Source organism: Maylandia zebra, linkage group LG1, assembly GCF_041146795.1.
Source record: "Maylandia zebra isolate NMK-2024a linkage group LG1, Mzebra_GT3a, whole genome shotgun sequence".
NCBI lineage: Eukaryota > Metazoa > Chordata > Actinopteri > Cichliformes > Cichlidae > Maylandia > Maylandia zebra.
This window is the reverse complement of record NC_135167.1, coordinates 27,393,503-27,613,534: the sequence shown is the minus strand read 5'-3', so window position 1 is coordinate 27,613,534 and position 220,032 is coordinate 27,393,503. Positions and strand designations below refer to the sequence as shown.

The 220,032-nt window shown below is 39.9% G+C and overlaps 10 protein-coding genes and 2 long non-coding RNA genes across 38 annotated transcripts; 6 read left to right on the top strand and 6 right to left on the bottom strand.

The window, feature by feature from the left end:
• Positions 1-3,689: 3,689 nt before the first annotated feature.
• On the bottom strand, positions 3,690-10,606 carry LOC101486175 (BTB/POZ domain-containing protein 1). Of its 2 annotated transcripts, none has more exons than XM_004543446.4 (8): positions 10,013-10,606; positions 8,657-8,813; positions 7,712-7,817; positions 7,423-7,620; positions 7,076-7,268; positions 6,896-6,983; positions 4,580-4,726; positions 3,690-4,485 (listed from the first exon to the last, which is right to left on the bottom strand). In XM_004543446.4, exons 1-8 carry the CDS (start codon positions 10,426-10,428, stop codon positions 4,327-4,329), a joined length of 1,464 nt encoding a protein of 487 aa, XP_004543503.2. In that variant the 5' UTR covers positions 10,429-10,606; the 3' UTR covers positions 3,690-4,326. The 2 variants fall into 2 exon arrangements, with proteins under 2 accessions (XP_004543503.2, XP_004543504.2); XM_004543447.4 differs by having other exon boundaries at positions 7,076-7,205; positions 10,013-10,605.
• Positions 10,607-12,558: 1,952 nt separating this feature from the next.
• Positions 12,559-19,403, top strand: LOC101485865 (transmembrane 6 superfamily member 1). Its single transcript, XM_076884202.1, has 10 exons — positions 12,559-12,927; positions 13,038-13,141; positions 13,359-13,460; positions 13,543-13,642; positions 13,825-13,907; positions 14,102-14,220; positions 14,873-14,977; positions 15,075-15,167; positions 15,264-15,383; positions 17,441-19,403. The coding sequence occupies exons 1-10, from the start codon at positions 12,836-12,838 to the stop codon at positions 17,630-17,632; spliced, it is 1,110 nt and encodes a 369-aa protein (XP_076740317.1). The 5' UTR covers positions 12,559-12,835; the 3' UTR covers positions 17,633-19,403.
• Positions 19,404-19,533: 130 nt separating this feature from the next.
• On the top strand, positions 19,534-26,113 carry zrsr2 (zinc finger (CCCH type), RNA-binding motif and serine/arginine rich 2). The gene is made up of 11 exons (XM_004543443.5): positions 19,534-19,811; positions 20,284-20,363; positions 20,458-20,545; positions 20,654-20,762; positions 21,630-21,716; positions 22,110-22,148; positions 23,618-23,748; positions 24,499-24,712; positions 24,826-24,881; positions 24,970-25,079; positions 25,164-26,113. The coding sequence occupies exons 1-11, from the start codon at positions 19,768-19,770 to the stop codon at positions 25,940-25,942; spliced, it is 1,737 nt and encodes a 578-aa protein (XP_004543500.1). The 5' UTR covers positions 19,534-19,767; the 3' UTR covers positions 25,943-26,113.
• A 1,302-nt stretch (positions 26,114-27,415) lies between these two features.
• LOC101484931 (AP-1 complex subunit sigma-2) lies at positions 27,416-32,061 on the bottom strand. Its single transcript, XM_012916995.4, has 5 exons — positions 31,880-32,061; positions 31,248-31,426; positions 29,325-29,433; positions 29,044-29,181; positions 27,416-28,336 (listed from the first exon to the last, which is right to left on the bottom strand). The coding sequence occupies exons 2-5, from the start codon at positions 31,424-31,426 to the stop codon at positions 28,289-28,291; spliced, it is 474 nt and encodes a 157-aa protein (XP_012772449.2). The 5' UTR covers positions 31,880-32,061; the 3' UTR covers positions 27,416-28,288.
• Positions 32,062-34,366: 2,305 nt separating this feature from the next.
• On the top strand, positions 34,367-50,604 carry phka2 (phosphorylase kinase, alpha 2 (liver)). Of its 4 annotated transcripts, XM_012917040.3 has the most exons (33): positions 34,367-34,653; positions 34,774-34,863; positions 36,518-36,676; positions 37,492-37,539; positions 37,718-37,886; positions 38,033-38,115; positions 38,495-38,575; positions 38,675-38,773; positions 38,859-39,005; positions 39,110-39,163; positions 39,313-39,435; positions 39,549-39,644; positions 42,570-42,677; positions 42,887-42,965; positions 43,372-43,506; positions 43,599-43,708; positions 43,818-43,962; positions 44,160-44,238; positions 44,312-44,463; positions 44,556-44,726; positions 45,369-45,478; positions 45,579-45,715; positions 45,808-45,970; positions 46,447-46,526; positions 46,609-46,687; positions 46,772-46,901; positions 47,020-47,121; positions 47,351-47,469; positions 47,677-47,700; positions 48,157-48,210; positions 49,036-49,269; positions 49,346-49,546; positions 49,627-50,604. In XM_012917040.3, the coding sequence occupies exons 2-33, from the start codon at positions 34,786-34,788 to the stop codon at positions 49,798-49,800; spliced, it is 3,723 nt and encodes a 1,240-aa protein (XP_012772494.1). In that variant the 5' UTR covers positions 34,367-34,653; positions 34,774-34,785; the 3' UTR covers positions 49,801-50,604. The 4 variants fall into 4 exon arrangements, with proteins under 4 accessions (XP_012772494.1, XP_012772495.1, XP_012772496.1 ...); XM_012917041.3 differs by lacking the exon at positions 47,677-47,700; XM_012917042.3 differs by lacking the exon at positions 48,157-48,210.
• A 5,713-nt stretch (positions 50,605-56,317) lies between these two features.
• On the bottom strand, positions 56,318-70,689 carry ppef1 (protein phosphatase, EF-hand calcium binding domain 1). 8 transcript variants are annotated; one of them, XM_076884175.1, is made up of 19 exons: positions 70,376-70,689; positions 70,023-70,177; positions 68,531-68,713; positions 65,392-65,519; positions 65,249-65,309; positions 63,689-63,852; positions 63,484-63,598; positions 62,997-63,043; positions 62,507-62,673; positions 62,361-62,397; positions 62,093-62,242; positions 60,016-60,167; positions 59,658-59,898; positions 59,368-59,553; positions 58,202-58,344; positions 57,936-58,042; positions 57,665-57,828; positions 57,171-57,255; positions 56,318-57,079 (listed from the first exon to the last, which is right to left on the bottom strand). In XM_076884175.1, the coding sequence occupies exons 2-19, from the start codon at positions 70,075-70,077 to the stop codon at positions 56,850-56,852; spliced, it is 2,415 nt and encodes an 804-aa protein (XP_076740290.1). In that variant the 5' UTR covers positions 70,078-70,177; positions 70,376-70,689; the 3' UTR covers positions 56,318-56,849. The 8 variants fall into 8 exon arrangements, with proteins under 8 accessions (XP_076740290.1, XP_076740286.1, XP_004543492.1 ...); XM_076884171.1 differs by having other exon boundaries at positions 70,441-70,689; XM_004543435.4 differs by having other exon boundaries at positions 68,681-68,713; positions 70,441-70,688.
• An 865-nt stretch (positions 70,690-71,554) lies between these two features.
• On the bottom strand, positions 71,555-72,380 carry LOC105940753 (uncharacterized). Its single transcript, XR_001167418.4, has 2 exons — positions 71,902-72,380; positions 71,555-71,806 (listed from the first exon to the last, which is right to left on the bottom strand). It is a non-coding gene; the product is annotated as an uncharacterized LOC105940753 (long non-coding RNA).
• A 685-nt stretch (positions 72,381-73,065) lies between these two features.
• On the top strand, positions 73,066-78,463 carry rs1a (retinoschisin 1a). The gene is made up of 6 exons (XM_004543434.3): positions 73,066-73,172; positions 73,392-73,417; positions 73,642-73,762; positions 75,781-75,922; positions 76,402-76,597; positions 77,303-78,463. The coding sequence occupies exons 1-6, from the start codon at positions 73,082-73,084 to the stop codon at positions 77,453-77,455; spliced, it is 729 nt and encodes a 242-aa protein (XP_004543491.1). The 5' UTR covers positions 73,066-73,081; the 3' UTR covers positions 77,456-78,463.
• Positions 78,464-78,502: 39 nt separating this feature from the next.
• Positions 78,503-122,678, bottom strand: cdkl5 (cyclin dependent kinase like 5). 7 transcript variants are annotated; one of them, XM_012917017.4, is made up of 21 exons: positions 122,144-122,678; positions 119,077-119,446; positions 114,367-114,401; positions 103,120-103,165; positions 102,905-103,041; positions 102,398-102,518; positions 102,057-102,116; positions 101,065-101,155; positions 98,568-98,670; positions 94,435-94,521; positions 93,898-93,978; positions 93,585-93,760; positions 90,361-91,208; positions 89,798-90,138; positions 88,403-88,504; positions 87,971-88,076; positions 87,689-87,821; positions 85,911-86,016; positions 85,359-85,520; positions 83,670-83,927; positions 78,503-82,228 (listed from the first exon to the last, which is right to left on the bottom strand). In XM_012917017.4, the coding sequence occupies exons 2-21, from the start codon at positions 119,111-119,113 to the stop codon at positions 81,818-81,820; spliced, it is 3,441 nt and encodes a 1,146-aa protein (XP_012772471.2). In that variant the 5' UTR covers positions 119,114-119,446; positions 122,144-122,678; the 3' UTR covers positions 78,503-81,817. The 7 variants fall into 7 exon arrangements, with proteins under 7 accessions (XP_012772471.2, XP_004543490.2, XP_012772473.2 ...); XM_004543433.5 differs by having other exon boundaries at positions 122,168-122,678; XM_012917019.4 differs by having other exon boundaries at positions 85,398-85,520; positions 122,168-122,678.
• A 2,386-nt stretch (positions 122,679-125,064) lies between these two features.
• scml2 (Scm polycomb group protein like 2) lies at positions 125,065-152,029 on the top strand. Of its 4 annotated transcripts, none has more exons than XM_004543432.4 (14): positions 125,065-125,146; positions 128,763-128,836; positions 129,102-129,170; positions 129,593-129,663; positions 131,572-131,806; positions 132,355-132,443; positions 132,738-132,981; positions 145,886-146,190; positions 146,459-146,591; positions 147,660-147,866; positions 148,638-148,811; positions 149,087-149,302; positions 149,568-149,719; positions 149,996-152,029. In XM_004543432.4, exons 2-14 carry the CDS (start codon positions 128,815-128,817, stop codon positions 150,119-150,121), a joined length of 2,043 nt encoding a protein of 680 aa, XP_004543489.1. In that variant the 5' UTR covers positions 125,065-125,146; positions 128,763-128,814; the 3' UTR covers positions 150,122-152,029. The 4 variants fall into 4 exon arrangements, with proteins under 4 accessions (XP_004543489.1, XP_014267873.1, XP_004543487.1 ...); XM_014412387.4 differs by having other exon boundaries at positions 149,565-149,719; XM_004543430.4 differs by having other exon boundaries at positions 125,067-125,150; positions 149,565-149,719.
• A 2,005-nt stretch (positions 152,030-154,034) lies between these two features.
• nhsb (Nance-Horan syndrome b (congenital cataracts and dental anomalies)) lies at positions 154,035-214,744 on the bottom strand. Of its 6 annotated transcripts, XM_076884130.1 has the most exons (14): positions 214,146-214,744; positions 168,863-169,015; positions 168,641-168,777; positions 166,697-166,744; positions 166,422-166,466; positions 166,256-166,297; positions 165,833-165,895; positions 164,825-165,017; positions 163,632-163,763; positions 163,127-163,279; positions 161,198-162,847; positions 159,659-161,104; positions 159,304-159,445; positions 154,035-159,146 (listed from the first exon to the last, which is right to left on the bottom strand). In XM_076884130.1, the coding sequence occupies exons 1-14, from the start codon at positions 214,423-214,425 to the stop codon at positions 158,513-158,515; spliced, it is 5,118 nt and encodes a 1,705-aa protein (XP_076740245.1). In that variant the 5' UTR covers positions 214,426-214,744; the 3' UTR covers positions 154,035-158,512. The 6 variants fall into 6 exon arrangements, with proteins under 6 accessions (XP_076740245.1, XP_012772354.2, XP_012772355.2 ...); XM_012916900.3 differs by having other exon boundaries at positions 159,659-162,847; XM_012916901.3 differs by having other exon boundaries at positions 159,304-159,427; positions 159,659-162,847.
• On the top strand, positions 167,490-186,280 carry LOC105940751 (uncharacterized). 2 transcript variants are annotated; one of them, XR_013098663.1, is made up of 5 exons: positions 167,490-167,521; positions 168,275-168,320; positions 182,688-182,836; positions 185,701-185,802; positions 186,126-186,280. It is a non-coding gene; the product is annotated as an uncharacterized LOC105940751 (long non-coding RNA). The 2 variants fall into 2 exon arrangements; XR_001167414.2 differs by lacking the exon at positions 167,490-167,521 and adding an exon at positions 182,427-182,576 and having other exon boundaries at positions 168,272-168,320.
• Positions 214,745-220,032: the final 5,288 nt, after the last annotated feature.

The window sequence follows — 220,032 nt, the reverse complement described above, 5'->3', positions numbered from 1 at the left end:
GCAAACCAGTGATTGGCCGAGGGACAGGCTGACACACAGAACTACACCGAAAGCCTTTTCATTGCAGTAAAGATGCTGGTTTGTAATTGATGTTGATCAAAAATGCAACATCTGAGCCATCTGTTTTTCTTGTCTCATTCAGGGTAAGGACATTCTCAGATTCAGCAGTCTGCGAAATGGGAACGATTTTCCCTCATTCTTCAACCTGCCCTGTGCTTACTGCCGTCTAGGCTGCAATTACCCTTCAAGATGACAACCATCAGCGTCCTACAGAGCAGCACATCGAACCACTGCTGATAATTTACATTGTTGAATATTAATAAAAGTCAGATTCAAGAGGGAAAGGTGCAGATTTTTTGTGAATAGAGAAAATGTCCCTTTGTTTAAAACCAGTTGCCCAAACAGCTAAATGTAGGAAATATGCCTTTGTTTATCCTTTTCCTGATTGACTGTGAATGAAATACTTATAAAATGAGTCAAAATTTTAAAAGCACATGGTAGAAATGCACAGTTATAAATAAATAAATAAATATGGATTTATTTTATCGAGCTACTTCAGTCTCTGATTCTTGGTGTTGTGCATGCTGCTGCACTCCATCATTTTAGCTACGTAAATAAAAGGGTGCCATCTTTATTCTTATGAGTGACACTCTTAATTTTCCTCCACTGTTGAATATGCAAAGGGAAAAAAACTTAACATAAAATTTCAAGAAAAATCTGATGATGAAGGCGACAAGTCCGAAATGAAGGCATGAATGGTGGAGATGCCACAATGAATTTGTGAAATTGAGAGTTTTGTGTACATTTTTTACTTTCAGTACTCACTGTTAGAACTAACTGATTTTTTTTTAGCACCACAAGTGAAGGCACATGCCTATGACAGTTTTTTTTTCTTCCACTGTCATCAATAAGTCAAACATTTGGCTTAATAGCTCCAATATTTGTGAGGTACCCTCTAAATGATGTAAATGTTTGGGTTGGTCTGGGACTTACAAACTTGAATTGTTGAGAAAAAATTCTGCAAAAAAAACTTTTAAAAAGTTAAATTTTGAGATAATAACCAAAAATATTTGAATTACAAATAGCAAAACAATTGTATCTATTTCTGTTAAGTGAAAAAAAAAAAAACCACGCCCTATAATGTAAATTTCAAAATAAATGAAATGTTGATTTTAATTTTTATAACAGTTTTTATATAAAAATCATAAATTGGGCTGTTGTGTGTCATTTCGGTTTCTCCTTTCCTCTTCAGCATCTCTCTATGAGGAGTGCACGGCCTGATCGCTCTACTGTCACTCTAATCGCACAGACATGTATTCTCCATCAAATTCAGAGTTCTTTAAAACGTGCACTGCGTACAGTATAATAGAATATGAAGTGAGAGGCATCGCAATTTAGCAGGATCAGTTCAGTGATGCTCACCACACAGTCATATGTCAGCAAGCACTTGGCAAGCAGTGGGGAGTATGAAACTTCAGGCAGAACTAAATTCAGGCAGCAGCCGGCTGTCTTGACCATTTCGGAAGGTCGAGTTTACATTTTATATATACATATATATATATATATATATATATATATATATATATATATATATAAAATTAATTATCCAACTGTCTCACAACACTGGAATACAAATTACATAACTCCCACCAGCTGGACAAGTAGGTGAACACAAACACACTCACACACTATCCATTCTGCCTGCAGGTTAAGTCGTGATGGACACACACACACACACACACACACACACACACACACACACACACACACACACACACACACACACACACACACACACACACACAGAAAGCTGGATCTTGACGAGAATATTTAAATAAATGTAGGTGCTAGGATGCAGTACACTGACAAACAAGGATAGGCTGCACATGCAATAAAGCTAAAATCCAGGATGAGTGACTGAGTGGGGACCTGGACTGACCCAGGTAACATTTTAGGATCAGCATCTAAATGTAGCCTTAAAAATGACTTTGTGTGGTTTCAGTTAATCAACACAATTGTCAAGACACAATAGGAGTAAACAAATCACTGAACTGAATTTCCTTTAGGGAAATCCAAAAAGATCCTAGGGACTATTGCCACAAATGTGAAAACAAAGGTGTGTAAAACCCCTTGTATTTTGTGTGTAGAGAAAGCTGCGTGAAGTCTGGGAAATTGGCTCAACTGATGTAGTCTAAAAATTGCTTGGTGTAACACTTACCACACTCAGCTTTTGACCAAAAGAAAAATATTTCAGGTTTTCCTGATTCAGTTTTGACACTGATGTGATTTTTGCTGTTGTTGCTTTGTGTCTTCAGATAAAGACAGGAGTGTGTGCATCCTTTAGGTGTGTTATATTACCACAATTACATCTGGGTACATAATGTAAATGACAAATACACACTGTAACCACAGACACATCATACACATATGATGCATGTCTTTGGCAAACACAAAAATGTGTTTTTATAAAAATGCTAAAAACCAGAAAAGAGAGTAAAGACCTTGCTTCACTTCACTTCCTTCACAACAGAAGAACCACATGCAGGTAATACTACCTGCTCATATGTCAGCATCATTTTTTGGTACTGTGAGAGTTTTGCTGCACAACATTTTTTGCAGCCACACTAATTAGAGGAACCATTTCTAGGCTGAGTACTAAAAGTGGGGTTCCTGATTATAATCATGCTTCAGCACCACATAAACCATTTAGTCCTGTACAGTCAGTGTCATTTGTTGTCAAAAAACAGCAGAGAGAAAAATCCCCTCTCCTGTCATCAGTGTTCATGTTCAGGCTCACTCTGTGAAAGACGGCTCATTCATCTGCCATCTAACCAGCCTCACACCACCCACACATCTAGAAAGACAAGCGCACACATCAGAGAAACCACAAATCCCTGTCATGGATTTGTAATCTAATAAGTGCAAGAAATCATCCTTGTGACCGAGTTATTCCCAATAAGCTCCATGTTTGCCTGTTTGTGGCAGACGTAACAGGAAGCCTTTATTAAGTTCTTTGAAGACTTTAAAATATATTTTTTAACAAAGTACAGGTAAAAATTAGAGGACTGGTAGTGCTGTGGACTATCTGTCCTCCTGGTTCTTGAGTGTTTTGTGTCGTGGGTGGTGAAAAAAAGAAAAAAAAAAAGCTGCCTCAAACTGATTTTCTTGGTTCTTTCTCTTATGAGGGCCGTCTAAGTGGGCAGGCAGCAGAAGCTCTCAGGTCCCGGTGACTCACCTGACAGCCTTCGTGGATCACTCTCCTCGTCAAAGCCCACTCACAGCCATCTAAAGTGGCCTTGTTTGCACTGCCTGTTTCATATGAATGTGCACATTATGCAATTAAAGAGCACTTCATCTTTTGAGCTGTAGACGCAGCTTTCAGAGGACAGCCTTCTTTTCACTGGCAGAGTAAGAATAGAGCACATCCAGCAAAGAATAATTGGGCATTATTGAGATGTGCGTCAGGATTAAGGACGACACTGTAACCACGACGCCGATTACTTCCCTTGATCGTCTCACAACCCCCTCCTCTAATCTGTTTTGTAGTATCTGAATGCATGTAGAGGATTTGGCATCACCTAGTGACACAAAGAGGAATGATATAAACTGTACATAAATATTTACCACAGCGTTTGGAACAGGAAAAAAAAAAACTCACCTTTTAAGCCATATTAAAAAAAACCAAAACATTTATTTCCCCATAAAACTGGAACGTTTATTTTGTTGTTGCTGGTTTTTTTTCCGTCTTCTTTTTTCATTTTAACTCTAAGCAAACATGAAGTCATAAATAACAGCATGTACCACTGGCAATGTTACACAACATACACACACGGAGCGTGATTACAATGCCAAAACAAAGTACTTGAACAGACACATGTTGAATACATGATAAACAGTGCACAATAAAAAAAATAATAAAAAATGTAAATATTGTACTTTGGATAAATGCATCAGCAAAACAGATTGTAACTGTCTGCAGTCTGACGTGTAGCTCAGATTCACATGTTAACAAACAGACAGCTCTCAGGCCTGTCTCCAGGATGTGTCTGTATTTAGATCATTCATAGCCGATGATACACTTTGTCCCCCGAAAAGCTTCTTTTCTTCTTTTTTTTGACAACAGAGCTGTGATTTTTCCACAACTCAGGCTGTTTCCACATTGCTGATCATGCCTGTACACCAACATCGTATAGACAAATACACACATACAGCACACACACACACACTCGTTATTCCATAGGCTCGTGAGGCACTAAGAACAGTCCAGTCTTCCCAGCAGTCCGAGGTCTCCTTGTTTCAGTGTACCTGAATGACACTGCAGCGAGTTCAGCTGTAGTAGATGATTTCTGGTATCTGCCCGTCCTCCACGGATGTGCCGTTGTTATTTCCAGGTGAACTAAAAAAGAAAAATGTTGTCTTGGCCCCCGATGCCAATTCCTGGGTCACTTTCTTTAACCCTTTAGTGCCATAATGCGAGTCGGGGCCCTGAGTTATAAAATTAAAAAGACAGACGTTAAATTAAGCTCATTTTCAATCATTCCTTCAATTCAGTTTTCAAATACAGTGACCTCGGGCTGACCTTTAAGGTGGCGCACGCAGTGTAGCTGACGTTGGGTAGGATTTCCACGGGCTCTTTGAACATCACTCGGAACGTGTTTGCTGTGCCATCGCAGCTGAAACCTGTCTCGTTCTGTCCCAGTGTGATGCGTTTGTCGCTCTCTATGATCTACAGAGGAACAGGAGAAAGTCTTCACTGAATGTACAACAACTAAATCAACTTTTTACACAGCTGGCAGCATCAGTGTCACATCTGTTTACTGGTGGATTTCTGTAGCTGTAACAAACGTGGAAGCCCCCTGAAATAAACTGTTACACAGCACATATTCAGCTATGTCTCTTCTTACTGGGGACTAAAGTTAACAGGCACAGAGACCAGCCTGTGACCGCTAAACTGCTGAATTCAGTCGTCGATCGTTTTCGCCTGTGTGACTGGGGTTTTGGTTTAGTTTAGATGAGCAGCAGCGATAGGAGGGATCACACGCATAAAGGGCCCCAGGCTATACTTTGAAATGCAGGGATGATGCAAATCTTGGACCTTTACATCACAGATTGTAATCAGAACATCTACCGAGCACTGTAAGAACCTGGGCTGTTCACTGGTGTACAGAAGCTTCTGTTAGACTTTTTAACAAATACAGGGAACTGAACAAGTCAGTTGGCATTTGATGGCGCATTTTTAGTAAAATAACTGAAAGGCAAACACGTGTCAGGGCTTGGTGTTTGACAGAGATAAAAGGTCAGCTACTGAACACTCGCTTTTAGCAATCGCAGTATCTTCAGCCATGTTTTATCTTAAAGCTTGTGTTCAAGCAGGAAACAGAGAAAACCGTCATATAAAGAGGAATTATAAATTACACAATAAAAGAGAGTGAGGTTACCATAAAGCAGATCTAGACAGCACACCCTTTTTTGGTATCTTTATTGCATATTTTGGAAAGGATATTACTACTGTGTTCAGATTTTTAATTTCCCCACTTACCGGTATTTTTTTAACATTATTTCAGCTTTTTTCATAAAAGCAATGTTTTTATCTTTATTGCCAATGTGTGAGCGGACTGTAACGTTACTTAAAAAATAAGATCTTTTCCAGCTCTGGGTTACCTCCAGCAGCCTGTGCAGTAACCTTAATGTGAGGGACTCGGATGAGTTGCCCGCTCCTTAATGCCTTGCCTTTGTCTCTTTCTTCCATTCCTCTACAGCACCAACACTGAGCAATACTGGCTATTTTAGATTGGAAATGGAGTCCACTAATTTCTAATGTATGCTTTCCTTCCTGCTAATGGTACTGCTAGCAAAATCTGATGTGACTGGAAACACTAGCTAGCTAGATTGACTCTACAGCTAAGAGGATTAATAACAGTAACTAATGTATTATGTGTGTATTATATAAAACGATGCTTTTTTTTGCCTGTAATTATAGAATAAAAGCTTTGATGCATAAATAACCGTAATAAATAACAGGAAGACCCAAGGGTAATGTCAGGGTTCAGTTACCTTACTATAAATATTATACTGGTATAAGGAAGTGAGGCATACAGATTATACACTGGTGTCTCGCTTGCTTTCACACTGAAGAACATTATTCTGAAATTGTCCCACAATTTGTAGATTTGCAGTTTTTTGCAAAACAGTGAAACTCTGCCTCTCATGTTACTGAACTCAGTAGCGCTTACTTTTCCATTCTTTTGTTTCCCTTGTCCCAATTTTTTTGACAGGTGTTGCTGCCATCAAATTCAGAAGGAGCTGATGTTTTTCATTCAGTGGTAAAAATTTCTTATTTTAAACATGTGACATTTTTCTCTGTTTTTCTGTGAATAAATTACATGTTTATGAGATTTGCACTGTATCCTGTTTTTGTTTACATTTCACTCTCCATCCCAATTTCTTTGGACATGACACACAGTATACAAAGCTGCAGGACAGTCTTATGTATATCTCATCATTATTTTGGCCAATGCTAGCTCTTAGTTTGAGCATATGCTGTATGCTCATGCAAGCTACAGAGACCTGGCTGCAGTTTAGTTAAAAGCCTTGAGGAATAATTTGGGGGATTTTACACACTGAGCACTTAACTTATAGTTTAAAGCTAAGATATATTAAGTGAGGATTGATGCTTGTGTTACCACAACTCTGTATTTTAGAAAAGGTTGTTTTTCTTGTGTTTTTTTTTTTTTAATTCACTTTAATATTTCAAAGTTGTTGTTTTGTTTTTTACTTGCTGGCAATAATATAAAAATGAAATGACACTGAGTTCTACTAAAAAGTTATAAACCCACTCATCAGCAGTGTAAGTATTTTTTCTTGAACCTCATTATGTCTCCGTGCCAGAAGTTACCTGTATGTTGACCTGATAGTCAGTGGGTCCATGTATGGAACCATACAAGCCAAAACCCACTATGGATATTCTTCTGTTAACATTGAATCTGCAGAGAGAGAAAGAGATGGAAAGAAAATGAGAAAAATCAAGTGTTAATAATTAAAAAACAAAAAAAACAACCATCAAGCCTCCGCTCACCTGATCCTGTCACTGGTACCACTGTACCCCCATCGACTCTCAACCTGCTGGAATCTATTAATGCTGCACTCCTCCCCCCTGAGGCAGCAGCGAGGCCTGTCGATGTAGTCGACCCGCGGTTTGGGGTTTACTGTAAAGTGTAAAAACAGATTTACCACCTCCCGATCGAACAATATTCCAGACTGGGCAGGCCCTGTTGCACAAGAAAGAATATCAAACTGGTTTCTGTGGTTTGAGTTGTACATGAGGAACATGATGGATATGCTTAGTGATGGCTGAACTGGTAAGAAGAGTGTTGCAAACATCACAGCATTGCAAATAAACTCATATTTCTGTGATTCACTTACCGGCAGCAAACTCCTCAACAGTCATGAGCGGGAAGCGGATGAGTGGGAGGGCTTTCCCCAGAACCTTCTGTTTGTTCTCCGCGGTCAGAGGAAGCTGTTGCCTGTAACACTCAGCCTCCGCCCAGCGGACCACCGCTCCAAACAGACGGTTCTCCCTGATGCTTAGTGTGTCTCTTTCAAGCACCGCGCAAAGAGTGTCTACACATGCAAATACACAGAAGTCTTAATATTTAACAAGTCGCATGCAAACCGTGGACAAGAAAACACCTGATCATAAACGCTCACATACCAAGGTCAATATCTGTAAATCCCTCTGCATTTATTGCATCTGCTGTGCTTTTGTCGATGGTGTCTAAGCAGAGACTGGCGAGCTGAGGCTCATCAAATAACCTGGCCTGTAACAAGACCACAAAAGTATCCATGTAAGTGTCGATTCTGGTCATTTATCTTGAACGCAGCAAAGGAGGGTATCGAATTTACCCCCAAACACGTTAGAACAAGCAAAAACAAAACTGAAAGTTTAATGCAAACACTAAAACAATCCAAGTTGGGTGGAACCTCATAATGCTAATGAATAAATCTCCCAAACCACCACTGCTAATAAAGAAAACACTGCTCAGAATATGGTTGCTTTAGCTTATTTACAGTATTGTTTATAGTTTTGTTCTAGTTGCTGCTGAGACCTTTTCTACCCCCCAATCAGATTCAGTAGCAGCCTGAGGGCACAGCAGCCAGCCACTGAACAGAATGCTGAACCCAAACAAACGGCAGCATAAACCAAAAATAGAACAGCTAATGTTGTAAAAGTCCTGCCAGCGATGGCTGGGAGGTGGTCTGGTGCTGACACACACACACACACACACTTAAAAGAAATACAGTTTATCTCTAACTGTAAGAGCTGCTGTTGAACAGACGGTAAGAGCAATGCCAGATTTTCATTAGATTTTTTTTAACATATTGCCTGGAAAATGCATAAAAAAAATACACATAGCTGATATTAAAACCCTATTCATGCCCGCCATTAAAGAAATCTGACTCTTTGTAGACTACATAAATCTGACTATTTATATCTAGTGCCATCGAGGATGGTTCAAAACCAAGCAAGTTAACTTGCAGAATTAAAAGGAATATTTCAACATTAAAAATTTCACAAACCGAAAGTACAATCCAGGCCATCTGGATCTCTCAGTTTTAACGTAAAGGATGCACTATAGTCGAGGAGAGTGAAAGTAACCTGAGTGAGAAGCATAAATGCGTTGTCAGCTCTGAGATGTTTGGTGAGGAACTCCACGCAGTGCCCCTCCAGAGCAGGGACCGCATACTTCTTAGCCGTGTACAGAGTCGTCATCACCGTCTCGGGACCAATGTGGACCTCGTCAGAATAGAGGAACCTGTAGAGAGGAAACAGGCACCAGAACAAAGGGAACAATTACATTTTCATAGTTATTCTACGTAAATTCTTAATATTTGTAGGCCATGCTAAGATGGAGGTGCCTCAACATTTTGAGTTACAAGGAACAAGTTCATACAAACATCACTACTCATTTGGCATAAACTGAAATGGTCCTCTAGATAATCACAACAGTTCTTTACTCATTATTAGCTTGAATCACCAGACACCCTGAGATACGATACTATCACAATATTTCCCTCATGATTTGCTATAATTGTAATTTTTACCATTTTGCAATAAGCTGAGTATTTCAATAACATATACAGTTATTTATTACCTAAATATATCATCAAAGTATATATTTTATCCAATAACATAAAGTTATGTGCTTCAGTTATTTTTCTGTTGCAAAATGAGATTGTCAAGCATAACAACAATGTCACTAAAATCATCCATCAATGTTGCCCTTCTGTGATTGAATGGGGTCAAGTTGGCAATTATATACTTTGTCCAGCTGAGTGTGTCCATCATTTGTGGTGATAGTTGTGTTTTTTTTTCAGTTGAGCCCATTTATTGCTTGGCTAGCATTATTTTCTCCTGCACCACCATCCTAAATCAGAATCAGAATTATAATTTAGGATGGTGGTGCAGGAGATAAGCCCTCTTCTTAGTAGAGTAGTATTACAGGGTGTTTTCATGTACTTATTATTTATCTGTTTATTTTCATTCATCTAATAAAATATCGATATTTGGTGTCCCTGCGTCGATACAATATCGTGAAACTGTACTGTATCGCTATACCCTCCCCCACCCACCCCTTCTAATTATTAGTTTCTTAGCAGTTCGTATTTGAGTTTTTACCTTTCAAATTCTTTAATTTGAAAGAAAAGGTCTGAAGGTCACTTTGCTGTGAGACCTCTAAAATCAGGAAGTCAAATTAATAAGTGATAAACTGTTTTTAATAGAGTAGGTTAGAGCGAGGTTTCGTATTTTTCATTAGGGTTAAACATGAGAAATCCCCTAAAAACAATATGGTGGGCCACATAAGCGCCTTGACTTTGATTAACTTTTAAATGCTGTTTTTAATGTTTATGTACACTTTGATCATGAGGTATGCATGAGGTTTTTACCACCCGGAAATAGTGTGGTACTAGGTGGTCTCGAATGCAGGCAGGGCTTGGGGTTCACCTGTCCTACCTGAGCAGCGCGAGGAAGGCGGCCGGCTCCACATCAGGCAGCTCGATTTCAGCAGAGGTCGTGGCCATCCCACCGTTAAACATGGCATCAAAAACGGCACTGCCAGCGGCCAGGACGAACTTATGGGCCGGTATCCTCTGGGCCTGTCTTCCTTTCCCGACTATGAACCTGACGTCGCTGAGAAGCTCGTTGTTGAAGAGGAAGGCGAAGCGCTCCTTTAGGGACCTCTTCGTCGCCTGCCAGTTGTACATGGGCTCCCGGTGAAGGCCGAGGACGGGCGGGGAGCCGGACGGGGTAGGAGCGGAGGCTGGGACGTTGGAGAGCACTGCTGGTGCTCCGCAATGAGCCGAGTTGGATGCTGCCTCCTGACCGTCATGGTTTGACGGCAATCCGCCACCACTGCTCCCGGTCGCCATAACGACACACTGTTTTTCAGTGTACTTTCACAGAAACGGCCTCGTTATTGACACGCAGACACGCACTCGCCGTAATGTTTTTGTTGTTATTCATTTACGTGGTATCCATCGCAGCAGACGCCATCACTCATCACTAGCTACCTGCTAGCTACAGAGTCTCCGGAAGTGGCGTGGGTATACTTCCTCCAAAATATTTTTTTTGTCCTGAAACTTTATTGTTCACTTCTAGATAAAAAAAAACAAAACGAACAAAGAAAAAACTTGAACAGTGTCTTAACATACAGATTTTTTTCCTTCTTTTTATCTATATGACCGTTTTGGGCACAATACAATCGGCAAATATGTTAAATAGAATAGAATTAAAATAATAAAATTCTTATTAAAAGCAGCATTTACATTCAAACGTGGACGGACGTGTGAGCAAAAGACACTACACTCTATTTTTTAATTTTTTAAATATTTTTTGATCATTACACAATTGGCGCATTAATTCAAACTTAAAATGTAAACAAATAAATAAATACATGTGTAATTTATAAAAAACAAATAATAAGCCATTAAAAATTTATTTATAAAGGTCAGGCATCAATTGTAAACTTTTTATCAGATATTAGCTGCTGTATTCTATAATTTTTAAAACCCTTTTTTAATTATTAAACATAAAGTTAAAAATTGTCCCTCGTACTAAATACTCATTCAGTATTTATTGGCAAATATTTGCTTGAATACCCTATTCACTATAGTTATTCAAACAATTACAAAGCATATAGATCAACCCTCTGTGAACTAAGAGACTCATTTATGATTACTTTATTATAAATGTTATGCCAAAAGGGTTGAAATTGGAGTAATATGGCTGAAGGGGTATCTTACTTTTATTTGTAGCTCATGACATAAATGACATAAATAAATACTCAGGACCACCAAAATACTGATTAATAATATTTTATATGCGTTTAACACATGTTTGTAATACTTGTTCTATATGCATGGTAACAGTGTTACAAATCGGTGCTACGATTAGTGTTTTCTTAGAAAAAAGATGCAGCTGTGAATTGCAATAGACTGTGAATTAATAAATGCAGGTGTACTAATAAAGAAATAAAACGCTGAAATGTAATTGTCTTCTTTTGGCTAGTGAAACACTTAACCCAGTCAGAAAAGATTAGAAAATGCTAAATATGTCAAAGAAGACTGACGTTTTGTCGACCAGTGGTAGCTATCAACACATGGATGAAAGTGCCACTTCATCTTTGTCATGTTGTCTCATGGTCTCACTGCTTGTCTATTCTTTTGTCAGGTCGAATAGGTTTCAGTAACAGGACTGTTAGATTCTTGTTTAAAATATGTCAATGTTTAATAAATTGGTTTAAAAATCACAAGAGACGCTACAAAACAAAATGATGGATTTATAACTTATTTTAAATCGTATATTTGACATGTATTTGGTTTTCAAGAAACTAGCCAAAGTGAAAAATGCAATTTAGGTTTTCTCAAGAATAATATCTTTGGATACTTGTTTTCAACAACTGGGTTTAAATTTAGTCTCAGAACAAAAGTAATTTACACACCAAATGTATGTTTTAGTATGTTGTGCTTTTTTTTTTTGTTTTATCCACTTTTCTTTATTTTCCTATTATAAACCTCCTCATCCTTGCTTGACGTTTTCCAGTTGACCGCGGGGTGTCAGTGTCTCTTCGTTAAAAACAAACACACAAACAAACAAAACCGGTTTTTTCACAGATGGTATAATATATATTTTTGTTAAGCACAGTGAAGCTGCCCGAGAAAAAACATCTTAATTTTTCATTTAGGACGAATATAAAGTTGTGGCGTCCCTGTCCTATTTTGTTATTTTGTAATTTTTTGTATTTTTCATGGACTATCATATAAATTCATTTGCACAGCCTCTATATGTATTATTTTACTATTCCCTCCAGCTTAGTATTTGGATGTATAGAATAATATGAATGAATGAAAAAAATCGCCACTTCCATCAAATCAGAGATTAAAAAAAAAGCAAAAAAAAGTTTCAAAAAGAAGAAGAAGAGAAAGGCACGAGAATTGTTAATTTACTACATTAAGTTCTGCAGAAAGTCGGGGTTTTTTTTACGTTTCTTTCCAGGTGAGGGCCCGCCCCCACCATCTGAAAGCTGAAGCTCGTTTGAGTGTAGTGCATGTGTAGGTAAACAGAGAAAGAGAGAGAGGAGAGCAGGCAGGCAGACCAGACAAGATTGAGCATGCATGCGGGAGCCGAGCTCAAAGTTTCTTTTTTTTTCCGGCAACACTCTGACTTTCCTCCCATCCTGTGAAATGTGACTCGCAAGCTAAGCATGAACATTTTCTGGGGCTGATTTGTTTAATTTAAGATTTTAAGTTCTCGCTCAGACAAATCGCTCGGTGCGCAATGAGCGCGTCTGCGGGAACGGGAGTGTTCCTGCTCTCCCTGATGTCTATCCCCATCTGCTATTTATTCAATTCTCTCATTTACAGCAACAGGTACGTGGAAACTGGTTCACATATTAACTGTTGGAATTCCGACTTCCGCCATCAGCAGCGAGGAGTAGCTACTCTGAGAATCATTTATCTGCTTTTTTCCCCCCATGCAGTGCTGAAGCTTTCTTCTTCGCTTGGTGCACAACAGTTCTTATTCTGGCCATTTCAGCTCGTTTTATGCTTAAAAAGAAGGCTCCAGTAGATCCACTTTTTTATGGTAGGATTTCTCAAATGCACGTTTCTTGCTTTGACCAACAGCGACCGAGGGAAGTGTTCATTACAGATCAAAGCTCGAGTTAGGACTTTCTGCATATTGTACCTATAAAAACCTGTTGCAGTATTTAGAAAGCAGTGATTTTTAAAGCAGCACGTAATGTTTGCAAGTTGTCCTGTCTTTAATTAGAAATTAATATATCAAATATACATCTGTGAAGTGTATGCAGTGCATGCATTCCTCAGTGTGGTGAATCTGATCATTGGACTGGAGCAAGACAACATCATTGATGGATTTGTGACATTTTACCTCAAAGAGGCAAGTGTTGCTCTATTGTGTCCAGATTATGAATGCCCCCACTTCCTCACAGTTTTACTGATAAATCTACATCGTGTTTCAGGCAGATCCACATGTCAACACAGCACATGGGCACATGATATCGTACTGGGATGGCTGCGTGCACTATCTCATGTATCTGCTTATGATTGCTGCAATAACATGGGGGTAAGAGCTGTCTTGTTTCCAAGGTTATTCACCACAGCTGCATCACTAAGTAAGGAAAATATTTGCCACTTAATCCCATCCATATTATACTGTTTGATAAGATAAGCTTGATAATGTATCTATATACCTAATTCTTTGAAACTACAATATGATCATCTGGCTTTGTTACATGGTTTGGGCAGGGACAATTACAGAGCTATTGGACTCTACTGGGTGGGATCTTTTCTCATGCGTGCAATGGTCTACATTCTTGGGAATGCTGTCGGTAAGTACACTAAAAATAATGGGATGCTTTTAGATAGCCTGTGTAGGGTAACCCACATTCCCCCCCCCCCCCCCCCCCCCCCCCCCACACACACACACACACACAATGAGAGAGAGACTTTTATATCCCGTTTGCTTACAGGGATTTAAACTAGATCATTTCTGATCTAGTTTTTCCCCCTCATTTTTCCCCAGGAAAGTATGGGACTCACGTTGGCCCTCTCTTCATCCTCCATTTGTTGTACATCTCAGTGTCAGTGTGGGCTTGCTTCCGCATCTTTTGTCAGCCTTCTGCACGAGACGTTGAGCTATCAGTAAGAACCTGACCGCCGCCGCTCTCACAGAGAAAACACCTACTTTTATTGCCCTTAGTCCAATCCATCAGTGAGTCCGTCTCAGGTGTCTGTGAGATTATTCTGACGAGTAATTACCACCACAGAAACAGTGCAAAAAAACTGTATGGGCACATTTCTCAGAGTCATTATAAGTTAGGCAAATATGTCTTTGATAGTAGATATATTTAAACATAACTGAAGTTTAAACAGATGCCCATTTATTGGTGACATTTCTTTCTGAAGGGCAGCACAGTGGCAAGGTGGTTAGCACTGCTGCCGCACAGCATCAGCATCAGGCTGGGGTCTTTCTGTGTGGAGTTTGCATGTTCTCCCTCCGGGTACTCCGGCTTCCTCACACAGTCCAAAGGCATGCAGTTTGTGGGGATAGGTTAATTTGTTAATCCAAATTGCCCATAGGTGTGACTGTGGGAGTGAATGTGAGCGCGAATGGTGTCTGTCTCTGTGTGTTAGCCCTGCGACAGACTGGCGACCTGTCCAGGGTGTACCCCGCCTCTGTGAAATAACTGCGATCTACCTTATATCCACAAGGTAAGGGTTAAAGTGTCTTATCTGCTGGAAACACATCCATACTTTGCATCTGCAAATGTTAGTGTTGCTGTTGTGTTCTCAGGACATCGAGGAGGCTCACAGGGCAGGCTTGCTCCGCAGACCTGTGGACTTGGTATTCATCATCTACCTCATTCCAGCGCTGGCTTTCTGTGTGTTCAGAGGCCTGGTAAGAAACCTCATGGTAATCGGCTTGCCCAGCTCTAGATTACTTTCTTAGCGTTGGGTGTCTCTCACATATCAAACTGTTATGTTATGTGTTCGAGGTTGTTCTTGACTGTTCCAGCAAATGGTGCCAAGACTACACACAACAGTATGAACCATACCTCAAAGACCCTTCAGCCTACCCTAAAGTACAGGTAACACGGTGACAGTAAACACTCCAAAAACGTCACTCTAATGCTGTAATGTTAAGCCACATATCTAAAAAAGTAAACTGTGTCTCTGTTTGACAGATGCTGGTGAGCATGCTGTATTCTGGGCCCTACTACATCATTACTCTGTATGGGCTGTTGGTCCCAGGATGTGACTGGATGCCAGACCTGACTCTTGTACACTCAGGAGCATTGGCACAGGTACTGTTGATCTCCGTATACAATGAGGGGCCCCTCACAAGTTAGAAACACCTAACGTCTCTAACTTGTTCCGAATATCTGGAAACCAAATGTGTAAGTGATGAAAGGGTTGCCAGGTTTTAAAAATGAAAGTCATGTGAAAGAGTCGTTTACAGTCTTTTGTTTTCCCACATGACATCATAGATCCAGGTAGATTATGTAATGTTACACAGAGACTGAGAGCCGGCTTCTGGCCAGTTCGGTAAACTTTCTCCTCTGTAGTGATTGCAAGTTGGTCTTTGTTTAGTGTACTCTTCAGAGCTGACAGACTCCAGTGGCTCTATTTACATCTAAAGATGGAAAGGGAAGAGTTGTGGGAGCGGCTATCGCGCTGATCACATCTCCACTGCACAATGCAGCCATTGTGTTTGAGCTGCAGGCTGGCGCGTCACTCATCGGCAGGATAAGGGCAGAAGCTGACTTCAGACCAAGAGGAATGGTGGTATTGGTGGTATTCACTTAAATGTCAGCTGTTCAGCCAGGATATAAATAGGAAGGTTGATCCTTTGGCAGCCTTGGTTGCTATGAAACATGTCATGTGTCAGCAGCTTTCTACGAAAAGGTAAATGACAGAAGTGTATTAGATTGAAAATCATATGAGGATCAGTGGTGGTGCCAGAATGCAGGCATCGTCAGTCCAGTAAAGGAATAATTCACTCCAAAACAGCTGTTACTTTGTTTTTGTATGCTTCAAATGGGTTTCCTGTGTAAGCCCTTCTTGCTCTGTTATTGTAGATAGATCATTGCTTCCAGCAAGAAAATGTGGGCTTTAGCATCACAAGATTTCCTATAAGATTTATGACTTTGAACTGATGTTTAATTTACTAATACATGATAATAAGACAATAATGTGCCCAAATGTCTCACTATCCCAGACCGCTGAGATTCTGTGGGACAAAACAACAACTAAAAATCTTAGTTATTATAGTTTTTTATTTTCTATTATTTTCTGTTTTGATTTTTTTTTTAAATTCAGTTTAGTTTCAGTTAGGATATTTCTGCTATATTCTTATTTTATTTTTGTTAGTTTTCCAACTTCACAAAACAATTGCAGTTATTTTAATATTTGGTTTTTATTTCTGTTAACTAACATTTTTCTACTTTTGGTTTTTAGTTTGGTTTTAGTTAACTATATTAACCCTGGTGCTGACATCTAATTCTATCTTGTTTTCTAAAATTCATAATTCTTTTTGAATTCTTTTGAATATTCATTTTTTTTACATCATGAGCTCAAAATATTGTTAAAAATGTAAGAGATATTTAAGACCAAGATACACGGTATGGACAAACGTATTGGGCAGCACCTTTTAGTGACTGAATTCAGGTGTTTCGTTCAGTATTGAGCTGTGCAGCCACCCTTTATAAACATTTGTGTAAGAATGGGTCCTTCTAAACAGCTCACTGAATTTGAGTGCAGCAAGTCAGTGTCTGAAATTTCTTCCCTTCTAGATAGATATTGCTTTGGGGCTTGTGTTTCTGGCCTGTACACTTTAGTTCCAGTGGAGGGGACTCTTAAAGTTTCAGGTTACAAAGACATTTTTGACTATTAACAGTTTAGGGAAGGGCCTTTTTCTTTCCCAGCATCTCTGTGCACCATGCCATAAAGCAAGGCCCATGAAGGTTTGGTCAAATAAGTAGAGTGGAAGAACTTGACTTGACACAGCCCTGACCTTAACCCCATTTACCACCTTTGGGATCAACCAGAATGGAGGTTGTGAGCCGACCCCTCTTGTCCAACATTAGTGTCAGGCCTTGCAAATGCCCTTCTGGGTGAAAGGGCAAATATTTCTACAGGCACCGTTCAAAATCTTGTAGAAAGCCAGAAGAGTGGAGGCTATAGCTGTAAACAGGGACCAACTCCATAGTAATGCCTATGAATTCACAGTGGGATGTCAAACAAGCTCCTGCAGATGTAATATGTAGGTGATCTTTGTCCATATAGTGGTTATATAAGAATCTTGGTGAACATACCAGCTGTGAAGCACATGCTTATTATCCCTCTCTGCTGCGTTTCACAGGCCCAGTTCTCCCACATCGGTGCATCTCTTCACACACGGACACCGTTTTCATACAGAGTACCTGTGGACAGCCAGCCTGTCTTCTTGCTGGTCAATGTGCTGTACATGCTGGTGCCTCAGGCTCTGTGCTACCGCTGCTGCACACAGCCCGCCTTCTTCCTCAGGACAGCGCCAGAGAAGAAAAATGAATGACAGACTGTCGGGGGGACAGAGAGAGTGCCACAGATGCCAAAGATGCCTAAAATAAAGGCCCGAAGAACTCGCAAATTCCTGCTGTGTTTGCAGTTATTAGCGGTTGCTATTTTAGAGAGGAAACTGCCACCTGTAAACTTCATGGGGTTATGTGGAGGTGCTAGAAATGGACAAAAATGGAAATTGTGCCATCTACTGTTTTTGATCTGCCGCTTTTTATTGAAAATCTCTGTGTGTAAAGCAGCAGCATCCACATAAGGCACACACAATGTTACACTGCAGGCAATGGTGCGTTAGAGTTGTGTAACAGATTGATATGACTCACAATAATCATTGTTTGGTATAAAAACAAAACTGTCGTTTGTCGCTGAGATTTCTGCACAGTGCCTACTTGGCAAATAAATTAATGTGACTGTGCCTTTCACAGTATTTATTAGCTAATAGCAATTTTTTTAAATTTCTTTTAACTTTTTGTTTTTTTATTCAGTGTGGTTTCAGTCAGTTTGCAGAGTGGGTTCCCTTGATTCAGTTTAGTTTTAATTGTCTGAAAATGATTAGTTTAAGTTTGGTTTTTAGTAGATTCCTTGTTAGTCTGAGTTTCCTCAATTACATTTTAATTATTATTGTATGCCAGGGGCAAAATTTAGGAAAATCCTTACAGCTAATGCAATGAAATCTGTAACAAACTAACAAATACTAAACTTAAGGATATTTTCTATTAATTTTTTTCTTTTCCAAGTTCATAAAATCATTTAATTTCATTTTTTTGGTCTAGTTTTTATTTTTATTTTGTTAACTAAAATGGGGTTTGTTTGTTGTTGTTGTTTTTAACATCTAGTTCTAATTCACAAGCACTGTCTCCCTGCATTAAACAGTTACATCCGTTATATCTGACACCACCACCATCCCACTTTTAGGCGCTCTCTAGCCCTCATACAATCCTGCTTTCATCTTAATGGGATTAATTGTGATGAAGAAAAGCATAGCACTGAAATGAAATAATAGTTATGGAAAAAATAATAGAAATCTAAACCTGCCCTTGTACTGCCATTGCACCGCCTCTTTATTTCATCCTTTGCGTCTTTTATAATCCTCTTGTGTGCTACATGCTGTGTTATTATATTTGGCCTGTATTTTGTTATTTGTTAATCAAGATGCTCTATAAAATGATCTCTGATGATAGTTAATAAAGTTGTAGACAGACTTTTTTTGTACACAGACTTAAAAAAATAGATTATACTGAATAGAGAGCAGACCTTTTATTCCCTTTTAAAAATCAAAGTATTTAGTTTAAACCAGAGGGGAGTTTTGTTTTCAGTATTAAGTAAGAAGGTGGAGAAGTTGTGAGTGGAGAAAGTGGGGTTAGCCCCCAGTTCCACAGGATAGCCATAGCACCATGGTTTAGTCTTAGACCAAAACCTCATTTAAGGATTTAGGAAAACAAAAGAGCAAAAGCTAATTTAGCTTTTTCTAAGGTGGTAGAGGAGAGATGAAGACTCAGTTGGTAATAGATGTGTAGCACAGTTAAGCTTAGATAACTGACCGAGGGGTTTTCTGTGCACAAGGCAGAATTTATAGCTATGGTATGGGTGCTGCAGTAGGTGGAGGAGGTCAGATTGTGGAAATTGCACATGTGAAGAAATGGAAACTGTTAAGCATGTTTTGATGGACTGCTCCAGCTATTTTATTGAGACAAATATTATAAACATTAAGACTTTTCTCCTAAAATCAGTAATCGACTTGTATCATTAGGAAGTTTTAAAGGTTTTTTTTAATCTAAAGTTCTGCACCCAAATGGACTACTCGTAAGGATTTAATCCTTGATGTACATTTAGGAAGTACCTGAGGAGGGCAGCAATACGCCTGTGTTCCGTCCTGCCTGCCGGAATTCCACAAAGAAGAAGATAAAGAAGGCAAAACAACTCCGCATGTAGCTAACATTTACAATAAACATTTTTTTAGTTGTGCCTCTAGCTTGACAAATTATTCCACCTGGGAAATATTTCGTATAAGCAGAGAAGATTTTCTCTAATGTTTCTAATTACATGCTGGCGAGAACAAACAACGCGGGCAGAATTACACTGGGCAGCTAGGGTTAGCCAAAGAAGCTAACCAGCTAGCTCCCATTAGCTGCAATGGCAGCGTCCACTCCTCCAGTGATTTCAGCTCCTGTATTAAGGTCTGTGTTTCTTTGTAGGTCTTTTGAACGTATTTATGTAATGATTTTGAGACACGTAGACAACAGTGGCTTCTGCATGCATTTAAAGTGTTGTTAAATAAACGCCGTAATCGTACAAATTTAGCCTTAGGTTAGATACATTTTTATGAGTCTGGTGGTACTAAAGAAACCGATTTGAATGCCTGAGCCTTTTCTTTGCAGATAGTGAGATTTTTTTAGTATTGGGAAAGGCAGAAGGTGGTGTAATATGGCTAACTGAAGCAAATGGCACATGAAGTCTGTCTTCTTCAGAAGCACCAGTGATGGGAAGAGTTCAGTGATCATTATGTGTGACAGGGCACAGGGTCTGCTGTGAACACTGGCTTTTATTGTTTAAGGCGCACTCTCTTGTAAGAGCTGTGCAAGCCCCGGCTTAGTCTCCCATCATCTGCTCCTCTGTTGTGATTATTGTTTTCAATCTCTTTCACTTCAGTCAGAAGCAACGCAGGGCTGCTCTGAGGAAAGAGAGGAGGAAACGGAAACGCCAGGCTCTCGCCCATGCTAGAGAACGAGGTATGTGATAGATGTATGAGTCCAGGTTGTGTTGTTCTCATTTGTCTAGTTGCGGTTGTTAAGCAAATTCTTCACCACCATTTCTCTGTTACAGATTTAAAAAATGGAGCAAGCCCTACTCCTGGAGAAGAAGACGAAGTAAATGAAGACGGTGAGGATGACGATGTTGCAGAGGAAGAAAGGTAGGGCCATACTGACGCTGCTCTGAAGCTGCTCATTCATTGATAGCAGCATAGACCATTTTGCTGCACATGCTGGATGTGTTTGATTTTGTATTTATTTACCTTTAGACAGCATCTTCATGAAGAGTGGCTGGAAAGAGAGCGGATTGCCCAAGAGGAGTTCAGACTGCGTTTGGAGAAGGAGGAAACAGCAAGGAAAAGAAAAGAGGAGGAGGAGGTATAGGGATGGGAATTGACAGGAATTTAGCGTTACTTATTCCGTTATCAATATCAATTATGGATTTAATTCCTTATCGATTCTCTAATCAATTCTCATTGAGTTAGAGAATAAAATGTAGTACAGATGTAGCTAAAGGTATATGAGAGAGCCTCTGAGTCAGTCTCACTCTGGCAGACCTCGTCAACTAAATGTTAATACGAGATGGAGATTATTCATACAGTATGGCGCTAACATATTACAATCAACATGATCTGGAGAAGTTTTATGTTGCTTGTGCCGTAAGTTTCCCCTCGAGAGTCGCCACCGTCGCTAAGCAGCGTACCAAAGACATTACAGTAGTGCAAATTAACTGTGTGGTCAAATGTTTGAGCATGTTGGAGGCACTTCTCCCCTTTGTTATGATCAAAGCTCTGCACGTGTGCCTGATCTTGCTTGTTTCATTCAGTCATTATTCTGGTGAACATGACCAGTTTAGTCTAGCTCAGTCCAGCGCACAGCATCCTGCTGCTGTAAATATTGACTGGAGATCCCAGCAAATCCATTGTTCTGTTTGAGTAATGGCTTTTACAAACTGCAGTTCAGATCAGAATTTTACTGAGCATTTTTAATTATTTACATTTAAAAACACATTATATTTCATTTCGCTTTTGTATGGGATAAATGCCCAGTACAGCTGACTGGATAAAGACAGTCCAGGCATGATGGCCATACCAGCTTGATTTAAAAGAGCTGCATTTGTGGTGAAATGGAAAAAAGCAATTCATGGCACCAAAATAAATGGAAATGACAGCACAGTGGAATCAGTGGAAATGATTTGCAATAAGAATTCCAAATAACTGTCTTTATGTCTTTTTGTGTCTGTAGCGGATGATAAAGGAGGAATGGGAAGCGCAACAGAGGCGAGAACAAGAAGAAAAAGAGCAGAAGCAGCAGGAGAAGCGAGACAGAGAGGTGATATGGGCTCCAGGAGGATAGAAACAAAAAAGACATATATATCCTCTTCTCCATAATCTTGAGAGCTAATGAACCGGCTTAATGTCTCACCCACTGATTGTTTCTTTTGTAACGTGTTTGTGCAACTTTTCCTTGACTGAACCATTTTACTCCTTAACTGAGATACACTCAAAGAGAAAACCCTCAGCTCTCACAACAAGGATGTATCTTTTATATTGTGTGAAAGCTGTGAAATCGCTCCACTAGTGTTGAAAGGATACCTCCCATTAACAACTTTTTTTGTGCCTCTCAGTCTCTGTGAACGTGGTCTTAACCCACAGAAAACAGATATGCTGCAGTTATATTGACTTCTACACATTTTCACCAGCCGTGTCTTTACACCATTTGTAGGAGGCTGTTCAGAAAATGTTGGATGAAGCTGAAAATCAGGTATTCACACACACAAACACGAGTAAAAACTGTCTGTCTTAGCCACAAACCCCCCAAAGTATCATATAGTACATATATACTACTGGTATTTGTCTTTTAATGGGACTTAACTTGAATCAGTTAAATAAAGTTCAGTTAAATGCCACTAACAGTGGAAATTCTCCCAAGCCATCATGACTTCAGAAATAAACTTTGAAAATAAATGAGACGCAGAATGATAGTAACTCATTTCCAGTATATTGTATTTTGTATATGTGCAGATTAGCAGGAAGTAGGGCTGTTCGATATAACGATACATATCGGATGACGATATAAAAACGTCTATCGTTTCATTTTACGCTGTCGTTTGTTTCGTGGTGTCGCAAAATAAACTGTTTACGGCAATATCTTTTCATCGTTTTGATGGTCACTGTAGTGGCTATAACTTCTTAAAGTTCTCTCTTTCTCTTATATTTAATATAACCACACTACAGACGGACAAGCGACCTGTCTGCTTGTTTATTTTCCACATAAACCTTTCACAATAAAGCTCAAGATCCTGTTGAGACTTTTCAAAATAAACAGAATCACGTGAAAGAGTATGCAGAGTATTTGCAGATGAGAAGCAAAAAAGAGCCGTCAGGTGCTAAAAAATAAACCTTAGACTCAAACTTTAGAACAGGCTTTTCCCCGCAGCACACTGTGTAATAAATATTTACAAAGAAAACGGCGGCTGTTACAACTTATGTCTAAAAATGTATAGTTTCATTACTAAACTAACTAAACAGCACTAAAACACTCGACTCCAGGTACACAACGCCCAGCTGGAAACACTTCACGCAAGTCGAGCTGCCCGAGATTCACAGAATTTACAGAAAATGTAAAATTTTTGTGATTTATATCGTTATCAGACGATAGATGTCTTATATGGGGATATGACATTTTGGTCATATCGCACAGCCCTAGCAGTAAGACTTGTAGTTACTTCTCAGGAAATGGAAAATATATTTCTTTATTTTAAAAAAAAATTGCTTTTCTATCAAATCATCAGGGAGTGTGATAATTTTTTCTTTTTCTGTTTAACCAAATATAGAGATTTGGAACAGACCTGGTTTAATGACAAAATATTATTTTAATATTGTTAAATGTTAGTGTTTGTATTGGCTGTGTACAAATAAAAGCTTTAGGCCTTGTTGTCCAATGTTTTTAAACTCAGCCAGATACTTTCATTTGAGCCTACTGTTCATTTTGATGACTTTTCATGGGCTTTTCTGTCACAAGGTTGGCCTTAAATTTTACTCAAAGTGGTATTTAGAAGCTCTGAAGTTTTTTATTTCACTTGTTTATACCTAGAGACGCATTTAAATTCTTTCAATTCAGTTTACTCTAACTAGTGTGACGGCACTTTGGTGTCATTGCAAACATCTCTAAATCTAATAAAAGACTGAAAACTAAGACAGTTTAAATATTGCTCATGGCCTGTCTTACAGCTGGATAATGGTGGCCCGTGGATGAACCCTGAGGCTCCTGTGACAGTGAACTCTGAGAACTTTGGAACGGAGCGTGACGTAGCCAACTGTCCGTTCTTCCTCAAGACTGGAGCGTGTCGATTTGGAGACAGGTACTGATGGGTTTTGGTTTCTTCTGAGTTGTTGATAATAATAATTATAACCATAATAATAATAATAATACATTTCTTTTTAGGTGTCTTTCAAAACACTCAAGGTTACCTCACCCAGAAGAGTTAAGAACAATAGGAATAGACAAAAAATCCTATAAAATTAAGAGCAAAGTTGCAATCAGAGTGAATAAACTAGTTTAAAGAGGTGCGTTTTGACATGCCACTGATATGCCCTTGAAAAGAAAGCGTCCTGGCATGGATGACCCCCAGACTCTTAATCTGAGGCGAGGGAGAAACTAAGGAGTTGTCAACAGGGAATGAATAGCTGTTACGTTTGGACAGTGAGAAGAACCTCTGTTTTATCACTGTAGTTTGAGAAGGTTGCAGTAGAACCAGGATTTAATTTCCTGGAGGCAAACACAGAGGGCAGTGAGTGGGAGGTGCTGGTAGTTTGGCATGTGGGTAGAGCTGGGTGTCATTGGGATAACAATGGAAACCGATTTATGGAAGATTTGACCAAGAGGAAGGAGATGAGAAAAAAAAAGGCGGCTCAGGACAGATACCTGGGAGACTCCAGTAATAACTGGAAATTGATGGAATTTGAATTTTTCAGTTGAATGAACGGAGTGCGTCCAGTGATTTCAATAGGAGCTAGTCTGTCAAGAAGAATGTTATGTTAGGTTAAATTACACGATGACACTAAAGTGGCCTTTCCCCACGTATTTGAATGTCTTCTCTCTATGAATCCAGATGTTCTCGAAAACATACGTATCCTGAAACCAGTCCAACGCTGATGATCCGCGGAATGTTTAGAACGTTCGGTATGGAAGAGTCGCGCCGTGATGACTATGACATCGATGCTTGTTTGGAGCACAGCGAGGAGGAGATGCAGGAGTCCTTCCTCGAGTTCTACCACGATGTTCTGCCAGAGTTCAAGAGCGTCGGCAAAGTGTTGCAGTTTAAGGTGAGATGACATCAAGAAGCTTTCCTCCCGTCATCCTGTCTGTGTTGTAAAACAGACTCCCTTATTCCCCTTAAAAACATTTATAGATTTCACCTATTCCTCTCCTCTAATAGGTCAGCTGTAACTATGAACCACACCTGAGAGGAAACGTTTATGTTCAGTTTGACACGTAAGAAGTCACTCAGCCACTTCCCGTCTCTTTGCAATTGAAGTAACACTTCAGAGAAAACACATCATTCTTTGACTTGTCTCTCCAGAGAGGAGCAATGCAAAGATGCCTTCATCAAATTCAATGGGAGGTGGTATGCAGGCCGGCAGCTTCACTGTGAGATATCACCTGTTACACGGTGGAAGAATGCCATATGTGGTGAGCTACTTTTTAATGCTGACGGCATGCAGTTTCACTTGAAGACATTCCCACAGTGTTTAGCTTGTTTGTTTATCTTCTTAGGATTGTTTGACAGACACAAGTGCCCTAAAGGGAAGCACTGCAACTTTCTGCATGTATTTCGAAACCCTGGGAATGAATTCTGGGAGGCTGACAGGGACCTGCACATGTCCCCTGACCGCAGTGTAAGGGGCAGCCACAGAGACGGGTGGCATTCGAGCCGATCATGGAGGCAGCGTCATTACAGCAGGAGCCCGGTGAGATCGGAGAGATCTGAAAGGAGACGAGACGAAGACAGGCGAAGGAGCAGGAGCAGAGAGAGGAGGCCGTCATACCACAACAGAGAGGACACACGGTCGTCCAGATCCAGACACAGTGACTGGTGGAAAGACAGGCGAAGGAGCAGGAGTAGAGGCAGGTCAAGGAGCAGAAGTAGAGACGACGAGCAAGACAGGCGGAGAAACAGAAGTAGGGACAGAGAGAAGGAGCATAGGGGTAGAGATCAAGAGAGAAACGGTAGAGGCACGAATGACGTCGCTCACATGGGAACGAGAGAAAAGTCGAGAAGTAAAGAAAGAAGCCCCAAGTCACCTGATAAAAGTAAGAAAAAGTCTAATGATGACAGCAGCACACATCGTCGCCACAAACACTCCAAAAAGAGCAAGAAGAAGAGCAAGAAGAAGAGCAAGAAGAAAAGCCATTTGCCTGAAGAGACAGCTTCATCTGGAGAGTCAGAAAAAGAGGAGTCAGGGGAGGAGACGGTGGAAAACCTTTCAACATCAAGTCCCGGTGGAGAGAGAAATGAGATGGAGCGAACGCAGAAAAACAGTGAAAGTGAATAGTCCGAGGAAATGTGAGGAGACCTCACTGAAAATATGCTCTTTTTGTAGCGCACATTTTAAAATCTACAAATCAGATTTTCCTAAAAATAACTTCTAGAAATTTGTGCACACTGAGATACATCTCCGCCTTACCGATCTGGATTTTAAATGAATAAAAAGGGATGCATTGCAGTTTGTGAGTCCTGAGATCACTGTATTCTGATGCGTTAATCCAGTTTAAAATGCAATGATTTTAATGTAGTCAACATTGGCACTTGTCAACACCTTTTGTGTACATATGTGAATATTTTCAAGATGCTCATTGTGGCACTACATGTTACGTAAAAATATAAAAACAAAAAAACCCTTGCTTTTTGAATACATTTATTTTTAATATCTTTCAAATATAAGAAAAATGTGTTGTCAGTGTTTAATACAAAAACTGATTTCTTTTGCACAAATCAAAGTTTGATAATACGAGTGTTCAACGACAACAGTTTTGATCTTGATAAGAAAAAAAGACTTCCATACAGTTTGAGATGAGTAACTATTTAGAAGTTGTTTCCTTGCACATTACAATGATATACCTGATATCTGCAGTTCATGTTTTTATGTTCCCACTCCATGAAGAAAGTCATGATCAACATGTCTGGGTAGACTGGAGTAATTCCATAATACTGGTTTATTGTAGCCAAATAATTCCCACATCCAGTGACATCAACCTGCAGTTATAAATCCCTTTTTTCTGCTGTTTTAGCCTCCTATAGACACCACTGAGAAGGTAAAACACAGTGTTCTTTGGTCATATGTTAGTCGTTAAGAGTAAGCCAGAGCTATATAATACACAAAATAGTGGTTTTATTTGGGTCACTATCCTAACCTAATTCAGCACTAAGGGAGGAACTGGACCTAAGATATACTTTCAGAGGCTTTTACAAACCTCAGTGTTTTTTTTTTGTTTGTTTTTTTTGTAAGGACAATAAGTCGATGGTCAAAAACACTACAGAAATACAGTATAGCAAACGTGACACTAGTTACACAGAAACCACCCACATATAGCAAACAATTAGTCTGGAAATGTGAATATGAAATGATTCATTTGAAGAGAAGAATCACAGAAAATAAACCTGTATTAAGTGTTAACACAGACACAATGATTATTAAATGTGTAATTTTAGTTACTGGGTTCAGTTTAGCCATGAATAAGTGATTGTAACAGTGTCTGTGTTTCCCTTAACAGCACTGGCCCCAGCTGGTGGCTTTGATGCATTACCATTACATATGAGCATGCAACATAGGAACTGGTTATTTGTTCACTCATTCAGTCCAACCCTTGTACCTGAACATTTTCAGATGAATATGTTTTGTTTTTTTTAACTTGTTATGCCACTTAACACTGGCTGTGAGACAATGAGGCATAAAAAGGTATCATGGGATGAACCAGCATCATCTCTACACGTGTAAAAAAAAAAAAAAAAAAAACTATGCAAAGGACCAATTTCAAATTTTATCTTTAAGCACTAGGAGCCTGTAACCCCGTAAAAAAACCCAAACACCATTTTTCGCCATTTCTTCAGTTGAATCTCAAAAATGTCAGAAATAACAGTCTGAAGTACAGAAAACTGCACTTTTGCAGCAACAAGTCAATTCCCAAAGAGCTGTTATCTTGGCGTAGTGTGCAGTGGAGCCTTAAAACTGAGGAAACTGGACAAAACGATCTACAGCACCATCTGAAGAAGAGCTTTAAATGTCCTTTCAGAACTATTCCTGAACACTAGTTTCTTGCACAGCTGATTTAAGAGAGTTCAGGCTGCAGACTCAAGATGATTAGACCAAACAGAATTTTTCAGGCTGTATTTCCACATATGTTTTTACATGTTTCAATAAACCACTGCACCCATATTCAATTTTCCTAGCAAAGCATAAAGAATCGAGGGGTAGTTCAAGATTTTTTGCAGTGCTGTATTTTCATGATTCTTTGCTATGTGATGGTAAAACATGAGAAGCACCAGCTGCAGCCACAACACCTTAACAAGCACTTGAGGCCAAACATGTACAGCTCTGCAGTGGGTGATGATGGATTATCTAATGGTGCTGGAGTTCATGTCAGTGCTACATTGTTCTCTGTGGAGTTTTAAGTTAAGGGAGTGAAGTACGCCAAGTGCTGCTGAATACAGTGAGGGAGCTTGCACATAGGGAACACATCAGAACCACAGTTGGCACTACACTGAAAGGACAATACAGGATAGTACAGTACATAGATGGTGACCACACTCACACACACACACACAACACTGACACGGTAAACAGGAGAGGACTTAGTCGACACACGGAGGTGAGAATCAAACAAGGCAGAAACACGTTGATCTATGTCAGCCCAATCTCTTCTAAAACGCTCCGTGGTGCCTCAGCCTCCTGCAGAAGAAGACAGACAAGTGCTCTTTAAAGCTGTTATGTCAGGTTCTTTAAGTACCTCTTACAAAACATAATTAATAGTGCATGAGTCATAATTACTAGCTGCTGAATCTAAGATGGGAACAGAGGGGCTTTACAGTGAGTTACAGGCATGCACAGCCAGTCCTGTTATAACAATAGTGCTGCATGCTTTGCTTTAAATAAATCAAAGAGCACTGAATCTGTCCACTGGAAACAGCCACCTAGGCAGAACGTTCTTTAGTGCACTGGCACAAGAGATAGAAAGAGGTATTAATCAAGTCCTGCAGCCTAAGAATAAACATGATAGCAGGTGCAGGTGAGTGTAAGGTGGAGAAAGCCAGCCTTCTGTTTGGATCAACACTTGAATTGTTGAGTAAAATTAATTCTATTTTCACAAAGTCAGTGCTCCAGCAACCAACAGAAAGTTACTGAATTTTGGCAATGTTTCATTTTGAAAGGATTTATGTCTGTTTTTGTTTCAGCTTATCAAATGTGAAGAACTGCTAGCTTTCCTTGTCTTACTTGGCAGTAAAGATAACACCTTTAGATTTTTGAAGAAAACAAAAAATCCCCCACAAAAACCAAACAAACATGATAGGTTTATCAACACTTCGTCATTGCAACCCCCTGTTCATAGTTACAGGTCAAATGGATTTATTTATCTGCTGAAGAAGAACTGAGCGTACCTCCTGCAACAGGTCAGCCTGCTCGATGGCCTTCAGCACATTCTTCTTGGATGTTTCCTGGGCCTCTCCGCCCAGCAGGAACTCATCCAGGATGAAGTAAGCCTTCTCAAAGTTGAAGATGATATCCAGCTCGCACACCTGAGAGTCCACAAAACAACAAATAGCAGCAGATCAGAGGAGACACTGTCCCTACTAAAAATCCTTGCAGTAACATTTTAACAGATTTCCCCTTCTGATACCATCGATCAGCATGTTATGTGCGTGATGTTGACACGACTTACGCTGCCAAAATATTTGTCCAGCAGCTCCACGTATCTGTGGATGATCTCGAGTGTGATCAGCTCATTATCCTGATCCTCGACGGCACAGCAGAAATACAGGCTTGCGTATCTAGTACACGAAGAAAGAAGATATGCAAAGCATCAATATTTGTGACATCAGCAGTATTAAGGAATGCATTAAGACTGTTAAGTGTATATTTGGTAATAAAAGTCAGTCACAAAAAAAAAGAAAGAAGCATAGACACCAAGCTAAAATGTCTAATGTCTGGTCCAGAATGTGATAGAAAGAGCATGCAGCGATATCACAACCCAGCAAGTGTCTGCAGGGCATTTAAAAATGGGCAGGAAGTTAATGCTGAGATAATACACTCACAATCTTTTCTTTTGATACACCTGTTCAAATGCTCCGTCATGCAAATATTTGATCAGACAATCACATGTTATGAATACAACACATTTAGGCCTGTGTATTGAACTGCATGTGTGTGTATAATACTGCACTATCATGTGGCTGAACTGTTTGTTTGTTTTGCCTTGATAAAGTGGACATTTACATTACTTATGAGTCATATGTTCATGACAAATCAGGCAATCGCCCCATCTACTCTGATTTTTGGCAGTTATTATTTGAAAAGAAGGTGTTTTTGGCTTCCACGACACACCAGAAGGTGAGCTCTAGATGCCAGAAATCTCAGTGCCTGACAAAATAATCACTGAATCACCAGCTCCCATTAACCACCCCAACAAACCACCACAGATTTACCAGTGATGCAACGAACCAAACGTTAACACATCCTACTGATAAGATCATACCCTGACCTAAAGAAATTACACAACAGTCGGAGTGAAGCTTATCTGGGCCATTTACAAGTTAAACATAAATGCCTGAAGTCAACGATCCTCTTCCTAATGGCTTTTGAAGGTTTCAACCACACCACAGTCATCATGAATTCGGGAACTGAAACTACGCAGTTCTCTTCCTTATAAACGTCTGTTGTCATGTGAACAGTGTTTTATACAAGTTAAAACACCTTTCCACGAGCCAACTCCATCTGCTGCTGAGACGCAAACTGAAACAATGAAAAAAACTAGTATGTGCACCTGGAAACTGGCACTTCACAAGTACCAGCCCTTATTATATTGCTAACAAGGAGGGACAACCATTCAGGAGCCGTCAGACGAGAGCCATTTTGGCCTGACATGAACAGTACACTTGATCAGCTATGATACAGCGAGCAGGAACGCACTGAGTCCACATATCAGGTACCACTGTTTCACCCTGGAAGAACTGTCCCCATCCCACATGTGCCAATATGGACATCTCTTGGCAAAGCACTCAATCCTGACTTCCCTAATGAATTTCTACTTCAGTTTATTTAAGTCACAAATATTCACGCCGAATTTACTTTTTTTCCCCTGTTTATTTAAGTCACAACTTGTAGTGCACGGATTACTGCTTCAAAATATGGCAACAGGTAGTCTGGTGCTGCTTGAGGCAGCAGGGGAGAAGCGGGAGGGAGTCTAATTAACACAGGTAATTAATGTTGGGAATTACTCTCTCTCCTTTAGGTGTAGTGTGTTGCTCCCACCAGTTGGGATTTAGAGGAGCACGCATCTTGCTTTAATTCCTCTCACTACTCTCCTCCCTCCTGAGGAGAACCGACGACTGGCACACTAAAAAACAAAATCCCAATAAATAATTTTTTGACCATTTCTCAACTCAAGTGAACCAATACAAGTTACTTTGTAGAAAACAAATGTTGGTGCTAATAAGCATTACTTAATCTTTAAGGGCAATATTGTGCTGTTGCATTTGAGGATCTGATCTACTCTTACCTACTGCACCAAAAGCTGAGTGCAAATGCCACTTGTGATAGAAAGGGAGAGCGTGCAGCTGTATCACAACTTGCATTATACACCTACCTTTTGTACACAATCTTCAGGTCTCGCCACTCCAAGAAGCTGCACATTTTGGGCTTCCTGGCCAGTATAGTCTGGACCAGATCCCTGGAGATCTTCTTTCTCTCCTTGTCTGACAGAGGAACATACCACTTCTGCAGCCGCAGCTTTCCCTGCCGGCTGAACAGCAGCATGAACTGCATCTGCGGGAGGAAGTCCAGTTATACAAGAGTGAGATAAACACCGACTGAAGGAGTTATTTGACGATGAGAGAGAAAGATGAGGAGAAATTAAAATAGCTAGAGGGGTTGCAATCAGCAAGCCTGTGGCAACTACTGAATAACACGTTGGCATGGTATGAAACTTTGAATAACCCAGTTGACTTAGTCACAACAATAAGGAGAGACGTCCAAACAGGAAATACACACATTCTTGACAATGATAACACGACCGCCTAGCCGCCCGTTAAGAATGTGTCCAACTTGAAATATTTTACGTTGAAGAGGTTTTAATACAAAGTTGCATTAGCTAATATCAGCTAATCTTAATTGACGGCCACATAATAACCTCAACAACGCGTCTCGTGTCATTTGCGCCCCATCCTGCGAAGGGTTATCTAGCTAAAGCATGCACAAGAAGTAAACACCAGTCTTTACCTTCGACCAAAACGTGAAGATAATCACTCGGATGACTGCTAACTTCACTATGTCCCAGCGAAATACACAAAAAAAAAACGAGTGAAGAAGCTGCTTCTGTGTATCTGCGGTTTAGCCCCTCACCCAGCTTGTTGCTAAACTAGCTAGCGGGTAGTGGTCGATGGTAAGCAGCGATTGAGACGGCTGCGCTGTGATTGGTTTAAAAAGCCACAGCTCTGAAATTTGATTGGATTAAAGATTCCGTTATTCGTTATGTTATTACAAGGAAACAGCAATGGCTGCCTGTGTGTGTAAAGTTACCACTCAGTCAAATTTACTTCTTGTTCAGTAAAGAGCGTATATTAATCCAAGTAACTGTTTTCACGATATATATGACCCAACTCTAAACATAGTTGCGATTCGGTGTAATTTTTACATTTTTGATGATTTCTTTGAAATTTTCTTTTTCCAGGGTTTAATGATTGTACGGCGTGCATCTTTTATTACTTTAAAAAACTAGAACTGGTGCACAAGTTTTAATTTATTTTGAATTTCTCAATTCCACACAAGGTGGAAAGTATACATACATGTTCACATACATACTTACACCCCCACTAATATCTGGTTATCCATTTGCCAGTTGCAGCTTGACCAGATGCGTTTGGTTGCCATTAACAAGCTTCAACAATGCGGCATTATTTTGGCTCGATATTTGAACACTCTTCAAATATATGAAGATATATATATATATATATATGAAATAGTGGAGTTAATTTAAATTGGTTGGTTTCCTGTCACGGATCCAGCTTTTAAGCATAGTCCACAAATTTTCAAAAGGGTTGAAGTCACAGCTTTGGGAAGGCCGCTCTAAAAGGATAATGTTAGCTTGCATTATTAATTTCAAAACCAGTTTTTATGTGTGTTTGGGTAATTGTCCTGTTGGAATACCCAGTTGTGTCTAGCTGTTGATTTCATTATCTGTGACTACGTCCTCATTTTAGTTTTGACAGCATTTCTAATAGATAATGGCAGATGGCTTGAGCATGAATTGAGGCTGCAGTTTGGGGAACTGTTTTGCCTCAGAGGGAACTAGTGGTGGCTCCTGAGCCACGCAGATCTCCATGTACTAATGACAAGTATAAATTGAAAATGGAAGGGAGGGTCAGGCACACAAAATGCAGCTTGTAGTGTCTGGGGGTCATATTTAGACAGAGATCCAGAAGGGAGGTGTATGGAGATGTGGTCCCAGTCCTGAAATTCAGATAAATTTATCTCCAATTGAGGTGAAGTTGACAAAGTTGGAAGTAGTCCTTCTTCATTATTCCAAAATAGCTTTAGAGTATGATGCTACCACCACCATGCTTGACAGTTGGAGCAGTTTTCTGTAAAACATGTTCGAAAGGGGTTCAAATCCATCATCTGTCTCGGTCTTTCTATGTGGAGTTTGCATGTTATCCAGGTGTTTGCGTGATATGCTGGTTTGCAAATTAGTGGCTTAAGTTGATAAGTTATTCTAAATTGCCTACAGGTGTTATATGTGTGTGAATGGTTTTCTGTCTCTGTGTATCAGATGGGTGAGCTGTCCAGGGTGTACTCCACCTTGCCTTGTGGCAGATGGGATAGACTCCAGTCCCCCCAGAAAATCCAAAATCATTATGAACTTGTACACCCAATTCTTGTTTTTTCTTTTTCTTTTTCTTTTTTAACAGCCATTAGAGACATACGCTATGCAATCATTCCTGGAAAAACAACTTTTTATGATTTGAAGAAATCATAAAAAGCCTCAAATTACCATGACATCTTTTGACCACATATTTTTATGCATTTAACTATGTATATTTCAATTAAATGGTACTTTTAACTGTTCTTTACTTTCCCTGATTTTGAAATCAAGATATACTGGAGATACATTTACTTGAGTACTGGACTAAAATACTGAATCTGCACTACAGCACAGTAATATAGTCCTGGTATACATAAATAATAAACAACAAGGGAAGTTTATGTCTGTTTGTGTTTTTTTCTGCTGGTATATCTTTCTCAGATTATACGTAAAAAGTCGTCTATACTGTCAACATTTACAAAATACACCAACTGTATATTCTTTACAGTGATGATGACTTTAAGGACAAAGAACAATGCATGAATTACATTTTAAGCAATGTGCAAAAGTACAGTTCTGTGGTACTCAACGAGTGTTTTCATTTAATGCTGCTTTAAAATCGAGGGAAATAAAGGGAAACTCTAGCTGAATGCATTTTAATAGCTAGATACTTAAACTATTTACATTTTGTATATAAAATATAAACCCCCCAAAACCCAACAGTACATGTAATAAATCTATTGTTTGTGATACGAGCCATATAAACTAGCAGGATACTCGGTCAGTTTTCCCCATTTCTAAATAAAGTGAATACGCGGCTTAAAGCCTTGGAGTGGAAGGAACGAAAGTGATCTGGCGCCCCCTGTCGTCGAGCAGGGAAACAACAAGAACATAATGTATTTTTCTTTTACAGATTGGATGTACAGCCGCTCACAGACGTTTCTGCCCTCCAGCCTCTCTGTGTTTGTGAGACCTCACGTCCTGTCTTCTGCGAGCCCTGACTCGTCTTATCAGGCGCTTTGACCGGGCCGTGTGGTCCTGTGTGCCTGAAAATTCATGCTGCAAGCTTAATGTTACGTGTTGATATCGTCAAAAAAACAGCTGGATGCTACCCGGCTAGCGAGCGCTAGCAGAGCAGCCTCTGCGGGGATCGAGTCGGCGAAACAGGAGTGGGAGGATGGGTCGCTGCCTGGTAAGACAGCCTACCTAATTTATTAAGCGAGAGCCGGTGGTGTTCGAAGCTTCGTTTACAAAGAAGTAAATGCCGAGCTTTAAGCGGTCGCTGAGACTTAAACTGTCGTTTTGTGTGCAGTGATCAGAGAGGATGAGGAGTCGCAGTAACTCAGGAGTGCGGCTGGACGGCTATGCCCGGCTGGTCCAGGAGACTATCCTGTGCCATCAGGTGAGTTCAGACATGCACCAGAGACGAGGCAGCGCAGTAAAGCTGGAGCACTTCCGCAAAGGTGGAGTGGAGTAAGGGCCCCTTTTTGCGCAATGTTACTGAGAAACGTTTGAATGAAGCAATAATTCAAGATCTAAATGTGGAAGCACTTATTTCAAAATGAAGTATGTTGCATACTGTGATTACAGTTACTGATGCGTTACTACCCGTGTACTAGTTTAGATGTTGCAGAATGTACGTGGTTGTATATGAAATACTTTCATACATTATTTCAGACACTATAGTCCATTTGAACGTTTAAGTCATGTAAACTTTAAACGAGACAACACCAGGACCCAGTGTTATGGATTTCAGTTATGCACATATCCTTGATTTCTCCTTCAGAAGCATTCTAGGTATGGACATGTTTTGCAGCCCATATAGGTTAGAGTTCAGCCAAAAGTGAGCTGCACAGAAATAAACAAAGTGTGGGCAAAGTTCAGGCACTGGAACAGGCTTAGGACTGGAAAGCTATGTACTGTTATCTCCTGGCTCTTGAGCTCACATTGAGGCACCATCAACAGCTGTCTATGCTAAACTGTGACCCAGAGAGTACTCAGCTGATAGGAAACAGCATCAGCTTTCCAGGCATAGCATATACTGATATGTCGGGGTATATGTTTAGTGAGAGAGGAGGGGGTGACACACTGATGTCTCAGGCTCCTCCAAATATAAACTGCAACTGCTGTATTATTGTTATTGGGCACACATGAACTTTCAGTAACTTTCAGTCAAAGGACTTTGATACTTTTTAACAATTTCAGTTTGAATTGTAATCAGTGGGACCATGCTTTCATTCATTTTCAGCTCTGCTCATAGGAGATCACAATAACACATATAAGAATAATAGCTATGAATCTGTGATAGCCAAAGAAGAATCACGCCTCGTCGACTTAAAGTGTGTATTGGGTCCTGTCTGTGCGTTGTAATCGTTGGTGGAGTGTTCAGCAGCTAGCTAAAAAGCTGCAGCTGTGTGTCTTGTCGTGGATCTTTCACACATGGATTATAGAAAAAAGCTCCTGCTCCTTCAAGCTTGACCAAAATTTGCACCAGCCCACATGGATAAATCAAATACTCTCTGGAGAAAAATGTTATGGTCAGATGAGACAAACATTGAGCTGTTTGGAAGAGTAAAGCTGAGGCTTTCAAACCTAAGAACACTTTACAAACTGTCAAGCATGGTGGTGGTAGCATCATGCTCTGTAGCTGTAATGCTGCTTATGATACTGGTACATTGCACAAAGTGGATGGAATAATGAAGGATGACTATCTTCAAATTCTTCAGCTTCACGTCAGATCAACAGCTAGAAAGTTGAAACTTGGACACAGTTGGGTTTTCCAACGGGACAATGATCCCAAACACACCAGAATTGGTTTTGGAATGGAGCTTCTGTAAAGGCCTTCCCAAAGCCCTGACCTCAGAAATGTTAAAGATTTGTGTTTGTGGTACAATCATTCAACTCTCAAAAAACAAAACAAAACAAAACCCTAAATCACAATTATGATCACATTCAGGCTCATGATGAGTGCAGGTAAACTATTGACCACAACTGTATCCTTCACACCACCCCTGTCTTTACTATTAGTTAACATGTCACATGTGTCTTGGTTTCAGAATCCAGTGACAGGACTTCTTCCTGCCAGTGCGCAGAAGAAGGATGCCTGGGTGAGGGATAATGTTTACAGTGTCCTGGCGGTGTGGGGGCTGGGAATGGCCTACCGGAAGAATGCAGACCGCGATGAAGACAAGGCCAAAGCTTATGAACTGGAGCAGGTGTGTTTGCAACATAAATAGAGCGAGTGAAAAAGGGGCCTGTGCATTCTTTCAGTTATGACGGGTTAAATATTTGAGGATAGCAATACTTAGTAAAACTTTAATGAATGTGGGCTGTAGTTAAGCTAAAGTATCACATTAGCTCAACATAAAATATTGTTTTACTCTTAAATAGCTTAAAGTGAAAGTGAATATAAAAGAATCACATTTGTTTTGGTCAGCACTGCGATCATAACGTTTTAGTAGGCTTTAGAAAGAAGAGGATTAAAGAAAGAGGAAAGGATTATTTCATTCTGACATAACATAGTGCACATGCTGAACATGCACAGGCTTTCACCCATACATACGTACATAGTGCATGTACTGAGTGCCATCAATCAACAAGTAGCACTCTGCCCCTAATTATAGAGTAAGGTGTTATAATGTCTAACTTTAAAATCAGGCCAGCACTGATAAAAGTTTCTGATTAAGATTCATTAAACGAATTGCTAAAAATTATCTAATGTGTATGAAAAAAAACCCAATTCATAGTTCTGTTAGAATTTTTTAAGTACATTTTTAGCTCTTGTAACTTTGAGTCAGTGTTTAATAGTCCAAGCTGATAAATTTGCTAACCTGTTTGATAGAATACAGCACATTGCAAAAGTCTCGAGCCCCCCTCCACGGGTTCTTGTGGGAAATGTGAGAATAAATACACAGAGCTACAAGAGATGATTGTAACTGTTTCCTTTCCAGCTTGCTAGAAATAGAAAGTAAATTGCATCACGGTGAGATTTTTGCCGTTTACTGATAGAGCTGTTTTTGTTTGCTGGCAGAGTGTGGTGAAACTGATGCAGGGGCTTCTGCAGTGCATGATGAGACAGGTAAGATATACCCTGGGTTTGAGTATTGGACTGCTGGGCAAACAAAACAAACAACTTGATGACGTCGCTTTGTACTGTGGAATTATTGACGTTGCTGATTAGCTTATGAAGAAACTCATTATAAACTTAGCTAAAGCTATAGACAAAAAACAATGAGTCTTTGGTCATGTGTTTCCAGGTGGCCAAGGTGGAGAAGTTCAAACACACCCAGAGTACAAAAGATTGCTTGCATGCCAAATATGATACTCCCACTTGTGCCACAGTGGTCAGAGATGATCAGTGGGGTCATCTCCAGGTGGACGCCACCTCGATTTACCTGCTGATGCTGGCACAGATGACAGCCTCAGGTACAATAGTGATGCAGACTGCTTTTTTTATGTATATATATAATTTTTGCCTTTTCTTTGCCTTGGTGTTGTAACATCATGTTATTAAAGAATGAGTTTTCCTTTGTTCAAACAGAACTGAACATAGTTGTTATCTTATCCCGCAGGTCTTCGTATCATTTCCAACCTGGACGAGGTAGCCTTCATCCAAAACTTGGTCTTCTACATAGAGGCTGCCTACAAAGTAGCGGTGGGTAATGTTTTTTAGAGGTCTTGTTTGGGTATGTGGTGTCTGGAGGGTGACATATGAGTAGTTAAATGAAAAGACACAGAATAAAAGCTGCTCCCAAAGTATGTGCATGTCGAGTCTTCTACTGTAACACGTCCAGATGTTTGGAAACACTTCTGGGTTTTGGACTGACTTCAGAGGAGTGTAACCACAGGTTTTTGAAACAATGAATGAAAGAATTATTAGTAAAAAGTCAGAGGTTTGTTTGTTTGTTTGTTTTGTTTCTGTTATCATAGTTTAATGATAAATTAGTGGAATAGGCTTTTCAGTGCCATGATGAGTTTCAGTACTGGAGAGTTGCTATAAAGAAATGAAGCCATGACCATTTTTACCACTGCAGGACTATGGAATGTGGGAACGAGGTGACAAGACTAACCAGGGCATTCCTGAGCTCAATGCCAGCTCTGTAGGAATGGCTAAGGTACAAAGGATATGTGATATTTAATAATTATCAGCATTTATGATACACTGTACTGTCCATTCATGGATATAGGGATTCATCTGCATATGCACGTTGCAGGCAGCGCTTGAAGCTATAGATGAGCTGGATCTGTTTGGTGCTCATGGAGGGCCAAAGTCAGTAATCCATGTGTTGCCTGATGAAGTCGAACACTGTCAGGTATCATTTTTAATTAGCCTTTAGCTATGGTAGCATCACCTCTGTTTGTCTTTCTTGTATTCAGCGTGCTGTTTTTCCCCTTCAGTCTATTCTGTGCTCCATGCTGCCAAGAGCTTCAACTTCAAAGGAAATAGATGCTGGTCTTCTGTCCATTACTTCTTTCCCTGCGTTTGCTGTGGAGGATGCTGACCTGGTGGCCGTGACGAAGTCAGAGATCATAAGCAAACTGCAGGTGAAGTCAAAGCATAAACAAGCTGGACATTTCTGCCAAGGAAAAGTATATTGTTTGGTATTTTGACCTGCGCTCTTTAAATTCTACTCTTTGCTTTATTTCAGGGTCGCTATGGCTGCTGTCGCTTTATCAGGGACGGATATCGTTGTCCCAAAGAGGTGATATATTCTAGTATTAAGGCTCATGGGACATGTAAATGCATTACAGCAGCGAAACCAGGGAGGAGGTGCTCTTTTTTAGTGAAGAGTATAGATGTCTATGTTTTTTTGCAGGAAAGCTTATGTAAGCTCCTGATCTTTCTCTCTAGGATCCATCTCGGCTGCATTATGATCCTGCTGAGCTCAAGCTATTTGAGAATATTGAGTGTGAGTGGCCTGTGTTTTGGACTTACCTCATCCTGGATGGTATTTTTGCTGGTGATCAAGTTCAGGTAAAGCAACCAAAGACACTGGTTCATATGCACTTTCTGCTATACTCACACAATCATTGAGTCACTTTGGATATGGCTTTTTTAACAATAACAACAAATTTGCTTTTGTACAGGTGCAAGAGTACCGTGAAGCACTGGAGGGTGTTTTAATCAGAGGGAAGAATGGCATTAAGTTGGTGCCTGAACTTTATTCTGTTCCTCCTGACAAGGTATCCTAGACTCACGGAGAGCACAAGATACAGTTAGTGCAGTTAGTACCTCTGTACACCACCATAGTATGGGTTATATTTTAAAATGAATGTGTGTTTTAAGAGTATTAACAAAAGTATTGCATTAGCTATGTAGGAATTACAGCCATTTTTAAACATGGTCCCACATTTTGACAGATATACAGTGGGGCAAAAAAGTATTTAGTCAGCCACCGATTGTGCAAGTTCCCCCACCTAAAATGATGACAGAGGTCAGTAATTTGCACCAGAGGTACACTTCAACTGTGAGAGACAGAATGTGAAAAACAAATCCATGAATCCACATGGTAGGATTTGTAAAGAATTTATTCGTAAATCAGGGTGGAAAATAAGTATTTGGTCAATAACAAAAATACAACTCAATACTGTGTAACATAACCTTTGTTGGCAATAACAGAGGTCAAACGTTTACTATAGGTCTTTACCAGGTTTGCACACACAGTAGCTGGTATTTTGGCCCATTCCTCCATGCAGATCTTCTCGAGAGCAGTGATGTTTTGGGGCTGTCGCCGAGCAACACGGACTTTCAACTCCGCCACAGATTTTCTATGGGGTTGAGGTCTGGAGACTGGCTAGGCCACTCCAGGACTTTCAAATGCTTCTTACGGAGCCACTCCTTTGTTGCCCGGGCGGTGTGTTTTGGATCATTGTCATGTTGGAAGACCCAGCCTCGTTTCATCTTCAAAGTTCTCACTGATGGAAGGAGGTTTTGGCTCAAAATCTCACGATACATGGCCCCATTCATTCTGTCCTTAACACGGATCAGTCGTCCTGTCCCCTTGGCAGAAAAACAGCCCCATAGCATGATGTTTCCACCCCCATGCTTCACAGTAGGTATGGTGTTCTTGGGATGCAACTCAGTATTCTTCTTCCTCCAAACACGACGAGTTGAGTTTATACCAAAAAGTTCTACTTTGGTTTCATCTGACCACATGACATTCTCCCAATCCTCTGCTGTATCATCCATGTGCTCTCTGGCAAACTTCAGACGGGCCTGGACATGCGCTGGCTTCAGCAGCGGAACACGTCTGGCACTGCGGGATTTGATTCCCTGCCGTTGTAGTGTGTTACTGATGGTGACCTTTGTTACTTTGGTCCCAGCTCTCTGCAGGTCATTCACCAGGTCCCCCCGTGTGGTTCTGGGATCTTTGCTCACCGTTCTCATGATCATTTTGACCCCACGGGATGAGATCTTGCGTGGAGCCCCAGATCGAGGGAGATTATCAGTGGTCTTGTATGTCTTCCATTTTCTGATGATTGCTCCCACAGTTGATTTTTTCACACCAAGCTGCTTGCCTATTGTAGATTCACTCTTCCCAGTCTGGTGCAGGTCTACAATACTTTTCCTGGTGTCCTTCCAAAGCTCTTTGGTCTTGGCCATGGCGGAGTTTGGAGTCTGACTGTTTGAGGCTGTGGACAGGTGTCTTTTATACAGATGATGAGTTCAAACAGGTGCCATTCATACAGGTAACGAGTGGGGGACAGAAAAGCTTCTTACCGAAGACGTTACAGGTCTGTGAGAGCCAGAGATTTTCATTGTTTGAGGTGACCAAATACTTATTTTCCACCCTAATTTACGAATAAATTCTTTACAAATCCTACCATGTGAATTCATGGATTTTTTTTTTTCACATTCTGTCTCTCACAGTTGAAGTGTACCTCTGGTGCAAATTACTGACCTCTGTCATCATTTTAAGTGGGGGAACTTGCACAATCGGTGGCTGACTAAATACTTTTTTGCCCCACTGTATGCACCCGTTCTCATAGTAAGGGCTACATTATTGTGTCATGGTCTGACCTAATCCACCTTTCATTGCTTTGTTTTGTTAGACCAGTAATTTTTTAAAGCGGTCTTGAGCAGTAATTCTCTAAGCTTTCTGAAGATCTTTCGAAGTTTGTCTTTGGTCATTGGCATCCTCTTTTTCAGTCCAGTCCTCATACCTGACCATTTTCAGAGAAATGCTTTTTATGGTTTGTTGTTACTGACCTGTGAATTGTTCTGGCATAAAAAGGCAAATAACTCAAGGGATGAACCTGTGTTGTATCAACACATAACAGACAACTTGGCAAAAAAAAAGAAAGATAAATTATATCTTGAAGCATTTTGTTACTATCTGGGGAGGACGAAAGAAGCTTTTTTTTGTCTACTACATTTCTTTGGCATATATTTCAATTAAATCACTGCACCTATTTCCCATTTTCCTAGTGAAATATACAAAATGATGGGGGACTCAAGATTGTGCTGTAAATTAGTCTAAAGAAACTTAATCAAAGATACAAAATTGAGTCTTTCATGAAGAATACTTTTAAAATGTCTGTTGTAATATGACACATATGCCATAGGAGCAGCTTTTACATGTGCAATGCTATTGTAGTGTATTATTTTATATTTTTTCAGTATCAAGTTTAACCATAATTCGTTGCATTGTCCTCTAAAAATCAAAAGGTAAAAAAATGGTTGTGCCAAAAAAATGTTTTATTTATTATTTATATATTTACTATTTGTTCTATATAGTTTGTAGAAGTCATTAAACTTTGTTTAATGACAAATTTTAGACAAGTGGAAAAATTAGCTAACTAATGATGGTTTAGCGCTAATTAGGGAACATTAGCATACTAGCATTTGCTAATTAGCTAATTGCTGCGGTTAATACTCTTTTCCCTGTTTTTTGTCATCATCTATATTCTATAAAGTTGTAGTTTTGTTCACCTAAGGGTTATTTTTGCTAATTTTACTCATACATTGTCAATCTGTTGGGTAGAAATATTAGCTCCAGACTCTGTCTGCTCCCTGCTGTTCTGTTTACCTGTTGTGATAAAGACAGGGACTGTTTCAGTGTATATATCTGTTTATTAAGATACCAAAAAAATATGTACCTCTTGCAGGTTGAGGAGGAGTATAGCAATCCTCACTCAGTAGACAGGGTAGCCATGGGTCAGCTGCCACACATGTGGGGACAGTCACTCTACATCTTGGGGTGCCTTCTGGCTGAGGTAGGTCCTGAGCTACACACTAGCTTAAATGTTAGCTAGCCACAAGGCAACTGTTTGTTATCATTGTGTGTATGGCAGACAAATTGGGAATAATGCAGTATTCTAACAGACATTCAATACACAAAAACCACCTCACTTTTTATACGTATAAGCATTCAACGAATGTTATAAATCTTCTGCTTCGTCTTGCCTTTTCTTTTCGGATTAAGGGTTTTTTAGCACCAGGAGAGATAGATCCGCTCAACAGGAGATTCTCTACAAGCTTCAAACCAGATGTTGTGGTACAAGGTTGGTGATTAATTTGTAGGAAACTGATATGGGCTGAGAGTTAAAGTCTGGTACATTAAGCAAGATATTAACTAAACACTGCTTTGAAAATAGAGGGACTTTCAGCTTCAGTAACCAATGTCACATTTCTGAAATTAGTCATTTCTGATGTTCTAAAGTCAGCATATTTTTGTACACACCAATGCACCATTGTGCACACCAATTCATGCAAGCACTTTTTTATGCTTAAATGCTTTTTATCTAACACTCCAATAAATGCATCGGAGAGCAACTTGGGTTTAGTAACTTGCCCCAGGATATTTGGCATCCAGACTGGAGCAGCCAGATATTGAACTACCAACATTTTAATATATTTTAAAAATCTTTAAATATCTAAATTGCTTTTTATATGTTTGTTTTTTTTTAGTTTGTGTTCTAGCAGAGTCGGAGGAGATCCAGGAGTTGTTAAGAGATCTGGGGATCGAGGTACAAACGATGGCAGAAGTTCTGCCCATCAGGGTCATGCCAGCTCGCATCCTGAGCCATGTCTATGTTAGACTGGGTAAACGAGCACTCTTTTCCTTACAGTGTACACCTGTGCATGTGTGTTCATATTAAAATAAATAAGAGTACCATCTGGTGTCTCTGCCACAGGGAACAGCAAGAAACTGAGTCTGAGTGGGCGGCCGTACAGACACATTGGTGTCCTGGGAACATCCAAATTCTACGAGATCCGAAATCGCTCTTACATATTCACCCCTCAGGTAAAACTAGGGCATGTTGTGACCTTGTTATGTTAGCCACATTAACATTAATAATTGAACAATAAATATTTGAATTTCTATATTTCTGCTTGGCCCCCCCTTTGTTCAGTTTCTGGATCAGCACCATTTCTATCTGGCTCTGGACAACCAGATGATTGTGGAGATGTTACGGACCGAACTGGCCTATCTCTCTTGTTGCTGGAGGATGACAGGGCGGCCCACGCTCACATTCCCAATCACCCGTAGCATGCTGGGTAATAACCAAAGCATATCAGTCTGTAATTGTTCTACATAATATAATTAATAATGTACTGTATTTTTAAGCTAATATAAAAAATAAACTTAGATGTTTAGACTGCATGTTCAAACAGGAGATGTCACTGCTGAACACATGAACTGTGAGTAGCTCCTAATTTTTTACCTGATGAATGTCCATCTTTTTTCTGTCTAGATGAAGATGGAGAAACAATTGATTCATGTATCCTGTCAACTCTAAGGAAACTACAGGATGGCTATTTTGCTGGAGCGAGGTTTGTTTCCCTCTATAGCTTAAAACAACAGATGATGTGACTTTTGTATAAAGTTTGTGGCTGACCACTACAGGGTGCAGATGTCAGACGTCTCCAGTGTCCAGACCACTTCTTTTCACACTCGTCTCAGCTTCCTGGATGAAGAGAATGATGACATATTGCTTGAGGATGGAGGCGATGATGATGATGGATATGGAGAGGAGTATAATATCTGTCGTCCCTCGGGTAATTACTTATTGTCCAAGACTGTACAGCAGTTGTGTGGCACAATTAATTTGTCCTGTTTGTAAACATGGTTCAATTCGATTTAACTCTAGATGACTCAGAAGATGTATTTGACCAGTACCTCACCCAGCTCCTTCACAGCACCACTACCAAGTGCCATCTTCCTCCCATCCAGAGGGGGCAGCACCATGTCTTCAGTCCAGAACATACCACAAGAGACATCCTGTCTTTTATGGCGCAGGTCCAGGGCCTGAACGTTCCCAGTGAGTTTCTCAACAATGTAATGACCATGCTAGTTTTCATGCTAGTGCAGATACACTAACCATAGTGTGTATTTAAAAGATGGATGTGGTCACCACAATGCCACCAATTGTTTTGTGAAGCCTTGTCTTGAGCGTTTTGGTTGTTTTGTTTATTTGAGACAAGCACAGTGTCAGTGTGACTGAAAATGTTTGCTGAGGTCACACATTAAGCAAGGACTTTCACCCCCTGCTGGCCATTAGAAGGACAGGCAGGTTTATGGCACTCGAGCACTGGCTTCACCCTCCTATCACAGCCATCTTTTATAAGGAGTCTGTAATGATATAATAAGACTGATGTTAGATTTTTTTGACATCAAAGTAACAAATCTTGTTAAAACACTAAGCCATTGTCAAGCCTGTCAAACCTGCACAGGTCTGGTCTACCTCCTGAACCCAAGGGACGAGTCATCACAGTGCAAGCTGTTACTGCAGTAAAAACTGTGATTGAAGGAATTTTCTAATAATAATCCAGTAATAAGCAAAGGTCCCTGTTTAACAGCAAAGCAGAGACCTTAAAAGGCATTTTTTTGTAATAAGCTGCCAGTGTGTTAAAAAGCAGAGACTCTCTTTTTAATGCTCCGTTTTAATGACACGTATTTTCAGAGTCTTCCATGTATCTGCCTGTGACTCCGGTCAAGAGCAAACATCGCAAATCTCTCAACCTTCTTGATGTTCCTCATCCTCAGCACGGCCCACAGGCGAAACAGCACAAGGTAGGCACAGCACATCCTTCCACCAGCAAACTCACTTCTCTCATGACGTCAGTATTGCTATGAGTACATTTGTCTAACCCTGGCACTTTTCCTTTACTAGTCACACTCTGCTGCTGATCTTCATCTGCCGCGAGACTCTCAGGGCAACACAGACTTTGAAGCATTGGTCAGGCAGCTAAAAGAATGCCCCACTCTTCAGGACCAGGCTGACATCCTCTACATTCTCTATGTGATGAAGTATGATTATCAAGACAAAAGTAGAGCAAACGTTTGATTAAAAAATGCTGCTTTTGTAATTGCCCATCGTGTGTTTTTGTTCTCTTGAGCAGAGGAGCTGATTGGCTGGTGGAGTTGTCAGGTCCTGGGCAGGGTGGGGTCAGTGTGCGATCACTGTTGGAGGAGCTGTACGTAGAAGCCGGAGCCTGTAAAGAGTGGGGGCTCATTAGGTACATCTCTGGAATACTGCGCAAGAGGGTGGAGGTCCTCGCTGAGGTCAGTGTCTTAGGAAAAAGGTGGCTTAGCACCTGGTTGGAGATTATTTTAAACAAAGTGTGTCAGCAACTTGCAGCAGAGATTATGTGCTTGACTTGGACACCTAAGTAGTAAGACAGCACTACCACCAACAGCATGATGATGCCATTCCACATGTAGCCACAAATTGACCTTACAAACATATATCATAAATCATGTATACTTATATATTCAGTCTTTATCCATGTCATTGGTATCTTCCATGTGGATCAGTCACTGTGATCAGATATCTGGACTTGTTCTGATCCAGTGTTGTTGAATCATTGCTGACTGTTTGTTGACCTACCCTATTCCTCCTGCAACAAACAGCTTCAGTCACTCACTCATGCTACAAGTAAGATTTAGGAAGTTCCTAATAGGTGTGTTTTGAACAGGATCAACAGTGTCCATGGCCATTTATTAATAATTCATTCCACATGTATTTGTCCTTTCTGCAGGCCTGCACAGATCTGATTTCCCATCACAAGCAGCTGACTGTAGGTCTACCTCCTCAACCCAGGGAAAGAGTGATCACAGTGTAAGCCGTTATTGCAGTAAAACAGTGTGGCTGAAGAAATCTTCCAATAATAATCCAAGGTCTCTGTCCTGATTCTTTTCAGCCCTCTTCCGCCAGATGAGTTAAACAACCTCATCTACGAAGCCAGTGGTCAGGACATCAGTGTAGCAGTGGTCACTCAGGTAAATCAGTCACCGTTTGGACTGACTGATAATTTTTTCACACACCAATCTTACAGCCTTGAACTGTGTGTGTCTGTCATGTAGGAAATCATGGTGTATCTAGCCATGTATGTGCGCTCCCAGCCCGCTCTGTTCGGGGACATGCTCAGACTCAGGATAGGACTCATCATGCAAGTGATGGCCACTGAGTTAGCTCGCAGCCTGCACTGTTCTGGTAGGAAAAAACACCCAAACACAACGTACACATGCACATGCACGCATAACCGAGTGGTTGAGCAAAGGAATTAAGTCTGCAGAGTGTGCAATATGAAAAGCTTGAAATGTCTTTGTAGGGGAGGAGGCGTCAGAGAGTTTGATGAGCCTGAGTCCATTTGGCATGAAGAACCTACTGCATCACATCCTCAGTGGCAAAGAATTTGGGGTGGAGAGAAGCAGTGAGTTTTGTTGTTCCCTATGCATCCATCCCTCATCCCTCAGGAACAGCTGAACACCTTTGTAATAATCATGGTCATATATTTTGTTGCTCTCACACAGAGTCTATGTATTCTACACCAGATCAGGAACCTTGTTACTTAAAATGATTAATCAGGAAAAAATTTATTTGACTTCCCCTTAAACAATCCTGAATCTTTGATCTGTGACTCCTGTTTTTTTTCCCATCAGTGCGCCCAATCCAGTCTGCAGCCACTAGCCCTGCGATATCCATCCATGAACTAGGTCACACAGGAGCTACAAAGACTGAACGCACAGGAATACACAAGCTAAAGAGTGAGATAAAACAGGTGGGAATAATAGGACATAGAATTCTAAGTATTGTAATTTAAGTATATATATTTAATCTGCTTCAAGTGCCTTTTTATCTATCTATCTATCTATCTATCTATCTATCTATCTATCTATCTATCTATCTATCTATCTATCTATCTATCTATCTATCTATCTATCTATCTATCTGTGAATATAATGACACTGTTCTTCTCTTTTTGCAGCTGGATGACTCTCGCCCTACAAGTGTGGGTTGGCTTTAATAATATCTAGCATGTGACTTTTTCTGACCTTGGTCTAAATGACTAAATCAGTCTAAATCCATAGCTGGAGTGACTCTCATCCCATCCCATGACAGTAGGAGAACAAGACTTGGACTTCAGATAACTTTTCTGCAGTTTGATGAACCAGTCCAGACCTTCATTAAGCTGTTTTCCCCCCACCCCCATAACCCATCTTGTTATAGCATTTGGTCATGGATTGGCATGGTTTGTTTGTTAAAGGATTTCTGTTGTGATCAGCCCTGTCCAGCTATCGTTTTGCTTACAGCAGTCTTTCTCGTGTGCTGATTTTCGCAGCTCTGTTGTCATTTTTACTCATGCCCTTGCTCTGTGTGGCTCCAGCGCCATCATATTTGCAGTGCGACAGCCGTGTGAACCATCTCAAACTGTTCTCTGTCATCTGTCATCCATATCCATGTGTAGATCTTCAGTGGCGGTTTTTCCTTGAGTAGCAATGTCACATCGCCTCGCTCTACGGTAAACCATTTCACCTCGCCTGCTTCATGTCACCTTATTTGTTTTAAGGTTGCAATAGGAAGTATGTGTAGACCAAGCAAACTCCATTCGGATTTCATAGTTTATGTAGATATCTTACAGTTTACTCGTGGCTTTACCTATTTAAGGATGAGGATGCTGTTATTTTGTAATCTATTATTATTAACAACGGTTTTAATGAGAAAGCAAGCGCTCACAAATGTACCCAACTAACAAGTATAGTGTGTTAGAGCTCAATTGATAACTTTCATCTATTTATAAATGATGAAACAGTACATATCAAGACAAGATTCCAATTCTTTGCATTATGTTAAAAACAACGTTAACATAACGTTTTTATTTGATCTCATATCAGCACGGGCTCTACTGTGGCCGAAGCCTGGGGTAGCTTGTGATCATAAATCTCTGGGTCTGGGAGACGTCTGCATTTATAATAGCTTGGCAAAAATAACCCTGGGTGTGTTTATCATAATGAAGCAATGTGGCAGCTGTTGCAACATTATACTGTATCATTTCTGGTTGGAAGATAATTAGTAAAGGCACAAGCTATATCAGGCTGTTACTACGGCTACAACACTAGTTAGTAAGCTCTTTAGAGTATTTATCATTAACACCAATAATATAATAATAGCAGCCTTGTCCTTCAGCATATATACTAAAGTGCTTTTTTGCCAAGTTTGATGGAGTGTCAGTATGCATGGATAACTGCATGAAAGGTGGAAAAGCTGTCATTTCGTGGTCTGGTGAGCTAAAAAAAAAAAGTGCTCCAATATTTCAACCTTTTTTACATGTTTTGGCTCGCCACAGCGGTGCAGTAGCCCTTCCACTCCCAGTGGAATGCTGTCCCCGGTGAGCACTTGTCCAGGAGACGGCCAGCTGCACTGGGAGGAGAGGCAAGGCCAGTGGCTGAGGAGACGCAGGCTAGATGGTGCCATCAACAGAGTACCTATGGGTTTCTACCAAAAGGTGTGGAAGATCCTGCAGAAGTGCCACGGTCTGTCCATCGACGGATACGTGTTACCCTCTTCTACCACAAGAGAGGTAGATACTCGCAGACCTGCTGCAGATTTGGACTTCCTGCATATGTGTGTGTTTAAATTCTGTGTTTTCTGTTTAGATGACAGCAGGAGAGATTAAGTTTGCAGTGCAGGTTGAATCTGTGCTGAACCACGTCCCTCAGCCAGAGTACCGGCAGCTGCTAGTGGAGACGGTGATGGTTGTGGGCCTGATAGCGGACGTAGACGTGGACAACATCGGCGGCATCATCCACGTGGATCGCGTCTTGCATTTGGCCAATGACCTTTTCCTCAGTGACCAGGTACTAACAGAGAAAGGTTTTTGGTCTGTTGCAAGTATTCGTTCACTGAGCTTCACTCTGCGTTACCTCTTCATCTTTAGAAATCCCACGGCGCCAGTGAGTATTTCCTTGAGAAGGACCCAGCAACCGGAATCTGCAACTTTTTCTACGACAGCGCTCCTAGTGGTAGCTATGGCACCATGACCTATCTCTCCAAAGCAGCAGTCACTTACGTCCAGGACTTCCTGCCAAGTTCCAGCTGCCTGATGCAGTGAATGGGCAGACTGGTGTGTTTTACTAACAGACTCTATAAACACCCGAAGAGGCATGTTTCATAAAACTAACTTTTATCACCTCATACTGTTCATGCGGTGCTTGTAAGTATACTCTTTAATAAGCTGTGTAGCGCTCATATAACTGTTCTAACATCGTAGCCTTAGCTGCCAGTGCAGACCTCTGTATTTCAGTTTATTTCGTCTTTGTGAGTCTAGACCGTAAACCTATTTATTTTGTGAACGTGCTGCTCAGACGTATGTTTATGACATTTACAATCTTACTCTGTTGTCTGTCTTGTAATTTATCGTATGTTACAGTTCTATTCAGGCTCAGCATTTACCAGAGGAATGTCAATCATATGTGCACTACTTATTCCTCATAAATCAATTTCTGCTGTTATTCTCTATTTTTTACTTAGTAACATCGTAATTTATTGTTCTGCTGTAATTAATGAGATAATTCCCCAGATATGTGGGAAAAACAAGTAAAATATACAACTTGTGCCACAGATTAGCTTTTCACTCACACATGACCACGTTCATAACAACACATGTATTTATTTTTAAGTGTGATAGTTTCCATGTTCTTTATTATTTTGTTTTCATTGCAGCCAATTATGTTTTAGTACTAACAATACTCTGTTTGGGAACAGTTTTTTAAAAATCTGTGTTGTGTGTATAAAGATAAAAATCAGTCTATTTCTGCAAATCTCCAGGGTTATGCTACTGATATGTCTGGTCAACTTTACCTCAACATATACTAAAGGTTTGTTCATTTAGTGTGAAATAAAGAAAGAAAAAAAAGCTTTCATGTGTCTTTTTTAATATGCACATCCATTTTCCTGTTTCACAGAAAGGACTGCAATGTAGTAATTAATTTACAGCAAAAGTAAGTTAACGACTACCCAACAGGTGGAAGTTGGCCAGGTGTTTTCCTTGGCATAGACTAGCAGTGGGTGTCTAGTCTGTTTTCCCAGCTGCTGAAATGATAGTAGGCCTCTTTTTGCTGACATTTTTATCTGCAATAGTAGCGCAGTAGAGTAACCACATGTGCAGTTAATGATGGCTCAGTGTCACTATTAGGGTGTCAGTTCTGTATAACAGAAGAACTGATATAACTAAAAAAAAACTACATTAAAGATTAAGGGAGACTTATTGTGCTAATTTCCAACTCTATAAAAATCCTCATGGACTACTAGATCATGATTACATGATTCACGTTTGACAGTAATTCTTTGTACTGAACTTTGGTGCAACCCGTGCACATTCACTCTCTATAACAAGCTTCTATATCACCCTCCAAGTCAACTTCCTTTTGAGCAACTTCTCTTAGCAAACAGGTTTGAACAGCGCCTCGAGGCAACTGTTGTTGTGATTTGGCGTTATATAAATAAAATTGAATTGAACAGCAAGGGAGTGTAGCTGCTGATGCATTTTGGCATCATAAAGATCTAAGACTCAAAGTGTGCATGTCCAGAACCATATCCATTTTCCAAAACAGTCCCATCTTTTATTAGAGACTTACAAAATTGTCCTAGTCATATGCAGGCCCGATTTGAATATAAGACATAAGTCAGACCATCTCAGACCTACTAAGTTTGTTATTTTGCAGCTTTTAACCTTTTACTGGGAACTTGAAATGCTTGCACACGGCAAATTTCACAACCCTAGAGAGTTACTGGAGGATATTACAAGACTGTTACCTTTTATCTTTCCTAAAAAAAAAAAAGGTCATTGTTAAGATGCAAATCAAGGAACTGTTTACGATTCCTTGCCAGATAAAGCATTAATTGAAAATATAAATATTGTATTACAAATTGCTATATTCATATAGCTATTTTCTTAAAGTTGCAAAGTGCTTCATAACTGAAATTTTGTAAAGCATTAAAAAAACAAGAAAAAGTTAAAAACATTTGTTAAAAAAAAAAATATCTATTTGATTCAAATAAAAAATAAAATAAAAACTAAAAACGTTACCAGGATGTTGTTGTTCAGACAGGGGCTAAAATCCTGAGATGTGATAAAAACAAAACAAAAAAACAAACAAACATTGGGATTTGAATAACATTTGTGCAAAATGTTAACTCACTGCAGCTCGTGGACATTTCTGACTGTTTGCAAAAACTCACGAGCAAAAAAACAAATCCACCTATACCCAACCTCATACCGGTGTAATGACATAATTTCCCCGAAAGATGGCAGCATAACAGTGCTACTGTGATGTAAAGGTTTTCGCTAACTGCTACCAGAGACTGGTCTGATAAGCACCGGTCTGATAAGCACACTACAAATCCCATGTCACTGGTATCTGAAAAGATCTATGGCCTGTGTCCCTGTTCTTCTTCACCAACATTAGCTTTTTTGTGTGTTGTTTGCTTCTAAAATGCAGTTGAACGCTGCTCTGTCGACACAGTTGTGCTGCTTTCAAATACTGTGTGTAAAATCTGTCAAATTACCGTGGTGCGTTCAAGCGCTCTCCTTTTACCATATAACTGCTTCAAATTTAAGCAAGTATGATAATAATAATAATTTATTATAATTATAATTATGATGATAAAAATACACACTCCTTATTTTTTCTATAATTATAGTTGTTGGAATTGATATTTCTTATATTGTCATTTGTGCTAAAATATATAGATATATAATCATTGCCTTTATGTGTCCTAATATGGCTATCATTATGAAGAAAAGGCCGGACAGTCAGAGGATTTATTTTCAACCATCTAACATTTCCTTTATCTGTGTCTGTGCTGACAAAATGTGCTTTCTTTATTTAGAGTGCAGCTTAGTGCAGAGACGAGCTATGTTACATTTGGAATGGACCATGTTCTGTTTCTTGAGGTGCAAGACTTCACACCTTTAAATGTTCATTTGAGATATGACCTATTGCAAGTCCCTGTTTTTATGTTTAGCAAGACGCTTATGTCTGCTTTTCTGCATACCTCATACACACAGTTTAAGTTCATTGAAAGGTCATATGTGTATGTATGGTATGGCTGGAAACACACACACACACATACATGCACCTACACACACAGAATACAGACACTGATGTTGTTCAGATATGACTGCTTAAGAATGTCACGTGTATTTGTAATTGCATATTCATGAATGATTGCTTGTTGACAATAAAAAGGGCTGTAGCGAAGGAATCAGTCAAAGTTGGCTAAGGACAGGTGAAGGCCTGGGCTGACTTCCCTCGCGAGCCACAAAGACAACAGAGCTCTGTCTTGACTTCTTTTGTCGTGCAGTTATTGAGTGTCTCGTTTTCCAGCGGGGTTTGTGTCTAGATAAACCCAACAATAGTTATTTAGACCAACTAGTAAATGAAGAGAAAATGTGTGTATACAACTGATGCCAAATCAGTTTCTAGCGTACTCTCCATCTCTGGACTCTGGTGGAGACAAGAATACATTTAACTAAACATCTTATAGTTTTGGACAAATAATTTAGGGACCTCCCACTGGACACTTATATTTTACAATTTAAGAAATAATAATAAAAAAATCATCAAATCATACTGATTACTTAACAGCGCTCATATAACTTTTACATAGTATTATAGTGTGCCAAGGTGACATTTAACGAATACATAACCAATGTTCCCTCTAATTTTTTATGTGTCTGAGCGAACACACAAACTCCCTGAGCGATCCCGTGGACCACTGTGAGCGACAGCAGATGCGTGCACTGTGGTCACACCAGCATCGAATCCATCCAAGTTACATGGTTTATTAAAATAATCAAATTACAGCATTTACATTTATGTTAGACTACTTTTAATTAACTGCTTTATCCCTCTTACAATGAAAATTTAAAAACATCTTGTTCATGACCTGTGTAGTATGTTAACACTATTAGAAGTAAAAATAACTTGAACTCCAACTTTGAAAACACAACTTTTTATTATTATTATTTTTTGCTCTGACTTGTATTATGAGTCTGTGGTCTAGGAGAGAGTCCTGTAACTCTCTTTCTGCAAAATACAGTATATAAAGACCAATGCTGGGCAATTAATTATATAGTTACTTCTTCAAAAAAGTAACTCAGTTTTGCAAACAACAAAGTTTTTTGCAGCTGTTTACCTAAAAATGCAGCCAAGGCGTTTTTTTAAATAAACATTTCAAACTATTTACAGAACAATCAGCTGTTCTGCATCAAATCTGATGCCACACAAATCATTTGTGCCACTCCAAAAAATAATTTCTGTCCACTATGAGATAAAGGAGAACAACAGCCTGATACCTGCAGGCCTGACAACAGGAGATGTATCACTGCTGTAACACCTGTAACATTCAGTAGTCGCCTCATTGTTCTGACACACACAACAAAACTATTGACTACACTACACACTAACTACACAAGATTTGCGCTAAACATCGCAAATCTCTCACATCTCAAAACACCGCCGTCACTCCTAAAACTTCCCCCTCCCTAAACAACTAAATGCCATGTTGCCATATCATTTTTTGATTGGTTGACATGGTACATTTTTCGACCAATACGACAGGGTTGGGGATGTTTTGCTCACATAAGGGGAGTGCTTTCGAGCGTTTTCCGTATAAAACGCCGTTTTTACTGTTTCTTCCCACAGTAAATATAAACAATGATAGTATTCAGGAAGAAAACCAAACATTGCATATAATTTTATCATAACTCTGGTTTTACGTGGCCTATCAACACAACTGGTATAAAGTCCACACTTTTTCCGTCAGTTGTTCCGTCTGTCCTGCTCACATCTCCAATGGTTGTACACGTTGTCATTAACGTGGCTTCACTCCACATCAGCCACGCTGCTTTGCTAGCTAAAACACTGATGTCGGCACATAAGGACGCTGTCATAGTCTGTCAACGACGTTGATTAGCTGCGTATATACGAATGTGAATCGCATCATTGGCTGGACGGGAGCAGCCAGTCACTTACTGACTAACACTGCAAAGTTTTAATCTTAATTTCAGTTCTGGTTAGATTTTTTTTGTGCGCGCAACACAGTTTTTCTGTGCGCAGAGACCGTGCCAGTAGTGCGCAATTGCGCACGCGCGCAGTTTAGAGGGAACATTGAACATAACCATTAGAAAAAAAAACACACTAACAAAACTGAAACGCAAATTGTTTAAAAATGTTCGTATCATAAATTTATAAGGTTGCTTTGGAGGAGCCCAGCCAAAAGTAGTCTGTTAATCAAACAAATAAGGACATTGTAGCCAGTAAAACAACTGTTTGTTTTTTTCTTACTCTAACAGTATTGAAAAATGTCAGTCTTGAAGGTGAACAATGAGACCTGCTAATTTATTACAAGTGGACACTATTAAATCTGTCTTAATTTAAATTTGGGGTGTGGTACTAGCTCCTTTCAGCATTTCATTTTGTGACATAGCCAGGAGCCAGTGTCATTCCAGTGAGCATGAGTGAATAATTTAAACATGTAGGCAGTAACAATGTTCCAATCCCTCATAGAGACACAAACTACTCGCCCATCAGAGCTTCATGTTTTGTCCCAAATCCTTCCGGTATACTCAACATGCTCTCTTTTCAACTTTTTAGTTTTCTTGCTAAATATAATCTAAAGTGCTGCTGCACTGGTAAACCTTAAGACACTCGCAGGAAAACATTTCAAAGGTGACGTCAACAAGTTCACATCCATTTTCTATAAGTGACAGGGAGCAAGGTCAGGAATTAGAAGTAATATATTTCTGTGCATTCCCACCCACAGCCAAAACTCTCCAGTAAAGGTGCTTGTAATCTGTCCACTTTAATGCAGTAACACAAGTACCACAGTCAAGACATCTCGGTTCCTTTTATCTCCTGGTCCCTGGAGTATTATCAATCCAGTCAAATGTGTATTATTAATACATCAGTGGAGATTTGAAATCTCTGAGGCCTGCTCTAGAGTGACCATCAAGACTTTCTAATTAGTGTTGTGTGTTACTGAAAAATTTAGTATTGATACCACACCACATAAAAACAGCCAATAATGCCAATAACAAGATCTTTAACTTAGAAGAGAACCTTGTGTGGGGGAAGAACAGTGTGTTGTGATTCATGAGATGAATGATCATCATCAATTTGCAAATTCTGAAAACATTTTAGTGGGTTTTACTTTCAACAATAATTATTTAATATAACAAAACACATCTTTCAGCTTCTTGTGTATTTTGTTTTTGTTCTTTGGAGACCTGGAATGTAAATGCGCCTCTCTCCAAAGCACTTAGGTACTTTAGAGGAATTTTAAATTGATGTAACAATCAACACAGAAAGGTTCAGACATTTTTCCATAGTGCATTCAGTGGGCTTATTTTACTTTGAAAATCCCAGGGACTTCTTCCTCTTTCTAAATGTATTTCTTGAGCACAGGGATTAAAGTTCAACAGCTGAACTTTCTATCAGCTATGAGCCAAACAGAGTTGAACATACACTCTGTCTTAGACACCTGTCCACACTCACACACACACAGATATTATTTTTATTTTGTTAAGTAAAAAAAAAAAAAAAAAGAAGCATCTTTTACACCAATACTTGTAAACCTACATTCAGTCAACTTTATTAGGTACAGCTGTACAATCGTTTTCAATCGCAGCATATTTTTCAATTTAATTTCTGTGGAAGAAAATGAATAAAAGTAAATCAAACAGTGCCTGAAGTACACAACGCCTCCAGAGCTTCTTCTGATTTTGTAGCTGATTTTTTTAAATCAGCTCACTGTAAAGGTTTTTAACTCTATTGTGCTGTTCTTTGAAATATTCATTTTACTACAGCCAGCAGTTGTTAAGACGTTTTTTTTTCTCCACAGTCAGCCCCTCTAAAAAGCTGGTGGTGCAATAAAAGACATAATAAAATTAGGGATATATCACTTTATTTAAATCAGCCTTAGATATCGGCATTCCCAGAGCCATACCCCTAACCCACAAACCACAATTGAGAAATCTGCTAATGAATCATGACCTAATCACTTCCAGTGGTATTGTCTTCAAGTATTCTGAGATGTATATGCTGTCCTTTGTTATATCCTACAGTATCCTACATTGGTACTTCCACAGTTTAGTATTCAGCCTGTCCTCTTCTCTCCATCCATCTTTTCATGCAGTTGCTGATCTTTGCTGTCCAGTTTGTGTACCACTCTAAATGCCTCTAGGAACTCAGTGAAGTCTATACTGCCATCCTTATTAAAGTCAATACTCCGGGCCAGGTCATCAATGGCACTGTCGTCGATGGCAACTCCCAAGTGAGCACTAAAAAGACGCCAAGTTTGACGAAACTCCTCAATGGAAATCAGACCTACAGGTTAAAACAAACATCACTCACGTACAAGTCAGTTTTGGCTTATTTGAAACATTATCTCGAAAAAGATATTTTGCTTTTCATTTACCTGAATGATCTTTGTCTATGATGTTGAATATTATCTCAATGTCTGTCCTGTATCTGAACAGAGTTTCAGCCAAATTTGGAGTGACCTGAAAGATAAAAAACAGGAGTCCTTCCAGCTGTGTTTAACAGCAGCAGCGCTGGGAATATGTACTGCGAAGCTAGAAGTAACTGTACCACTAGGGGCAAAATCCCTCCTCGCAGATACAAGTTCGACATTGTAGACAAAAGAACAGGATCAGGAGTAAAATGGACTCGTTTTAAAAGTGCAAATGAGAAAGAACTGCTATGTAAAAAAAAAATGCTGTGAAGAGCCTTTCGATAATCTGGATGTTTGTGACTGGAGTATTGTATAATAAGACAAAGGGATGTTTATATTAAGCGTATAACTTCAGATGAAAACAGTGACCTTTAAGGGTTTTCCTTCATCTCCTTTTCCCTTTAAGGTCATTTCTCGAGCGAATGTACGTGTTTCTTTTGTACCCCTTTGTTTCTGACCTGCGGCAGAGGAATGCCTGGTCCCATATCCTCGAAGCAGGACTGATACTCCAGGCTGCCATCTGGTGCCAGACGGGCTAAGTGTGGACGAAGCGTCCTCCACGGCAGGTCCAGTCTCAGTACAGACTCCAGAACCAGAGCCCACTCGCAGACTGACACACGACCTGAAGCAAGGCGTGTGCAAATGTAAAAACTCTCCATGTCAGCCTGGGAATCAAACCTGAATATTAAAACATGACATTTATAAGAAAATGGAGTGAGAAGAGAGCACCTGTGTTATTCTGGTCATACTGCTGGAAGCCGGCCATCAGCTCGGAGCGGTGAGCGAACAGCTTCTCCTTTAAGGCTCTGAGAGCAGAGCCCTCAGCGGCTCGCACTCTGCAGACACAAACGTTAACCTAGACCAACCTTTCTTACACATTTAATAGAATTATATAATTATGCACAAGATTTTGTCATGATTAGTTTCAGTGCTACTACTCTGAGCATTGCTTCATCGCCCCCACAGTACACAGACACACCAGACACCCGTGTTACCTCTGTGTCAGAGTAAGTTTGCGAGTAGTCCGGCTGACTTGGTACTGGTAGAAGCGGGGCACCAGCTCTCGCCCCAGTTTGACATAGGCTCCTCGGTTGCTTCCCTCCTCGTAATAATTGGACGCAGAGAAGATGGTGATCACCTACAATATGGAAATAGACTCAACAAGGCAAAACCTTTAGACAGTGAACAACATTTTTTAGAATTTTTCAGAATTTCTTTTTTAATTTATTGGAATTTCAATGTACTTTTTGAAATTATAATGTAATTATATTTACCTACAAATACCTAAAGGTAGGCACACTAGAATAAGAGGTAACAAGTCAGTGCTTCAGAGGAAATTACTATACTGTAAGCAAATGTAAGTACTGTTAAATTTATCTGAAAAACAAACAATATTTCCTCATCTTACATTGTAAATATGTTGTATTTTTCATGGTGTTGGCGGTATTATGAAGTGGATTAATCTCGTCTTGTTACATCTTTACTCAGTATTCATAATGTTGATGCTCATGATGAATGCTTTATTATTCAACTGTCCTTTTACTTTTCCAATATAAATGAAATGACTGTTCCGCCTTAACGACTTACAAGGAAAACTCTCAGGCCTACGTGACCTTATGATGGAGCCAGAGTTAAGCCACTCCATAACACGGCTGGTTCCCCTAAATTGTACAATGTAAGATGGGAAAATATTGTTTGTTTTTCAGCAAAATTAAAGAAATGATGCAGTACAACATTACTTTAGAAGTACTTAAAATAACATACAGTGTAATTTATATCTCCTTTCCTGTACTATATCTAGAATTTAGGCACTACTAAAATTACTTATGCACTACTTAAATGTAATTACATTGTAATTATTGCTTTAATATAAAATACCTTACGTTATACAAAGTTTAAAGTTCCTCATGCGCTATTTAAAATTACTTAGACATTCATTATAATTATTTAAAGAGTACTTATATTTGCTTAGAGTATAATTATTTCTTTAATTTGTGTAAAAATATTACTTATTATCCTCTTACCCGAGGGTACCTACACTTAACTGTAATTGTAATTGCAGTGAAATTCCATTTAATTACAGGGGAATTAAGCCCTTAGTCTTGGCCGTATTTTAAAGTGTTAGTGACACATTTAAATGAAATGATTGCACCTTGTGTACCTTTCCACTGTGACAGAACTCGTATCCTTCTTGTTTGCACTCATGTGAGCGGATGAGCAGCTGGAGTCCGTGTTGGAGCAGTAGTCTCTGGGTGACGTCAGGGCCAAAGTAGCAGCCTCCACCTCTAAAGGTGTTGGGACTGCAGCCATCTTGGATTTTAGGGTCACTCCACAATATATCCACTATCTGCTCCAGAGTAAAGCAGATAAAAGTGTTGACCAAGACAAAGAAGGAGCTCATCAAATGAGTGGATTATTAAACAGTGTTAATGTGTTCTCTGCTCCTCTCACCTGCTTCCATTCCTGCTCATGCTGCGAAGGTGACGGGAGGGGAACGGAGGACAGGGAGTCCAGGAAAGGCACTTGGAGGACATTAACAGAGTAAGGCATGCAAGGAGAAGATGGAAAAGCATGCGGGGAGAGGCAGGATGGGGTTCGAGGAGAGCAGAGTGAAGAGGATGACGAGGAAGACGAGGAGGAGGAAGAGGTGGAGGCGGCGCTGTCTTGTCTGCTGAGCCTGCATCGCTTCTTCCTAGAGAAAAAACAAACGGCGGTAGAAAAGAGGCCCTGTAGCTGTTAACAGGAGCTAACTGCACACGGACCTTACTACATAAAAACACATGTAAGTGTCTGTGGGCTGCGGTCACACCTCGTGTTGGGTGTCCTTTGGTTCTTGTTTTGACTGCGACTGCTGCTGGGACGAGAGCTGTCTGTGGATCTCGTTCTTTTGGTCTGTCTGCAGGACTGACTGATGTCCAGGTGCTCCAAACTGCACCTGGGAAATCTCAGGGCTGATTTCACCTACAAGAGGAAGAAATGGGAGGTAGCAGTGAGGTGGAAACATCGTGCTGACAAACAGCAAAACGTGAAGACAGAAAAGGTATACACACATCTTTAGTGCAGTGCTTAGCAAGTACTAAAGGAGTATTTTAATGTAAAAAATAAACAAATAAATCAATAAAATCCACCTTAATGATAACTTTCATACATATTAAAGCCTTCTCTGAAATACCTGTGATGACCATTCATGCTCTGTGCTTTCTGCATTTTAAGAGAATAAATGCAATAATTTATTCAAATACAATTTTATTTTTGTGTCATTTTCTTTCAAAACCAAGAGTCCATCATTCAAAATAAAAATAAAAAATAAATAATAATAAAACAATAAAATAGCATAGGTACAGGACAGAGTGTTGAAGGTTGCCATATTAGAAGCATTTAAACATCTTTTAGCATTTGTCTGAGACACGCTAGAAGAAAAGCTCTGTGAAACTGAAACTTAGTGAACGTCACCTGAGCATCAAACAGTGAAGCAAAGTCAAACTACTCTGTATGGGTCCTGCAAAATAAGGTGAACCCTCACAATTTGTTTCTCTTAATCCCTGTGCATGAATTTCCTACTTTTGTAACCCTTCTGCTGGAAACCTGGCCTTCGGTTTGCTGCTTCATTATTCAGCTAATCCTACCGTGAAACACTGCAATGTCACAGAAACCTTCAAAATTTGTCAGGATAAATATTTTGTTTTTTTATAAAGCAGGAGTCCATTAATCAGACTTGGAGTAGCAATCTTGAATGCAGATTGATACCATAATAAAAGCCCACAAACTGGGGTTAAAGTGGGCTGGAAGTGTCTGGAAAGGCATTGAGGCACTTTAGATTAATGAGCAATTAAATGGCCTTGCTTACACCATCAACACAACCTGTTTTACCTCTCATCTCTGTGATGTGTTTAAGGTGCAGATGTGAATAAAGTTTGTTCATGATGGCCTAATTCAGAATCTAATCAGCGCTATAGAGGAGGAGTGAGCATAAACAGAGTAATCATGCAGGGAATTTCAAATGCAACTTTTCAAACAGTTTAACAAACACACAAACAGGTGAACTTCACAATGATGCTGTATGTTGGACTGCAAAGCACACTTTGCTTTTGTTTTCAGTGTTTGGTTTCATCAAGGACACCAGATTTATGGTGCTGATTAGATTCACTCACCAAATTCCACTTTTTTTAACTTCTACTTTTTACCAGCTTTATGTTGTCTAGGGGTTGGAAATCAGCCAACCAGCTCACAAACATCTGCTTAGATCTTAATGAATTCAGTTGGCTAAATCCACATGGAGCAGTGAATATTGGAACAGTAGCAGAGGCCAGCTGATTATAGGTAGCATACAAATAAAATTTAACTAGAGCTTATGTGACTGATATCTAACATACATATCACACACAGAATCACACTACTCAGGGTTTAGCATCTTGCTTAAGGATGCTTTGGCACACAGACCGGAGGAGTCCGGGATCGATCCGCTACCTTTCCAGTGTGTAAAAGTCCCATTTCACCACCTGAGCCACAGCCACCCCTACTGAGAAGTAGGGAAAGTGATGCCTTTCCCCACACCGCACTCCGACACCCAACCTTAGGGTCTCCCCACCTGCCAAATCCCATTTTAACCCCTATTCACACAGTAGCAGACCTAGAAAGAAGCTACTCTAATAACTTTTCAATAACTGAGCCTTGCAGCTGTTACCGAGAAGCTGCTGAACCAACTCTACAACATGTCTCGATATGCGTCTCAGGAATCTGACTCCTGTTGCCGGATAAAACTACAAACCACTTTTTTCCACGCTGCACACAGCTACATTGTTGTGTGGTGGGTATGAGTGTGTCAGCATGTAAAAAGTTGTTTTTTTTCTGACCCCTGGTGGCCAAAGCTGATTGATTCCGCTGACCTTGTGTCTCTCTATGGAGCTCAGGAAGTCTAAGTCAGTCTGGTCTGAAATCCCTCCGTGAACGATCAGAATCTTTCCGTCTATAACTGTTGCGATGGGCAGGAGGCTGAAAACATCCTGAAACAGCTGAAGGATCTCACGGCCATGAGTCTGCAAACAGGCGAGAACAGTAATTTAAAATAACAATCAGCTGTGACAGTCACCAAGCTGCAAAGTGCTTACTGAGTTGTGGACAAAATCAGACTGACGGCATGTATTTGGACTTTACCTTGTACTTCTGCATGACTTCCTTTGTGAACCCGTATCTGAAAAAAGAAAACCACAAACCTTTAAACCCTGATACTCTATTCTCCTGGTGTTCGTGGTGAACCTAGACAGGTAAATATTTTTCACTTCACCCTTTTCTAAACTTGCCTGAGGTTCATTATGTGGTCTTCATGGTTTCCTCGGTTCAGGTGCATGTAGTCTGGGTAAAGCAAAAGGAAGGCAAACAGCAGGATAACCACTTCAACTGACTTTTTTCCACGGTCCACAAAGTCCCCATTAAACACGTACAGTGTCTCTGCAGAGGGAAGGCCATTCTGAGAAAAACCAAAACATGAAAACAGTCAGACCTTCAGCTTTTACTTATTTAACCATCTGAGGTTTGTTGTCATAGAAAACCCCCCTGCAATGACCCTACAGTCTAAAAAATGACTGATGCGTGTCAGTTAGTTGTTCTTTGCTCTCTGACGGGCAGAAGAATTTATTAAAAAATAAAAATTACATATAGTGACTGCTTAGGATTTAACTGCAGAGGGTTCAGTCTTTTATTTATAAAAAAATCTACATGAAATCTGATATTGCTATGAGGTAGATGATGCACAAATGATGCCTAAGAAAGCTGTTGTACGGGCAGCCTTACCTTATAAAATATAAGTAGTAAGTCATCAAGTCGCCCGTGCAGATCACCTGTACCAAAAGAAAAAAGTCACTGCAATCAAGAAACTGAAGTCCTGTTGCTTTATGGGTTTACAGAAGCGGACTAAAACTCCCTAATCATAAGGATTGCTCCACCTCAGCCTTATGAGTGTGTGTTTTTTCATTTTTGTTACTCAAGTATTCTTGAGTTTAATGACATGCAAAGGTAGGAGGAGGAAAGCTGTGCAAGAGGAGTCAAGTGGCTGATCAGTGTGCAAATAAGTAGGACTTACCTTGCTGCCAGTAAGATACAATCAACTGTTTTTAAACAACCACAAGGCACCATCTCTCATTTAAAAACTACAGAGATCATTTATTTGGTCTGCGCAGTGTAGCATATGCTACAATGAGATTAAAATATATATTTTTTAATTTTTTTTATGGTCCTGAAAATTTTGAACCTTAAATTAACAAGAGACACTGAGACCCACCACATATAGTGATCTCTTTGTAGTAGGATGTCGACAAGTGAACTATATTTGGCATCTGTTTGAGGAGCTTTTTGGTCTCATACAGCAGCTGGAGAACATATCTGGCATGGAGAGTCTGTGTGGAAAAAAGCAGTGAGCACTCCAAATCTAAACCACCAGACAATCAGATGTTTAAGAGACAAAGTGAAAGGCTCATATTTGGTACCTGCTGATCCTTAAACGCACTCAGGAGCGCATTTGTATCAGCGACGGAGAGAGGAAATGATAGTCTAGGTCCGGTGTAGGACTCTGGAACATGGATCAGGTTGTAGCAGGTTTCTCTGTCTAACCATGGGTCCACCACTGGATCCAGCAGCTGGGAGATCAAGTCTGAAACGCAATTTACATATCATATAATTTATTTAAAATGAAAGCTAGATGTCCACAAACATGAAATCTTATCTTTGTCAAGAAAAAAAAAAAAGAGTAAATGGTATATATCTTGTACCTTTTCCTCTATCCTCACCTTTACATCCTTTAAATCCAAAACAGGAATGCACAATATTTGGTTATATGAAAAAATTATATAACAGCTTAAAAAACCTCAGCTATCAATCCTGGTAAATCCACTGTTGTTAATGCCAGCTCACGAGAGATGATGGCTTAGCTGATGCCCTTCTAAGCACCCCAGTGCAAACTGTTTTCTAGGTGGCGCTTTTTAACCTGCTTTAACACGACTATAGGTGCAGCACATCTGCAAGCTGCTTTGCAACCCACCCACCACACAGCTCTTCTTTTTCTGACTTAATCAATGATAAGCTTATCATCAATAATTTCTATTTTGTCTGTACTGGGAGTGTATTGTTGCTTTTCCCCCTCTCTCTTGTAGTCTTAAACTACAAAAATCTCATATACAGGTGCTATACTATACTAAATATTCTTCTCATATTTGAGACCTCACTGAAGTTTCAAATATAAGAACAAATCCCAACAGCCTTTAAATTATGCAAACAAGCAGTGCTGGGACAGATGTCTACCCAGAGGCCCATGTCCCTCTCCTATTGTGTTATTTCCTCTATAGTGTCCCTGACAAACAAATATAAAAACACAGATCCTGTACGTAGTAAACAGAGACAGCAGAGTCTGGCCTCTTTGCATCCCTTATGTAGACTTAACGTAAAACCCATGAAGAGGATGTTCAGGAGATGATGAGCAAAAAAAGGGTTTCCCTGAGGATTAGCTTGTCAATGAAACATTATGCTTTTGAGCTGGAAGAGCGGGTCAATACACACTTAAGCCACAGCTGTTTCAGTGCACCACACCGACACATTGGCCTCCACATTCACAGTAGTTGCTAAGCAACAGGGTATACGCAATGGGTTTCCTCGTCTAGATCAAAATATCTAAAGTACAGTGGCATAACAAACAAAATGGTGTTAATTTAAACAATAGGGGTGTTGGAAAAGTTAAAAAGAACAATCATTAAACACCAACTGATAAGAAAACGAATGTTTCTTAAAATTAGGCACATTTATTTAGCTGCTACAGTGTGATAAGTTTGTGGTTTCTGCATACATTAAAACCCAGTGAGATCCTGTCTACATAGCAGGACTAGGAAATTATATTTTATTTCAAAAGGAAGCAAACATTACTTCAGCAGTTCCAAATATTATAGGCAAAAATCTAAGTTTTAGACATGTAAAATAATAATAATAATGATAATAATGATAATAATAATAATAATACACCCTTTTACGCTGTAGATATGAGAATTCTCTCCCCTAACCTGGCCCATTCCCATTCAGCTGAGTGAAGTTGTCCAGCATGAAAGTGAAGAAACTAGAGAGCTGAAAAACCAAAAAGAAACGCATGTTTAAGCTTTATGATACTTCTGAAATTTGCAAAATAGATGCCTGTAGTGAGAGACACCTGCAGCTGGTCTTGTTCCCCGGCGTATTCAATAGACTGAAAAATGTTCCAAGTGTACCTGCGTCTCATCTCAAGACGGGCCATGTAGCGCCGGTACCATCGCTGGATCAAAACAGCTGCCTTCATAGCTGCAACAAAATGTTGTATTTTTTATTTACAGGCTAAGCATGTGAGAAAATACCAGCCACTCTATTAGGTACACCTGTTCAACTGCTCATTAACACAAATATCTAATCAACCAATCAAATAGCAGCAACTTAGTGCATTTAGGTCAAGATGACCTGATGAAGTTCAAACTGAGCATCAGAATAGAGAAGAAAGGTGATGTAAGTAACATCCTATGGTTGTTGGTGACAGACGGGCTGGTTTGAGTATTTAAGAAACTGCTGATCTCTGGGTGATGCCAGAACTCAGAGGACAATGGCCAGACTGCTTTGAGCTGATAGGATGGCAACAGTAACTCAAATAACCACTGGTTACAATCGAAGTATGGAGAAGAGCATCTCTGAAATAGACAGGCTACAGGTGGCATTCCTGTCAGTTAGGAACAGGAAACTGAGGCTACAATTCAAGGATCACAAAAATTGTATGATAGCAACATGCTACATGCTGAAACATTCAAATTGTAGGGCTAAAATTTGTACCCTTGTGATGGCTGCTTCCAGGAAGACAGCGCACCATACCAAAATGCTCAAATCCCAGCTCCCTTGGGATGTGGTGGAACAGAAATGTCACATCATGGATGTGTAGCAGATGAATCTGCAGGTACTGTGTGATGCTATCATCTCAGTATGGATCAAATCTCTGAGCAATGTTTCCAGCACCTTGTTAAATCTATGGCATGAAGAACTAAGGCAGTTCTGAGGGCAAAAGGCGTACCTAATAAAGTGCCCAGTGAGTGTATGTAGTAGCAAACAAAGATGAAAACAGATGAAAATGAAAACGTCTTTTTTAGCTGTCTCCATCTCACCCCATCCCTAGCATCGTCCTCCGTCACACCAACCCTCTGGATGTCCTCCTTCACTACATACATGACCCTTCTGTGGTCTTCCTCTTTCCTACTGCCTGGCAACTCCATACTCAACTTTATCCAATATATCCACCATCCCTCCTATGAACATGTCTGAACTATCTCATCCTCACCTCTAACCTTGTCTCTACTCAACCTGAGCTGTCCCTCTGATGTACTCATTTCTAATCTTGTCACTCTTAATAAAAATTCTAGCATCTTCAACTTTGCCATGTCCAGTTCCACCTCCTGTCATTTTGTCAGCACCACCGTCTCCAAACCATACATCATAGCAGGCCACAAATCACTCCTGACATTGTGCGCTGTCCATTGCTTTGCATGGCTGAACCCAAATGTTTAAATTTGTGCGTCTTTACTACCTCTACTCCTTGCAGCTTCACTGTTACACCTTTCTTCCTCTCATTCACACACGTATTGTCTTGCTTCTACCTACTTCCCCTCTTCTCTCCAGTGCATGCCTCCATTGCTCCAGGCTCCACCTGCTCCCTCCTCTCATTACAGATCATAATGTCAGTGAACATCATAGTGTATGCAGACTCCTGCCTGAGCTTCATCTCTCAGCAATTCCATCACTGCTTCAAACAAAAAGGGGCTCAGAGCTGACCGTGATATACAGTGGGGCAAAAAAGTATTTAGTCAGCCACCGATTGTGCAAGTTCCCCCACCTAAAATGATGACAGAGGTCAGTAATTTGCACCAGAGGTACACTTCAACTGTGAGAGACAGAATGTGAAAAAAAAAAATCCATGAATCCACATGGTAGGATTTGTAAAGAATTTATTCGTAAATCAGGGTGGAAAATAAGTATTTGGTCAATAACAAAAATACAACTCAATACTTTGCAACATAACCTTTGTTGGCAATAACAGAGGTCAAACGTTTACTATAGGTCTTTACCAGGTTTGCACACACACCGGGCGGTGTTCTTGGGATGCAACTCAGTATTCTTCTTCCTCCAAACACGACGAGTTGAGTTTATACCAAAAAGTTCTACTTTGGTTTCATCTGACCACATGACATTCTCCCAATCCTCTGCTGTATCATCCATGTGCTCTCTGGCAAACTTCAGACGGGCCTGGACATGCACTGGCTTCAGCAGCGGAACACGTCTGGCACTGCGGGATTTGATTCCCTGCCGTTGTTGTGTGTTACTGATGGTGACCTTTGTTACTTTGGTCCCAGCTCTCTGCAGGTCATTCACCAGGTCCCCCCGTGTGGTTCTGGGATCTTTGCTCACCGTTCTCATGATCATTTTGACCCCACGGGATGAGATCTTGCGTGGAGCCCCAGATCGAGGGAGATTATCAGTGGTCTTGTATGTCTTCCATTTTCTGATGATTGCTCCCACAGTTGATTTTTTCACACCAAGCTGCTTGCCTATTGTAGATTCACTCTTCCCAGTCTGGTGCAGGTCTACAATACTTTTCCTGGTGTCCTTCGAAAGCTCTTTGGTCTTGGCCATGGCGGAGTTTGGAGTCTGACTGTTTGAGGCTGTGGACAGGTGTCTTTTATACAGATGATGAGTTCAAACAGGTGCCATTCATACAGGTAACGAGTGGGGGACAGAAAAGCTTCTTACAGAAGACGTTACAGGTCTGTGAGAGCCAGAGATTTTCCTTGTTTGAGGTGACCAAATACTTATTTTCCACCCTAATTTACGAATAAATTCTTTACAAATCCTACCACGTGGATTCATGGATTTTTTTTTCACATTCTGTCTCTCACAGTTGAAGTGTACCTCTGGTGCAAATTACTGACCTCTGTCATCATTTTAAGTGGGGGAACTTGCACAATCGGTGGCTGACTAAATACTTTTTTGCCCCACTGTAATCCTACCCCTACCTTGAACCCTTGTGCCACTCCTACTCCACATCTCACTGTCCTTCCTACACCACCCTAACATACTTCTCTGCCTCTCCTTACTTCCTCATACAGTCCCTCTCTAGATCCACAAAGAGAAAGTGAAGCTCCTTCTGACCTCCCCATACATCTCCACCAGCACACTCAAAGCAAACATCCCATTTGTAGCGCTCACTCATAGCATGAAACCATACTACTGCTTCAACAACTCATACCTCAGATGCCTATGACTCTTTAGCTGTTATTTACCCATTGTTTTCTTTTTAGTTCTACAGAACTCCACAGGCCACAGGAATCCTCCGTTACTCTTGCAAAATGTAAAAATGCAGACAGACAAGCACACAAACACAGATGCCACATAAGTAAAAGCCTGGCAGTTAAGGATGAGCGGGGTCTTACTCAGAGCCGGGCTGGGAGTCTTAACTGGTTCATCTGCATGAAGGGAAAACTACAATTCAGCGAGAAAACGTGAAACGTGTAATTGAATAAAACTGTGTGCAAATGAGCATATACAGACACACACACGGTATGAGAAATAACAAGACACAAGGGAGGTCGTGTGCAACAGTGGGATTGGGAAAACTAAGCAAATTAAACAAGCTTCTGGGAGCAGCAGCACTCATTAAAGAGAAGAAAAGACAGACTGCAAAGGAGGGAAAGGATCATCTGTCAAAATCAGAGGCACATTTACTGCAGCAAAAAAATAGCTATCATCACCTTGCTGCAGCAGAACAGGTTAGCAACTTACTAAAGCATAGTAGTAGCAGTACTAGCATTACAAAATGCCTTTGCATAAACACAAGCACTCAGTAACAACTGGAGTACACCCTGCAATTTAGGTGAACTGACTGCAGTCATTTTTAATAAGGAGCAACTGTATGTGCCTGATGTGTAATCCTTTATTACACTATCCTGTACTCGAGTAAGGGGAAATAAAAGTCTCTGTAAGGGCCCAGAAACAGTAGAGGTGGGTGGATCCATTAAAAGAAAAAAAATCGATATCATCACTGGTATCGGTATTGGTACAAGCACGATGGGATCGATACTTTGCTTCAATCTTCTTTGTTCAGTATGTAGCTCACTGAATTATGTTAATCATTTGCTAAGTCGCTGCTTTTCCCTACATAAGCTCTTTATAAGTTAAAAGTATTAGTATTGGTAACATTGGCAGTGTTTACTTAGTATTGGATCTATACCAAAATTTGCAGTATTACACAGCACGAATAAATATGCTGTTTAACATCACATGAGCTTTGCTTTCCAATTAGTGTTTAACACCTATGGGGTGTTTTGTGTGTGTGACGTCTTTGCATGTGGGTTTTTCCCACCTTTCACAGGAGGAACAAATCTCTCTGGGGATAGTATTGGGTGGCTGTGGCTCAGGTGGTAGAGCAGATCAGCTACTGATTAGAAGGTTGGTGGTTCGATCCTTGGCTCCCCCAGTCTGCATGCCAAATATCCTTGGGCAAGATACTAACCCCAAGTTGCCCTCCGATGCCTTCATCGGAGTATGAATGTAGTTTAGATGATTAGTTTAGTATGAATGTAGCACTTGAGTTTAGAAGTGCTTGTGTGAATGGGTGAATGAGGCATGTTGTATAGAGCGCTTTGAGTACTCCGGGAGAGTAGAAAAGCGCTATATAAGAATCAGTCCATTTACAGTATATTTTTGAGGGGGGGGGGGCAATAAAAATCCCAATGTCCGGTGTACTCCAGCATTAAACCATCTACACATGCTTACCCTGCTCCAGTGTTTCCCCTTGCTTTTCTGTGGCGACAGAGGTGCCACATCCCATGATGGCTAACAGAGAGGGTCCAGAAGGGCTCACATTAGCCGCTTCTTCCAAAGCTGTTTGGTGGCATTTGGTGACACTGATTGATATGAGAACGTGCTCCCTTTATAGAGACACATCGTTAAAGCAGTACTCGATTATCACGTTGCCTTCAATGTATTCAAACAGTGCAGGATTGGCTTCAACTTACAAAAATAAAACAATACAAAAAAGCGACAGTAGGAATTATCCTGCTAGTTAATCGAGTCAAATCATACCAAAATAAAATAAAAACGCTGCTCATTGTCTTACTGCGCGTTACCTTTTAGGACAGCATCGTATTCCAACGAGGTGTTTGTTTGGCAAAAATCATCAGTTCAAACCTACCTGTAGCTCTTATCCGCGCGACAGGGTCATGCAGTTCATTCATACCAATAATAATAAAATACGGTTGCGCTCTAAATTTCCTTAATAGCTTATGAAATCGATTCGAGCGTAAAAACAGGTCGATATGAGGACTGGAGCGTTTCCGGAGCAGCTCTACATGCAACAGGAGCTACTGGTGCAGGAGGAGAGCTCACAGAAGAGGCGGAGGCATCAGGTGGAGTGAAACCTCAACCCGGGAGGGGCCGGTGTTTGACGAGTGGGAAGTTTCGTTTTTCCTTTGACAGCGTTTTAAGTTTTCAGATGCAGTTTAATTAGCTTGTTAACCAAGTATGATAAGAAAACAGTGTGTATTCTAACTTCTGTCCTCCTGAAAACAAACATGCATTTACCCAAAATAGTCTGGTTTTCATCCTAGTTATGACAAGAGAGCCTTTATTTGGGGGCAGCCTGGAAAAATCCCCCCCCACCAAGACACATTTGCACTTAAGGTCATGCCAAAGCATTTCCCCAGGGTTAAGGTCATGACTTCGCCATTTCAAAGGATGGATTTTTCCCTTTAAGTTTACTGATGTTTGAACCATATTGTTGAATCATCCAGCCTCTCCTGAAACTTCAGATTGGGCTGAGAAAGCAGCTGTAAAAACCTACTTCAGGGTTTCTAAGCCGCTTCAGTGTGAGGATGTTCATACAAAACAGTATCATTTTGTTTTTGTAGTCAGTGATCCTGAAGCCCGTTAACACTGATAGTGTTATAGTGATCTCGCCACATACCACAGGGTATGCAACTCCAGGCCTCGAGGGCCTGTGTCCTGCAGGTTTTAGATATCACCCTGGGTCAACACACCTGAATCAAATGATGCGTTCATTACCAGGCCTCTGGAGAACTTCAGGACATGTTGAGGTCATTTAGCCATTTGAATCAGCTGTGTTGGCTCAAGGACACACCTAAAACCTGCAGGACACCAGCCCTTGAGGCCTGGAGTTGCCCACCCCTGACATACCACATTTCCAACCATAAATCTGAGCGTACACACTTTCTGTCAGTCCTAGTCTTTCATCTACCAGCTGTTAGGGTTAATTACCTAATAGTTTTACTTTAATAAAGAGGCAAAGATTAAAATAAACCCTTTAATAATAAAAATAAAATTTTGTTTTAAAGTCTATATCTTCATGCAGCGGCTCTTCCATGAATCCTCCGTTGTACGTGTGCAACAGCAGCACTGAGCTCTCGCCGAGTGATGGCTTTCAACCTGTTTGACTTGGACAGCCGAGAAGCCTCTAAGCCTACAAGCCTGAGCAGGATCGGTCTGGGGACACCATGCCTCCTGGTCAGAAACTCAGGATTTCTCAGTCCAACAGGACTAACCTGCAGAAGAAGAATACCAAGAAAGTGCATGTGAAACCAGTCCCTCATCACATAGGAACATGTACAGGCCAGACAATTACAGTGTGCATTCTGACCTCTTTATGAGCTCTGTAGATGAGAGTGGAGTAAGCACGAATCCTCTTTTTGGTGCATGGAGGGATCCTACGCGTTGCATGAATAGCCACCTTCATGTTTGCTGTGGCAAGTTCCTAGAAGGGGGGAAAAAAAATTGTCATGAAGCGAAATCACCTAGTGCAACATGCAGAATCTCTTTTATAAGGCCACTGGTGAAAGCAAAAGGGCGCGCAGGGAGTGAAACTCGTGCTCTAATCAGCACAAATTGGCAACAGCTTTGCTTGATTAGGCTTAATTATTTTTACCCACCTGGCTTTAAAACCCTCAGTGGGAGGCGGGAGAAATGCCATGCTCAAACAAACACAGGAACAGGACACTCGCTTATTTTGTTTTTAAAAGTTGCTTCTGATGATAATTATCCACGTGCCTGTCACCTGCAGCATTTCAAATCCCCTCAAAAACAAAATAACTAAATAACATGAAATAAAATAGATCTATAAGCAATATATACAATGCATGCATTCATTTTTAATAAAACAGAGTATGTTTATGAGAGACTTTTGCCTACAGAAAAATGGTTTATGATTAAACAATAGTACATTGATACATTTGTGAAATAGTAATATCATCTCTGTACTTAGACTCTTAATCAAATTCTTTTTTTTTTTAAATTTCTTAATTTAAATTTGTTTTTTATTTTTTTAAACATTTTTTAAATAAAAATAAAATTAAACAATATATATGATACAATTTTATGTCACTACATCACAGCAAAGAACCAAGTATTAAAAACCAGGTTCCTTCATTCCTTCCTTCAAACCTAACGTGATAGTATAGAAGAGAACTGCAAACATTTGAGGATGACATCCAACTGCAGGTCCTTCTGTCCAATCATATGGATCACTAGGCCCAGCATCAGCCACCACCAGCAACCATCTCTCTTGCTTTCACTCTTGTACACACACACACAACTCTAGTGTGGCAATTGGGTGCGCTGGTGTCTTCTTTTTTTTTAATGCAGGATTTTTTGACCTCTGTGGCCGCATGGAGATTTTCCAGGTATGATGGCATTAATGGTGATGGGTGAATAGCTGGAGGAGGAGCTTTGTTAGATAAGGATGGCATTAGATAAGGCCATTAGTGTCCCGTGGATTATTGTAATCCAGCCTTCCTATCACTACTAGCTTGAATGCTCAGTCTATGGTCAGTCTGGTCTGGTTTGGAGCGGGTTGGAAGATGGCTCTCATCATACAACATTTCCTGCTGGGCCTCCTTCTCCTGGGAACAAACGGTACAGTTTCACTCTTACAGTTGCACTGATATTATATTTTATTACCAGTGTGTGTTGTGTTTATTTACCTTTTCTTAATGTGGTTAAACTAACAGATTGATTCACAGATTTTAGTATCCAGAAAGGGTGACTATGATGCCCTAACAGTCCTGTTTTTTTCTTCTTCTTCTGTGCCTCATCAACTGGCTTTTTTTCCCTCCTGTCCATCTGGCTGAACAGTGTTCATTGGTATTTATGCTCAGGAGGTATGAAAAATCTCAGCAACCCAGCAAAATGTCACAGATGATTTAACTGTCACAGTGTCAGGATTTGCTTGTAAAGAAAAAGAAAGAAAAACAACATCAACAGCAAAACACAGATAACAGCCAGACCAGAGTTATTATGTTAAATTATTCTCCTTTTATCATTTGTAAATGAGCTCTATGTCAATTTTCAGCTAATAAATGTTGTTTATGTGTGTCTGTATAAGAACCCTGGGGCGTGGACTAACAAGTCCTGCAAATGTGATTGTGATGGAGGCGAATCGCAGACGGAGGTTTACTCCATTGGGTCTGGCTCATCTTTGGTGCGAGGAGTGGACTGCATGCCGGGTGAGAGCCATTAAACGTCACTCTGAGTGGACATGAATCATATAAGTAGCTTAAATCTCAATCACTACTTAATTTATTCATAACATCAGTGTGCTTTAACCCCCTGTGTCAAGACTTATTTACTAATGAGATTTATTACGTGACTTTTGCTGATCTACAATTGCACCACTAAAGTGATAATAGTTCTTAAAAGGAGAAGGGAAGGGTGTGTTAGATAGACAAGAATTAACTGTTGTTTAACCTGCTCAAAACTGAAAGGTCTGTACTTAACAGTGATTTTTATTACTGATTAATCTGCTGCACAATCAGAGAATTGAAGCCAATTCAACTGAAGACAAAGTAAGACTGCAAATCTTCATATTTGAGGAGCTGAACGCTTTAATTTTCTGGGACTCTTGCTTGAAAATTGCTCAAACGATTATCACTGCTGATACAAGTAGATGGACAGTTTCAGTGTGTGCACAATTGTGTGTCTATAGTTTGTGTTCATGCAATGAGCGCATTAGGCTCCAGATTTGACGCCGCAGGGTGGATGGACATGCTTCACTGGACATCCTTGGAGAAAGGGAAGAAGAGGGGGGGACATGTGAAGAAGCTACCTGTGATAACACTGCACAGTCCTCCAGAATTCCCGTTTCAGTAACAGGAAACCTGCATTTGGATGTTTGTCAGAAACACTCAAAAAATAATCTCACTGCAGCGCCCAATAATAGCTGATCTTGAGTTTTGAATCGTACCATATTCATCCTCAAACTGAACGCTCTCTCACTTTGCCAACTTAGCCTGGGATTTAGCTTTTAAACTAAATCCCAGTGAAATCTGTAAACCTGTTTTGTTTTCCTGTTTTTTTGGACCTCCTACAAAGAAACTATAAAAAAGGTCTTCTGACAGCCTCACTTGAGCCTGAGAGCTAAAGATCAGATCTGAATCACGTCTGACTCGATGAGGAGAGGAGCAGACAAACGAGTGAATCAGTGTGTTTGAGCTGAGCCGCAAATCACATGGCAACCAGAAACAGATAGGAGGAAGAAGTTCTGCCGACTATCATTATATTAGAGCATGATTCGGAGATTACGGGGCTCATAATAGACCATGCTGATCTCACAATTACAGAAACCAGCAATTACCGCTACGTGGATGAGAACTGATGAGTGAGAAAGACTTTCCTGCCCGCTCTGCGTCAGGGTTCGCAGAGTTCCTCAATCCACTGAGTCTCACCTCGCAGTTTGCCTGTTGATTCAGCCATCTGAATATGTGTTGTTTTAGTCAGGAAACACATTAGGGAGGACTACAGAGGCATTTGCATTACTGTTATGTAAACACTTATCTCCTGACTCACACAGACGTTTCTGCCGGGTGTGTTGTAATGCTGGGATTAGACAGGATGCAACCCTGTGCCAGATAGGCTTAAGCCAGTAGTAAACAAAAGAGCAGCAGGCTACTTCTACTACAGTTTCTGTTCCATGTGTCCACAGCTGATGTTTTTCTCACTCATGTACCACTGTCTCTCTCTCTCTCATTCACATATTTAAAGGCTTTATTTACCAAGTAAAGGAGTGGCTCTCGTGTGATTTTAAAGGAAGCGAGAGAACAACACGGAGCCAAAGCCACGGAGAGCAGAACATGGCCATCTGTCCGTCTGCTGCCCTAATGGACATCACTGATCTCTCACCACGGAGAATTAAACTGCAGGATTTTAGGATGGGATATGGGTCACACAGAGGCTCCTAACAGTGGGGGCCATGGGAGCGAGAGGGTGTGATTATGGGAATCTGCAGGGGTTAGGAGAGAGGAAAGGATGCCGAAATGGAGAATTAAGGAGAGGCTTAGTGGTTTGATGGTCTTTTTATATATATATATATTTTTGTGATGCACTGCTTGGCTTAAGCTAGCCGTTTGTATTCTCTTCTCTCAGGGTGACGATATTAAAATCTCATGGCCACGAGAACTTTCAGCGAAAGAAATATTACCTGAAACTAAGAGCGCTCATGTTAAGTTGTCTCCGATCTCCTTTGCAGAGTGTCCCTACCACAGACCTCTTGGCTTTGAGGCTGGATCAGTGAGTCAAGAACAGATTACCTGCTCCAACCAGGACCAGTACACTGGCTGGTTCTCCTCATGGGTACCAAGTAAGGCGCGACTCAACAGCCAGGGCTTTGGGTAGGTATATATATATAGGCCAGCACCACACAGCCAACTGTTGTGTCTCTTTTAAAAAAAGATCATGGCTCTTATCATCTGTGAGGAAAAGTGTAGTAAACACACTCCTTATGTATATTTTGTTACTTAAACACACCAAAATGTTCTTGCTTAAAAAACCATATAGATGAGACAAAATGGGGAAAAAAACATACAGAATCTAGTAGGACTTTTTAAAAATGCTAAATATTGTAATTTTTAAGCATTAAGTTGAATCCTTCCTTTCATTTGCTCTCTTTCCGAAAACAAAACATCATATCGGATGTTAAAAACTGTCAGTTTCCTCAGAACACAAAACAACAGGATTTTATCTTTAGAGAAGATATTGTAAAAACAGCAGTAAATTTCTCTGTCCTGCGTTGTGCTAAACTGTCGTGACCAACTATGATATTTGTTGTATAAATCAGTGCTGATATTAAATGTTTTTCTTTCTCCTCCAGCTGCGCCTGGCTGTCTAAGTTCCAGGACAGCAGTCAGTGGCTGCAGATTGACTTAAGGGAAGTGACGGTGGTGTCAGGGATTCTCACTCAGGGCCGCTGTGATGCCGATGAGTGGATTACCAAGTACAGTGTTCAGTACAGAACAGATGAGAAGCTCAACTGGATCTATTACAAAGACCAGACTGGAAACAACAGGGTCAGTTAAGTGCACTTTGGATACACTGAATAATGTTCAGCACTTCAAGTATGGAGGCCTGAAAGTGCCTAAATCAATAAATAATATGACATGAAATGTATGAAAATATAATATATAAAAATAAGGAGTGTGTATTAATTGACCTACAGTTCCTTTTATTTTTTCATCTTTTTTTTAATGTATTTATGCAGTATTTGACAGTTGCATATAAATAAAATACTAAATTAAATGGAACACAAATAAACAGAGGAATCAATATAACAGTAACCTAATTCAAAAGACATTTATGTCAGCGAATTTAATTGCTGCCAACATTTTTTAAATATATTTTTTCTATGTATTCAATGGTTTTTAAATTTATTTTTTGAGCCATTTATTATTCTTTTTATTGAAATTGTTTTTATTTAATGCCCTTCATACTCAGACACTGGAGGTTTCTTTTTGATTAGGCTAAGAATGAGGCTACATAATTCTTTGTCCATGCCTCTTTGCATGAAACATTAGGCATTTTATATTTGCCTGATACTGACATCATGAGAAGTCATATTTTAGAAGTGATTTAAACTGTTAATCAGTCATTGAAAACCAACTGAACGTTAACTGTTTGCAAGTCAACTACCATGTGGTTCTAGAAATAGTAGCTTTAATGCAATGGCCGGTTTTAACTAATCTACACCTTAATCTTGCCTTTCTGTCTTTCCTCAGGTGTTTTATGGGAACTCTGACCGGTCCTCGTCTGTGCAGAACCTTCTGCGGCCGCCCATCGTTGCTCGCTACATTCGCATCCTCCCTCTGGGATGGCACACACGCATCGCTCTGCGCCTGGAGCTGCTGCTCTGCATGAACAAATGCATGTAAACCCCCCCACCCCCCACTTCCCCCCAACCCCTTTAAAAAATACAAACAAAACAGCTAAAACACACTTACATAAATGCATTAAACCAGGTTTGTTTGATATGTACAATGAGCTCTCATTCACTCCACTCTGCATTGTCTGTATTAAACCAGTCTCACTATGGGGACTTCAATTTGGGGAGTTCTCAATAGATTGCTCCATTTGCAATGAAACGGCATAAACTGAAAGCAGTAATTAGGCATGGAGAGGGAGAGGTAGCGTTGCTATGGCGGTTGAATCTGCGCTCATGTTAGAAATCCAAATCGTTCTGTGATAGGTCAATAAAATTCTGTCTGCTTCTCCTGATAATCTGAGCGTAGCTGGGAATTTACACAGTAAGTCTCCCCTCCTTATTTACCTTAATGAATCGGTGTGGTAGTAGTCTGCATTTTTCATATTTTCAGCAAATCCCATGAAAAGACTGAAAACAACAACAAGGTCATCCTAATTACAATTACTGTTTGCATTTACAGCATTTTTTAAAATTCATATTTTCTTTATTTAATTTTGAATGTTTGTTTTGCTTTTTTACATTTCTAATTAATTAATTGTCCAAATATAATATATAGTAAACAGTCATATATACATAATTTATCATCTGGTGGGTCAAATTAGAACAAATGCATATTATTCTGCAGCTTAAACACCAGTTACCACCAGATTTTGTGCACAGCTGTTAGATAATCGGATAGGTGTAACAGACTGCTGTCTTTAGTCTTTTCAATGAATTTGTTAATATGGATTTATTTATTTATTTTGGTCTTATTGCCTCATTTGAGTTACTGTTTTCTTGTTTGATTTTTTTGTTGTTGTTTGGTGCTGTTGTTAAAAATTCCTGATTGCTTTCTTTAATGTTATATTTGAATTTCCCATTACACTTAGGAATACATTGCAGAGCTGAATTGCTCTGAAGATGTTCTCTTTATTGTATTTTTAAACCATGTCCTTGAATAAACAAATATGTGTCTGTTTTTATGTTGCGTCTGTGCTCCAAAACAAACTCTGAGACATTCAAAAATGTACAGTTGGCATTTATTATGAGACCCTATCATTTTTAAAGTAGAACGGTCAGTATAGATACTCTGTTATTTTTTATTTACACCCTGTCAGAAGTGGGAAACAGCTTAATGACAAAAAAAGAGAATTGATGTTATAGGAAACACATTCATATTTCTGAACAAAAAGTCTTCTTCTCATCTCAGTTTTCAGTGTGTGCGACCTGCTGAGGGTTGAAGCCTTCATTTCCATCTGACGCGTTGAGTCGATAAACTAACGTAAGGCTTCGGGTCACTAGCAAGGTAAACTTCATCATCACTTTGTCCCATTAGTGATATAAACAAACCCATGTCAGCAGTCATTTACAATCATTAGCAATGAGGATTTTGTACACAAGCCCACAACATGGGACAGTTTTACCTTCTGTGGGATAAACTTAAGAAAAATGTAAAAAATGTATTGCAGAATGATGTGATGTCACATACCAACAGTTGCCAACGCTGTAATCACAGTCTCCTGCAGGAAATCCTTCTTTGTGCTATATTTGGCTCAAATCCATCTAGCTGCCGATTTGGCTAATACAATCTGCATCACTCCGAGTCTTTTAGTGAGTGTTATTGCTTTCAGTCAACCATCAAGTTACTGTGATTGATTCTTATTTTCACCAAATGGGGATCCAAACTTTTCATGGACCATTCTTCTGTTCTTTGTTCCTTTTGTCTGTGATGGCATTTGGAATGCATTTTTTTGCTTTATGCTTTCAAATCACAAACGTATGAAAGGGAATTAAGGCCACTGAAGAAAGAAATTTGAGGTCATGACTTTTTTTCCCTTCAAAATCCTGAGGAAAACAAAATCATAAGTCTAACTTTAAACTAAGAATTCTCTGAGGGAGAGATTTGTTTGAGAGTTAATCATAATTTTGAGAAGAATTCAGTTTTGAAGAAAAGACAGACATTGAGAAAACTGATCAGATTTTTGAGGAAAAGGTCAGAATTCTTAGATTAAAGACAGACTTTTGAGAAAAAGCCTGAATTGCTAAAATCAGAATTTTGAGGAAAAAAAAAAAGAAGAAGAAGAAGAAAAAAAAGAGATTTGCAACTAAAGTCAGATTTTTGAGGAAAATGTCACAGTTCTTAGATTACATCCAGAATTTTGGGAAAAAGCCTGAATTACTAAAATCTGAATTTTGAGAAAAACAAAAAAAGTCAGAATTTCCCAATTGAATTCAGATTTTTGTGGAGAATGTTAGAATTCTTAGATTAAAGCCAGATTTTTGAGAACAAGTCAGATGTTTGAGCAAAATGTCTGGAAAAATAGTCAGAATTGTCAGATTAAAGAATTATGCAACTGAAGTCAGGTTTTTGAGAAAAAGCCAGAATTCTCAAATTAAAATCAGAATTCTGAGAATAATGCAACAAGACTGTTTATTTTGTTTTTTGTTCCCCCCCAGCGGCCTTAATACTGTTTTATATTAAGGAGGACAGAATGAAGAATAATGGAAAAACTGGGGGAAAACAATGCTGTATACTTCCCCTAGGCCACAAAATGTTTTTCATTCTACACACCTCAGCTTTACATTGCCCACAGATCAGAAGACAATTAGTAAATGCTTTAATGAACAATCAAGTTAAGTAAAATCATCCCTGATTATGACTGTTAATGTTAATAGTAATGCAAACTGGAAAATCAAATTCAGATTTACAAAAGACTTTTACAAAACTCTTGATAACACAAGCTTTTAAAATGCACACAGGAAATGTAAACACATATTATAGGATAAGTCTGGTGTTATTTCATATAATTCATGGCGTCAGCAAAGTCCTATGAAAAGCCCACACCCAGCCAGTGGGGGAATGTAAGTAACCACATTCACTCAAGTACTGTACTTACTATATTAAAATGAGCATATTCTCTACTTTAGTTAATAACAAATTTCAATAACAAATTAAAATGAATCTAAAGACTTTTAGAGCACATACACCCCACTTTGGCTGCACAGACAATGCATTTGGAATTTCTGACAAAATAAATAAATAAATAAATGGATAAAGATAAAGTATTACCAGACTTATCCTTTAAGATCTTAAAGGTTGCAGGTGAGGTATGCCTTTTTGCAGAGAGCTTCCCTGCCGTCTCAAAACACTCTAAATTTTCAATGTCATGTTAGGTAAACCTCCCTCACTAGAGCTGCGTGGTGATGTGGGCGAAGATGCCCGTTAAATGGTTTTTAAGGCTGTGGACAAAACCAACATGGCAGCAACAAGATGCTGGAAAGCTGTTTGTCACTAAACGAACTGAGGGACTGAAAAATGGGCAAATTTGAAAACTGCGACAATGGGAATGTAAGATAAAATGACCTGACAATTACAATATGTGAAGCACAGAGCCTAACAGTCTCACTCTGGCTGTTCTGCTACCAAACCCTGCTAACAAATAGCCCAACTTGTCACAAAACGTCAAAACTGATGTCATGAGGGTGATGGGCAGATTTGCACTATTTGTAATATCAGATATTTTATATATTTGTCAGTATTTCTTTTTACATTTTGATGAAACAATCAGAAAAAAGGGTAAAAACAACATAACATGATAATCTGCTAATAACATATCAAATCAAACAAACAAAAAAAAGACATTCACCATTATTAAATATTCCTTGTGACATATTGTATTATCAACACATAAATATCTATGCATTTCTTTGTGTCGAAACTAAAGCTCTTGCAATTACACATTTAATTCTATATTACCTTATAATATTCTCATATAACCTACATACTGTGTCATTTATAGCTTATATCCTTGAATTTAAAACAAATAAATATTTCATAAATAATGTTAATATAAATCATTTTTTATGTTCTTATCAAATATCAGAGCTTGAAAAACATTTGAGTTTATTGGCCACTGCTGTGACAGCGGCTGTCTAATGTGTTGCAGTAGCGTCCTGTGAACAGAAGATGGCAGCAAAGAGGCCACATGGGCAGTGTCTCCTTGACAGGGATGATCAGCTTGTTCTGATGTAACCTTGCAAGTAGAGACAGACAATAATATAGAGCTGATACAGTACTGGCATCTCAAGAAAGGATGGGCCCTTCCCTATCTTTGCTTCCCTAAACCACACTGTCCCAGGTGTTTGGCCGATCAACGTCTAGGCTTTTAGATTTCAGAGGCATGAGCATCAACAGATTACTACATTTCTGAATTAGGACTTGATCCAGTGAAAAAGGCTCTTGTGTAGACCCTTACTGCAGTACCACGATGTCTGCATTCTGGCAGGTGCTTCCGGGATGGAGCTGCATCGGAGGTGGTGTGGTTGAGAGGTTTTAGAGGGCGGTCTCCTTCAGGTCGTTGAGGTTTGGCATCCTGGTGCGGGAGGCTCGGGTAAAAGTGGGTCCATTCTGACCCGGTTTGATGCCCAGCTGTTCAGGGGTGAACTGAGCCCCCTCTGCCCGCTGTAAAGCAGATACGTGCCAGCTGGACTCTATCTGTCCCGGCAGGGGGTAGCTGGCCTTGCGGCTCTTAGCCTGGGTGGAGCTGCTCACCCCAGTGTGCCCCCTGCTGTCGGCATGACCTCGACCCTCGGGGTAGCCTGCTTTGGAGGAGGGCTGAGGAGGGTTGGGCATGGGGGCTTGGAAGCGCAGGTCTTGAGGAGGAGGAGGAGGGGGAGCCTGTCCTTGATTTGAGGAAGAAGGGGAGAGGTGAAGGAGCCTACGTAGTGACTTGAGTGGTTGGCTCTGGCAGGGGGGGAAAGAGACACCACTGATGAATTATCTTAAAAAATAAAACTAAATTTTTGTTATTGTTTACAAATCCCATGACCAAGCCCAACAGTGTGTCACATGTGCTGAGGCCATGTGACAGTATTGCAGGTAACTGTCTGTTGAATTCACATTGGCTCAAGGATGCTATCCCCAGGTAGCTATCTTGCCTAAAATGTGCATTTCGATTAGTGAGCATGGACCTGAGGAGGACTATCTCCTGCTGTGTGACACATGAAAGAAAGGTCAACTTCAGACAAAACCCCGACCTGATTCTCCTGACATTGTCTGGAGTTGATGGGTGAAAACAATGTTTTCTGTCTGCCGAGTACTAAAGCCAGTCTCACACACTGTTGGGAGAATCTAGGTCAGTCTCACATGCACTATACAGCAGGAGATAGTCTTTCCCAGCAACATTACCAGCTATATTCTTAAATTAAACAATTGCTTTAATAGTAACTAGCTGTCAGGATAAAACTGATTTTAATATCAGACATTTGTGTTTTAATATATCTTTTGTTAGGTAGGGTGACCAGATCCCAAAAGCTAACTGTGGGTCAAACTGTATGTTTATGTGGGACAAGGCAGGAAATGCTACTAATGTTTCGGTTACTTTGATTTTAACTAGTGGTTTGTGAAGAACAAATTGCAACATTTTAAGTCCCATTATAAATAAATGCAATAAAAATTCAATTCAAGCTTAAGGTTTGATTTTGTACTTTTCTTTCACTCATTTATTCCCTTTCTGTCCCAATAACATTTAAACCTTAATGGTTATTCCAGCTGCTGTTCTCCCTGCTAATCATCTTTGGGTTTGAGTAAACCACTTGCTTCCTTTGAGACTAACACGTGTTGACTCCACTAAATCAGAATGTGGGGCATTGTCTCACTATGTGGGTTGGGGGAACGGAGGATAAAACACTGTGCTGTCCTACATAAAGTGGGACACCTGGGCGCCCTACTGCTGGGTAATGTCTGGAAAAGTTCAGGTCTACACTGCATGTGTGAAAATAGCTTCCTCCTTCGTACTCCTAAAAGCATGAAAGTAAATGTAGGAATAATGCGAGAATGGCATTAATACTAAATGTGCTTCTACAAGGCCTGTTTTTTTCCCCCATTCTTAAGGTTCTTCTTAAGGTTCAGTTTTAATAAAAACCTTTGACCTTTTATAGATTATACAGTTTCCCTTTCTTTGGGCCTTGAGTCTTGGGAGCTTTATTGTGACACTTTTTATGAGCACGGTGCTATATATTCTAGTTTCGTGACTTCAGTATATAATTTATAGGAAAACTTAAGTATGTATGACAAGATAAAGTATTGTTCTTTTTAAAAATCTAATAAAAAAATCAGATGAAAGACTCAAACTGGGTTGTGATCTGCAGATAAATCGAAACTGCAGATTAAAGTAGGCACATACCTGAGAGTGTGAGTCCACTTGTTTGTCCGGCCAGTCAGTGACTCTCTCTCTCTCCCTCCCTCTCTCCCTCTCTCTCTCCCTTTCTCTCTCTCGTTCTCGCTCCCGTTCCCTCTCCCTGTCCCGGTCTCTGTCCCGGCTCTGTTCCCGTTCTCGATCTCTGTCTCGGGATCGCTCGCGGTTTTTCCGCCGGCTGCTGTGGTGAGAGGACGACTTGGAGCTCCTCTGCAGGGACAAGTGATCCTGTCCGTTCCCGGGAACCTGACGTTTCAGAAATAGAAATATGGAAGTGTTATTTTTAATCCAAAACAAATACATAAAAATGATGATCGCACATCTCACTAAAATCCCGGTGAAGCCCTTCATGCACTGCTCTGGCAGAAACAGACATGAGACAAGAAAGTGGCGATGATGATTGTCTTATTAAAAAATGCTTAACTCTCTGCTCTGGTGTCTGAGTGTGTTTAGATAAGCTTTAATATAAACTAGAGATGCAACTAATAATTAATATCATCACTGGGCAGTTTGATAGTTGGTCATTTGTTTGCATAAAAGGTCAAAAAGAAAAATGATACAAACCAGCGACAAACAGCAAATTCTTACTGTTGGTAAAATGTAACTAGTAAATCTTTGGCCTTTTTTCTTTTCGCTTCATACACAATTACTCAGCTTCATGTACCAGTTGGCTACATAAGAACTACTTAAAGTGTACTTCTTTTCCTTATTCCAGTTCTGTATTTTTTGGACTATATAAGGAGTAGTTTTGCACTGTTACTTCAAAGTATTTCATTGTATATTGTACACTCGTGCAGCCCTTCTATTCATCCACTGTCTGAAACAATCTGTTTTAGCTCCTCCTTCTTTAACTCCGCCTCAGTTTAATACAACTTTCATCTGATTGGTCGCCCTTTACAAACAAAAATCCTTTAAAAAAAAAATGGGTGGGGCTACTGTGCTTACCGCCAGATCTGTCTAGCTGAGTTGACCATACTAAGAAGAACAGATCAAACAATTTTAAAAAAACATTCTATAAGTATTTGTTTAAAGAAGTTTAGCCTAAGCTTTTACCTCATAGGGATTATTTGCACATAGCAGCATCATTATCAGAAAATGTAACCAGGTGCACTACAAGTAAAGAAACAGAAAATAAGGAAAAGCATAATCAGCTTCCTTTAGGAAGTGCTGATAAGTTGAATTATCTGCCATTTTCCCTGTTTCCAGCCTTGCTAAGCTAGCTAGTTAGCCTAATCTAGCTCTCAGAAAGGAGCTAAAGGAGCACATTTTATGAAATAACTATTCATGATTTCAGCATTATTACACAACATAGCAAAGAGACCAGTAATTTCTACAGCAGGAGTGTGTGTTCATGTGCTGAACATGTTCGTGACCCTCTCATGATGAAATGATGCCTTACGCTGGCCTGACAAACAGCACACTGCACGTTGAAATGTCTCACGATGCAATGTGAGTGCAACGTGACTGCATTTGACAAACGTTATAGCAAGACAAAATGGATGTGAAAACAGCGTGCAGCATTAAATATATAAATATATATATGTTTGTGTTTGAAATCCTTTCAGCAAAAAATTTTCTTTAGCCAATCAATCAGTCAACTGAGAGGATTTCAAACTGGGTCATTCCAGTGAGTGCAAAATAAGTCAACATGCAGCCACAGCGTCGGGGTTAGATTACTGGTGAGGCAGGGTAGGGCGCGGCAGGCTGGTGTTGTACCATAGGCGAGGCGACTACAGGTAGGACTTTGACAGCTGAGTTGTGCTTTAAGCTATTTTTAGAGCTAAAGAGGGGGAAAAGGCTTTTCTTGATGCTGGGATTCCTCCCGTCCTCCATGTCGGTCTGTGGAGCAGAAGATGCACAGCCACAACTCTAAACACAAATCTCTGACATCTAAGAGAAGAACAACTGCAGAGGAGGAGGAATATGTGATAAACAGGAAGCAAAAAAGAGATGGTGAAACTTCAGAGCAACTTTTGCTTTAAGATATACTCGACAATTTTAAGAGCTTTCAAATAAAATCGAATTTCCCTTTAATCTTACTAGATGTCAGTGTTAAGCTCATATGAAACATTTTTGCAAGAAAATATTGACACTGCAGATCCTGCCTTACAATCAGTACGTGCTAAACTCAAAAGGCGCACAGCACATGGAACCAAAATACAAATAGTTGATTTGAAAAACCAGGTGACAAGAATAATCTTATTAATAAAAAGTCATTAATAATCTTACTATTTGTGACTTCTTCTTTTTCTTTTTAATGGCTCTGAAGAAGCCTTGCTTTTCCTTCTCTTTGGCGGGCTCTGGAGGATTCATGACCATTGCTTCTGCAGTAGTCCTGCATGGCAAATGTGGAAACTTTTCATTTAACTTGGATTATAACGTGCATGGGAGCAAACAAAATACATAATACAGTAATACATAAAAACCATACACTATGAAATAACACATGCAGCACAGTAAAGGAGTCTAACTTAATAATCCTCATGATTGACAATTTCAAACCAGCTGCATGTGAAAATGGAAACACTTAATCAAACTATTCATGCTTTGAAACAGAAAATCTAAAAAAATATGTTGTAATAAAAAATCTGAATAAAAAAGTCATTACGTAAAAAACAATATACTCTTTCTGAGGAACTCAGGCTTCTTCTGCAGCCACTGCCACCACATACAGTCCACTTGAAGAATAAACAAAGCAAAACACAGTTTTGTGATTTTGGTCCATGTTGACATGATAGCATCACAGGTTCATTGGTTGCACATCCATTATAAGAATCTATGGTTCCACTACATCCCAAACATGCTCTATTGGACTGAGATCTGGTGACTGTGGAGGCCATTTAAGTACAATGAACTCAGTGTCATATTTAAGAAACCAGTTTGTGATTTTTTGAGCTTTGTGACATGGCACATTACCCTGCTGGAAGTAGCCATCAGAAGATGAGTACACTGTGGTCATAAAGGGATGGAAATGGTCTACTCAGATAGGCTGTGGCATTTGAACAATGCTTAGTTCAGGGTAATAAGGGTCCCAAGAAAATATCTCTATACTAGTATCTGGTATATCTCTACACCAGTATGAGCAGCCATAACCATTGACAGGCAGGACAGAGCCACGCTTTCATCTTTTTATGCCAAAGTTTGACCCTAAAATTCAAAGGTTGCAGCAGAAACTAAGACTCATCAAACCAGGCAGCGTTTTCCACTCTTCAACTGTAAGGCTATGAAAACATCAGTTTCCTGTTCTTAGCTGGGAGGAGTGGCACCCAGTGTGGTCTTCTGCTTCTGTAGTCCATCTGCTTCAAGGTTCAGAAATGCTCTTCTGCATGCCTTGGTTGTAAAGCGTGTTTTTTTTGATTTACTGTTGCTTTCCAGTAACCTTGAAGCTGTTTGACCTCTTACACAAATAAGGCTCTTTCACCCAGAGGCTGCTGCTCACTGGATATTTTCTCTTTTTTGGATCTATGTAAACCCTTGAGATGATCAGCAGTTTCTGAAATGCTCAAAAAACAACCATACAGCATTCAACGTTACTTAAATCATCTTTTTTCCTCACTTTGATGCTCAGTTTGAACTTAAGCAGATCATATCTACATGCCTAAATTCACTAAGGTGCTATGTGATTGGCTGATTTTATTATCTATGGAATAACCCATCATATATATATATAAAGAGTTTATATGTATTCAGTGCAGCAGCACAGAGTGTGAACAATAGATCTTAATTGGTGTTAATGACACAGCGAGAAAAAAAAAAGTCAGACACTTTAACAGCAGGGATGATGTTCAGATCGGGGAAGGAAACTATAAAGAAGAAAAAACCAAAACAAAACGTCTTCATCCATAAATGTCCTGCACGTCTGACACACTCTGTACTGGACGTGCACAATTCTAACAGCAGGCTTAACAATTTAAAAGTTGTTCATGTTTCTTTAATCCACTGTTGTTCCTACATTTACTGCACTGCTGCCTCAACATGCCACATAAAGACTACAAATGAACTCTCACCAGTCAAAAGCTGTCTGGCGTTTGGAGTGGTTGGCCATGGCGACAGGGTCTCCGGGTACAATGGGTACGACTGGCCCTCGACCCTGGCCGACGCCGTCGTGGAAAGAGGAGTTATCTGGCCTGGGAGAAGGGACTGAGGAGAAACAACGAGAGGTGGAAATGACTGTTTTTGATCATTTAAATATGATGAATGTGTGATCTTTGATCTTCTTTGTGTCAAAGGAATAATAAACAAAAGAAAGAGGAACCATACAGGTTTTACTGTTATTTCTTGCTCCTTACCTCGATAAAAGCTCCCTACTCTCCGAGGCATGGACTCAGTGAAGATCATCCGGTTCTCCTTGGAGGAAGCTCCGTCCTCAACGTGAGGGTCGTGGTACATGCCAACCTAAAGAGTGCACACATCGTGCAGACCCACGAACACACACAGGTAAACAGGAACATACAATTTTTTTCTCAGCCTTTATCGTTTTAAGCGACATTCCTGTTTAATCTCACTTCATCCCTTATCATTAGCTATCGCAGTCTTTTCTGGCTTACAACACAAACATTCAGGACATCTTAGCGCTTTTCAGTGAGGCTACATTTATACCAGCGACAACGTGCAGTGAAGCTGTTGGCTTAAGTAGGAACACAAAAAGAAAAGCAGTCAGAAGAGCTACTCTCTGTGTTTGCTGAACTGGCTGGAGACAGGGAGGAGTCGGGGGGTCGGACCTCGTTTTTAGAGCGCTGTGTAAGAAAAGCAGCAGTGTTGTCCCGCGTAGAGTCTTTGATGGGGGCACAAGGGTGGCTCATGTCTTTAGGGGACTGCTCACTCTGTTGAGAAGACGGACAGCTGCAGGTCAAAGCAGACTGGAGAAGCAGCATGAAGCAGTGGCAATGATAATGCGAGACAGTGACACTTCCTACACACACACGCACATCAAATCATGAAACACCCATACTCACAAACACACACAGACAGTCAGTGCACATAACAAAGGAACATTTCACCCTTTGTTCCGCTTCCATTGTTTAATATCTTCCGCGGATGAGCTTTCATACATTTCAGGAACTGTAATTTTGTCTCTGTGTGATTTTTCACCAACCTGCCTCATCCTCCATCATCTTTCTGTAACTTAGAACAATTCCAAGAAAACAGCCCCAGTTATTATTGCCTTCAGACGGGCTTTTAAACTGCAGACGCAGAGCTTTAGTGATCGTGTTTGGGAAACAGAAAAAGGTTTTCAAGCACTTACTGAAAAGTTAAAACATTGACGCTGCACCCACCTCCCATTATCTCACGAGAAATTCAGTTAAAATGTCTTTTACGAATGAGCAACACCTCACCTGCCTTTTCTGTTGACCTTAGTGCTTTCCAATCACCGTCAACATCCCTTTTAAAACGTTTTTGACACATCGTCTGTGAAGGTTCTCAGTCATCCAGGTCATCGTAGTCAAAGGAGCTTGCAAAGAAAAGCGTCTGGACTTCTTTAAGTTGCTTGAAGACGTCTTCAAGCAACTTAAAGAAGTCCAGACGCTTTTCTTTGCAAGCTCCTTTGACTTTTTGACACATCATTTATGCGTTATTGTGCCACTATTGCTGTGGAGGTTGAAATTTTGTGTGTTTTGAGCAATTTTACTTGTGTTTATGACTTATTTCTATTGTGCATGAGTAAGCGGCAGCCTGTTTGGAAACACCAAAAACAGTTCCTCGAATGGCCACTTGGATCGGACTTCTGAACTAATTCATGTCATTGAAATGCACCATTTGACCTTGTTTGTGGTTTGCTGTTTAATTAATTGTACTAGCATGAGGACAAATGGGTTTAAAAGTGGGGCAAACAACAATTTTAGTTCTTTTTAATTTTGGAGGACTCTGGACTGGGTCGTTAAAATGTGGAGAGATCCTGGTCAGATAATTCTGGCAAAAAGAATGGCAATGTGTTTAGAAATCCTTATGAGCGATGACTGGTGTTGGTTTTTCAGATTGGTGGGGAAGTGTGTGGGGAACTACAAAAACTGCTGTCATCATTCAACATAATGCACCCTAATTTAAGCTTTTCATTGTGTGTCTGTTGCTATTTTAGACTCAATCCCGCCACGTTCGAGGCACTTTCTGCCACTAACCCTCGTCATGTCGTCCGTGCAGTCCTCCCTCGAAGAACTCACTGAGTGTCCAGCGAGGGTGGTCCTGTGCTGCAGCTGTGGGGAGAGGAGCTGCAGGCTACTGGCTCGTGTTGGTATCGCCTGCCCCGGCGGAGGCAAGCCCGCCATCGCCGTCTCCACTCCGTGTGGTCGGTGGCGTTCCCTTCTCACGTACATGGAGTGGCGCTGTGGCCGCTGCTGAGAGGAGAAAGGCGAGGTATAGCCGAGGCCGTAATGATAAGACTCGTGAGGGGAAGGCAGAGTGTGAGTGGAGGGCATCCCAGGTCCTCCTGGGTCCAAGAGCTCCGGCGCACCAGCGTCCTCTGGAGACGGGAAAAGAAGTCAAAGTTAGCAGAGCGATAAGAAGTGAACAGTTACAAGTGTTCTACTATTTAACTGTCCAAACTAATTTAAGTGATCAGGCCGATCTTTTTTATTTTCTTGTTTGTTCTTCTTGCTGGAATCCACTGCGATGATGTGTTTTGTTTTTTGTTTTTTTATAAAGCTTTTAAAGTGTAAAATGAATAGACTTGAATGAAACCTACCTGGCACTAAAGATTTATGTCTGGATTTGTGCCTGGATGAAGAGTCCAGCGTGCTGCTCTCCATGCGGGCATTGCCGCTGCTACGAGAGGCGGGGCTGTGTCCAGATCGATCACTGTGTCGAGTAGAGGGGCTGCCAGGAGGCCCAGAAGGACCTGAAGGGGTGTTGAGGTCTAAACAGCTGGCAGGGAAGAAGCGGGCACTGGGTCCCACCCCAGCTGTCGTGTTAGAGTTTGGGTCATCCGGGTGGAGTCGACCGTCGCTGAGATTCCCCACAGATTTGGCATCGCTCAGTCCGCTGTGGCTCTTGGACAGACTGAGATAAGACGCTGAGCTCTTAGAGGATGAGGACATGGATCCGTGGGCAGAGTCGGCCATACTGTGGGCGTGTCGACTGTGTTGTTTTTCTGCCCCAGACTGTAGGGTGTTAGTTTTGTTTTCCAGGAAAGTGTGCCGACTGACCTGCTGCTGCTGCTGCTGCTGCTGCTGTTGCTGCTGAGAGCGAGAGGAGCTGGGTTTGCCGTGGCCATACTTTACCCCATGTCCCTGGTCCGGCAACTTCGGGGAGGGTCCCAAGTTGAAATCAAACTCTGTTTTGCTTTTGGATTCTTTGGGGCTGAGCAGGTGTGGCAGGTTGTTGTTAACCAGATCTTTGCTGGAGGAGATAGAACGATTAAGAGTCTGGGACATGTACTGGCCCTTGGGGTGCAGAGTCGGACTTAAACTGGATGGTGCCGGTTTGTTGCCGTTGAGGAAACTCTCATTCCCGAGGTGATGGAGGTCTCCGTGGCGAGGGAGGCTGGAACATTCTTTGCTATTGGAACGACGGCTTGAACTCTTAGTGTGACTCCTGTAGGAGCAGAGGGAGGGCCGTTTAGCATGGTGTTCTAATATTTACTGCTGTAAACCAAAAACACCATCTGGATATGACAGTCTATGTTTTTAAATTGAAAATAATCTCTTATACAAATATTACAACCGTTTATTAAAGTGCTTGTGGAAGCATTTCCTATATGACATTACAAAAAGTTAAAATAGCTATAGTATTTTACTTTAAAAATATATTAAATTTTTTTTTTTTAAATAACCCCACCACCCAAAAAAAACACTGATCTGTCCGGTTTCTAAGACCTTGATTCGTGGCTTATTAGTTTGATGTAGTTTTACAAGCCTTGATGATCCATCATCGAGAGCTGTATCTTGGTCAGAGAACTAAAAGTGTAACTTTCAAGCACCAGAGAAAGCATCTTATTAAATCAATCTATATGATTTTCCTGTCAGCATGGTGTCAGAACCAAAGTAGTTTACGTAAAGTGTAACTATTCATGCAAACTCTGATTCTGTTTTTTACCCTTTCTTTCATTAAAATGTTACGAGCTTATCAAGCCTTAGATGAGCATTTTAATCTAAAATATACAATTTGAGACCAACAGTTTGTTTAATATTTTTCAGTTCCACATCTACAAGTGAGTCAAAATAATGATAATAACTTATTTTTGATGTATCTTTTTGAGTCCCAAATGAAAAAAAGAAAAAAAAAAAGAAGCAGAAGAGAACAACGAGGAAAGAATCTGAGCAGACGCGTTGAAAGAAAATATTCTGTTATCTCACAAAAGCATTGTTTATATAGTTATAAAATACAGTCATGTGAAAATGAAAGCCAGTGAAGTGTTTTATATCAGGACAGGTTTTCATTTACTTATTTAATTTAACTTTTATGAACACAGGTTGAGACTCAATGTCTCATTTACGAGAGAGACGCGTTTTCGACAAACATATTAAATTACAGCAAAAAATAGCTAAAATTAGATAAATACAACCCAGATGAACTAGAACATGTGGCCTATGACACTGTGTCATTATCTGTTTAAGAAAAACTAAATCAAAATGCAGATACAGTGTTCAAAAAGCCAAATACACTCGAACTGCTTCCATAGGAATTCGTAGGGTAAGTAGCAGCCGGGGTCTAATGAAATGCACTTGATTAACTGAACATCAGAAGGTGCGAGCATTTAAGCGTATGCGTTATTTTAGAGTAACAACAGTTTCTGGCCATCAGTATTGGAAAGTTTATAGGCCATTTCCAAACTAATTGAATTTCATCACTACACAGTGGGAAAGATTACTCACAAGTGTAAAACATTTCAGATGGCTGCCAAGAGTGGACATCCCAGCAAACTCACTCTAAGGTCAGACTGTGCAGTTCTCAGAGAATTTCAAGAAAACCCAAGAGCTGCATCTTAGACTCTACAGCCCTCTGTGAGCAGGTTAAAGTTCACGACACTACAATTAGACAGACTGAATAGTTGCCTGAACAGGAAATGGTGCCAAGATCGAGGTTCCTGTCTCGAAAAATAACACGGCAGCACAGCTTTGCTTTGAAAAGTCGCATCTAAACAAAGACCTCTGAAGCAATGTCCTTTGGACAGAGAAGAACGAAGTGGAGATGTTTAGTTGTTACGCACAACGCCACATTTGACGAAAACCAAACACACTTTATGCTAACTGTCAAGCACGGTGGTGTAGTGGTGATGATTTGAGCTTGTTGAGCTTGTTTTACAGTCTTAACAACCATGAACTCCTCTGTATACTAAAGTAATCAGGAGTCAAACCTGAGGTCTGATAGCTAAAGCCCGATGCAAACCTGGTCAACCAACATGACAACGACCACAAGCACAGCAGCAAATCTTCAGCAGAATGGCTGAAAAGAGAATGCAGGAACTAAAGAGAGTTGTGCATAAATTAATACTGCATTTGCTGTCAGTGGTTCTGATCAAATTCTTATTTTTGGCCTTTATTGACAGATACAGTGAAGAAATGACAGGAAAGCAGAGGGAGAGAGAGAGAGGAGGAAAACATGCAGCAAAGTGCTACAGGTCAGACTCGAACCCAGGCTGGTCACTCTCATCCATATGGCATGTGGTTGCCTGCTCAACTCAGTGAGCTAAACTGGCTTTGCAGCTTTCAACTTGGGCTGGGATATTAAAATGAAAAAAACAAACAAAAACAAACACTAAAATGGCATTGGTTTTAAAAAAATAAAGAAACACTAAATCTTGATGTAATCAGATACAAACAGTATCTGACATTAGATGTGATGAAAAGTCCGTCACTATAACACAGCATTAGTTCCAGTGTTAACACAGAGACATCCAATCTGGGCTTTGTAAGACGACCGCATGTAGACACTCTGGCAGAAGCCTGAAATAAAGGATTGCTTTCTAACCTTGTAGGAACCGTGTTCTCTCCATGATGGTGTGTTTTTCTCTTGGAGGAGCGTGGCGGGTTGGGAGAAGCAGGCGGAGGCCTCTCTCTCTCTGCCTGCCTCAGAGGCTGGAAGGCTGGATGGTTCAAACTCTGCTCTGTTAGGTAACGCTCAGTAGGGTTGAGCAGCAACAGATTCTGATTGGAAAAAGGCATGCACGTAAAGGGAATGATGCATTTTAGTGAACCCTGTCTCAGGTTTCATATATGATATAGCAGTCTAATCAATAATTCTTATTCTTGTGTGAGAGTTGGAATGTTTCTTGGCATTTTACCTTCATCAAATCCAACATCAAACCACTCAAGATGCCTTGGTAACGTCTCTCCAAAGTCTGAGGATGAGTAACTGATGGAAACTGGCAGAAGCACAAAGACAAAAACACTGGATCAAATTCATAACCAACGCAAACTTTCTGTGCATTAAAGACTACTATTGTGATTTCCAATGCACAGTTTATGCCAGTAAAAAAAATAAATAAAAGGAGCTCTCACTTCAAATCACACAGAAATCTATCAGCGGATCACGCTGAACAAACTACAAAGCGTGCGCATGCACACAAGCACACACACAAGTCCTGATCGTCCCTCTGGGGCATTTTCTCTTGCTGCTAAACTGAACACCAACCACCTATCTCATGAGTCATAGCAATCCACTCAGTCATGGTGCTGGGAACACTGCCACAAAAGAGAGAGAGATTTGACACAAAGCTGAGATAGAAGGAAAGGAGGTAAAAAAAAAAACAGAAGAGGAGGGCGAGGAGAAAGGCGATGAAAAAGTAGAGAAGAATTCAAGCACAGTTAATATTTTGTACCCTGATTCCATGAAATCGAGGGTTGTTGTAGAAGAGTTTCATCTGTTCTGCAGGAAGTGGCCCCAAAACCTTCTGAATGGTAAAAAGCTGGAGACAAAAAAAGAGAGAAATATCATTAAAAACACCCTTTTATTTTTCTTTTAATATTTACGCAAGTTTGTAAAAGATATATGCAGATCTCAAGCATCAAAGTTCATTCTTGATTCTGTAAACAGCAGTTAATCCCACTTCAAATAATCTCACTTCAAGATGTATTTGTGGACAAGGAGTTTCCAAAGCTTCAAAAAAAAGAAAAAGAAAAAGTGCAGAGCATCTACAGCACATTTCTGTGACAGCCGGGCAAACTGATGAAAATCATGTAACACGATCGAAGGTGGCAGAACAACTAGGGAACAGATGATGAGCTCATTTTGTTCTCCATTATAGTTTTTTATTGTTACACATTTCCAACAGCGATGTTTTATTACCTAACAAATCTGACGATGTGCACATTTAAGACAAGGAGGAACGTTTTCGTTCACTGGAGGGGTGAACTTCTGCTAAACCAATCACACTCTTCGTCAACCTGATTCAGCACAATCTTCAGCAGCTGCTTTCTGCCGAGTAAAATAATGTTCACGTGAGTGGTGAAAGCGAAACATTAAAGATGTGAATTGTAAAATCAAACCGACAGGAGAAACACTCTGTAAAGCCATATATCATGGATTTATATTTTACAGTATCATACATATAAATGACACACTGCTCAACTGCAATACAGCTGACAGGTGATTTGAATCATTTTGATCATCTTGACGCATATGATGATCTGCTGGGACACTCTGGGCCCTGATTAAACTTTGGGCCCCCGGGGCCCCGTGTTCCCAGACTATAATGGTGCTGGTGATTCTTCTTCCTGCCCCTTGCTCTCCTACCTGCCTATCTGCAAACAAGTTGTGCATCTTAGTTTCTCTTCAGTCCTGGGTAAAAACTCAATTTAACAGCAATTTTTAAAAAAGCATGTTGACACCCTGATATAAAAAAATGCTTTTTCTTAAAAACTGTGTGTGGTAAATATTTAGTGGTATAATAATATACTCATTTGTCTAATAAGCACAGTTTCCCAGTTCAATCCTGGGAGGAGACAAATCCCTTTATGGTTGTGTCAGGTTACGGTGAATAAAGGAGCTGGATAAAATACCGTCCACTTTATAAATGATAGCTGTTTTGCTAACATAGGCAACAGCTGCAGCTGATAGCGTTCTGCTAAGCCTCACCTTTGATAATTCAACTCACCGAACTTGACCTGTTGGCCATGTTTGTGGTGTTGGTGCCTTTCGGAGCAATGGAACTATTGCATAAATTATAAAACACACTGGCTGGAACAACCTGTTCAAGAAGTCCGTGTTTCATTTTTGGTGATTGAAATTTATCATTAAGACATGGTCATCTGTTGTGTTATATGTGTCTCAATTTCACGCAGTATAACACTTCATATATATATATATATATATTAGGGGTGCAACGATATTCGTATCGATATTGAACCGTTCGATACAGTGCTTTCGGTTCGGTACGCATATGTATCGAACAATACAACATTTGTAATTTATTTTATCAATTTTCCTTCTGACGATGCTGTCTGTGTTGAGCGCTCAGTGAATCTGTGTTCGACTACTCCGCCTAGGCTGCACTGTCCAGCGCAGATCCACTGAGCGCTCAACACAGACAGCATAGTCAGAAGGAAGAGCGCAGGGCAAGCTAGCGAGACAGAAGTTAAGCTCTCCTTTTAACATGGACCTCCCCCACTCTCATTCAGATCTGGCGTTTGGCATTATTTTGGTTTTCATGTGACGTATGACCCTGAAGGTAAGCGAGTCATGGACTAAAGTAAAACAGTATGTTGGATGTGCCACGCAATGCTCAATTACATGGGTGGGAACTAGTGTGTTAGCGCAGTTAGCTCGTTAACGTGTTGGCCGTCTAGCCCCATGCACGGAGCGATCGGCGGTAGCTCGTTAACGGAGATTTGCCGTGTTGTGGCGCTAAGGTCATTTCAACGAGATTAACCTGAAAGCACTAGTGGGAACACAACGAATATGACTGCACATTTACGCCGACATCATCCTAGTGCAAAGACAAGTGGAAGCAGACAAAAAACAACAAGCATGCTACTAACTTTAGCCGAGTCATTTAGACAGCTGTTAGCACATGATTCTCCTTATGCTGCTGAGAATATAGCCCAGAAGAAGCGGATAGTATAGCTTTTATTTTGGAAAGAGCCATTTCTCTGTAATAAACTCTCTTTTCCAAAGATGAGTGATTCCTCAATCAGATACAGGGCTTGCAATATCGCTAGCCCGACGTCCCGGAGCTAGCGATTTTTTTCAGTCGGGCTACCAAAATCTATCTCTTCCCTGCCCGTCGGGCTATTGTAGGAAAAATATATGTCAATGCTTTTGCATTCTTTCAGAAATGTAGCTGGGTAATTATGTCATTGGCATCGGTGAGCCACTGTCAATATGTGACATATTGAAGTCGCGTTTGAATTTGCGCTTGTTTTTTGCTTTCACTTTGCAATCACGTGAACTGTGTATAGAGAGCGACAGTACTGATCTGTGAGTGATGATAATTTGTGCACCAATTCCTCTGACATCGTCTTATTAATCGTTAGCTTACTATGCAAACATGACAAGTGAAATCTCCCGCAGCAAGCTTAAACATGTGAGAGGTTGATCGCGCAGAGAATCGCTGAAATTATGTGAGTGCGTGTGTAAAAGCAGCAGTATATATATTTTAGTTCTGCTGAGCCAAATAAGACAGGTCAGGGTGAAGAAGTGACAGCCAAAGAAAAGCTTACCACAAAACGGAGAAGTTATGACAAATCAGACTATAAGGCAAAAAGAAAGTGCAGCTTCATGGTTTCATGGACAAAATTATTTCTGTGGCTGCAATATGACGAGCTAAATAACCAGGGCTGCACATAAGTGGTCCGCAGGTGCGCATTCGCTGTCAAAATAAAAAACACGCACAAGGGTTAAGGTTAAATTTCAAAACTGTACTTTTGAGTTAAAATATATATTTATAGTTTTAATAAATGACAAATTAAAAATGCTTGAACATTTTTTTGTATCGAAAAAATATCGAACCGTGACACCAAAGTATCGAACCGAACCGAACCGTGAATTTTGTGTATCGTTGCACCCCTAATATATACATACATATATATATATATATATATATATATATATATATATATATATATATATATATATATATATATGTTTATAATTCTTTCTGGGTATTATTGCTTAGAATTATTGTGTACAATTTATTTAGATCTTCATCAGAGGTTAGAAAAACTCAAAACCACAGTGTCATAAATGATACACCTGTTGTTGGATGGTTAAACACAGCATGCTGTCCAATCAACGAAAGTGCTTTAAATGAGAGCACCAGCCCAGGTGCACTGACCTGAAAGTGATGCACATTGTTTCCATAAATTTCCTACTAAACTTGTTGGAACGGCACATAATCCATAAAGTGTTTGAGGGCAGGCCTGAGACAGATTATTTGTGTTAATACATTTTCTTTCTTCGATATATCGATGGGTTGTGTGCGAGCTAACAGAGAGACAGTTTCTTCTGGTGCACAGATCTCAGATCTCAGAGCTCTGTTGGACAAACTTGTGATTTGGGGATGAATAAAATTTAATTTGACTTGCTATTAAATTTCCAAAATTAGCACTCATCACCATCTCTGAGATCTCCCCCCGCTCGCTCTGTTGTCTCCCAGTTGCTTTATTTCCGACAACACAATTGAAATTTCTCTTGCCCAGGTGTGAAGTCCAAAAAAGCCCCTGTAACTGTGATTTTTACACGAGGACTCTCAGTAATTCTTCTTTTGTTTTATTATATCAGAGAAGAAACCAAAGTGGGCGTTCTGTCAGGTGCATAAGCGTCAAATATTATGAATGCCTGTTCCCTTTATAACAATCTGAAATAAATAGATAAAACCTGTCAGCCCACCTTAAACATCACACAGTAGGACTTTGAAATGTGAGGTTTTGATTTATTTACATCAAAAGCTATTTCTGTTTTTCAGTCAGCCTGTTTAATTAGCTATACGCTTCACCCTTGTTTCGGCTCACCAACCTGATCAATCTCGCTTTCCCCTGGAAACAAGGGCTGTCCATCACTCAGCTCCCCGAGGATACAACCCACCGACCACATGTCCACCGCCTTTCCATAAGGAGCCCTGAGACGGAGAAAAACAGACAAATATGTAATCATCAAATACAGCAAAAAGACCTCGTTAATTAGACGGTAGGGTGATAATAATGAGAGAGGAAATGAAAATGGCGAGGAAAAAGGGTAAAAACCAAGTCCCCGAATGAAGAGGATACGATTATGAGAGGGGTGACAGCGAGGCGGGGGTGATAGAATTCACGGAGGTGGTGCAATTAAAATAAAACGATCGATGTTGTGTTTCTGATGGAGAAGCTCATAAAGAAGATGGTCATTTCTGAGGGAACAGAGCTGAGAAGTCTGGTGAGAAATGGTGAGAGATCTGGCAGCAGAGAAGCAGAGGAGAGGTGGTGTTGGAGGGAGAGAGTATTTGAGTGGGCGGCATTCAAACGCTGTCTCAATAAATGTTCCAGGGCATTTACTAAATCAGGCTACAGAACCGAGGCTAGATGACGTTCAGCTGTCTCCAAGCTAGAATGGACATTAAATGCAGCAAAAGCACCAAAACAACATCGGCAAGAGAAGTCCACGAGGAAAGTGAAATTTGATCTGTGGGTATGGTGTGTGCATGGTGGCTCATGTCATAATGCAGCAGATAAATCACTGACTGTTTTTCCAGCCATCTGAATTAAAGAAATGAAATGAAATGAAAATTTTTACAGTGAAATTACATTAAAAAAAGGTTTGTTAGCTTAATTTCGTGCTCAAAAACACACAGAGATGCAGTTAGAGCTCACTAAGTGGGTGACAGTTATCATACAGGCAATAATCAGTCAACTTTTGTGTTTTGTCAACTTTTATTCAGCATAATGCAGTAATGTTTATTATATTTGCCCAAATGTAATAAAACCCAAATAAACACAATCCAGTTAGACTTACTGGGGATTTGGGAGTGTTTGTGTCATGTAAAAGTCCAGATATAGAGCATGTCGAATCATATTTAACTAGCTTTTACAGCTGAGGTCTCTTAGACTGAACGGAATGAATACATCGCTTTCAGTAGTGAACTAATTAAAAATGAAATTGGTTTGTCAATTTTCATTAAATTATAAAAGAATATAGGACGAATTAAAAAGATGAAATCGTGTTCAGTACGGTTTTTGAGCTGTTTGAGAGAAAGCCCGCTTTTTACAAGGAAACAAAAACAGCCTATTTGCAGACACAGTGAAAGCACAGACTTCATTTCTGAACATCCATTAATAGTTTTCTTTTAAGAGTAATTTTACAAGATTTTCATATTTATTGATTTGCCTGCTGCTTGGACAATAGATTCACTCTAAAAGGAAAAAAATCTATAGTTCCAGTGTCTTTTACACATACTCATCAGCCACTTTGTTAGGAAAAAAAATTATTCAACTGCTTGTTAATGTAAATATCTAATCAGCCAATCGCATGGCAGAAACTCAATGCAATTATGCACGTCGACATGGTCAAGGCGAGCTGCAGAATTTCAAACTGAGCATCAGAATGGGGGAAAAATGTTTAAGGAACTGTTGATCTTCTGGGATTTTGCCACACAACCATCTCTGGGGTTTACAGAGTGGTCCAAAAATGCTGAGCAGCAGCTCTCTCACCAAAAACCCCTTGTTTATACCAGAGGAGAACGGCAAGGCTGCTTAGAGCTGATAGTAACTTAAATAACCACAAACAAGGTATGCAGAGGAACACCTCACAATATGCTGAATCTTGAAGAAGAAGACCACACTGGTTGTCATTCTTCTAAGAACAAGAAAATTAGGCTACAGTTCACATGAACTCACTAGAACAGAAGATTGATTTGTGACATTCAGATTGTAGTATTTTGGCATAAACATCATGAAAGCATGGATCCTTCCTACCTGTCAATGGTGTCGGGGATATTTTCTTGGTACATTTTATTTATACTGATGAATGCATGCTGGTACATATGCAATAAAATAAGTCTCACATTAGCCCAGACACTTTGTCTATTTTTACTGGCCTCCTGTTTAAACAGATTAAAATCGTGTTCATTTCTTCTTCTTCGTGTTATTCCAGAAAATGCAGCTGGACATTTTTGGGATCTTTGGAAAGTTTGGCCTCAGTTTGTAATGAGATGAGATCTCTATTTAAAGCTGCTTTGATATAATAAGATTTCTGCTATAACTTGCATTTATTCGTGTCAGGCTGTAGGCACGAGCGGATACATTAAACATATAATGCAAAAATGAATGAGTATTAGCTGAGAAAATGAGACCAGTACTGTGTTATTTTGTTTAAGGTACGGTGGTATCACAAGAGAAAAGCTGATACCCTCTGTGGAAAAACACAGAAACATATCTTGTGCTGTGTGCTCTTTCCTTCGCTTCATGTTTCTCACTTCAGCTCCTGCATATATACATGTATGCACAGACATGCACACGCAGATGCACACACAGGAACTCACCCCAGCAGCAGCTCAGGTGAGCGGTACCACCTTGTGGCGACATACTCAGTGTAGTTGGCATCTGTTCCTTCAGACAGGTTACGAGCAAAACCTGAGCCAGAGTAACAGATATTCAATAAATCACGTACACCTGATTCTGTATGATACACAGCCATCACGTTGAAGTGTGATAATATACAATTTAGACTCTTTCAAAGATCAATTAAAAACAAAAAAAGGACTCTCAGTGTTCAAGTAATTTGGACAGCTTAGTAACAACACGGTCTTCCCATGTGATCAAACTAATTAGTTATGTCACTGCAGGCAGTTGGAGACTGTGCTTTGGAAAAGTGTCGTACAGAGAGTCCATTTTAATCATAAAAAAGTCACAATAAACAGAACGCCAGCTCCAACAGTGAATAACAAACAAATCTCACCCCAGCTGACTAAATAGCATTGCATTAGCCAATTATGCAACGCTAACTAACCATGTGACCCTGCTGATACTGACGCTAATGTAAAACACACACCTGGAAAACAGTAAAATGGCAAAGACGTGTCATATCAATGCACTTTATTAGTGTTTTACAGAGAAAATAGGTGCTTCACTAATTGGACTTCTTTGGCGGATTAATTGTGTTAAAACCCAGCAGGCTGCACTTTGAAATGCTGCTTGGCTGCTTCCCAAATGGCAGAATTGATCCTTCTGATATACAACTTACAAGGTGACAAATTAAAGGTGGGATTTTTCACACCGAACTAAGCCCAAAAAACCAAAATGGGCACAATGCAATCACAGACATAACTGCAAAAACTCAAATAATCACAATCAATCGGCAGCTGAAAGCGATTTACTGTGTTAAAGAGTTTGCTTGATTTTAAAAGCAGTTATCATCACTCGAGCAGCGAAATGTGCATGGTCTGGGAGTTTTTACTGCCTTGCACACAGACTCTAAATCCTTACAGCACCGTGACACATGGCTGGCTGCTGTAAAAAACCGAAGAAGACTCACCAAAGTCACAAAGTTTGAGAACATCCTCAGAGCTGATAAGGAGGTTCTCTGGTTTAATATCTGGAAGAAAAACGAGGCATTAACAATATGCTTCAAATGCTGTCCTACTACATGAATACGTAACATGAATACAAGACAACAATATACATTTTTTACAGCTTCAGTTTCCCTCCTATGACAGTACTTTGTCTTAGCAAACTATTCTTGATGTGTGGAAAGGCTCAACCAACATGCTCATGTACACCACATAATTTGAACTGAATTCCTCCTTTTTGAATCATTATTGAATCACAAAAGTGTGATTTCCAGATGTGACATTAGACCGGGTGACACTTCCTCACCTCTGTGCACAATCTCATTCTTGTGACACCAGTTGATGGCTTTGATGAGCTGGTAAATATAGCTGCGGACTTTGTCAGGTGGAGCACCGTTGGGCATTTCCTCTAGTAGCTCCAGCATATTCTGCAAGGTGCAAGAAATTCCCTGTTAGAAAGTGTGCTCTAAAAATATTAATGGTGTTAACCTTTAATTTCTTTTTTGTTTCTTTTTTTTATTTTAGCCCTGACAGGGGGTGAGAGGGGACACCATGCTAAATCACTAGAGTACAGCATGAAAATAAAACCTGTCATAAAATAAACACTTGGCCGGGTACCCTGGCAACACAGTGGGGAATACCATTACTCACCAACAGCATAGTTCATATGTTGCCATGGCGACACTTTTTAATGCTTAAGTGAGCAGTCTCAAAATCCTGAAACTTAGAAGTAGGCTAGGAATCTAGATACGGCAGAGCAGAGAGGAGGAACGTGTGCGAAGTCAAATGATAACGACGCAGTCGCTGAACTGACCCTCTCAACATATTCGAAGACGAGGTAGAGCTTCCCCCGCCTCCGAAAAGCCTCCTTCAATTCGACGATGTTGTCCTGCTTCAGTGTCCGAAGCATCTTCAGCTCCCGAAGAGTGGTCTCTTTGACCTCCTCATTTTCTGTTCGGAAATTAAAGCAGCAGAAATTAGACAGCAGCTCCTCTCTTCTCTCCTAACTTCCTGGCTCACTCCACTCACCTTCACTGTCTTTGAACTTCTTAATCGCCACCAGCTCATTGGTTTCCTGTGAAGACATGAGGATAAAAGTCAAATCAAGCCACTTACCAAGACAAAGACAAACACCTCAACAACCAGACCTATACGACACAAGACCATTAAGATCAAAGAAGAAGTAAGAAATAGAAAGTATCTGCAGAACAACAACGACAAAAAAAGGTAAAAAGAAAGAGAGAGGACATTTAAATTCCACTCCTGCCCACTCCTAACATTAAGAAGGAAAAGTTGCCGTGGCAGTGCCAAAACAAGAGCGATGCTGGTGCTCTCATTTCAGTTATTTTACTCAGGGCTATCTCTCTCACACACATATGCACACAAGTCCGCACATACACACGGACAGACAAAACAGCACTTCTTTGGCATAGCTAAAACGCTCTTAGGCCTCCTTCAGCTTCTTGCAGGTTGCTTGATTGACCTTGCTGAATTTTTACAACACAAGCGCAGATTTTTGCTGCTGCTAGACTGCCATGGCCCAGCAGAAGCACACTTTAAAAAGCCTCTTAGCAACTACTGCAAAAGGATGGACCCTCAGTCTATACCATAGGAACTTGACTCTGTACTGTATGGACTGGAGCATGCTATTGGATGGAAAATGCATGATTTTTCAGAGGTAAACGCAGTGATTTACATGTGTGCCAGCTTGTTTGATGCTAGGTGATTACATTTCCCCTACATACAATAATATTGCAGTCATATAATGCAACAGCCTGACTTTTTTCACTGAAAATCAAACACCAGGCCTACTTTGTTGAAAGAAAGTAGCAATTTTAGGACTAAGTGGAATCTCCATGACTCTAGCACAGTCCTTCTCGCTGCATGCATTAATTGTTTTATTTAGCGTCTGTGTTGAAGCTAAAGCTACTAGTGATACAGTGTCTCTCAACATGTGTTACCTCATATAAAATGATACAAAGCAAATGTTGTGCATGTCACAACATAAAGCAAAAAGTCTTGTTGCAGTCAACATGACATTGTTTGTCTATTTGGTGTTGATGCTATACCCAGAGGCTCTACGAGAATTACAACATACTGGGCAGTGTCCTTGGCCGCTCTTGTGTCCCGCTATTGTTCTTTTGTTTTCTGTGGAATAGGCAACAGAATCGGCCTCAGTGTGGGGAAAAGCCAGCGTGATGATGAGCTACGCGTCATTTGTAGTGCTTTTGCTCACACAAACAAATCGTTTGACTGCCTGTGCGTTTTTTCAGTACAAAGTTGTCTGTTTAGAGATTTTTACATGAGAGGCAAATGAAATGAAACAACAAGGATTTACAGCTCTGACAGCACTTAATCCTCAGAGTAAAGTTAGAGATTTTAGCCAAGGGGGGAAAAATCTGAAGAGCAAACTGGGAGCTTTACAGTGTTTACTAGACAGACAAAAACACACACACCAGCAGCCATGCACCATATGGGACATTTCGAGCTCTGTGGTAGCAATATCTAAAGCGCTGATGATACTTGTGCTCATGTGTGGGCTCTTTGACCTGCACTGATTTACCTTTGAAACCACAGATATGTCAGCACACTCCAAAATAGCCTCACCTTTGCTAATTTGCTGCTGCTGATTTAAACAAGTCACACAAAGTACATAAAAAAGCAAAGCTTAAATGCCCCCCTGACCCAAGAGGTACAACCTATGGATCAGCAGAAGGTCATGCTGACCAAGAAGCAGCCGATAGCTCAGTGCTTTAACGTCAAAAGAAGGAAGCAGTTAGTGAGCTGAGGATCCCGAGGAGACAACTCAAAAGGAACAATACCGAGCAGTAGTCGAGACTAGCCAGACTCAAGACAGTTGTACAACATCTGGGGCTCATTAACAAAATCCTATCTGACGATGTTAACACCGCCATAGTTACTATCTCCACTGCCAGCAGCCCATGGATAAGTACAAAATTTCCGTAACTGAGGCTCTCAAAACTGCCAAACAGAGTCTCACACCTCTGGCTACTAGTCTGAAGAGATAAAGCAGAGAAGCAGAGTTCAAAAGAACAAACGGCCTGCTCTCCAAAGACCCTTTCACCGATAGAGTCAGAGACTCTAAGACCAGGCAGACCAACCTGAGCACTGCCTGGACTGACTGCAAGAAAGCCTGTGCCTTACATGGACTACGGGAGTGTTTGGTGCTATAAAAGATTAATGGTGTACTAATAGCCTTCATAAGGTACTGAATGAATCTCTGGAAGACAACAACTCCATGCTAACTGCACAAGTCACCATCAAAGTTCAGATTACATCAAGGTGATACACTGTTCCTGCTGCTGTGCTGTACAGGCCTCAACACCCTCAGCCAGCTCATCACAGCAAGTGGTTATAGAAACACATTCAGGAGTTGAATGACCATCTGCCACCTCCTGTACATGGATGGCATCAAGCTGTATGCCAGGAGCAAGTGAGACATTGACTCACTGATATATCTCATCAGGATCTACAGCAAGGACATCAGGATGTCATTTGGACTGAATAAGTGTTGCTGTAAGGATGGCAAAGAGAGGGAAGATGATCCAGACTGTCTAAATTTTGATTCACCTTCAAAATCAGACTCTAAGCAAAGTGTGTCCTTCATAATAAAAGCTTGCAAACAACAAATATTGCAGCCAATTGCTGGGGCTCATAAATGATGCTGGCTCTTCTGTATATAATGAGCTATTCAATTCTTTTTTTTCTTTTATATAGCACCAAATCACAACAACAGTTGGCTCAAGGTACTTCATTTTGTGATGTAAACTCGCTACAGTAATGCATGAATATAATGGACTATTGTGTGGATGCCATAGTGGTTTAAGCAGGATATGTTTAAAAAATTTGGCCTTTCAAAATAAGACCTACTCAATAACCAAATTCCATTTTAATACGCTTCTTTCCTGTCTCCTTCACACTTGGACATGGGAGAGACAAATGTCTACACTTTGTCTCTCATTTCTAAAAAGACTAGCTAAATAGTACTAGACTGTCAAAATAAAAGCTTGCAAATAGTAAAGCTTCTTTTCAGGGCTGAAAAGGATAGTGGGTTTTATTCTTTCAATTATGACTACTACTGTAAAAACAGGATGCCTGCAAAAGCTTTAGACTTTCAGAATAAAATTCCTTTCATATTCTAAAGACCATTCCACACCTGTTTCTTTTTATCCACGGTTATTTATTCATTCATTTATTTATTTATGTTTGGCTACCTAAATCTTGACCTTAAAATGTCTTACAGCTTCCCCAAAGCTATTATTTGGTTAGCTCTTACTTGTGGTGACATCTTCATGGCCAGCTGGTGCATTGGGACACTCAAAATTTCCTGAGAAATGTACGTCTTTTTGTTTTCTAGTTTTTTCTTTTTCTTACAATTATTATTATGCTTTCAAATTGCTTTGGATTGAAAAGTGAAATTAACACATCAGGTTTTGATCACAAAGATTTTAAACGGAGAAATTCAAGTAAAACCTGCGTGAGAATCTATAACCAGTAAATGAATGGGACTGTAATGTGACAAACCACTTAAACAAGTAATCAATTATCAAAGAGTCACTGATGAATTTTCTGCTGGTCGCCTACCAGTAATTAATTAACAAGTCCTCTCAGCCCTCCAGCACTGCACTGAGATCCTGTATAGGCACCAGGAAACACTGGCTGTGTAGGTTGTGCTATTGTCACTCCAAAAACACAAATTCAAGATAACACAAGCTTCTATGCACACACCCACATACGCTAATAAAAACACTTGCATAAAGTGACGGAACATTGCACAAACGCTGGCGCACGTTCACTAGACTAATTATATGTGCCATCAAATGCATACTGTGAGGTGAAGCATATATAATTTACAAATGAACATACATTTAAAATGCATTTAATTCCTTCCTTGTACAGTTCCTGTGTCACCGGGTAAGGTTTTAGCCCAGCACATACAGCCTGCAGGCATGATTCTCTTAACTACACGCAGGTCTGCTGAAGACTCCTAACAGGGTGACCCATTTACCATCAGCGTAGTCTCCCTGTTCGATACATCCCTCTGCGTCTCCTTCTCTCCATCGTGCACGCACACACATTCACACATTGCTTCTCTGTCTCTCTCCCTCAGCTACCCTTTTCTCTTTTGCCCTGCTTCCAGCTGAGAAAAGTAAAAATAACTGCTCTCTTGCAGCAAAGCTAAAAAGCTTTTATTGCAATGGTCTGAATCTTTGGCTCCAAGTGTGTGTGAAAATGAATCCCTACACTGTCATATAAATGAGAAACATGTCACATGTCACTTCTTAGTAACCCAGAGGAAGGGAAGCAATACCCAGTTTAACATACCCACACTTTGACAGCTGGTATTTAATTTCTTATGAAATGGAGATTTGCTGAAAACAACAAATCTGTGGTCCAGAGAAAGAAAAAAAAAGTCTGTGACAGAAAAATACTGAATTTTAAAGATATGCTATGTTATTAGCTGTTTCATTTGTGCTATGCAAGCATGGAAATATTAACTGTTCTTGTGCCAGAGTGGACTTTGTGACACACACACACACACACACACACACACACACACACACACACACACACACACACACACACACACACACACACCACAGTGTAAAGAAAGGTCATCTTTTAAAATCATGGCTATAATAAATTAATATAAAGACTGAACATTGTCATAGCCTATGTAGGCAGGCATACTGTGAGGTGAGCTCTGTTACTGAACAAGCCTGCCAATGAGACTCGACAGCAGAACGAGTACGCTGATGGTAAAGCTAAAATATTAGCTAAGTTAGGTGGTATTTTCACCTCTGTGCATTAAGTTAGGGTCACCTTTACTGTTAAGCTCATATCTTGTTTTCTACCACCCAAAAAATGCATATAGAACGCTTGGAATTTAAAAGTCACTATTATCACTCACTAGTCCCTCAGATATTTTATGCACATCATATTTAATTAAAAGTTAATGACTCAGAATGGTTTTTATGGAGTAATCAATACAGTACAATAAACCTTGGAGAGTAATGGTTATGCTCTAGTGGTATTTTGCTCTCCTGCTCTGTCTCTCACTTTGTGTCTGACTAAAGTGCATACAATAATACAAACAGTACCAATAACCACTGGAAAGTAATTTACTGGTAAATGGTAAATGGACTGGTTCTTACTGTATGCAGTGCTTTTCTACTCTACTGAAGCACTCAAAGCACATTTATAAAACTCGCCTCATTCACCCAACCGCTTTTTTCTATACGTAAGTGCTTTCTTTCTAACATTCACACTCTGATGGATGCATCAGAGCAACTTGGGGTTAGTATCTTGCTCAAAAATATTTGGCATGCGGACTGAAGCAGTCACCTTCTGATTAGTAGATTACCTGCCTTACCTCTTTAGCTACAGCCACCAAAAAGATTTATTTTAATTTGACTGGGATTTACTATGCTTTGGCATTTCTCTGTGTCTCTTAGACATATTAGGATTCTGCCATAACGGGTAGACAAACATTTCTCTCACAAATGCAGGGTTTATCTTTAGAGCACAAAGACAGTACAAAGAGCCAAAAAACTTAAGCCTTCCTCCACAACAGGCCAATATGCTTAAGAGATGAGGCGCTGTCCAAATTTACATTCAGCTGCATCCTGCATGTTAATACATCTGGTTCCCAGATTTTTCTTCTAGCTTCTCTTTTATCTGTCCCTCTTTGAATTTCAACTTCCTGCCTAACCACTGTGTTCTACTTACAGTGTCATTTTGTTCATGTTCTCAGAATGCAAGTATATGCATATTCAGAATGTCACTCAATATGTATAATTTATGGCTTTTTTGAAAGTTTTATGAAGCACAGCAAAGTAAGGACGTCATAATGATAGGATATATTGGATGAAACATGCTCAGACTGTATGGTATGTAGTAAAATAGACTACAGGGAAAACACCAACCAATCCTGAGTACTCAATGCTAAGTCTGCCTTTAAACATTCAGTTATCAAAAACATTCAATTATCTGTCTGTTAAAAACAACCGAAACATTGAGGACAATTAAAAAAAAATAAAAAATCACAAAATAGCCACAAACCTATTCTGTGTGCACTGACAATATCAAAAAAATACAAATTATAGACACATAGAATCCAAACACATAAGGAGGTCAAGTAACTTTAAACTGTCACTAAACAGATGGCAATTTCAATGTTTCTGCACATCTAAGCGTAAAGTGTCTTTAAAAACAATGTGCAATTTAGCTTCTTTAATCTTTAAATTTGCTTTAGTGTTTATATTGAAGAAAGCCCCGAAAATTTATTTCAACAGGCACAGTGTGGAGCAATCTGTTTCACATGTAAACCACATCAGTGCTTATCAAAAAGGGCCCCCTTTGTTAGTTTCAGTGTAATTAAGCTCTTCGTTAAGGTCTATTTATTAATGAATGTCTGAATACAGGTGCTCATATTTGCTGTAATCTGCCATTAACCCCATTCCTCTCTGACCAAGCCAGGATACCAATGTGTGTGTGTGTGTGTGTGTGTGTTCAATTGTAACATGCTGATTCATCCACAGATGTTTTTATATTCCAAGATTGCTTCCAAGTTTATTGACTAATGTGCTTGAATAGCTGCATTGTTTGTAGCTGACAGCATTATTCCTGCTTTCTAAAACATCAGTGCTCCACTCAGCATACCGGCAGTCAACTTGCCTAAGACTGATTCAAAAGCCTGGAAAAGCCCTAAATAAGCCTGATCAATGAACACATAAAATACAAAAATCTGAAAAGACGAATGGAAAATACTTGACTATCAATCCAAACCACTGTGTCTGTATCGTACTTTCACATGGGCTGTCTGGTTATTGTACTGCACCATGTAAAAAGAGGTGAGATTTATTGGAGAAGACTATATTGTGAATTTAAAGGTTTAATAAATAAAAATCATAAATAAACAATCACACTAACTAAAACTAATTAAAACCACTGACTGAAAATCATGTTTTCTGAACATCAAGCTCATCACTTTAGACAAAGTTGGGTTAGACATTAGGTGCCATTTTTATAAATGAATAACTAGTGGTTGTGAACGAAGTACTACGTAACACAATTGTCATTCATAAGAAATTACCGTAATCATTTGAATTAACAGTAACAAAATTTGCTTTTACACTAAGTACTGCTTTATTTAAGAGGCAAATATTGAACTTTTTTCATTAACTACAGCTGCAGTCATACATTCACAGTCACCACATTCACCAAAAAAAGGAAAAAAAAGAAATTGAGTGCAGTTTGAATTTCTTTTGCATTTCCTCCACAAAGGGTTATAAGTATACATACAGGCTCACACATATATATGGATACACTCACATTAATATTTGGTTAAATATCCTTTAGCAAGTTGTAAGTCAAGCAGACGCTTTGGTAGCCATAAACTACCTTCAATAACGCTGCATATTTTGGCTGGATATTTGACCACTCTTCTTGGCACAGTTAGTTGGTTATATTCTAAAAATTCTCAGTAGAGCTGAGGTCAGGGCTTTGGGAAAGTCATTCCAGAAGCCTATGTTAACGTGAATGATTTATTAATTCCAGAACCCGTTTTGATGTGTTTGGGATCATTGTCCTCCTGTTGGAACATACAACTATGTCCAAGTTTTGTTGATTTGGGCTGAAGTTTAAAAATTTGGAGGTAGTCTGCCTTTATTATTCCATCCACTGTTCCCTCAAAGCATGATGCTACCACCACCATGCTTGATAGTTGCTATAGTCTTCTTAGGCCTGAGATACTCACCTTTACTCTTGTCACTGTGTCCAAAAATCTTAGTCTTTGTCTCGTGTGACCATAAAATTTTCTTCAGAAGGTATTTGGCTTGTCCATTTGAGCAGCTTCTTTCTTCGTTGGCTTTACAGTGGACAGCGACGCTGGTGTTTCAGCAGTTTCCAGTTCATAGCAGCCTTGAGACTCAGCAGTTCCTGGGTTGTTTTTGAACATCTGCACATTTCTTCTCATTGGAGGGTAAAAGTCTGGGTCCTTTTTCAGACCCTGGCGAAGTGTTGACACATCCAAATAAGTTGTACTTATGTAAACTGTTTGAACTGAATTTCTTGGACTCTGTTGTTGTTTAGAAATGACTCAGAAACCTATAGTTCAGCCTGTATGTATACTTTTGTCCTTCAGCCAATTAGAGAAAGTTTAAATTGTTTTTTAAAGTCATTAAGCATACAGCAACAACAATCATTCACCCTGGAAAAAAAACAATTTAAAGAAATCATTCAAATTTAAAAGTTACCATGACTTCTATGTCCATGTGTGTAAACTTCGGACAACAACTGTACGTTGACTTGAAAGCTATAGCTACATATTACTTTGCAAAAATGGACAGAATTTCATTAGAAGGGGGTTAATCTACACAACTACCTTCTGTAAGTTTAAGCACATTTAGCTGCTAATTATGATCACGTAGCAAAAAGCTTTGTTATTTCTGAAAGATGAAATAACAACCTACTTCCTACTAACTGAATTAATAAGGTATTAAATATGTCTTTGGTAAATTTGTTACATTTTTTTACCCTCAAAATTCACAGCATATAAGCAACATGCACAGGTAGCAGCGTGCTGTGCTGTCACTGTGACCTGCTCACGCTTCTTGACTATTAGGCTATACTTGTTCTTGGCGCTAATAGAAAACAACAGAAACAATGCTGAATGGATATGCATGATGCCAAACCACAGAACTACGTGGGGGCCTTTCAGATTTGACAATATAAAAACTCTAATAAAGATAACTGACTGCACACGTTTAACATGACCAGTAGAGATAAAAGGTGCTAACTGAATGAGTGTGTTAGCTTACAACTTATTTTGCAGATAACTTTCAACAGCGTAGCAGCAATCATCATGCAAGTTTACCTAATGTTACATTGTGTAGGATGGGTCCAATAAAATCTATCAGACAATATCCTCCTGAGGCATGTCGTATATTCCAGTGAATTGTGGCATTAATTAAAAAAATATACTGGCAACCACCAGTGCTACCCCCAAGCCTACGAGCAGACACCCCTATGGTATCACTTTCAAAATCCCATGTCGCCTTGTTCTTGAGTCATCACATTCACAAACTTAGGTGTGTATGTCGCCCACCTGACATGGCGACAAAATACCCAGTCACCCAGTTGCCCTCATATCCAACTGCACAACTCTTCTGTTTGGCCCACAAACCCATGCAGAGAGTCTAAACACATGATGGCAGTAAGAGAAAAAGGAGAGATTTGACGTGGTTGGGAAGGAAATGTTTCATTCCTAAAATTTATTCAAATATTACAAAACTGGCCCTTTGTATTTTGCCTCATTTCCTTTTGACTGGTTGGTATTCACATGCGAGCCTTATTAGAAGTCACACTGTGAAAATTTGTCCTTCAGCTGCAGGCGGTCTTTGGTTGCATGTGCACTAGTGTTTTGCAGAGCAGTTTTAATAAATTTGGACTAAAGTCCAAAATTTCAACAGTGTAAAAAAGGTCTTTGAGCTTTGTTTGAGAATTCCCAATCATTGCAAGTCAAAAAGACAAACAATGTAATGTAATCATTTTGATTTGGAAAGTTCTCACATGTTGAGAAAATTCATTTACTTTATAAACAGACTGCAGAGAAACAAGTAATAGGACCATATAACAGCTAAAGATAAGCTTGAAACCGCACCGTTATATTAAGTAAGACACAGCTGGATGAGTCACACCTTCAGCCCTTTCATTCATGCATACAAAGTACATTAATGGCTCACATTTAATAACTTTGTTTTAAGAGTCACCGCTAAAATCCAACGTGATCTAACAATGTCTGTCAGAGAACATTCAGACTCATGCTTACAGCGTGACACAGTGAGTAAGCACCAAGTAAGTGATTCATATGAGGGTGCACATGTGCAAGTGGTGACATTAAAGTTTCTAATCTACCTTTAAGGTGGCTGTAACCATTCTTTCACTCTAAAGGGATTCCCTGTCTATTCATCCATCCCATCATCCGATAAATAAACCACTTTCTCCACTATTTTTTAGGACATAAATGCAATACTAACGGTTCCATCTGCCTCAGCTTTACCTTGTGTTTTATAACAATTGGCAAATGATAATAACTTGCATGATAAACACTTGCTTGGCATTGCAAGTATAAGTACCCTAGCACAAATAGCCTCACAGCTTTGAGATGTGCTTTTGGTGAGGCTGCAAATGTTGGTGTGCATGAGGTAAATTTTGCCATCTGCCAATGAGCACAGTGGTCTGTAGCTCAAAATTTGTGACCACGCACATTGTCTGCAAAACAAATGGACCAACTGTGGGTGTGTTAGAAAAGCGAAATGAACTTTATTTCGTTTTGCATTATAATTGCTCGCTGGTCGATTTTGTGCAATAGCAGAATCTTCCAAACTAAGCCATCAATAAATGTTCTCTATGAAAACAGCAGATCTGTTCCTTATTAAATGAATTAGACCTGTAAGTCTAAGCTGTACTTATACAGCTTGTCTCCCTACTGTAAGCTACAGAAATATGGTTGTTAAAATACAGACCAGACGCTTTATATGGAAAAAAAAGTAGTGGTAATCTTTCAGCTGTTTTCAGTCCCATTGCCACAGATGTATAAAATCCAGCACATAGCCATGCAGTCTGGCTTTACAACCATTTGTGAAAGAATGATTTGTTCTACAGAGCTCACTGGTTGTAATTTCTTCCCTCCCTCAATTGTAAATGATAACATTGCAAAAGAGAAGTTTCTAAGAACCACTACAACTCAGCGACAAAGGGTCAGACCACTGGAGTTACAGAGCGGGGTCACTGAATGCTGAGATGCATAGTATGTAAAAGTTGCTAGTGCTCTACAGACATCCAAACCTTCTCCGGCATTAACATCTGCACAAAACTGGGAGCTGGGAGCTTCAGGGTATCCGTTTCCATTACTGAGCAGCTACTCTTGATAATGTGTAGGTGGCTCAGCACTTCTCTCTACATAGTATATCGACTTAGAGCCAAGCAAAGGATTTCCTCCATTACTGTATGCTTTTACAATGGGTTAAAACACGCTAGCTAACATTTCAGGGATGAAATAGGGATGAAACATCACTGTTGACATTGTAGTTTTCTGAGTATTTTAACCATCATACCAGTCACATTTGTTTCAGTCTTCATCACCGTACCATTCTTCTCAGTGAAAGTTTGCCACCATCCAAACACTTTACATCACAATAAAACAAACCAGGCATACTGTAAGACTCTGAGAAATCAGAAATACTATCTTACCTTATGCCTGCACTTGAGCACCACTCCATATGCTCCTGGACAACAAGAAATGGAGAGAAAGATGCAAACGCTCAATAAAAAAAGTGAGACTCAGATGTGGTGTTAAAGTTTTGACATCTTAATTATGCTTTGACCTCCAAACCTCAAACAAACAGGTTCATGAAAAAGAAGTACAGTAGGTGAGAACCACCAGAGAAACAGCCGTTAATAGGTGAGGCGGAGGCATGCATACTCGCTCTCCCACACACAACACACACTCACAGCTATACCTTTCACAAGTAACACACACACACACACACACACACACACACCGTGTCCCTGTTCCTGTCTTTACTAAGACAGATGATTGTGTCAGTTTAACAAGACTGGGATGATGGCTGATATTTCAGAAGTCGAGTCTCTGGCTCTGTCCTGCAAGGATGTCAGCTGGACTCGCATTTGCTGAAGTTTATGTTTTCCACGTCTTTCCAAATTGCTCTTTTTGCTGTTCAGATCACATATGCAACGTAATGGGTTAGGTAATGCTGCTTGTCTTTCTGCCAGAATCGGTCTGTTTTTGTGGCAATGGCCTGATTTCTGTGCAGAGTTTTAGAGATTTTTATAGCTTCAGTCTTACGGAGAATGATGCCCTTTTGCCTTGACACCATCTGTCACTTAGCTTGCTTTCGGAGTTACTTTCAGTGTTTATTTTTTTCTTGTTTTTCTTTTTTTTTGTGAAAGGAAATTAAAAACAACAACAATTAAAACCTATTTTTTTATAATGATATTTCTTATCATAAGATTTTTGATTCATTCAAATATTTATCTGTTTGCTATAGGGGCAGAAAGAGGTGCAGATATGAAGAGAAGCCTGTAGAAATATAGTTTGTCTTTACAGAAAAACTGTAGAAATGGTCTCTGTGGTAACATTTATGCAGTTCCAGAGTTTTACAAAGTTGATTTACTTACATGGTAAAACAAACATTTTATCAATACACATAAATTGCTGGCAATAAATGGCACAGACCTCTCACAAGCGTGTGCATGAGTTACATGATTATGGGAATTTCAAAAACCCACTTAAGTTGTTTCATAATTCCTTTCTTACTTTCTCCATGGACAACGATAGGTGAGTGGTGCTAGTTAGAGTATTTAATGTCCCAGCAGTATTACAAGTACACGTACAAATGTGTTTCTTTGATAAATCACAGGAACATGAATGTGTAAATAAGCAGTAAGGAGAGAATGGTGACTCCTAAATAACATTCTTAAACCCATTGTTCCTTCACTGGGCTGGTTTCAGTCATTATGCAAATGTACTGTTTATAAGATCGGGGAAACCTGCAGTTTCTCCCACAAAACGCTACGTCCAGATGAACAGAATCAACTTTTGGAGATTCTTAAGAAAGATCCTTACAACATTCAAACTCCCTGTTTAGCTAACTGCATTCTAAAAGGAAACACTTAAAAAATATTAGAAGCTAAAAATGCAGCAGCTGTTTATTCAGATCTTTTTTTTTTTAATTCTCTGTCACGTTTGAAAAACATGTAGCAACTGTGAAGGAGTTTTGTCTACAAAGAACAAAATGTTCTGAAGTTGCTTTACCTCTGATTCATGAGTATGACAAAAAATCTTCTTTATAGTTTTGCTGACTAAAGTTTACATACATTGTAGGGGTGCAACGATACACAAAATTCACGGTTCGGTTCGATACTTTGGTGTCACAGTTCGATATTTTTTCGATACAAAAAAAAATGTTCATGCCTTTTTAATTTGTCATTTATTAAAATTATAAATATATATTTTAACTCAAAAGTACAGTTTTTAAATTTAATGTTGCTGAAACAAAAAAGTAATAAAAAATAAATATATCTGATTGAGGAATCACTCATCTTTGGAAAAGAGAGTTTATTACAGAGAAATGGCTCTTTCCAAAATAAAAGCTATACTATCCGCTTCTTCTGGGCTATATTCTCAGCAGCATATTAAACATATCAGGTCCCCATAAGGAGAATCATGTGCTAACGGCGGTAAAGTTTGTAGCAGTGCTTGTTGTTTTTGTCTGCTTCCACTTGTCTTTGCACTAGGATGATGTCGGAGTAAATGTGCAGTCATATTCGTTGTGTTCCCACTAGTGCTGTCAGCGTTAATCTCGTTGAAATGACTTTAACTCCACAACACCGCAAATCTCCGTTAACGAGCTACTGTGGATCGCCCCGTGCATGGGGCTGGACGGCCAACACCTTAACAGCAAACTGTGCTAACACACTAGCTCCCAAAAATGTAATTGAGCATTGCGTGACACATCCGACATACTGTTTTACTTTAGTCCATGACACGCTTACCTTCAGGGTCATACGTCACATGAAAACCAAAATAGTTCCAAACGCCAGATCTAAATGAAGGTGGGGGAGGTTCAATTTGCCATTTTGCAAGGAGAGCTTAACTTCTGTCTCGCTAGCTTGCCCTGCGCTCAGTGAATCTGCGTTCGACTACTCCGCCTAGGCTGCATTGTCGAGCGCTCAACACAGACAGCATCGTCAGAAGGAAAGTTGATAAAATAAATTAAAAATTTTGTATTGTTCGATACATATGCTTACCGAACCGAAAGCACTGTATCGAACGTTCAATATCGACACGAGTACCATCGCACCCCTAATACATTGGTATTAGGATGTATTTAGAGAAAAAAAGACACAATTTCACTGGAAGAAAAAGATGAAACAATTTTTAGTGATAGCATACATTTAAAATACAGCAAACCCATCTGTGTCAACGCTGAAGAAAAATGGCAATACAATAAAAAAGCGAGTTGGCAGAGACAACAGTTAACTTTAATATATGCCGCCAGGGTTACACTGTATATATAAAACATACTCTGTGTAAAGTATGAAAAATGTGTACACACAGAGCTTTTAACATGAGAAAAACAAACAGAAAACTGTATGAAAACTGTTATTGCGGTTCGTTGTGTACATAACTTTTTAATAGATGTAGTAACGAGTGCTGGTGTAGATCACAGTTTGCGAGAATTACCAACAGCAGAATAAACACTTGGCTACTCTGTCTTCTCACATTACAGTAAGGCAGGAATACATGTCGATCCAGCTCAGTCAAATCAGCTGCAAATCACGCTGCTGGCTACAAGAAGCAGAAGCTACACGGATTGCTAATTAAAGGGCGTTTGTGTGGCTCACTTAAGAGTCACTCACAGCTAAAAGTGCAATTTTATTTATTTTATTTATATAAACCTTAAAGAAAAGTACGATTAGGAATAAAAATAGCAGAATCAAGGATGAGCTTTTCCGAAAAACCAAGACTAATTTATGCTGTTGAAAATTTCACAAAGTTGATTTGCAAGAATTACTTACATGCATATTCAACATTTCAGCAATACTCATATGGTGCTGAAAAATGTGTGGTTTCTACGATTTCTTAATAAGGCATTTTACATCCTCCAAGCTAAACACTTCCAACCAAAACCATATACAGTGCTTTTCTCATCTATAAACAGGATGTCTTTGTCAGACAGGCACTGCTAATTTTATCCTAAGCAGTAAAACAAGTGATTATATTAAATCATCTCATACTAACCAAGAACAAAGTAAGGCTAGAGTAGCATTGAAAGTTAGAACTACCTGTACATGGCAAATTCAGCGTTTTATAGATTGAAGCAATATTAGTTTCATCAGCACTACAAATCAGTTCTTGCTCTTGAGTTTGGAGTGTCTTTTAATTCAATAAGTAATTTTAATTGAAACTAGATTTTCTAAGCAGTGCTTATCAAACTCAGCACTTCTTTCTGGCCAGGAAGGCGCTGATCCTACCCTTTGAACTAAAGGCTTTAGGCATGGGAACCCATTGGCTATCATCTGATAACATTTTGGGGCTTCCGGAGTAGCCAGACTTCCTATCCCACATGAAAGTTATCATTTAGCAATGCAGACAAATTCAAAGAAAAAATCTAATTGAATAAAAATGTGCAATTCTTTGGACTGGCTGTTTACCTGTATGCAAACAACACCTTCTTAAACATGTTTGGTCTAAACAAAAATCTTGTCCCCGTGCCTGCAGATTCTGCATATTCATACTCATATTTTTGTTTGCTGCACCAAGACCAAGAAGGGTTGGACTGCACTGATGATGATGATAATCACACAGAATAGAAGCAACTGAACGTGATTAAGGAATAAAAACAGAGACTGTTAGAGAAGATAAACTGAGCAGCAGAGGGGTGAGCATGCTTGACTGTTAACATACTGATTAAATTAGTGCTGTGGAAAGGATCCAAACAACAGGTATATGCAGGGGATGTTTTCAATTTGCAAAACGGGAAAGAGCGAGGCTTCATAGTAAAACCTTTAAAGGCATTCTTATCAAACAGGCATACATGCAAACAAAAAAACCCAAAACAATTTTGTTTTAAGATAAATATGGCGACCTAATGACCAAAGCTATTATTATAACGAATTAGACATTACTCCATGGGAGACTTCACCACACTCTGAGGCTCATGCGCCCCTTTAAAATCTGCCTGTGCTCAAAAATGCTAAAGTAGGATATATACTCTCTGTCAACAGCTATGTGTGTAGGTTTCAGCTGTGCAGTGTAAGACACCTGAATCCCATTAAAATGTACACTGGTTATGACCCCAGTGTTACCAGCAACAGTACATAAAGTCTTCAAGTTTTAAAGCATGCAGTGAAATCTGCCGTGTAAAATCCACCCACCTTCGCCCACAATGCCAAGGACTTCAAACTTATTCATTACATCACCGAGAGTGAGGGCTCCTCCAGCGGGTGAAATGAGCTGCTCGGGTTTTTAGCGAGGAGACTCCTGCTTTGACCAGCCGGTGGAGTGAACTGTGGACTCCAGGAGGAACATTGCAAGCGTCTGACCACAGCCCATCTTCACTCCCTTTACACCATAGCTTCTCTCTTTCCCTCTCTCTGCCTCTTTTCTGGACTTTTTAAAAATATCTCTTATTATTGTAATTATTAGGTATCTGAGTCGAGTGTATTCAGATGTCCTTTGCGCTCCCTTTATTCCATGTGCTGATGTCCTTCTTCTACTTCCATCCAACACTACATGCCGGCAAACCTGGAAGACCAGAGACAAAAACAAAGATGCAATTAAATATGTTGTCAAAGGGTCTCTCTGAAGGTCCAAATATCCCATCATTCCTTGCACAGGGAGTTGCATGCTCTTAGTCTTCCTGACACAGACAGTGAATAAGTAGGACATGTAGATATACAGAAAGACAATATTTCCTTGAGGACATGTTTAAATAACTCATGGCTTAAGCATGACTTCCACACAGATCCCATCTATTCTAATTAGCTATACATCAACATGGAGGATGCTGCAGGAAGCATGTCAACAACATAGGTGCTCAGAAGATCCTCAGAAGAGGATTCTTCTGAGTGATCCCCTACCCTTTTCTCTACCGTCCCTACAAAAAAAGGGATTTTTGCTATTTAATAAAGTTATTGACAGCCATTGGATGGAGTGCTTTAATATCCATGGTGCGAGGAGAATGAATCCTCTTTAATTTGCCTACAGCACTCGGCAACCATCAGCAGGTCAAAGTTTCCACTTATCCGATAAAACATCTCCGCACTTACTAAATGGGTTGGCACAATTTTGGTAACAAACAGTGATGCATGATATAGCCCACAGATTTCGGCCTGACTTTCCCTCTGGAGACGCCAGCTGAGTGATGTTTGTGGTTTTCAGTGAAAGGTCTCTACTTGATTAACCATCACATTCTGTGTCGTCATTCGTGTTTCCTGTCGTCAACTCCAAAAAAATTTGTCAAGTACTTTATGTAATCCCAGAAAGCTGATTGTGTTCATCATCTTGGTGGGAGAAATGTTTCGTCACTCATCCAATTGAGTGATAGTGACTGAAGAAGTCACTTGGATGAGTGATTAAACGTTTCTCCCACTGTAAACACGACATCCAGGTGAACACGATCAAGCTTTCTGGGATTTCCTTACCTGGATGCATGCATCAAGATATTTTACATAACACCTAAATATTGCAAAACTATTAACAGTTTTTGTGTTTGGGCTAACAAGGAAGTGTTAACAAGGTAAACTGGATGTTGAACACAGTAAAAATGACACATTCTTGGTATTAGCAAGTTAACCCTCTGAGGTCTAAGTCATCACAACTCAAACAAGCAAAAATAATATGTAATTATGGTTTTTAATGAGTTGTTCTCCCAGTTTTAGCAATCACAGAACAAAGAAAATAATCATTCTAAATGACAAACATCAAAATCTACTCTCATTAGTTCCTCAAATAGGTCTGCTTTGTCTTTCTCCAAACTATAGCATTAGGGTAAGAATTGGGTCATCATTACAACCTACACCTCAGCAATACCCTCTCAGGTGTGGCGTCAGACTTGAACTTAGCTCCGAGCACTCGATCACACAGCGTGACAACACCCAGATCATCTGTAGAATTATTGGGTGAAATTCAATCAAGGAAAGCGGATGTGTAAATTCACGTCTGCGTCAGGAGGATTTAGAACAGTCCCGGTGACCTCTTGGGTTTTAAGCTAAAGGATCATTAGGTCAAAAACAGTTGTTTTACTTTCCAAAACCACTCTCACATCAGCAACAGTTACACTTTGTGAAGTGACCGCTGTCTCTGCAGAACTCTGAATCTGTCAAGCCGAGATGGTTGATGTAAAGATTTAACATTCTCCCTCTTTGCTTATAGTTACCCCTCAATCTTTCTGTGAGGTTATTATACATCTATGTACAAGTAATATTGTTATTATTTTGTTTAAGCAAAGCAAAGAAAAAAAAGCCCCAGAACAATTACATCTAAAGGCAGACTGTCTCTTGTCACACATCCAAAAACTGACCACGAATATTAAATGCCTCTTTTGTAATGTGAATGCTGCTGGACAGGAACCATCAAAGCTTCTCACGGTATCAGTCCAACTTCATTTGTATAACACTTGATTTATTCAGCAGTGCAAAAAAACACTTTAATGTTGACTTGGCTCATGTGCCTGTGTGGGCGTTTTCCTATGCAGTGTACGCTCCACACAGCTAAGTCTTTCCAGGGGAAGAGATAAGGTGGACGTTAAGGCCACCCATGGCTTGTCATTTAAGGACAGTGGGTAGTGAATTAATTCGTAGTGCACATTTTAATAGGTATACGCCAGCGACAAGAGTGATCTATGAGACATTAGAGCTCATACTTTAGGGAGGAAATAAAATGGATACAGCATGCATTCGGTTTATTGATAAGCTGCTTCCTCTCCTTGCAAAACGAAATGGAAACAAGGTGAAAACATCACCGTGAAGGTCCAGAAAATACTGAATGAATATAGAATGGACGGCAACACGACACTGCAACTGAGGCTCGTTGGAGTCTGCATGCAAAGAAACCTCGGCAATAAGTGAGTTTGGGAGTGTAAATTTAATAGGCAGGTGCGTGCGTCCGCGTGCACGAGACTATGTGTGTTTGCGTGAGGTGAGAGAGGGGGTGGGGGGAGGATAGTAATGCTGCTCTCTCTGCACCGAAACTGCGTCTCTTTCGTCGCTGCGTTGCAGAGCGCACCACCATTCCATCGCTGTCCACGCGATTCTCAGCCTACACAGCAACCAGTGCATACATTATAACGGTCCACGTTCACGACAATGTTGCACAACAACATCCACAATTCAAGAAGAAAAAAAGCCTTCACTCATGAACCCGTGGTAAGACATCATTCCCAACACATACCAAAAATGAAATCAAATCAAATCCGACGAGATAACGAGTAAAAAACCTCACCGTTTAAACCACGCGAAGGTTTACCTGCAGATGCGATGTGACGCCTGTACGAGGTGAGAAAGCTCAATCTGTGAAGCACGGAGCATCATGCCCATGAAAATGATGATGTGGGAAGACGAAGAAACATCATGTGGAGCGACAGGAGATGGAGGAGGGGGGAAACCCGGGCCTGTGCGTCGTGACACGATCAAATGTCCTACTCACTCAGTCTTTGGACGGACGGTAGACCGAATCCGCAGGCATAACGCCGATGACGGGGTGTCAATGTACCGTCAACAGTTCTTCAGAGGCTCCGCGTTCATAGCCTCAGCATCAGCTGGTTATAGCAGCAAAATCGTCATTCCTCTGAGCGACGCTGCGCACAGCCAATAGAAACACGGACGTCTGCGCGTTCCAGCAGTGGTTTAAGATCCACAGCGAGTCGAGATAAAATAAAACTTTGGGATGGAAATGCAGTCCAGCGCACTGTTTGTTGAGCGTTTGATAAGCCCGGTGATCGTCTCCTTCCAGCAGCACGCAGATTTTTACACTGTTAATTACTGCTGCTGCCTCCCTCCCCTCCCCTTTGGTCAACCCATGTTGTGTCACTGATTAAAAATCTTCCTGCAGCTCCTCTCCACTCGCTCTCACCTACACCTCCCCTCCACCAATGCACTAATTGGCGAAATCGGTGTGAATCCACTGGACTCACGGACACTGCATCGACCGGCTTCGTAATGAGAGCAGGTGTTAGAAAGATGGTGCACATTAAATGCTGCATTATTTTGTTTGTGTGTGACCCCCCCCCCCCCCCCCCCCCCCCCCCCCACACACACACACACACCTCCTTCTGGTCTCGGTTTGACCTTCTCGAGTTCATTTTGGCAGGTGTGATTTATCTTTTCTGAGGAAATGTGGTTAACGTGTTCATAAGATAAATGTTTTTTTCAGTTTCCGTCCAGTAGCCATTAGGAGAATAGTTTATGGAGAAAGAGGAATGCCATTAAGGCGTGTATTTATGTAAACTGTAGCAAATATCAGCAAATATAGGCTAAATGTACCTTAAAAAATTACTTACCTTTTTGTCTGAGCAACATTTGTTATACTAAAAGTTAATGACTTACAAACCCCAGTTGTCCTTTTTCAGACTGAGAGCTCTACCTGTGCCTGTATTGGATCATTTTGTCTGCCAGTGCATCACAGTGTGTGGGGTGATTGTTTATTAAAATCTAAACCTATTAAAGTAATTCCCAATGCAACAAGATACCACAATAATTATAGCACGAGGCTTGAGATTATTTCTAAATTTATGTAAAAGAAAAAGATATTACAATAAACTATTAAACTAAAACAAACAAACAAACAGGTTTCTCTGTACTGTTATGTCTATACTAAATCTGAATACATAATAGCATCCAGATAAATGGCCAGCTCATTTCTTTTGCTACACAAAGAAGTAAAAGTGCAAACATGAAATCAATTTTAAATGCCAGCCCTGCAGTTTGCTGCAGCAGCACCGTATATGTTGGTTTAACACATTACATTGTTTTAGCACATTATGACTGGATTAGTAACCCCAGTCATTAACATGGGCTTTATTACTGTGGAGAAAGATGACATTTGAATTACTTTGTTGCTTGATATGTGACAAAGTGTCAGTTTCAAACAGTACAGTTTTATAAATGTTTTAATGGACAGTAGCCAACTGACTATTATGTTACATGTTGTGTGGTGTCATTTGGTTGGTGAATGTGCATAACCATTTTACAAAGGAAAAAAAAAACACTTTGCCACTTGGATTTCATACCACAATTACTATGAGAGAGAAAAGTAATTACTGTTCATATACTGAGATTTGAAAGAGTTTGCTTTCTGCCACAGTGTCACAACTGGAAGAGGATCTTCACTTATAAACTACTGCCATGTGACAATATTTCTAGACTATTATGTAGCTATCTTTTAAATCTGTAGCTGTGTTACATAACTAATGCATTTAACTGAAATACTGTACACAAAACATACTTGAGGAACCTTAGTTGAGTATTTCTGTTACTCTATACTACTTTGGATGTTTATTCCATTACATTTCAGGTAGAAACAGTTCATTCATTACTCCTATATAGTATGGTGCTGTTATAGTCACTGAATAAATAAATGGAGAAAGAAAAAAAAAGGGGGGGAAATATACTAGAATTAACCCAAAAGGCGTTTTTATACCCATGAAATTAAAAAAAGCAAAACAAAAAAGTGACAAATGTTCAATTAGCATTATTAGAAATACTTTTTACACAAATAAATACAACATACAAAATGTTACCTAATTATATTGGTTACAATCAATTAAAATGCAATTTTAGAAAACTGAACTGTTTGAAACAGACACGTTGTTACAACTGAAGTAACAAAGCAAACAAAATGAACTCCTTCTCAACCAGCCATGATTATATCAGCTTTGATAATATACCACAAATCACATCATTGTCATTTGCTGATTTTACTATTTAAAATGCATGATTTTCGCGAAAGCGCATTTATAGTTTTACATTAATAAATTATTCAAAATTCAAAATTGTAAATTTTGAATGTAACTGCTCTGTTGTTACTGTAACACAGATTACGTGTCTGTTTTTTCAGCTAATTTAATTTATTGATTAAAAATATTTTTTAATTATTAACACAGCTTACCTTCCGTCACTTACATTTCATGTCATCTCTATTCTCATCACCCCCTGTGTGATAATTAGCATGCCACAATAACAAAAATACACATAAAGAAAAAGATTTTCGTTTCCACGTGACATGCTGTTTAATATAAATACCCAACATGAATCAATACTTACTTAATACAAGGCCTAATTAATATTTCCCCTGCTCTAACCTGGTTATTTTTTTAACAAGAAGGGAAAAAAAAGAAAAAATGAATTACAGCACTGCGCGGTGGACATGCGCGAAGCTGCAGCGAATATGGCGGCTTGCATCTGATAGAAAGTGAGGAGTCTCGCATCAAAATACCCAGTTGACACGGTTGGTACGGCTCATCCCTCTTTATTAGTCTCGTGTGTTGTTTTGTTTTCCGTGCTGCGGTCAAAAGCGCTCAGCTTTCCTACTATTAGCGCACGCAGTGTCGGACAGCGGAGCGTGTTTATACTGTAGTCTGTGCAGACGGGCAGCTCGGTGCTGCCTACAGTAGCTACATAGAACTCTGCAGCTTTCCCTTTGCTTTCTGTTTACTGGACTAATGCAGAGGATTGCTCTGCAACTGAGGAGGAAAAGAAAAACACCCGTTTAGCGCGATCCTGCAGCCTTGTAGTTACACCGCTGTGGATACAGTGTATCGTTAGCAGTGTTTAGCCCGTGTGAGGAGCTCTGTCCCGCCCACTAAATGTGACCATAACCCAAATGAAAATGCGTCACAGACTTTTCTTCACATTTAAATTTCTACCTTCAGCTTATTTAACTTCCTCCCTCCTCACAGGCTGCAAATTTAAAAAAAGAGCAATGCACGTTTAATTTTGTTTATTTATTGTTTCCTCTAAACCTGCATGCTGTTCCATTTCAAAGCTTTTATGCGACTCATCTTTAATGTTGGTGCTGCGAAAACAGTTTGACTTGGAAAAAAAAAAAAGAAAAGAAATATTTTGCTGTTAAAGTTATGGGGTCTGAAAGAATCCCAAGTTATGATCGCGGAGGTGACGCCCTGCAGCGGCTCACACACCCCTCAGCCTCCCAGCAGCAGTAATGTGATCCCTTCACCGTCCTGTCTCCCAACTGTCCTGCCTCACAGAGGAAACACCAGGCCAGGCCGAGAGCGTGGTTTCAAACCCGGTTTTGGAAGCTCGTCTCACTCTTGTAACATTTTATTGAAGAAAAAAAAAGCGAAGACAGTGATGCAGCGTAAATAAACATCCCTCATAATTAAAAAACCAAGTTATTATTCAACAGTTGAGTAAAGGTGTTATTATGTTATCTAATAATCAGCAAGTCACCTTCCCCCATTTGGTCGTTGAGAGTCCACGCAACCGTCTTCATTCTTCATCAGATAAATAATTTCTCACTTTATTTTTTTCTGTTTGTTTCTGAAATGCAGTTAAAACTGAAATAATCAAAACTACCAGATGCTCAGTTTACAGTTAAGAACGTGTAGCGTTACTGTACTGCACTGTAATCCACTATGTTTTTGCTCTCACGTTTATTTTTCCTCTTTATCTTTTGTGATGCTTTAAATTTTATTTCAAAATTAAAAGTAAAATAACAATAAGAACCCAAACCTTTACGCCACATTACTCTTTGGTTTTAAACTTTTTATTTCTTTGTTTTTTATTTTAGCATTTTTTCCCACATTTTCACTCCCAAACTAAAAAGAACAACAAAAATATTAATAATAAAAAAAGAAGTTAGATTAATTATTAATAGAAATAAACAAGGTATCTTTGACTCTTAATTAAGAGTCAGAAAAAGCTTTTGGGGGAAGATGACTGAGATTTGTTTTATTGGCCTCTTTTATCTTTGGTCAAGAAACAAAACAAACTTTCTGTGTTCCTCTGTTATTGCTTTGCTAGCTTTCTTCCACAACTGGAAATCCCAATAATTTAGTGACCAGTGAACATAACACAGTCAAAAATCAGTTTGTAGTATAAGAAAGATTTTTTTTTTATTTAAACATGTGTGCCTTATAAAAAAATAAAAATAAAATCAGTGACAAACACTTTGACAGCTCCTGTTGAGTGAGAGTTACGGCTTTTTCACGTCTTCTCACTGTTCCGTTTTGTGAACGTCGCACTAATCCCAGATCAGTGGCTGCATGAGTGGAAATGGAGATTGTAAAAATTAAGTGCTTCCTGGTCTGCGGGGCAGTTTTGTCTGACCCTCTTGAGGAAGGCGGACAAACCAATGCAAACACTGAACTGGTCTGGAGCTGGAATCCTTTTCATGTCTGCCAGCAGACGTCCCACTTCCACACGTCTTAATGGCTTTTTATGGCAGCTTGGAATCTTTATGGCTTCTTCTGACTCAGTGGGATTCATTGCACAGGGGGGGTTAGAGAGAGGGGGGTTTCAGAGGGAGGGTCGGCCACAATACATTGCAGATGCTAAAACTTTGAAGCACAAAGAAAGGAGACATTGTGAGGCTTCTGAAGACATCTAAACCTTTGGATTTGTGGATTTAATTTGTATTTTTGTCTCTTTTGTGTGCTGTGGATTATTTTTTTTCTTCTCTTCAGTTTGAGCTGTAGCTATGTACAGAATTTGCATGGAGTGGCACTGTGCTGAAGTTTCTCTTAAAATTGATCCTCGGTTTTGGACCAGATTCGGAGCTTAAGCAGTGTGGTAACAGTTTGATTTTCTTGAAAAAGGAGTAATAATGGTTGAAAAGCTGCTAGCAGATGAGTTCACATGGAATTGAACTAGTTAAAATGAGTGGTAGTGAGCATTTGTTGGACATGTTTTACCTCTTTGCCTCTGCTTGAAGTTCATTGTTTGTTTTGCACAATGAACAGCTCTTGCGCATCCTCTACGACCCCTGAAATTTAAATGTGGAAAGTTTAGTTAAATTATAGGTTACAGTTAGAAAAATAACACAGAGGGCTTTGAGAAATGGCTGATTTTCATCCTATAAAATGACTAAAACATGTTAATCCAGCTCTGTCAGTACTTCCCTAACTTGTCTGTATTGTGCCACAATTGGCACTCAAACAAGTGTGGACGCTATGTTTGGTAGGTACTATTTTTAGCCATGTTTGGATTCAATTGGTTGTAGAAGCACTTGACTCAAAGTAATGGTTACAAACGGTCGCCTGGTGCAAAAGCACGGCTCACTATGCTTTTAGGTAATTCACAATAAGAGGAGTAAGTTAGTAGGCTTTGGCTACACAGTTGGATAGAGTCATTTTTCATTTTTGGTCTTTTTCCCTGAGATTTGTTGAGAGTGAGCAAAATATCACAGCATTTTTGAAAAAGGTCAAGCAGGCTTATTTGCGAAGTAATTTTAAACAACGAGGTAAATGGGTGTACTTTACAGATGACAGAAAAGGCGAAAGACGACTTAAAAAGATATTTCAACAAGATTTAGACGAAACAGAGTGCAAGATAAAATAAAACAGACTAAACAGGAAATTACACATTAGAGTGGACTACTACACGGACAGAAAATTTTATAAAAAAAGCTTTTTTCCCCCCCAGTTTGTAATTCATAGAAACTGAATGTTGCCTTGCGGTGTATAGTTTTAATCTTGTGGACAGCAAGCAGACATGTTCCAGACAATCTGAGAGGTCTGGACTTTTCATAATGTAGCAGCAGATCTGAAATGTAATTTAGCTCTAAACTATTTAGTGCTTTATAAAGCTGCAGTAGTATTCCAAAGTAAATTCTCCAATATTCTGGAAACTAGAGGAACGTCAGCTTTCTAAGTGGAAAAAAAAGTGGACGCATTTTTAAAATAAGTTTATAATCTGTTAATGTTGTTACGTGGGCTTAGTACAGAGTATTTTCCATTTAATTATCTGAAATAATCAAATTTCTAATGTTGTCGTAAGTATAAGTTTATGTTACATGAAAACCCTCAACGGAAATTGCTTGTGGCTATTAAGTGGTTACATTTGATCTCTACTGAGATGAACTCTTTTGACTGTGTTATTTCTAGCATCTGTTTGGGTAGCTGCCTGCCTGACTTGACCCGAAGAAGCACAGTCATCATGGGCCGAACGCCACACAGAGGTAAGCCTGCACAGTGCCTTTGTGCCAATTTGATCCAAAAACCCCAAACTAGAAGGTACATCCCAAAACAAAATCCTCGCTGATTTTCTTTTGTTTTTTCTTTCTTTTGTTTTTTTAACAAAGACACGATTGGAGTCTTTTATGTTTGGTATGTTTGAGGTAGTTTGAGAACTGTTACAATGCCTTCATTCTCACAGTAATTAAAGTCTGTATATCAGAAGCTCCATAATTCTGATGAGCCGTTCAATCACCGCTTTGATTTCAGATCAAAAGGAGGAGAAGAAGGAGAGACGAAGCAGCATCACAGCGGGCTCTGCTCTCGACAAGTCTAATGGTTAGCTGTGCAGATCTCTGCCTTGTCACTCCTCTTTGTTAACCCTCTCATTATCAGTCTAATTTAAACCTTTTTTTAAATTAATCCAGCCACTGCAGTGTCACCACTTCCACAGTTAGTAACTCATTATGTCTTTTTTTAGTAAGTTTCCGGGGTAGGTTAACAAAAGCACCCCTGCTTTTCTAACAGTATTACTCACGTTCTTTTGTGTATTTCTGACATCCTGCGCAGACTAAGCTTTACTTTGCTTTTATAAATATAAAGTGGGGATTGCTTCTTTTCCTTTCACTTAAATTAGCCTTAGTGTTATTACAAGGGTTTTTTTGTTGATTGGTTTTATTTTAACACGTGATTTTTTTTACACTTTTTTGACCTGTTCTGTATCTGACTGATCTGCGTTTTGTTTCCGTCCTCTGTGCCAGAACCGTTCAGCTGGGAGGAATATCTGAGAGAAACGTCCTCCACTGCAGCGTCGCCCTCTTGCTTCAAACAGGTACTTGATCATTAAGAAGCTTTTTTAAGATGCCATATCATTAATTTCCCTTTTCAGCATATTGCTTCTTTCCTGGCACAAAAACTTTCTGTGATGATTTCAGACAAAAGAGGTACTTCCTGATTAGTGTATTTAAAAAAAAACCCCACATATAGTATTTGTTTACAAGAAACATTTCAGTCAACACGGTGTTGTGAGTGGAGTTTGTTTCATATGCAATGATCCACAGTGTTGTGAAGTAAGCATAGGCATTAATATGGAGTTGGTCCCTATTTGCAGAGTTTCCACTCTTCTGGCTTTCTACAAGATTTTGGAGTGTTTTGTGGGAACTTTGTGCCATTCATCCAAAAGAGCATTTTTGAGGTCAGACACTGATGTTTGGCAAAAGGGCCTGGCTGTTCTAGTTCATCCCAAAGGTGTTTGATGCGGTTAAGGTCAGGGTCATTCAAGTTCTTCCACACCAAACTTCAACCGATGCCTTTAAAGGCCTTTGTTTGTGCAAATGGGGCTCTGTCATGCTGGAAAAGAAAAGGGCCTTCTCCAGACTGTTCCCACAAAGTTAAAAGTATAGAATTGTTCGAAATGTAATGTTAAGGTGCCGTATGCATGACAAGTGAATTGGTTTCCAGTAAAGAGCTGAATTTTGCACAACTCCCATTTTTATGAGCTTTACCCCACTGGTTTAAGGATTTTTCAGCTTTATGTCATCGGTTTAAATTGTTAGAAAAATAAAAAGTTATCAAAATCTAATAAGTAAAATTCTGAGAAAAATGAAAAACTGGTAAAGTATTACATCTTGAAAGTAACCTTCCAGACATAACTGTAAGAAAAACCTTGACTGGCTCCCAAACATATGAGCACAATTTGTAATATGAACCTTAATAGTTAATTACCTTAAATATTTCCTCAGTTTGTAACATTTGTTATCCTTTTTGAAAGTTTTCTGTGTTTTTCCTCAGCTGTCAGTAAATACATCCATAATTAAAAAGACATCACAGTTACAAACATTACATGCATTAATATCAAAGAGCGCTGTGGCAGCAGCAGCAACGTCACTGAGGATCAAAACACCACAATCTACATGCAACACACAATCCATATCACCTGGATGTGTGCAACAGGATTGTTCCTGAGCCCTCTGCCTCTCATTTCTTTGTATTCTGGACCTGACATAGAGCCTGAGAGATGGACTTGAGCCTTCAGATCCAATGGCTGTTAAGCCATTCTTAATATAGGGAAACAGGGAGAAGGTATGCCAAACTACTCATGAAGTGGACTGAAAATCAGTGGCAAGAGGTCTCATTTACAGCATGTACAGACGAGTTCAGCAGAGAGGTACAACAATGAGTGTTTCAGTCATCAGTCATGGATTGCCTTCCCCAAAGAACAGAACAAAAGGCAGCCAACATCCAAGGAAGAGCTTTCAAGAAACCCGGAGAACTATTCCTGAAGACGACTTAAAGAAATGACAAGCTGCCTGAGTGAGTTCAGGCTGTACTGAAGAATAAAGGTGGTCATACCAATTATTAGCTTTCCAGCTTGGTAGAATTGTAAAAGCTCCGTTTTTGTCTTATATACTGTGTTTCCATTTGTGTGTGTGCACATGTTTCAAAAAAATTGCTGCACCTCTTTCCTGTTTTCCAGGAAAAATAAAAGAAATGGAAGTGGCTCAAGACTTTTGCACAGTACTGTATACTGAACGACATAAAGTGGTTCTCGGGCACCGCGTCAAATATAATCAGATGGGCTAAATAACACAGGCTGCAAAAGTCACAAAAAACTAAGACGGTTACTAACAACTGTTTTTCTTGTAGTTGTTATTGCCAGTACACATTCGAGGAATATTAGCAGACTCATCTTTCATGTTCAAGGAGCGATGACTGAAGGTCTGTTGGTATCCCTTTGCAGTCCAGAGTCCCCCCCACCAATGACTTCAAGGCAGGTATGAAACTTGAAGCACGGGACCCTCGCAACTCTAACTCTGTGTGCATCGCAACGGTGATGGGGATGATGGGCACTCGGCTACGCCTGCGTCTGGATGGTAGCGACAACACCAACGATTTCTGGCGGCTGGTCGACTCGTTGGACATCCAGCCAATAGGAACCTGCGAGAGGAACGGAGACATGCTGCAGCCGCCGCTCGGTGGGTGCCTTCCTGCTGTTACCGGGAACAATTTGGATTATTAAGACTTCCATGTAACGTTCAGTGTTTGTTTGTAAATTGAAATATCTGAATGATTACAGTTCCTAGAAACTAAAAACTTACTCAAATATATTTAACAAAATATGAGAAGCATGTACATAATGCATTGAAAACATAACATTATGATCGGTATTATTTGGTTTTAGAGCATACACAAAATAATTTTGTACTTAATTTGCCTAATTGGACTCTCCCAGTGACTGTATGTTGGAAAAGGGTGTATGTTATGTTGTATGTGTGTTTCGACTTGTAATAGTAGGAAAAGCACAAGTGTTCCTTGAAAATGTTTTCGTCTTTAAGTGCAGTTTGGTGACATTGAGTCCTATTTTAAAATAAACAGAATAAAAATATCCTGCACTTAAAGGTGCTTCATCATATTTGTGGAAGAACCATGTAGAAATCCAGTGTGAACGTGAAGAGAAGTCCTGGTCAGTAATTTGCAGCATTAACAATCAGGTTAAACTGAATTGTTTTGGCCTTGTGTACAGGTTTCAGGATGAATGCCTCCTCCTGGCCCATGTTCCTCTTACGGACGCTCAGCGGTGCAGAGATGGCCCCAGCCTCGGCTTTTAAGAAGGTAATGACAAAAAAGAAGAGGGCAGCTATGTTTAGTGAAAATAATGTTTAAAAACTGGATAGAAATTTGTAATAGTAAACAGTTTTTTAGGGATTTTTTTTTATATGCTCAAACAACAGCACGGCCTTTACTAAGTTAATTTTGTCCATTTTAATCACACAATGAAATCTTACTCCGTATGTGGGCTCCGTGGTTCACTTTCACCTTCTGCACAGTTTATCTGCCATTAAAATAAAGCTCCATTAGATTTGCAGGATTCATTTTATTTGCATGTATATTTACGTGTTTCTTTAGGAACCTGCCAGCCCTGCCAAAAACTACTTTCAGCCTGGTATGAAGCTAGAGGCAGTGGACAGGAAGAACCCTTACCTGATTTGTCCCGCCACAGTGGGTGAGGTCAGAGGTCAGGAGATTTTTGTCATGTTCGACGGCTGGCGAGGCGCCTTTGACTACTGGTGCCCCTTCGACTCCAGAGACATCTTCCCTGTCGGCTGGTGTGCCCTGACGAAACACAACCTGCAGCCACCCGGAAACTTCTGTGAGTGCTGCTTTGGTTCATATGTTTTTTCTCATGCATTTTTAGGGCTTTTTAAAAAATCTGTTTATGTGAATAAACAGTTAAAATAAATAACTCGAGAATGAGGTGACATGGGATATTCAAACTGATACCATAAGTATATCTATTTGAATGCCAGTGACCTCGACCTCTAGGTCAGAGGTTGAGTTTCCTGAAAATCTTGTGAATGCGATAACTTTAGAACAAGGCTACGTAGGATTTTGAAATTGATACCATAGGTGTATCTACTAGGTGGCTGGTGGGGGGGGGGGGAGATGCTAACAGTTCACAGCGAGAAGGTCCTGGTTTCAAAGCCACTGGATCACTGAAGCTTTCAGTGTCTTTGTGTCCACTGACTTCACACCATAAATTGGCTCTCTGTGAATGGTCCTCAGATGGACAATTTCCAGATGTTTTGAACACTCACTGTCATTATATATTTTTTTTGTGAAATTAAAAAACAAAACAAAAACAAACGCAGGCAGAGGTTTGTTGTGTTCAGTAATTTTATCTTAGCAATGGGATTCATGTTATTATGGAACGGAAGGTTCCTATGTGAGAAGTTTGGCTCAAATTTACGGAATTAATTACCAAGCCTTCTATTATTTATTCCTGGTTGGTAATCTTGGTCAGATCTCGGGCACTACACGTTTTGGCCTCTAGAGAGCAGCAGAGCATAAATGCTGACGTGTGTCGGAGCTGTGGCATTACATTGAGATCAGAGTGGCAGAGATAACTGTGTGCGTGAAACATGGTTGTAAAAACCAAAGTATTGACCTAGTTGTTGTGTGCTTTCACTTCTCTTTAAATAGGCTTGAGGTTTTTACTTCGCTTAAATAGAGAGAAGAAGCGCGAGTCTCGCTCTCGCCATTTTAAAGACAGACAGGCTTTGTCTTAAAATAGGAGTGCCTTATTTTTCTGTCAGAGCTTCAGTTTTTACTTTGCATCAGAAAACATTTGAAACTCTTTCAGTCAGATTAGCGTCATATTCTCTTCATATTTCTGCTGACATTTTATTTATTGGTTAGTAAGAGATTCACTGTGTACAACAGGAACTGTACCCTGCATTTACATAGACGTGCAGAGGGACGCAAACAGGATTATCTTGAATAAAAAATCATCTGTGGCAAACTGTGAGGGTGCTAAGTTTGCAACGAGTCGTTTACTTGATTAAGTGAAATTAACTGCGTTTATTCAGTTACTCAATTTGTTGTGGTGTGAACGTTGAGAGTGAGCTGGTCCGTCAGCTTCAGCTCTGTGAGGAATAGATGCATTTTGTGTTGATTGTATTACAGCTAATATGCATTTCTGTGTGTGTGTCTTATTATTTATTCTCACAAATGCTCAAATGCTGCAAACCATATAAGGGAATTAAGAATTATGCCTTTTGCCCAGTGTCAGCATGGATAGACTGCAGTCCCGCTGCACTCCTGGTCGGATAAGCAGCAAGAAAATAAATGGACCTGTGCTATGTAGGCTACGTAGGATTTGTAGCCACAAGTTTGTATATGTTGCCCCCGGTTAGGCTTTTATGGTAAAACAGTGAGGCTAACAGTAAAATAAACACAGACAAATGAACCAACGCAAAGAGTCGGAAACAGTGACTAAAACAGGACAGGATATGAGAAGCACAATGGCTGAAAACAGAAGTTAAGAACAATCACAAAAAAAACTTCTCCCTTCAGTGGGTTGATTATTTACATTAAGGATGTTACAGTGTTTTATATAATGATAAGGATATTCAGATACTTCACAAAAACAAACAACAAAACCTCATTTAAAACAGTCCAATATTTATAATTCCTGATCTAGTAACTTTACACAAGCATTATGAGCAAAATGCTTTAAGTTAATTCATTATTAATCAGCTATTATTAGTTTTAATGAGCCAGTTGAGGTGAAGCTTTAGCCTCATATGGTGTGATTAAGTTGTAGTTAAAGTGTAATGAGATTATAAAAATAACTGAAATAAAATAAAATGTAAATACTCGGATTAAGTATCACTATCATGATGATGTTATTACCAGTAAAAGATGTCATAATCACTGCTCCCTGTTCTTAAGTGTTACTCATTTAGTTTTTATAACAGGTCAAATATTTCAAGATGGTTTCTTTGTCTGAAATCATATAGCAGGCGGTGCTTGCAGAGCCTTTTCACAATAATTATTTTAGTCAGCTCCAAGCAGCAGGAGTTGGAAATAATGTATTAAACTGTAATAAATAAATATAAGAATGTAATCAATATAGTTTATGCAGCACCAGAAGCTTTTCAGACAATGGACTGTCTTGGTCCGTAGTCAAGGTTGTTTAACAAAAGTGCAAAAAATCTGTAAAGCTAACCAGTTTAGGAATGTCAAGGCTTCAGTTGTATTTGTTCTTTGTGTGTGTTGACTTGGCTCGGTTGGCGGGGTTATGACCCACCGCTTTGACCTCCACACAGAGTCTGCAGAGTTCCCTGAAGACTCAGCTTAAGCAGATTCCAGTTTCTGATCTTTTTATCATACATTAGCGCTGCTTTCCATAACTGCAGGCTGTTTTAATGTGCGGTAGCTCGGTCTGCTCTTTCCTCCTTCTTGCCCTTTTGAAGACGTGACAAAGTTGTGTGGCAGCTAGAGCAAAACGGCAATCATTGATTTTTTCCACGGAGATACAGTTTTTGGTCACGTACGCTCGGAAAGAACACATTTCAGTTTATAATCCTCTGAAAGGTTTTGTATGTGGGGGAACTTATTTGTCCTGTTTTGCTGAATTAAGTATGTACAATGAGACCTAATGCCTTAAACGTTAGTGCAGCGTATGTGGAGAAAATTGAGCTTATGTCTCTGGACACTGGAGAGGAAAAATATCACAGGAGATGACAACATAAAGATCATTAATGTTGAAGATCTTTATCAAAGCCTATAATTATTTTTTGTTTGAATAATTATGTGTCTTTAATCGTCCACTTAAACTAAAGATCTATCTTGTGGATTTGTAGCTTTTTTTTATTTTTATTGTTAATGAGTTTTCAGTACTTGTGTAGTCTTTATTCTTATTAAAAATGCTTTTTCAATTGCTGGGAGCTTCTTAGAAAGCTTGTTTGATTAAATCTGAAAACATTTGCATTTAATCCGGTACTGTAAGTCCCTGTGACAATTTTGCAAAGTAGACATGGCCACGAGATAGTGAGAGGCATAGACCAAAGTTTCAGACTGCTCTAATGATGTGGAAAGTTTGGCAAGAAATTCATCTGTTAAAATACTTAAAATATTTATAAATGCTTCGCCAACTATGTGAAGATCTGTCAAATGCGCGTGCTTGTGTGAAACATCTAAAGACAGAAAAACACTGTGCTGCTTCTTTAAGTACTGTGTCGTTTTTCTGTGGAGGCATGTGGGACAAAACAGTCCTAGTGTGAGTCTGTGGGAATTCGAGCTTCCGTTCCTATTATTAGTGTGAGGGCAGCACTGAGCTATTAACTATCAATCAGCGTGCATTACGTGCTAATTACACTCAGCAGTTACGTAGCATGTTTCCATGTGATTTTATCCAGTGCAAAATGCTCAGAGTTCAGCTGTTTAGTTTCTTTGGCTGCTATTTAGACACTTGCCATCCATCAAAATCACGTTGACGAATGGCTCTTGAGGTAGTCTGTTGACTCTGAAACTGGGGTTTCTAAACAAAGTTTGGCAGGTGTAATAAATATCAATCCTCCCCATGTTTGCTGTTAAGGTCATCAGCTCCCATCTAGCAGTTTCCTCGCCTTTAGCCACTTGTTGGTGTTCCCTGTTTGAAGAAGCTTGTGGTACTGAATAAAGCAAGAATCTTGATTAATAGGGAGGTGTGTGCATGTGTGTGTCTTTTTCTTTTTTGTCTTTTTGTGGGTCGTCCACATAACTGATGGATGACAACAGTTATGTGCCATGTCAGAGCATGTTTGCAGTCCTGGGGCAGGGACGTTTGCAGCTTGTTTGTGTTTCTGTCCACTAAAAAGATATTAAATCTCACTGTAGCTCTGTGAATTACACTCAAGCTGGCAAAATATTAATCACCAAAGGTGAGAAATGGCATCGTTACGTAACGTTCTCCATGTGAGTTTTCCACAGTCTTTATTTCTGGGGAAAGCCACCCCCTCATTTCTTCATAGTTTGCTACAAAAGTGTGAAATGGGCACAGCAATTTATTGAAATGTGTGTAGACGTTAATGAAAATACAGTATATGAGGCAAAAACAGAGTCTGTACAATTCTATATCTGCTTGAAATTTAATATTTGGTATGATCACCTTTATTGTTCAACTCTCTTAGGTAAGCTTGTCATTTCTTAGTCTTCAGGAATAGTTCTCCAGGTTTCTTGAAGGAGATTTCCAGACCTTTGATGCTCTTGGATGCCAGCTGCTTTTGCCAATCAGATGCTTTCCAGATGGTATTGAGTGGAGGATCAGAATCTGGTGGTGCTTGGCTGTGTGCGTAATTCTGTCAATTTTGTTAAGCTTTCCAATACCACAGGCTGAAATACAGAGCCACACCATGGCAGAACCATGGAATTACCATCAAATTTCAGATCTGCTGCCGATGATTTTCAGTCCAGTTCTTGTGTAATTTGGATACCTCATCGTTTTCTCCCCATTTCCTTTCTTTAATAATGCTTTCTTTGGCAGCCACTCTTGAGACCATTTCTGGACGGATCAACTGAAGGGCCAGAAGTCTTTGCTGGATTGTTTCCTATGTCTTAATGACATGACTTTCAAATATTGTTTATCTGCTGTAGGTAGTTGTTAGGCCTACCACATCTTCTTTTGTCCTATAATTGAACAGTTTCCTCAATTTGTTTAAGGACACACTGCACACCATGCTTAGATATGCAACATGTTCAGTCAAAATTTCTTCGGGAATCACTTTGATGGCCCAAAAATGCTATTTTATTCCTGTCAAACTGTGTTATCTTTGGCAGTTTTCATTAATTCAACCAAAGAAATGTTTTTTTTTTTTTTTAATAAAAGCCTGCTAGTAACAAAGTACCTACAATAACCACAACACACCTGTCTTATGTCTACACATAACAGAAAACTTGTTAAATTCGATTAAGTTTTATGTTATGTGTAGAAAAACATTACATAAACTGGTTAGGTTAGAGTTAGGTGCTTGAATGATTCACTGGTTAGTTAAGTGACTAAACAATGACAAAAGAAACATAAATGTGAAAATGTTCAGGTAAAAGGACTAGATGGAAAATGAGTGAAAAGCGGCCAATGTCCAAAGACTTAAAAAGACCTTCAGAAGACTGGAAACTATAACGTGAAGTCTTAGGTGTGAATATCGCACCTAACTGCTGCTGTAATTTATGGAGATGCTGCGCTGTCTCGTCGTTTTTGTGGCATTGACAATGATGCTAATTGAATTGAATTGAATTGAACTGAATTCAAACAGCCAGTGTGCAATCGTCTTGATTCATATGAACTCTGACAAGTTGCAGAAAGTGACAAAAAAGTGACACCCCCCCCCCCCCCCTCCCGAACTGACAAAACCTGGCTTTTTATTATGTGGTTTAGTGTGTTTAAGCAAGTGAGTGAACATCCAGCAGTCCCCTTCAGTTTTACAGCAATGAGGCCATTGTTAGTTATTCCATTTGGAAGCAATTTTGAGTGTGACAGACGGGTTAACAGAAGGACAGAGAAAGCCTCATCTGCAGACTTTGTGCATTCTTCCAGTGAAATGTCATTGTAACTCCTGAATTCTTCCAGATGACTTTTTCTTTTTTCCATCTGAAATGAATACAGCTGAGTGATTTAACAGTGCTGCTCCGCCAGCCATTGTTTAAGCTCCTGATTTACTCACGGTTTGTAGTGAATTAGTGCTGCTTTTTTAATGGTAAAACGCTGCTACGCAAACAGTGACACTAACAAGCCCACACAAACAATCTAAACCAGCGACTAAAATAGAACAGGATATGCTAGAAAAATGAATGAAAACAGAAGGTAAGAACAAAAACTAAAAAACAACAAAAAAAAAAGGTATTTAGAGAGAAAACGTCTGCTTTGAACATCTGTTTTTAGTGTGATCAAAACCAGAGTCTCAGCCTTTCTTTGTGAAACTATCTCCAAGTCTGTGTGTGCGTGAGGTTTTTTCCCTTTGTGTGCACTCTGAAGAGGGGGAGAAAAAAGAATAATGTAAACCACTAGACAGCTACCATGTTTGGATGCGAATAAGTGAATAAGTAGGGCTTGGTTGAGGTGTTAATGAGCTGATAATTATCTGTGCATGTGCGAACAGGAGTGAGAGACTCTGTAATTACTACTACGTTTAAAAATTCTCATTAGCTTTCATCAAAATTCTCCTGTTGCGACCCTGCTACATACTTTTGAAAGAAGCTACAGGGGACGCCAAGATTGGGTGTAATTATTTTCCTTTTTGTACTGTAAGAAATTTGTCATTATGCCTGTTTCTTTTTAAACTTTTGGTGTGATGCGTCTTTGTGTTAGTTTATTTGTCTCTTCTCTCTGAATAATGCATGAAGGGTAGAGCTCGTCGCCATGTTAGCACACGTTGACACACGTTGACACACGGCAGTCATCTTTTGTTTGTTTTGAGGCAAATTAATACTTCTCGTCGTCTTAGATTCTTATGCACAGGATTTACACATCTTTAATTATTTCTAAGTCTCACTTTATACCCGCAGTATGCTTAATGGGCACACAAGCAGGAAGATATTGGACTTAGACATTCAGTAACAATCAGTGCAAAGGAAAGAAAGCATTCTTGCAAAAGCAGACATAAAAAACAATGATGTTATCAAATGAACATAGGTCTATTAGTGCTGTAGAGTTAAGAAAATATTTTTTTTCTTGAATCTGCAACATCAGCACTGCTTTTTTCCCTTTAGAAACAGATTAAGTTGTCTCTGAAGGGACTTTTCCCATGCTGGCTTCCTCTGGCTGCTCTGTTCCGCATTGTTCCAGAGTGAGGGTGCTATCCGACTATGCCACTGCTTCCTGATGCTGGACCTGACCATCTTTCATCAGGGAATGTCTGAATAGGCTAGGGTTACACTGGTGGGGGGTGTGGGTGCTCCTTGGTTGCGACAGTGTATGTGTGTGTGTGTTTCTATGTTGAGTGTGAGCTTGCTTGTGTGTGCGCCAACTCCAAGAGTTTGCCCCTTTTCACCCGTCTCAATCAGGACTCTTCTGATCCAGGTTAACCTCTCTTCCCCCCCTACAACCCCTACTTTCCCATCCCCCATCCGCTCCGGAGCCCCACCATTAACCCCTGTCCCCTCCCTCATCTCCCCCCTCCCCGAGAGGCTTGCTTAGAAGCAGGTGACTGATGTAGACTGTCGATATAGCCTACAGATAACACTAATAAAGGGCTCAACTCAGTTCCCTCCACACACCCACTCTTCCTTCCCTCCCTCCTTTTCTTTACTCCTCCCAAAACCCCTATGCAAATCTTACCACCCCTCCCTCACCCCTCACCCCGCCTGCTCATTCATTGGGAGGGAAGCTTTGCAGCAGCTTCGACCAATGGCAAAAGCAGGAGCAGCGTGGGCTTTGTTGTGGGCTTCTGCCGGGAGAAAGCTAGAGAGACGGAGAGAGGAAAGACCCACGGAGGCAAACTGAGAAAGCAGCTGATAGAGGCGCAAAAAATAGACAACAAAGTACAGATGAAGACAGGATATCAGAGAAAGTTAAGAAGAGGAAATAACAGGCTGGGACAGAAATCAACAACAGGCTGAAAGAATAAAGAGTTGCTTCAAAGAGAGAACCAGGAAGCAACTGTTCTCACTCACTAGTATTGTTATACACACTACTGTTACTATCGGCTAGCGGCTGCCTTAACTTCCAGTATTACTAATACTGCTACTACTACGAAAGCCACAACTGCAGAAGTGAAGCTCTTCGTTTCCCTGCCGAGGATTTCCTGGTGAGTCGCCTTTGTTTATCAAGTTAATATTCTTTTTGCGCTTGTGCAAATGAAAGAAAAACTTCTTGTGAGGTTGATGTGAGCTACAGTTTCACACACATAGTGATCTGCTGTCTGATTTTGGAGCAGTAACATGTTTCTGAGTGCGCTGTGCTTCACTGTGTTTTACAAATCTGCTGTTTTCTAACTGAAACATGTCTGAGAATCTAACAAATTAACAATGCTGGACACAATCATGAATTTCCTCAAAACAGGAAGTAGTGGTAGTAGAAGTGCGTTCATATAATTTCTTGTTAATATAATTGAAATGATTGTGTAGTTTACTAGAAAACTCCCGATTCCCTTTATGGTGTTGCTGTATCGAAAGCTAAAAAAAAAAAAAGGAAGTGAAAAGTGATCCTACATTTCACAGAAAAGTTGTTTCACAAGTGTAGAGGACTTGTTTGGTGTGAGGGGTTCAAGCTGCTTTCTTTGTTTAGCTTGATGACTTTTTGAGTCTTTTTGCATTCATTCACATTCATTGTTAGAGACCAGTGACTGCTGCCAGACAGACTGACTAAGAGTCTGAGGATTTAACAGTATTGTTGGCTGTAATTAAGTTTAGAGCTCCATGTGTTTTTGATCATGTCTTTCTGTGTGCAAGGCATCAGGATTTTGTTTGCAGAAGGCTCCGGGAACGATTAATGCACATCAGATCTGTTATATGTGCACTTGTCTTTGACTTTTGTAATCATGCAGTGATGAAGACTTTGTGTGTGTGTGTGGACAAAGACTCTGGGACTATACACACACACACACACACACACACACACACACACACACACACAACCAACTTCCCCTTCTGCTTTCTACACACAGTATCACAGTTAAATCTGCAGCTGATGAGTTTTACACTGCAATAAATTCACTCAAAGGAACAGCCTGTAAGTGTGTGTGTGTGTGCGTGTGTGAATGGACTGTTTGCTTTGAGGGTGCTCTACATGTAAGTGTGTGTGTGTCTGTGGTGTAATTAGATGAGAGGGAACTCTGTGGGGCCCCTTCCCCCACCCCCCAGACAGCAGACACACTTCTCGCTCCGTGATGCCGTTCTCATGCGTGCACGAACGCACACACACACACACACACACACTCTCGCCAAACATGCGTGTTTCCTCAGGCGGTTTCTTACACAGGTCAGTGGGTCGAGCTGGACTTATATAGTCATGATCAGTACCATATGGCTCGGTTTGGTTACATTGTATACATGCTAGTCATGTGTTGCTCAGACATTTTAAAAAGAATTGTTGCTTTTTTTTTTTGGGAAACTTGGGATTATTTATTTTTGCTTGTTGTTATTGTTTCTGTTTGTTGAAATTGATGTTTTGCCTTTGTTTTTTAACCAAAATTATTATTGGTCTTATTTTTAAATCCCTTTTAGCCATTGTGCAAGCCATGCTGCTTTTTTTGTCCCTGCCTTTTTATGTATTTATTATTTACTGATTTTCATACGATACAGAAACAAAACAAAAAACCCCCCCAAAACAACAAATTAAAAAAAGGTTTTTCCTTGTCTCATTAAGATTTGTCACCTTAGAATAGCCAGACTTTTACCAGTCGCAGGTTTTTTAATGTATTCATACACATTACTTATTAAAACCAATGAAAAAAGTGCTATTTTACATATTTAACCCGTGACACTACTTCTTGTATTACGCTTTGTGTTGCTTTGCATCACTGGCTAAGGTGTAAAACTCAACTAACAGTATAATTTTACTCTTGCACATGCCCACTATGAGACCACTAAATAGGGAACTATATTATGAAAATCTTCTTGTCTCTTTTTGGAATGAATTTGAGAAAATATACAAATCTACACACTTACAAAATGTACACAAACCCAGATAAAGGCATTTTGATTGCACATGAAAAGGTACACTGATTTTTTTTTTAATTGCTATGCAGATATTTAAAGAATTGGTGTAATGCAGGAGATGTGATTATGTGCGATTAGCGGCTGTAATGTGATTGCTGGATCTAGGAACAGTGCTTTGTTACAGACACATCTGATAGATTGTTTATTTGTGATGCATTAACAGCACAGATTAGCCTCAAGATCACGTGTCTAATATTGTGTGGATCACCCAAACAGCTCTGACCTCTGGTGGTGTCCTGTAGTGTTTGTAGTTTGGCTCATTGAGTCGTCTGAGTTTTGTGGGTTAGGCTTTTGAGCTGGGAGATTTTGGGGCTAGGTGAATAACTTGGGCTAATTATCGTAATCTGTTGACTCCTTCCTGATTTTACGCGAGTTGCTCCAGTCAAAGTTAAATCCGAATAAAGGCAAGGACCCACAGCTTCCCAGCACAGCACTGAATTGTCTTCACATGTGGACATACAGCAGTTACTGTTTAAGCCTTTTTTGCATGCAGCCTCCTAAATTTGAAGCATCATTAAGTCTGTGCAGTGAAACTTCAAATCCACAGGGTGTGAAATGACCTTCAGTGTGAGGGTATCGGGTTAGCTTTGCTCAGTGTAAACATATAGCTTCACCGTGCAGCTGGAACAGACTGAGACAGCCAATATGATGCGATACTGCCACAGTGACAGCATTAAATGAAAGTACTTCATAAGCAGATTTTAAATTTTTTTGAAAAGCTCAATCATTTTTTTTTATGTGACAACAAAACCAGGATGTGTTAGGATATGACATTAATCACTAGTGTGGAAATGTTACGTGTGGCGTCGGTAGCTGTCACATATGTGACCGGATTATGTTTTTTTGCAGCGGGGAAAGATCAGAGAAGAGCCCCAACCGAGATTCCCTACGGTGAATTAAACCCGCTGATACTGACTGGTACCCTGCAAAGATATTTTGATCTGCCTTTGTAGGGTTTCTACTCTGAGTTCAGCGTGAATGAGCGTACCGCTGTGCGTGCAGGTTGGTATCGCCGCCGCTCTCTGAGCTCGCTTTGTGTGACCGCTCCTGGTGAGCAAGTGAGCCTTCGCCCCCTGAAATAAGACACTGCTCTCTTCTACGCCCACTTTCAGTCATTTCCCAATTAAGCAGCTTTCAGGGCGCCCAGACTGGCCCCTCAGAGAATACCGTAGACCTTCCATAGTCGCTCCATATTGCTTCAGTCAAGGGCTCTAATGAAAGCTTTCGCCCCTTGAGAGCTTTAACATGCACTCTCAAGCCCCTGCTCTCACTAAGCTATACATTTGTATTGAAATAGGAGATGTTCTTTCTTTCTTTCTTTCTTTCTTTCTTTCTTTCTTTCTTTCTTTCTTTCTTTCTTTCTTTCTTTCTTTCTTTCTTTCTTTCTTTCTTTCTTTCTTTCTTTTATCTGGCTACATTTCTTTCACACATTTACTCTGATAATTATATGATTTTATCACAGTGTCATGCTGAGGCTAATGAAAAATGAAAAAGGGCTGCTGGTGCCACTGCATAGTCATATTTTTGTGTACCAGGGGCTGTTAGCTTTCCTCTCACTTCCTTGTCACTTTATTACTATTTTAACACCTGCTGATTGGAATTTAAAGTACCTGTTATTTCTTTCAGGTATATTCAAATAAAGCGTTTTAAGTTGGAAATTGTATGTGAGTTGTTAAGATTGTTTTTCAACATTTCTTTTTCATTTGTTTTGGGTTGGAGGAGGTGGAGTCTTTTATTTTGACATAAGGGATGAAGGCCAGATCATGAGTCTCTGTTCTGGGGAAGCACGTATACGTGACCCCAGCTTATCCCATGCTGGATGTCAGCCTGTGTGCAGTACTAACATTTCACAATACTGATGTCAGTGACTAGTTTTTACAGTTTACACAACATCTGACAACATCCTTAAGTAATAAGAAAAGCCATTGAAAACCTTAAACATTACAACTGTATATTTATATATGTCTTATTTTTATTAATATAGTATTCTTTGCTAATTATTTTTCCCCTAAGGTTAATATTTCAGATATAGGTTAGATGTATCGTTGCGTTTGTTTTTTTTGTTTGTTTTTTTCTTTTTTTTTGAGAAAGTAGCCAAAAGATTATGGTCCCAACTCACAAAATAACAAAGAATCATACAATTCTCTGTTTGTTTGAAAAGTGAAACTGAAATGAAAATGGAAACTCAGGCGGTTCTCTGGGGACTCGTGACTTTTGACTTTGATTTCAGAACGGGGAGGAGCTGAAGACAAAGGACCTGTCAATCCCAGGGGACTCTGAAAAATCAAAACAAGTCTCCTCTGCAGGACTCAGTTATTCATTTCCCGCAGCTTTTGTGTTTCTTTTAACTTTTGCTTTCCACGCTTTGGCTCAACGACCTACAGCAAAGTGGATTCTCTGCACATCTTAATTTAAAGCCTCTGTATGGGTGGAGAGTAAATATGATTAGGGCGCTGCTGTGTGTAAAGCACCATCAGTTATTGAATAATTAGCTGGCCAGCTGAATAAAAGTCAATCTGCAAATATTTTGATAATTAAATAATCATTTTAATTAAGCAACAAACAAAATCCGTAAATCTGCTGGTTCTAGCTTCTTATTTGATGCTTTTCCTTTTTTTCATAAGTAATCTGAATAAAGATGACTTTGTTAACCTTGTAATTCCAAACGGAGCTCATCTGATACATGAGTTTTTGACACCTCTACATCATCAGTGTGATTTTTTTCTTTCCCCTTAAAAAACCTGACGCATCCAATAAGAGACATGAACTACTGTAAGCAATGAATTGCACAAAAATGTGCACAAAAAGTCACATATGCTGATTAATATTTCACTTCATTTTTTTCAAAGGTCAGAAGGTTCAATAAACACAATTTTAAAAAGTTAGGATATTCTAGTAATTATTTCATGTTTCAGGCTTTACGGGGTTAAAAGTTAACTGAAAGAGATGCAGCTAATTGCAGCCCAATAGCTTTTAGAATGTCATCTTTTTAGTAATGAGAAGTATCTTGATTTCTTATATCTCTCAGATCTTTTCCATGTACTTATTCTGTCTCTCCATATCCTCTTTTATTCCAGTTACCCTCCCTGGTGCCCTGCTTGCCCCTGTTTCTTCCACCTCATCTACACGTCGCTCGTCTTTTAACTCCTCCTCCATGCAGACCTCGTACCGACTGCCAAACCCCTTGCCTCCCCTCCCTGTACGCAAGGGTGTCCGCGGTCGTCGTCCCAAATCCCAGACTATCGCTTTATTGAAAGCGGCGGCAGAAGCTGCAGCAGCAGCAGCGGTAAATGGAGCGTCACAAAGCCCGGCCAGAACTAGCACTGAGACTCAACTGGCCCCCAGACCACACAAGAAGAGAGGACCTAAGCCTAAGAACAAGGTGAGATGTCACCAGAGCCACAGTCTCTTGGCCAGTGACTCTGCCATGTCAGAAATGGTTTAGAGAAAGAGAAAATAGTCAAAAGTTGATTACTGATAAAAAAAAAGAAAGTATAAGTAAAAATGTCCTTACTTTAAAAGCCACTGTATGCAGTGCCATCCATGTGAAGAAGAGTTAAAAGAGACAGTTAATAAATGATTATCTAACAGCCTTTGTAGGTAGGTTACTGAGATTTACTGAGAAAGGCTTTGTTTGTTTTTTGGTTCAGAAGAAGCCTCGGGTGGTACAGTCCCTGGGGGCGTCATCAGTTACAGCTCCACCTCCAGAGACCAGATTGAGTATCAGCCACGTCTCAGCGGACAACAACAACCTTAACAACAGCACAAATGTAGTTTGCACAGGTAAAAAAAACCTAAACCAAAACAGATTTTAATGCCTCAATACTAAATATTTATAGGAAGGTTGATCAAATGATTTTGTGTGCTTTATTTTTGTAGACGTTAACATGAATTAGATGAAATTGTGATTGTTTTTCTTTCCCTATCATACTTCTAACAGAAACCCGAAATGGGTCTAACCTGGTTTGTGCGAAATGGAAGAAGCTTGAAATGAGCAGAACTGATTACATTTACTCTGTTTACAGAGATTAGAGTATGTTGGGGTTTTGATGGATTGTAGCATGAATTATCTATTCTCATGATTTTTTTTTAAATTGGACCAAATGGCACTAAAAGGACATAACAAAGAAGAGGAAGATGTAAGTAAGAGGAAGAGTATTCTCTGATGAGCCACCAATGGAAAAATTATTTGGCCCTGATGAAGGTAGTCACGTTGTTCTTTATACAACAGAACCACTTCAGACTTTATGCTCCTTTGCCATGCACCTTGAATATTATGAAGTTTTGCCAAAAACCTCTTCTCTGTTTCTACAAACCATAGCCATTACTCATCACCTGGTTAATCTGGTTACCATCCCTTCAGAGGAAGCATGCTTCAGCATGCTAAGAGGGGACTATGGAACTAAGGGAAGGAAAATCCAACCAAATACAGAGAAATTCTTGGAAAAAACAGAGTGAATCAGTGGTTCACTTTTCAGGATTACAATGCCCTTGAGCCTTCAACTAATGCAATGCTAAAGCAGCTTTGGGGCATGTCTGTCTGCAGTTTGTACGTGTAGAGCTTTAACCAAGAATACTCAAATAGGTTCCTACAAATGACTAAATCAAGGATTGTGTACATGAGAGACTGCAGATTGTCAAAACATGCCAATCATAATGTGCTACGGAGTGGAAACGAATGTATCTGTTTTAAATTAAAGTCTATATATAAATTGTCGATTTAAGTTTTAGTAACAACAGCCTCGATCAAACTCCAATTAAAATTTGTATTCTGCTATCTGTTTTTTTTTTTTTTTAAGTCTAATTCTTTTGTGTTCTTTGCAAATGTTTCCTGTATTTGTGCCATCTCAGTGTGTGTCTATGTGAACAAGCACGGTGACTACGGCCCGCATCTTGATCGAAAACTGGTGCAGCAACTCCCAGACCACTTCGGTCCAGCTCCAGTCAACGCAGTGCTTCAGCAGGCTGTTCAGGCCTGCGTCGACTGCACATACCAGCCCTCTGTACTGCTGTCATTTCTGCAGAGCCAGTCCCATACAGGAGGAGAAGTCATTAGAGGTAAATCAGGAGAACACCATGGAATAATATGTGAACAATATAATATCTAATAATCGATATCAATGAAGGTCGATGACACATCTAACATGTATTTGAGTAAAATGCTTTGTCCTTTTTCTGTAATTGTTACAAAAAGTGACAAAAAAATGATGGTTAAGTATTTAATTGTCAAGAGCATATTTTCACAATCATTATCACATCTTATAAAACAGCGCCTTTAATTTCGAGTTTCCAACACTGTGCGTCCTAGATGGGCAATCAGCCCAGTGAACTTGGTTTAAACACATGTGAATGTACTGTGTGTGTGTGTGTGTGTGTGTGTGTGTGTGTGTGTGTGTGTGTGTGTGTGTGTGTGTGTGTGTGTGTGTGAGAGAGAGAGGCAGGAGAGAGGTGGAATAAAAGATGGTGCCTGTGGCAGCAGCTGATGTGAGCACTGTCTGTAATAAGAAGTGACATGTGTGTCTAACCTGGTTTGGGATTCTGGGATTGAGTCTCCCTCGGGGGGTCGGATCGGGAAGGCTATGGGAGAGGTTGGGTGGGGAGAGGGGTTTTAATTTGTGGATTTGTGCAGGCTTGGCTTGGATGGGAGGGTGTTGTGCCGTGTGGGATGGGGTGAAATATGCAGGTTTATAAATGGAGAGTGCTGCTAACCCAAAACCATCTGCTGTTTTCTTTAGCTGTGAATGCATATTGTGTGGTGTGTGTGTGTGTGTGTTTGTGTGTGTGCGCACACTCAGATGCAAACTAATAGCTGCCATGTTTTGCCTCCAGTGCGGTCAGAGCATGGTATCCGCTATGTGAAGCTGCCCTCTGCCTCCAGTGCTTCTTCTGTGCTGCGGTTCCTGGAGAACATGTGCCAACATCTGGAGAGTGACAGTCTCTTCAGCTCGCAGCCTTTCAGCCCCTACACCAACAACTCTCGCTTCTACAATAGGGCCAAGTCAGGTGGGGGAAATGTGTGCATGTACTGACTGTAAAAGTGAAGAGCTTTAATTTTTTTTTTTTTTTTTTTAAAGAGAAAGATTAAAGGTTGTGAGCTTTTAAGCTTTCAAATTTATTACGAGCTTTGATGGAGTGTGGTGTGTTGTAGTGTAAAGTTTTTGACACGCTGCTGTTTAATGAGTCTGTCAACGTGTCATTGTGTACATCGTGCTTTTTCCCCCAGTTTTCTTCTTGCACTCATGAAGTCTTAATCTCCTCCTCTTTCTTTATTGAAACAGAACCACTGTGTGTTGCTGAGAACGGCCTGCCTAACAACGATCCCTCTAAGGATCCCACTCCGAGCCCCCGCCCTCTTCACAACACGCCAGACTACAGAGCAGCCAAGAGGGAGCGTCCGTATTACCCCGGACACGCACAGACGCCGCCGCCTCTCCGACGAGTTAGCTCCAACCCCACTGAACCTGGCCCAGTGTGTGCACACAGACGAGTGGAGGGTAGGATTAATTACACACAGTCACAGACACACCAGGTTTTTCTTTAACCACTACACAGACAAATATTCGCCTCGTGGGTTTTGTTTTCCCTTTTACTTTTATTGTGAACCCAATTTTTTTTTTTTTTTTTTACAAATTTTGAGACAAATATCAAGGCCGTGTTAACAGCTCACCCTAACATCAAACTATTGCAGGGATCATTTCTTTCCTTTCTGATAATTCTTCATTTATTTTTCCTTCCTTTTGCTCTCATTCTTCGCAGCAGCTAGCTCAACAACAGGTCCAGACCACATGAAACAGGACAAAGATGCTTCCGGAAACGGCGCTTCCTCCTGGTCGGTTGATGATGTCATACGGTTTGTCCAAGAAGCCGATCCCCACACTCTCGGGCCGCATGTGGAACTGTTCAGGAAACACGTGAGTATTTCATTTAAATTAACCTCACTCTTTTTTTATAAAAATTCGTTTTATTTTAATTCAACAAACAGCCATGCACTGAAATGTTAAGTAACATACATTATGGACGAAGACGACCTCTGATCTTCCTCTTGTGGTCTACAGTAGTATACACAATACATTACTTTGCTGTGCTAAAGGAAGTTGTCTGGTTAAAGTCATTAACATTTTTATTAGACGGTTTTAGAGAAAGTATGAAGTACGTACCAAGCTGAAAACATCCTCTTATCCCTACAGGAGATTGATGGGAAGGCACTGATGCTGCTGCGCAGTGACGTCATTATGAAGTACATGGGTCTGAAGCTGGGCCCTGCGCTAAAGCTCTGTCATCACATCGAGAAGCTGAAGCAGACCAAGCAGTAGAGGATGAACGTCTGTTTGATCACTGTCAACCAAACACACACAAACAAGCATTATTCTGCAGTGATAGGATGCAGTGAAGTCCACACGAGCCACGGTTGTAGCTACTAACGAGGACACTGAGATCATGTTAGCCTTACGTCTTGTGAATTCTGAGGCGTTTTTAGAAACCTGAAAAATGGAAGTGCCGAGGATTTCACCGTCAGAACTTCAGGATTTGTGGAAAACACTTTGAAGCAGCATTTGAGCGGCTGTGAATTTGGGGGAAAATTTTAGCAAAAGTCTAAACACTTAAAGGAAAAATGATAAAAAAAAAAACGAAGCAATTCTGAATTGTAGTAAAACTCCCCCAGTGGACTGTTTTAACTTGAAATCGGCGTCTTCTTTACAAAGTACATGAAGTTAATCTTAGTACATGAAGTCAACATTTACATAGCTGTAATTAGTGTCAGATATCTGATCATAGATCATTGTGTTTATGTTTATGTCCTTTTTGCCTTATTTTGAATAACTGGATGCCATAATTTGTCAGTCTTTATTAACTTACCTCTACAGATACACACGGATGTACACTATAGGTTTTGTTTTTATTTTATTTTATTATTTACTGTCTGGCTTATTTTTTTCTTTCCCTGGTCAGGTTTTCAGGGTGGCTGCTCTGCACAAAAGACGTGGAAGGTTAGTTCAGGTACTGGCAGTGAACGTCTCGCTGCATAATTTCTAACAAGGCAATAAAAGCTTCTGAATGACTGCATCTCTTACAGACTGTCGGGTTTAGTTTTGTGCATGCCAGTAGTGAATGTAGGAAGTCATGAGCGTTATTGATGGGTACTGATCAACAGGGGCGCCCTAGTTAGTTTATGTAAATTAACGTGGAAATATTGGAGAAGCCCAGTTTTCTGAAGTTATTAAACACCTCATTTATAATCTTTTAGGTAACAATATCATTTTTGCAGAGCGGGTACACTTCCTATTTAAATGATGACTCTCATTTTTTACAGCGCAGGCTGTAGATCAAGACGAAACGGTTACCGAGGAGTTAGTTCTCTCTCATTTGTGTTTGTCAGTATGCGGCAGGACATTCAAGCTAGTTAGTCTCAGCTTGAACACTGATGTGTTTATATGATTGTATTATGCTTGGACAGTCAAACCCATTAAATACACAGAAGACATACAATGACTGGAAGGCTGTAAGTGTTTTGGCATAGAAATGCAAGCAGGTCAAGCTTGAGCGCTGTACAGGAAGTCAAAAGTGCTCTTTCCTGGTGGAGCACAAGATGGAGAAACTGTTTTGTATAAAGTTGAGCTAAAAAGTTGATTTTTAAAATATGATTTTTGTACTGTAACAAAGTGTATCAAGCGTAAGTGTAATCATTTCTTTCTGCCTGACAGTTTTTGTTGTTGTTTTTTATTTTTTCCTGTGTGTGTGTGTGTGTGCACTGTCAAATAACTACGTACGGGAAGATATTGTGTCTGAGTAATTATTCACAAGTCTCAAAGTATTTATCTGTTACTGATGGCAGAAATCCTCATTTTCTGAACATTTCAGAACAATTTTCGAACCAAATCATGTCTTTTGTAGCTGCATTTCACACTGTTGCTCTCCTGTAGTGGTAACAAGTTGATACTTGAAACCGTTCTTGCTTTAATGTGAAACTCAGGTTTTTAGTAAGGTTTGTTTCTTCTTAGATGTTTTACATCATTAGAATTTTGTGTTCATTGCTAAAGCATAGAGGGACTGCACAACAACCATGTATATTTTCTATGCCTTGTCATCTCGCTTTGCAGCATTTCATATGTATATATATATATATATAGATATATACACGACTTTTTACTGTATGTTCAACAAAAGATGTTTGTTAAATATGTTTGATATGTATTCACACGATTAAACATTTGTTTACATCATCTTAGTGTTTGAGGTCTGAGGACAAGGCCTGCAGGGCAGCTACAAGCACAGGTTTATTAACCCTCTCAGGCTCAAATTAAGTTTTAGTTGCTAATGCACAACCACGTCCTGCAGTGGTACTTCTGAGTAAAAAAAACTCATAAAATATGTATGTGGGGTAATCAGGTTGTTAGTGTTTAACTGTTGCAAATCTGCAACGCCTGCCTTGAGAGGGTTAAATCTTCTAGTTTGGTGATTCCCGACCAGCAGTTCCAAGAGATCTTTAGTTTTGTTTTCTGAATCACTTTGCATAGAAGACTGTCAATGATTCATCAGGAAAAGCAACATTTTTTAATTGTTGTGTAGGATATCAGCATTTTCCTGCTGCCATCTTGTTAATCATCCTGCAGCCCTGCACTTTCCTCATGTGAAACTGCAGCGTGTTTTGGCCTTCATATTTTCAACCAATCTCCAAGTAAGTTCAGCTGCTTCCTGCGATAAAAATGTGGGGAATAAAGAGACAGAAAAAAATAATCCATAACTGAAAACACCAAACAGCATGGAAACATTTTTAGATTTGGTTGGTTGTGTTTATGTGTCTTTCTAGCAAGCAGTGTGATTTAAGGATCAAATGGTCAAATGGTCGTTTAGGCAAAGTGACAGTTCAATAGGAGTCATTGTTAAAAAGATCAAGAAATTCAAATAGCTCAACAGCAGTACTCTTTCTTGAGGAGTCATGCTGCTTCCTGGTTGTGTGCTCAGAGTCCAATGACCCCCTATGGAGGCTACAGTCTCACATTCACAGTTATTTATGTGAGAAACAATCTTTAAAAACAAAAACACACACACATCATATTCTTCTCATGGCTATCTGGGGAAATCAGTCAATATATTTAATATGAAGTAACAGTTAAAAATTAGCAATAGAGATAAATTACTGCCCTCAGAGAGCACTTTGCTCCCTAAAGTGAATCAAACAGATATGCAGGCTATTTGTGGAGCAGGGTTTAAAAAAATAAAACAAAACAAACCCCCAAAACAAATGCCCTTGGCTTGGAGCAAATAATTCACTGAAGATAAATGTAATAGGTTTTCTCATAATTACAGAGATCATAAATATGAACAGTGTGTACTCAGATAAATTGACTTCAAAATATTCAGTAACACTTCAATTCTTCTTTATTTAGTGCAAATTGAATTAGTCACATTCAATTCACATTGCTGCTGGAAACTGCAAACAGAAATACACGCATATGCTAAACATGGTCGCTAAAATGGGAATGCTTAAGTCCTGACGACGTCGAGTGTTCCTACACTCAAATTGAACCCAAACAGTGCCCCGACAGGTGATGTGTCTGTTTTGCGTGTTAGTAATCACGTAACATTCATAAATCACACTGAGAACATTAATGATATCGAGTGTTTTTATGTATGTATTTATTTTTTTTATGTTACCGTCTAATTCAGTTGGGCTGAAGTAGTCAGTGTCAGTGTATAGTTCTCGTCAATACGGGTATTTTTTTTAAAGTTTAAATCATCTTATTTCATTTATTTTTTTGTGTAAAGGGAAAATTGTTAAGTACATAACGTAACGGCGGGGGTTGGTTAGGAAGGAGCACATAGGTAGTTAACCATTAGCTAACTGCAGAGGCTAACAGCTAGCTTCAAGATATGTAAACAAAGAGCTGTTTGAGACTTGGGTCCCTAAGAGAAAGTTCAGTTCACACTGCACTCCCTGACAAAATGTGCTGTAGTATGAGATTTAGAAGCAACTATAACTCGTTGTGAAAGTAAAACTATAATATTTACCTTTGAAACAGTAATTGTAAATAGGTGGTATATAAATGGTGGTAATACCCCTTCCAAGGCCACAGTTTGTTTTTTCAAACTTTCTTTGTAGTTGTCAGATAGCTAAGCTATCGTAACTATAGCTACATAAAGACATGACGATTAGTTATTAACAGCTTCATAAATGTGAAAGGAGCAGCTGGAGGGACTGAAAATGGGTAATATATGGAGTCTGAGTGAGAGAGAGATAAGATATTAATTATTTATTCAATAATTAGCAGGCTATTTGTGGACCAGGGATAGAAGACAAAAAAAAACAAAACAAAACCCTGGAGAAAATAAAAGCTCTTTAAACAGATAAATAAAATAACATAATGCATGTATTTCTTTATAACCAGAGACACTGTAAATATGGACAGTAGGCAACAACTGGTAGATTTTGAGACGTGACAATGTACAATTATATACCCCGAAAAACAAACCAGCAAACAAACGAAAAATACAGTAAATGTATTGAGTTACTCTTTCAAAATCTTTTGAACAAGTGCAAATTTTGATTAAATGATCTCAGCTTGTGTACATCACCTTTAGTCTAAGATTCTTATTAAAAATTTAATATTTTTCTTCACGGCTGTGTTAATAGTCATTTGCAGACTCGAGACTGAGACTGCCGGTTTATTGCATTGGGTTAGTAACTAAATATTCAAGGTCTGTTGTATGGAAAGTGTGGTCAGGTTTACTGGTCAGAACAGATATGGCAATGTTTCTTTTCTTTCTTTTCTCTTTTCTTTTTTTTACTCCTTACATTTTAAAATGAAGACTGTCTAAGTATCAGTACCTAATTTAGTATGACTGGATTCAAGCATGAGGTCCAACCATAGTGAAGGAAAGTTAGTTAATGCTGGGTCCTTCTCATGAAAAATCTGAATAGCAGCTAGGAGCCTGAACGTTAAAACACTACCATCTAGTGGGAAGAGTCTCTCAGTGCTTTTGGATCTGACGGGGCTGAAATGAAGTGTCACACAATAGGCCTTTCATTTCATTGCAATCACATTTATTGGCTTTTTTTCTACGCACAGTTACTAAGCAGCCCGATGAGCTGTTAAAATGAATTAGATATAGAGTAATGGAATTTTCACAATGTTGTCCCCCCAAAATAAATACAAGACTGAAGGTGTTGCACAGCTCCATAATATACAAAGGCTTGGAAATAATCATGTAAACTTTGAAAAAAAAAAACCTTCTTTGTTTTTAATTTTTTTATTTGTTTATTTTACAAAAGAAAGAATTTGCAACATTTTTTTTCCTTTAAAAACGTATTTACATTTTTATACAAAAATACAAAAGTGATTCAAATCTGATAAGTCCTAGCTAGTTTTAAGCATGGAGCATCTTTTAAATACTTACAGTTTGTTTTCAGTGTTTATTTTTTCTCCTCTATGTCACTTTTTTTTAAAAGTCTGTTTAGTGTTATTCCATACTGTACACTTCTGAATAAAAATATCAAGTGGTTGTCATCAAACTTCCCCTTGCGTGCAGATATTGGAAACAGATTGAAAAAAAAATCCATAAAGGTTACAGATTCTTGTTTTGTTGTATTCCCAAGCTGCTGAGGTTTTAGAGGGCGAAAAGAGTGTTAAACTAGAGTCTGCATGGCAACCTCAAGAGTTTCTCTTTCTTACAAAATGTGTCAACCCCTCTGTCCACTCCTTACAAATAAAAGAAACAGTCTTGGAATACCTTTAAGGCATCAGTGCCAGGTACAGTACGGAAAAATCACAAACTAAACTAAAGGCCAAATACTTAACTGATCAAATACTGAGTGTTTGGAGAATTTCACATGGCAATTCACAGTCGCGTTGCATTTTTCATTTAATACTGTTACAGCCCTACAAATGATTTTATTTCTTTATTTCAGTTATTCAGTAATAATATTAGTGGGAAACAAAATATTTAGCTATTAGTCAAAAGTAGATGGTGACACTCTGATCAAATCCAAACTAGTTTTTTGTATTTACGAATTCATGTTTTTCCTTGCTTACTCTTTATTTGTACATTGTATTGAAACTGGCGTGTACACATATGCACTTTAAACATAATCAGAAGTTTCTCCTGGAAAATATTTCTCTCACTTTCACAGCTCCACCAGGACTAGGACCCAGCACCGAAAGTGTTCAGATTTCTCCCTCCCAGCAGATTCTAGATAATTTTCTTTACAGTCTCTTATAACCTATGATTGTCCAGTGAGTAGATATACAGTACAAGATAAACCCCTGTTTGTGATCACGACTATACAGAACAGAATTAGCCAGACAGTTTGTACATCTATAGAACACACTATTGAACTTGACGTTTGAACAGAAAATACAAAAATCTCTTCTCATGGAGACATCCCTCAGATAAAAATAATGATTTGGCGGTGTCCTTCCCCCCCCCCCCCCCCCCCCCCCACTGTTGCTTATTGCATGCGACAGAAAACACAACAAATAAAACAGTGAACAGGAACAGGTGCGCTTCAGCAGTATGAGTATGATAAATGTCAAAGTAATCAGTTCACAGCTTTTTACTCTCTCCATCTTACACAGTGTCAGTTCTGCAATTGATATTCGCTGAGTATCAAACAGTTGTGGTTTGCTATCTATCTATCTATCTATCTATCTATCTATCTATCTATCTATCTATCTATCTATCTATCTATCTATCTATCTATCTATCTATCTATCTATCTATCTATCTATCATTTACAATAAAACAGTAATATGCTTGCTGAGGTATTCACAGAATACAGTGAGTGGTTTCAATTGAAGTACGGTCTCTGAATGTAAGACGTGTATGTGTTGCGTTTGCTGTGGTAGGCAGGTGAGAGTTCAAGCTTTCCACTGATGATAGTTTGCTTCTGTAAAACACTGTGTAATGTTTATTTGAAGGATGAGAGAGAGTTCACAGCACACTCGAAACCGGGTGTGGGAGAGAAAAGGCTGCAGCGAGGCAATCAGTACCCTGCTGACTGTTGAACACTGGATGTATGCAGTCCTTTCCTCCTCTTGCCTCCTTATGTTCAGATTTTGAAATATATGAGGTTTGGAGTGCAAGACAAAATGGTGTACACCTGACACTGGGTTGAGCTTTCACCTGTCTAATGCTACACTGGGTCAGTGCAAATGAAGGAGAGGCAACAAGGAGAGGAGAACAGTGTACATTGCTAAGATTTATGTGTTATGTTTTCAGTGAGACCTGTTCTTTGCTACACTCAGATTGATTCCTTATAAAATTTCTGTTTGTCATTTTATATAGATATGAGTTTTCTTTATATTCAGTACAAATATACATATGCATTTCACTATAAGATATATTTTCTTTTCAAGGAATATTCTTGAATAATCATGAAGTGCAAAAGCGAAGTTGATACCTTTCCAAATGAACCTCTAGTCAAACCGATTGAGAACCATCTAAAGCATTTTCACCATCTGCACTCAGTGGTGTATTTAAATCTGGTTGAAATGTACCTTTTTTTCCACTTAAGTCAGCACAGCAAGACTGGCCAGCAGCTGGAAAATCTTTAATCAGTCTAAGCATACTAGATTTCAGGGTTGGGTTCATGGTTGACTTTTGGTGAAACATGGCACAGCTCCATGTATACATGCAGAGATTTACAAATTCCCTGCTTAAAACCACCTCTGGTAGAGAAAGGCCACTGTGCGATTGTCCAGAATTAGCATGTATCTTAGACAAATAGGCGCAAGCCCTTGCTCCTTCTTATTAAACACTCAAATCCAAGACGAATCAGTTTAGATCACCGGCAATGTGGTACAAATGTCAACCAAATCTTTCTGCAGAGAAAGATTCATATAATACAAAAGAACCACAAAAATGTCAACAGAAACCAGGATCCAGGGGATGTTTCCATATAGGTTCATGCAACATGGTGAAACTTTATCATCATGTTCTGAGAAGCAATTTTACAAAAATACATGCATCATGTCATCTTTTTGGATATAATTTATGTGAAGAAATATATGATTGGCTCTGTGTGATATACTCTCTATGCCAGGTCTGCAGATGGAAATCCAGTCTAATAAGTCAATGCTGTTTTGAGAGATAACTTCCACAATGAGACAAACCTTGCTGGTTGGCAGGAATATTGAATATGGAGTCTAGGAAGTTGATGCTTTGGGCACCACAAGTTAAAAGAATATTAATTGTCATAAGAATTTTTAAATTGAATAAGAAAGCAGTTCCTCAATGACATACACACACCCACATCATTCACAACACAAGAAGTAGAAATATCAGTGGATGTTGCATGTGCTTGCTCATGCAAACACAAACGCACCTTGTCTACACTCCACAAAATTTCTTTTTATAATTTTTCAAACATTTTGAACTCGTTATTTCTTTCTTTCGTTATTTTTTTAAAAAGATAGTTCAATCAAAATAAGTCTTGCATTTTTTTTTCGATGAGGGAATTATTTATTTAATACACTATTTTTTCATAGTTTTTCATAACCTTTATGGTTCAAATCCTCACAACAGTTTGACACCTTTGTATAGAATAAAATATCCACAACCGGATTTATTTCTGCAACAGTCAGATTTTGTGTGTCATAAGAATTACACCATTGGCCTCGATGACACAGCCATCCAAGAAAAGTAGAAGGGACCGTTTGAAATGCAGGGCACAGCTAAGAATAGAGGACATCACGCATCGGGTGGCTTTAGGATGATCTGTCATCATGGGGGCTCCCATCTGAGTTCTCGGTCTCCCCTTCAGAAATGGCTTGCATGGGGGCTGTGTAGAGGCGACTGCGTGTACTGTAGCGACTACTGTTGGCTACAGGGGGTATCCGAGAACGTCCTTGTCGAGATGCAGCTGACATAGGCAGGGTTTTCGATGCAAAACTCTCAGAGTTGGCTCTGGGAAAAAGACCTGGTATCTGGATTGGGTCGAGGCCAGAAATGGGGCTCTCCTGGAGCGTAGAGGGTGGCTCCTCTCCCTGTCTAATGGGCCCTTCCTGGACAGACTCCCCTGGTGTTTTAGGGGTAATAGGGCTTTTCAGAATCTCTGTAGCTGACATGCGATAGCTGGAATCAGTTCTGCTTCCCTTTTTTAACAACAAGAGTTTAAATTCCTCGTTCGACGTACTTGATTTCTTGGCGCTGCGATAGATTGGTACAGGGGCTCGTTGTGACCCAACAGCAGTGGCTAAGGTAGCTGGAATGTTGAGAGGAGGTGCTGGAGGGATAATGACGGTGGACACGTTGCTGGGGGTCACTGGTACTGGAGGGCAGAGACGAGACTTAGCATTTAAGTCGCCAGAATCTTTACGACCCAGGACCTTTCTCTTGGATCTAAATAAGGAAATCACAATACAGTCACAATTAAAGTAAAGACAAGGAATAAACAGAAAACATAAACATGTAGCAGAGTCAGTACAAAAAATAATCTAGAAAATAGATATATTACAAACACTGCATAGACATTGTAATTAAGTATATTGACCAGTACCTGTGTATCATGGCAAACAGGTCCTCAGTTGTCCGGGTCTTATTGGGTGACGTGAGAATGATGTCATCATCCACTTTGGTGTCATCCATCAGAGGGGAGAGCGAATTATCACTGGGTGTGGAATCTGTAGCACACAACATCCCTAACACATGTCATCTGGCTGTCTGATCACTTAGTATACAGTTGATGAAATAGCCATCCCTTAAACTGCCTTTTTTTTTTAGAATTTTAATGTTGTTTTGTGATACAACAGCTTAATATTAATAAACATCATGGCATTTTGTGAGATTTTCTTTATTTTTTACAAAATAATACCCTACTTCTTCTGGAAGTGGTATTTTGCTTAGAAACATACCTTTACTGAAGTAATCCTCAGTGTCAGGAGTCGTGGAGTCATCTTTGCTTTCCTGTGGCTGTTGTTGCTGGGCACTTCTGGTAGCACCTGATGTCACTTCCTCCTCTTCTTCCTGTTCTTCGTGTCCTCTATTTCTTGGGTCACTGATTAGGTAAGAATGCAATGTCTCCATTGTGGTACCAGGCACTTTGATTGGACTAGCCCAGGGCCCTGAGTCTGAGTGGGATCCCCCAGCAAACTCATATGCTGGGGGTGGAGGATGATCTGATCGCATACCTCCTCTGGGACATACAGGTCTAGGGGGTTCTTTCACGTGCTCTTCCTCTTCCTCCTCTTCATCTTCATCATCATCATCATCCTGGGAGAAGGAGCGTTCTCCTAAAACCCTAAACTCAGGATGTGCACGAGATGAGTGGGTGAGCCCTCTGAACTCTCTATGAGAATGGATATGTGTGTGTAGATCCACAGGAGATGGATGGGGAGCACGTGGGACAGGTCGATGCACAGGTGAGCTGTCCTCAGAGAGGTCTGATGATGGGTCCATTCGGGTTCGGAAGGCAGTCATAGCCCAGAAAGTTCCAGGTCCATAGCGGTCCTGTCTAAGTAGCAGGCTTTCATAAGATGGAGGCCCATCAGGATGACGGCCAGGAGGTGTTGGTTGTGCATGCTCAGGGGAGGAGGTGTGCTCGTGACCTGGTGGTCTAGGAGGAGGTCTGCGAGGAGGGAGAGGCCTAGTGTTAGGAGGTGGCGGAGCCAGAGTAGAAGCACTAGGAGGACATTTGGGTCTTGTAGCAGTTTCTGTTACACTTGGTGTTTCCTGGTCTGTAGTGTAAGTAATTTGTGGATCTGCAGATTGGCTAACAGAATGAAGCTGCACTGATCGAAGAGCAGACGGTGTTATCGCTGACAGATTTGAACTAGGAATTGTTAATGTAGAGTTTGAACTTGGTGGTGGGTTGGTATTTGATGCTTCAGGAGCCAACAACTTTGTGCCAGTGGCTAAAACATTTGCAGCTCTGTGTTTGCTATGGTGCAATGTGTGCATGTGGTAAGTCCGGTGGGATAACGTGTGTCTGACATAGCCACCATGAAGGATACTGAGATCCAGCTGAGAAGGTGGAGGTGGAAAGTCTGGGTCTCTCTTATAGCAAGAGGAAATGGAAGCTCCATCTCTGGGGAAATGCTGCAGGGAAGCGAGAGAAGACTTCCTCTCTGGCACTTTGGGCTTCCTCTTGCCAGTTGAAGGAGACAATGGTCCTGGGAAAAATGCTGCCGAAGATGTGGGCAGGGTTGATGTAGGTGTTTCTGATTGGCTGGAATAACCACTTGATGGTGAAGCCAGACCAGCCAGTTTCTCAGGAGACCCTAGTTTGAAGTCTTCAGGTGGGAGTGGTGAACTAGTTGCCACGGTGTCTGAAGCCTGGGTAGGGGCCTGGGTTTGGGTTTCTGTGGAAGAGGAAGAGCTGTCTGGTGACTTGATACACTCCATGACAGTAGTGCCTGTGGCGGTGCTTGAGTTGGACATGGATGTGTACTCACCATTGTTGGACTTCAGTTCACTGTTATGAAGCCAAAGGTCTGCATAGTCAGATTGCACAGCACCTTCATCTTTAAATGAGTGTGTATCTGCAGAGCTGAAAGACATGGGCTCTACTATGTCCACGGTTTCCCCCAGTCCCATTCCCCATGTTCCCAAAGGCTCTGCCACTAAACAGGATGTCTGTAATGGTTCTGGAGCAACTCCAAGCTCTAGGTCCAGTTCCAGCTTCATATCTGTGGAAGACAAAGTAAGCTCCTGCTCAATAACCATCTTTGGTTGATCCTGATCTGCCTGTGTGTCCGTTCCGACATCAACACTACCACTGGGTTCCTTTAGTGAGGAGGTTCGTTTGGGTGGTGGAGGTTTGACTTTCGGTTTCCTTAATGAACGAGATGTCCTCCCCAGGGTTAGAGTGCCTGCTCTGAAGTCAGCTGAGGGCTCAGGGTAAACTCCATGTGATAGTGGTGCTGCCACAGTGTTGGACTGACCACAGTCAGGCCCTTGGTCTGCATAGTTATACATGTATCCTCTATAACTCTGATTACACTCTCTGATATGCACAGAGGAGGAATAGAAACCTTCTGTATCAGATGGGTAATGAGAGCCAGGCTCTATTTCAGTGTTGCTCGTTTTGTCACTGAAGCCAGCTTGGTCTTCAAGGCTATGTTTAGAGCTGTACTCTTGGGTTACCCCATGGCTCTGGCTCAGGTTTTGGGTCTGGTCAGGGTCTTGATCTTGGTCAGTCTGATCTTGGTCTGGAGGGTATGTCCACTCTCCTTCACTGGCTGTACTGACCCCTGCATCATCCAGCTGGTCTGTGGCTGAGGATGTGAATGAGCTTGATCTGTGACCCTGGCCTTGGGGTCTGAGGTCAGAGTGATATGAGGGATCGAGGGAGAATCCCTCATCAATAGCATTGGGCACGGTGTTGAGTGACAGCTCTGAATCACAGTGGGATGAGCCTGTCAAGGGTGGAGAAGAGGGTGGCGGGATGGTTTCAGATGTTTGTGAGGGGCAGGTAGAACTAGAACCACTCCAGTTCCCGCTGGATGACTGGTGGTCTTCTTTGTGATCCACATGGCTGCCTAAGACTCCTGTTGTAGACACTGAATGAATAGGGCTACTAAACGTATCTGAGCTTGACGAGATCTCGCAGCTGCCCATGTCAGCCTTGCGTGGTAACCGTGAACGACCCCTCTCCATCCAGCTATGCTCTGGGCTTCCACCTCCTCCACCTCCTCTGTCTCTCTCCCCAGTTCGCTGCAGCCTTTTTAGGCTTCCAAGCTGTAGCGGCTCTGGAGCTGCTTGGTCATCTGTGCTCTCCTCTTCATCCTTCATCATCATCATCTTCATTCTTGGACTGGGGCCAGCTGGAATAAAGTCCTCTGCTTCGTAAGGTGACAATTCTTCATCCTCATCATCATCGTCATAATTGTCATCGTCATCCTCATCACTATCCATCAGACGTCCACCCTCTCGTGGAAGGCTACGGGAGCGCAATCGCCCACCATGGGATGTGGCTGTGGTGTATGTTGAGTCTGATTGGTCACCAAGAGAAGAAATATTTCCTGTTGAATGGGACAAAGAGGCAGGAATTCCCTGATGGCCTCGCTGAGCTCTAATACGCCTTCTGGAGGGAGCAGCTGTACCTGAAAATGAAAAAACAGAAAAGAGAGAGGGGAACAGATGGAGATATTTCTTAATGCATGTGGCCTGTAGATTGTAACTGCAAAAAAGAATTAATTATAATTCCAGATCAATTAATCAAGTTTAGGGATGAAAGTAGATAAGCAGCTTTGAGATAATTTTCATGCAATGGGATCTAGAGGGTCTTTGAAAACAGAGTAGATTAATCAAGGAGGAACCGTGCTGTAATGTGTGGTAAAAGTGCTCACCCTAAAGAACCTCCTCCAGTATCAGAAACTTACATGCTATAAGAAAATCATCTGTCTGGCAGCCAGAGTCACGAGTGTGATGGAGGCGACCACTGACTGAGAGTTCTTCCTGACAGAGCGAGAGTTGATGTGGATTGGCATGGATAATCACTGTGCGCTCTCTTGCCACAGGTGATTCATCGGAATCTGAAAGCAAAGAATCAAAGTGTCTTTACTTTCGGAAATATCCTGCGCTAACTTTTTCATCTGAGTTTTTCTTCAGAATGTGATATCCACAAACAACCCCGCAGGAAGACGAACCCTTAAATAAACAACAACTTTGTTTTTTAATATCCTTTTGGCTCGCATCTTTAAACTTTACACATAATTGTGAAGTTTTTTAACTCATGATCAAAATAATTCACATTTAAGCCTCTTTAAAAATGGAGAACCAAATTAGCTGTTTGCAAAAAATACATGTCATCTTTTTTATTGCCAAAAGTACAAAAATACATAGTATAGTAAAATACTATGTGAGAAGGATTTTATTATAACATACCCATATCGTGCTGTACTCTTTTGGGTATTCCTGTTATGGTTTTCCTCCTCCTTAGCTTCCTTCTCCTCTGAAGAACTGACTGAGAATGGACTAGAGAGCATCGAGCACTTGCTTCCCTGTCAAACCCAACTCCTGTAATAACAACAATGTATATATAAAATGTTGTTTAATAATCTTTTTAAAGAAACTATCTGGTATGATCCCAGGTTCGGGAATATCTAGATGAGAAAGTCTCTGTTTGCGTCCTGACAAAGGCCAGTAAAAGTCATCATCATCGTGCTATAATGATTTTAGCGTAGGCTGTATGTTTGTTCCTGAAGTCCTCCAAGATGACTGGTTCAATCTTGATTAAACTTACCCTATAAACTGCCTAGGGTACCAAGATTCACAACATCTATATGGCAATTGATTAGAATATTTACTTCAAATAAAATGCACTGTTTCTTTTTCTGTGTATGTGTATATAGAAACTGCACAATCGAGGCCAGTTACACCTTTTCTATGCATGTAAATAGAATCTAACATTTGCACGTTCATATGCTCCTTACACCTGCGTTTTAATAGTCACCGTAGAGTTTAAGCCATAAGAATTGTCAAGTTTTTATTTTCTATCCGGTACGATTCTATACCATTAACTATGGGTGAGCGATGGTCACAACAGATTGCAGAGTAAGGGGAATCTTTCCAGACATGTGCATGGTATGGCCAAAGAACCGTGATAGTTGTAAAAGGCCGCAAGTAGTTGCTGCAAACAGCAGGTTTGGCTGTTCTTTTCTTTGAGGCAATATATTTCTTTGCCACTTCAGTTGCATCTTAATTTCTGTGCTTACAATTAAAAGTTCCTATTATTGCTATTAATGTGCGGTTTAAAGCGTTTGACCTATTGCAAATGGTAAAAGTACTGCCCTTTCCTCTTTTAGTGACTGTTCAAACGTGTACTTTAAAACAGTGTTGAAATTCATATTTACTAGTAACTATGTAGTTTGTATGTAGTTCTTAAATAGAGCTTAAGCTATTAAAGCTTATGATCCCAACATTTACAAATAACAGAACAGATATGTTTAACAGTAACAGCCCATGAATGAGCTGTAGCACATACCGAATAAGGCCTGTGCATTATATGTTTCAGATTATCAACTGATTTAAATGCTGTTTATTTTTCAACTTTATTTTCTCTTTCTTCTTTAACTTACCTGTGACATTGATCGGGATGATACAGGAAGAGATAGCATGAGAATCGCCAGATGACTTGTGATCTGATGGTGGGACGTTTTCCTTTGACCAGTTTGTCTGCTTATCCTGGGTTGAAGGTGCACTGGGGGCTGAGGCCTGGGCTCTGTTGCTTCCCAAGACCTCACCGCCTTCACCTTCCCCTGTAGAGGTAGCCTGTAAGAAACAGGCAGATATTGGCAGCATTAAATGTGCGTTAGGATTTAATTTGAGAAAGTTACAGATTAACAGTAACTACTTACATTGGTGAGGTGAATCTTTTTTTTTTTTTTTTACAATTTTTCTAACAATATCATATACACTCATGGACACTTCATTAGGTACACTTTGTTCAAATGATGAATGACACAAATATCTATTCGGCCAATCACATGCCAGCAACTCAAGATATTTAGGTTTGTAGACATTGTCAAAATTACCCAACAGAGATGAAATTCAAGAATCAGAATGGGGAAGTGATTTTGAATGTGGTTTGGTTGTTGGTCACAGAAGTGTACCCATCTTCTGGTGGCTGCTTTGAGCATGATAACATATCATGTCACAAAGCGCCAATCATCTCAAACTGGCTTTTTGAACATGACAGTGAGTTCACTGTACTCAAATGACCTCCACAGTCATCAGATCTCATTCTAATAGATCACCTTTGGGATGTGGTGGTGGCACAGAAGATTTACATCCTGGATATGTAGCTGACAAATCTGTAGCAACTGTGAGTTTATCTTGTCAGACCAAAACCTCTGAACAATGTTTCCAGCACCATGTTGAATCTATGATATGAAGAATTGAGGGGAAAAGTGTCCAATCCAGTACTAGTAAGGCGTACGTAATGATGTGTCCAATGAATCTATGCAATAGCTAAGTCTAATTCAAAGTACTCCACACTGAAAGCTGTAGCTGAATGACTCAAACTACTAAACAAGTAATATGATAGGAAGATTAAAAAAAGAAATCAAAACGAAAAAGCTTGGTACCTTTCTATTCCATGGAATGAAGATGCAACTTTCAATAGGGTGAAGTGAGTAAAAGCACTCAAACTAAGAACACAAAATATAACAAAAAATAAATTAATTAAGTCGATGAAGTGACATGTGAAATCCAAAAGATTTAAAGTAATTCCACATAAAAAAGATTAAAGGAAAATCAAAAGGTGACAACTGAACAAGGCGGTGCACTCTTTTCAACCTTTTCTCCCCAACAGATATTTAATCGATGCTGCTACATGTTCCTGTTCTTCAACCCAAAACCCAGGAAATTTTTTTAACATATGTTATATAGTAACAATCCTGCATTTATCTCCTAACATAAAAGCTGTAAAAAAAAAGAAAAGAAAAAAAACGGTGTACAAATATTTGACATCAGATGTCAGGTATGCCACTCTGACACATCTTTCTTACCTTTCTTTGGATCGTCTGAACATCTGCTTCTCTTGGCCTCTCCTGTAGTAGAAAGAAACACGCACATAAAAGCAAGCATTTTTTTTACACACACAGGCAAATGTTGTAAAGTCTGTCAGGACTGAAACTGATCAATTTTTGGCCAAGTGTAAATGTTCTTTCTTACTTTTCTCTGTATGGTCTGGATTTCTGATTCTTTCACAGGCCTCTCCTTCAAGAGTTTTCAAAACAAGAAAGAGTAGAGCGAGTGTAATTAAAAACACACAACCTCTACACAAAAAAGTTCCAAAGCAATTAAAAAAATAGAAGTGGTATAAAAGATGTAGCATGATAACATGTAGTTCCAGACACACAGCCTTAACTGTGCACAAATGTGCATATAACATAAATTTCACATTAGCATGTGTCAATAGAAAAATCACAAACAAATTTCTGTTTTACCTTCCTGGGTTGATAGTCTAAGTCTCGCTCCCTTTCTGCTCTCTCTTGCTGCATGCAAAAGTTAGAATAAGATATTTTATCATTTTATTGGAAGACACGAAGTACAGATTTCATAAAAACCAACAAAAAGTTGTGCAAACAGCACCACACGACAATTTGAACCAGTTAAGGAAACACTTTAAGTTTATCTAAGCAGCTTATTGTCACCTGTACACAGAATTCAAAGTAAGCAATTTTCTAATTTCATATCAATCAATCAATTTATTTATAAATATTTATGTTGGCGATCGTGGCTCAAGAGCTGGCAGTTCGTCTTCATAATCGGAAGGTTGCCGGTTCGAGCCACGGCTCGGACAGTCTCGTTGTGCCCTTGGGCAAGACACTTCACCCATTGCCTACTGGTGGTGGTCAGAGGGCCCGGTGGCACCAGTGTCCGGCAGCCTCGCCTCTGTCAGTGCGCCCCAGGGTGGCTGTGGCTACAATGTAGCTTGCCATCACCATTGTGTGAATGACTGAATGTAGTGTAAAGCGCTTTGGGGTCCTTAGGGACTAGTAAAGCGCTATACAAATACAGGCCATTTACGAGCACATTTAAAAACAACAAAGGTTGACCAAAGTGCTGTACATAGTTGTGATGACCCACTGCACCCTGCCTTCCTTTTGGCTCATGTGTGTCTTGTTTGCAGGCACTGGAGAGGCAGAGTTCCCGTTTACAATCAGTGACACTGGCAACACCTGGGCCAGTGTGCCAGGACTATATAAAAAGCCTTTAGGGCATAGTTTTGGTTGGCTCTGAGACACCAGGTTGGACTTTGGCTGCGTTAGGTTTGGTGTTTTACTTTTGACACTATTAGATGCATCATCTTCCACTCATACATCCCTTCACACACTACTGATGGTACTGATTACACTTACCACTGTTTGTTTTTGACAGTAGGGTTTCTTTTCTGTTTTATTTATTTAAAAGAATAAAGCAGCTTGGAATACATTCCTAACCATGTCTGGATTTTTTTTTTGTTGTTGTCATGACTGTAAGGCCCGGTTCATGACAAAAAAGTAAAAAGTAGATCAAACACACACAAAGAACAAAACTCAGTCACAATTAAATTATGTGTTTTTAAACGGGTTTTCAAAAATGTCAAGTGATGAAGAGATCCTAGTTTCAAGAGGCAGATTGTTCCAAAGTTTGGGTGCAGCAATCGCAAAGGCCCGATCTCCTCTGGTTTTTAGCCTGCTTCTAGGGACAACTAGACTTATCAGCTGACCTGAGAGTTCTATTAGGAGTTTTTTTTAGTTCCCTTAAAAGCTATGTTTTCAAAATTGTCAAAACTGTTACTGATTTGACAAGTGGATCTGTTGCATCTGAGCTCCACACACAACATTCACAAATGCAAACATTATATTGGTTCAGAGCATGGAGTAGTTTCTCCTACTTGGAGCCACACGGCAGAATTGTTTTAAGACTGGTTTACACAACTATCATGGCCAAAATAACTCACAATGATAATTTTAAAATTATATCAATCTAATTAATCTCTAACTTTCTTTATTGTGTGTTTGATTACTTGTGTTGCATAGGAATCGCAATCAAAATATGGGTGGAGGGAGGTGGAACTCTGACACTGTAAGTATATGAAAATATTATCTCCTTTTATTTTGTTTTACAGGAGTCAACAATAAGTGTTAAGGTGCAATATCAAAATACATGCATTTGACTGAAGAAGAATCTTGGAGATACTGATGCCAAATACCAAATTTTATCACAACTTTTGCTACAGATATTAACTGACCACTGATAAGATGCACAGTCCTAAACGAGGATTTATGAAGCAAGGGAAGTCCCTGGCGTAGTTGCTGTCATTTACGGTGAACCGCATCTTAACTCCACCCTGTTTGTTAAACGTAACATACTCTTAGTTCATGTTACTCTCAGTGAGTCCTTACCGCTCTTGCCAGGCGACTCCTCTGTTGCCGCCGGATGGTGTGGGGCGAAGGGAAGGTGGGCATGGGGGGCGCCACTGAGATAGAGATGGTCACCCTGTTTCTCTCCCGACTCGTGGACCGCTGCCGCTGTTGTTCGTCTGTGAAAACCGAACACACGAGTACAAATTTCCAATCCATACTTTGTACATAATGCAACTTTGCCCCTGATTTTGCCTCTCTCACCTCGGTGCAGAGCTCTGAGACTGAGCTGAGCGTTTCTGTGCAGCTCCTCCAGACACGGCGGTCGGGTGCAAGGATGAAATACATTGTGCTGCTGGTGCCATGGAGCCTGATAGTGAACCGACAGCTTGCTCTCTATGTCGAGGTTTGACACCGCTAAGATGAGAGGAGAGAGACAGAATTAATTCTCTTAAATAGAATCTTTGATATGACTATCCATGTTTAAGTTTTAACTTGGGACTCTTGAATTTGCATGTACAGTCACAAACTAAAATATGGTTTCTACATCATAAATAAACAGGACGCGCAGAAATCAAAATTGTCTCCAAAAAAATTGAAGCAAAACAACAATTCTATGAATTGATGATGAGGAGAAGAAGGAAAAGCGATCAACATCATCGAGGACCATGTGAAGAAACAGGAGAGAGATGCACTAAATTCACAGAAAGACTATGACAAGCTCCCCAAGATGCTTGAAAAACCTGCCCATAAAATACTTTAGCATAAAATTAGGAAAGCTGCTGTTGTGCTGAAGGCCAGCACAATAAATGTAGATATAATGTAGTCTTCATTCAATCAATATGACATTAATTCATAAATAACTTCACTTTTGGAATTTTAAATAGTTTTGAAGGCAATATCTATTTACTTTTAGAAGAAAGGGCTTTTGCAGAGTGCTTTGCGCACACACATACAAGTATACCCTTTGATCCATATTCTTAACTATTTGTTCAGTTCAGGGTCATTAGGAGGCTCGAGCCTATTCCAGCCCTCACAGGACTAACACAGACAAAAAGACGATCATTCACTCCCACCTTCACACCTTTGGCCAATTTAAAATCACCAGTTAACCTAACAAGTAAGTCTTTAGACATGCTTGCAGGGGGAAGCTGGCGTGCCCGAAGAGATCCTACGCAGGCACAGGGAGAACATGCAGGCTCCACACTGAAAGACTTCAGCCAGAACCTTCTTCAAATCTGTTTACAGACAGAATTTGCCAGTCTCTAGTCTGTATGTCTTGTGGATGAAAACACGAGACAAAGCCCTGACACACCAGCAGGTGGCAGCTAAACCCACACCTTAAACTCTGAACATACCAACAGACCACTGTAAATTTCGCAGTCCTTCATGTTTTTATTGCAACAAAGATTTCACCAAAGAAAAATTTCTCCCATCATAAATTATATATATATATATATATATATATATATATATATATATATATATATATATATATATAATTTGTATATAATTCTCAAAGTTGATGTTCACACAAGAAGTGAAAGAATGACCGATACGGGCTGTTAAGCTCTTTAAGTTATGCAATCAATTGTCTTATAACTCATAATTCAAAATGCACTTGCATCCTTGGAAGCCACACTGTATGTCAGTAGCCACGCAACCTTCCTTATATGTGCCTGCATCCAATTATAATCAGACAGCATTTGGCTCATGTAAACTACAAGGTTAAAAAACACAGAGTCTGTTCAGTGACATCAAGCAAACCATTACAAATTACAGTTACAGACAAAGTCACTTTTTTAGATTTCACATCTGTATAATTCATAAAGATAATGTTTTTGAAGATATAACAAGACTTCACACAACCGAAGAAAAGAACTTGAACTTTTTTAAGAGAAACGAAAACATATTTTAGTTTCATTACAAGTAGGACAGACAAGCAAAATATATTGACCAAAGCTGGAAGAAAAGTTGAGTGTCTGTACATTGCTGACCACATTATGTCCATTAAATTGGTACATTGTTGCTGTTTAGTACAACCAGCATTTCTATATGAGTACTCATAAAGTGTGGTATGATCTTAATCAAGTCAGATTAAACTGAACAAACTGAAAGCATGAATGCTGACTTAAAGTCCCGTATCTTGCCAACTTTCTCTCTTTATCCATCATTGCTCTCTTTTTTACTCTACGTTTAAGTCTCTGTTTCCCCAAACTGTGACATTTGCAGATGCAGTGTCAGCAACTTGCAGAGGGGGAAGTATGAAAGAAAAAAGTAGAGTACAAAAGAGAGTAAATGCCTGAGAATATCAAACAAAATTTTGTGATAAATGCATGCAGACGGTAAAGAGAGATCTCAAAACGATTTGCTGAACAACTTCAATACCCCCCCCCCCCCCCCCCCCCCAAAAAAAAAGTATTGATGAGAAACAGAGAAAACAAACAGATGAGAAAAAGATAGCATTTTATGTTGTATCAACTCTTAGATCAACAGTATCTAAGTTTAAAGGCAGAAAAATGTCAGTTTGTTTCAACTGGACAATTATTGTGTGTTCAGATGTTACAACCCCAAAATTGGCAACCTAGTTGCAATGCTGTAACACTGCAATTAACCAAACAGCAAATTGAAGCACCTATATGTCAAACAGCTGCTTTTATTACACTGACAGTGTTGGATGAACACAGTTTTGCCACATGCAGTTTCCTTTCTCTCGCCATGTTGGGTGTGCTGAATATCTGCAGGAGGTCTGGTGGCACTTATAACAGCTTGAGAGCTTGGGCACACTCCAAAAAAAAACTAAAAAAAAACAAAACTCTAAATATAAATAATCCTAGTAAATTAAAAATGAATTGAATTCAAAAGAAAATCGAACAAACAGAGCTTATTAATCTAGAAATCATGAAACTTAACTCTTTGAAATACATGCTTTTAAATCTGATACTGGCAACATGTTTCATTCAAGTCATGTTTACCTCAGTGTTGCATCATTTTTTTAACAGCACTCTGTTTCAGAGCTGCTTTACAGTAGTTGAAAAAGATCTTTTCTTTCTTCCCAGTTTTGCTTGATGTAAACTTCAGATGTTTAACTTCAGCATAAATTATTCCCACTTCTGATAGATTTGATCAAAGATTTGGCAATAGTATTCGTAATCTGTGAAACAAAAGGGATGGAAAGAGGATGCCATGCCTATCTGGGATGCTCTTTTTAGACTCAGTCATGTTATTAATAGAGCTTTATTAATGAACTAGTTGTGAGATGTCTCACCAGGTGTTTTTTTTAAGAACTGCAAAACTGTTTGTTGCCTTTATATCACTGTTTCATTTAAGAGTTTTTACCAGCAAATTCAACATATCTGTCAAAAATAATCAACATTTTTTAAGTTGTTTTTTGTGCTACTTTTGATTCAATATGTGCTAAATGATCTAAAAATGTGTTTTTATTACCATTTTACACAGTGTCACAACTATACTTGTATCAAGGTTGTATGAAGCAGGACTACAACCAGACATAATCATCTGTGACAACTACACATGTCCCAGATTTAGCATTAACTTTTCTATTACTGGTCCAGCTATATATATATATATATATATATATATATATATATATGTATAAAAACACCCAGCACGCCCCTGCGGGCGGTTTATCCTTCAAGCTCGGGTCCTCTACCAGAGGCCTGGGAGCTTGAGGGTCCTGCGCAGTATCTTAGCTGTTCCCAGGACTGCGCTCTTCTGGACAGAGATCTCCGATGTTGTTCCCGGGATCTGCTGGAGCCACTCGCCTAGCTTGGGAGTCACCGCACCTAGTGCTCCGATTACCACGGGGACCACCGTTACCTTCACCCTCCACATCCTCTCGAGCTCTTCTCTGAGCCCTTGGTATTTCTCCAGCTTCTCGTGTTCCTTCTTCCTGATATTGCTGTCATTCGGAACCGCTACATCGATCACTACGGCCATCTTCTTCTGTTTGTCTACCACCACTATGTCCGGTTGGTTAGCCACCACCATTTTGTCCGTCTGTATCTGGAAGTCCCACAGGATCTTAGCTCGGTCATTCTCCACCACCCTTGGGGGCATCTCCCATTTTGACCTCGGGACTTCCAGGTTATACTCGGCACAGATGTTCCTGTACACTATGCCGGCCACTTGGTTATGGCGTTCCATGTATGCCTTGCCTGCTAGCATCTTGCACCCTGCTGTTATGTGCTGGATTGTCTCTGGGGCATCTTTACACAGCCTGCACCTGGGGTCTTGCCTGGTGTGATAGACCCCAGCCTCTATGGATCTTGTGCTCAGAGCTTGTTCTTGTGCTGCCATGATTAGTGCCTCTGTGCTGTCTTTCAGTCCAGCTTTGTCCAGCCACTGGTAGGATTTCTGGATATCAGCCACCTCCTCTATCTGCCGGTGGTACATACCGTGCAGGGGCCTGTCCTTCCATGATGGTTCCTCGTCTCCCTCCTCTTTCTTGGGTTTCTGCTGCCTGAGGTATTCACTGAGCACTCGGTCAGTTGGGGCCATCTTCCTAATGTATTCTTGGATGTTCGTTGTCTCATCCTGGACTGTGGTGCTGACACTCACCAGTCCCCGGCCCCCTTCCTTCCGCTTAGCGTACAGCCTCAGGGTGCTGGATTTGGGGTGAAACCCTCCATGCATGGTAAGGAGCTTTCTTGTCTTTATGTCAGTGGCTTCTATCTCCTCCTTTGGCCAGCCTATTACCCCAGCAGGGTACCTGATCACGGGCAGGGCGTACGTGTTGATGGCCCAGATCTTGTTCTTACCATTCAGCTGACTCCTCAGGACTTGCCTGACCCTCTGCAGGTACTTGGTGGTTGCAGCTTTTCTAGCAGCCTCTTCATGGTTCCCATTCGCCTGTGGGATCCCCAAGTACTTGTAACTGTCCTCTATTTCTGCAATGTTGCCTTCTGGTAGTTCAATCCCCTCAGTTCTGACTACCTTCCCTCTCTTTGCTACCATCCGACTACACTTCTCCAGTCCGAACGACATTCCAATGTCATTGCTGTATAGCCTGGTAGTGTGGATCAGTGAATCGATGTCTCGTTCACTCTTGGCATACAGCTTGATGTCATCCATGTACAGGAGGTGGCTGACAACTGCTCCGTTCTGTAGTCGGTATCTGTAGCCAGTCTTGTTAATGATCTCACTGAGGGGGTTCAGGCCTATGCAGAACAGCAGTGGGGACAGAGCATCTCCTTGGTAGATCCCGCACTTGATGGTGACTTGTGCTATGGGCTTGGAGTTGGCCTCTAGTGTTGTACGCCACATCCCCATTGAGTTCCTGATGAAGGGTCTTAGGGTCCCATTGATCTTGTACAATTCTAGGCATTCCAGTATCCAGCTGTGGGGCATTGAGTCATAGGCCTTCTTGTAATCAATCCAGGCAGTGCACAGGTTGGTCAGTCTGGTCTTGCAGTCTCGGCTGATTGTTCTGTCTACCAGTAGCTGGTGTTTTGCGCCTCTGGTATTCTTGCCAATTCCTTTCTGTGTCCCGCTCATGTATTGATCCATGTGCCTGTTCATCTTAGCCGATATGATGCCTGACAGGAGCTTCCATGTAGTACTGAGGCAGGTTATTGGTCGGTAGTTGGAGGGGACCGGTCCCTTCTTGGGGTCCTTGGGGATCAGGACCGTCCGGCCTTCAGTTAGCCAATCCGGGTGTCTCTCGTTAACTAGCAGCTGGTTCATTTGTGCTGCCAGACGCTCGTGGAGTGCAGTCAGCTTCTTCAGCCAGTAGGCGTGAACCATATGCCCGTAGTGCTGCATTAACATCATCTAGCAGACCTTCTGAGGGAACTTCACGTAATCTATATATATATATATATATACAGATTTTGTATCTCTCTCTTTTTTTTAATCTCTTTCAATCTCTCTTGTGCAGATGTGAGTGAATGTAAGTCATTAGTAGAATGTATTAGGGTGTATCTGGGTCAGGCAGTATACACCCTAGGCAGTAGCTGCAGAATCTTGTCATAGTAGACAGCTGTTATATAAGAAACACAAGCCAGCCAGTTCTGCTTAGGAAAATTGCACTGTGAGCGTATGGCAACTCAAACGGTGCAACATCTCATATTTTCTGAGATTCTGGTTTTGTATCTCCTCCTGGTCCACTGTGGCCTTTTTCTGTGGAATCTGCATGGTCTCCTTGTGTCTCTGTGGGTAACTGGTGATTCTGAGCCGGCTGAGAATGTGAGGTAGATAATATGCTCATGCATGGAATAGTGTACTGTATTAAAGTATTTTGAGTGGTCAGTGTAAGTACAAATGACTATAAAGATGTAAATGGTGTGAATCGTCAGACACCCCACGATATGATATTATCACAATACTTCACTCAGGATCTTTGCTGGGTGTAACACGTTACTGTGATTACATGATATTTTTCAGTAGCACAGTAATGTAAAGAGTTACTGTATTTACATTACAGTTACAATTACAAGCTACGATCAGCTGATTTTATTTCATGTGTGGAAAGAGAAAAATGGCACAGTGGTACAGCAATAGAGCTTTTGAGGAGTGGAGATACGGAAATTACTTTAATTTTTATTGCACAATAGGGTGAGAGTGCGATGGTAAAGTTGAAGTGGCATCCAGCTACATTATGCTGCTCATACAACTTTAGCCCTTTGCAAGCAGCTGCACAGACAGCATGCTAACACAAAGCTAGCAAAGAATCCAGAGTGACTTTATCGCTGTGTTTGCTGTCTCCTGCCCAGCAGCCAGACCCTGATCTTCACCAGGTAGCAAAGGGAGTGATTTCTATTATTGAAGGCTCTCTGCCTTACAGTATAAAGTGCCTTGAGTTGAACGTTGTTGTGATTTTGCGCTGTATGTAAATAAAGTGGAATTGAATTGAATGAGAACTCAGACTTGTAGTCTCTTTCTACCTTTTCATGTTTCTAAAGTAGAATCACTGTGGCGATTGCTTTAAAGTCTCTTTGGGCTGCTTTTCATCTTTGCTTTGTGTTGCCGGCTGTGTTTTCATGTGCAAATACTAAAGAAAGATCCTACGTGTGTCACCATTAGGGTAGGGATTTGTGTTGGTGTGTGGGACTGTAGCCTATAGGTTTATATTGTTAACTGGTAATGATGTAATAATTTCAGGTAATTTTATAGAGTAATGATACAATAATAAGTAGTGTAATGAATCACTTTCTGCGGTGAGTAACCAAGTAACATACTGCTTAACTTAAATGTATTACTTAAATAACGAGTATTGTATAATACATTATTTTTCTTGAGTCTTTACCCCAGTACTGCTCCCGATACAATATTATTGCAATTAATTAATATTAACATTTTGCGATTTTCTATATGAGTATTGCATCATCATTTATTGCAATTTATCAAACTTTTTTTAATCAAAGTTTTTTTGGGAAAATGATGTCCTTCAATTTAAACTTTCCATATCTCTTTGTCACTAAAAGGTTCCGTAAATGTTGTCATAAGACTGCCACCAGTCTGCGATTGAATGGGATCAAGTTTGCAGTTAAATTAAATCAGCTTCTGATAATACAGCAAATATCAGTGATTAATCATCAAAAATCACATATCTGTTGCTGTCTACATAGACAAAAATTCACATTTAATTTTAACATTTACTCAAAGCAACCTCCCTGTTCCCTCAAGTTGCGCTCATTTTACAAATACTTAGTCAACATGTTGGCAGTCTGTCTACATTTATAAATGAGGTACCAATTATTTGCCAACCTTTGCCAATCTCTCTGAGAGATTGGCAAGATGGGCCCTTTTGTTTGTAGTATTCCTGGAATATTTTAATTTATTAGAATAAAATATCAATATTTTGTGTGACTGTATCAATACAATATTGCCAGACAAAATATACTTATATATGCTGTATCAATTTTTTTCCAACCCCTATAAAATGGCAGTATAATCGTTTGCTGTACAAGGCTTATTGTTATAAAAACTAATTAATTGAATCAGTTAATCTTTAGGTTGACTTATTGATTAATGTCTATTAATCTAAACAATATACAATGGCATACAATATATATTTTTAAACTTGTGACCAACAGTACAAAACTCAATCAACTAAACGTTTATACAAAGTGGCAACTTAGATTCCAACATGGAAGTGCTTAAAAGCCAGTCCCTTTGACTTCTATGCCAAAAAATTCATGGCAGAAATAAACATGTTTATACCTTGGCACAAAAAAATTGCTTTTATCTCTTCCTGGTTCTCTAATCGCTAGTTTCCCTGATCTTGACAACTGAAAAGGACTTAATTCTTTTCTTTTCTAACCACATGCATAGATTTTCTTCCATTTATCCCACAAGGAGAACATGCAAACTCTATGTAGGAAGTCCCCAACCAGTTGATGGATTTGAATCCAGGGCCTTCTTGCTGTAAAACAACAGTACTACCACTGCATCACTATGTGACAAAATGCTTGGTAGACAATACAGGTTTATAAAATCAAGCATGCAGACCGCTTCTACAAACACGAGTAAAAGAATGAATCACTTTCAGGAACTTAGTGAATTCCAGCGTAGTACCGTGAAACAATGCCACCTGTGCAATAAGTCCAGTTGTGAAATTTCCTCACTATTAAATATTCCACAGTCAGCTGTTAATAGTATATAACAAAGTGGAAGCGTTTGCGAGTGACAGCAAATGAGCCACAAAGTGGTTGGCCACGTAAAATCGCAGCGCATGGTCAGCAGATGCTGAGGTGCATAGCGCATCGAAATTGCCAACTTTCTGCAGAGTCAGTTGCTGCAGACTTCCAAACCTTATGTGACCTTCATATTAGCTCAAGAATAGTGCATAAAGAGTTTCATGGAATGGGTTTCCATGTTCGAGCAGTTGCATCCAAGCCTTACATCACATTATATGAAAGTGCAATGGAAAGCATTGTAAAGCACGCCGCCACTGGACTCTAGAGCACTGGAGGAACGAATCACACTTCTCCATCTGGCAATCCGATGGACGAGTCTCGGTTTGGCAGTTGCCAGGAGAACAGTACTTGTCTGAATGTATTGTGTCAAGTGTAAAGTTTGATGGAGGGGGAATTATGGTGTGGGTTTCTCTTTCAGGAGTTGGGGTGGGTCCTTTAGTTCCAGAAGAAATGGAACTCTTAATGCTTCAGAATACCAAGACATGTTGGACAATTTCATGCTCCAAACTTTATGGGAACATTCTGGGGACGGCCCCTTCCTGTTCCAACATGACTGTGCAACATAGACTTTGCACAAAGCAAAGTCCATAAAGACATGGATGAATAAGTTTGGTGTGGAAGAACTTGACTGGCATGCACAGAGCCCTGATCTCAAACTGATAGAACACCTTTGGGATGAATTAGAGTGGAGACTGCAAGCCAGGACTTCTCATCCAACATCAGTGTCTGAAAGAATGGTCAAGAATTCCCTTAAGCTCACTCCTAAAACTTTTGAATTAACCTTCCTAGAAGAGTTGCAGCTGATATAGCTGCAAAGGTTGGGCCGACATCCTATTAAACCCTTTGAATTAAGAATGGGATGTCACTCAAATTTATATGAATTTGAAGGCAGATAAATTAATTTGCGAATACAGTATACACAAAGGTTTAAAGTTATGCATTATTAACACTAAATGGATATCTGTGTTTGAGCACTCTATATATACAGCCTAATACACCACTCCCTCCCAAAAATATGGATACGGCAATATTCTACATTGATTCTACAAATGATATAAAATCAACACAGGAGAATGGTCCTGTCCTAATAAAAATCCAATGAATATTTTAGACAATCAAAATAAGAACTAAACAGGAAGAAAGAAGTTTAAGATACACTTGACGTTGGAGACAGTACCTCTGGATCGCACAGGGACGCACCCTAGACCAAGACAAGCCAAAGCCATAGTCAGCAGCTGTATAGTTCCTCTTTTTCTTTTCTCCCTCTGTGTCTTCGTCTGTTGGTCCTCCTTTCTCTTTTAGACTCCTTATCATCTGTTTCTCAGTAATAACATCTTATTTAAAGCTACAGACCTTTATAAACCATTCCTGTGCAAGCCCAACATCTAACAACAACTAACAACATCTGCATACACAGACCTCTCCCTCCTCCTCCTCCTCATCATCACCCACCTGCCTGCTATCCCTGCTTTCTCCTCCCTTCAGCTGACCCAACATATCACTATAAAGGACTATTTCTTTCTTGTCCACAGAATATGTGGATGTTCCACTGCTTTACTGACAGCCTCATGACACTAACAAAGAGTGACAGGACTACACGTCTGTATGCCATCCCTGTTGTCCCTGTGATTCACCCCCATGTGCCTGTATCAGATGGTAGATTCCTGCCTGGGCATGGGCTGTCCCTGACCATAATCTCTTTATGATGCGGTAATATGTGGAAGGAGGCTTCAGCGTCAACGTATTAATGTATTAATCCACCACATGCTGGGAATATGTATGGCCGTGATCTAAAAGTCATGCTGTGCGGTTATAACATCTCTCATTGATGCAGTCAAATATTTGAAGAACTTTGCAACACTGAAGAAGAGGGGAAAAAATTGAGTCTACAGTTTGAAAATCTGAGCTCAATGGTGTTTTTTTGTTGTTGCTTTTTTTCAATAATGCAGTGTCCTCTTTAGAGAAACTTTGTCTTTGTCTGAACTGACTATCAGGGTCATGATCCCCATGTGGGTGTAAAATAAACAGCACGCACTCACAGAAAGAGAGAGTGTAAGCGCACCCCGCCTGGTAATCTGCTGTAATCTGGAGCTCTGACTTTGGAGAAGAGCTGGTGGAGCTGGCAGTCTGATCAAGGAGCTTTCAGCCTCCTGCCATGCCCGGGAGACACACCAGCAATATTTGAACACACATCTAAAGCCACCACGTGTCCCTGCACGCTTCCCCGCAGTGGTCAATATGCAGACAAAGAGAGCACATGGCTCCGAATATTAAATGTACAGACATTGCTCGTGGGTTGCCTCAGTTATTTACAGCACATTTCCTAAACAGGACTGCTGGGAAGTCCTTAATAGCTTGGCGTCCCTGGGGTTGTTTGTCAGGGGCTGTGGTACTGAGTGATCTATGAAACATCAGTGCAAGATCAGAGACCTTTCAACCACATATTAACTGCTTCGTAACCTGAGCTTCTCAGATAGGACCCTAATGGGTTGCTCTGCCTGAGAAGCTTAACCAAATCACTTTTATCAGTCTCATCTTTTAAGTCACATAAAACAAGCTTTTACAGACTTGTTTTAATGGAGGGATCACGCTCGGTATTTTTCTCTTGCATTTTCTTAGCTTGATGATTATGATTGTAACTCTGATACCATATAAATGACTACTTCTGTATATATTTTTGTCAAAAGATACACACTGTTTTTGAGACGGACTTGCTAATATAATGTATGATCAACAGCAGCAACGTCATGTTGCTAAAAGTTCTTTAAAGCTGAAATTTAAAATAAAACAGTAAGCACTACCGACCTTTCACTAATGTACTTGCTACCTTTAACCTCCTAAGACATGCATGTATTTTTAATTTCTCTTTGCTATTTGGGCTGATTGGGACCTGATGAATGTAAAAACAGATTATTTTTTTTTACCAGATTTTTGTTTCTGAGAAAAGATCTATTCACATATGAGGACATTCATTTTAAATTTCGATAGAACAGTGGCAGTATAACATCCTCGTAAGTGGAAATCGGGCCCTTGTAGAGCAAAATTTTATATTTTGGTCTAGACAACCCAAAATGTGATGTCCACATGTGGACGCCAAGTCCTAGGAGGTTAAGAATAAACCACTTTGTATGTCATAATTCTTCCATGTCCAAAGTCATTTGCAAAGGCAAAAGTGCTGAACAGCTATGTTCGAAGAACCATCTTGCTCGGTAGACTTTTTAAGATCCTTTCACTGAATTTATAACAAAATAGTAAAGGTCGCTAGTTTAGAATTTATTGGACTTCACAAAATGCTTTGAAATTGAATTATGAGTCCCTGATAAGATTTCCAAAGCTAGATTTTAAAAAATTTTGATGGAATTGTAGTGTAATTTATCTCAATGCGCTGGCATATAATGTGACTTGCTTCCAGTGTGTATCTTCTCAAATCATTACATTTACTGCTGTTCTCTGCTTCTGTTCCTATTTCAAAAGCTGCACACCTGCGCCATTGTTCAGTCTCCCTCCTCCTCAATCCCTCTGTTCTTTCCCTCCTGCACAACATTCATGTTATCATAGCTACATGCCCATTTCTATAAGGCTGTGGGACTTGGCCGTAATGGCAAACAGAGATGAGGCAGAGCATCTGTCAATACAGGCGTAGGCTTATTTATAGCATCCACTACGTCACAATGGGTCAGACAAGCCAGAGAAAATATCAACAATATAACAGCAGGTTAAATGTTCAAGGGATTATTTCCTGGCTCTGTACTTGCTGTTTGCTCAGTATTAACAGACACCAGTGGAAAGCTCCTGTGCTGCCCCTTAGTGGTACTGCATGAACACTACATAGAGTGAGAGCCAATGTTGTGTATTTGTAATTATGGTGAGTTTATTACTGGGGTGCATTGTACAAACATTCACTTCATGCACAATTGTTATAAAGGCATAAAAAAGCTATATGTCATCAAAGGATTTCTATACCAGACGCCAAGTACGCTTTGTTTCTTAATGTTGGCAATTATCACATGGCAGTCTACACGGTGCCTCAGTAAATATATAAGTAAATACATGTTTTGTATTTTTTCTACCAAACACCTGACATGCTTAAAATGTTATCTGCATGTTTTTTATAAAGACCTTTATGAATAAAGATGGTCATTTTATAATATCAAAAGTATTGGCTGAGTCCTTTGTGCAGACTGGAGATAGGTGAACTTGTGTAAGAGACAGCAACTAGGAAAGGAAAGTGGTCTTTTTAACTGATGTTAGTCATTTAGAATAATTTGTATTCAGTGACTCTGTTTCAAGACTCTCTGAACTTCTCTTACAAATTGTGTCATCTGACTGTTTTTTTTTAAAATTTACTGATGCTGTTTAGTATCCTAGTTTCATATTCCTGTCTTAATGCTGTCTGTTGTTCCATCTTCCATCACTGTGTCTAGTGATCCATGATACCTTAATGCATCCCTAACCAGACTAGGGACAAAAACGTTCGTTATAACTGTAAAAAACAATTGTAAAGCTTCACTTACAGGTAGTTTAATTTTAGGAGAAATTACCTGATGTGACATGAATAGAGAATTATCAAGAGAAAATTATGCATAGATAATTTGTTTTTGTTTTTTTGGCAAAGCAGGCAACTGCTTAACTTGAGAAAAGTTCTTATAAATGTTTAATAAAGTACCTGCACATTACCAAGTGGGAGACACACACTGTTAGCACCGTGTGTCATCAGGTACAAAGTCACATTTCTCTAAAAAGTGATCAAATACTGGAGATTCCTCAAGTAATAAGAAAACAATAAACACTTATGTTGGTGTGTATCTGCTGGATGAGTAACGGAATGACTTTTCCCCAAAGAATTAAAGTTAACTGTTAATGTAAAGGTAGATTTATATACTATAATGGTGTACTCATACCATCTGCTTTATACAGTAACCATAGTTAAGTGTGTCTTTGTTTCTCTCCAAATATATCAGAGATCACCTCTGTATAGGCCAGCGGCAGGAGGGTGGGAATAAATGCCACTGTCATACTGTAAGAACTGTGGCCGTATGTGTGTGTGATTTCATATTGTTCTCTGTGTGCTTGTCAGACACACTGCTGCCAACATTTCTCTCTCTCTGTGTGTGTGTGTGTGTGTGTGTGTGTGTGTGTGTGTGTGTGTGTGTGAGAGAGCGCTTCAGCCATGTTAGTGGAATGGCACAAGACAAGCCATCGCCCATGTTATTTTTAACTGTGTGTCTCCATGGAAACCGGCACATTTGCAAGGAGTGGGTGATCTCCTGCTGTGCACGTGCCGAGGAAGACTCCTACCCTGGTCACAGCGTGAATGGGTATGTGTCTGTGTGCATGCATGCGCAAGTGTGTGTGTCTGTCTGAGTCTGTTTTCAACTGGTCTTTATTCCAGTCACACTAATGGGCTATGTTTTTCTTTTTCTTTTTAGTGTTCTGTCTGTCTGTAATTCTAATGACATGCCAAGTCTAAGAGTGTGACAGAAGAAGAGACCAAAGAGAGACAGGCAGATACTGAGGGAGAGAGGAGAGGGCTTCTGAGGTGACTGAAGAAACACCAACATGCTGTAGAAGACGACAGGTGGGATTCTGCTGCAGCTATGTTAATCTGAAATAACCAAATCTAAGGAAGTGGGTTCACCAATTACAAAAATATGGCAGTGGTCATACTGGGAAATGTTGAAAAAAATCTCCCCAAAAGACACAAGAAAACAAAACAAAAAACCCTTAACAACTGGACTTCTTTTTGTCCTACACACCGTCATCAGCACTGACTCTCCGTTCCTTATAATCAGTGAATCAGTGAACAGTGACTAAGACAATCTTGTGCTATTGGGCTGTAGAGGCGCTTTATGTTAGATGAAGACATTCATTTATGGCTTTAGAAATGATCCAACAGTTATCAGCTGAGTGAATTTAGTTGTTTCTATGGAAACAACTTAAAGATTAAAGCTGCGAAGAGTGAGAGCTGTGCCAGAGTGATTCCCATAATGCCTTGTGCCTGGGGATCTCAAGGAAAGGAAAAGAGAAAGGGAAGGAAGAGAGTGACTCACTTTTAGAGCTAGCGGTGCTGTAAGTGAAAGTACTATGTAAATATTATAAGTCCAACCCAGTAACCTCGTAACATCGCTCTTAGTCCAGTTTTATGGAAGAATGACAAGAGTTCCTATTTATACTAATTCATTGCTACCCAGTTAAACTGATAAGCTCTGAGATATTCCACCTGGAGTGCTTTTAGAGATCACTTTTCCAGTGTTTTGTCATCGTTTCCTAATGTTTTAAAATGCCTGTCTGGCATTGAAATTTCACAAACACAAAGAGACTTGTGTTTCACTGTAGACTTTGTTACTTATAGCCCCTTTAATCATACAAGATTTAAAAATTGTTGGTTTCAAGCTCTCATTATTCTGCCACTCTCCAATATTGCCAGCAAATCTGGCAACATATAAAAGAATATGTGTGTCCATGGACCTTTTTTAAACCTGCACAGAGTCTGAACATGAGGCATTTTCTTTCAGCATCAACACTAACTGATAAAAAATCCCAATGAAATACAAAATACAGTTTATTTAATTAACTTGTCTGAGTTGCAGTCTAATACTTATAAGAACAGAGAAAACACTAACGTTTACTGAAGTGTAATTGTTGGTACTAGCTGTAAAAATCTTACTTCTAAGTTCATTAACTACCTCCAGCTTCACAGGGTTACCCAGCAGGATTCAAGTCATGAAAGTAGACAAGGAAACAGACACTGACAAAGAACACAAACTTTAAATACAAAGGAAGTAATGAGGGAAAAGGAGACACCTGAAGTAGAGACGTCAGGGGTGCTACAGAAAGTCGGACTCAATCAAGAGACAGAAAGTACAAAGTAGATACCAGACACTAGAGTCAGTGACTAACAAAGTAGCGACTGACAATCAAATCCGAAACACTGCAGACAGGTGAACTTAACAGCAGAAAAACAGGAGAAGAAAAAAGGAAGAATCCAGTAAATTCAACAGAAAACTAAAGTAATTAACACCAGATAGGAACTGAGCACACATACTGTTGAGTACATGTGAATGAAAAACAAGAATGAAACCAAGAACCATAGCGATTTATCAAATAAACAGAAATCACACTCTAACCACGAAGAATAAAAAACTAAAAAACATAACATAAAGAAGAATACTAACCGTAAACACAGAACCCTGAGATTCTTATAAAAACAAACACAAATCAAACACAAATCAAGAGATGCATGGAAACTGAATTCTAAATGATAAAAACATTTACATTCTGAGCCTGGATCATGACGTCTTTCATGTTTAGTGTCATTCTAAAGTTTTAGGTATCCTTCACTTAACTACTAGATGTAATTTTTTGTGTCCTAATTATTGTAATTGTAAAACAAAATCACCTTTTAAACTAAAAGGGTAATCCGTTATATGTATACGTAAATGTACATTTTAAACAGTAACAATTAATAATAATCACAAATTTTTACAACATTTTTTATGGAGAGTTATGTGTCAACACTTAGGTATATTATAATAGATTGAGCCATTGAGTCTTATAATGTTTGAACTTTTTTATAGGTCGTATATCATTTTATAACATTAAAAATGGATTAAATGTAAGATTTTTTGCATAAAATTGGATCAAAAAACCCAAATAATGCTTGAATCTTCCTTTAAATTTAAGCCGCTTATTTGTATTACTGAAGTATTTGGTCATACTGGTAGGTAATTTACTTTATTACTCTACTTTATTTTATTGCTGGAGTATTTTTGCAGGAATTTTTGAAAACAATATAGTTACATAAATTGTCATTATATTGGCAGAAATGTTAGTATTTCTGAAATTGAGAAATTGAACATAAAATGATACATTTTTGTCAGCATCAAAGACCAAGGCCTCGAGGATAAGTAAACCAAACAAAAGAAGTCCAATTGCCTTTAGCTCAAGTGCTTAAAGCTACCATGACCTGACCGAATGAAAACCTACATAGATATATCAGTTTATGGCAGAAAATTATTAAAGTGTTATTGTGTTGAGGGATTTGGGGCTTCCTGGGCTATTTAAAGGGCCACTACAACCAAATTACTAACCCTATTTATCGAGTTTTTCGGAAAAAAATATTTGGCCGTCGATGAAATAGACCATCACACTGTCACTAACCATGTCAAATATACTCTTAAATAAAAGAAGAAAACACACGCACACACACACACACACACACACACACACACACACACACACACACACACACACACACACACACACACAAACTTTAATAATATCGCTGTCTGTAATTAGAGTGTTTTCCTCACTCTCTGTCTCTTTCTATTACTACATCAATTTGATTCTTCTTTTGGATTTAATGTATGTGAATCCTCCCCATGTCCTCCTCTCCCTCTCTTACCCTCTCTCTCCCTTCCCCCTCCCCCTGGGTGATGCCAGTGCTGTTGTCAGGCTGGAGCTAAAAGCAGCCAATCGTGTGGCTCTGCGTTGAGGAGCTCTGGGGTGATGTTAGGCAGTTTCATACGATGAGCTTTGCCAAATGTAGGTCATGCTTCTCTCTTTCTCTGTCTCTCTCTCTCCCTCTCTCTTACCTTTCCACACACATAAACCTCTTCACCCCTTCACACATGAACACATACACGATGAACACATACACGGGAAATAGATAAATGTGTATTTTCATCACATAAGTAGACACGCACACAGCGACACGCAAAGGTGTTCATACTCGTACATTCACTAATGCAAACATGCAGAATTCATCCCAACACTCTCGTGGGTTTTCACTGGAGGCAGGGTGACGCTGTGCTCGGTGGTAATGCTCTTGGTTGTCTGTTAATAACTGGTGGGTTTCTTCCCTACAGGATGAACACTTCATAAGATGCCCAGATCCATCTAAACCTAAATGATTAAACTTACATTATCCTGAACTCTTGCTGAACTGCTTCTGTCTGTATAACACAAGCAGGATTTTAAAGTCAAGAGCAGCGGTAGGAGTCCGCAGATTATACCAGGCACTAATCAGAGCCCTAAACTGAGCAGTCTGAATGGATTTAGGAAATAATGCAATAGCTGTGTGTCATATTAAAGAAATCAAATTGTTTAAATCCTGGAAGAGGGATGTGCATTGCTGTTGCATCCCCACAGTGCAACATCACCCACCTTAGCAACAAAAAACAAAACCTTTTAAAAGAATGAATCTGTAATGTAAAGTAGTCATGAACATATCGACCAACTTGAAGCTGCATGCCTTGCATTGCCTGTCCAGACTTGTGTTTGTTGTTTAGACTAATAATAACATGGCCACATCTCCCATTCGTTTCCCGAGCTAAGCTGCTGCAAAATGGCAAGAAATGTGTTTCTGCAGCACAATTTTATGTTCTTGACCTTTTGCACTAAAATCTCATCATTTATCATTGTCATTATTTCATCCCACTTAGCAAAAATGTGTGTGAAATCTTGCAATAACTGACACGTGAATTTTTAGAGTAATGGCCAAAAGTTAATTTCAGGGATAATTGTGACCTTTGAACAACAGGTGTGTTTGAGATATGGCATTTACAAGCACGCACAGTGACCTTCATCACTGACCTTTGACTTTCAAGATCTGATTAGTCCATCGTTTCAACTGAAAGTCTGAGCTGTATTTGAAGGAATTTCCCTCAAGAGATAGGTAGATGGACACAAATACATATGGATGTGCATGAGTCATACAGATGGAGGGACATATAAGCCAAAAATGGATGAAAGAGTAATGACATGTGCAAATCACATATCACATATCAATAGGTATTATTAAAATGTTTGTAGCATCTGCTAATGAATGAATACGTTTATGCACAGACTGTCAGAGCAAGCGGTTCACGACCCTGGGATTGGATTTCTTTCAAGGTTCAGAAGATGAATGTGATGGACTGTGTAATGATTAAAAAGACATTAAAGAAAAAAACATGAGGAAAAGAAGAAAAAAGCTGTGCTACAAAGAAGTGTATTCATATTTTTGACTTTTGTTTTCACATCTCAGCAGAGGATTTGATTTACAAGTTGTCAGTTGTTGAATGAAGAGCTATGTCTAGAGGGGAAGTTACTCATCTGACATGAGACAAAGAGCCACAGCAAGACAGTGCTGTTGAATAAGGTAGCAAAGAGGTGGTGCTGGTGGTGATAGGCGGAGGGAGCTGGTGAAATTTTAACAATCAGCCTCATTTACTTTTAAAAATCTGAAACTAAATCCTGTCAGGCAGCTATAGAAATGCTCTGACTGCTTATTTTCCATCACAGACACCCCCCCCCCCCCCCCCCCCCCCAAAAAAGAAAAAAAAACTATATAATTGTATCCCACCTTAAATTATTTGTGTCAACTGATACTTCCCACTATTTCTTTCCAGATTCACATGTGAATTGACATTTGGCTCCCTTTCATGGCTCAAGGGGTGAACCTTTTCTTTTAAGCTGCTTTGTTGTAGAATATGAATTAGAATCACACCACGAGCGGCTGACAAATATACAGCATCTCTGACACACACACTTGCACACACACACACATACACACAAAGCTCCTCCTCAGAGAACGAATCATTTCTACTTCCCTGGGTTGCCACTGCTAGGTTGACCTATTTTTGTCCAGACCTCGCTCTCTCTCTCCCTTTCTCTCTCTCTTGTTCACTCACTCCAGCCCCATAATTCACCCTGCTTAATAATTCACTACAGCTTCATAAGCCTCTACTCAACTAAACAACAGACTCAGGGAAAAAAAAGCAGTTTTCACAGATGTGTTTTGGAAAGCCACATAAATAGAATAACGTGTGTAGTACAGGAACTACTCTATTAAAGGAAGTGTAAATAGTTTGGAAAGGGATTGGCAAAAGATGTAAGTAACTTGTCGCTGTGAGAAGTGGAACTTGGCAGGTAATTTGCATTCATCACGTGACGTTCATGACTTTCTGCAGGGTAACAGAATGAGCCATGAATATTGGAAAAAACAAAGATAATTGTGGTGCTTGTGGAGAGCTGTGTGTAAAACTGCAGATTATTTGCAAGTCTGTGCACAGAATCGCTCCGCTTGTTGCGATTGGATGGCCAGATTGGGCAAGAACCAATAAGGGCACCGGGAGTAAGAGAGCAGGCACACAGAGAGTACTCTCGCTGACGCTGGGCACACCCTGTGTGTGTGTGTGTGTGTGTGTGTGTGTGTGCGTGTGCGCGCGTGCGTGCATGTCCCTGCCAGTGCCTATAAAATTAATGTGTATACAAAGTTTATGATTATTTATATATTTAGTGCATTTTTAACTAAAAATTCTTGCCTCCATTATTTTACATCTACCCTGCCCCCGTTTTAAATCTGCTCCCGGGAGCCGATGGAGAACAAAGACAACAACAACAATACATTCCGCATCCATATTGTCATTGCATTATAAATAACCGCTGCACCTCTGCAGCTTTTCTATAAGCCCGTGTACCTGTGTGCGCCTTTAAATTTGATGCACTTATTTCTTCATTTACTTGCTCTAATTCTGTTGACTTTAGCCTGCCAGATTACTTTGCCTTCCAGGGTCATTTTGTATATGTACACTTATTTACTACCTTGATGCGAGGTAGTTGAGAATAATGATACCGCCAGGAGCTGCATAGCTCAACTTTTCTCTGTAAACGGTGGGAAACAAAAAGCCTGGCTCTGTGCAAAAGTAACAAAATCTGCTTGCCAGCACATCTCACCAGCAAGCTGACTAATTAATAACGGGTTCGATCTGTACCAAATGAATTTGTGGTTTTACATTATTTTTTACACTGAGAGTAGAGTCAAAAAAATAAAATCATATACCCACACATCATGGCGAAGGTGACATGAGGACGTTATTTTTGCTAATGCAATTTATTTGTGAAGGATTTTTGTTTTAACTATCCCTTCAGTGTCTGGTGTCTGTGGCCAATATGTGTACTTTTGTCAACAGGACCTAAGTACATCGTGGAAATGCATCACTATGTACAGAATAATGCTTAAAATATTCATAAATGAATCAAATATTAATATAAGTTGGCATAATTAAATTAAAATTTTATGTGATTACAGCAGTTCGTTGAGGAGGCAGACTGCACTACATCTATGTAGATATATTTCCTAGAGTAAGTGTTGTTGTACTGGATGAAAACTTTCCACAGCTGATTACATCTCTGCAGCCACATGAAGTCCACCAGGCAGATATGTTACAGATCCTGCTTCCTGCTGACACGAGGCTACCTTTTTTTACCCTGCTTCAAACCAACTAGCTGCAAGGTTATAGTTTTGATGTTTAGTAAATAAAATCTGCAGCTTTTATACCTATAATTTATAGGTATATAAATGATTTATAGCTATTATTCACTAGACTAGTACATCTACATAAATAAGAAAATCCTGTCCTTACTTCCATGTTGTATTTCCACCAATGAGAGTGCAAGAAGAGCAGGGTGTCGGCTGCATGAGTGTGTACGATGCCGTAGTCTGATCGATGTGACAGTGAGAGTGAGTCTCCTCGAAGAAGCTTGGCCTTATTGCTCTTCTCTTCCACGCTGTCCCTTCACACACATGACATACTCTGTCTCTCACTGTCAAACACACACACACGCATATACAACATTGTACAATGACTACAGATTTCTTTCCTTCTCCCTCCATCTGTCGTCTTTTCCCCCCCATTATTCCACCACAGTTGAATCTTGGAAGCTAGCTTTAGTTATCACGGGCTCACAGCTCTATGTTCTCCGCTGACTACATACTGGTCACTATCAGCCATTCAGCATCTAAACTATCACACCTTTTACTTCAAATTCAAACAGGAGGAGCACTCCATGTAGAAATGCAGAAGTTGTTACAGTATTGATATTATAAGTCCAGTTTCTGAAGCTGTGAGTTGTCGGGGAATGGCACTAGCTCTGGTTTTATAAAAATATGTGATCATGTAATGACAGAGATTGTTCTTCATTCACACATTGATCACTAGGCAAGCAAAAACAAAAATGATTAACAGATTAAGAAAGCTCTATAGAAACCTTTTAATCCATTTTTGTGCACTTCAAGGCAATGATCCAGGGCTTACAGGGAACAACTAGCATTTATGTTAAAAGACACAAAGCACCCAGTGGCCTCAGAATCGCAGATTAAATCACTGGTTACATGATTATTTGCACCATAAGGATGTCTTTATTGAATAAGCATTCATATGGAATTTGAGTTTGTCCACCTAATGAATGGAAATCAAATCATTCGGCAATCTGACAACTCTACTTTAGTCTTTATTAACAGCTGTTTGTGGAAGGCTCGACTCAGCCATATGCATTAGTGGAAGACTGTGTGTCTGATGTTTGCTGCTGTGCAGGTAGTGTCTTTTGGGGATTTTTCCTTTGAAAACAGCTGCTTGCAGCAGCCAAACAGACACTGGTAGTTTAACAATCAGGTTAAGTTCACAATACAGATGACCCTTGGTATTAGCTGAAATACCTGAGACCCCCTCTAAAAATGCTAAAAACACCAAATATATCTCATACTACCATCCTGATTAAAGTAATTTGCAAATATTTTAGATATGGTCTATGAAAAAAATCAGTGCATAAGCAAATGTTTCACGAATAATTTGGAGTTACGTTGTAATCTGCAAATAGGGAAATCTGCAACTGTATAGCTCTGTAAAGCCATGAGAAGCTGAAGTCTAAGGTGAAAATTATGTTGCCATTTGAGTCATAATTATTATGAAAGAAATAAAAAAATGGAAAATTTGATTGGAGCAATGTCTAGAATAAATGTCGGCCGGCACAAGTAAACTACAGAACAGTACCAGAAATACCAGGAGCTACTGTCTGGCTTTTCCTTATGTCTTTACTAGCATAATCTGTGTTGTTCAGCACTTTGGTCTGCCTGGTGTGTTTTTAAAGTGCTATACAAATAAACGATGATGATGATGATGATGCTACCTCTGTGGATTTTTCAGCTGACTTCTTATGAGAGATCTGTCTTGGAGATTTCCTCTTTCATCTAGGTAAAGGTGAAAAGCATCTGGAGATCTTGCAGGATTTTAGAATAATATGAAAATAATTAAACACGGAATCTCAAAAACAGTCCTTTTGACCTCATGACCACTGACCACAGTGACTGTTTCTTCCAGGGAAAGTATTTCTGGACGTTTTCCATAGTTTTTTCACAAGACCCTGCACAATCCTGTGATTTTATTTGCAGGAACTGCAAATAATTTTTTAAAAAAATACCAGCGTTACATGCCAGAGTTTACAGATCTCAGTTAGCTCAAATTCAGGACAGTACAATAAGAAAACAACTGTACAACGCATGGCTTGTTTTGCAGACACAGGACTTGGGCACCATGTAGTCACTGATTCGCTCATGAACTCCTCTGTATACCAAAATATTCTAGACTCAAGTGTGAAGCCATCTGCTTATGTACAGAATTTCCGAAAAAGAAAACAATTACGATTTTGCGAAAACCAAGTCTAGACCTTATCCTGATTGAAATGCTGGGGACGTCACGAGAGCTGTGCAGACAAACAGAAGCCCTCAGACCTCAATAAACTGAAGCAATGTGGCAAAGAAGAGTGGACTGCGAGAGACAGATAAAGCCATACAGAAAACGATTAGTTCAAGTTATTGCTGTTAAAAGGGGGTATTGAATCATGGCGTGTAGAGTTCTGTGAAAATTGTTTGCATGACTGTATTTTATTTCTTTCCTATGAATGAGATACTACTACAGTGACGTCTTTGTAATTATATTTGAGCTTTCTTTCATCACTTGTTGTGACAGAGAATCATTGTTTGCAGTGGAGATCCTGGTGTTAGCAATGCAAACAACAATGGATGTCTCATGGTGTCCATGCAGTATCTCTGCAGTTGCTCTAGGCCTGATGCAAATTTCTAGTCTTAAGGAGGTGTGTGTCAAGTCAGAACACACATCACGACTGATGAAGTGATCACATACATAGCCATGTGTGCTTGTTAATAAAGATTAAGGTGTACAGAAAGTTATTAGAAGCATAAGCTTAGCAGATGTGTTCTGCAAGTTACTGGGCTAACAGGCTTTTTAGCAAATATATCTCTGTGGCTATTAAAAACAAGTGAAGCAGAAAAAAAGAGCAAGCGCAATAATATAATGACAAATTCAGTAAAAAGTGCATAATCCCTAAAAAAATCTATTATCAATTTTTAGTAATAATTTCAATGTACTAAACATTAATACCTCATCTGTGCCAGATCTTATTTGGCAAGTGTTTAAAAGGTTTCGCTGTTTTATGCAGAGAACTTTTCTGAGCTAAAAAGAAAATAAAGCAGTTTGAGCCTGGGAAGAGATGGCAGCGGATTGAGGAGATACTCACACAGATTTTAACCCCCCAGTGGGGGATTTTGCTTGCATTTAATCCCCTCAGAGTTTAAGCAGACTGTGGTGGAGCTTCTATTTAAAATGCTATTATTTTTTTTAGCATGCTGTCACTAAATTTAAGATTTTGACTTTCTAATGAGTATGTTGGCTTTACCGAAAACTTCTGCCAATTTACACTGTCTGCAGCTCCCAACTCTTAAAATAAACTGAACATAAAACAAATATAACAATATATAACAAATATAATCTATAACAAATAAACTCTGTGGCTCTTACTGTTCGTGTTTGAAACAGCCAATCTCAGCCAAGGCTCAGCAAAGCTCCTCACAGAATTCTCAAACTGTCGGGGTGTTACGATGAGGAGCACATGCTTGACTCAGACATACACCACTCACAAAAACAAAACAGTTTTTTTCTGCCTAGGAACAATCCAAAATATCACCCGAATTTTTCACTTAACTTTTTTTCCAACAACTTTCAGGACTTCTGAGCAAAATCAATCTGCTGAAGAACATACAACTAAAAGCTTTGTACAGCTACTAAACAGACTCAGTGGTGAAACTGCTTTATAAATAAGTATTTCCCAGGTTAGGTGTATATGTCAATATCCACGGTGATTCATATAAATAAAAAAGAAAGCACACGGGCATCACAGGGCAGGCGTCTCTTATTTTATCAGTTAATTTGTGTTGTGTATTTATAGTGAAATACTTATTTTTATAACTGTCTTCATCTGCTGTCTGCTTGAAATGTTTTGATAAAACATTTGATGCTATTAAACTGCTTAAATGCATACATTTAGAATTCGCCTAAAAGTCTCAGGCATTGTCTTCATAGTGTTCTCACCTGCCATACATGCCATAGTTTAGAATTTCTTTATCATGGCCCGCTTAAGGATTATTTGTTCATCTCCTGTGCCCAAAGACTTTACGAGGTCTGACGTTGTGTAAGGCTTTTATGCTTAAATTTTGATCAGTAGCATGTTAGGCGCCAGTCATGTAGGACTAGAGACCAGTCTGTGACCATCGAGAAACAACAGGTTGCTAGGGAAATCTTTGTATTCTGTATGTAAAAAGGTACATGGTGCAGTACAGCAAACCTTCTTGCGATTGCTTTGGTTAATAATAAATTTCTACGGTCACCAGCAGTTTGCAAGGAAGATGTTGACTTGTCTGCAAACACTTCCAAATGACTTGGCTAGCTGTAGTGAAACAGTGAAAAGTGCTACAGAAATCACAAATGGAGACTGAGACCTTCAAAGCACATGGTGTGCCTTTTGAAATATGTTGGCTGCAGTGGAAAATAAGGCGCAATCTCTATTTTGAAGGTGAGCACTCTGTTTTTCCATTTCAAGTTTCACTATCGCTTGGAGAGTTAATGGTGAGTTTTTGCAGACGAGTCAGCAACTTTAATGCAAACTGATAAAAATGGAAACCAAAGCAAAGAGGTTCTGTGATTGATTTTACCTAGTGACGGCCAGCAAGCTGCTACAAGCAGCAAGTGAGAGATCATGTCAGTGTTGGACTCAAGAGTGAGCATATTGGTGTGTAAACACAGACCTGTGAGAGAGAAACTCCTAAATAATTTTCTGTCCATAATCTGATGGAATGCATTTCAGGTTTTTGGGCATCATTTAGTAAAACATATAGCACAAATTACATCATTTAAAAAATCATTATTATAGAATGGTGGAGTTATATATTAAAATAGGTACCATTTGTTGCACAGGAATTAAACATAGTGCTTACTGTGCTGACATGTATAAATTAGAATTCGTGTTCCTTTGTTCTAAGAGTTTAAATAAGAAAATATATGAAAAAAAACCCAAAACATTTTGACTGCTCTTTCTCGAAATTAAAAATCTAGACTTCCCACAATAGACTTTCATGGAGCTTCATCTGCTACAGCAGGACACGAGATAACAAGATCAGTTTTAGTCGTATCCAATCTATCTCTTTACCATGGAGTTAAGAGAGGTATTTACTGTCTAAATCTGTTTAAAGGCTTTGAAGCTATAGCCTCGTTATACATTACTGTACCTTTAAGAACCAGTACTTCACCGTGTCTTTATTTTTGCATAGTTTTTCCAAGTTGCAGGGTATATTTAGAGGGTAACTGATGGCATATACATTTTGCATTTAGAGGCAACTTTTTGAATGCATGTTTGGGATGGATAGCAGGTATACAAAGGGCAGACAGGTTCACATATAAAGTCCCATCAAAGGTTATTTTTAAACAACTTGGATGACATCAGGAAAACATCACAATGCATTTGTTTGTGTTTAAGAACGGCGATTGCTGAAACCTAATCATAAAAAGTCTGATATTGTTGAAGTCACTGCACGTAGATATTGTAGTGCAAAACTGGGTATTTTGTTAGAAAGAATACTCGGTCATATTCGGTAATAACCTGCTTCTGTGCAGCTTAAATTAAAAGCATTTCATTATCAAATGGAAAATGACCACTAATCATGTGATGTTAACCACTCTTGAGGAAATCGCAATGCGATGAGAAACCTTAATATGACCTTTCGCGTGTTTTTTAGTTTATCATAGAAAAAAGAAGCTATGACCTATAATAGATCATCTTTGGCCCTCTAACTGATGTTACGGCATGTAGTGTTGCACCATAACACTTCACTTTCCTGTTTTGTTTGTGTGTGTGTGTGTGTGTGTGTGTGTGTGTGTGTGTGTGTGTGTGTGTGTGTGTGTATTAACCTAGCCACAACTATCAACAGAGCACACTGAATGATTAGCACACAGGAATTATCTATGTTCACCACATAGAGGGATCAGTAAAACGCTAACCTCATGGTCGCATTAGCTGGCATATCTAATGCTAATAGAAACAAACACTAAGAAAAAGTGAAAATATCTTCTTTTTTTTTGCTTCACTTCCTTCCATAAAGCAGCTCTTTTTTGGGGGGAGGACGCGTTTCAATAATTGTTCATGTAATGTATTTTCTATGCAACTTTGCACTGTGCACTGCTGTGACAAAACAAATCTCCCACACGTGGGACTAATAAAGATTATCTTATCTTATCTTATCTTAATCGTTAGCACTAGCTAGCTGCTAAGCACTTGTTTGTGCAGTTTCCTTTCCTTTTTGCTGTAAAGCAAATCTGATTTTGCGTGGGAAAATTCCAGCTTGGCGGCAGCAATTACAGAATAATTTACAGGCAACCACTTTAATTGTTTAAGGTGCTATTTTTCCATGTTCATTAAAAAAATACCCCTTTAACATATCCTGACCATGCTACCAAGGAGATTTTGTTCAGACAATTTCACAGATGAATGAACTTGAAACCCCCCCCCAAAAACACCTAAAATATTTTTAGTACTAAACAAACCTCTAATAAATCTCTGTCATTTATCTATAGACCTAAAACTTTGAACTCCAGGGTTTCAGATTAGCTGGATTTAGAGATATCAGACATTAAACAACTTTGAGAACTCAGTCCAGATTGCAGTTCTCTTATAAAAAAATTCAAATTTAAAGCACAAGATTGTTACAAAAAATTAATCGTCTGTGCTTTTGCATAATCTACATTAACATAATCTTAAAGCAAAAAAAAAAAAATCCATCCCTCATTCAGCGACTTTGCTGATGTCTATGGATTTACTGCGAGTTATTAGCATTCACCTAGATTCACCTCACCAGTGGATTTTAACGAACAAGAAGGAAGTCCATAGACTTAGCTTAATGTGTTAACAAATAATGTGCTCACTGTTGTGAATGGTTTACAAATACGAATAATACAATAAACTATTTGGTCATTGCAGCTGAACAGAAACAGTTTGATGCCAGAACAAGCACGACACTTGAATAAAAATGGTTTACATAGCAAACCTTGTCTCGTTAGGAACGGCCTGTTTTTAGGCAAAGGCTCTAAATGAGTACCGTAATGAGCTGTTAAAAAGAGGAGAAAATGTATAATGCATTATCTCCCTTTTCATCCTGATGATGAGAGGAGGGACAGTTTCTGTGGGACATCCAAGTGTTGGTCATGGATTCGTGCACGTGTGCTTGTCTAATGTTTTATACAAGCATTTCTCCGTATGTGGATGTGTTAATTTAAAGTGTATTTGCATTTTAATGTTTTATCTGCATGCTTGTGACTGAGAAGAAAGCATCTGGTATTTTTTAAGAAGAGAGTCTATGCAGCAGAAAGAAAAAGAGACTAACTCTAAAACTAGTAAACAAGGAAAAAGCACATTACTAGTCTCATGTTTTCTTGCTGGTGAAATCTTTGACAGAGCCTCAGCTACATGCATGACATGCTTCCTGCTTGTAGTAACAAGCAGTGTGATTGTGTGACATCAGAGCTGTTCATCAGGGACCATGTGGCAATCATAAACACTGATTGTGTAAATGATCTCTACAAAGGTTCAGCTGGGTCAGTCTCATCCTCAGGATCACTGTGATTGTGATCCACTGCAAACCATATGGCTCTGCTTGGATGACACGCATGGATTAAATGCAGAGGTGGCAAAAGTACAGACATTCTGTTCTTAAGTTCAAGTACAGATATTAAATATTCCAGTAAAAGTTAAAGTACTGATTCAACTTCTTTACTCAAGTAAAAATGAAAAAGTACAGGAAGGAAAAGTAACTAAGAACATTTCTACCACCTACTTTTATGCAAAGCTAACCGAACCTTGTGTTTAATGTAATAATAAAATAATATTAGTAGACAGAAATTCAAATTTATTTTAGTCTAAATATTTTAATTCTGATAAAATTACTCAGCTTGAATCAGTTAAGTAGAACATAAGCAGAGAAAAAATAGCTTGTTTCTGTTGCCTACATTGTAGAGGGTGACTTTGTGTCTAAACAGGAAAATGAATGAACGGTTAAAGTGGGATTCAGCAGGTGGGGAACCCTAAAAATCAGCTGTAGTGGCTCAGTGTGGGGAAAAGAATCAGATAGATTTCCTTAGTGTACAGGATTGAGTGAGTGAAGTTAGCTCTCTTTCCTTTCTCTACTTGTGAAATACAGCAGCTGGATCTTTAGCTAGCAACACACTGTGCGACAAACTGCACACAAACAGTTTGGATTTGAAATTACCTGACACTTAAAAAACATTCTACCTTTATGCTTTATGGCTAGCTAGATGATGCTCATACTCGAAGACGGCGTCTGACTGCGAGTGGTCACAGGCCTGGTCCCCGTGCTCGAAGGAACCATTTCTAAGGCAACAACACACAAGTTCACTGGACCTTAATTGCTCAGAATAATTGTATTCATGCCAAAGTCTCCAATGTCTGTGTTCCATAGTGTTAGTGTAGCATAATTGATTAGGTGCTGATACAAAGGAAAATAATAAGAAATGTGGCTTTAACATGTTAACAGGCTATTAATCTGCTATCACAATTCATCTGTAGGGACTTGGCCTCACTGGAGTAATCTTCTGGGTAAGGCTCAATCACTCTCTCTGGCTCTCTCTCTCTCTAACACACACACACACACACACACACACACACACACACACACACACACACACACTAGTCGTCGTGAGGAGTCCCCTGTAAGTCAAACAATTGGTTAATTGTAATTTCTTGCCACTGTAATTATTTGACTGTGTGGTGATAATTACAGGGAGCAGATTCTGTCAGCGTACTGTAATTATTTTTCACATATTGTATGTGGAGTATTATTACTGAAAAAAAAAGGATAAACAACATCAATTTTCCTTCCTATTGTATATTTCTCCCTGTGACAGTGCTTCTGTCTGATAGGTGGTCCAACACTTGGCCCAGACTGAAATAGCTCAACAACTGCTGGATCGATCGTTGTGAAATTTGGTACGGGCATTAATGATTCCCTAAAGATGGATCCCATTGGCTTTGGTGACTTAATGTCTCCTCTCAGGATATTAAAACATGGATAATTGGGTGACATGTTTTGGATACACTACAACTGTTACTTCAAAGATTAGAGTTTCACTCAGGATTAACTGTAACAATTTTGGTCAGTGTTCAACTTTTTATGTAACCGCAACAATTAACCTGATTTGACATGTTTTCTTTAGCTCTACTTTTTGTTAAGCTACAAAAGACGATAAAAGTAGAGTAGGACGTTACAGAGAAGGTATTGTGTGCGCAGTCTCTTTATCTTATTACATTACTCAATGCTCAGCAGCAGTCCATCTTCCTTCTCCCGTATCTCCTCTACTCTCGTCTCCTCTGCTCTCCTCTCCCTTGTAACAGCTGTGCTTGCCTGCAGCGTTGAGCTAACGCATCTCTGGCCTGTCATCCAGAGGTACATTAGCACACTCATCGAGCAAGCCACAGAACACACAACGTGCATGCAAAACCTACAAGAACTTCTTATGCTTATAGGGTGACTTTTTCTTTCAATCTTATATGAAATATCACAGACTCCTTAAAAATTAAAGAATATGAGAACTCATCTGTGAAGGAAGACAAGTAGCACTTTGTGAGGGACTGCACTTTTTTGCATACAGATATGCATGTGTTTGCAAAACGGTAGACTTTGGTATGCTCTCTGATACAATTGATAGTGACAGATACACGGCTAATTAGTGCAGCTATGGCTGGGCTGTCCTCACCTCTCACCAGCCCGCTGTGAAATTGGATTAATTTAACTTACCCGATTGCACCACATTGGCTGTGGAATTTGACCAAAAGCAAGTTTGTTTCACAGAGCACAGATTTCTTTATAGACGCGTTTTAAAATTTTCTCTGCATATTTCAGTGACGTTACCTGTCGTGCTAATGCTTGCTCCACATCTCACACACATACATGAGCATGCACACAGGAAGCTAAGCATGTTGACTTCAAGGCAGGGGTTCCTTATAGTCCAATTAGGCTGGTTCGTCTTGACGGTGTGCTAAGGTTCTTACAGAGACAATCTGTTTCTAGGGAGCTCCTTAAGAGCAGATCAGTCCTTAAAACAAGCACCAGGCAACCTTTACTAAGCTTTTTCTGACTCCATCTGTTTCTATTTTTATGCTGATATTCAACTAAGTCTCTCCAGAAGTTTTTCCTTTGAAAATCATCTGCCATGCTTTGCCCCTAAATCCCAAGTTGATACCCATAATCTCTGTTGTCCATATTCTGAGCATGAGTAAAGCACATGGTCACAACATTATTGATATAATTGGCTTCCCATCCTATTTTTGCCATCTGATAATACAAGACTACAACAACTGACAGCTCTGATCACTGGAGCTGTATAGTAGTATTAACAGCCCCGCTGAGCCAAGGAAGGAATAACCAAGTCTCTTTTGGGGACTCTCCAAAACTTGTAGGTGAAAGTAGCAGTATACATGAAACAAGCTCAGTTTAACAATTCTCATCATAAGAGCATTCTGGATAATTGAACAACCCTCAACTCTGCTCATTCATTATTAACAAATTTTCCCCACATAGTCTCATATTCCCCAATCTCTTCACCAGCTATCTTTTTATTTCTGTGTTGTAACATGGCAGCTCCTCCAGTAACACCCCAACCCAATACCACACCTGTTTGTAAGAGCCCCGGCATAGAAAAGCGTGGTGCAGACAATGAAAGAGTTTCACAAGCTCTGCAATAACTGACTCTATCTCTAAAACACTAAAAAGATCTCCAAATTCAAACACCTTTACTGACGTTAATTGAACAAATGATCTGCAACAGCATGTAGAGAAATCTTTAATGTAACAGTGACACCAGGGAAAATCGTGTGCTATGAACTTACCCAGAATCTCATACATCTGAAACAGAAATTTCTTCACAAAAAGTGAAAAAGATGCTGCATAACATCAAAATGGCGAACGTCCCAGCAACATTTCTTTTAAACAGGAATAAAACCAGAATACAACCAGTTGGCATCCAGATGAGTCAAATGGTCTATTGCAACGAGATATAACGCAGAGGAGTTTCACTCACTGGTGCAGACTCATTCAGATTGATTGCTACATTGACAGTCTGTCTGAATTTATAAATCAGATGGTGATCGTTTGCAAACCTACACCAGAGAGTCAGTCAGTTAGTCAGTCAGTCTTCCTGGAAGGCGATCGGGCCTGTTGCCTTGCAACTGAAAGTGGTTGCTTAGAGGTTAAAGGTACTGCATGCTTAACTTCTGGGTGACCACCTGGTTGCTTGCTAGTCGCAAGGAGATTGCTGTCCTATTTTTCCTCTGTTGGATTAGAGCCATTACAATGAAACGATCACTGTTATTTTATTTTAAAAGCAGATAAAATATTAAACATTATGTTGCTGATGTTATATCTATGGAAATACTTTTCTCTTCCCATTGAATACTAATAACACCAAAGACAAAATTCTCTGTGGTGTAAAACAAAAAACAAAACCTAATTTGATACGTTTTAAACAGAGACTTTTTCCTTTTCACATTCTTGCTGATTAATTTGATCACAAATTATTTCAATATCATTTTACATATTACCATTATGATGGCTCATTGGTTGGTAGGATGTCAACAAGCACCTACTGAAATTTGTCGAGTGTCAAGAAATTCTGTTCGCAGTGGTATAAGAGCAAGGATGCCAGAAAATATTTAAATTCAGAAAAGAAACCCAGTGATTATCACAGGTCTATTTACAGTGTTTATAAGAAAATAATATATTTCCTATAAAATTTTCCTGCCTTCTGTAGCAAAAAACTACTGAAACTGATAATTTAACACTTTATAAATCTGATCATTCTGAAACTTTCTCTGTCTTCAGTTTTATATGTTACACAAAAATAAAGGTTTGTCATTGGTAGATATGCCTGTCCACTTATTTTAGCTTTGTTGACAAAGCTAAAATACACACACACACACACACACACAGAGCAGAGAGTGATTGCTGACTATGTTGTTTTTTTGTTTGTTTGTTTTTTTGGTCCCCGGCCATCTTTCGAAGATTTTGGGTGAATGGTGGTGATGATGGGGTCTCAAGACAGAGATGACAACAGGTCAGCACAGTTCAGTTTAGCATGTCACAGGAGGCTGGCACACATACACACATCAGGGACAGAGTTATGCATGGGCAGAGCTACTGGATACACACAGGCGAGTTTTTCTTGACTGAGCTGCAATGACATGAGATTGCTACAATTGCTGTCTGTTACACATGGGCTGTCTCTACGACAGCATTTGCCATCACTATACTTTATGACAAAATAATCATGCAAAGAGGTTCAGTTTAGCAGATTTTGCAACGTGGCACATCAGCTGTAATGCTCATCCATTAATGATGCTGTCATTACTACATTATTATACTAGTACTCAGTACTCGTGAGTACCGATCTTTAAAGTAATCCTTCATTTTCATATCAATCTGCTGTATAGTTTTGTGAATCCACCTTGCAGAGCGTGACGCTGCCATGCTGACCGCCTCTGTCGTAAATAGACTTTTAGATACAACACAATCAAAACAGCTGCCGTGGCAGCTTTTGCTATGGCAGGTCTCTGCTGGACAAATGTGGCTGCTATCATAATGAACTCACACACATAATGCAAAGCAATGAAAACAATGGCAGGTGCCAGCACGGTTAGAGCATAGTGCTAAAAGAATGAAGGAGAATGCAGTTTTATTATTTGGGTATACAGGGAGTGCAGAATTATTAGGCAAGTTGTATTTTTGAGGAATAATGTTATTATTGAACAACAACCATGTTCTCAATGAACCCAAAAAACTCATTAATATCAAAGCTGAATGTTTTTGGAAGTAGTTTTTAGTTTGTTTTTAGTTTTAGCTATTTTAGGGGGATATCTGTGTGTGCAGGTGACTATTACTGTGCATAATTATTAGACAACTTAACAAAAAACAAATATATACCCATTTCAATTATTTATTTTTACCAGTGAAACCAATATAACATCTCCACATTCACAAATATACATTTCTGACATTCAAGAACAAAACAAAACAAAAACAAATCAGCGACCAATATAGCCACCTTTCTTTGCAAGGACACTCAAAAGCCTGCCATCCATGGATCCTGTCAGTGTTTTGATCTGTTCACCATCAACATTGCGTGCAGCAGCAACCACAGCCTCCCAGACACTGTTCAGAGAGGTGTACTGTTTTCCCTCCTTGTAAATCTCACATTTGATGATGGACCACAGGTTCTCAATGGGGTTCAGATCAGGTGAACAAGGAGGCCATGTCATTAGTTTTTCTTCTTTTATACCCTTTCTTGCCAGCCACGCTGTGGAGTACTTGGACGCGTGTGATGGAGCATTGTCCTGCATGAAAATCATGTTTTTCTTGAAGGATGCAGACTTCTTCCTGTACCACTGCTTGAAGAAGGTGTCTTCCAGAAACTGGCAGTAGGACTGGGAGTTGAGCTTGACTCCATCCTCAACCCAAAAAGGCCCCACAAGCTCATCTTTAATGATACTAGCCCAAACCAGTACTCCACCTCCACCTTGCTGGCGTCTGAGTCGGACTGGAGCTCTCTGCCCTTTACCAATCCAGCCACGGGCCCATCCATCTGGCCCATCAAGACTCACTCTCATTTCATCAGTCCATAAAACCTTAGAAAAACCAGTCTTGAGATATTTCTTGGCCCAGTCTTGACGTTTCAGCTTGTGTGTCTTGTTCAGTGGTGGTCGTCTTTCAGCCCTTCTTACCTTGGCCATGTCTCTGAGTATTGCACACCTTGTGCTTTTGGGCACTCCAGTGATGTTGCAGCTCTGAAATATGGCCAAACTGGTGACAAGTGGCATCTTGGCAGCTGCACGCTTGACTTTTCTCAGTTCATGGGCAGTTATTTTGCGCCTTGGTTTTTCCACACGCTTCTTGCGACCCTGTTGACTATTTTGAATGAAACGCTTGATTGTTCGATGATCACGCTTCAGAAGCTTTGCAATTTTGAGACTGCTGCATCCCTCTGCAAGATATCTCACTATTTTTGACTTTTCTGAGCCTGTCAAGTCCTTCTTTTGACCCATTTTGCCAAAGGAAAGGACGTTGCCTAATAATTATGCACACCTGATATAGGGTGTTGATGTCATTAGACCACACCCCTTCTCATTACAGAGATGCACATCACCTAATATGCTTAATTGGTAGTAGGCTTTCGAGCCTGTACAGCTTGGAGTAAGACAACATGCATGAAGAGGATGATGTGGACAAAATACTCATTTGCCTAATAATTCTGCACTCCCTGTAATGATCGCTTTAACATTTTTTAAAAAAGAAAACAGTCCTTTGAGGTTTCAGTTGTCATTTGTTGAAGGAAACTGGTTAATCTGATCTGATTTAAATAATGCTGGGACAATATTAACATTTACTTTGACTGATAACTAATGGCATCAAGTTAGTATAGTGTCTGCTCACTTGTGGAAATAGTTCTATTTTCTGCAAAAAATATTTTAGCTTGGGTCACATTTTTACTCTACATTCTACCCTACAGTCCAATCTCTATGTGCAATATCTGTGAATAAGTCCATCCATCCTTCCATCTATCCATCCATCCATCCAACCATCCAACCCTAACCTATCCCAGTGAGAGGTGGGGTATATCCTAGACAGGTTGCTAGTCTGTTGCAGGGATAACACATGAAGATAAACAACCATTCATGTCCACATTCAGGCATAACTGTGATAACATGAATACGCCAGAGATCAGTGTGCACATGTGAAGAATCACCTTCATGAAGTCGGCATGCCAGGAATCCACTTGGCTGACTCCTGTGTTGTATAGACCTAGAAGTCCTACATACATGTTTTATCGCCGGCTGCAATGGCAGCAGAGCCACAGGCACTTAAAGCAGAATTTTAAATGATAACAGAGTTCAGCAGGTCAGGTGTGTATGTTATGCCAGTGTGTGTGCATGTGAGAGAGAGTGTGCATGTATTTTCATGTTTAATTGTGCTTATTTTTGTATGCAGCTGTATGTGCGTGTTTACCAGCTAGCATAGGAAGGCTGATCCAAAACTGTGACAGATGTCTGTGTGTGTTTGTGTGCTACTGTGCGCGAGGCAACGGAATCACTCCAGCCAAAATTAGCATAGAGGTAATTGGGCCACGAGAACAGAAAATGTGCAGTGGTGATTTTACTCTCCATGACATAAGAGACTCTGAGGAGTTGAATAAAATACATTGTGTTTGTATGTGTGTGTGTCTGTGTGTGCGTGTGTAAGTCGAGGACAGCCGGGCGCTCTGTTGTCTTGTGCAGATAGTAATAACAACACAGTATGGCGTCACATCCCTTTCTCGTGCTTTCCCCACATGTCGTGTCCACATGTTTCTGTGGCAACATAAGTGGACATATGCTGACCATATGCTTTGGTTTACTTGTTGTAGCTCGTGTGTATCTCTGACTCTCTTTCTTAGTTCTTCCTATCTCACTCACCTTTTATTCTCACGCACCATGTGTTTTTATACTACTCTGTATTTAATCATTAGTTAATATTAATCTCTGGCTCTCTTCCACAGCGTGTGTGTATCCTGTCTTCCTCCCCTCAGTCCCAAGAGGTCGTGGCTGATGGCCAGCTGGAGGATTCTTCCTGTCAAAACTGAATTTCTCTTTCCCACTGAGGTCAAAGCACTTGCTCATAGGTCACATAACTGTTGGGGTTTTCTGTAAGGTACTGTAAGGTCTTTATCTAACAGTATTAGTAATTTTATGAAATCCTCCCTCTCTGAAGCCTCCTTTTCACTTAAGATCTTTTATGTTTCTACCTGTCCTCGCACTGATGATTGAAATGAACGTGTCCATGTGTAAAAAAAATGAGCTTTCTGTAGGTTCTGTGTCACTGATTCACATTAAACGAGCACAGTGATTCTCGTTTAATGTGCATTAAACGAGAGGGATGAACTATTTTCATATGCATGCTCAAATGCAACTCTTAAACATTACAGAAGTAGGCCTGTTTGTTTCAGCTGAAGCTGCTTACCCAACACACATACAGATCATTGTCTTTCTGCTGCACTGATTGGATGCTCTCCCAGAATAATCTCTTTTGAATGCATATTGGCAATAATTGGTTTGACTGTGAAAATGACATTTTTTAATGTCACAATCTTAGTTTAAACAGTTAATGCTACACTACGCCTGCCCCATAAATAAACTCTGCTTCTAAGAACTTGAATTTTGTATGAAAAATATTTGGACCCTAGCAGGACTGGTTGGGGTAGAAGGCCGACACGCTAAAGCACACTTGTAGTGGATCTTGCAACATAGATGCAAACCAAGGAACAGGAAAACAATTTTCATTCAAGCAACTGGACAGCATCTTTAGTACCCTCTTCTTACAATGTGCCAGCTTCCAACTGTAGCTTATCTCTGACTTAACCACCATATGAATATGCTAAAAATTAGGCTCATAAACATGCCGGCATTGTCAATACAAGCATACTTCCATAATAAAAGTGTGACTTTAATAACTTTACACCACTCATGTCTCCCATTTTTGTGGACACTCTTAATTAATACTATTAAGAATTTGTCATCATTTTCTTTGATTTCTCCTCATCTCTCCTTTTAGCTATCAAACTCTCTCCTCTCCTCTCCTCTCCTCTCCTCTCCTCTCCTCTCCTCTCCTCTCCTCTCTGGCTTGTAAGTGTCTGCGTGAAAATCAAAGTGCATTAAACATTAAATATGCTGTCAAGAGGCAGAAGACTCTCCATGCTGCTGATGATGGTGAAAGTAGGGCAGTGAGGAAAGAGGTATAGATGGAGTGGAGAAAGCAAAGGAGAAGAAGGGGGATGAGAATGGATACAGACAAGAAAAGATGGAGGACAGAAAAAAAAGGAATGAGAGAGGCAAGGAGACAGTCTCTAAAAGCTTTGCACACAAATCATCACACATATTGAACTGGGAACATCTGAATTGATGCATCTGACTTGGGTTGTTTGTGGTAAGGTGTGAGGCAGACAAACGGTGCCTAGACGCAGAGTATTCTGATGTGCAATGCGTGTTTGAAACCAAATACCTGCACAGCTCCGAGAACCACACACTGAATGGATTAAGCCTGTAAACCAGTAGCACCCTATGACGTTGGTCAATATCTCTAAGTAGGTGATTTTCCATTGTAGGAATTCAGGCCACCGGACTTGTGGGGTGACGATAGCTTTAAGAAAGGTTTCAACCATGATGCATCTCAAAACAGTGCATGATTGTAACCATAGATCTGTTAGACCACAACAACATCAGCAAACAAGACAATGGAGCCAAGTTTTCAGTCATTGATGGCAGTTTTTATCATCTAGCTTCTGATATATTGCTTGTTTTCAAAAATGGCACTTTTTCCAAGTTGAACCAATCAATGTTGAGCCCTGCTGAGAACTCATCCAATCGTACTAAGACATACCTCTCCTAGACTGGTTATGTTTTTCTCCACAGATAATAGTTCATTCTGCTAGTTTGTTTATGAGTTGGTTAATAATAAATACACATTCAAACCACTGAGAATTACTGTGTACTGCCAGGCTCTCAGTCTCTCTCTCTGTCAATCGCTCTCCTCAATTTATCTCAGACAAAGAGATGCTGTTTGCTTCAGAAGCGATCCTAGTTTTAGTTGTTAGAACGACTAGCGACTTAAAATGTACGACACGCATTAAAGAGAAAGGGACTGACTCAGCTGAAAGGTTAAAGCAGGCCTCCCTCTCTGTCCTCTGTTACTATGCAGACTAGCGAGAGATAGAGCAGCCTCCCGCTGCCACAGGCCATACGCTCTGAAACTCAAAGTCAAATTTGCTTTAATGGCATACCACAAAGAAACTAGTGTTGCCAGAGCAGTACAATATATTTGCCACAGTCCCCACAGTCCAATATGTTCACATTAAAATCCCTTCCACCTTGTGTGTGTGTGTGTGTGTGTGTGTGTGTGTGTGTGTGTGTGTGTGTGTGTGTGTGTGTGTGTGTGTGTGTGTGTGTGTGTGTGTGTGTGTTCAGTGGAGAGTGTATGGTGTAGATTACTACTTAACAGAAGATCCTGAATCCAAACCAGTCAGGGTATGTGAGCCTTACAGAGGTGAACTGCACTTAACTGCAATTCTCACAGCATTATTTAATAAGTCTGGTCTGCCAGCATTCACACATTATTCCATTATTTACCCCGAATGCTTGTACTTGTATCAAATATGTAAATATTAATTTGGAATTTGTTATTTTTTTAAACAGATTTTGTTAAATAGTCCATTAACTGAAAATACTGTATAGATGTTGTCTGTTCTTAATATCACTTTTCTGACCAGTTATATTAGTTCTTAATAACTGATTAAGTCTGATGTTGTGTGCTGGGCAGGTGATTTACATTGACAGTATTAAAGAGTTTCAGTGCCTTTTGCTTCACCTGCTGTACTGTAAATGGGGCTAATCAGAGTAAGACTGTTGTACCATACAGAATTATTTAACAGCAATATCTGAAAAATTAGATACAAGAGGTCCGAAGCTGCTCAGCTGGCTGTGGAAGCTGTGAGAGATTTCACACGGATATATGAGTTATTTTTTTAATGTGAAAATTTGATTGGGGAAGCTTTGATGAGTGATAAACAATATACCTGAAGTACACTATCATTATGCTAGAAAGATAATACTGTCTCAGGGAGGATTCACACAAAAGCATTTTGGGCTTTGACTTTTTTTGCTTCTCATTCACTTTAAAAGGGGGGGGGGGGGGGGTGTCTCACAATGCTGAAGTGAATTAAGGATCCGTTGCTTTGCTTGAAACTGTTGAAAACTGTTGAAGCACCATTGCAGGCATCAGCCAATCACATCTTGTTTATTGTGATATATATCCACAGAGAGCGTCATTGGTTGGCTGATAACACCGTTTGGCATCAAAATGTAGACGAAGGTGATCACTGAGGGAAATAATCAACCTGCTGTATATAGAGATGTCACCATAGCCAATGCTTACAGTACCGTTTAATAGAAAAATGCAACAGTAACTGTATTTTTTTAATATCAGGCAGCATATGTATCAAGGCAGCAGTTCTTCCAGTACTAAAAGAGTGTTCTATCCTTACATACTGAAGAAGAAAAAGATTAAAGCCCACAAGTACCAAAGAAAGTAGAAGACAACTACTGCAGAAAGGCAGAGTTAGATATGGGATATTCAATTCAATTCAATTCAATTTTATTTATATAGCGCCAAATCACAACAAAAGTCGCCTCAAGGCGCTTCATAGGTACAGAGAAAAACCCAACAATCATATGACCCCCTATGAGCAAGCACTTTGGCGACAGTGGGAAGGAAAAACTCCCTTTTAACAGGAAGAAACCTCCGGCAGAACCAGGCTCAGGGAGGGGCGGCCATCTGCTGCGACCGGTTGGGGTGAGAGAAGGAAGACAGGATAAAAGACATGCTGTGGAAGAGAGACAGAGGTTAATAACAGATATGATTCAATGCAGAGAGGTCTGTTAATACATAGTGAGTGAGAAAGGTGACTGGAAAGGAAAAACTCAATGCATCATGGGAATCCCCCGGCAGCCTACGTCTATTGCAGCATAACTAAGGGAGGATTCAGGGTCACCTGGTCCAGCCCTAACTATATGCTTCAGCAAAAAGGAAAGTTTTAAGCTTAATCTTGAAAGTAGAGATAGTGTCTGTCTCCTGAATCCAAACTGGAAGCTGGTTCCACAGAAGAGGGGCCTGAAAACTGAAGGCTCTGCCTCCCATTCTACTTTTAAATACTCTAGGAACAACAAGTAGGCCTGCAGAGCGAGAGCGAAGTGCTCTAATAGGGTGATATGGTACTACAAGGTCATTAAGATAAGATGGGGCCTGATTATTTAAGACCTTGTATGTGAGGAGCAGGATTTTGAATTCAATTCTGGATTTAACAGGAAACCAATGAAGGGAAGCCAAAACAGGAGAAATATGCTCTCTCTTTCTAGTCCCTGTCAGGACTCTTGCTGCAGCATTTTGGATTAGCTGAAGGCTTTTCAGTGAGTTTTTTGGACATCCTGATAATAATGAATTACAGTAGTCCAGCCTGGAAGTAATAAATGCATGAACTAGTTTTTCAGCGTCACTCTGAGACAGGATATTTCTAATTTTAGAGATGTTGCACAAATGGAAGAACGCAGTCTTACATATTTGTTTAATATGTGCATTGAAGGACATGTCCTGGTCAAAAATGACTCCAAGGTTCCTCACAGCGTTACTGGAGGCCAAGGTAATGCCATCCAGAGTAAGAATCTGGATATGGAAGTGTGTTTTGCTTGGGGGGTTACCAAGGAATGATAACTGATTTGTAAAAGGCAATATACAAACAATGTGTTAGTGTTTTTTGGACTAAGACAGGCAATACTTCTTCAGCTACTCGACCAGTATATTTTTGATATTTCGATGACCCTTGTTGTATAATTACTATGCTATTGCTAACTGGTAATTAAAGGTAGTCTATATTCTGTCAACAGAATATAGTTGCTGAACGATCATGCCACTAAAGACCCTTACCCTGCCACCCCCCAAAAAGGTGTATTAAAAAAACGTGTGACAAGTGTAAGATGTATAGAATAAAAATGTATAGGAAAGGGGACTTAATTTATATTGGCTTCTCACATGACATCATGTGCACATTTTTCAAAAGCTGTCTGGCATATTAGATCAGATACAACCACTGATCATGGGGGCAAAATGGGGTTCCTGGAGGCTGCTGGCTGTCACTAGGTGAAATCAATTGCAAAGAGGGTGCTGCACCATGAATTGCCTTGTCCTTTGTAGCAGATTGCTGTAGTCACCTATAAATTCCTATGGAAGACACCAATTTGTCTGCAAACACTTAGTAACTACCAGCCAAAGATTATTAAAGCTTTAAAAAATGAGACACAACCCAGAAATAAGAGAATTTGCCTTCAAAGTAAAAGTTGTGTGTTAGCGCTGCAACCAGTGCGTTCCATCTCTTGTTTGTGTTGGAGTTTTCAGTTTCACTCAGACTTGGAAATTATCTGCCAAGTGATTGCAGTGTCTTCCATACAAACTACAAGTGACTACATCAATCTGCTACTGACGAAAGCAGTCACAAAGAGGTGTGTGTGTGTGTTTATTTGTTTGTATCTGAGTTTCACTGAGTATCACTGAGCCTTGGGCTGCCAGTGAGATACTTAAATCTGGCACCCTGAGTCCCAGGAAAGTACAGACAGCCGTTACTCCAATCTGACATCCTGATGGCCAACAGTAAAAATATCCCTCAGCCTTAAACCGTGTTCCCATATAAAGTGATATCCCTTTTGCTGCTGACATCTAGTTGCTACTGGATATTCCAGGCGTGGGTGCTTACGTAACCCTCTGGTATATTTCGCAGCCTGTCACATGTCAGTCAACAGTAGTTCTCACGCCTAGTTTTGCTCACCTCAAAGTTAAATAAGTGATAAGTGCCCATTTCGCATCACTAGCTATTGTTTGTCCTGTTATTGCTACAAATCCTCAAATTTCACAACAATCTGTTATCTCTGGTTGTCACATCTCCACTGATTTCCTCCTCTATGATATTCATACATTTGCCATGAGGTTCCCCTGCATGATTGGCTTATCCCTCAGTCCATATGTACAGAGAAGGAGTATCATAAGCGCATTATCAGAGCAGCGGGACTTTCAGTCCTCTATCAGTGCGGAAAAGCAGCACTGAGCTGTAGGTCACCTGCTTTTCGTTACGCATTATCAAACAAAAGAAAGTTGTACATTAACACCATGTGCTAGTGCCAACAGATGACAACAAGTACAGACTGTTTAATTATGTTTTGATCAGTGTCTCACACAACGCAGGTGGTCTGAACGCCGTCTGAAGACTGCCCACTGCTATGTTCAGGATCAATCCAAGTTAGCACCATATTGACTCCCTGGAATCTTGATACGCTCCACCATCAGGTGGGGAAACTGTTGTCAGCGACACTGAATCTCCGTCTGTGTTTAAACAGTGACTTTTACATCCTCGGGGTTATTGCTTCTGTTTATCAGCACACAGGAAGATAATAGCCCTTTTGATAGCTGAATAAAAAATAGCAACATTTTTGGTGTTCATCCAATGAGCATTCACCAAAGAGAAGTCAGACTCTCCCTGCAACCAATCTGAAGTCAAAGAGCATTTTGTCAGTTGTCTTCAAAATGTGCCACATTAACTCTATCCCCACCACTCACAGGATATTCCAGCACTAAGTGTTTTTGCATTAAAAGACACCGTAAAAAGCAAAGTTTTCTTTCTGTATCCATATTAGAAGGTGCTTTCAGCTGCTCCCTTATTTCCCAAGGGTTAACCACAGCAAATGAGTCTGCACGTTTAATTTGGCGCATATTTTGCCCTTCCTGATCCATCCACCCATCCATCCATTCGCTTCCGCTTATCCTTTTCAGGGTCGCGGGGGGCGCTGGAGCCTATCCCAGCTGTCATAGGGCGAGAGGCAGGGTACACCCTGGACAGGTCGCCAGTCTGTCGCAGGGCCCCTTCCTGATCCAATCCTCCCATTTATCCAGGCTTAGGACCAGCACTAAGAGTAGCTTGACACCCAGAGGGTAGATTTGTGTCTCCTCCCAGTTCTGAACCGGGGGGAGTTTTCAGACCATGGAGCCACTTCTTTGCATACTCTCTCCATAACAAGAATATGATCATAAATGATGCCAGTGAAAGGTAAATTCAAAACAATACTCTTGTGGGAAATTAAATATCTAAGGATCAGAAAGGGGAAAATGTTTTATAGTGTATATAACTGGGCAAGATATCTTTAACATTTTAATTGTGTGATAGATTTGTAGGCATGTAACACTGTACGAAGGACAGTTAAAGAAAAAATAGAATACGGCATGGCATCATTCTCCTGTTTTGCCAAAGTTGTCCACATTGCACTGGAATTCTCAAACAACAACAATTCAAATGGGGAAGAGGAGCTCAAGTTATATTTTTATTATAGTGTATGCACATATGAGCAGCAATTTAGTTTTTTCTCTTGGACGCCTAAAATTGCAGCATGTAAAAAGTTGATGTCAACATCTCAGGTTGTCAGATTTAAAGAACATTAAAGGGCCAGAAAGGGTAAAACAGCATTTCACAATAGAGAATTTCTAGTTGACAGCATGAGTGCAAAGACTTTTCAAAACTCTGACGGTGGTGCATGTTTAAAAAACAACAACTTGTGTTTGATGTCTTGACTGGATAGGGGGATTTTTAAAAAAGCCCAATCCACTAAACAAATCAGTCTTCTGTGCCCAACAAGTATGTGACAGGTTTCTGGGTTTAGTGCTGCTTGTGTCAGGTCTGAAGAGTTTCCATTATGGAGAGATGAGTTTACTGTTTACTGCATGTGGCACAACTGAACATATTTTCTGTCTTGCTGAATGTGAGACAACCAACCCTTATTAACAAAAACAACACAGCAGAACAGATTCCCATGTAATACAGACATGGCCGCCGTACCACACGCTCAGAGATGTGTGTTGAGGGGGTTATATCTGAAGAGGGGTGCTTATGTTCCTACAATCAGACCCCCACCCACCCCCAAGAAGCTCTTATTGTCCCCACACTATGATAACATGCAGCAGTGATGAGTCCCAGCGTACAGAACTGCCCTAAAATCTCTGAAACGAACCTCTAAAATCTCAAGACGTATACTGACGGCACTGCAGAGAACATAAATAATATGTAGCTGCTGCACAGAACGCTCTGTTACAGTCAATTGCAGGCTCTCTCATCGCTGCCAATCAGGCGGGTTTTCTTTCTGTTTTCTGTTTTTTTTTTTCTTGTGAGATCCGCGGGAGCTGGAAATGAATGCGACGCCTAAACATATAGGCGCGATCGCTCCACATTTACCCTGCAACATGGACATCTGGATTCATTATTGATGCTGTGTTGGTGCTGCTGCATGTGGAAAGGGTGGGTTTGGCGCACGGGGAGTCGTCTACGAAAAACCCATCTCTCTCTCTTTCTAACACACACACACAGATAGAAAAGCACAGACAAACACACACGTATCCCCCCCCCCCCCTTTTTTTTTTTTAACAGATACTCGAACCTTAACTTCATGCAGACTGGCCTGTTCACACCCTCTCTAAGAGAAGGAGGCCTTGTTGGGGGACCGGGAAACACGGCCTGAACATGCTTCAGGTGTGCGCTTCCCGCAGTAGCGAGACTGCGATGCTGAGCCAATGCAGCGGCAACACACGCCCCTCCGCTCCGCTTCTCGCTGCCTGCTTGTCAACAGACACACACACAGATTCCCCTCCACGTCGAAGGACACACACACACACACATACGCGCGCATCCGAGTCTCCAACGCCACATAAATGTGCAGTCAACACATCTTGCGTTGTGAAACATGCATCTGGATGGGCAAATGTGCAAACGCACTCGTGTGACACATTTCAATGAAGGTGGGGGTGCGAGCGCGGCCGAGTCTACGACGGGCGCGCGTGCAGCTGTGTTAAAAATTTTATATATATATATATATATATAATTTTTTTTTTTATTTTTTTTTTTTGAGGAAGGGACACTAAGAAGCATTAGGGGGCACATGAGGGATGTTAATGTATGGAAACCAAAGCCAAAACGCTCAGGTTTAAATCATGGAGCGATTTCTCCCCATAATATGGGGGTATGCACATGTGTTCGTCTACTTACGCACAGCCTCCTTTTTGGGGTCTAGGGCACTGGCAGTCTGCTGTATCTGGCCTATTTTATTCTGAAGGACCCAGACCCGTTGGTTGGTGCTAATGATGTCGTTTTCCAGCTCCTGAAATAAGGAGCAGGCGTGTCGGGCCAGGTCGGAGAGCTGTCGCAAGGTCCGGGAAAGAACCACATTACTGATGGCACACAGGTCCTCGAAAAGCAGACCATCATCATTGGGGATCGGGTGTCTGCACAGAAGCTGCGGCTCCACAATCCTTTTGGCGAATGGCATTTTGCACGCCAAAGACGATAAGGGTTGTAAGCCAAGCGTAAAATCCCGCTGCCTAGAAGTAAAAGGTAAAAGGGTAAAACGGACAACATCCAAATATATAAATCCACGAGAAGCCCGATGAGGTTCAGGCCGTCTGCGCGTTATCCCCGGGCGTCAATCCAAAGTTCCCAGATTCTCCTTGAGATCCTCCATCCTGCTGCTGGTTTCTGGGGATCATTCACACTCCCGCTCACACACGCACACACATGCACACACATGCAGGACACAGCTAAGCCCAGGTCAGTGGTGTGAGGATGCGTGTTGCGTCTGCGATCATGGGTTGCCTCCGTCCAGCGTCAAATCAGCCAGAGCGAAAAGGAAATGCCGCTGAAAGGTTTCAAAATAAGAATCTGGGACAACGACGGTAATAGAAAATCACTGAAGAGGTGTCGTCAAAATTGATGGTAATTACACAGGATACAGAGGTGGATACGACAAAAAGTGAAAACATGTCTTGCAAAGCCCTGTATTTAAATACACAAAGGTTACTTCATAACCGATCTCCGCGTTTGGAGCTTTTATTTTTTAGGCCTTCCCTTGTTTTTCCGCCCATATTGCGGTAATTCTTCTGGTATTTGATGCAACCTGGCTCCGTGGCCTGAAGTATGTGCAGGCAGAGAAGATGAGGGAGAAGACTGAGGTAAAACCCGGAGATACAGATATGAGTAGATGGGGAATGGTCGTGACAGTCGTGCCTGTCAGCAGACACTGAAAGAGGATAATTCTGAAAAATATTAATGTCTTACTTGGCCTAAATGCAGGTGATCAGGTATGTCTGGGGAAAACAGATCGTTTTCAGCATCCAAAACTTCTTGAAGGGGATGTTCGGAGCTGGGGACACAAGTTGATATAATTTCTAAACTCATTTTAATTAATAGAATTTCCGGTGTACTGACACAATTCTAATTATTCATGAAAACAGCTTTTTCTAATTTTATGAGAACATCTTACAAACTTAAATAACTAATTAAGTATCTATACTGTACTGAGCAAACAGTTTCATTTACATACAGTGTCATTAAACGGGCCAAAAGCAATTCAATAAGGAGAGATCACTTGGAAGAATTGAACTCGATTTATTGAGATAGAGAAATTAATGTATTTGGCAATTAGACTCAGATGACCCATCATGGCAGAGAAGAATCTCAGTGGTGATAGGATTTAGGATCTGACACTGGAGGTGGTGGTAAAATTGAAGCTTGGATGGAGCTCCTCTGACTGAGGTGTGTTCAGCACTTTAGCTGCGTTTGATTTTTAACACAATGTTTCTCACAACTCTCTAAACCCCAAATATAGCTGGAATATAATTGTCTCTTGGTGCCATTAGGTAGTGAACTCCAGCTCACACTGGGGCAGTTGGCAGCTGAGTGTGGAGCGGCTGGGGGGAGAATTAGCACCAGTTCTGAGGCTCTGCCACGTTTGCCTGTGGCCACTGGTGTTAGATGTTGGCAGAAAGAATAAGATTGTGGATGCAAGCTGCGGAAATGAGCTTCCTGTTTGTGAAGAGGCGCTAGAGCTGCTATTCCTGCGGAGCCGGCAGACGTGGTGCATGCGCCTCTGAATTGAGGTGTTTTGGGATATCCTATCACAAGAAGACCTCTGTGCAGAGGTTATACCTCTCAGCTAGTGTGGGACCAGCTTCGTGTCCCCCCAGAATAGCCAAAGGAGGTGGGTGCACCTAGAGAGGTCTGGGTGTCTCTTTGTACACTGCTAGCTTGTGTCTTAAATTAGTATCAAACTATATTTCCCATTAAACAAAGAACATGGTGTTTTGTTATGTCATTGTAATCTGGAGTTGTTGTTAAGTTACAGTTAAGCTTTGTTTTTCTGATACCCGCCCCCCAAGAAAAAAATGCATGCAAAGACTGAAAACCACAATTATAGATGATGTGGACATAGTAGGTAATGAATATAAACTCACAAACTACAAAATTAAATTGTGTGACCATATTTGCAATGCACACGTCACTGCACAGTATCTTCTCATGATGCACTGAGGCTCCAAATTCATAAACTGTTAACCCTGTACACCTCACCAAAAAGTTTAACTACAGCAGATCCTCTGTCAACCTATTTCTTTTTCCTTTTTTCTTTTTTTGCTGAATTTCTGTTTCCAGGATGCTAAGCCTGCCCGTTGTCTGTTTCATTCACAGTGATTAGCCTATAGCCTCTAGGCTCAGTCTGTATATGGACGTGTGCAGTAAACTTGCTGTTGCTGCAAATTTGAGGCAGTGCAGATTAACAGGAACCTGTCACGGGCCTCTCTCTCCGAACTGCCAAGAAGACAAGAATGCTACAATTGTTCCCTATACAGTTATGCATTATATCCTTTATTATTATTTATAATGAGACAGGATTTGTCATGGCGACCAATTCAATCAATTAGACATTTGAGAAGTATTAAGACAGGGATATGTGTGAGCAACACGTTCTCACTCCCAACTTGTCAAATGTGTGACGCATGGTCAGGCTCCCTCTGCTTCACTTATCGACGCGCAGGGTCCTCTCATTGAATACTATAGAGCTCCCTTAACGTTGCTTATTGACGACAAGAGATTGCCGCGGAAGAGCCTGTTGTCTGTATATTTATATATTTCCGAAATCACATTGTAGTGACGTATACTGAACACAATAAATTATATAATGTAAACGACTACCTGAAAAACAGGTAGAACGATACTTTTGTATCGTTTATTGCATTTATGGAGGGAGTGATGTATGCTGGGTAATGGCACAGCTAGCTACTGGGTGACTTTATTCACCCGCTTCAGCTGTTATCAGTCCATACAATGGGCGTTATTAGCACAAATCAGTCCCATAGATTTGGGCCATCTCCTGCTAGATTGTTCAGAAGGTTGTTCTCATCCATCCAGATGGAGGATCACTAACAGGAGCGTGGGAAGACTCCGGAATCCACTCTGGCTGGAATCCGGTGGATACAGCAGTGTGTACAGGTAAGACCATTTAAAAGTCAGCGAGTGTCAGTAATGTTAATGTGGTTATGTTAGTAATACACCGAGTGCTAATATAACAGCTTTAAGATGCATTTGTAGATATTATTACGTGTTTTACCGTCTTTATGGTGCTAGCTTAAAGTTACGGTGTAAACGTTAGCTTATATTGTAGTAAAGCTGTTACTGTTTAAACGATGTTAGCACAGAAATATTAGCTTCTGTCATGACTGATGAAGTTACTAGTTAATAAAGTTTTCAGTAAAGTGTTTAATCGCAGCCACAGACTGACAGCAAATATCTCGATTAGCTTCAGTGCATCTGTAATAAATATGTGCAAGTTTCAGTGCTTCGTTTAAACTGTATGATACTTATACTGACCCAGGGTCAGTGTAAAATACAATTCTAGCTGTGTGAACAAAGCCTGGCTCCTTTAATCCTGCATGACAAACCTCAGGATGCAGGTTATTATTACTCTTTCCTGCTGTCACACCTGAGAGTCAGCTAGAAACTTAGAGTGACGTGGACATCATGCAAAGACTGCCAGACTCTGTAATACTGCAAATGATCAGTGACTCATGTTATCACTAAACTTTAAACGGTACCTCTGTGTGCTGAACATCTAGGATTGAGTCAGGCTGCATTGACTGTGGGACTTTAATGTGTTAAAAGCAGGTTGAAGACGGCTCAGAAACATTTGAAGATTAAAATTTAGCATTATGGCTGCTGGTGGTTTGTAAAGCCTCTACTCAGCTGTATTTTTGTTACTAATTTATGTTTGTTATTGTTTAACAGATTTCAGAAGAGCAAATATGCTTAATAGTTTAACTAGATTTCATTTGTCAGTGTGGGACTGCTGAGTCACCTGAAGAACTCATTTCATTCATTCTCCACATGATGTTCATTTACAGAAATGTTTCACAGGAACTGATTCCTCCCAAATGGTGAACTAGTGTGTTTCCATAGATTACCTCTGTATGAATGTACTTCTTAAATGAAGGCAAGTGTTTATCCTTTTTTGTTCCTCAGGTACAGTACGCGATATCAAGGGCAGGCGGTCAACACTGGGGGAAGACAAGAAGCAGATGTACTTCCAAAGAGGGAGCTGCAGTGAGGACACAGCCAGGTCACTGAGGTCAGAGGTCAGAATCTGAAACAGCTCAGGTTTATATTTTAGGTGTTATAAAAAATCAAAATGTATTTATAAAGAAACCTTTAAATAATAGTCATAATTATGATTATTATAAGAAATATCAAACATGTAAGTGGATTTTCTGTTACACATATTGTCTTAGCCCTGCAATAAACTGGCAGCCTGTCTTTGTCCTGTATCAGCTGGGATAGGCTTCATCCTCCCGCAACCCTGAATTGGATACATTGTATTCCAATTATGTAATCTGATCATTTACAAACTCAAGGTATCTAATCAAAATGTAAGTAATAATTATAAAATGGGAAAGCAGAAATAAGTGTGACATAAATGTAAATGTGTGAGCTGACATAGAGGACAGCTACATGTTGTCTGAAAAACCTTTTGTAAGAGCCAAAGTCAATGTTTATGTTTTTCCTTTTTGTTTTGGTGGCACAGGTGTATAGCTTTACCTGCATCTCAGGTGATGGTATGTGGGTGTGGTCACAGTCTATTTACCTGATGTCGGTGTTCGCAGCAGGTGTGTTGGGTGAGTGGTTTGTGGGCAAACTTTTCTGTTGAGCGTCCTTTTTTGGCACACCAGTTAATCCATGCGCTAGTTGTAAATTGATTGAAAGCGCAAATGTTTGTTTTTGTTTTGTTCTTAAAATAAATGCGCAAAGTACAAGTACGACCCATTATGGATTATTGGAGGCGCGTCACATGGACACAACCAACTCAGCCGGCCGCGGCTTTATTTACGGACGAAAGTCGCAACACCTTTGTTGTCAAGTTTGCAGGTATATCAGCACGAGACAGAGACTTTAACAGTCTCTTCTATGTAAGACTAACTCAATGAAGCATTATTGGTCCCGTCTGTTTGGATAAATATAGTAAGTTGATGTATGTCCATTTATTGACACATTTTCTTAAGTGCTTATCCAGTTCAGGATCACAGTGGAGCTGCAGCTGGATGTGTTCACTAAATAAACCTTACAAAAGTTAACAATAAACCTGCATCCATGTACGTTGTTGTCCACAGGATGAGAAAATCAAACTGGAAGACGGTGGAACATGTTAATAAATGTTTGTGTGTTTATGCCTGTGATAAAAAATAGAAAGCTCTGTCTCTCTTTATTCTGAGATTTAACTAATTCAAAAGATATTGCAATATTTATTTATCCAAAACAAAACAAGTTCACTCTAAATTGATGTTGTACAGTAAAAAAATGTTCTTGTGTTTTCCATGAAGTGTATGTAAATATCTGGTTTCAACTGTGAATATACTGCTGTGTATTGAAGTTCCTCTTGTTTTGCATAGAAATATACTGAACAACATACAAAGCATAATATATAAAATACTACCTGAGTTTTTTCTTTGAAAGCCCCTTATGTCCATTCTTGTATATCAGTGCATTACTGAAACCGGTTTATTTAGCCGTGGAGGGCAACAACTGAAAATATGAAATAAACACACGTGTAAGCTAA

What these genes read in the sequence shown, in the direction of transcription:
- LOC101486175 (XM_004543446.4), bottom strand. Translation starts at nt 10,428, where the DNA reads ATGGCGACCGGGAGCAGTGGTGGCGGATTGCCGTCAAACCATGACGGT. An exon ending in ATTTACAGATATTGACCTTG is followed by an intron (nt 7,621 to 7,711) that starts GTATGTGAGCGT and finishes TTGCATGTGTAG; the next exon opens with ACACTCTTTGCGCGGTGCTT. An exon ending in TGTTGAGGAGTTTGCTGCCG is followed by an intron (nt 7,269 to 7,422) that starts GTAAGTGAATCA and finishes CTTGTGCAACAG; the next exon opens with GGCCTGCCCAGTCTGGAATA.
- LOC101485865 (XM_076884202.1), top strand. Translation starts at nt 12,836, where the DNA reads ATGAGCGCGTCTGCGGGAACGGGAGTGTTCCTGCTCTCCCTGATGTCT. An exon ending in ATTGCTGCAATAACATGGGG is followed by an intron (nt 13,643 to 13,824) that starts GTAAGAGCTGTC and finishes TGGTTTGGGCAG; the next exon opens with GGACAATTACAGAGCTATTG. An exon ending in ACTCAGGAGCATTGGCACAG is followed by an intron (nt 15,384 to 17,440) that starts GTACTGTTGATC and finishes TGCGTTTCACAG; the next exon opens with GCCCAGTTCTCCCACATCGG.
- zrsr2 (XM_004543443.5), top strand. Translation starts at nt 19,768, where the DNA reads ATGGCAGCGTCCACTCCTCCAGTGATTTCAGCTCCTGTATTAAG. An exon ending in CGCCCATGCTAGAGAACGAG is followed by an intron (nt 20,364 to 20,457) that starts GTATGTGATAGA and finishes TCTCTGTTACAG; the next exon opens with ATTTAAAAAATGGAGCAAGC. An exon ending in GCAAAGTGTTGCAGTTTAAG is followed by an intron (nt 24,713 to 24,825) that starts GTGAGATGACAT and finishes CTCCTCTAATAG; the next exon opens with GTCAGCTGTAACTATGAACC.
- LOC101484931 (XM_012916995.4), bottom strand. Translation starts at nt 31,426, where the DNA reads ATGCAGTTCATGCTGCTGTTCAGCCGGCAGGGAAAGCTGCGGCTGCAG. An exon ending in CTGAAGATTGTGTACAAAAG is followed by an intron (nt 29,434 to 31,247) that starts GTAGGTGTATAA and finishes TTCGTGTACTAG; the next exon opens with ATACGCAAGCCTGTATTTCT. An exon ending in AGGCTGACCTGTTGCAGGAG is followed by an intron (nt 28,337 to 29,043) that starts GTACGCTCAGTT and finishes CTTCTTCTGCAG; the next exon opens with GAGGCTGAGGCACCACGGAG.
- phka2 (XM_012917040.3), top strand. Translation starts at nt 34,786, where the DNA reads ATGAGGAGTCGCAGTAACTCAGGAGTGCGGCTGGACGGCTATGCCCGG. An exon ending in GGCTATTTTGCTGGAGCGAG is followed by an intron (nt 44,239 to 44,311) that starts GTTTGTTTCCCT and finishes TGACCACTACAG; the next exon opens with GGTGCAGATGTCAGACGTCT. An exon ending in ACCTTTTCCTCAGTGACCAG is followed by an intron (nt 49,547 to 49,626) that starts GTACTAACAGAG and finishes CTTCATCTTTAG; the next exon opens with AAATCCCACGGCGCCAGTGA.
- ppef1 (XM_076884175.1), bottom strand. Translation starts at nt 70,077, where the DNA reads ATGGGATGTGGCACCTCTGTCGCCACAGAAAAGCAAGGGGAAACACTG. An exon ending in GTGCGTTTAAGGATCAGCAG is followed by an intron (nt 63,599 to 63,688) that starts GTACCAAATATG and finishes TTTTCCACACAG; the next exon opens with ACTCTCCATGCCAGATATGT. An exon ending in ATGAGCAGGAATGGAAGCAG is followed by an intron (nt 59,554 to 59,657) that starts GTGAGAGGAGCA and finishes ACTCTGGAGCAG; the next exon opens with ATAGTGGATATATTGTGGAG.
- rs1a (XM_004543434.3), top strand. Translation starts at nt 73,082, where the DNA reads ATGGTCAGTCTGGTCTGGTTTGGAGCGGGTTGGAAGATGGCTCTCATC. An exon ending in TTGGTATTTATGCTCAGGAG is followed by an intron (nt 73,418 to 73,641) that starts GTATGAAAAATC and finishes TGTCTGTATAAG; the next exon opens with AACCCTGGGGCGTGGACTAA. An exon ending in AGGAGTGGACTGCATGCCGG is followed by an intron (nt 73,763 to 75,780) that starts GTGAGAGCCATT and finishes TCTCCTTTGCAG; the next exon opens with AGTGTCCCTACCACAGACCT.
- cdkl5 (XM_012917017.4), bottom strand. Translation starts at nt 119,113, where the DNA reads ATGAATAAGTTTGAAGTCCTTGGCATTGTGGGCGAAG. An exon ending in GAGAACACGGTTCCTACAAG is followed by an intron (nt 91,209 to 93,584) that starts GTTAGAAAGCAA and finishes CTGCTCCTACAG; the next exon opens with GAGTCACACTAAGAGTTCAA. An exon ending in AAGTGGACTCACACTCTCAG is followed by an intron (nt 82,229 to 83,669) that starts GTATGTGCCTAC and finishes CCCCCCTGCCAG; the next exon opens with AGCCAACCACTCAAGTCACT.
- scml2 (XM_014412387.4), top strand. Translation starts at nt 128,815, where the DNA reads ATGGGCCGAACGCCACACAGAG. An exon ending in CGCCCTCTTGCTTCAAACAG is followed by an intron (nt 129,664 to 131,571) that starts GTACTTGATCAT and finishes ATCCCTTTGCAG; the next exon opens with TCCAGAGTCCCCCCCACCAA. An exon ending in AGGAGGAGAAGTCATTAGAG is followed by an intron (nt 147,867 to 148,637) that starts GTAAATCAGGAG and finishes TTTTGCCTCCAG; the next exon opens with TGCGGTCAGAGCATGGTATC.
- nhsb (XM_012916900.3), bottom strand. Translation starts at nt 214,425, where the DNA reads ATGCCATTCGCCAAAAGGATTGTGGAGCCGCAGCTTCTGTGCAGACAC. An exon ending in TCCAGACCATACAGAGAAAA is followed by an intron (nt 166,298 to 166,421) that starts GTAAGAAAGAAC and finishes TTTCTACTACAG; the next exon opens with GAGAGGCCAAGAGAAGCAGA. An exon ending in CATCCCGATCAATGTCACAG is followed by an intron (nt 163,764 to 164,824) that starts GTAAGTTAAAGA and finishes TTGTTATTACAG; the next exon opens with GAGTTGGGTTTGACAGGGAA.